The 283,091-nt window shown below is 41.8% G+C and overlaps 2 protein-coding genes, 1 long non-coding RNA gene and 2 pseudogenes across 12 annotated transcripts; 3 read left to right on the top strand and 2 right to left on the bottom strand.

The window, feature by feature from the left end:
* Window positions 1–55,659: 55,659 nt before the first annotated feature.
* On the bottom strand, window positions 55,660–176,315 carry KIZ (kizuna centrosomal protein). Of its 10 annotated transcripts, none has more exons than XM_016937121.4 (13): window positions 176,061–176,307; window positions 170,097–170,159; window positions 165,705–165,867; window positions 156,572–156,661; window positions 139,518–140,163; window positions 138,864–139,173; window positions 96,749–96,788; window positions 87,569–87,734; window positions 86,619–86,684; window positions 73,143–73,247; window positions 69,448–69,544; window positions 57,997–58,040; window positions 55,660–55,803 (listed from the first exon to the last, which is right to left on the bottom strand). In XM_016937121.4, the coding sequence occupies exons 1-13, from the start codon at window positions 176,147–176,149 to the stop codon at window positions 55,706–55,708; spliced, it is 1,977 nt and encodes a 658-aa protein (XP_016792610.2). In that variant the 5' UTR covers window positions 176,150–176,307; the 3' UTR covers window positions 55,660–55,705.
* Window positions 135,359–135,815, top strand: LOC101059647 (small ribosomal subunit protein uS8-like). Its single transcript, XM_054674576.2, has one exon. The coding sequence runs from the start codon at window positions 135,408–135,410 to the stop codon at window positions 135,798–135,800; it is 393 nt and encodes a 130-aa protein (XP_054530551.1). The 5' UTR covers window positions 135,359–135,407; the 3' UTR covers window positions 135,801–135,815.
* LOC112206546 (5S ribosomal RNA) lies at window positions 163,174–163,295 on the top strand (annotated as a pseudogene).
* An 11,959-nt stretch (window positions 176,316–188,274) lies between the features above and the next one.
* On the bottom strand, window positions 188,275–188,767 carry LOC739577 (large ribosomal subunit protein eL24-like; annotated as a pseudogene).
* An 8,377-nt stretch (window positions 188,768–197,144) lies between these two features.
* On the top strand, window positions 197,145–210,676 carry LOC134102855 (uncharacterized). Its single transcript, NR_190196.1, has 2 exons — window positions 197,145–197,232; window positions 209,640–210,676. It is a non-coding gene; the product is annotated as an uncharacterized LOC134102855 (long non-coding RNA).
* Window positions 210,677–283,091: the final 72,415 nt, after the last annotated feature.

The raw sequence follows: 283,091 nt of genomic DNA, 5'->3' as shown, positions 1-283,091 counted from the left end.
CTGACAGGCAGTATTTATTGCCCCCTCCTCTGTGGTCTGATGACTACTTTGTTTAAACTACTAGTGTGGAAATTAGAGAAATAGTCATCCCGTGTTTTACTTAAGGATAGCCAAAACTATTCCAAAGTATTATGTCTATGGTGAAATTCCTCCTTTTACCTGGAAGCAGCCCCTCTGGTTTCCCTGGGAGGTGCTGTTATAGGAACATGTACACCATAGGCAGTTCAGGGATAGACAGCTGGCCAAGTTGAGCCATTTAGAATCCTTAACCAGCATTTTGGCGGGTTGGGAGGGTTTATTGTTTTGTTTTTGTTTTTTCAGACGGAGTCTCAGTCACCCAGGCTGGAGTGCAGTGGCAAGATCTAGGCTCACTGCAACCTCCACCTCCCGGGTTCAAGCGATTCTCCTGCCTCAGCCTCCCGAGTAGCTGGGATTAGAGGCGCCTGCCATGACACCCCGCTGATTTTTGTGTTTTTAGTTGAGACAGGGTTTCACCATGTTGGCCAGGCTGGTCTCGAACTCCTAACCTCAGGTGATCTGCCCACCTCGGCCTTCCAGAGTGCTGGGATTACAGGTGTGAGCCACTGCACCCAGCCTTACCAGCATTTTTGAGCTTTGAACCATAAGAAATTTAAGACTGCATCTTTCCAGTGCGTGAATGCTAAAAGATAAGAATTGGGACTTGTTGCCAGTAGGCAATGAGAGAAGCAGGGTTAATTCCCTGGTTCCAGTTAAATTCCTGTCTTCCTACAATTTGATTAAGTCTGTCCTTTGATTCTGTAAGCCAAAAACATTTTTTTTTTTTTTTTTTAAGACAGAGTCTCACTCTGTTGCCAGGCTGGAGTGCAGTGGCACCATCTCGGTTCACTGCAACCTCCACCTCCCAGGTTCAAGCGATTCTCCTGCCTCAGCCTCCCAAGTAGCCGGGACTACCAATGTGCGCCACCACGCCCGGCTAATTTTTGTATTTTTAGTAGAGATGGGGTTTTACCATGTTGGCCAGGATGGTCTCAATCTCTTGACCTTGTGATCCGCCCACCTTGGCCTCCCAAAGTGCTGGGATTCCAGGTGTGAGCCACCACTCCCAGTCAAAAGTTTCCTTTTGCCCTAAGCTGGCTTGGGCTAAATTCTTATCCCTTACAAAGGAAAGAGTCCAGTAACAAAATTTGGGGAGTGCAAGCTAATTCACCTGGGTGGTGAAATTGGTTTGCATAGAAGTACTAAAATTGGAGTTTTGGCACTCAGAGAAGGAGTGGGTAAAAGAGAGAAGAAACTTGAAAGGCGGCAGGAGGATATGGACTAAGTATTGTGACAATTTCCCTGGCCCAATGTGTCCAGTAAAGCCTGTCAGACTCAGGCTTGGTATGGGTTTTTCTTGTAGAAATCAAATAAAAAGTCTCCAGTTGGGGTCACTGTGGTCTGGAACCACCACGGGGTGGGCAACATAGCAGACCTCTAGAAGCAGAAGAGGTGAGAATTTATTAGTGTTAGAAATTAGCAGGGAGGCCAGGTGTGGTGGTTCACATCTGTAATCCTAGCAAATTGGGAGACTAAGGAGGATCACTTGAGCCCAAGAGTTTAAGGCTGCAGTGAGCTATGATTGCACCACTGTGCTACAGCTTGGGTGACAGAGCGAGAAGCTATCTAAAAAAAAAAAAAGAAAAGAAAATAAATTAGCAGAAATACTGAACCAGACTTTGGACTTATACAGGCAGAGAACCCAGAGGTTTTGAAACATTTTTGCCCAGATCTCAAAGGGAGAGAGGAAGGCCACAGCTAGTATCTGGATTACATTAATGTGAAAAACAATATGAAAAATATATAATATGTGGAAACTAGGATGTTTTTAAGTATTCATCAATTCATTTTTAAGCCCCATTGACATTGTAATTATCATAGAAAAAAATTCTCAGTTTTTTTTTTTTGCCTACTATTGGTCCTTCTACCAAGTGCTTCCTTTCCTTCTTTATCCTTAAAAAATTCATTGTGAATAACCTGATGTATTTAAAACAGTAATTGTGGCCGTTTTGGGTTGAGATAAACATTTTTAATCAGTAGAGTAAAGCAGATTGCCCTCCATAATGTGAGTGGACCTCATTTCATCAGTTGAAGGCCTGAATAGAACAAAGAGTCTGGCCCCCAAGCAAGAGGGAATTCTCTAGCCAACTGCCTTGAGATGTAATCTGCCTCCTGAGTCCTGAATCTGCTGGCCTACACTGCAGATTTGGATTAGCCAGTCTGTATAGTTACGTGAGCCAAATCCTTATAATAAATGTCTTTGTATATGCCCACATGTTGATTCCATGTCTCTAGAGAACGCTGACAGCTACAGATTCTGGTACTAGAAGTGGTTCAAGTGGAACGGAATCTTAGGGATGCATTTTTGTAATTGGTTCTGAGGTTTCTGGAAGTGGTTCTCTAGTCTGATTAGATTAAAAACAGGAATGACTTTCCAGTAGTAAATAAAACACTTGATAGTCTATGGCATGATGAAGTAGTAGAATTACACAAAATATTACCAAAACTAAAAAGAAGCAGGATCTGGGTGACCATGCGTATGATACTTTATAACATATTTGCCAAAATAACAAGTATAATGAGATTGGTTGCCCCTAATGTTGCTGGACAAAGTGGGAAAAGAAAAGGATGAGCTCAGGGATTCAAATTCCCAGCTCAAGTATAACATAAGTGACCTGAAACTTTCTATTTCTGCCCTGAAAGAGACCCTTATCTCCTATAGCTGCAGAGCCAAGATTGTTAAAAATCAACTCCGAATCACATCCTGTAAGTGGCTGAATTAAAGTGCAGATTGAATTTTTGACTTTGCAGGTTGTCTACTTCTAAAGTGAGGGCATTGATTGGGAACGAATTGGATCCTGAAAGTTGGAATGGGGGCATATGGAAAGACCTTGATGGCACTGGGGACATTGAATTCCTAAGTTCCAATGAGTCATCTTTGCCCGTAGAAGCATTTTCTCCACCCCAGTAGATATATCCTCTCCACCCCCACCTGAGGGAACTAACCTTTCATTGCTTAAGGAATCTATCATGACCTCCCCTGATACAGTTGTCTCGCAAGACAATGCTGATTCTCCTCAGGACACACCCCCATTACCCCTCTTGGCTTCTAGAACTTTAACTAGACTCAAGTCCTAGCGGTCCCAAAAGGTGAGGCATGAAATGTGATCCATGAGGCATACTACACTCCAAAAGAACTACTTGAGTTTTCTTATTTAGTCAGAAATTCAGGGAATATGTGTGAGAATGGAAATTAAAGGTGTGGGATAAAGATGGAAGAAACATAAAATTGAATCAGGCTGAATATATTGATAGGGGCCGATTGAGCAAGATTTCTGCATTTAATGTTGCAACTCAGGGAGTTAGTGCTATAACTGATGGGTTGGTTGACTGAAACATGGACCAAAAAGTAGACCACAGTGAGTGAGTGAGAAATGCCAGGTCTACTTGGGTTTAACATAGAGAAGAGAAAGCTCAGGGCTGGTTTACAGGTGGTTCTGCATGATGTGCAGGCACCACCTGAAAGTGGACACTGCAGCACTACAGCCCCTGAGACTGACCTTCCCTGAGCAAGAATGGATTCTGCCAGATGCACCTCTTCCCTGGGTCTCCAGCCTGCTGGCCTACCCCATCAGATTTTGGACTCATCAAGCCCCCACAATCGTGTGAGCCAATTTCTTCAAATAAAACCTTCTCACATCCTATTGGTCCTGTTTTTCAGGAGAATTCTGACTAATGCATTTTCAAGATGCTTCACCTCTCTAAGCTTCAGTTTCTTCATCTGTAAAATGAGGATCATAGACTTCATAGGTTTTCTGTGAAAATTCAGTGATACCATGCCCAGTGCACAGGCCAAAACTTGCTAAGAACCAGGAAGTGATCACCATTGTATGGCTATCTGTTGTGCTCCACACTGTTTGCTTTGAAGAAGCCTCACAATTTTATTAGCATGTTCCACTTATTTTGGACAATTTAATAATCTAACAGGCCTCATTTTGCCACTCCCCAGCTAGTATTAACTTTCTTTTCTTCCTTCTTTCCTTCCTTCCTTCCTCTCTCTCTCTTTCTCTTTCTCTCTCTGTTTCTTTCTTTATTTCCTTCTTTCTTTCTTTTTCTTTCTCTCGTGCGTTCATTCTTTTTTCTTTTTCAGACAGGATCTTTCTCTGTAACCCAGGTGGAAGTGTAGTGGCGCAATGCAACCTCCATCTCCCAGACTCAAGCAATCCTCCCACCTCAGCCTCTCAAGTAGCTTGGACTACAGGCATGCCACCACACTGTTACGGTGTTAACTTTCTCATATTGACTCTGTCTTCATTTTCCCTCACTTATATTTCCTGCTCATTCCCACTTTGCTGAGACCCATAGTCTTCCCACCACCTTTTTTACAACTCAAATTCTACTCATTCAAATTATCTCTTCCCCTCTTCTCCATAAAGTCTGTCCCAGCACATGAGCCCAAACTGACTCTTGCCCACTCCCATCTTCCACATCACTCCTGACTCTTTTCGTACATAGTATTGTGTCTTACATTATTTCCTATTTCATTTATGGACATTCTTTTTCCACTAATATTCCAGGATAAAGTAGGCTTTGCTGTAGTAACAAGTAATGCCTGAAACCTCATTAGCTTAGTTTATGTGGTATCAGGCTACTCTCCAGAGCGGTCTTCCATGTGATGACTCGGGCATCCTGCTGTTTTCATCCTGGGATTCTGCCAGCTCAACATGGCCACCACAGTCACTACCAAAAGGGAAGACAGGGCAGGAGGGCCGCACTGGGTGTTTTTAAGGGTCAGGCTTCATGGTGACTTATATTCTGCTGGCCCAAACCCAGTCACATGGCCCTAACCCAATTGCAGGAGAGACTGGGAAGGAGTCTGAGTGCTCAAGAACAGGAAAAGGAAATAGGATTGGTGAGCACATAGCTTTGTCTCTGCCACACTCAATAGTTGCAAATCAAACTACTAAATACCGGTGTAAGATCCACAGTCTTCACTACTTACCTTGAGCACCATAAGTAAAATAAGTTATTGCTCTGAAAGAGCCTACCATCAGTAGCAAGGACAAAATACAACCACAAAATATGAACTATTAATAAGTCACAGTTTGATCAATAATAAGTCTCCCTCTGTGGTGTATGATTAAAATCCCAAATGAATTGCACAGATAATAATTGCTACAGACACTTAGGAAAAAAGTAGAGCTCTTGTCATCTAATGGGATAAAAAAATGACAATGAGGAAGTATTATGGAATGACACTGAGTCTTGGAATATTAAGATTTGGTTGGAAATGAGGTGTGGAAGGGGACACTGCAGGTTCCTTGGAGGCGAGGACATGTCTTTGTATTTATCTTGTGGTGGGCATCCAGTAGGTTCTCAATAAATATAATACTTTTATTGAATTGAATTCTTAGAGCAGTAGTTCTCAAAGTGTGATTCAGAGACCCCAAGGGCCTCAGAGACTCTCTGAGAGGGTCTGTGAGGTCAAAACTATTTTCATAATAGTAGGATGTTATTTACCCTTTTTGTTCTCATTCTTAAGTGTAACAGTGAAATTTTTCAGAGACTCTGTGACATGCAGTATCAGCAAATTGAATCAGAAGCAGATGTGACAATCCAGTTGTCTTCTACCAAACCAGACATTGAAAAGATTTCCAAAAATGTAGAACGATGCCAATATTCTCACTGATCTTTTTGCAAAAATATAGCTATTTTCACAAAAATGTTGCTTATGGTAAGATCTTATGGGTTTCTTATTTTTAAGATAATAAATTTGTATTTTTAAATTTTCCCAGGTTTGATTTCTAACATAGTAAAAGTTAATAGATATAATCCACTTAAACAAAAGCTCCTTGGGATTTTAAGAGTATAAATGAGTCCTGAGACCGAAAATTTGAGAACCTCTGTCTTAGAATGTAAAACTGGAAGTGGAATCTACGAGTTTCTCCTCCTAGAACCCACCCAAAGCTAATTTTTCACATTTCCAGGATTGTGTTATATTCAGATCTTGTCTCAAATGTTCCCTGTTACCTAAAACAGTCTGCAATCATTATCACCAAGTATAATTCACTGGTACAAATGAACATGACATTGGTGAGCAAATGTACAAAACACTTTTGTGTATATCCAGTTCTATCCTCATTGAACTTTAGAATATAGCTCAGAAGTGTACAGAAATGTAATACAGATATATAGACACAAAAATGTGCCTTTTTAGGGCCTCAATAAGTGTACTTTGATAAATGTAGAAAGATTATTTAATTCTGGCTTGGTGCCGTGGCTCATGCCTATAATCCCAGCACTTCAGGAGGCTGAGGTGGGTGGATCACTTGAGCTCAGGAGTTTGAGACCAGGCGAAACCCTGTCTCCACAAAAAATGCAAAAATTGCTGGACACGGTGGCACATGCCTGTAGTCCCAGCTACTTGGAAGGCTGAGGCAGGAGGATAGCTTGAGCCCAGGAGGTCAAGGTTGCAGTGAGCCGAGATTGTGCCACTGCACTCCAGCCTGGGCAACAGAGCAAGACCCTGCATCAAATTAAAAAAAAAAAAAGAAAGAAAAGATTATTTAATTCAATTCTAAACTTTCTCAATCTGTGTTAATGCCTTAAGTCACTCAAAAACATTTTTGTGAGTAGTGTATCCAAAAATATGTGAAAAGGAGGTTCTGTGGTCAAATAACTTTGAGAATTCTGGATTAAATCGAGCTAAACAGACTACATTTCTGCAACCATCTTAGAGCCTTTTTGATTGTGCATTTCTAAATTTCTCTAACCATGAAAATCCTTTTTTGCAAACCATACTTGTTATTACATGGATTTAGATGACCAATCCCATGCTCTAAACCATAACCCCAAGCAACCAAAGCCTGCTAGAACATGATTTGCTTGTAAAGCAGGTACAAGATCCTAGATCCATTACTATGAAAGGTCTTCCTACATTTCATTCTCTAATATGACATTTGAGAAAATTCTGGCAGATTTCTGTTTAAGGCCACAGGTTGTATTGTTCCTTAAAGGAAAAGACAGGGAGTTGACAAGAGCCATATGTTTCAAAGAGCTGAACAGTAATAATTCCCTGGAAGAAGCTGGATGGAAAAGACCTCGTTTAAAGGATAATAAAGTGTAAAGCACTCTGAGAAGTGTTGAAGGTAAGACCTCAACCCTACAAGCTGATAAGCAGGCCCAGACTTTTATTTATAGTGACATGAGTGACATTTATCTGCCTTTCACCAGAACATGTAATTCACTTGTCAAGTTGTGTCTTAAACAGAGACCTGATTTCTGGTCAGAGTTGGCAGGCTTCGAATACAAATGTGACTGCCCTGGCTGAAATTCCTGATTAGAAAAACAAAACAAACAAAAAATTGACGTATAAAATCATGGGATGGGGTAACTATATCAACTCAATTTCAGTTTGCCTCACAGAAGCCTTTGCCTGAAGAGGGTCTTGGCTTTGTGATAGAAAGTATGGTCTGTCAATTAAAGGAGGAGTGGAATGAATTACCAACGGGTTCACAAACCACAATACCTCCCTACTTAGTCTCTAGGTACAATCATAATAGAATTGTAGGTTTATCTTCCTCACCCCAAAATGTTAACCCAGTCCAGTTTTAGTAACTGAAAATTGATGAATCAAGAACATCTACAAAAGCTGCCCAGCTGCTGTAGTTAAGGAACTATGGGGAGATCCAAGGTACAGGACTCTCTTAAGGAACTTGTGTTCTAGATATTAGATAAGGCATAAGCACATTTGAAATTAGCACTAAGCAATTTGAATAGCAGTTCAAGAGAAAAGAGGCCATTTACACATAAATTAAACAGCTATTAAAGAGCTATTTACACATAAATTAAACAGAACTTACTATAAGAGTACAAAAGAGGGAAAGATGAAAAGGTTGCTGTGGGTAGGGACTCAAGCAAGAATTTGCGAAGAAAGTGGGATTTGAACAGGCCTTGATGGAAGAGTGAAATAAATAAGACCTTCTCTAAAATGATGTATCATTCTTTAACTCCAGGCCATGGTGGACCTACTCCCTCATCTCTCTCTCTCTCTGTCTCTTTCTCTCTGCCTCCTTCTCTATTTCTTGTCCATAGGCTTCTTTGGCCACTTAATCCATTCTGCCACCCATTGTTCCTAAGCGCAGGGCCTTGTGCCACGGATCTGCACCTCAGCTTCGTACTAAACCATAAACACCCTAGGAAAGTCTCTTCTGTTTCCTCCCCTTGGCCTTGTGTAAAGCTATGCCCAAATATAGTTCTCTTTTTTTATAACCAGTCAACTTTATTGTGGTGTAATTTGCACATATTGAAATGCATCCATTTTAAGTGTACAGTTCAATGAGGTTTGACAAATGTATACATACTGGGCAACCACCACTACAATCACAATATACAACAATTTTTTCACCCCAAAAGGTTTCTTTTGCTTCTTTGTGGTAGAAACTACCTCCCTAGCCCTAGCCTCAGGTGACCGTTGATCTGCTTTTTGTCTCTATACATTAGTTTCATTAGAGTTTCATGTAAATGAAGTCATACTACTTATAGTCTTATATCTGGCTATATTAAGTATAATGTTTTTGAGATTCACCTGTGTTGTGTGAATCAGTAGTTTTTTGGTTTTGTTTTGTTTTTGTTGTGTGGTATCTCATTGTATAGATGTAACACAATTTGTTTACCCAGTTACTCACTGATGGTTATGTGGGCTGTTGGATTTTTTGGAATAAAGCTAGTATGAATATTCATGCACAAGTCTTTTTGTGGAAATACATTTTCGTTTCTTTGGAACAAATAGGAATAAAGGATGCATAATAGTGTATATTTGACTTTGTAAAAAACTACCAAACTGTTTTCCAAAGTACTCCTGCCATTTTTCCTAAATATCTGCTTGGTGATTATAGGAGTGGCCTCCGTGAGCATTATTGCCATTGTCAAAAACTGTGGAAGCCGCTGGGCACGGTGGCTCACACCTGTAATCCTAGCCCTTTGGGAGGTCGAGGCAGGCGTATCACGAGGTCAGGAGATCAAGACCATCCTGGCTAACACAGTGAAACCCCGTCTCTACTAAAAATACAAAAAATTAGCCGGGCATGGTGGCAGGCGCCTGTAGTCCCAGCTACTCGGAAGGCTGAGAGGCAGGAGAATGGCGTGAACCCAGTTTGTCCGGAATGGGTGGGTTCTTGGTCTCACTGACTTCAAGAATGAAGCCGCGGACCCTCACGGTGAGTGTTACAGCTCTTAAGGTGGCGCATCTGGAGTTTGTTCCTTCTGATGTTCGGATGTGTTCGGAGTTTCTTCCTTCTGGTGGGCTCGTGGTCTCGCTGGCTTCAGGAGTGAAGCTGCAGACCTTCGCGGTGAGTGTTACAGCTCATAAAAGCACGGTGGACCCAAAGAGTGAGCAGTAGCAAGATTTATTGCAAAGAGCAAAAGAACAACGCTTCCACACTGTGGAAGGGAACCCGAGCGGGTTGCCACTGCTGGCTCGCAGCCTGCTTTTATTCTCTTATCTGGCCCCACCCACGTCCTGCTGATTGGTAGAGCCCAGTGGTCTGTTTTGACGGGCCGCTGATTGGTGCGTTTACAATCCCTGAGCTAGACATAAAGGTTGTCCACATCCCCATCAGATCAGTTAGATACAGAGTATAGACACAAAGGTTCTCCAAGGCCCCACCAGAGCAGCTAGATACAGAGTGTCGATTGGTGCATTCACAAACCCTGAGCTAGACCCAGGATGCTGATTGGTGTGTTTACAAACCTTGGGCAAGATACAGAGTGCCGATTGGTGTATTTACAATCCCTGAGCTAGACATAAAGGTTCTCCACCTCCCACCAGACTCAGGAGCCCAGCTGGCTTCACCCAGTGGATCCCGCACCGGGGCTGCAGGCGGAGCTGCCTGCTAGTCCCCCAGTCCCCTGCCGTGTGCTCGCACTCCTCAGCCCTTGGGTGGTAGATGGGACTGGGCGCCCTGGAGCAGGGGGTGGCACTCGTCGGGGAGGCTCAGGCCGCACAGGAGCCCATGGAGCGGGTGGGAGGCTCAGGCATAGCGGGCTGCAGGTCCCGAGCCCTGCCCCGCGGGAAGGCAGCTAAGGCCCCATGAGAAATAGAGCGCAGCGCCGGTGGGCTGGCACTGCTGGGGGACCCAGTACACCCTCCGCAGCTGCTGGCCCGGGTGCTAAGTCCCTCATTGCCCGGGGCCGGCAGGGCCGGCCGGCTGCTCCGAGTGCGGGGCCCGCCAAGCCCACGCTCACCGGGAACTCCAGCTGGCCCGCCAGCGCGCGCAGCCCCGGTTCCCGCTCGCGCCTCTCCCTCCACACCTCCCTGCAAGCTGAGGGAGTGGGCTCCGGCCTTGGCCAGCCCAGAAAGGGGCTCCCACAGTGCAGCGGTGGGCTGAAGGGCTCCTCAAGTGCCGCCAAAGTGGGAGCCCAGGCAGAGGAGGCGCCGAGAGCGAGCCAGGGCTGTGAGGACTGCCAGCACGCTGTCACCCCTCACCAGGAGGCGGAGCTTGCAGTGAGCCGAGATTGCGCCACTGCACTCCAGCCTGGGCGACAGAGCAAGACTCTGTCTCACAAAAAAAAAAAAAAAAAAAAAAAAGGGAGGGATAGCATTAGGAGATATACCTAATGCTAAATGACTAGGTAATGAGTGCAGCACACCAACATGGCACATGTATACATATGTAACAAACCTGCACGTTGTGCACATGTACCCTAAAACTTAAAGTATAATAATAATAAAATTTAAAAAAAATGTGGAAGCCTCTCTGGTTATCTGTAGGGTGGAATTCACACTCCCGAGTCTAGCATCCTTGGCTCTCCACTGTCTGCCCTTATTTCACTTTCCAGACTTGGCCTTCCACTGACCTGGTAAATGCTTGCTTCACTTGCTCACTCACCATTGAACCACTTGCTTATCCACAACTGAGCCATACATGACAGTGCTTCCAGGGCTGCAAATGGACTTAGGCTGGCCCGGTGCTGCTTTTTGCCTGGCTTTCCATGTGGCCAATGACACACAATGACCAACCAAAAGGTCAGGGTTAGGATCAACAGGATCTAGGTTAGGCATCAGCATGGATGTGTGACTCACTACCTTCTTAAGGCAAATTTCACAGACATTATCCATCTTGAAATTTTATTTGTCTCTAAGGAGAGCCATACCAAACATGTTTCTAGGATTTTAGAAATCCCCCTTTTCTTTTTATTTATTTTTATTTTTACTTTTTTTTTTTCTTTTTGAGACGGAGTCTCGCTCTGTCGCCCAGGCTGGCGTACAGTGTTGTGATCTCAGCTCACTGCAACCTCCCAGGTTCAGGTGATTCTTCTGCCTCAGCCTCCCAAGTAGCTGGGATTACAGGTGTGCGCTACTACGCCCAGCTAATTTTTGTGTTTTTAGTAGAGATAGGGTTTCACCATGTTGGCCAGGCTGGTCTTGAACTCCTGACCTCAGGTGATCCACCCGCCTTGGCCTCCCAAAGTGCTAGGATTATAGATGTGAGCCACCTCGCCCAGCCAGAAATCTTGTTTTTTGAAAGGAGGGGAGTACAGAGGGCATTCTCTCTTCAAAGATTCATTCAACAAACATTTGGTGAGCATCTACTATAAGCAAAGCTTTGTAGGAGATACAAACGTACTGTCTCTGCAGGATGGCTGAGAGTCACTGCCTTCGAAAAGGGAGGAAACCAGCAGAGGCTCTTAGAGAGCCTGAAGAAACTCAGTGGACTGATGTGATTTTAACTGAAGCACAAACTGGAAAATTGGAATGTATGGTTCATGACAATTACAAAGAGAAAGAAAAAGAAAAATGCAACCCATCCCGTCTCATTATTCATTCATTGCTTAAGCAAACAACTTAAATCATCTATTTGGGTGATGCTGAATTTGAATGAAGTCTGTGCCTGTTAGTAGTATCATCATGGGCAAGATTTGGTTCCATAATGTCTCCTGGGCTCAGCTGTGGTTTCTTCAAGGTAATGCTAGTCATGAAGATTAAAACCAGATAGGAGGGGGGTGAGGGGAGAAGAATTATGCATTTTTAAAATCACCAACGGCCAATTTTGCTTAGTAAGACAATGATATCAATTTGAAGGAGAAAATACATTAGGAATGTAGTATACAACGTGTTTAAGCTCCATTTCTCATTTCTTCTATTTTTTAAAAACCTGATTTGCACTGTTCTGTGAATCCCCATACTCTTTTCTGAAATGAGTCTTCCACCTGGACTAGTGTGTTTCTTTGTCCTAACACATGTTACTTAAATAGAATCAGTCAATAAACTTGAATAATAACTAAAACAGGGAATGGGACACTTGTGTTATGCAAAAATGAGTCATTATCTGGCTATGGTTGACAATGTGGGAGCTGCTTATAGTGTAGAATTTAGTCCAGCACAATAGAAGAATGCCTTAAATTAATGAGTGCTCTCAGAAATGTAACAAAGGTAAGGATCAAAAAGCTTTTCTTCCAGTGAATGGCAGGAACACGTTTCTATCTGTTTATCATGGAATCACTTGCTTAAAGAGAACCAGCTTAGAAATCACTACCTTTTACAGAGAGCACGTTAGCCTATGGTTAGAAAAAAAAAAGGGGATATTATGACACCCAAAGATGAGGAATATTTTTGTGTGGCTGATCCTACCATAAAAGGTAAAACAAATGACCTAAAACTCCAAAGAAAATGCATTTTCCTTCTGTCTAGTACAAAGACAACCCTCAAAGTGTGAGCCTGACTTTTAACATCCAATTCAGAGTCAATATTGTTTCTGACATCTCATTCATTTCTACCTAACTGCACTGCCAGGCTAGGAACACTCCTTTCCTAAAAGATGCTGCACTTGGCGGAGGAGGCAGCCCTGCTGCAGAAGACCGAGAGCCTGGAGCTCTTGCTAGTGACCCATGTCACATGGCCTGCCTTCTAAGCCTGCTGCTGTATGTCCTTGAACGAGCCTCTCATCTCCTTTAGATCCCACTACCCTCACCCAGAAAATGAGGAGCTAAACCGAGTCACCTCTAAGGAGCCTTCCAGCTCTCATGAGTCAGGATGAGATGCTCTCTCCCTTGTCTCAATGCCTGTGACATTGGTGATCTGCATTTAACGCACTGATAACTGTTATTTATCAATGGTCTGATTGCCACTGGTTTTCAGCTATGTAGGCTCCGCCTCCCTTCCTGGAGTTACTCCATTCATTTAATTACCTTCAACAACTCCTGACTAAGCAGCTGATGTGCATCAGATGTGTTTGTAGGTGCTGGGTGGACAGCACAAAGTGCCTGCTCATATAGATTTTACAGTCTTCTTGGGGTGGCAGGTTGGGGGAGAGAGAGACAGCAAACAGGTGGAAAAGACAATATATCATGCTGTGACGGGTTGTGATAGGTGCTACGAACTAAAATAAAACAGGGCAAAGGGATGGGGAGTGACCATAACTGGGGAGTTGAGTGCAGTTGTGCAATCACGGCTCACAGTAGCCTCAACCTCCTGGGCTCAGGCCATCCTGTAGTCCCAGCTACTCGGTAGATGGGACTACAGGCTTGTACCACCACGCTCGACTACATTAAAAAAAATTTTTTTTGTAGAGATGAGGTCTTGTTTTGTTGCCCAGGCCGGTCTCAAACTCCTGGGCTCAAGCAATCTTCCTGCCTTAGCCTCCCAAAGTGCTGGGATTTCAGGTATAAGTCACTGTACCTGGCCCATTTTTCTATTTTTATTTATTTATTTATTTATTTAGAGATGGAGTCTCATGCTGTCACCCAGGCTAAAGTGCAGTGGCATAATCTCAGCTCACTGCAACCTCCACATCCCAGGGTCAAGTGATTCTCCTGCCTCAGCCTCCTGAGTAGCTGGGACTACAGGTTCCCACTACCCTGCCTGGCGAATTTTTGTATTTTTAGTAGAGATGGGGTTTCAACATGTTGGCCAAGCTGGTCTCAAACTCCTGACCTCAAGTGATTCACCTGCTTCAGCCTCCCAAACTGCTGGGATTACAGGCATGACCCACCACACCCAGCCCCATTTTTCTATTTTTTAAATTGGAGTGTAACTGACCTACCATATGATGCACAGTTAAGTGTTCAGTTGACAAGCTGTGACAATTTTACAGACCGGTGGTGGTTTTAAAACATGTCTGAAAATTCTATGACACTGTTCCCATCTTTCCCACTATTCCGATCCTGTTCCTTGATTTTATTTTATTTTTATTTTTTTGAGATGGGGTCTTGCTCTGTCACCCAGGCTGGAGTGCAGTGGCACAATCTTGGCTCACTGCAACCTCTGTCTCCCGGGTTCAAGCAATTCCCCTGCCTCAGTCTCCCGAGTAGCTGGGATTACAGGCGCACACCACCACGCCTGGCTAATTTTTTTGTATTTTTAGTAGAGATGGTGTTTCACCATATTGGTCGGGCTGGTCTTTAACTCCTGACCTCAGGTGATCTCCCCGCCTTGGCCTCCCATAGTGCTGGGATTACGGCATCAGCCACCATACCTGGCCCCATCCCTTGATTTTAGACTGGTCTTGGCGACTTTTGACAATGCATACAATGTACGTGATATGATTTCTGAGACTAGGTTAGACAAGCAAGACAGCTTCCACCTGGCACATGCTTGCCTGTGCTTCCTCTCTCTCTCTCTCTCTCTCTCTCTCTCTCTCCATCCACCCCCCCCCCGCCCCCCGCCCACACCACCACCAACCTCATGCTTATCCTCAGAACCCACCCAACTGCACTGTGAGGAAGCCAAGTGGCCCTGGACAGGCCATGTGGCCCTGGACAGGCCATGTGTAAGTAGGTGTTCTGGCCACAGCTGAGATCAGCCGACAGCCAACACCAACTACCAAATATGGGAATAAATGAGCCTTTGGATAATCGCAGCTCGTAACCTTCAAGTTTTCTAGCTGAGGCCCCAGACATCACAGAACACTCTGTCCCCACTGTGCCCTGTCCAAGTTCCTATACTGCAGAAATCCCGAGAGGTAGAAAATAATGGTTTTCTTCAACTAAATTTGGGAGCAATTTGTTACGCAGCAATAGACAACAGAAAAAAATCCGTGTAATTGCCACCCAAAATAAAATGTAGAACATTTTCATTACCCCAGAAAGTTCCCTCAGGTCCCTTCCAGGCAATTTCTCCTCCACCCAGAGACACCGCATTCTTCTCCTACTGGCATTAATTAGTTTTGCTTATTCTAGAGAGGAAAGGCCCTTTGGATGAAATGCTCTTTGATTAGACGCCTGTGGGAAGTAAGGAAGTGATTATGCGTGCCAAGGTCCATGGGATTCAGGCAGAGGAAACAGCCACTGCCAGGGCCTCCAGACAGGAATGTGAATGGTGAAGTTGGGAAACAGTGGAGACTAACGTGGACTGCATGGAGGAAGCAGGAGAGAGGGGCCAGGAGAAGGGGCAAGGGTCAGATTAAGTTGTCTAATTAGCCAGGAGAGGAGAAGCTGTTGATGAGCTCTAAGATTTATGTTTTATTTTTGTAGGTTTTTTTTCTTTTCTTGAGACCAGGGTCTTGCTCTGTCGCCCAGGGTGCAGTGGAGTAGTGTGATCAGAGTTCACTGCAGTCTCAAACTCCTGGGCTCAAGTGATCCTCCTGCCTCAGTCTCCAGAGTAGCTGGCATAATAGGTGTACACCACAATGCCTGGCTAATTAAAAAAAAAACTGTAGAAATGTGGTCTCACTATGTTGCCTAGGCTTGTCTCAAACTTCCAAGCTCGAACGGTCATCCCGCCTTGGCTTCCCCAAGTGCTGGGATTAGATTACAGGCATGAGCCACCACACCTGGCCAGGGATTTATGATTTTAAAAGGAAGTGTCTAGAAGTTATGTGGGGTAATGGTAGAAGCAGAGAGACCTGTGTGGTGGACTAATGATGACCACAAATTCTTTGCCTCTTTCCATTGAAAGCTGGATACTATTTCTCACTACTTAACTTTGGACAGATTCTGTGACTGCTTTGACTAAAGGAATGTGCAGAAGTGGTTCCCTAGTCTGTGATTTAAGAAATATGCAGTTTCTCTTTCAGTGCCTGGAATGTTCCCACTTAGAACCTAGCCACCATGCTATGAGGAAGCCCAAGCAGTTATGTGGAAAGGTGACACCCAGGTGGAGAAGAATCAAGGTCCCTGGCCAACAGCTATAGCTGAGCTTCCACTGGATAGTCATCCTCAAATCCCAGCCATGAGAGTGAGGCCATACTCATCCTTCCAGCCATCCTAGTACACCAAATGACATCACATCAAGCTGTGTAACTACGTGATCAACCCACAGAATCATGGGAAATAATAAATGAAGTGTTGTTGCTTTGAGCCACTAAATTTCAAGTTGTTACACAGAAATAGCGAACTGAAACAACCTGTGAGGAGATTGTTAGTCTGGGTGGGAGATAATGGTGACTTGGACTAGGTTAGTAGGGGTGGAGGCAGTGAGGAAAAAGATGACAGGATTTGTAACTGTGGAATATGAAAAAAAGAAAAAGGGATGAAACCAACAATTTAGGCCTTGATACTTGGAGGAATGAAGTTGTCATTTACTAAGACATGAAGAATGACAGAGGGACAGGCTTGGGGGAGAAATCAGGGATTCAAAATGGGACTTGTTAAATCTGATATTTCAATTAAACTTCCAAGTGGAGATGCTGAGTAGGCAGGTGGATCTGTGAATCTGAAATCCATGGGAGGAATCTGGGCTGGACACTTAAATTTGGAAGTCAGTAGCATATAGGTGGATTTAAAGCTACAAATATGGATGCAATTACTTTGGTTTCACGTTAAAAAGGAAGAGAAGAGTTCTGGAGACTGAGCCCCAAGGTACTCCAGTATTGTGAACTCTAAAGGATAAGGAGAGGCGGGGAGCGGTGGCTCACGCCTGTCATCCCAGCACTTTGGGAGGCTGAGGTGGGTGGATCACGAGGTCAAGAGATCCAGACCATCCTGGCTAACATGGTGAAACCCCATCTCTACTAAAAATACAAAAATTAGCTGCACGTGGTGGCGTGCCTGTAGTCCCAGCTACTTGGGAGGCTGAGGCAGGAGAATCACTTGAACCCGGGAGGCAGAGGTTGCAGTGAGCCGAGATCGCACCACTGCACTCCAGCCTAGAGACTCCGTCTCAGAAAAATAATGATTATTGTTATGTTTATTATTATTATTATAGATGAGAAAATGGAAACACAGCAGGGTCGAGTATCATACCCAAGGTCACTCAGCTGATAACTGTCAGAGCTAGTGTGGAAACCAGAGGGACTTAATTTTTATGCTCATATGCTTTCATTCTTTTGTGATCAGTTTTCCTTCCTAGATTTTAAAAAGATCTTTTTCTTGATAGTGTAAACTTTCATTGTTAGGTACCTAGGTATAGATGTTATTTTAAATTCAGATTCATTTTGATCAGTACGTGGCTCACTCTTTGAGTCTAGAGTCTTAGGTCGGGAGTTCGAGACTAGCCTGACCAACATGGAGAAACCCCGTCTCTACTAAAAATACAAAATGAGCCGGTCATGGTGGCCCATGCCTATAATCCCAGCTGCTTGGGAGGCTGAGGCAGGAGAATTGCTTGAACCTGGGAGGCAGAGGTTACAGTGAGCCGAGATCGTGCCATTGCACTCTAGCCTGGGCAAGAAGACAGAAACTCTATCTCAAAAAAAAAAAAAAAAAAAAAAGGATAAGGAGAAATCTCAGAGGAGACGAAGAAGGATAGCCTGTGAGATGGGAGGGAAATCAAGAGCGTGTGCTGGAGGCCAAGAGAAGAACATGTTTCAAGAAGAGGGTAGGCTGGGTGTGGTAGCTCATGTCTGTAATCCCAGGACTTTTGGAGGTCGAGGCAGGAGGATCACCTGAGGTCACGAATTCAAGATCAGCCTGGGCAATATAGGGAGACCCAGTTTCTATTAAAAAAAATTAAAAATAGGCTGGGCATGGTGGCTCACACCTGTAATCCCAGCACTTTGGGAGGCCAAGGCAGGCAGATCACCTGAGGTCAGGAGTTCAAGACCAGCCTGGCCAACATGGTGAAACCCTATCTCTACTGAAAATACAAAAAAAAAAAAAAAAAAAAAAAATTAGCTGGGCGCTGTGGCACGTGCCTGTAATCCCAGCTACTTAGGAGGCTGAGGCAGGAGAATCGCTTGAAATCAGGAAACAGGTTGTGGTGAGCTGAGATTGTTCCACTGCTCTCCAGCTCAGGGACAACAGAACAAGACTCTATCTCAAAAAATAAATAAATAAATAAATAAATAAAAATTAAAAAATAAAAATTAGCCAGGCTTCACAAAACAGGGATGCCCTCTCTCACCACTCCTATTCAACATAATGTTGGAAGTTCTGGCCAGGGCAATCAGGCAGGGGAAATAAATAAAGGGTATTCAATTCGGAAAAAAGGAAGTCAAATTGTCCCTGTTTGCAGATGACATGATTGTATATTTAGAAAACCCCATCGTCTTAGCCCCAAATCTCCTTAAGCTGATAAGCAACTTCAGCACAGTCTCAGGATACAAAATCAATATGCAAAAATCACAAGCATTCCTATACACCAATAACAGACAAACAGAGGGCCAAATCGTGAGTGAATGCCCACTAACAATTGCTTCAAAGAGAAATACCTAGGAATCCAAATTACAAGGGATGTGAAGGACCTCTTCAAGGAGAACTACAAACCACTGCTCGACGAAATAAAACAGGTCACAAACAAATGGAAGAACATTCCATGCTCATGGATAGGAAGAATCAATATCATGAAAATGGCTATACTGCCCAAGGTAATTTATAGATTCAATGCCATCCCCATCAAGCTACCAATGACTTTCTTCACAGAATTGGAAAAAACTACTTTAAAGTTCATATGGAACCAAAAAAGGGCTCGCATTGCCAAGACAATCCTAAGCCAAAAGAACAAAGCTGGAGGCATCACGCTGCCTGACTTCGAACTATACTACAAGGCTACAGTAACCAAAACAGCATGGTACTGGTACCAAAACAGAGATATAGACCAATGGAACAGAACTGAGCCCTCAGAAATAATACCACACATCTACAACCATCTGATCTTTGACAAACCTGAGAAAAACAACAAATGGAGAAAGGATTCCCTATTTAATGGTGATGGGAAAACTGGCTAGCCATATGTAGAAAGCTGAAACTGGATCCCTTCCTTACACCTTATACAAAAATTAATTCAAGATGGATTAAAGACTTAAATATTAGACCAAAAACCATAAAAACCCTAGAAGAAAACCTAGGCAATACCATTCAGGACATTGGCATGGGCAAGTACTTCATGTCTAAAACACCAAAAGTAATGGCAACAAAAGCCAAAATTGACAAACGGGATCTAATTAAACTAAAGAGCTTCTGCACAGCAAAAGAAACTACCATCAGAGTGAACAGGAAACCTACAGAATGGGAGAAAATTTTTGCAATCTACCCATCTGACGAAGGGCTAATATGCAGAATCTCCAAAGAACTTAAACAAATTTACAGGAAAAAATCAAACAACCCTATCAAAAAGTGAGTGAAGGATATGAACAGACACTTCTCAAAAGAAGACATTTATGCAGCCAACAGACACATGAAAAAATGCTCATCATCACTGGCCATCAGAGAAACGCAAATCAAAACCACAATGAGATACCATCTCACACCAGTTAGAATGGCGATCATTAAAAAGTCAGGAAACAACAGGTTCTGGAGAGGATGTGGAGAAATAGGAACACTTTTACACTGCTGTTGGGACTGTAAACCAGTTCAACCATTGTGGAAGAGAGTGTGGCGATTCCTCAGGGATCTAGAACTAGAAATACCATTTGACCCAGCCATCCCATTACTGGGTATATACCCAAAGGATTATAAATCATGCTGCTATAAAGACACATGCACACGTATGTTTATTGTGGCACTATTCACAATAGCAAAGACTTGGAACCAACCCAAATGTCCATCAGTGATAGACTGGATTAAGAAAATGTGGCACATATACACCATGGAATAGTATGCAGCCATAAAAAAGGATGAGTTCATGTCCTTTGTAGGGACATGGATGAAGCTGGAAACCATCATTCTCAGCAAACTATCGCGAGGACAGAAAACCAAACACCACATGTTCTCACTCATAGGTGGGAATTGAACAACGAGAACACTTGGACACAGGAAGGGGAACATCACACACCGGGGCCTGTTGTGGGGTGGGGGGAGGGGGGAGGGATAGCATTAGGATATATATATAATGTAAATGATGAGTTAATGGGTGCAGCACACCAACATGGCACATGTATACATATGTAACAAACTTGCACATTGTGCACATGTACCCTAGAACTTAAAGTATAATTTAAAAAAAAATTAGCCAGGCTTGGTGGTGTGTACCTGTAATCCCAGCTACTCAGGGAGGCTGAGGTGGGAGGATCGCTTGAGCCCAGGAGTTCAAGGCTGCAGTGAGCTTTGATTGCACCACTGCACTCCAGCCTGGGCAACAGAATAAAACTCCATCTCAAAAAAAAAAAAAAAAAAAAAAAAAAGGAGGAATGGTCAGGTCAACATGATATGTTAATATGGAAATACTCTAGCAATTTTTGAAAACCAAGGTAGATCTATAGATAGTAATTTTGTAATTTGTAGCACCTTTGTAACAAACCATGAAACTTTAAATTCCTAAATGTAAGCATATGTTTGTAAATGCACACCAAAACCTCTCTAAGGATACTTAGCTATTTATCATTTCAATATTGTAGAACAAGAATCTACTCATCTAATATGTGAGCATTTAAAACAAAATTTTGGTAGAGAAACTAGAAGAAAATGAAGCCAAATATTTATAGCGCCTGCTTGGAAAGGTAAGACTTTTGTGTTCATTTTCCCCTGTGTTTTTATTTTTCCACTGAGTACATTTTCAGAATGATTATCTATATGGGAGAAAAGACAGTGGTGAAATAACAATGGGTCAAGAAACAAGACCACCAAAAAAGAAAAAAAAAAAAAGATGTGCCCATTAAAGGAGATGAAATTGGGCAGTGAGAGTTCCTGAGCACGTTTTAGACTCTTCTCCTCATTAAGTATAAATCTTTCCCAGAGAGTTTGTATATGGCAGCAGGAGTGCAAAAGGGTCTAGGGGGCCTCTGAAATCATTGTTCTTTGTGGACCCAGAATTGGAACAGTAGCCTAACATGGCCAGGTGGTAGGAACATCTCTGTGGGACCAGTTGTCTTGATCCAGAGAGAAAACAGGTTCCACAGACAACAAACTGTGTAGTTAGGACCAGCCTTGCTTCAGTGCAAAGCTGTTGGCCACAGGGAGGACTGATCGACACCATCTCATTGTGGGTGGATGGAGTTGCACCTCCGCCCACGGCCAAGCTGCTAAGGTTTCCCTTTCTTCTCCCTCTGCTTCTACTCCTGCCTGTCTGCTCAGCAGGCTGGGTTGCTATGCAAGCCAGCGAACTGCCTGCCCCTGCACAGGGATGACATGCTCTGTCCCTCTCTGTTCCCTTCTTGTAATGCTGATCTTCTGAGATCAGGAGAAGTAAAGCCATGTCCTCCCCTGAGTGAGGGCTGCCCACTTTTTCACTAGCACTAGTTTGAGGTCCAGGCCTCCACATTCCCATCTCTAGTTTCCTCATCCTCTGGATTCTAATGGTCCTGGTTACACATTAGTTGACCAATGGCCTTGGACTCTGGTAGCGCTCAAAGGTGAGAGTGCAAGACTATGGGGTGTGTCTGGACAGTGTAAACAGAAAGTGAGATCTGAGCATTAACACCCATTTGTTAAGACCTGGTTTCCAATCCAAGCCAAAGATCCTGGATGGGACCAAAAGAAAGAAATCCTGAATTAAAACAGAGCTTGCACTCAAGGCTAGAAAGATTCAAGGCGGAAGGAGCACAAACAGTGCCCTGGGGGAAGGCAAAGAAATTGCTTTGCCGTCTGAATAAAATAGTTTGCACATTGATTTTATCTGGGAGTGAGGAGATACTGACAGTGACCTCTGAGCACAACAGGGTTAGTGGTGTCCCACATCAGGAAAAAAGAAAACCTGTGCTTTGAAAAACTTGTTTATTTTGAAATAATTTCAGTCTCTCAGAAAAATTGCAAGAATGGTGCACAGAATGCCCATACACTCTTTATTCAGTTTGATGACGTGTTAACACTTTGCCACATTTGTTTTGTCATTCTCTCTCACACACACACACACACACACACACATATTTTCTGAACCATTTGAGTAAAGTTAGTGCTATAGTTTGGATGTTTTTCCTCCAAACTTCATGTTAAAATTTGATCCCCAGGGTTGGAGGTGGGACTAAACAGGAGGGGTTTGGGTCATGCACGAGGGAGAATCCCTTATGAATAGATTAACGTCCTGGGAGCGGGGTGAGTGAGTCCTCACTGTTAGTTTCCACAAGCACTGGTTGCTAAAAAGAGCTGGTCTCTGCCCTTCTCACTCTCTCTTGCTTCCTCTCCCGCCAGGTGATCTCTACACAGCCAGCTCCCCTTTGCCTTCTGCCATGAGTGGAAGCAGCTTGAGATCCTCCCAGAAGCTCAGCAGATGCTGATGCCATGCTTCTTCTACAGCCAGCAGAACAGAGTCAAATAAACCTTTTTTCTTTATAAATGACCCAGCCTTGGTCAGGTGCAGTAGCTCACACCTGTAACCCTAGCACTTTGGTAGGCTGACGTGGGTGATTGCTTGCGCTCAGGAGTTTGAGACCAGCCTGGGCAACATGGTAAGACTCTGTCGCTACTATAAATACAGGAAAAAAAAAAAATCAGCCCGGTGTGGTGGCACACACCTGTAGTCCCAGCTACTCAGGAGACTGAGGTGGGAGGATCACTTGAGCCCAGGAGGCAGAGGTTGCAGTGAGCCAAAATTGCACCATCCTGGGTGACAGAGTGAGACCCCATCTCAAAAAAAAATTACCTGGCCTCAAATATTCCTTTATAGCAGCTCTAAACAGACTAAGACAGAGAGATCATGTTCCCCATTATCCCTGAATATCTGACAGCATTTTCTAAGAACAAACAAATTCACTTACAAAACCTCTGCTCAGTTATCAAAATCAGGAAAACTACTGATACATTGTTATTACTAAACAGTCCATGTTCAATTTTTGTCCTTTGTCCCCTAATAATGTCCTCTACAGCAATGTTTCCAGTCTGGGACCTCAGGGTCACACATTTACACTGAGCTGTTGGGACTCTTTACCCTCCCTCCATCGGGGACTGTTCCTTCTTCCTTCTTTGCATTTCTTGACCTTAATGTTTTTTAAAAGTGCAGAACAGTTCTTTTGTAGGCTGTTCCTCAATGTCAGCTTGTCTGATATTTCCTCATGATTCGTTTTAGATCATGCATTTTGGGGAGGAACAGCACAGCAGTACACTGCTCTCTATACAGTGCGTTGAAGATCGATATGTCCCATTGCTGGTGGCACCAACATTGATCTCTTGGGTAAGGTGGTGACCACCAGGTTTCTCCACTGGAAGGTATTATTTTTCTGTTCATAATTAATAAGTAATCTGAGAGTGAATATTTTGAGAATATGTAAATGCCCTTTCTTAATCATATGTTCATGCACTACTTTTAACATCCATTGATGATTCCTGTGTGACTCAATATCATGATGGCTGCAAAATGGTGATGTTTCTTTTCTCATTCTTTCTTCTTTCTTTCTCTCTCTTTCTTCCTTCCTTCCTCCCTCCCTCCCTCTCTCTCTCTCTTTCTTTCTTTCTTTCTTTCTCTCTCTTTCTTTCTTTCCTTTTCTTTCTCTTCCTTTCTTTCCTTTTCTTTCTCTTTCTTTTTTTTCTTTTTTCTTTTTCTTTCTTTCTTTTTTTTTTTTTTGAGACAGAGTCTCGCTCTGTCACCCAGGCTGGAGTGCAGTGGCAAGATCTCAGCTCACTGCAACCTCCGCCTCCCAGGTTCAAGCGAGTCTCCTGCCTCAGTCTCCCAAGTAGCTGGGATTACAGGTGTGCGCCACCACACCTGGCTAATTTTTGTATTTTTCAATAGAGACGGGATTTTGCTATGTTGGCCAAACTGATCTCGAACTCCTGGCCTGAAGTGATCTGCCTGACTTGGCCTTCTAAAGTGCTGGGATTATAGGCATGAGCCACTAAACCCAGCCCCAAATGGTGATGTTTCGAACTTCATCATTCCTTCTACATGTATTACTTAAATAGGAGAGAAAGGAAAGCTTTGTTTTGTTTTGTTTTTCTGAGATGGAGTCTTGCTCTGTCGCCCAGGCTGGACTGCAGTGGTCCTATCTTGGCTCACCACAACCTCTGCCTCCCGAGTTCAAGTGATTCTCTTGCCTTAGCCTCCCATGTAGCTGGGATTACAGGTGTGTGCCACCACGCCTGGCTAATTTTTGTATTTTTAGTAGAGACGGGGCTTCACCATATTGGCCAGGCTGGTCTCGAACTCCTGACCTCAAGTGATCCACCTGCCTTGGCTTTCCAAAGTGCTGGAATTACAGGCTTGAGGCACTGCACCTGGCCAGAAGGGAAAGCTCTTCATAGGAGAATGCCAACTAATAATGTATAACTGCTATATACAAATACACACAAATATACACATATTCATAATATACTAAAGTAACACACATGTATACCTATTCATAATATACAGATTTATAATATATTAAAATATGAATTTAGTATATCATAATATACTAAAATACATTATATTATGTAGTATAATACTATACACACATATATAAAATACTAAAAATGTATATTTATATTTACCATTTATATATAGATTACATTATACTATGTAGTATAATACAGTATGTTAATGTATACTACTATGCACACATAAATAATATACACAATATACTAATAATGTATATGTATGTATACTTTATATATATTTGTTATTAGTTGCCATATACACACACACACACACACACACACAAAGAGTGTATGTGTGTATAATCAGGGACAGATGGATTCTTCTTTTATTTATGGGTTGTAATCCTTTGCTGTCATTGTTTATTTTGATTTTTTTTAATTTTTTTTTTTAATAGAGACAGGATCTTGCTCTGCCATCCAGGCTGGAGTGCAGTGGCGCAGTCATAGCTCACTGCAGCCTCCAACTCCTGGGCTCAAGAGATCTTCCCACCTCAGCCTCCTGAGTAGCTGGGACTATAGGCATTCACCACCATGCTAATTAAAAAAAATTTTTCTTTTGTAGAGACGGGGTCTATGTAGCCCAGGCTACCTCAAACTCCTGGCCTTAAGGGATCCTCCCACCTCAGCCTCTCAAAGTACTGGGATTATAGGCATGACCCACTGAGCCTGGCCTTATTTTGGCTTATGTTAATGTTCATATTGTCTCAAATGTGGTAAGTGGAAGCCCCTTCAGATTAGCTCCTGCATCCTTTCAATGTTTCCAACCTTTTTAGAATTTGCCCTTTTCTTATTGCACAGTAAGATGTTCCAGGCTCATCTTGAACTTTCCCTGTGCCAGCTCTGGAATCAGCCATTCCTCCAAGTTGCCCTAGAAGTCTACATGTTCAGAAATGAACTTAGTCCCTGTCTAAAGCTCTCAAAAGTGTGCTGGCTGTGCTGGTGGGATGTCCACTAAGCTCCCCACTAACATGCCATATCAAATTACATTTTATCTCATTTCATTTTATTTTATCTTAATTATTTGTAATATGACACATTGTAAAATGATTGTTTTTTAAATGAGAAACTTTTTTCTTTTTCTTTTTTTTTGAGGTAGAGTCTCGCTCTGTCACCCAGGCTGGAGTGCAATAGCTCAATCTTGGCTCACTGCAACCTGAGTCTCCCGTGTTCAAGCGATTCTCCTGCCTCAGCCTCAAGAGTAGCTGGGATTACAGGCATCTACCACCATGTCCAGCTAATTTTTTGTTTTTTGTACTTTTGGTAGAGAAGGTATTTCACCATATTGGTCAGGCTGGTCACGAACTCCCGACCTCAGGTGGTCCACCTTCCTCGGCCTCCCAAAGTGCTAGGATTACAGGTGTGAGCCACCATGCCCGGCCTAGAAGGTAAACTTTTGATTTACTCTATATGTTTAAACATCTTATGAAAGTTAGAATAAAATTTAGTTTCCTACTTTTTGTTTTTGTGTAAAATTAGGAATTGCAGCCATGTTATGGGGTGACTAAGCTCTTGTGAACTGATCTAAACATTCCATTAGCCATCATGTAGAACCCTGATTGCGTGAGATGAGTTCTGAGCATGAAACAACCAATTTATAAATGGACTTTGGGAGATGGGATATTTATAAGATGGGTTCACAGGTAGTTAAACTAGACAGTGAAGTTTAAATTCTCCTTCATTCCTAAAATTCTTTTTTTTTTTTTGGAAACATAGTCTTGCTCTGTTTTGCAGTGGTGTGATATTGGCTCACTGCAACCTCTGCCTCCCAGGTTCAAGTGATTCTCCTGCCTCACCTTCCCAAGCAGCTGGGATTACAGGCATGCGCCACCACTCTCGGCTAGTTTTTGTATTTTTAGTAGAGATGGGTTTTCACCATGTTGGCCAGGCTGGTCCTGACCTCAAGTGATCTGCCTGCTTTGGCTTCTCAGACTGCTGGGATTATAGGTGTGAGCCACCACGCCCGGCCATAAAATTCTTTTTTTTTTTTTTTTTTTTTTTTTTTTCCGAGACGGAGTCTCGCTCTGTCATCCAGGCTGGAGTGCAGTGGCGCCATCTCGGCTCACGGCAAGCTCCGCCTCCCAGGTTTACTTACGCCATTCTCCTGCCTCAGCCTCCGGAGTAGTGGGGACTACAGGCGCCTGCCACCACACCCAGGTAATTTTTTGTATTTTTAGTAGAGACAGGGTTTCACCGTGTTAGCCAGGATGGTCTCAATCTCCTGACCTCATGATCTGCCCGCCTCGGCCTCCCAAAGTGCTGGGATTACAGGCGTGAGCCACCGCGCCCAGCCTATAAAATTATTTTGCTTCCATTCATCTATGATTACCTTTGACCAGAAACCAATTCAAAGCTCAACTCCTGCGGTTGGTGGCAAGCGTTATTTTAGCATACAACTCAGCACTTGTATTCCTTTCCACGTTCCACCAGGAGTCAATTCAGAAAACACCTATGAAATGAACTCTGGAGAGAAAAGAGTCCCATGGTTTGGGATCATAGTTTGCTCACAGGGTGAGGATGTCCTCAGAAAACAAGGAGACAGAGGGTAATTACTCGGTTCCGCAGAGATCTAAGGCAGTGGTTGTCAAAGTGTGGTCCCTGGTCCAGCATTAGTATTTCCTGGGAACTTGTAGGAAATATTCATATTCCCAGGCCCCAAAGCTGACTTCTGGATTGGAATCTCTGGGGCGGGTCCCAGGGATCCAGGTTTTAATATGCTCTCCAGGAGATCCCAATGTCACTCAAGTTTGGGAATTGCTGCTCAAAAAAGTGTGGCAGAGTCAGGGCTGCACCCTCTAACAAGCCGGCCGGCATCCCAGCATGCAGCCAGCCAGGGATCTGGAAAGGGAAGCATCTTCTACCATGGGGACGGGGACTGTTCCTGCTTCAGGTCTTGGCCACTCCCAGGTTTGCCCAGAGCCAAGTGTTCAGGTGACCCAGAACCTGCAGGAGAAATCACCAAGAAGAGGTTATGTGCATAGAAAATTCACACTGGATGGGGCAAGCCGAGATGTGTGACTATCTGCTGTCTCCAGTGGTTCCCCATGCTACACCTGATTCTGTTTTCAGAGCCATCTTCTTGGGATATTGGTTCTTCGCCTGATTATGTCTCATCTGACAGGTGAGGAGGCAGGGAATTCAAAGCAAACAACTATGCAAAGCCCTGCAGAACATCCTTTTGGGGAGAGGGTCAGGGGCTCAGGGATGGTGGGTGGGGGCAAAGAGGGAGGAGCTTCTCCTGGACCCCCACCCCACAGTGGGAATGTGGCCACCTCAGAACTTATGTTTATAACCACTAAGATGGCCATGATCCTAAACTGCAGCTATAATAATATTTGACATCTATTTTGAAATCTCAGAACAAAGCTTTGGCTGCCCTAGAAAAGGGACTGGCTGTGTTCAGCAGATGGAGGCTGAGTTAGCATGGAGGGGTCAGGAGTGGTCACAGACAAGCCTTGTGATCAAGCTATGCAAATAGGCACCCATGTGCTATTCTGGACTCAGGGCCAACATCATTTCCCATTTTCTGAAAAGAGAGCCTTGGAATGACTTTCACCTTAGCCTGTTTAGGAAATTAAAGCCTGGAGCTGTGACGAATGCCTTTCTGACCAGGGCAGCACAGGCAGCGTAAAGATCTATGCGCTTCTTATTTAATGATGAGCTCAGGCCAAGATCAGCCTTCAAGGGGAAACCACTGCGTCTCCTTTCTGCTCACTCCAGAGCAGGGCTTGAGAGTCCTACTGGGCTGAGAGGCTCTTCAAGGATCTCAAGTTTACCCAGCAGAGATGATATTGACCTTCCGTTTTTAATCAATGGTTCGTCCCCTGAGGCCACACAGAAGATGGAGACTGCAATCTGTCCTTTCGCCTTCTTTTTTCTAAGTCCTTTCCCAGTTCTGACAATGCTGTTTCCTTGGGAAAAAATAGGTAAACATTTACATCAGACTCCCAAGGTCCTAGTTATAGCCAGTAGGGTCCCACAGCCTTCTGTGTTCTTATGGTCTCCTGGGGGAGAGCATGGAGGAGGGGAGCCATCCAAACCAAGGGTCATAGTTCCTTTCCCTCCTTAGAGGACTGGCAGAATGGGGACTCACAACATAAAAGGATTGAGATCACCAGTCAACCTTTGCATATCTTTGTGAACAGTTTAACGTTTATTACAGTAAAATAATGACTTCCACACCATGTAAAGGCAGTATAAACTCACCAGTAACCTTCAGCATCCTCCCCTGCGATGTCAATAAGAAGCTTGTGAATTTACTCAGCTTGGGAGCAGATAATGCACAAGCCAAGGAGAATTAGTGTGTGTATGCCCGGTTCTTCATGCAAACAAAAAATGTATTTCAATGCCATGACTAGCGTTTCTAGACTCACGTATCCTGGACTCCTCTGGGTTTCTGGAAATGTCCTACTGCCTCTTCCACCAACAGGGGCAGGAAAGCCCTGTGTTGAGTTACTATCCCTCTCTCCTGATACTGCGCTGCAAAAACTGTTTTACTTTCCTCTTCCCTTCTCCCACTCCAGGTCTCACTCCTTCTAAGCAACACCCTGCAGAGTGATGCATCTCTACCCAGAAAAGGTCCACTGAAGGAACCAGACGTTTCCATAGGAGAAAGGCACAGCACGGAATTACTATACAGAGAAATACATGAGCCATCAAGAAATAAAGTGAGAACGTGGATGAGGCCCATGAAGAAGCCAATATGCCAAACAGTGAGCACACCAGGTGTGTATGTGTGACCAGAAATGAAAACAGTTTCTGTGAAAGCACATTTTAAAATAGACAAGAACAGTTAGAATAGTGTTTGCCACAAGTAAATGACTTTTACTGAAACTTATAACCTGAGAAATAGGTAGAACAGGTGTTGTTCCCAGTTCAGAAAGGAGCAAAGAGTTGCCCAGGTAATAATCACACCGTGAGACAAGGTCTTGCTCTGTCACCCCGGCTGGAGTACAGTGGCACTATCACAGCCACTGCAGCCTCAACCTCCTGCGCCCAAGCAATCCTCCCACTTCAGCCTCCTGAGTAGCTGGGATTACAGGCACATGACACCATGCCTGGCTAATTTTTGTATTTTTAGTAGAGATGGGGTTTCACCATGTTGGCCACGCTGGTCTGAAACTCCTGCGTTCAAGCAGTCCTCCCACTTCTGCCTCCTAAAGTGCTGAAATTACAGGTATGAGTCACTACTCCCAGCTGACTTCTAGTGAGGATCTTTTTTTCTTCAGTGAAATAAATGCCTTTCAGGAATTCTTCACATTCATGAAAGCCAAATGCAATGAGGAAGCCTTAAGTAGCTCCTTGAGTTAAAAAAAATATGCTAGAATAGAAGATGTTTGTACAAACTGGGAAATGTGAATGGACTATATATTGGATGGCATTCTTGAATTAGTGTCAATGGTCTTCATGCGATGATAGTGTTGTGACTAGGGAGGGGCCATCCTTGTTCTTCGGAGATGCTGGCTGGGGGACTTAGGCCATAAGGAAAGAAGTGACCATAGAGGAAAGGAGAGTGAAGGCATCAGGGGACCTAGCTGGTCTGCTCAGGACTCCACTCAGCCAGATGGAAAACACAGTTCTGAATATCTATTGCTGTGTAATAGAGCAGCCCAGAACATGGGGCATAAAAAACAATAATTGCTTCTTTGCTCCAAGTCTGCACTTCGGGCAGGTGCTCCTCTCTGGTCCTGTGGCATCACCTCTGGAGCTCCAGTGCTGGGGGCTGAAAGGAGTCACTTGCTGTTGCTTGGGTTCCTGGGTTCTCTCCACATGTTCTCTCCATGTGGTGAGCTTGGGCTTCCTCACAGCATGGTGGTCTCAGAGTAGTTGGCCTTCTTACGTGACAGCTGGCTTCCCCTAAAGTGCAAAAATAGAAGCTGCCAGAACTTCACAGGGCTTAGGCCTAGAACCAGTGCTATGTCACTTCTGCCACAGTCACAGAGCCAAGCCAGCTTCAAAGGAATTAGATACAAGGAGAGGCTTATGGGGGTTGGGGGTCACTAAACAGACAGCTTACCACACACAGGGAAAAGGAGCTATGGTTAGTGGAAATTTACCGTAGGCCAACATCCACAGGAACAGGGTACTTGATAAGACTGTGTCTCAAAATTATTTGCTCATTGGCCATATCAAGGCACCTCAGTTGAATGCAGTGATCAAACCATTCAATGAAAAATGGGGAAAACAAGAGTTTCCTTATTACAGGACTACTCCAAGAATTTAAGAAGCTTGCACACATTGGGGGTATAATAAAGAAAGGACTCCCTATTCAATAAATAATGCTGGGATAACTGGCTGGCCACGTGCAGAAGATTGAAACTGGATTCCTTCCTTACACCATAAACAAAAATCAACTCAAGATGGATTAAAGAGTTAAATGTAAAACCTAAATCTATAAACACTCTGGAAGATATCCTAGAAAATATCATTGTGAACATAGGCCCCGGCAAAAATTTCCTGATGAAAATGCCAAAAGCAATTGCAACAAAAACAAAAATTGACAACTGGGACTTAATTAAACTAAAGAGCATCTGCGCAGCCAAAAGAACTATCAACAGAGTAAACAGACAACCTACAGAATGGGAGACAGTATTTGCAAACTATGCATCCAACAAAAGCCTATTATCCAGCATCTATAGGGAACTTATTAACAATCAGAAAACAAAGAACCCCATCAAAAACTGGGCAAAGGACATGAACGCTTTTCAAAAGAAGACGTACATGCAGACAACGAGCATACGAAAAAATGCTCTACACCACTAATCATTAGAGAAATTCAAATCAAAACCACAATGTGATACCATCTCACACCAGTCAAAATGACGATTATTAGAAAGTCAAAAAATGGAGAGGTTGTGGAGAAAAGGGAACACTTAGACACTGCTGGTGGAAATGTAAATTAGTTCAGCCATGTGGAAAGCAGTGTGGCAATTTCTCAAAGAACTTAGAACTGCCATTTGACCCAGCAATCCCATTATTGGACATATACCCAAAGGAATATAAATCATTCTACCATAAAGACACATGAACACGTATGTTCATCGCAGCACTATTCACAACAGCAAAGAACGAGATCATGTCCTTTGAAGCAACATGGATGGAGCTGGAAGCCATTATCCCAAAAAAACAAATGCAGGAACAGAAAACCAAATACTGCACGTTCTCACTTGTAAGTGGGAGCTAAATGTTGAGTACACATGGTAACAAAGAAGGGAACAACAGATACTAGGGCCTACTTGATGGTGGAGGGTGGGAGGAGGGAGAGGATTGAAAAACTACCTATTGAGTACTACGCTTATTACCTCGGTGACAAAATAATCCGTACACCAAACCCCCAGGACATGCAATTTACCCATGTATTTTAATTCTAAAATAAAATATTTTAATTCTAAATTCTAAAATAAAATATCTTAATTCTAAAACAAAAGTTAAAAAAATAAAGCATTTGCCAAACCTATTTGACTGCAGTGCACACTTTTTAAAAAAGACTATCATTTGAGACTTTAGGATTATAAAGATTCCAGTTTGGATTCTTATCCTCCAAGACATGGAGGATGAGTTTCTCATTAGATCATAGTCCTGGGTTTTCTACTGTCTGTCCTCAGTTTCAGCACGTTCCTGTTCACTGATTCTTATAATGTATGTTGATGGTCTCTCTTCTCTCTCATCCTCCCAAGGGGATTTGCTGAGGTTCAATGTTATTACAAGGTGAGAATGTGAACCTCAGGAGCCTAATATGAGCTCCCTTGGTATGAGAAAATTCTCACTGCTCACAGGTAAAAATAATATCCTGGTCACACACTTCCCTTGGCACACCCATGCCCAGAATGACTGAACCCCCAATTGTGCACGAGCTGAACTCTTGCTGGACCTTCGAGACTCAGCCCAAAGCTTACTTCCTTACCTAAGCCTAACAGGAACCACTCATAGGCAGTCTATCCGATCCAAGTGCGTTTCCATGGAATAGTAAATAACAATGCTGTCAGCTAATAATTGTTGGGTACTTACTATGTATATGACACTGTGTTGAGTACTGGGATTTGAATGTAGATTTGTCCAACTCCTGAACCAGACTGTTTAACCATTGCATGGTCTGGCCTCTCCTGAGCTGTTCCCGTCAGTATTTAGCACATAGCAATGTGTGACAAAGACTGCCAGTTTTCCACCAAAATTCACATTGCTCTTCTTCCTGAGAATATGGCTGCCCAGGTGGTGAATGTTTCCTGACCTACCCCATGGCTAGGTGTGGCCAAGTAGCCAAGCATTCACCAATGGAACTGGAGAAATTCCCATGGCCCTCCTTAAAAGGACATCTCTTTCCTAGGACTTCCACACTCTCTCCCTTCTCCAGTGCCTGGAACTCGCTTGGCCATGCAGACCAGGATGGTCCCCTGGGGTTGGTGGAGGGATGAAATGGAATGAAATGGAAGGGCTTCAGAACATGTGGAGCAGAGCCACCTGCCAAACTGGAGGCTGTTAACAAATGAGAGCAAAATGAACTTCCCTGTTCTCTAAGCCACTGTATTTCGGGGCCTGTTTGTCACAGCAGCTGAGACATTGCCCTAAACAATTCACCTTGAGATGATCTGGTTTTTCCCTACAAGACAATGAAGTCCTTGAAGTCAGGGATCATGCCAAACTCATTTCTCCATGTATCCAGCCTGGCATGGTGGCTGGATCACAGCAAGTATTCCCCAGTGATGCTCCTGTTGAATGTGTGAATAAATAAAGTGCTACTTCTTATATTGCTGCAAAAATCCCAATGAGAAATGTGTGTGCATTGAGACTAGATGCAGGTATATCTGAACAGAGAGAAAGACTGGTCCTCGGTGAGAATTGGGACCAGGAGGCAAGACTGACAGCATTCCCAGGGGACTGGAGGGAGAGATGCATCCAATTTCGGTTGATTTCATACAGTCGCAATGAGTGTGCTCGCAAATGCCAGGAAGGCTTGGCCAGTGGCATCCTGTGTACACCATTTCATGAACTACTGTGGTGATTAAACCGCAGGGTGCTCCAGAGAGGCTTTCTAGCTTTTTTCCCTGGCACATCCCCTCGCTTGAGTAATGCCCGGCTTTAAATTTAGGAAGGCAGAAGATGGCAGTCGGGCTGTCTGTCAGTGTCATCATCTGTCATCATCTTTGGGCTGCCAGTGGGACAGCTGGGGAAGAGCAGGATCAAGTTGACTGGCAGAGGGTTTTACATCTAATGAGTTTGTGTGTAGTAATAGTGTAATAAATAAGGCTCTGGAGGAACTCAGCTATCACTCGCATTCCAAAAGTGAGATATGGCCTTCCCAGAAGCTCACGGAACCATCTGTCAACAAATATTAGTCTGTGTCAGTGGCTGGACTGGCCTGAGGACATGGAAGATGTCAGTGGAAGGAGGCAATTGACAACACCATGTCATTCAAAAAGATTTAAAGGGAGCCGCCTTAAGGAGCTGGAGATTTCCAGGTGATTTTTGAAATACACATATGAAACCACCACCAAAAGCAGTTAGACTTGAAATCTCGGCTGCTGAATGCTAAAGAGTCTTTCCTTAGGAGGAGTTCAGTTTCTGTCACTTAGGGTGAGTTCTTGAGTCATATCATCCTTATCTGCCTGGATTTGGGGCTGGAATTAATGCGATCTTCTTTAATGTGTTTTTGCCAGTGTGATCCATCAAGATCTGATTGTCGCTGAAGAAGTCCGCTGATGACACAGCCGTTAGTGACAGGAATATCGAGAGTGGACGAATGCTTGAGTATTGGATAAAAGCTGTCAGGATTGGTAGCTGCTTGGTTTCCTTGTTTTTTTTGCTGAGGAAAAGGAGGAGGAGGCTTAAAAGCTGTTACAAATAAAGAACTGGGGCCTGAATAAATCTTGTGTTGGTAACACAAGTACATGCTGAGCTATTAAACCACATGGTAATGGGGAAAGTCAGGAGGACAGAGGGGCATGGTGACCCTTTAAAAAGGAGGCAAAATTAGGAAAAAAATTCCCTGTGCTCACTTGAGCAGCACATAAAGCACATTTAGAAAAGCAATTCATTGAAATGAAAAGTTCAAGGATAGCCAAGTCCCAGTGGTAGCAAATGCAGGAGATTTTATGGGCCTTCTCTGTGTAAAGTAAGGTAAACCCACCGAGATTTGCCTTGGTGTGTTTATGCCTGCAGAAAGTGTGCTTTCCCATGTTAATGGAAGACCCTGGATTGGCCTCTGCTGGGGAGTTGAAGGGATGGGTCCCTAAGGACAGAATTCAGTGAGGTAGATTTTAGTGCTTCAAAGTCACAGAATTTACCCCTCATTCTCTGTCGAGAACAATCCTTCTCAAGTGTATTCCAGGACTAGTACTGTAGATTTCTGTGGTGGATATGGTAGAATGGTACTCCACATCCATTCCAGCCCCTTCTGGTATGTCTAGCTATACTGCAGAGCATGGAAAGCAAATCACTACGTTTCCTAGACTCCCTTGCAGCTAGGGTTCTGGTGTGCTCTAGGTAGGTCCTACTAATCAGATGTGCTTGTAAGAGATTTGGAGAGTGGGAAGCAGGCAGAGCCGTGCCACTGCTCCTGGGGCTGCAAGCTTGCTTGTGGCAGTGTCAGTGGAGGACCCAGGGCATTGAATCAGAGCACACAACATCTGTTTTGCCCTGGACAGCTGTGACAGTGATGCTCAATGGCTCACCTCGGGTCACCCTGGCACAGGAAACCCAGTAGTGTGGGCGGGACTGTGGATTTGGTTGTAGCTCTCACACACCAGGGCTTCGGACCTGAACCCTCCACTTCCCCATGCGCATCTCAAGCCTGACTTGAGACTCCGTATTCAGTCTCTCCTTTCACTGGGGCCCACGTGGAGTCATCCTTGTGCTTAGCTTGGTCCCCTCCCCAGGTTGCCTCCCATCAACCTGGTGCCAAGCCATTCTCCCAGAACCAGCCCAGTGAGGCCTCGCCTCAGCACCCCCTCCAGGCCAATCTTGCCATCTCTCACATGCTTCAGCACTTTATCCTGTCTTGTCACCTGGTGCATTTGGTCACTTGTGTATGTTTACATGTGCGTGTATCTTGTCTCTCCAAAGACCCTGGGGGAGGCTGCCCCAGCCTTGTTCCACAGCTCCTGGCACGGAGCTAGGTTGCTGACAAAGGCTCAGCTTGCTCTTACTTGGATTCAGTGTTGGACCTGAAGCCCTGGGGCATCAACACTAGGATCTGCTCAGGAAAACCAGCTGGTGTTTCCTCCGGGCATGAGTGGTCTGGTGAAAGATGAGGTGGGAGCTCTGGCCAAAGGCCTTCCCACACTGTGCACTGGGTGCAGCGATGGGGTTTCTCCCCACCGTGCGTCCCCTGGGGCACCAGGAGGTCAGAGCTGCAGGTGAAAGCCTTGCCGCATTCAGAGCACTCACAGGGCCTCTTGCCTGTGTGGCTCCTCTGGTGAATCAGGAGGCAAGAGCTGTCTGTGGCTGAGGTCTTGCTGCACTCAGGGCACATGGATGGCTTCACGCTGTGTGCACACCTGGTGCACAGTGAGGCTGGAGTGCTGACTGAAGGCCTTGCTGCATGTGCTGCAGATGAAGGGCTCCTCCCCCGTGTGCACCCCCTGGTGCCACCTTCGGCACGTGCATAGAGATTCCTGCTGCGGCGGCCAGGCTGGGGCTGTGGCGGACAACTTCCCCGAGCTCCAGACGGTTCTGGCCTCTCTCCTGGGAGACATTTCTTTTCTTTTGCTGGGGCCTGCCTGGTGTCTTTTCATTTCTCCCCATTTGCTCGCCTGCAGGCTGTTCCAACAGCTCTGCTCCTCTGTTCTCTGCTTCTCGGGCTTCCCCAAATACACAGGCCTCTGGAATCTCACCCTGGAGTATTCCAGAGAATTCTTCTTTCCAATTTGTTTATTCCAGAATCGAATCCTCCTTTTCAACTTTAGTCTCAATATCCAGCCTGGCTGAGGCCTCTCTACTCAGCCTTAGCAGAACGTCTCCAACAGTAGCCCTCAGGGCAGGGAACAGATGGGTCCCAGGCAGCAGGTGGCCTCAGAGGGCTGAAGTCAGAGGAAGCCCAGGCCCGGCTCTCATGGTGTCTTTCTCATCCAGAGCTCATGCTGCTGTCGCCAGACCAGTTCTGAGACTTTCTGCTATGGCACACCAAGTTCCTGTGGGAAATGCCCACACTGATTTGGTGGGGGAGCTGACCCCTTTAAGTCAACTTCATAGAGGCACAATTTACATGTCATAAAATGCTCTATGTTAAGTGTACAGTTTTGATAAATGCATACACCCATGTGATCACCACCACAATTAAGAACAGTGGTGAGGCCCGGGGCTCCTCCTTCAGGCTCACAGGGCTCTCCCCATTTGTATGCACCTCATTCACATTTGACCCCAAGCGACTGGAGAGAGGAAACCCCGATGTGTTCTATGGGATCAGCGAGTGTCACCTGAGCAAGCCTGGCAGAGCCTGAACCCCATATCCTTAGCGTCTGTTCACTGCTCTGTCCAAAAAGTCTTTAAGCCATTTTATGGCCTATTGTTGTAGAGAATCTCCAAATACAGCTCCATGATAGTTTCTGTTGTATACACATGCAACTCTACCCATTAAGAGGGGAGGTCTCATACCCCTCCCCTTGCTGGTCCCAGTGACTTGCTTGACCTGCAGAATGCAGCGGAAGTGACTTTCAAGGCTCAGTCATAAGAAGCATTGCAGCTCTGGTTGGGCCTCTTGGAATTCTCGCTCTTGGAAGACTGAGCTACCACACAGAAAGTCTTGCTGCCTTGAAGCCACCATGCTTTGAGGAAGTCCAAGATGGCCATAAGGGAAGCCAACTGCAGTCAGGAGATAACTTGCCAAGCAAGAACGGAGCAACGGGAATGAGTGGGTGGCATTTCTGTGATGGCAGTGTGCATTCCTCCCCACTAAACCTAATATCCATGCCAAATGAATCTATTTTATACACTGGCTGGGAATATGGAGAAGACACATTACAAATACTTGCTTGTTAGGCTCATCTTTTTTTTTCAGCTCTTAAAGGCAGCGCGGATCCAACGAGTGAGCAGCAGCAAGATTTATTGCGAAGGGCGAAAGAACAAAGCTTCCACAGCATGGAAGGGGATCCAAGCAGGTTGCCCTAGGCTCCTCTTTTTAAAAGCCTATGCTGACTGTTCTTAAGTGTGGTGGTGATCACATGGGTGTATGCATGTATCAAAACTGTACACTTAACATGGAGCATTTTATTACATGTAAATTGTGCCTCTTTGAAGTTGCCTTAAAGTTGTCAGCTATCTCTCTGGAGGCCAAGTCATGCCACAGGTCTTGAAGGTGGTGGGGTGTGTGGTGACGTCTACAAATGTCTTTGATACTTGGCTTCATGGAGCCCAAATATTGTAAATTATCAGAGATCGTTAGGGAAAAAACATCTCTTGAGCTACAAGTGTCTAATGTATTAGGTTGGAGCAAAAGTAATTGTGGTTTTTGCCATTTTTATTGCCAAAAACCACAATTACTTTTACACTAACCTAATAACAAGTTTATATACTGTAGTCCTTGTGTGATTCATTCAATGAATCCTTTGGGAATGAAGTCAATGTATAAGTAAACTTTCTCCCTTAAAAACTGGGGGAAAACTTCATAATGCAGACCCGGCAGAGCTTGGATTTAGAATGGATAACAACTCCTATTTGTCCTATCTTGCTAAAGGTAACAGGCTCTCCTATAACAAATGATGAATGGGGAGGTTTTGTCTATTCCAGCCTTAGTCCCCTGCTTTGTCTGGTTCCTTTTCTTCCTCTAAGGTTGATGCTTCCTTCACTTCAGATATCCAAGAAACCCTAGTCTCTTCTTGGGACCCTGTCTTATTGAAGTTGAGAAAGATATAAAGTTCACTATTATATTTATGCCTTCTTCTTCTCGTTCTTCTTCTCCTTCTCCTCCTCCTCCTTCTCTTCTCCTCCTTCTCCTCCTTTCTCCTCCTCCTCTTCCTCCCCTTCCCCCCTCCAACCTCTCCTCCTCCTCCTCCTTCTTGTTCCTCTTCCTTTTCTTCTTCCTCTTCTTTTTTATTTTTATTTGAGACGGAGTCTTGCTCTATTGTGAAGACTGGAGTGCCATGATTGCAGCCTTAACCGCCCGGGTCCAAGTGATCCTCCTACCGCAGCCTCCCTAGTAGCTGGGACCACCACACCCATCTAATTTATTTTTGTAGAGACAGGGTCTCACTATTTTGCCCAGGCTGGTCTCAAACTCCGGGGCTCAAGTGAACCTCCCACCTCAGCCTCCCAAAGTGTTGGGATTACAGGCGTGAGCCATCGTGCCCAGCCTATTTATACTTCTTGATTCATTGTTTATATTTTAGCTTGTGTTTCAGTCCAGGAGTTTGGCAGCTATTGTTAAGTTTGCCAACTCAACTCACATTCCTATTTCAATCCCTATAGGATTTGCCTGCCTATGTCATAGAGGTGAGAGTATGTAATATGATTTTTCTAGACTCTTATGCAGCTATGATGCACACATGTGACCTCGAACCTCCCAATCATATGCACCCCTGTAAGACCTGGATGTAGAAGCAAACTACAGGACGATCCCTCTGTAGAAGAACTGGGCCTTCCAGCAAGCACAGCGGCAGAGGAGTCAGGTCTTCCCAAGCAGTCAAGGCCAAGTTTGTGACATCACAGTTGGTAGGCAGTGGAGGCAGCAGCATTTTCACTAGAACAGGAACTAGGCATTTTTTTTCTGGTTTCATTGTAGTGACTATATGAACACACAGCCTAGTTGGCTAGTTCTCCTGGAGATTCTGGTGTTGTCAAATATTTTTCAATAAATCCCTTTCTGCCTAATCTAAGCTAGAGTGGACACTTTTGTCTGCAACTAAGGACTCTGACCATTATAAGTGATGACAGTGACCAGGCAATTGTATTTTAAGTGTTATCTCTTATCATGAACCAAGAACCTTTTTATTCAGTGAAAGAAATTTCAGGCATCTGTGACAAAGGAGTAGAAAAATACAGGGGGTCAGTCTAACAGTTTTCTGAAATAACAATAGACTAGGGCTGGGCAAGGTGGCTCATGCCTGTAATCCCAGCACTTTGGGAGGTTGAGGCAGGTGGATCACTTGAGGTCAGAGGACCAGCCTGGCCAACATGGTGAAAACTCGTCTCTACTAAAAATACAAAAATTAGCTGGGTGTGGTGGCACACACCTGTAATCCCAGCTACTTGGGAGGCTGAGCCAGGAGAATCACTTGAACTCGGGAGGCAGAGGTTGTAGTGAGCTGAGATGGTGCCACTGCACTCCAGCCTGGGTAACAGAGTAAGACTCTGTCTCAAAAAAACAAAAAAAAAAAAAAAAAAAAGAAAGAAAGAAAGAAAGAAAAACAAAAAACGACAACAAAAAAATAGGCTAGGTCTACTAGATATAATTTGACTATTTGGGGTGAAAAGTGAAGAATCAATTGGGACTGTATGTGGTCTTCTTTCACTAAAGAGGTAGTGAACCCCCTCCTTCTTTTCCTATGAAGGATGATAGAATTTTAAAAAATCTTTAGAGCAAATGCATACTGATGCACTGTCTCCTTTTTGCTTCAGTTTTTGACATTATCCCAAACTTCTACTTGCTGAAGTGAAATTATAACTGTTTATTCCTACCTAAATTTCAACTATTCCAATTCATTTGATACCATATTTGGATTCAAAATAATTTATTATTTAAATATATTTTAAGTCTTACATTCTTATGTGTTCAACATTCTTTCATTTATATAAATATTTAAAAATTATTTCAGTCCATTTGACAATAGTTCATTAAATCATCCTCTCATTATAACCATTATTTAATTGAATCTAAAATGCTATTAATGGCCAGGCATGGTGGCTCACGCCTGTAATCCCAGAACTTTGGGAGGCTGAGGTAGACAGATCACTTGAGGTCAGGAGTTCAAGACTGGCCTGGCCAACATGGTGAAACCTCATCTCTACTAAAAATACAAAAATTAGCCAGGCGTGGTAGCATGTGCCTGTAGTCCCAGCTACTAGGGAGGCTGAGGCAGAAGACTTGCTTGAATCTGGGAGGTGGAGGTTGCAGCGAGCTGAGATCACGCCACTGCACTCCAGCCTGGGTGACAGAGTGAGACTCCATCTCAAAAAATAAAAAAAATAAAAAATAAATAAAATAAAATAAAATAAAATAAAATGCTATTAATTGTAAGGTTTAATGTTATTTTATGTACCACTAAGAAGGAAAAAAAAAACCTTCCACTTAACCTGTGATATAATGCTTCCTTTTCCCTTAGAATATTTGTTTTATATTTGTTGAAAACACTCTTTTAGGCTTAAACATAGATTTAAAAAATCATTCCACAAAAAACCAAACATCTTGATTTTAAAAATGGGCAAAATACTTGAATAAACATTTCTCCAAAGAGGATATACAAATGACCAATAAGCACATGAAAAAATATTCAGTATCATTAACCATTAAGGAAATGTAAATCAAAACCACAATGAAATATCACCTCATGCCCATTAAGATAATAATATGGTTTGGCTGTGTCCCCACCCAAATCTCACCTGGAATTGTAATAATCCCCAGGTGTCAAGGGTGGGGCCAGGTGGAGATAATAGAATCATGGGGGCGGTTTCTTCCATACTGTTCTGATGGTAGTGAATAAGTCTCACGAGATTCGATGGTTTTATAAATGGGAGTTTCCCTGCACAAGCTCTCTTGCCTGCTGCCATGTAAGACGTGACTTTATTCCCCATTCTCCTTCTGCCATGATTGTGAGGCCTCCTCAGCCATGTGGAACTGTGAGTCCATTAAACCTCTTTCCTTTATCAATTACCCACTCTCTGGTATGTCTTTATTAGCAATGCGAGAACAGACGAATACAGATGGATACTATTTTTTTAAAAAAAAGAAAAAAGTGTTGGTGAGGATATGGAGAAATTGGGATCTGTGCACTGTTGGGGGGAATGTAAAATGGCAGAGCCATGATGAAAAACAGTCTGACAGTTTCTCAAAAATTAAAAATAGATATGATTCATATGATCCTGCAATTCCACTTCTGGGTATATACCCAAAAGAATTGAAACCAGGGTCTCAAAGAGATATTTGTACACCCATATTCATAGCAGCATTATTCACAAGAGCCAAAAGGCAGAAGCAAACCCAGGTGTTTATTCATGGATAAATGGATAAGCAAAATGTGGTACATACATTCAAGTATTTTTCAGCCTTACAAAGGAAAGAAATTCTGACACATGCTACAGTGTAGATGAACCTTGAGAACATGATGCTAAGTGAAATAAGACAGGCACAGAGAAACAGGTATTGTATGATTCCACCTAACTGAGGTACCTAGAGTAGGCAAATTCATAGAGATAGAAAGTTAGGGGGCCAGGTGCAGTGGCTCATGCCTGTAATACCAGCACTTTGGGAGGCTGAGGTGGGCAGATCACACTGAGGTCAGGAGTTCGAGACCAGCCTGGCCAACATGGTGAAACCGCGTCTCTACTAAAAATATTTTTTAAAAATTAGCCAGGTATGGTGGTGGGTACCTGTAATCCCAGCTACTAGGGAGGCTGAGGCAGGAGAATTGCTTGAACTCAGGAGATGAAGGTTGCAGTGAGCTGACACAGTGTCATTGCACTCCAGCCTGGGCGATAGAGTGAGTCTCTATCTCAGAGAGAAAAAAAAAAGGAAAGTTAGAATGTGGTTGCCAGGGACTGGAGGAAGAGGGGAATGGGCAGTTATTGCTTAATGGATGCAGAGGTTTAGTTTTACAAGATGAGAAAGATCTGGAGCTGGATGGTGGTGATGGTTACACAACAGTGTGACTATACTTAATGCCACTGAACTGTACGCTTGGTAATGGTTAAGATGGTACATTTTATGTGTATTTTACCATAATTTTAAAAAATTAAGAAAAAATTTTTCACTCTTATGCATGTATATAAAAGAAAACACAGGCCAACGAAATGAGTTAATGCTTTTCCAAAACTCCTTCACGTATCAAACTTGCCTCTTCCAAATCACTTTTTGATTCTGAGTGGCAGATGTCACTTTCCCCACGTGATGTCGTCCACGGTGCCATGAAGCACACTGGTGATGCAGCATGTCAGAGTTCCCCACTATTGTCCCCAGGACTTCTATCGAAGCAGCTGACACCCATTCTGCAATGACAACAATGCCACGACTGTTGTGTGGCCAACGAGATGCATTCCAATCCCGGAATTGTTAAAATGTGAAACAAAGTGGCCAGAAGCAATGAAATATGGTGATTTCTGTTCTTGACTTTTACTAGCTGGGGGACTTGATGGGCCTAAAATGAGACTGTCAGAATACAAATGCTCTCTCAACATGGAAATCTCATCCCCTGTTTAAAATTCTTCAATGGCTTCCAAATATTGGCCAATAGAATAAAGTTCAAATTCCTTCACATCAGTATAGCACTCTTCATGATCTGTTTCTTTTTTAAAATTATGAACTATTTTAAACACACAAAAATTCAGAGAAAAACATAACAAATAACATGTAGCCACCACCCATATTTGACAAATATTTGATAAATGTTGATGCTTTGCCATATTTGCCTAGACCATATAGATTTTTTTTTTTTTTTGCTATGTAAACATAAGTAACATTTACAACACTAGGTTTCAAAAAGTCAGGGTAAATGATAAGTACACATATTAAAACTGTTCCAAAAAATATACATTGGAAAAAAGTCTAAAAGAAAATAAACCAAAATTACAGGGTGAATAATATATATACCATTTTACATTTTTATAGCAAGCAATCATTGGAAATTTGTTTAAAAATTAGTGGTTATCAATGATATAACTGAAGAATATCTATGTCTTATGTCTTTCTACACTCACAAGTACATGAAGTTGAGAGAGTATTTGGGTTTTTGTTGTTGTTGTTGTTGTTGTTGTTTTTGAGACAGGGTCTCATTCTATTGCCCAGGCCGGAATGTAGTGGCGCGATGTTGCCTCACTGCAACCTCTGCTTCCCAGACTCAAGCGATCCTCGCACCTCATTCTCTGGAGTAGCTGGGACTACAGGCCTGTGTCACCACGCCTGGCTAGTTTCTGTATTTTTTTTTTTTTTTTTTTTTTTTTTGGTAGAGACTGGGTTTTGGCATGTTTGTCAGGCTGCTCTTGACCTCCTGGGCTTGAGGGATCTGCCTGCGTCAGCTTCCCAAAGTGCCGAGATTACAGGTATGAGCCACTGTGCCCAACCAAGTTGCTTAAAAAAAAAGCCACTACTGATGCATTGAAGTTCTCTGTGTACCACCCACCCTAATCTTTTTTCTTCCCCAGAGCTAATCACTTTCTTGAAGCGCTCACAAATCGCTTCCATCCATGTTTTTATACTTTTATTCTATATGAGTCCTTTCCTCTCTATCTTTAAATGACTCATTGAATTACTTTGTTTTTAATTGTACACGTTATTTTTGTTTTTCTCTTTTCACTTTTACATATGTTTCATTAGCTGTATAAATCCTCTAGCGATGTGTTTCTTATCACTTTCCTGTCCGTGGGCCCAAATGCTTCCAAATTTTTCCTATTTCAAACAATCCACAATTAAATTTTGGACACGTCTTTGTGTACAATGGCCAGAATTCTCTATAGCAGCTTCGGCCAATAGAAATATAAGAAAACCACAAATGCAAATCACATATGTAATTTTTAATTTTCTAGTAGCTACATTAGAAAATGCAAAAAGAGGCCAGGTGTGGTGGCTCATGTCTGTAATCCCAGTACTTTGGGAGGCCGAGACGGGCGGATCACCTGAAGTCAGGAGTTCAAGACCAGCCTGACCAACATGGAGAAACCCCGTCTCTACTAAAAATACAAAATTAGCTGGTGTGGTGGCGCATGCCTGTAATCCCAGCTACTTGGGAGGCTGAGGCAGGAGAATCGCTTGAACCCAGGAGGCGTAGGTTGCAGTGAGCTGAGATGGCACCATTGCACTCCAGCCTGGGCAACAAGAGTGAAACTCTGTCTCAAAAAAAAAAAAAAAAAAAAAAGCAAAAAGAAACTGGCAAAAAAAGAAACTGTTGAAATTAATTTTGATGCTATATTTAACCCAATATATCTAATATATCTATTTCAAGATATGAACAATATAAAAATTAATAAAATAGTTTACATTATTTCTTGCAGACCAAGTCTTCAAATCCAGTGTGTGTCTCATAATTTGGACTGGCCATGTTTCAAGTGCTCAAGTTCTATGTGGCTGGTGTTGACTGTGCTGGGAAGTGTGGCTCTAGAGTATACATTTAGAAATGGAGTTGCTGAGTCAGGACATGCCGGTCTATAACTTCACTTGATGTTGCAAACGGGCTCTTCACACTGGGTCAAAGTCCCTCTTCCCTGAAGTCCTTCCCAATTATCAGTGTGATCTGCCTCTCACTCTCTGCCAGTCTGTTGGGTATGGAATGGCACCTTATCCTATGTCACTTTCACAGTTTATGCTAGTGAGTTCAAGAACCTTTTACATTTACTGATCATCCGGATTTCATTTTCTATTAACTTCTCATTCCGATCCTTTGTGTTTTTCTACTGAGTTGTATTTTTCTCAATATGTATTTCTTTTTTTTTTTTTTTTTTTTTTTTTAAGACAGAGTCTTGCTCTGTTGCCCAGGCTGAATTGCAGTGGTGCAATCTCGGCTCACTGCAAGCTCCGCCTCCCGGGTTCACGCCATTCTCCTGCCTAAGCCTCCCCAGTAGCTGGGACTACAGGTGCCCGCCACCACACCCAGCTAATTTTTTGTATTTTTAGTACAAACAGGGTTTCACCATGTTAGCCAGGGTGGTCTCAATCTCCTGACCTCGTGATCCGCCAGCCTCAGTGTCCCAAAGTGCTGGGATTACAGGCGTGAGCCACGGCCTGGCCCTCAATATATGTTTCTTTATGTATTCCAGATACAGGTCTTTGATGGATATATATCCTAGAAATGTCACCTTCCAGCCAATGATTTGTCTTTTTTTGTTGGTATTTTTGTCATTTAAAAACTTACTTACTTTATTTTTTCTTTTTCTTTCTTTCTCTCTTTCTTTCTCTTTCTTCTTTCCTTCCTTCCTTTCTCTCTTTCTTTCTTTTTTCTTTTCTTTTTTCCCCTCCCTTCCTTCCTTCCTTCCTTCCCTCCTTCCTTCTTTCCTTCATTCTCTCTCTCTCTCTTTTTTTTTTTGTCACCCGGGATGGCAGACAGTGATCTCACTTCACTGCAGCCTTGACCTCCCAGGCTCAATCGATCCTCCCACCTCAGACTCCCTAGTAGCTGGGACTGCAGGAGCACACCACCATGCCCGACTAATTTTTCTATTTTTGGTAGAGACGGGTTTTCGCCATGTTGCCTAGGCTAGTGTCAAACTCCTGGGCTCAAGCCATCTACCTGCCTCAGCCTCCCAAAGTGCTGGATTATAGGCATAAGCCACTGTGCTCAGCCACAGAAGTTTTAAATTTTAATGTTGTGATATTCATCAATATTTTTATTTGTTTTTGCTTCTGTCTTGGCTGAGAAATTCTTCCTTGCTTCAAAGTCATAAAGATACTTATTTTTTCTTTAAAAGTTTTAAAGTTTTCTTTTTCATATTTAGTTCTTTATTCCAGCACGAATTTCTTTCGTGTTAGGGATGAAGTCGAAATTTAATTTTCTGTTTTGCCATGTGGCTTGCCAGTTGGTCCAGCCCTGATTGGGAAGGTGGTGATCACCTCACTGATTTCTAATACTACGTCAGTCCCACACTCAGTTCTCATACCTGGGAATATTTCTAGAGCCTGTATTCTGTTCCATGTTTCTATCCCTGAGCCAACACCACATGGCCTAATTACTGCTCTTTATAATAAATCTTGATTTCTGCTATAGCAAGACCCCTTCTCTTTATTCTTCAAAATTGTCTTCAACATTTTGGCCTTTTAAATTCCTTCTGAGTTTTATGACCAGCTTGTTAAGTACCTGGAAGACCTGTTGGGATTTTGACTGAAATCGCATTGGCTTTTGGATCAATTAGGAGGTAACTATGATTCTTTTTTTTTTTTTTTTTTTTTTTTTTGAGATGGAGTCTTGCTCTGTCGCCCAGGTTGGAGTGCAGTGGCGCAATCTCGGCTCACTGCAAGCTCCGCCTCCCAGGTTCAAGTGATTCTCCTGCCTCAGCCTCCCGAGTAGCTGGGATTACTTACAGGCAACTACCATTACAAAACCACCCTGTTATTGGTGTATAAGAATGCTTGTGATTTTTGTACATTGATTTTGTATCCTGAGACTTTGCTGAAGTTGCTTATCAGCTTAAGGAGATTTTGGGAGGAGACAATGGGGTTTTCTAGATATACAATCATGTCATCTGCAAACAGGGACAATTTGACTTCCTCTTTTCCTAATTGAATACCCTTTATTTCCTTCTCCTGCCTAATTGCCCTGGCCAGAACTTCCAACACTACGTTGAATAGGAGTGGTGAGAGAGGGCATCCCTGTCTTGTGCTAGTTTTCAAAGGGAATGCTTCCAGTTTCTGCCCATTCAGTATGATATTGGCTGTGGGTTTGTCATAGATAGCTCTTATTATTTTGAGATACGTCCCATCAATACCTAATTTATTGAGAGTTTTTAGCATGAAGGGTTGTTGAATTTTGTCAAAGGCCTTTTCTGCATCTATTGAGATAATCAAACAATAGAGCCAAATCATGAGTGAACTCCCATTCACAATTGCTTCAAAGAGAATAAAATACCTAGGAATTCAACTTACAAGGGATGTGAAGGACCTCTTCAAGGAGAACTACAAACCACTGCTCAGTGAAATAAAAGAGGATACAAACAAATGGAAGAACATTCCATGCTCATGGGTAGGAAGAATCAATATCGTGAAAATGGCCATACTGCCCAAGGTAATTTATAGAGTCAATGCCATCCCCATCAAGCTACCAATGACTTTCTTCACAGAATTGGAAAAAACTACTTTAAAGTTCATATGGAACCAAAAAAGAGCCCGCATTGCCAAGTCAATCCTAAGAACAAAGCTGGAGGCATCACGCTACCTGACTTCAAACTATACTACAAGGCTACAGTAACCAAAACAGCATGGTACTGGTACCAAAACAGAGATATAGATCAATGGAACAGAACAGAGCCCTCAGAAATAACACTGCATATCTACAACTATCTGATCTTTGACAAACCTGAGAAAAATAAGCAATGGAGAAAGGATTCCCTATTTAATAAATGGTACTGGGAAAACTGGCTAGCCATATGTAGAAAGCTGAAACTGGATCCCTTCCTTACACCTTATACAAAAATTAATTCAAGATGGATTAAAGACTTAAACGTTAGAACTAAAACGATAAAAACCCTAGAAGAAAACCTAGGCATTACCATTCAGGACATAGGCATGGGCAAGGACTTCATGTCTAAAACACCAAAAGCAATGGCAACAAAAGCCAGAATTGACAAGTGGGATCTAATTAAACTAAAGAGCTTCTGCACAGCAAAAGAAACTACCATCAGAGTGAACAGGCAACCTACAGAATAGGAGAAAAATTTCGCAACCTACTCATCTGACAAAGGGCTAATACCCAGAATCTACAATGAAATCCAATAAATTTACAAGAAAAAAACAAACAACCCCATCAAAAAGTGGGCGAAGGACATGAGCAGACACTTCTCAAAAGAAGACATTTATGCAGCCAAAAAACACATGAAAAAATGCTCACCATCACTGGCCATCAGAGAAATGCAAATCCAGACCACAATGAGATACCATCTCACACCAGTTAGAATGGTGATCATTAAAAAGTCAGGAAACAACAGGTGCTGGAGAGGATGTGGAGAAATAGGAACACTTTTACACTGTTGGTGGGACTGTAAACTAGTTCAACCATTGTGGAAGTCAGTGTGGCGATTCCTCAGGGATCTAGAACTAGAAATACCATTTGACCCAGCCATCCCATTACTGGGTATATACCCAAAGGACTATAAATCATGCTGCTATAAAGACACATGCACATGTATGTTTATTGTGGCATTATTCACAATAGCAAAGACTTGGAACCAACCCAAATGTCCATCAATGATAGACTGGATTAACAAAATGTGGCACATATACACCATGGAATACTATGCAGCCATAAAAAAATGAGTCATGTCCTTTGCAGGAACATGGATGAGGCTGGAAACCATCATTCTCAGCAAACTAACACAGGAACAGAAAACCAAACACCACATGTTTTCATTCAAAAGTGGCAGTTGAACTATGGGAACACATGCACACAGGGAGGGGAACATCACACAGTGGGACCTGTTGGGGGGTGGGGGACTAGGGGAGGGAGAGCATTAGGAGAAATACCTAATGTAGATGACAGGTTGATGGGTGCAGCAAACCATCATGGCACGTGTATATCTATGTAACAAAACTGCACGTTCTGCACATGTACCCCAGAACCTAAAGTATAATTAAAAAACAAAACAAAATAAAACAAAAATCTCCTTTAATTGGCGGTGGTTGCAGGGGAGGACTGCAGAATGACCAAATAATAAAGCTGTATCTGAACTTCAGTCGGGAGTTGGTGGGGAGTGGCTACCCCAGATCTAGAGCTGAGTCCTGAACTCTGTGAGTTCTGGTGCTTGATTTCACCAGTTCACAGGATCCACATGTTAATCAAACTCACAAAAGTTTGATTTATAAATGGGAAGATCGGGTTATTAACTTATGCTGTGATAGTGATAGTGCTTTCACCTGGGAAACAGGACTAGCCATGGGCCCCATGTGTGACCTCCCCGTGAAGCCTGATCCTCTGGAAACCCCAAAATACATCAGAGAGGTATTTGGTGAGGGTAACAGAGCAACTTTCCCCTCCTTCCACTTGGCCATGCCCTCCTAGCACTTGTTCTGTTTTTTTTAAGCTTATTTTTGAAGGTCAACTTTCTTTTTCCCTAAAATGTATTTTAAAAGGGAACTTTATATCACTGCTATCCATTTTATTTTATTTATTTTTATTTTGTCAGGGCCTCATTCTCTTGCTTAGGCTGGAGTGCAGTGTCACGATCATGGCTCACTGCAGCCTCGACCTCCCTGGACTCAGTGATCCTTCCACCTCAGCATCCTACGTAGCTGGAATTACACGCATGAGCCACTGTGCCTGGCCACTTCTATACATTTTAAACCAGAGCCATTTGAGATAAATAGAAAGTAACTAAAAAGAAAAAAGAAAGGTTAAATTGTAGCTGGAAAATTTTGCTTGCTACTAGTGTGGGGTCCTAGGCCTACTCTATTGCTACAAACTAAGAAAATGGTTAGCAAAGTTTTAAAGACTAGCAGCAAACCTAGGCTTTCTTCTGGACTATCATCAGTGCAGCATGTGATCTGTAGGTAAAAGATGTTAAGATGTAGGACTCTGTATACCCCATCAGCATTGCTGACAAATAGCAAGTTAGTGCCCTGGTTGAAGGCCTGTTTTGTTTTCTTAGTGGGTATCAATCTTTTAAGCCTGGTAAGATTGAGATTAAAAATAGAAACGTTTAAGAGAATGAAAAAGCATATGTGCACAGAAAAAGTGTGAAAGGGTATCACCCAAGTGTCAATAACATTTATTGATGGAGGTTAGTTTATGTGGAATAATTTTAGATTTGTTGCAAAGATAATGCAGAGTTCTTATATACCCCTAGCCCAGTTTCAGTTGCCCTTAATATTATCATCTTACATTGCTGTGGCACATTTGTCAAAACTAAGAAACCAACATGGTACATTAATATTAAACTCCAGACTTTACTCACATTTCACCAGATTTTCCGTGAATGTCCTTTTTTTGGTTCGAGGATCCCACCAGGGCCCCACAATGCATTTTAGTTGTCATGTCTCTTTCTCCTCTGGTCTGTGAAAGTTTCTTAGTCTTTCCTTGGTTTTCATGACACTGTCTGTTTTGAGGAGTAATGGCTGAGTGTTTTGTCAAATGTCCCAAGGTTATCTGATATTTTTCATGATTAAGCTGTGGTTAAGATTTTTCAGAAAGAACACTATAGAGGAGAAGTGCCCGTCTCCTGGCAGCATGTCAGGGTTCCAGATATCCACACGAGTCATGACTCATGGGTGTTAACCTTCATCACGTAAGGTGGTGTCAGGCAGGTTTCTCCACTGTACCATTACTATTTCCCCCTTTCCATCTCTATTCTGTGGAAGTGAGTCACTAAGTCCAGCCCACATTAGAAATGGGGGGAGGAGGGAGAATTCAGTTCTACCTCTTGGGTCAGATGGTTGGAGGAACCCAGTTCATTTGCTATTTTCCAGTGGAGATACATACAAATACCCAGGGAAATGCTCCAGATACTGTGCCTGCTTTCCAGAAACCACAGAGGGCTTCCCCGCAGGCTGTGGTTTCTGGAGGTTTTCCTGTCAACAGACTCCCATTTATTGACTACCACAGCTCAGTTCTAAAAATGTCCCCCAATCCCTGCCCCAAGGTGTGCAACTTGTTCCTCACCTTCTGCAACTGTAATTGTTACCACTTCATTTAGAAATAGTCTAACCACAGATACTTGAGGTTCTCAACTGGAAAAAGGAAAAAAGATGTTCTTTATTCAGAATCAAATTTTCTTTAAAAAAATCTCAAAGGTGTAATGTTTATTCAGTGAGCATTTAGGAAACCTTGCAAGTCTCACCACTCCAAAATTAAATTACACGTGGCCTAATCAGAATATACATAAATGGCTGGGCGTGGTGGCTCATGCCTGTAATTCCAGCATTTTGGGACGCAGAGGCGGGCAGATCACTTGAGGTCAGGAGTTTGAGAATAGCTTGGCCAACATGGTGAAACCCTCTCTACTAAAAATATATAAATTAGTCAGGCATGGTGGCGCATGCCTGTGATCCCAGCTACTCGGGAAGCTGAGGCGGGAGAATCACTTGGGAGGTGGAGGTTGCAGAGAGCTGAGACCCTGCCACTGCACTCCAGCCTGGGCCACTGAGTGAGACTCTGTCTCACAAAAAAAAAAAAAAAAAAAAAAAAAAAGAGTATACATAAATGGTACGTAAATGGAAGAATAGTATATTGGTCAGGATAAACCAGAATTTTCCTGTGGTAACAACCTGCCAATTCCAGTGGTGCAAACATGATTAGCAGGGGAGGTCTGCTCTTCCTAGTCACTGAGGCAGCCAGGCTGATGGAGGCTCCACTTGTCCCATGCTGCCATGGCTGCTGACGCACGAAAGAGGACACACAGAATCACACATAGCAGTAAAGCTTCCAACCAAAAGTGGCATTGGTTACTTGTGTTCACATTGCATTGGCCAAAGCAAGCCACATTTTTCCATTTAACTTCAATCCTTGCCAGGCACGCTTCTCTTTGTCCTCTTAGTGTCTACTGACAAGTTAGTATCTATATTGCTCTTCACTTCGCTGCCATATTTATGTATCACTTTTGACCAAGTTTTCTAAAATCAGAAGTTTTGATGAATAATGTCCTTTTCGACTCTAAAATTCAAAGACCATGTGATCTCTAAAAGCTTTTCCAGTCCTAAAATAGCGTGATTCTAAATATTTCCATCGTGTGCTTTGAGCCATAAAGTACCCCCTTTATTTATGTGGAGAATTACCATTAGAGTCAACTCCCATTATTTAATAATTGTGGATAGGGAAGAGAGAATATAGAAAAATAACGCTGTAGTATAAAGCTTAAAAGTTTTAAAAACCAAAGAATGAAATATTTTCTTATTAGAACAACTAAGCCAGAACAGCATAATGAAGAAAAACAAAAAACAAAACAAAACAAACAACAACAAAAAACCAAACAGCCAACATTCCTTGCCTCCCATCGAATGGATAAAAACATGGATTTCAGAGTTGGATTTATTTCCTCATAGTAGATAGTTGTCTTTCTACAACAGTGATTCCCACAGGAATCACTAAAAATGCAGATTCCTAGTCTCTACATCAGCTTTGAGTTGGTTTCTATGCTGAGCAAGCAAAGTGTCTGGGTTATAATAGGGTGCTCAATAAATAGCAGCTATTTTATTATTAGCAAATTAATAATACCCAAGTTATACCTTTTTAAGAAAAAAGAAAAAGGAAACCCATGGCAGGATTTTTCTCAGTTGCCAAGGGCAATATCAAGACACCTGCTGCAGAAACTCAGGTGTGAAGGCTCAGATGGGGATGGTGATGATGGCAGGGAAGAGATAGGAAAGGCCTTGGTAATTTGAGTGGAAAGAAGGGAGAATAAAGGAGTGAATCAAAGACATCTCCCAAGTTCTTGAGTAGGTAAGTGACAAGCAGGAGGTGATTTAAAAACAAAATACACACAATGCTTTAAAAATCATTTCAATTTCAGAGACTCTGAGGGCTCAAAGGAAGCCATAGTAGTCACATGACCCACCATGAGTCCCAGGCCCCTGAGTTGCACAATTAACTTCTGACATTGACTAAAGTGACCATATAAAAGTGAGAAAGTGTTGCATCAAGAGTTGCCTGTAGTCACTCGAGTCACTAGACCCCAAGATGTATGAATTACCAATTTCCTTTTTCTAAACAGTACTGACATGTAATTTACAGAGCATATAATTCACCTATTTAAAGTGTACAATTCAATGGTTTTCAGTGTATCCACAGAATTATACAATCATCAGCACAATGAATTTTAGGACATTTTCATTATCCCTGCCAAAATCCCTCATATCAGCAGTCACTCCTCTCCCGACCCCAGGCCTAGAAAACTACTCATCTGTCTATGGATTTTCCTATCCTAGACACTGCACAGAAATGAATCTGACATTATGTGGTCTTTTGTGAGTGACTTCTTTCACTTAGAATAATGTTTCAAGGTTCACCCATGTTGTAGCATGGATTAGTACTCCATGCCTTTTTATTGAGGAATGATATTCTATTGTATGGATATTCTGTTTATCCATTTATAAGTGATGGACATTTGGGTTGTTTCTATTCTTTGGCTCTTATGAATAATTCTTCTATAAACATTCCTGTACAAGTTTTTGTGTGGATATGTTTTCGTTTCTCTTGGAGTAGAATCATTAGGTCATAATCCCTCTATGTTTAACCTTTTCAGGAACTACTAGAGTGTTTATCAAAGTTGCTGCATCATTTCACATCCCTGCCAGCGATTTCTCCACCTCCTCACTACTTCTGTTACCTGACTTTTTGATTCCAGTCATGCTAGAGGGCATGAAGGGGTACCTCACTGTGGTTTTGATTTGCATTTCCTTGAAGACCAATGATGCCATGCATCTTATTGGCCATTTGTATATCTTCTTTGGAGAAATATCTATTCAGATCCTTTGCCCATTTTCAAAATTGGGGTTTTTTAAATTATTGAGTCATAAGAGTTATTTATGTATTTCTGGATACAAGTCCATTTTTAGATGTATAATTTGCAAATACTTTCCTCATTCTATAGATTGTCTTTTCACTCTTTTTTTTTTTTTTTTGAAATGGGAGTCTCACTCTGTCACCCAGGCTGGAGTGCAGTGGTGCTCTCTTGGCTCACTGCAACCTCCGCCTCCTGGGTTCAAGTGATTCTCCTGCCTCAGACTCCTGAGTTGCTGGGACTACAGGTGCGTGCCACCACGCCTGGCTTTATATATTTTTAGTACAGATGGGGTTTCACCATGTTGGCCAAGCTGGTCTCGAACTCCTGACCTCAAATGATCCACCCACCTTGACCACCCAAAGTGCTGGGATTACAGGCATGAGCCACCGCACCTGGCCTTAACTTTCCTGGTGGTATCTTTTGCAACCACATCTAAGGCTTTGCGGTCATATCTAAGAAACTGTTGCCTAATCCAAGGTGAGAGAAACTTACACCTATGTTTACTTTTTTTTGAGACCAAGTCTCGTTCTTGTCGCCCAGGTTGGAGTGCAATGGTGCAATCTTGACTCACCACAACCTCCGTCTCCCGGGTTCGCCCAGGTTGGAGTGCAATGGTGCAATCTTGGCTCACTACAACCTCCGTCTCCCGGGTTCAACTGATTCTCCTGCCTCAGCCTCTCAAGTAGCTGGAATTACAGGTGCCTGCCACCATGCCTGGCTAATTTTTGTATTTTTAGTAGAGACGGCATTTCACCACGTTGGCCAGGCTGGTCTCAAACTCCTGACCTCAGGCAATCTGCCTGCCTCAGCCTCCCAAAGTGCTGGGATTACAGGCATGAGCCACCATGCCTGGCCACCTATGTTTACTTCTAACACAGTTTTGTAGTTTTAGCTCTTACATTTAGGTTCTTGATCCATTTTGGTTAATTTCTGTATACAGTGTGAGGTAGGGATCCAAGATCATTCTTTGGCCATGTGGCTATCCATTTGTCCCAGCATCATTTGTTGAAAAGGCTATTCTTTATCCCATTGAGTAGCAGAAATTGTTACCCTTGTCAAAAATTAATTGACCTAAATGTGACAGTGTTTTTGTATTCTCAATTCTAGATACATATGAATCAACAGAGTCAATATTCCATTGATTTCTGTTTATCTAGTACCACAGTATCTCAATTACTGTAGCTTTTCAGTAAGTTTTGAAATAAGGAAATGTGAGAAATCCAACTCTGTATTTTTTTTTTTTTTTTTTTTTGAGAAGGAGTCTTGCTCTGTCACCCAGGATGGAGTGCTGTGGCGTGATCTCGGCTCATTGCAACCTCTGCCTCCCAGGTTCAGGCAATTCTCCTGCCTCAGCCTCCAGAGCAGCTGTGATTATAGGTGCATGCTACCACGCCCAGCTAATTTTTGTATTTTTAGTAAAGATGGGGTTTCACCATGTTGGCCAGGCTGGTCTTGAACTCCTGACCTCAAGTGATCCACCCGCCTCGGCCTCCCAACTGTATTTCAAGATTGTTTTGGCTATTCTGGGCCTCTTGAATTTCCATATGAATTTAAGATCAGCTGGCTAATTTCTAACATAGAAACCACCTTGAATTTTGATGGGCATTGCATTCATCACTTTGCTTCATGATGACACTTAAAAATGAATATGCAAGTTCATATTTATGTCATAAAATTTCACTTGAATAGCAATGTAGTCCTAAGTTTTCCCATAAAACAATGAGAAAACTTAAAAGAACATATTTATTTTGGACATCATATATTAACACAGGGTTTCAGTTTGTTTAAAGACTTTATTTGAAACCGATGTCACAGCACGTTAGTCATAAAAATCATCAGAATCATCGGTGTTATGGTTTCTAGGGCGTAAAGCAGCCTCAATTTCTGAGTTACTGTCGTCAGACTCATCCCAGAGGGCTGGAAAATAAAACCAGACAGTCATTTAACATTTTTGCACTCTGGTTAAGAGCTTACAAAACAGCACAGCATGGAAGGACTGGTTAAGCGGAGTGTCAGTCTGCAAAATGCCTAACAGGGACACCACATGATGTACCTGACCAGACACACCCAAATGCATGTCATACTGCACAAATTACACATTTCAAAGTGTGTCCTCTGCACTGTTATGGAAAACAATTTGCAGAATACTTCCTTTTCCCTTCTGTTGTGCCCAAATCTTTATTATAGGATAGGGATTTAAGGTCAGGGTTACATGGAAGCAGGGCTCCCTGGGGTGTTGTATCAGCCTGATGCCGCCCCACCTCAGCTGCCCCTCCACTTTCATCTCCCACTCTTCTTTATGAGAGCAGAGAGGAGAAGGGAAAGACGTGGCAGAGGAGTAAGCAGAGATGTTTACCCTGAGACAGGACTTTGGTCCACATCATTTACTTGAGAGGTGATCCCAGGAACCATGGGGACAGTGACACAAGGAAGACAGGAAGCCAGTGAAGGGTATGACGACGAGTGGGTGCCTGGCAGTGAGTGGACAGGCAAGGCTCAGCCTGCTGGGGCCCCCTGAGAGACTGCAGAACTCTCCCCAGATTGTCCCAGTGAAGAGCAAGGGAGTGGGGTTACTGATCCACCAACTTGCCTCTGTTGGTTGAGGGTTGCTCTCAACCCAGGGCATAAACTCCCTGGTACTTTGGGCTGCCTTGTGAAGGCTGAGCACGCTCCTGCAGCCAGAGAAAGCCCTCAGGCAGAGAGACACAGCTGCTTGGTGCAGGAAGCTGTAGGCGCGTCTGTGAATTGGAGCTGAGGTGCCCTGCGGGTGGTCTGGCAAGATGTGGTGGAGCGGACCACGCCTCCTACTACATCAACAATCCCTTAACTCTGCTGACACCTGCATGGCACCACCTGCCAGCTCTGTGCTGACTTCTCATACACGACCCCATCTCATCCTCGCACCAGCCTGGCAAGGTAAGTATTAATGTTTCCATTTCACTGGGCAAACAAACGGACGCTGAAGGGGGTTAAGAAATTGGCCACAATCACAATGCCAGTGAGTGGCCAAGCTGGGAGTCCCATCCAAGTCATCTGACTCAAGCCCATACTCTCCATCACAACCCACTGGGTACTTGTCTCCCCCACAGTAGGTAGCTGTCCTTCTAGAAGAGTGATTCACAGTGGGGTGCTTGCTAAAAAGGCAGATTCCTAGGCCTAGGTTCTACAGCAGCTCTGAATTAGTTTCCATACTGGGTTAGCAAAGTGGGACATACTGGGGCTAAATAAATAGCAAATATTTTTGTTACTGTCAGTAAAACTATTAATCAAATTATACCTTTAATTTAAGGTATAAGGGGTTTAAGGAGACAGGAGCTGAGAGAGCCCAAGCTGGGCAGGGGATATGCCACAGTGTTATGGTAGGAGGGCTAGATTTTTCCTGTGAGCTGGGTGTTGAAGGATGAATAGGAGCTCACTGGGCTGAGGAGAAGGAAAAGGAACTCCCTACAGAAGGAACAACATGGGCAAAGGTACAGAGGCATAGGTGTGCTACAGCTGAAAAAAGCTGACTGTGGCTTGACCCAAAGAGGCGACCTTGGGAGGAGTAAGCTGGAGAGCAGGGCTGGGGCCTCCCAGGAATGGAGAAAGCTCAGACTCTACCCTGCAGGTACGGGGAGGCATTGGCCGTCCTTACACAGGAAGGTCAGGGGAAGGCAGGGTTTGGAGGCTGGTGGCCAGGTGGAGGAGCTGGGATTTCCCAGGAGCTGGGAGGAACTGGGTATGAGGAAACCAGTTACAGTTACTCCAAGAGCCTGTCCCGTCATGAGCAATGGGTGCTTCTGAGGATGAGGAGAGAGGCAAGAAACATTTCATTGGTAAAATACATGGTGCTGATAATTAATTAGACATGGAGGCCAGGATCCCCTGCAAATTCATACTTGCAAATTACAATGCTCTGCCCCTGTGGTCCATGGCACCCGTGTGGTCCTGTCTGTGAAGAACTGAGCCTCCAGAAGCCCTCAGGTTCCACCCCAGGGACAGCTGCAATGGCAGTCCCTGTGAGCATGCCCGCTTCAGGACTCACATGAGGGTGCAAACAACAAATGCATGTCACAGAGTTTTTTGGTTAAAACAGAAAAAGAAAATCTAGTGTCCGATTATCTCTCTTACCATTAGATTTTAAATTGATCACGGGTTTCTTTTTGTTTTCATGCCTGCAAAATAAAGAAACAGTCTAAGTTCTGAAAAAGAAAAGACAATGAGACTAATATTTTCATAATGAACGCATTAGAGAAGAAGCACTTTGATTCACTGGAGGCCAGAACTTTACACTTACTTCCCAGAGTTTAAAAGTAAAGGGAAAATATCGGGATGCAGCGTGGCCTTGTCGGGAGGGTCGCTACTCAACAGCATTGCTCCCGTCCTGCGTGTGTCCTCGGCAGGTCTGCATGGCCCACCCCACCCTGCTGAGCTGTGCCTGTGTGGGGCCCTGTGTTCTTGGGGGAGGATGATCGCATGTTCCCCTGAGGCAGGGGACCGGTTTCCCTCAACAGTCTTCTGGAAGACAGTGATGCATCAAACTTCAGTGCTTTCAGGCAAGCTAAAAATGAAACACTTGCAGTAGGGAATTCAAGATGTTGGTAAGGAAGTTAAAATACTTAGTCAAACCAGTAGCAGCAATACTAACAGTTAAGAAAGGAGTTCAAAACAAACACCTGGTAGAGGGCCCTGCAAGTGTCACATAAATGCTAGTGTTCGTGGCATCCAGGACCGTCTCGACTGAGGCCAATATGACAAGAAAACTGGCTCCACGGGATATGATTTCTCTGTGTGCCTTTTCAGGAGCTTTTGCAATTTTAATGAATTTAAAAGTCTCCTCAGGGAGTGCCACTCGAATGTTTTATGATGCTGAGATTCTTTCAGAATTGCCTGAATGGTCACAGGAGATGGTGGGAGAGAAACCATTCTTGGTGCATGGCTCGACACTTTGCCCTACCCCACGCACCACCACCGCCCTTCTCACGGCCAGGGCCTTGTTCTTCTAGACACAGGAAACCCTGCAAATATATCTTTTCCTTCCCTTTGGGCCAAGTGTGGTTGACTTTTGGCTTAAAAATCTATGTTTTGCTATAATTTACTTTTTTTTTCAGAAAAACATGCTCCACTAAGGTATCATTTTCCAGGCTACCTTTCAGTGTTCCCTTTAAATTTAGTGCCTGTTCCTTTAATTGCCATGACTGAGTAGTGCTCACAGCCATTTCTCCATGAAGCATGGAATACCCCTACGAGCATCTGGAAAGGCCAGCAGCTGACTAACAGTCCTGGAGCTGCCAGGATTGTGGGGACCTGTCAGTGAGGTGAGCCTGCAAGAACCCATTTTACAGAAAGTGACACACACCACACACACACACTAAATGCAACTGCAGGGATGTCTATTATTTCCCCACCTCCCCCTACCTGAGGACACTGGGCTAGGTGCTGCAGGGGAGGGTGGATTATAAAAATGCTAGGAGGGGTGGAAAGAGGCTAATTTGCCAGCCACGGTCCATACAATAAGAGCCACAGGGGGAGCAGGAGAGATCTCTGCCAGCTGGGAGGATGGAGAGCACTGTGGCAGGTGATTGGGGGAGCTGCAGGACCACAGAGGAAGCCCGGCACCTCCAAAGGCAGAGGCCTTCACAGGCCAGGACTGGGGAACAAGGTGTGGCGGGGTGGGGCAGCAGGGAGCCCCTGACACAGGAGAAAGGACACAGTGGCAGGTGAGCTCAGCTCCTTCCGTCTCAGCAAATGGCACCCCTGACCCACTAGTCTCCCCAAGCCCCTCTCCAGTCTCCACTCCTCTTTCCTTCACACCCAGTCTGGCCCTCGGTCCTGCCAATTCCACCCCCACCCCCCTCGCCCCCCCTGCAATACTTCCTGCAGTCCTCACCAGTTCCCTGGGCACTGCCAGCACACTGGTCAACAAAACTATCAGCTCTTGCTTCTATCTCTGCAACAACCTCCTAACTGGTGACACACACTCATCTTGTCCCCTACTATCCATTTTCCACTAGGCAATGAGAGTGAGCTTTCTGAAATGCAAATCTGAATTTGTGAGGTGAATGCTCCACTTCCTCGCTTAAAATTCTTCAATGCCTTTCCATTGATTTCTGCACAAAGACCTAAATCCCAAGCAGTGCCTCCAAGGTGGATCCCCCAGGAGTGTCGTGCTGTCCTGCTGGAGCCTTCCCACTTCTGACTCCCTATCTTTACCACTGAGTCCTCGTCAAGTTGCTGTTTCACATCCACTTGTACAGCCAACTGACGTGCCACTCCTCCCCCTCTGAACGGCAAGATCCATGGGGGTAGTGACCACACCTGTTTCAGCTCACCTGGGTAACGCGGTGCACAGCACTTAACAGGTGCTTAATGAGTATGTTCACTTGGAATGAACAAGCGAACTTCACTAAGCATAGGGCCCTGCTTAAAGGCATTTGATCAATATTCAATTATACAATACTTGATTTACATATTTCTATTTAATATTGCACTTCAGAATCAAGTTTCTTTGGCTTCCCTGCTGGCAAAGAAAAAAAAATAAAAACCCAGAAAAGCTGAAGCGGAAAAAAAAAGGAAAAAGTCATGCACAAGGCTGTAAACACAGACACATGAGAACATCTACGCGAGTGTGTGTTAGTCGTCACTTAACTCATCAAAAGCAATCAGCCAGCAATGCTGAGTCCCAGCACGGAGGTGACCCACTGAGCATTTCAGGGACCTCACTTCCGCATGTGGCACTCTAGGAAAAAATGATTTCCTGAAGCCATGTCTCTATGAGGCCACTTGAACTTGCTTTTTCTGTGTGTCCCGTGGTTACACAGTGTAGCTCTGAGAACATTTAAGCCACAGGGAGCCAGTAAACATCCCAGTGAAATGTGAATTAATTGTGTAATGCAGGGAGCCAGTAAACATCCTAGTGAAATGTGAATTAATTGTGTAATGGTTCTTAATTGTCTGTGTGATTGGTTTTCCACAGGAAACATGTTTCAGAGCTAAATGTGCGCGGTGCGTGGCCTACCCACGGAGAAGGGCAGAGCGTGCTTTCCAGTGTTTTGTTCTCCACTCTCGTATCTAAGGAGCAATTATTTTTCCTTTTGGGAAAATCTCTGAAAGTAAATGTGACCCTGCAATTCATAGTTGATTTTTTATTATACAGAATTCTTGGGGCCAACATTTTTTTCTCTAGGTCATACCTAATATGTAAAGCTAAGGCAAGGCTGATGGAGAAGCCTGAGAACTTTCTATTGTGTGCTGGATAGAGCCAACTACTTTGGCTACTAGAGTAGATGAAAGAAAAACAAAACTGCATTTCAGAAAGTAAAAGAAATCAAAGAGTTAAGGTTGTAGGCCATGGGATATGGTCACCATGTGGTCTTATGTGCTCAGAATCTAACTGTGTAATGTTTGCTGAGAGTGTAGAAGTAATGTTTCCATCTTGTAAGGCAGACGTTGGCAAAGGTTTTCTGTAAAGAACCAGAGAGTAAATAGTTCAGGCTTTGTGGGCCATATGGTCTGCCGCAACTACTCAACTGTGTTTGTAGCACAAAAACAGCCATGGGCAATTTGTAAACTAAAAGATGTGGCTGTATTCCAATTAAACTTCACGTATAGACACGGAAATTTGAATTTCATATAACTTTCAGGTGTCACGAAACATTATTCTTTTAATTTTCTTCCAACCATTTGAAAATGTGAAAACCACTCTTAGCTTGCGGGCCGTATGGACCCAGGCAGTGGCCTGGGCATGGCCCAAGGGCCACCACTGTTGTAAAGAACTGCCTCACATGAGGCCCATGCTGCAAGCCAGAGAGCCTGCCTTTCCCCTGCACCATGGCTCAGGAGCGACTCTTGGAACCCCAGAGGGCAGACTTGGTATTTTTTCCCTAGAAGTTTACAACTGGACTGGAGGTCCTACTTCAAAATAAGCCATTTTCAGGCAAGACACTGCAGATGATTAACTGAGTAAATTAAAATATAACCATGTTCCGCTGGTCTCATTTGAATGGGACAATCGGCTGGGTGTGGTGGCATAAGCCCAGCACTTTGGGAGGCTGAGGCGGGTGATCACCTGAGGTCAGGAGTTCGAGATCAGCCTGGCCAACATGGTGAAACCCTGTCTCTACTAATAATACAAAAATTAGCCAGGCATGGTGGTCTGCGCCTGTAATCCCAGCTACTTGGGAGGCTGAGGCAGAAGAATCGCTTGAACCTTGGAGGCAGAGGTTACAGTGAGCTGACATTGCACCATTGCACTCCAGCCTGGGTGACAGAGCGAGACACCGTCTCAAAAAAAAAAGTTAATTAATTAGTTTTAATTAATTAAAAAATAATGGGACAATTATCTCTGCAGAATTTCCCAGTAGCTTTGGTCATTTTTTCTCCCAGCTGTACCAGGAATGTCCCATTCCCATTAGGGAGATGCTCACTTGTTACCATTCTGCTGTACTGACTTCATCACATCTCTCCCCTCTGCCTAGCCATTAAGCCATCTTATTTTGGATGCATTTTGGTAACTGCTTATAAATTCCCCTGCTACTGATAAACCAGATTAGGACAATGCTAATCAAAGTCACTTGTGTTCTCAACCTTGTTAAACTTAAAAAGTTAGGGCCAGCCAGGACTTCAACAGAATAGGTTTTATCCGAGAGCAGCCCTGGCACACAGTGAACACTGTATACGTGGAGTCAGGATGACACAGTGCACTATGGAAAACAGTAACAATTACGTGTCAGTTGTTCATTTTATATGAACAAAAGGCTAATGTAGCTAGAATTGGTCTACACAGTCAACATCAATATAAAGTTAGTAAGAATTACTGACAATAGGTTTTGCTTTGTGGAGCCAACAAGTAAAGACAAAAATGAGACACAGAATACCCAAGGCCAAGAAACCCACTATTTAATTAGAACACAGCATTCACAGATTATCAATCCAGAGCCTTCACTGTGCAGTGGTTGAGCCCAAAGAGGTTAAGAGATGTGTCCTAAGACACACAGAGCGAGCCAGCAGTAGAGCAAAAGTGGAACAAAATGCTCCTCCTGGGACACTCCTACAAATGTACACGTTGTAGACACCCGCCCCACAGGGCCTCCTGAGAAGCAGTAAAACAGTAGGGCAGGGAGAACCCTGCCACAGCATGTGCCTGGCTATGTGAGCTGCTTTCAGAAGCTGAGACAGAATCAGCTCTGGGGCCAGACAGACTCTGCTCACTGCATGATCCTGGGCAAGTTGCCTACCTCTCCAAGCACCAGTTTTCTTGTCTGTAGAATGGGGACAGTAATGCCTTCCTGGAAGTGTTCTGATAAATTTACAGACAATCCTGTGTGACAGCCTGCAGACAGCAGACTTCAGTAAGCAGTGCCACTGCACTGTCAGCACATTTGGATCAACAAAAGCATGTGCTCAGTTTGCTGATGTGCAGCCGTGGGTTCTAAGTGGAAGTGATGAGTACTTAGACAGGGGCCAAGGAATGGGAGGTTTGGGGACAGACGGAGGGAAGGCAGGCCTGAGATGCGTGAAGTTTCTTCCTCGAGGAACCTGATGGGTGGGTGCCCTTGAAATGGGAAGAGACAGGGAAACTGCCTCAGCCAGGCCTTCCAAGAGCAGCGGCAGAGCAAGGCATCGGACTCTGTGCTGGGGCTGCAGCAGCAAACAAGACAGACTCGCTCGATGCCCTTGAGGTGCCCACGCTCCGGTGAGGAGACTGACACCAGAATAAACACCATGAAATTGGCTGAAAAGGCAACAGTGGGGTTGTCTGAGAACTGATGACAGTGGAACTGTGGGATGACATTCCAGGCCTCCAGCATGTGCCAAGAGCTCTCATCAAGGTCAGGGCCCGAAGCCAGACACCTTTCCATCAGCAGACAAGACAGCAGCCAGGAAAGAACCCCAGTGAGGCTCTCTGCAAGTGTGTTCACCCAGGTCCTGCTTCCTGAAACTGGGGATGCATGAGCAGAGGGCATATTCACAGTCATCACCAGTCTCCCTTTGAAAATGTATGTGTCCACACACACATTCACACACACACACTCTCTCTCACACACTCACACCCTCTCACACACACACACTCTCTCTCTCACACACCCTTATGCAGATAACTGTATGAAATGCATGATTCCCTACAGCTCAAGTACATGATGCCATACAGAAGTGAGGGAACTTGTACAAACGGACTTTTATTAAAAAAAAAAAACAAACTAGAGTGAATGGTGGAGCTATATATCCATGCTTACTCACTCAGGAAGCGCAATGACTATCCAGCACTGGTGATTAAGAAACCTGCCGCTGGGCACGGTGGCTCGCCTATAATCCCAGCACTTTGGGAGGCCGAGGAGAGTGGATCACCCGAGCTCAGGAGTTCAAGACCAGCCTGGGCAACATGGCGAAACATCATCTCTACCAAAACCACAAAAAATTAGCCAGGCATGGTGGCATGTGCCTGTGGTCTCAGCTACTTGGGAGGCTGAGGTGGGAGGGTTGCTTGAGCCTGGGAGGCAAAGGTTGCAGTGAGCGGAGATCGTGTCACTGTACTCCAGCCTGGGTGACAGAGCAAGACCCTGTCTCTAAATAAATAAATAAATGAAACGAAGCCTGCCCCACTGCGGGAGGGAGGGTATGGGAAATGGCTTCTAGCCCTGACTACAGATGATAACAGAAATAGCTAGGGGGACCACAGGAAGGGCATGCTGTGCAGCCAGGTCTCTGCTTAGGAAACGTTCAGAAGGTTAAGCCTTGAAAAATCTAGAAGGCCTTAACCAGGTAAAAGAGTGGGGCAAGAGCATTCCAATAAAATCCAGGGACATGAAATAGTGGGTCATACGCGGGCATGACATGCGGTCTGGTTGTTAACTGTTCTTGAGCAGGGGGACAAGGGGAGCTGGCTGGGAAGGGTGTGCAGTGTGCAGACTACCCGTGCTTGACAGGGGTGCAGGCAACAAGGGTCTCCTGAGAGATGTGTGGCAACAGAGGTGGGTGTCAGATACTCATTCCTGGCCCAGGGTGGGAGCAGGGGGTGGAATGTGGAGAAAAGAACAGAGGGAAAACCTAATGTTAGTAACACATTGACTCAATTTCATGGTCAATATCTATTTTTTTTTTTTTTTGAGACGGAGTTTTGCTCTGTCACCCAGGCTGGAGTGTAGTGGCACGATCTTGATGCACTGCAACCTCTGCCTCCTGGGTTCAAACGATTCTCCTGCCTCAGCCTCCCGAGTGGCTGGGATTATAGGCGCCTGCCACCATGTCTAGCTAATTTTTGTACTTTTAATAGAGATAGGGTTTTGCCATGTTGGCCATGCTGGTCTCGAACTCCTGACTGCAGGCGGTCCACCCACCTTGGCCTCCCAAAGTACTGGGATTACAGGTGTGAGCCACTGCACCCAGCCATCATTTTTTTTTTTTTTTTTTAAACAGAGTCTTGCTCCATTGCCCGGATGAGTGCATTGGTGCAATTTCAGCTCACTGCAAGTTCTGCCTCCCAGGTTCATGCGATTCTCCTGCCTCATCCTCCCAAGTAGCTGGGATTACAGGTGCACACCACCACACCTGGCTAATTTTTTTTGTATTTTTAGTAAAGATAGGGATATTCACCATGTTGGCCAGGCTGGTCTTGAACTCCTGACCTCAAGTGATCTGCCTGCCTCGGCCTCCCAAAGTGCTGGGATTATAGGCATGAGCCACTGCGCCTGGCCTGTCATATCATTTTTTTTAAAAAAGAAAAAAATAGCCATGGCCCATTAACAAATATACCCAAGTTATTGTGACTTTGAGGCCTCACCAATTGAGTGTGGCAATGAGACTCAGAGGGTCCTGCCAGGAGCACTGTCTATGATGTCCAGGATAAGGAGGAATGGCTCCCGGCAGCAGGAAGTGTCCTTCCAGTTCTGGAGTCTTATTAGAAGGCTGAAAATAGCTAATTTATTATAAGACATGGTCTTTAGACTCCAAATTCTAAAATTTGTAATAATTTTTGACTGCTAGTGGAAATCAGTATTACAATTTCTAAAAGAGCAATTTCAGATTGAACGTTCCTCAAAACAGACATATGTTTCTGAAAAACAGAAGGCAAAAAATAATCCAGAAAGAAAAAAATCCCAATGACTATGCCAACAAATCTCTGTAAACACTAATTTTAGGTTTTAAAGGCCTACCAGTAATTTAACAAAGTCTGAGCGCCCCCTGATGGTTAATCGGGGTTCCTACAGAAGATGCCACTTTCAGCTGCCTGAGGTCAACTTGTTAACTTTTTCTCTTCAAATAATCAAGCGATTGTTCTTATTTGCTTTGTGCAGAAAAAACAACGTATGTAGGCTTGTGATAAGAAACGTGACATATTTAGGAAGCTGCTAATTCAGTGGAATTTAAGAATGGAGATGTGCCAAACCCAAGACAGAGAAGAGTGCTTTTATATAAGAACCTAAAGGACTTTCAGGAAAAACTCATTTTTATTTCACTGGACTATTGGTTCCTTATAATCTTTATGTTATCCTGGGGAAAATGGCACAGTGACCAGGCAAAGACAGAAAATGCCACCGCCATCAGAGCATCAGCTGCAGGCTGGCGCCCTCCACTGGCCGCTCTGGTGGCTGCAAGGCTGGCACAGAATGCCACCCATGGTGGCCCTGCCAGGGTACAGTGGCTGGGTGACTTCTGCTACCTTTCCCCCAGGCAATTATGTTGCAAGCACACACCCTTTCCTTTTGGTAAAACATTATCTGGTCCAACCAGTAAGCTGAAGTTACAAGGCAGGAACCAGTAAGCTAAGGGCAGGCTTTTAAAATATACTCTCCATTGAACAAATGGATCCGGGAGAGTGAAAACCGCTTGCTGGGGAAGGTAAAGCGAGACAATGTTTGCAGAGGAGAGGAAGCTCTGGCATGCACCCCTGAACAAAAGGGAACAAGTGGTCTTTACTTGGAGAACGGCTTCCTATTAGGACTCACTCCTTCGTACATTATGCTTTTCATCCCCACTCAACCACAAAATGATTTTGCTGAAGCAAATACAATGGTAGAAAAAGATTTACACTGAAAGAATCTTTAATAATAAACTGTTGCCAATCTGCCTACTTGCCCGTGATTTATAATACAATAAACATCGGATTCTATTACGGCTCATGCACTGAAGCTGCTGCTCTGAAAAACGGAATATGAAAGCACCCGAACCCCACCACCATCACAATGAAATGAGCATGTATAAATGTGCTAAGAGTATCTCTTTGCATCTTTTATAGCTTGTGTGTATTAATCTGTAACGCTTATTAAGAAAGTCATTGCTATGCAAAGCAGCACCCAATCCCTTTCTCTGGCTTTTCAACAGGAGTGCACTGTTTAGCCAATAGGACGGACCCTCTGGCCCTCATTCTGCATTCATCACAGGCAACATTTGCACAATGTATCTCTCAAAGGCGGCTGAAAAGAAGGCCTTAATACTCATGTAAACAACTGCAAACCAATTACTTAATGAATCAGGCCCACACATAATGAGGTGCAGACAAAGAGCTATAAATGCATTTTTGCGCCCAAGCCGCTGCTTTAAAGTAAAATCCCTCAGCTGTAGTTTGGGCTTAACTAGCACATCATAATTATTGTCTCTAGGACATCAGAGGAAGCCATTTTTTTTTTTTTTTTTTTAGGTCCAGCGGGTTTTTTTTTTTTTTTTTTTTTGAGGTTGCTCATCAGCTCACTGACAAAATAGAGCAAAGAAGAATTTTAAAAGTGCTACAGCAGCACTGCACTGTTATGTTTATTCTCAAGTACCGGGTTTCGAGACCACTTGTAAAAGCAATAAAGCACAAGGAGTGACTGCAGTAAGTGGGATCCTTAAATGTAAGCCTCTAAGAAATTTCAGTGAATCCAGCACAAACAGCAAAACTGGAGCTCTCCAAAGCCCAGGGTGGCATATGAACCACACCAAGCCCAGCACAAGAACCAAACCGTGACAAACAGCACGCCAAACCCACGCACTCTGGACCCAGACCTTTTCATCACTGGATTATTATCAAGTGCCTAGAACCAAGAGTTCCTTCAAGGCCTTTTTGTGTGGGTTTTTTTTTTTGTTTGTTTTCTTAAAGGGGATGATGAGATTACTTGTAATTTATTAGGAAATTAATTTCATACGGAAACGATACTAATAACAAAATACCTCTGCCTCAATTTGAAGGAGGAAAATGCTTGATTTTAGTTTAGTAAAATATAGACAAGATGTGAAATTATTGGACTGAGAAATGTTTTACAAAATCCAATTGCTTTCTCAATGTCTTTAAAAATTTCCCAAAGAACCTACGTAAAGACTGTTTAGGAAGAAGTGAGTTTTTTAGTGCCTCTATATATTATTAAGCCAAATGGTAACATTCGGCCCTAAAAATTATCTGTAGAATTTACTGTCTTTTAAACTTTCTTTTAGGAGACCTAGAACTTGAATTTATAATATAATCATAATAACATAATACTTTAACACTCTTCCTGTCCCATTTACCTCCCACTTCCTTCAAAATTATGGACGAAAACTCAGGCATTAAAAATAATAACTTCTGAAAATTAAATGAGTTATTTCCCTAAAACTGAACTTGTCAAGTTTCTAAAACTTATAATTTTAGAAATTCAATCTCATTTTAATATACTCCAGGTTCTAAAAACATTGTATTGTTTATAAAATATGAATAAAAATAGGATTTTTTTCATTTAAAAAATTCAGCATTTCTGGTTCAAATCATTTTCTCTTATGGAACATTATACGTTATACTAGAAATGTAAAGTTCCTGTTCTAAAATTTCATCAGAGACAAGCAGTTAATTCAAATGTAATATAATCAACTGAAGGACACCTTTTTACTGAGCAATGCTGTTCCAAAAGGAAAGTTGCTATGCCATTTTAAACAATATTTAGCTCAAAGCAAAAGAGTAGGGTATTTCATCAGGTGATGGCTTATATTCCCATCTATAAATTCTAAGTGACCCGAAGCTACTGTGATTAGTATTTTATGTTAATGACAAATTCAGCACACAACTCTCTTATCACAGCTCAAAAAACTTACAAGAAGCGAGTGCTACAGTTTGACAAATGTGAAAAGATAAATTTTGTTCTTTATGGAAAATAAGCAAGAAAGTATTAGAAAAGGAAAGAATAATCTAGCCTAAACACTTGGTTAAAAAAAAAAAAGAGGAAAATAAGAATATCCAGCAATTACTAGTTTATATATTAGCCATCACAAAAAGAAGAAACATGCCACTTTATTTCTTTTAAGGCCTGATGTTTTCTCTCTGCCCTTTTTCTGACAACCTCCATTGTGTGGTCTCTAAGCAGTCCTACTGCGAGCAGCTGTAGACGCTAATTTGTGGTTCACTGAGGTGTCAATTGAGTCTTAAACCAAGGAAACAACAGCTGCAAAACAATACTTGGCTCTGGTGCAAATATTTTCAAAGGTAGACTAAAGTTTCAACTGTTATTTTAGATAAACAAAAACCCAAACCATAACCCTCCAAGTCATACAACAAAATAATACGCAGCCAGAGTTTAATTCATTGCGCTGTGACATTTCTCATCTTGTTGCTGCTATTCAGAAAGGCTTTCACAACTTTACCTTGACAAAGGACTTCCTTCACTAGATGAAAAACTAGCTTCCGAAGCAATTTTGTTAGCTGTCTTTGTCTCGAATGCACCGCTGCCAATATTCAAACCTGTGATAAGCGTAAACATGGAGAGTGAGGGTTAGCTGTCATGCAGCCATGGGACAAAATGAATAAAGTGGCCTCACAGTAAGTTTGGTGAAACAAACGCCAACAGAGGAAGATGCTGTTCAAGCCACAGAAGGCAAGGGAGCTTCTGAGGCAGAGAATGAAATGCTGGTAGAATACCGAAAGGGAGTGAGGCACTTTCCTGTGATACCGAAACAGAAGCCACAAAAAGTGAAAACTGAAATCATCCAAAGAGTTCAATTTTAAATGACTAAGATGCACATGTAGGCATATGGATCTCTACTGTGTCACAAAGCACTGGATAATTCCCATTGTTATAACACACGGGCAGCAAACCAGGGCTCAGAAATAATTGAGACCCGTGGATAACAGTTACCCACCTTATCCACTCTTAAGCCCCTCTGTAAAATCCTCTATTTTCCATCCCACAGAGGAGAAAGAATCTCCACTGAAAATCATCAAGGCCACTCTTTACCAGCCTCTAAAGGCTGAGGAGGAGGATGCACACTCCACCTCTTTCTTTGGAGCCAGAGACTTGGATATTCCCACAATGCCCCCCAGTTTGCAGGGCAATCCCTGATCTTTGCCTCTTGGGAGTTCTCAGCCTTGGATGTTTCTGCTTCTTAACTGGCAGTCAAAATCACAGATACAGCATGCATGGGCATCTTTGCAAAAAGCATTTGCTGAGTTTCTAACCTGTAACCTGCCTGCTTGCATGTACACTCTGCAGCAAAGTGATTATTTTAAAAATGTGTCCACATTCAGCCCAAAGAGGGTGTCCACATGCTTACCAGGAGGAGGTCTTTTCAGACATGAAAACTAAGCCTCAAGGTTTATTTAAGTGGCTTTCCTTCAGGTCCAAAGACTCAGAAGTAAGTGAAACATGCACTGCTTCTTCATTAGTTAGATGTGGGGTGGGCTTCTTGAGTGCAGAGTACACCACCACCTCCCATCCCTGCTACTTCTAACAACACTGTGAAGCTGCCCTACACCCTCCCAGCCCACTTTCTGCTTTTCTTTGGGGCTCAGATAAGTCCTTAGGATCAGAATGAGAGTAAGGGTAAAAGACAAAACACAGCCAAAGGATCTGACTACAATGACAGTGACAGCAAACATAGGCAGGAGCACTTCCATAATTCCACTGCCAGAAAATGTGGAATCCTGCAAAACATGTAGTGTAATTTTGAGTATGGGGCAAGGGAAATGAATTTAGGGGTGCTTGACTATACAACCTAGAGTGTCATTTCACTTATGAATAAATTAATAAAAATGCATTAAGTACAAGGTTATTAATAGTACCATAATCCATAATTTCTGATACACATCAAAGGGACTACAACTTATATGTCAAATTTACTCATCTTTTTGTTTGTTTGTTTTTTGAGACAGGGTCTGGCCCTGTCACCCAGGCTGGAGTGCAGTGGTGTGATCTCAGCTCACTGCAACCTCTGCCTCCCGGGTTCAAGCCATTCTCCTGCCTCAGCCTCCTGAGTAGCTGAGGCGCCTGTCACCATGTCTGGCTAATTTTTGTATTTTTAGTAGAGACAGGATTTCACCATGTTGGCCAGGCTGGTCTTAAACTCCTGACCTCAGGTGATCCACCTCCCTTGGCCTCCCAAAGTGCTGGGATTACAGGTGTGAGCCACAGTGCCCGGCCAAATTTACTCATCTTTTGCACTTGTCCAATTAACTACTGAAAATTACACTTAGCAGAAACAGACGTGTGGAGTCACTTGCCAAACTGTGTGTGTCAGCTATCCAGCTGAAAGGCTCTGAGCACGGTGTTACTCTCCTGGGGCCTCATTTGTAAAATGGGAGTGTTGAATACATTCTTTCTAATATCCCTCTGGATTCAAATTCCATGACTCAAATGTGAAGAAGGTCATGGAAAGCAAACAGTTAAGAGTTTGCAAGTGACGACAACCTCCATCAGGACAGAGGCCCTGTTTTATAACTCAATAAACTACAATGTCTTATGTTTGCTGAGTTCAAATCACCACTAACACCACAATGGCCGGCTCTCCCAGGGGGCTTTTCACTATCAGGCACTGTGCTGGGCACTTAATGTGCACTGGTCACCAAATCCTCAATACCACCAAAATAACTGAATTTTGCCGCAACTGACTTTAACCACTAATATTATCTAGGAATCAGCTCTCCAAACACAGCAAGTCTGATGTACTGTAAGTATGTCCCTTGAAAATATCTGTCTGAAAAAGGCATTTTTTGTTTTCCTTTTTAGATAGGGTCTTGCTCTGTTGCCCAGTGCAGTGGTGTGATCATAGCTTGCTGCAGCCTCAAACTTCTGGGCTCAAGTGATCCTCCCACCTTAGCCTCTTAAATAGCTGGTAGTATAGGAAGATGCTAACACTTGTGGCTAATTTTTAAATTTTTTGTAAAAACAGTGTCTTGCTATATTGCCCAGGCTGGTCTCGCACTCCTGGCCTCAAGCAGCTCTCTCACCTTGGCCTCCCAAAATGCTGGGATTACAGGCATGAGCCACTGTGCCTGGTTGAAGAAGACATCCTTGAGACAACTGGGAAATCTGAATGTGGACTGGGAATTACATGCTATTTAGAAATCACTATTCATTCTGCTAGATGAAATTATGGCATGGTGGCTAAGAAAGTCATTAATGTGGATTTCCTTCTGTATTAATCCATTTACTCTCACAAAGGAAACTGAGGTAACTTATACTCTAAAAACTGGTGTAATGAAAGGAAAACCACTGAAAATAATAGATGTATAATAACAAAGTATAAAAAAACAAAATTACAATTAAAACAAAATCTTAAATTGAAGGAACTATAATTAAGCTTAAAATTTAGCTTTCCTCACTGGGCATGGTGGCTCACACCTGTAATCCCAACACTTTGGGAGACCAAGGCAGGTGGATCACTTGAGTCCAGGAGTTTGAGACCAGCCTGAGCAACATGGCAAAACCCTACCTCTACAAAAAAATACAAAAATTAGCTGAGTGTGGTGGTGCGCACCTGTAGTCCCAGCTACTTGGGAGGCTGAGGAGGGAAGATTGCTTGAGATTGGTAGGTTGAGGCTTCAGTAAGCCATCATGCCATTGCACTCCAGCCTGGGAGACAGAGCAAGACCCTGTCTCACAATAAAATAAAATAAAATAAAAAAATAAAATTTAGCATTCCTGGGATTTATAATCCTTTCAGTAAAAGAACTCAAAATCCCCCAACATTCTGGTGAGGGAAAGCAGCCCAGTACAACACTGCCAACTGAATGACTAAGACACTAGTAGCCGTGGGGAAGAGAAGGAATTTGGGTGTGTCTTCTCAGGGTCACTGGTGACAAGTCACTATCATGACATGCTTGGCAGAATCCAGGGCCTGGAAGGGCCATTGCCATGCTGGCCAGCACATGTCTAGGACATAACAAAAGGGCTTTTCCACATGTCCATTTGCTAAGGATAAAAAAGTACTAGCTCATTCTGTCCTGGTGACAGCTCGTTACAGAGCAAACTCCAGAAACCTTCATAAAGAATAACCACCCTTCTCCGAACACAGCCCTGCCTGCCACTTTGGGCCCCTGGACACTGCCATCTGCTCTTACTTACCTGACAAGTGTGACACAGAAGCATCTGTCTTTTGAAACCTGTTTTCAGTTTGATTTGTATTATCCTGAAGGGTGGCCTTCTTCAGCAACTGATAGGCTTCTGTTTCTATTGATTAAAGAAAAGCACAGAAATATTACATTTTTTACTGCCCAGAAAGAAGCTTTTTAAATTCTTCCTATGAGATTAACACTTCTTAAATGCATGCAAATTATTATTTTTTTAACTGTCACTTTTTAGACATTCTGAAAACAAACAAAAAACAATTTAGTTGAACCCGGGTTTCAAGACTCAAAGACAAGCTGTATGAGTTTATTTGAGGCAGCCAAATCACAGTCATTATTTTGAGTGGGTCTGTGGATAGGTTCCCCATCACAGCAAAACAGTTTCACTTCCCTCGGGGCCTTGTAGAGGCAGCTATGGGAATGAACCAGAAGAGAAAGCAAGTCTTCCTAGGTGGTCAGGTCACTTAGAAACTCTCTTTGCTCTGGCTCTTGGGCTCTCACACTCAAGTGCAGGGGCTCTGGGACAGGGCTGGGGGAATGGGGAGAGGGTCAGGAAGGGTGGTGACAGCTGGATGAGCTCAGAGTCCCACAGCTGAGGAAATCTAACCAAGTCTTGCCATGGGGAAGGAGCGAGAACGGGTTTGTAGAGAGCAAAGCCAGGTGTCCACAGGGATCAGTGGCAGCCTGCACCTGCTCATGTTCATAGGATGCTCTTGGCCATGCAGGGCTTCTAATGGCATCTGCTATAAGTGAAATTGGGGAAGACTGTTGGGAAAAACAGTAAACAAAAATACGTAAAGAACCTGAGTGACACAACCTTCCCCATTACTCTAAGTTTCAAGGGCACCCAGATGAAATGCAGGATGAAGAATCAGAGTTTCAGCACAGACATAACAAAACAGCATCCATGTCTACATCTTCAATGTAACACAAAAGGAGTCCCACTGTCAATGCTAGGGGCTGGCAACAGGTTGGATTCCTGCTTTTGCTGGCTTCATTTAAGAACTTAACCATGAGACCCTATTACTGGATTAAAACTACCATCACACTGAAGAATAAAAATACAACTTACCTTGCCCTACTGAAAATCAGTCAAGATAAAAATGAGTATTTAAAATGAACATTATACTTTGGAATATTAAATAGTATATAATTAAAATATATACAGATCAGGGATTCTTTGCTCTGAATATAATAAATTCTAAGGCAACACTTTTTTAACATTGCTGGATTGTGAAATCAGTTTAGGTCGCTGAAACTAGTATTTTGAAAAATCTGATAAAGAAAACATCAGACACAGTGCATACAGAGGGGAAAGTACTGTTTTGTGTAATGTGTGTATGTGTGGGGGTCGCTGGGACAAAAGTGTTTCCTGATGAGGCTGGTCGCATTGTCCTAGGATGGCTCCAATGGGATGGTGTTGTGATGCCCTCTGGCTAATCCTAACATCCATGTTACTTCAAATATACTGTAAGGTAACTGTGAAAGAGGGATAATATTAATAAAATCAAAGACAGAGTGTCTGAATTCTAAAGGTAAGGAGTCAGTGTAAAAGAGGTAAAAATGCCCTGTTTTGTTTTTATTTTATAAAAATCAACCAAAAAGTTTTTCAGCTCTCAAGATACAAGTCCAGATCTTAATGACCACGTTATTTCTACATTCAATTAAACTTATTTTGTCAAGGAAAAGATAGCAAAGATGGAAATTTGAAAAAAAAGGAGCAGCTTCTTGATAAACAAAGCCTCCTGGCCACTTTCAAAGCTGGAGCTGCATGCTGCAAATTCATTTCTCCATTGTCTGAAGGTAAATCACTTGACTCCAGTGAGACGGCTCTCCTGCTTCTCAGAAACCAGGAAAACGTGTCACTGGCAATCAGAAGGGGATTTCTGTGAGAAATATCAAGCTAGTAGTCCTGAGGTAATTTCAGATTTGGGGGGGATTAAGCATTCTGCCCAAACAGAAGAAGGGCTGATAGTATTACTGGTTTGAAGTTAGCAAGGGAGGAAATTACCAATGTGAAGTGAGATCACTTCTAGCAACAAGGGACCATTTTGATACTCTGGAAAAGATGAGCCCTTTCTATGCTCCACACTTTCCATTCTGGTCCCCCTCCCTTCCTTCCTGAAGAGTGTGGGCTCAGGAGCTTTTGGCTAACCACCCATCCTGAGATGGCTCACTCTCCTGCCTCATGCAACCAGAGCCCACCACTTCCCAATCACCTCACTGGTGTTTCATCCTTAAGCCTCTGTGGCCCTTCTCCAAGGAGAGTCACCGAGGCCCACCTGGGCAGTTTTTATTTGGGATGCAGCTGCCCTGACCTGAGTCCTAAAGGGCTGGCGAGATCAGGCTGAGGACTGCTGGGCACATCTCTCACCCCCAATCCCAGTGTGATTCCCTCCAATGGTCTAAAGGCAAAGTGAAGTTTAAAAGGTACAAAGATGAAGTGCATTCACCCAGAGGAATGACACTCACTGAGGCAGGACCACAGACGTCAAAGGAGCGGGAGAGGGCAGAGCGCCTAGCACTGCTGCCGCCCAACTGTGGATCAGATGCATGGGAGATGGAGTCGCTCTCCCTATGCATCACCCCCCTATTTAGTCAGAATTGTTGCACAAACTATTTATGAAAGACTGAGAGATGATCTACACAGGAAAAACAAAATTAATAAGGGTTGGCTAAAACAAATTAGAAGTGATTAAAGAATACATAGTCTGCATAGAACAAGGTTGGAGAAGGGAAGGAAAGTTCAGATATTGCAAACAGACTGGACAGGGTGGGCATTGTGGATCCAGATGCCTCTAGGGCCAACCAAGCAAGTTCCTCCAATAAGTGACTACGGCCAGGCAGGAGCAGCAGGAAGGGCCTGCCCTGTAGCAGGCAAGGAGGCACATGACTTGTCTATAGAGCACAGCTGCTCCTTGGCTCCAGCCAATTGCTGCCTGGTGGGAAAGTGGTCCTGGTCTTGCCAGACTTCTGCCTTTTCTTTCTTCTTTTTAAAAATAAAACACTGCACAGACAAAACAGAACATATTTGTAGCCTCCAAACTAGACGGTAGTGAGCAACTTTTTGTGTTCACTGAAAGTGGTACAAGAACACTTAGGGAAAAACTGCAGCCAAAGAATACAAGCTAGATGTTAGGAAAAGCTTTCTTGTTGAAAGGGTTGTTGGAACATGTTACCCAGGGAGGATGCATCAGCTGTATGAAGATTTTTAAGGGGCTGTCTGTATCAAACAGACCAGGTTTCAGACTGGAGGCAAGAGTGTACTTTTTCTAGGAGTTCTCAAACAAATCAGACATCCTCCTGAAACAGCCCAGAAGACTTGGCCAGGATGCTAGTTTCATGAAGCAAGAGTGTAAAGTTATGGACATGAGGTGTGTGGCAATTCAGGCCCAGGATTTTTTTAGAAGGAAGAAAGACAGTGATGAACCAATCAGTTAAAAGCTCCACTTTGTTGCTGCTCTGCAAATTCATAGTTATTAAATGAATGAACAAATAAAGGAGCAAAAGTAAAGACTCTAGAAGTTCAAGTTAGTCTGTTACAAACAAGGTAGGGACAAAGTCGATATATTTCCAAGGTGAAAAGAATTTAGTTTTCTCAGCTGCAAGTAAACCGTAAGTCTGAAAATTTAGGATTGGGTGGTTGCTTTAAAGGTTTCACTTTCTAGCCTGACTTAGAAATCCAGGGAAACACTTCCCCCCATTAGTAAAGTTAAACTCTCAGAAAATACTGAGTAGTGAAAATGTTTAGATAAAACAAGCATTTCTAAAGAATACAATCATTTTCGGTTGGAATGTTCTGATACACACAGAAACAAACACACACGCATGCTCAAGGTTTCGGTTCTGAATCTTTTGTTCAAGCATTGATTATATACTCAAATCTGCGTCAAGATTTAGTTTAAAAAGTAGAAAATATTGTAGTTTAAAATGTAAGGCAAGGCAAGGGGGGCCATCTCATGCAGTCTACAGCTCCAGAAGGTGAACATCTATCCTTGTCTATTCACTCCTGACTGATGACATGAGATAAATGTATTTTCCCTTACTTTGTTACATAAGCTGCCTGAACCCAATCATCTATCTTTCTGCAAAGTGCTGAAGGATTGCTGAGACTGTTTTTTTTTTCTTTTTGATATGCGTTTTGTGTATAGAAAATAGAAACAGCTACAGAAAGAAAGTGAAAACATGCTGAATAAAGAGGTGGGAGAGAGATGATGTTAAGGAGAGGAGAAAGAAAAAGCCTCAACTTCTTATCTTTTTTCTCTTTTATATGCAAATGTACACCTGCTAAAATACTTCTAAATCTACAAATAAAAAGAAAATATCTGATGAACAAGTGCTTTTAACACCCCATTACAAGAGCCAGACAAACACGTGGTTCACCAGTCTCTAAGGGGTGTCTTGGAGGCAGGGAATCTGCCCATTGCTTTTGCAGAAATCCTTAATGAAAAAAAGAAGAGTTGGGCTCAGAAAAAAACAACAAAGGGAGATGCAAACAATACTATCACTACGGCTAAAAAACCGACCTTGAACCAACAGAGAACTGGGTATGTTTGAGTAAGGAAGGATAACTGCTATTTCTATATGAAGTTAAAATGAAATCTGAAAAATATTCTCTGTCCACTGAGTTTCTCAGCATTGTTACTTTTCACATATTTCTACACCTAAGTGCTTTTTCAAATTGTACTAGGTGTGTTGCTGACACTGCAAACTTGGTCATTTTTGCAAAATAAAATAAAAATTGTGAGATATATTTCTTAAGTTACTTCAAAAGATAAATATTATCACTGAGAATCCAGAAATCATTTGCCTAGTAATCTGCTTAAATAAAAATAAGGGCCGGGCGGGGTGGCTCAAGCCTGTAATCCCAGCACTTAGGGAGGCTGAGGCGGGCAGATCACCTGAGGTCGGGAGTTCAAGACCAGCCTGACCAAAATGGAGAAACGCTGTTATCTACACCACTGCATGGTGGTGCATGCCTGTAGTCCCAGCTACTTGGGAGGCTGAGGCAGGAGAATTGCTTGAACCTGGGAGGCGGAGGTTGCGGTGACCCGAGATCATGCCATTGCACTCCAGCCTGGGCAACAAGAATAAAACTCCATCTCAAAAAAATAAATAAATAAAAAATAACGAAATAAGGCCGGGTGCAGCGGCTCACGCCTGTAATCCCAGCACCCTGGGAGGCTAAGGTGGGTGGATCACTTGAGGTCAGGAGTTCAAGACCAGCCTGACCAACATGGTGAAACCCCGTCTCTACTATAAATACAAAAATACAAAAATTAGCTGGGCATGGTGGCGGGTGCCTGTAATCCTAGCTACTCAGGAGGCTAAGGCATGAGAATCACTTGAACCTGGGAAGTGGAGACTACAGTTAGCCGAGATCACATCACTGCATTCCAGCCTGGGTGAGAGAGCAAGACTCCATCTCTGAAAAAAAAAAAAAAAAAAAAAAAAAAAAGAGAAAATAGGATATGGCTGCTTTTGCAATTCTGAAAATACAGAAAAGTCATCAAATATATTTAGGAATTTTTTTTTTAAAAGGCAGGAAGATACACAAGTTTGGGTCCATAACCAGAATGACTTTTCACATCCAGACTTTCTGCAATAAACTCTACTCCACCTGTAGACCTGGGCCTGCAAATTCCATTGTCAAGGTTGCTCTCTGCACTCTCAGGAAGACGGCTGATGCACGAGAAGAGACCTGCCTAATTCACATGAGTTGTCTGGGGCTGCTTCAGAAAATAGAAATTTATATCATAGTCTTAATTTCTATGGGGCAACTCAACAATTAAACCTGAAAACAAATTCCAGGCTTGAAACTGACCTTTAACCAACATTCCCAAAACGAGCTGAAACACTTTTGCTTGCCATTTAACACTGTTCAGTCGTGAGAGGTGAATTTTCAACTCTCAACCTCATGAAACCTTTAACTTTTCAAAACTTGAGTAATCTTCATCAGAAAGCTGTATTTTATTGATTTAAATGGCTTTTTAAAAAACAGTATATTTTAGCCATTTGTACTCAATGATTTATTTAATGAGAGAAATTAGAAATGGCAATCTTATCTTTACCATTATTTATAGTAGGTTCAGGAATAATTACTGTAGAAGATGAACTGGATGCTAAAAATGTAAAATATGAAGAAGTCCTTCCTCATTCCCTGTAGTTGGTTGAATAATGTTGTTCCCCTCAACCTGACAAACTCATGTCCTCCCAGAACCTCAGAACGTGACCTTATTTGGAAATAGGTTCTTTACAGATATATTAGTTAAGGTTCCCTAGATGAAATCATTCTGCATTTACAGTGGCCCCTAAATCCAATTTCTGATGTTCTTCTAAGAAGAAGAGCAGACACACAGACACAGAAGAGAAGGCCAAGTGAAGACAGAGGCAGAGACAGGGCTTATACTCCCACAAGCCAGGAGCCACTGGCTAGCACCTTCAGAGGCAAGGGCCCTGCTGACGCCTGGATTTCAGACTTCTAGCTCTCAGAACTGTGAGAGAATGCGTTTCTGTTCTTTTAAGTTTGTGATACGTTGTTACAACAGCCCTAGGAAAATAATACACTCCAACCCCTCATTTTATTAAAATATTTAAAGCCCAATTTTGTCTCTCTCTCAGAGTCTCCTGTGTAAAATGAGGGTGCTTCAAAACAGGACCTACAAGGGCTCTTTTGAACTGAGACCCCTGCTCCACAGTTCTCAAACCTAAGAAGTTACCTGGATGTGTTATAAAGTACTTATGCCTGGGTGCCACTCCCAGAGGTTCAGAAATAATTGCACAAGGGTGTGGCTGGGGCATGGGTATGTTCTAAAACTCTACATGGGATTCTACCATGAACCGCTGGGGAGAATTTCTCTTGGCATTTATGAGTTCATCTCCCTGAATATAGAAGCATCCAGTCCAGAAGACCCTTCAGAAAAGTACCTTTTATCCTTTAACGACCATGTTAAATAAACAGCACTGCCCTGCAATATAATGAGGACTGTTTTGCTACCGCAAGTAGCAGGCAGCAGGCTCCATGGGTGAAGCCCCAGCAGGCTGACCCCTGGCACAGAGACAGGGTCACGTGGACTTTCAATGGACAATCCAGCGACACACAGTGGTTCCCCTGGTTTTGCACAAGCTGGGGGTTTCCCGTTCCAGGCACAACAGGTAATATGTCTTGACTGAGTCTTGTCAGGAAAATGCTTCTGGGATAGGACAGGTGAAGCACATTCTCGGTAAAACCTCAGTACTAGTGGTGTTATGCCAGTGTGCTTTGGGAGCCCAAAGTCATCACTACCGTCTTTCCTCCCAGGATAAATCCAGTCACCAGTGACAACCTAGCCACTATATCTTTCCAGCCCTTTTCCGAATTGATGTAAAACTCAAGCAATCATGTTTTGGGAAGCACTACCTAGAACTCCAAGTGGCACCCTCCAAATCTATACTGACCTCCTAGAAAGACTCTAAATGGATGTCTTAGTATTACCCTGCATATTTCAGCTTGCCAAAGAATATCCACGAGGAATGGCACAGTCAGGCAACCACTTTCAACACAGCTTGACCAAGAGAATTGGTGTCAAAAGAATGAGAGTCTGAATGGACATTCTTAGAGGCTTAATCCTCTTGAGATAAAAGCTGAGAGCCCTTTTCACATGGAGCTTAAGGAGACTAGTTTTGCCAGGATGGGCACGTGGGGTGGGAAAAGTATTGGTGGAGTGCATGACTGAAAGAGATAGTATTCTGTCCTGAATCATCAAGCATTTAAGAAAATTCCTTAATATCCCCATTTTTATTCATTTGACAAATTAAGTGCCCACCCTGTGCCAGACACTGTGCTAGGTGCTGTATTTTTATGACATTTAGCATAGCTGCATCATCTGCTAAAGCTAAAACTCACTTAATGCTGAAAGGTAAATTTAGTGTGAATACAAATAAAATTGTCAATGTGGGAAATTTTCACTTTGCGGATGTAAGTAGTTCAAAAGGCAAACTTTCTCTCCCAATCTAGATAAGCATCACTTTCCTCATGGCCTGAGTGTTTCAGGCAAACTGACCTACATATTAGGTCAGGAAGTGTTTCAGGGAAACTGACCTCCCAGCAGCCCAGCTGGGCTCAGGTTTGCCCCACTTTATAAAAGGCCTACCTCTCGGGATGAGCTGCATTTGAAAATCCTTGCATGCTGCCCACCTCTCCAGGCCTAACCCAAGAGAAAGGAAAGGCAAGCTTTGTTTATCATTGCTCTCAGAAGCAGCCTTGCAAAGCCCATCTTCTGTTATGATGTACACTGATGTTTAATTGATCCGGACATCCTGATGCAGTTGTCTTTTTGGTAAAATAAAAAAGGCAGGGTAGGCCGGGCGTGGCGGCTCACGCCTGTAATCCCAGCACTTTGGGAGGCCAAGGTGGGTGGGTATCTTTAGGCCAGGATGCGAGTACAGCCTGGCAAACGGGGCAAAACCGTCTCTATTAAGAATACAAAATTAGCCAGGCTTGGTGGAACATGCCTGTAATCCCAGCTACTCAGGAGGCTGTGGCACGAGAATCGCTTGAACCCGGGAGGCAGAGGTTGCACTGAGCCAGGATCGTGCCACCGCACTCCAGCCTGGGTGATGGAGTGAGACTCTGTCTCAAAAATAAATAAATAAATAATAAAAAAACAAAATAAATAAAAGAGGCAGGGCAGTGAAATGGAAGGAGTTCAAGGGCCCAAATCCTAAAGTCTGAGTTCAATTCAAGATCAAACACACCAGCTACATGGCCTTGAGCAGGATACCTTTCTAAGTTTCTGTTTGACCACTTGTAGGGTGAGTACTAATGTTTACCCTATAGGACTGTTGTAAAGGTTAGAGATGAGGGAGGCTTAGTGAGGGCAGGGATACCATCTTTTGTGGTTTCTGGTATCCCAGGATTCAGCCCACGTAAAAATATTAATTTTATTAACTAATATAATTAAGGATTTTATATATAATCATCTATAATGATATATGATATATAATATATAACTAATATATATTGTATCAATACATCTAATTATATACTACTTATTATATACAGAAAACCATACATTTATAGATATAAAAATTCATCTTTGATTTCCATCTGGATTCTTTAGTGAACAACAACTAGACTAATAAAAGGGGTAGATTATATTCACAACAACAGATCATACAGGCTATGGAATACTGACTCTGTGTTTGTGGGTGGGGCATCAGTGTGTGCCCAGGAGGGTTTCTATGTAAATCTAAACACAGAAAACTCGCATGCTCCATAATAACGATTAGCAAAGCAGATGCCTTCAAAGTGATAGCAGACTCTTTAAGGAGGAGTCCCAGCCAAGAAGACCTCCGTTTTGGGGTGATAAGCAAATGAGAAAGGGAAATGAAGAGATGAGAATGCTGGCACACTGGATTCCATTAGCATAGAGGAAGAAGCACAGTCCCTTGGCATTAGAAGGAATGTCAGGGGTCACAGAAGCAATAATTCCTTCCACAATGCTCTTTTAAAGAGCCACAGGGCCAGGCAAGGTGGCTCATGCCTATAATCCCAGAACTCTGGGAGGCCAAAGTGGGCAGACTGCTTGAGGTCGGGAGTTGGAGACCAGCCTGGGCAACATGGTGAAACCCCATCTCTATAACAAATACAAAAATTCGCCACGCATGGTGGTGCATGCCTGTAGTCCCAGCTACTTGGGAGGCTGAGGAAGGAAGATCACTTGAGCCCAGGAGATAGAGGCTGCAATAAGCTGTGATCACAACAATGCGCTCCAGCCTGGGTGACAGAGCAAGACCCTGACCCTGTTTCAAAAGAAAAAAAAAAGTCATGGTTCCTGCCATGGTTCAAGCACTCACCCCTGGAAGATACTGAACTTGGTTTTGCTGAAATGAAGAGCTAGAAAGTTGTTTTGTTACTGAGCTACGCTCTATAATTAAGCTCGATAAATATTCTACCTGGTATATGGCAGCTCCTCAAATATTTAAAGAGCTACTGTGCCCTTCTCAGGTTAAACATCCCCAGGACCCCCTCATTCTGATAAAGGTATGACTTCACAGCTTCCCACCCCCAACCTCTTGTGACTTCCCAGATTTCACCTCAGCCACGTCTTCTCTTATACTTCTTCTGAAATGGCTGAAAAGCAAATAAAGACACACAGAAGGATCCCACACTGAAGAATAGCACTTCTGGGTGCCTAAAGTTACTATTGTAACCTTCCTGTCAATTCAAGGAACAGCTGTAACAAGCAGCTGTCAGTCATAACATCTGGGTGTAGTTACACTAAGGTAGCCCAAAATCTCATTATAAAGCAATCTCACGCACAAGGGAGCTCCCCACAAAATGAAATCACAGAAAAATGCTGAAGATAATTTTAGCGTATTGAGGAAACTGGTGCCCACATTGGACTCACTGCTTTAAAAGTGTTCCACATACATGTGTGTATGTTTCAGAAAGTATGTTCCACAGAACATTAATTCTGTTGGCTATTAACAGAAAGAATTCCATTTTCAAATAAATGATAAGTTATCTGAAACTCTAGGCTCACACTTTTAAACAATTCCTTTGCTGAAAGTCTTTTCCAAGTCTTCACTATGCTTCTATGCATTATGCATACTGCAGAGAGAGAGAAGGATCACACAGGGCTGGGCAACAAAATATGTATTAATTGATGTATTTTCTGGGTGGAGCATTGCAAATAACACATTTTGGAAAATGCTGCATTAGCTCATCAATACTTGTGGGGCAGCACACACATCAGGGGAGGTCTGCTGCCTGGTGATCAGGTACCCTGCAACATCATCCATTGTGAGCAAGTAAGGGTTACTAAGGGCACATAGGCACCCCGAGACAGAGATGTCTGGGCCTTGACCAATGAGATCTTCAGGAGTACTTCAGCAGCTGTTTCGGAGTTTTCTCTGTGGATGTCCTCATGGGACTAAGTGGAAATTGGAAAAGTATCATCAAACTCTTCTTGAGATTCCTTTTTGATAAGGTAACTATCCTTCTGGATTTGAATCTCAATTGTGTTCTCAAGTGGCAATTTCTTGCAGAAACTAACGTAGCAGTACTATCGGGAAGCACTGTCTTGCAGGTATTGCAGCAGTACTGTGCTTGTGTGGGTCTTGGTCCCAAGTGGCCACCACAACTCAAGGAAGGTATACAGGTCCACAAGAACAGACTGAAAGTGTCCACTCTTCCAGGGGCTCATCTCACAATGGCACTTTCTGTGATGCTGCATCCTCATTCTCTCTACTTATGTTCTTCTTTGAGTTTGCTTTGTGAGGCTCCTCATAGCTGGTTTGGAAATGCTGGGGATTGTGGGGGCCAGCACAGAAGACCAGGAGCACTAATAATGTTCACATGAATATTATTATACATCACAGATAAAATTGAGTGTCGAGTATCTGCTTGGCACTTTCACAAATGATTTCATTTAAACTTTAAGACAATCCTATTGGGCAGTATGTCTGCTTTCCCAATACAGAGGCTCAGAGAGGGTAGAGAAACAGAGCAAGGAGTAAAAGAGCTGACACTGATGGCTGGTTGCAAAGCCCCAGCCCAATTGCTACATTTCCTCAACCTTCAGGGGACAGCCTCTGGAATATTTTCTTTGGAATATTCTAGAAGGAATGCAGCCCACACAAACACAACCAGCATGCACCCACACAAACAGGACACCCCAACAGAACTATTATAAAGAGGCAGGCAGACTCTGTCTTAAATTAAACTACATACTTGCTTTACTCTACCAAAAGTGAAATCTCCAAATAGTTATGCCAAAGTCACAAACATTTAATAAAGGGATGATGGTCAAGAACTTAGAGATCAAAGTAGCTGCAATGATGGACAAAGCAACAGTATTAGTAGTGCCAAGGTGCGTGAGGCCCTCAAACATGAATTTCATGGGAGGTCCCTGGGTGGGGATAGTACACTGGCAAGGACAGAACAGTAACACCTTAACAATGTATATGGCTTTGCTAAGTTTTTAAAAAATTTCCAAAGTACTTTTTTTAATGTCTAATATTTTGGCACAAGGCATTTTTTTTAACTGCCAACTATTGATGGATCAATGGCAGGTTGTTGGAATTACAATTTCTTTTAAAATCTTAATGGCAAATAGCCCAGGTTGCTTCTAGCCATATTGCACTTCTGCATGAGAAGGGATTTGAAACCCTGGTACTTAATTATCCATTTTCTTATAAAGAAAGTATATGAGAAAATACATTTGCATTAACTTTGGGGAGAGTCAACTACTCCCAGCAAGGGATGATTGTAAAGAATACTGAAAAGAGAAGAAAAAATGAACAAGGTCATTTCCTGGTTTCTCCTTAATAATCCTTTATAATTTTAATTGAAATAAATTCAGAGGCCATTAGATACTTCTGCATCCAAAAGTAAATGCAAGAGAAAAGTATCCAAATGACTTCATGGTTATCTGTAGTTTGGGATCATCTACATTTCTATTAATAAAAATAACAGGGAGCCATACCAGAGTTTGCAGAAAATGCAGACTAAAAACACAATAAACATATCATTGGTGAAAATGTTTAAAATGAAAAAACTCTGCATTTTAGAGTGAAATATTATCTGAATGCATAATATATACAATAACTGCTCTACCATAAACTGCTTTTTCAAAACCAGAGTTCATCACAGAAACATGAGTTTAAAAAATTAATCATGCCAGGAACTGCACTGCCATAAAAGCAAGCCATTCTTTTCTGCTTATAAACAACAAAACTACCACATATGCAGATGCATGCCTCAGTACGTTGGTGCAATGGTGTATTTACTTGTGTAAATATTTAAAGTCAGACCTTTGAATTTATAATGAAGTAGTACACCACTTTACAAAATGAGGTACTAGTAAATTCAGATGTATGACAAATAGAACTCTGTACAGAATACTAATTGCTGCTGTTCTTATTCTAAAAAGAAAAAAATAATGATATCGTTCAGATTCCACCTAAACAAGCCTAATACATGTGCAGAAATCTTAAAAGGTCTTGATGAAGCCTGATTGGTACAATTTTTAAATTATCAGACAGGCTTTGTAACTGAGGCAAACGCAAGCTTCCTATCTGACATTTTTTTATTATCTGCTTATTTTAATATACATATGCAATTACTACAGGAAAGAAAACAGTAAAATCAGAAACATCTATAGTTTGCTGTGTAATGACCGGGTGTTCCCCAGGGAGATGGACCTTTTTACAGAGACGCAGGTGCTGAAAGGGTACATGATGGAGGATGTTACAGGTGTAAATATATAACATGGTGATGAAGAATTCAATAGACACGGTGATTTTCCACCTTAGTTTATGTTAACATAAGTATATACGTTCTGCTCTTAGGATTAATCTCCTGCTCCAGCATGCAGTAGCTGAATACATGTGCTCTTAGTGGGGTCCACAAACCACTGACCCAAAATGTTCTGATTATATAATAATGCTAAATCTTGTGTCTGAAACTCTTAGGCAACCATAGCTTTACCTGTGATTGGGATAGCTGCAGCCACGTTTTCTTTCTTGCTCTTGTCTCCACAGCCACTTGAAACTTCTAAAAATTGAATGCATAATAAAAAAAATGTATTTCAAAGTTAAGGAATAGATCCTTTGGGTGTTTGTCATTCCCTTTATGTTCACTTTTTTTTTTTTTTTGGTTAATGTATTTCTTGTCTGAAACAATACTGTTCCTAAAAGGAAACCTATTCTAAAATTAAGGTATCTCATAAATAAAAATTTAAAAATAAAATTGAATTAAGGTACCACTATGCTGCTTTCATGCAAAATAATTGGGCCTGACATCTATCAAATTTGGGTGGGACATAAAATAAGTGAGTCTCACATCCTGCACATGTACATCAACTCGAGCAATTCCTGAGGAATTCATAGCTGTCTTGGAAAACCATTAAAGCAGTTAAATGGCATGTCTTAGCAGTAATGCTTAAATAATCACAGTTTCTGGGTGCTCAAAATTGGTTATTAAATTTGGGGGGCATGAATTCATTGATTATTAATCAACTGTTTAGACACTGATAAGGTTCTATTATAATTAAAAGTAATGTTTACAATTATGAGTAAATTCTATTAGGTGATATCAAACACTTCACAGTACTTTATGGAATCATCTTCATCTTTGTGGGATCAAAATTATCTACTGCCAAGCGATTAGTTTTGTTAAGATTTTGTAACTTCTTCATACTTATTTTATTAGAAATAAATTCACTAGAACTACAGACTTACAGTTAGATTTCCCATTCCTGTTAGACTAAAGGAGAACATATATATTTATTGGAAGGTGGTATAAAACAAATACTATATTATGCATATTAAAATCAGAGGTATTCACTAGTCAGTGATATTCTATAGGTATACCTTGAGAAAGATGATGATGACCCTGAATGCCTTTTTGCTGTGGACACACACTTTAACAATAGTTACCTTGTTCCCTTGTAGGAACACTGTTGAGCCATACAGCAGGTTTGGCTTCCTTTATTCCACTATTGTCATTCAGAATAGATGGCAAGCTGCAAGATGATTCACTACTGTGAATAGCTGACCTATGGCCACACTCTTCTGTAAGGGCTTTTCTCAATAATGCTGTTGCCTACAGTGTTTCAAAACAAAGCACAAAGAAATAAAAACAAACTGTAGCCACATTCCTCTTGGTCTCAAAGATAGCCTTCAAATATAATTTTAAGTTAAGCTTTACTTAGGATTTAATTTGTTTCCCACATTTAAATGAAATTAAAATGTCAAGAAAAAAAAAAAACACCTGGTTATTTTCTACTATAATCTAATTCTTTACAAGTTACCCTCACAATAATACACTTTTTGAGGGCTGAATCTTATGTAATGCAGAAATGTTCTTCTGCTTGTTAAGTATGTATATGAAACGTGACCACCTCTGTTAATCTGGGCAGGTTTATCCTCCCTTCGATATATACAAAAGGTAGAGCCTCAGACCTCCTTTCTGAAGGAAAAATTTATTCTTTGATTACATGAATCCTATTTTCTAGGCATGTCAGACAGAATTACTTTCAACTGAGAAAAAGATCCGGAAAGATGTGATCTTGCCATATCCCTACCCTCCTAAAAATGACGCATGAATTTCCCCTAAACAGGAAGATTGCAGAAAAATTTGTGGCTGAAGAGGATGCACTGAGAAGAAAGATAACTGCCCTTATTCTAAATCCCAATCTTCAATCAAGTACTAAGATGGTCTGCACTTTGCCTATAAATCGTCTGGGGATCTGGGGAAACTCACCCACCACACTGCCTATCTTTTTTTAAAGGCCCTGTCTTACCTAAATGCCTCATGTGTCCTGAACAAGGAGGAGGACACAGGTTTTTATCAGAGCCAACCTTAGAGGTGGAGAAAAAGGGGCAATTCACAGGACCGGGGTTAATAGCCAAGTCTTTTGATTTTCAGGTCAGTACTTTCCCCTAAGAAATATAAATATGCTGGTAATAAGAGTTAAACTTTTAGTAGATAACCACTGGTCACATTATCCCGTTGCCAGAGTGTATGTTTCTCTCATTTCCTATTGACAGGTGGTGATTTCCTTAGGTAGCTGGAGAGGAAACCTCGGTGGTGGTGGTGACCCACAGCTGACAATGACAGTAAATACTGGGTAGTGTTTAACCCAATTGTGGGAAAATGCACATGACAGTTTAAAATTAAAATAAAGAGCAGAAGTGGACAAATGTTCGTAGGTCATCATCAGCCAAGAGTGAAGTGTTAACAATGTAACTATCCAGTGAACAAGGTGGAAAAAACAACCTTCCTTGTGATTAACATGAAACAAGGTGAAGACACTCCGACAGGGAGAGTCAGAGCATGGAAGGTCCGGTCGGAAGGCCCGGTCGGAAGGCCCGGACGGAAGGTCTGGATGGAAGGTCTGGTCTTGCATGTTTGGCATTTCGGACACTTCAAGGCAACTGCCTTTAGTCCTGACTTCCCTGCAGAGTTCTTGCCTTCTTCCCTCCCTAGTACTGGCTGACCTCCTGGACCCATGGCCTACCCGAGGAGCTGGAGTAGCTGATTGGGGGATTTAAGGAGTTCTAGTCCCCTTGGCCAAAGAACTTGGTGTCAAGTTAGCCTTGCAGCCAGGACCTTTCTGTGGTGCAGTTCTAGTGACCAGGGGCTTTTCCTCTATTTCTAGAAACTAGTCCCTAGATTTCACTCCACTGTGATAACTCTGTTGGGATGACTTGCTCAGTATTCCCATTTCTGCAGTCTAGGGGTAGGGTCCTGCCCTTGAAGGCCAGGCCAAGGCTGGTTCCCATCACTGCCCCCATCCCAACTGCCTACACAGACCACTGCACTGCACCTGCTTCTGGAATCTACTACAAACACCTTTCTAATGAGTCCTTGTAGGCTTGACAAGAATACTGCCATTGCCAACAGTTCTGCACTGAGCCCTCTTTTCCACGGTGAGGTAAATAATGTGGTGGGCATACTGCACTGCTAGTTTAATTTACTTTGTACACAGACGCTCCTTGAGTTTATGAAGGGAGTTACATCCAATAAACCCACAAGTTGAAAAAACTGTAAGTCAGAAATGTATTTTAACACACCTAACCTACTGAACATCATAGTTAAGCTTTGCCTACCTTAAACTGCTCAGAACACTTACATTAGCCTACAAATGGGTAAAATCATTTAACACTAAGCCTATTTTATAATAAAATGTTGATTTTCACATGTAATTTATTGGATACTGTACTACTTGTAGTATGGTTTCCACTGAATGCCTAACACTTTCACACCACTGTAAAATCAAAAAATTGTAAGTTGAACCATTGTAAGTTGGAAGTCAGGGACTATCTGTATTTTATCCCATTTATCTTCACTACTCAATACTTATCTCCAGGATTTCTGTTACTTTTTTGATAGAAATGTTTATAAAAGAACATATCTTTTAAGATAATTCCACAGATAATTTCTCAAAGATGATAAGCAGGGACGAAGACAAAAGTTAGTCTCAGACAAGGACAGACAAGAATAGGTCACAGATTTCTAGTCAAAAACAACTTCTTTTTGAGACAGAGTCTCTCTCTCTTGCCCAAGCTGGAGTGCAGTGGCGGGATCTTGGCTCACTGTAACCTCCACCTCCCAGGTTCAAGTGATTCTCATGCCTCAGCCTCCCAAGTAGCTGGGATTACAGACGTGTGTCACCACACCAGGCTAATTTTTGTATTTTTAGTAGAGACGGGGTTTCACCATGTTGGCCAGGCTGGTCTCGAACTCCTGTCCTCACGTGATCTGCGTTCCTTGGCCTCCCAAAGTGTCGGGATTATAGGCGTGAGCCACCGTGCCTTGCAAAAACAACTTCTGCAGTCAGGAAAACGTCTGTAACACGTTCTCAAGATGTACTGTTTGCAGATGTTCCAGAAAAGTGTATTTCTAAGGAAACCTCCAATCTGAAGGAGTTTGCAGTCTGAGACTGATGACACGAACACAGAGAGAAGCTCAGAGAACAGTTAACAGGTTGCTTTATTACATCTCATGCTGGGACTAAATGGGTTCTGCAAATTGGAGCTAATTCTCTGAAAAAAATGCCATTAGACAACAATTTTACCATAGGCTTTCTGATAGTGCTTATGATTGAACTATGCTTGGGTTTCAACGTACCTGTTATTAATAAAGGCTCTCTTTTCGGAGCCCAGAAGAGAAAACTAGAGATTGTTCCATTGGTCTCAGCAGTCTGAAGGCTAAGTCAGTACGAACAAACCACCCCCTCACTTTTCAGCCTTCCCAGGAGCCAGGAGAAAGGACTTGGAAATTAAATGCCAGGGCACAAACTATTTGTGGAATGACTGATGTTGACACCTCCATATTTCAGACATTATGGCAGATAAATCGTTCTATGAGTTACACCTACAGTACTATTCCTTTAATTATTAGCCCAGTTCTACTAGAATTTTCCTCCATGTTCAGTTTAAATATTAATCTTGCTCTATCTAGAACCCCAAGAATCATCTAAGCTGACTCTTAAATTATATCCAAAAACTTACGGTTGTGATATTCAAATGTATAAACAGACAGATGTAAGACATTAATAGAAAAGACATTGTATCCAAAACACCATTAAGAAAATTAAAAGACAAAAATTAAACTGCTAAAAAGATTGCAACAAAATGTCCAAATTTATATTTAAAAAGTTTTTGCAAGTCAATAAGAAATAATATTACTAACCTAATACAAAAATGAGCAAAGAACATGAGCTGGCAAATTATGAAAAAAGAAATACAAATAGCTAATAAATAGGTAGAGAAAAGTTTGACCTCAATTGTAATAGAAAGGTCAAATGAACAAAAAAAATTGGATGTCATTTTCATCTCTCAAATTGCTGCCCCTAAAAAAAAAAGTTGATAGTATCTAGTTTCATAAAGAACTCAGAGAAATGTTATTTTCATCCATTACTGGTAACTCTGATGACCCTTCCAGAGTGAGATCTGGCCATGCATAGCAAAAGCCTGAAAGATATACCCACCTTTTGACCTACTAATTCTACATCTAGGAATTCGTTCTAAGAAAATATTACAGATATTTGTAAAATCTGAATTGCACAGATATTCTTTGAAACTTTTTTACTAGAGGAAAAATTAGAAACAAATGTTGAACAACAGGTAAATGACTGAAGTGACAGTGGACAGGGGACCTCTGTAAAGCCATTTGAAATGATGTAAATAGAACATGTAATGGTATGAAAGAGTTCACTTTGCAGCAAATGGGGGTAAAAAAAAAAAACAAGGTTATGTATTTATGTATACAAATAATGCAACCTATGTTTTTCAATATATTAATCATTATTATTATTATTAAAGACGGAGTCTCGCTCTGTCACCCAGGCTGGAGTGCAGTGGCGCGATCGAAGCTCACTGCAACCTCTGCCTCCCAGGTTCAAGCAATTCTTGTGCCTCAGCCTCCCAAGTAGCTGGGATTACAGGTGCGTGCCATTACACCTGGCTAATTTTTCTATTTTTAGTAAAGACAGGGTTTTACCACATTGGCCAGACTGGTCTTGAACTACTGACCTCAGGTGATCCACCAACCTCGGCCTCTCATATCAATATATTAAATATTTAAAAAACATACACCATAATGTTAACAGGGTTATATATAAATAGTAGAATAGTAGGAAAATGGCCAGTTTTCTTTTTATCTTACTATTTCAAGATTTTTAATGCTTGTTTTTAAAAGAAAATATATGCTCGCTCTAAAGAAATCCAATTTCTGCTATCAGTGGTACCAATACAAAGAGAAAATGAATGTAAATGCATCTGATAAAATTAAATTCCCTTCTATATGCAAACCAGTGCTACTAACACAGACACAGAAAAGCAAGAGAATTAAAAATAATGGATGTGGACAGCAGATGATATTTTCCCCTAATATGCAGATTTAACTGACTCTTCCTCAAGGTTCAAGAATATTCCTCTTGGACACTGGAAGTAATTTCTTGGTGTTTAAAGAGAAATGCAAGCATCAACACTTAAGTTCTACGTTAAAGGGAACGAAGGGATTTTACCTGTGTAGCAATTTTTTTTTAAATGAGAAGATATTCATATGACCCAGCAAATGAGTATTCAGGAGATAAGAACAAGAAAACAGTCCAGCATTTGGGGAAAGCATCTTCCTGGTGAATAAAACTGGTCTGTGTGTATGGTGGGGGCAGGACCCCGATCTACTCTATGAGTGTCACCAGCATATTGCTCTGCTGTGATAAAGTTCTCCAGGGCAGAAACAGATATCACTTGGGAGAAAAGTAATATTAAGGCATCTTGTATTTTAATGAAGCACCCAACTCATTTTTTTTCCACAAAAAGTAATTACAAATTTTTCCAGTTTAAAAGCAGGCAGCTCAATTATGTAATTGCCTAATAGGTTATGTGGGCACTGCAGACCTTATCTGGTCTCCAGGGAACATAATCTGAGTTTCTGCGGCTTTGAAGATGTATTTACTCAAGAGAAGGGATTGACTTGGGCTGACAGCACAGGGACCCACAGGTAAACATCATTTACATGCGGCTTTTTAATTAGCCATTTACCCAAGAGATCAAAGTAAATATTTCTGAGCTTCATTAGACTCTTAACCAAGTAGTTTCTAGTAGAGCTTTTTTAAATTTTGAAAATCACTTACTTTGAAGATTTTATCTAAAGAGAAAGATTTAACCCGTAGTATTTACTAAATGTGTAGATGGTTTCAATACACAGAAACAACTCAAAGACACTTGATTTCACTAATCGGAAAAGGATGACATGCAAACCAAAACAGTTCTAGGACTCACAAAAGCATTTTGTCCTTCAGTTCACAAGGCTTGCCCCGCCTGCATCATTTTGGTAATATTCTTTGGGGCTGTGCATTTCTTCAGTCACAACTTAACTGGATGAGAAATTACCTGTTTACCTCCATTTTTTTTTTTTTTTTTTTTTTTTTTTTTGAGATGGAGTCTCACTCTGTCCCCCAGGCTGGAGTGCAGTGGCGCAATCTCGGTCACTGCAAGCTCTGCCTCCTGGGTTCAGGTCATTCTCCTGCCTCAGCCTCCTGAGTAGCTGGGACTACAGGCGCCCGCCACCACACCTGGCTAATTTTTTCTATTTTTAGTAGAGACGGGGTTTCACCGTGTTAGCCAAGATGGTCTCGATCTCCTGACCTTGTGATCTTCCCGCCTTGGCCTCCCAAAGTGCTGGGATTACAGGCGTAAGCCACCGCGTCCAGCCTACTTCCATTTTTAAGGATAGATTTTGTCATTAATCTATTGGTAATTTTTATGATTGTCACTAAAATGAGATCAGAATGATTTAAAAAGGAACAAAGATCTATTAGGGGAAGCAGAATATAATTTGATTCATTAGATATTAGCTGGACAGCACCCCCTCCCATTATTGGAAAAATTGAGTAGATTGGTTGTTTGGGACTTGGACCATGTTTTCTAATATAAACAATATCATTTAAAAAAAATTAGATAGCAAAGGACAGTTGATCAACACTTATTTCACCCTTAAAATGCCTGAATGTGATGTACTTGCAGTGAACAAGCATGGGAAATAATGTTGTTACAAGACAGTGCTAACTCAAAGGGATAATAAAACCCAAACAGTATCTTTCTTAAGATCTACACGTTCATCGGCTGGGCGTGGTGGCTCATATCTGCAATCCCAGCACTTTGGGAGGCTGATGGGGGTGCGGATCACCCGAGGTCAGGAGTTTGAGACCAGCCTGGCCAACACGGTGAAACCCTGTCTCTACTAAAAATACAAAAAAATCAGCCGGGCATGGTGGCACATGCCTGTAGTCCCAGCTACTTGGGAGGTTGAGGCAGGAGAATCGCTTGAACCCAGGAGGCAGTGAGCCTTGGTGGCAGCGAGCCGAGATTGCACTACTGCACTCCAGCCTGAGCAACAGAACGAGACTCCGTCTCGAAAAAACAAACAAAAAAGATCTACGTTCATCAGCAAAGAAGGAATAGATCTAGGTTATCCTTGAAAAAGGGCATGAAATCTGTGAAAGGCATACAGGGGGCCGTATCTATGTTTGTAATAATTTATTTCTTCCCTCTAAGGGAAAGGGGGGAGGGAAGGAAGTTTGAGGAGAAGAGGGAGAAGAGAGAAAGAGCAGAAGAGAGAGAAGGTGGGTGAAGTCGGGGGAGGAAAGAAGGAGAGGGAAGGGAGGGGGGTACGAAGATGGGAGAAAGGAGGAAGATGAGGAGGAGGGGGTCTGAAACAAATATGGTGCAATGGTAACAACATATGTGAATTTGGGTTGTGGGCATGGGATTAGTGGGTCCGTCCTATTACTGAATATATGTATGTTTGAAATGCTATAAAAAAAAAAGTCCTGCTGCTCTCTTAATTAGAGCAGCAAGGAAAGAGGGGTCTGAGGAGGACTAAAGGTGCTCTGGAAGGCTGGAGGGGCAAAGCCAGAGGCTCTAGATGGCACAGCCACTTGGGCATGTGACTTCAAGACACAGGCAAGGCTTGATTCCAGAAGGTGCAGATATACAATCCTTGAACTATGAGCATGATAACAATAATTTTAGAAACACCTTAAAAAGAATCAAAGCCAGAAAATCCTATATTATATATAAAGATGAAAAAACATGCTTTGAAACAAGACACATTCCCAAGATGTTCAACCTAGGAGAAGAAAGGCTGTTTCCCTGAATGTGGCTTTTCTAGGGAATGAGGAAGGAATATGCCAATGGACATGCTCTAAAGTTGGGCTTCCGGTTCCTCCCCTCATGATTTCCTTGGGAACTTGCTCCATCCATTTCCATTTTCTGTTTAGCATCTTTGAATTCTCTCTTGGCACCAGCTCCCAAATCAGGCCCCTCCTTCCTCTTGCCTGAACCAGGGCAGGGCTCCCTCCTTCAATGTCTCAGTCCCAAACCAAACATGAAATTCCCTAAGGCACTGCAGAAATCTATCACAGCTCTGTTCAAAAAGCTCCAGTGGCTTTTCAAAAGCTACAAAACTAAACACATTCTCCCTGGCCTGGCATCGGATGCTGCACACTATGGCCAGCAACTACTTCTTGTGCTCCTTCTCACCATCCCCAGACTTGAGCCCATGCTTCAGCCTCAGGATGGCTCTGTTGCCTGAATATGTGTTGGGTTTCCCAGTGTGCTCTTTGGCTCATAGCAGCCATTTCTTGTCACCTCTGCCCCCACCCCCAACTCGTACCATCAAAAGCCTATCTTTTAAAGATCACCTCTCATGCCACTGTACTCCCTCCATCATGACCTCCGCCTTCCTTGCTTCTCCAGGAGTCTTGGCTTGGCTCTCTTTCCTGAAAGCCCACATTTTTAACATTTTCTTATTACATGCATCCCATGATGTCACACCCCAGAAGGAGGGGGTCACATTTTATTTGTCTCTTTCCCTCCAACGGATCTGGGCTGATATCTGTGTACAGTAATGGACCGATAGGCATTTGCTGAATTGACATGAATGACTATAAAGTATTTCTAAAGTACGGAGTGGAGACGGAAAACCAGAGTGTTCTAAGATGCTTTGAAATTTCTTGGAAAACGAATTCCTACATAAAACATTATGCAAAAGGCCCGAGGTCAGAAAGTTAAAAACCAACCAACCACAAAACCTCACTTACTACTTTTCTTATCGTTATTTTTTTCAAATACATAACATTGCCTCAAATGAATAATTTGCACATCTTGAGACTTTTTTTTTTTTGAGATGGTGTCGCCAGGCTGGAGTGCAGTGGAGTGATCTTGGCTCACTGCAACCTCTGCATCCTGGGTTCAAGCAATTCTCCTGCCTCGGCCTCCCAAGTAGCTGGGACTACAGGTGCGCACCACCACATCCAGCTAATTTTTGTACTTTTAATAGAGATGGGGTTTCATCATGTTGGCCAGAATGGTCTCGATCTCTTGACCGCGTGATCCACCCACCTAAGCATCCCAAAGTGCTGGGATTACAGGCGTGAGTCACGGCGCCTGGCCAAAACTTTTTTTTTTTTTTTTTAAATAAAAATTACTAACCTTACCCTGTGGTCCACATTTGTGATTGGGAAAACTTCAGACAGTTTAGCTACCTACCTCTTCTTTGACAGAATTATCATGTTCTTTCAAGGTGGCAACATGCTGACCCACCTGTGCCCTCGGTACGTCTGAGTCTGGTGCTTGTCCAGGTCTATAAAACAGAAACAGGACACTCACTATAGATTTGTAATATTATAAGATTCTCACATTTTTAAAGGCCTCAATTACGTTAGTAGAAGATGGTTTATCCAAAAGTCTGGAACTCAACATATTCTGGTCTAAGGGAGTTTTGAGTCCAAGTATCCTTTTTTTTAAACTTTTAAAAACTTTGGTTATTTCATTGCTAAATGAGTATTCTCAACTTTTGCTGCACACAGAACAACCTGGGGAGCTCTGCACAATCTGGGTGCCTGGGGCCACCTCTACAGAGTCCAGGAAAAATGGTCTGGGGTGTGGCTTGGCCAGTGGGCTTTTTTAAAATTTTACTTTAAAATTTTAATCTATTTATTTATTTAGAGACTGGGTCATGAGACTGGCTTTCATCATGTTGCCCAGGCTGGTCGTAAACTCTGGGGCTCAGATAATCCACCTGCCTCGGCCTCCTGAAGTGCTGAGATTACAGGGGTGAGCCACCACGCCTGGTCTGGTCAGTGGGATTTTTAAGGCTCACAGAGTGATTCTAAAGCACAACAATGGTTTTGAACCACTGCATAGATGGTCAGTCTCCCACATGTAGTGAAGAGAAAAAGATCACATTTTCATCTCAACAGCAGATGTTTTGTTATTGTTTTGTTACACTCTTACCATGGTCTACTTACAGTTTTTTAAAAATTAAGATATTAGGAAAGAGTTAAAAAATAAGCCTATATTGCTGCTCAGGCTGTGGTATTTATGTATTAAAAGGAACCAAAGTTCATTAAAGAAATGCCCTATTCAGGTCTGGGGCAGGAAACGCACAAGATGAACCTGAAACATCTTGTTGTACCAGAAAGTAAGGAAGCTCTCAAAGTTGTATCAAAAGAACTGAAGGTGGGGAGGCGATATCTTAGGAAGCTCCCACTGTCAAAGATGGGACAATTTAAGCACCTAAAGGATACTGACTGCAATGGACTGAAACACAGGGAATACATGAAAATCCTTGAGTTCATCTAAAAATAAATAAATAAATAAAATTTAAAAAATAAAAATAAAAACCTTTGGATTCAGCCTTAAAAGGAAGGAAATCCTGTCACATACTACAACATAGATGAATCTTAAGGGGATTGTGCTAAGTGAAATAAGCCAGTCAGAAAAGGACAAATACTGTATGATCCCACTTAAATGAGGTACCTAGAACAGTCAAATTCATAACGACAGAAGTTGAATGGTGGGTGCTGGGGCCTGGGGGGAAGGGAAAATGGGGAGTTGTTTAATGGGTATAGATTTTCCATTTTGTAAGATGAAAATGTTCCAGAGATCCGTTGTACAACAAAGTAAAGATATTTAACACTACTGAACTGCGCAGTTCAAAATGGTTAAGATGGCTAATTTTATGTTTTTTTTTAAACCATAGTAAAGACAAAATAAAAATAAATTTTAAAACCTTTGGAGGCTGGTAGGGCAACAATTCATTATTCTGCAAATTGGTAAATAAAGAAATAGAATAAAGCATTTATCCTGCTTTTGTGGTCAAAAAATACATTTCAGAGTCACCAAGTAGCTGACAAGGAAAAGTTCTTCCAATAAATGCAGAAGAAATGATCAAATTAGAAAAGTCACCATTTTGTAAGTCCAAATTAATGATGTATCTAGGAAATGGTCATAATTTTGTGAAAATTACATAATAGTAAACTTCTGTCCTGAAGTCATCAACCTTTCGACATCTGAACCCACAGATCGGTCTTAGTATCACTAACCATGGGGTAACAAAACATTATGTGCTGCCCGGTTTTAAATATCAGCACCACCCATGACATTTTCTTGCTAAAATAACTGGCCTGGAACTTAATCACATATTTGGATCTAACCACCAGTTTACAGGTAATAAAGAGTAAAGAGGAACTGGTTAAACATACCAACCAAATAGAGCATGTAAATTCTCCAGGGTAAGTGACCCAATTCCTCCAGCAAATCAATAGCATAAAAAAAGGAGGGAGGGAATGTCACAAAATTAAAAGAGGTTTCAGAGACATAGCCAATTGTAATATGTGGACCTTATTTGAACGCTGATTCAAACAAAACAAATGTAGAAAAACAATTTTTCAGATAAGCAAGGCAAACTGACAACGACTAGGTATTAGATAAACTGAAGAATTTTGTGGATTATGTTAAATGATAGTATTTTCAATCCTTATATGTTAGAGGTATAAGTACTTGTGAGTGAAATGATATGTTGTCTGTTTTAAACTACTCAAGAAAAAAAGCGTTAGGGAGAGAGATAAAACAAGACTGATGAAATGTGAGCAGTTGGTGGATCTGAGTAGTGGGTATATGAGACTTCGAATGTTTAAAAATGTCAAGGTAAAAAGTTAAATGTATATTAGTGTCTGCAACTTACTTAGGAACGTATAAAAATAAAGGATTGATGGAAGGATGGATAAACAAATATGAGAGGGCAAAAAAATGTCAGGAGTACAATCTGGGTGGTGTGTATATGGACGTCCACCCTATGATTCCTTTTACTTTTCTGTATGTTTGAAAAATTTCATAATAAAATCTCTGGAAAAGAAAGTAAGTCTAGGTACAGTTCAGAACCTTCCTCAATAAATCTTAATTGTTATTACTTGTGCCTGACCTAACCCTATTTTTTTCCAGGACTTGAATAAAGTGAGATGAGTCATTGGAATCCTTTGATTCTAAGGCTTCTGACTAGTTTGATAGAAAGACCTTTCAGCAACTTGCCTTTCTTGGTTACCACCGTACCGCAATGATGTCATTAAACTACCCAATTCCTTTGTTTTGACCTTTGCATCTGTATTTGGTTTCTTAACAGACTGCCCTGCTGGGAAAATGCACTGACCAGTCATCAGCAAATTCTAGCCCATTCAGCAGGTACATTTCTTATAATAAGTAAGTCAACTATGCTTTTGGCTTGAAAGCAAGTTTAATTTGGATGAATTAAATTAGTTAAATAGCTAAGTGAGTCAAATTATCAAAGAACAGTCCCTCTGGTGGCTAATACACATGATTTTCTGCAGAAGCAAAATGAAGGCAAGACTCTTGTTACTAATACACCACCCAATTGCATCTATCCTTTGGGTCCTAGCATGAAAAACTAGCTAAGGTTTCCTATAATTATTATATTTATTTCCCACAAAAGGATAAAATTGATTAATTGACTTGCACAAGTCAAATGGAAAATGAGCTGTTGAAGGAGGTACAGCACCTAGGGTTTGTGACTTCTGAACAACTAAGGCAACCCTTAAAGCACAAAAGGAAGCTGACTGGCAGATTTCTTTTGGGATAGATCAGGCAAGAAGTGCAAGAGCCATGGCTTCCCTAAATGGAGCTTCGCCCATGGCTCTACAAAAACATACCACATCAGAAAATGTGCAAAGTGGTACAAAGGATTTAAAGGAGATTTTTCTATTTTGTCTACTTTACGTTGGAAAATTTATAACATTGATGACACATAAAAAAACAAAGTTTAATGTCAGGTAATTCTTTAATTAAAAATGTAATAAAGGAATATAGTTTAAATTGTCTATAATTAATTTCATGTACTTGAAAGGGCTTTCAATCAGAAAGGTGAAATTTAAACAAATGTATCCGTATTTCCTAACTTTAAATGCAGAGTAATAAATACCCTGAATTTAATTCTGAACACAGGCAGACTAAAATAGAGATTTTCATATACTATAATCCAAACAATACAAAGCTGACTCAATTTTTCAGTATGAGCATAAGAACACAATTGGGAAACATATCTGAAAGTAGCCACTAATATAGAGAATTAGTTGCACCTGGAAAAAAATAAATGAATAGTCTCATTATGTTTCTCATAAAATACTTATTAATCATTTTTATATTAAAATGTTTTCCAGAAGACAATAATGAGCAATTTTTAAATCAATTTCTCTAAATCACATGAATCATATTTTTATAATTCATAATTGTCAAAAACAATAGCTTGGTCTTCCACATGATAATAGTAAACTTTGCATATGACTTTTTGTTATTTTTTTTTTGAGACAACATCTTGCTGTGTCACCCAGGCTGGAGTGCAGTGGCACAATCACAGCTCACTGCAGCCTTGACATCCTGAACTCAAGCAGTCCTCCTGCCTCAGCCTCCTGAGTAACTGAGACTATAGGTGTGCACCACCACACTTTGCTAATTTTTTTGTATTTTTTTTGTAGAGATGGGGTTTCGCCATGTTGCCCAGGCTGGTCTCGAACTCCTGAGCTCAAGCAATCCACCTGCCTCAGCCTCCCAAAGTGCTGGTATTACAGGCGTTAGCCACCTGGCCCATATGAAGGTCTTAATCCTGGATATAACATAAATCAATAATGATGACAAGCGTGGTTTGTTCTTTTTTTCTCTTAAGATGCTTCATCTTGTGAGCAGGAATTCAGAAATCTTCACATTATCTTCTAGAGCAGGGGTCCCAATGCCTGGGCCACGGACTGGTACTGATACGTGGTCTGCTAGGAACTGGGCCACAAAGCAGGAGGTGAGTGGCAGGAGGGCGGAGCATTAGCTCCACCTGAGCTCCGCCTCCTGTCAGATCAGGGGGAGCATTAGATTCTTATAGGAGCATGAACCCTATTGTGAACTGTGCATGCAAGGGAGCTAGGTTGCATGTTCCTTATGAGAATCTAACGCCTGATGATCTGTCACTGTCTCCCATCACTCCCAAACGGGACCATCTAGTTGCAGGAAAACAAGCTCAAGGCTCCCACTAATTTTCCATTATGGTGAATTGTATAATTATTTTATTATACATTAAAATGTAATAATAATAGAAATAAAGTGCACAATAAATGTAATGTACTTGAATCATCCTGAAACCATGCCTCTGCCCACACCTCCCTAACCCCGCTCCGTGGAAAAACTGTCTTAAACGAAACTGGTCCCTGGTGCCAAAAAGGTTGGGGACTGCTGCTCTAGAGTATACTATGGGGGCAGGTGTCTCATTTTACAGATCAAGATTAAAGAGACAGATGTGAGCTGCTGCTACACCAAACACTCCTTTAAGGATTTTGTAACCAGTCAAAGCCTTTCCTGCCTGGATTAGAATTCTATGACACTAGGCCGGTGTGATGGCTCATGCCTGTAATCCCAGCACTTTGGGAGGCAGAGGTGGGCGGATCACTTGAGGCCAGGAGTTCAAGACTAGCCTGGCCAACATGGTAAAACCCCATCTTCTGCCAAAAATACAAAAAATTAGCAGGGTGTGGCAGTGCACACCTGTAGTCCCAGCTACTCAGGAGGCTGAAGCACAAGAATCTCTGGAGCTCAGGAGGCAGAGGTTGCAGTGAGCCAAGATCACTCCACAGCACTCCAGCCTGGGCGACAGAGCAAGATTCTGTCTTAAAAAAAGAAAAAAGAATTCTATGACACCAGAGTTATTAACCATTAAAGAACAAGAATAAATCATTCTCTCCAAACCAGTGTTTCTGCAATGGTTGATCAAACTGGCCAGGTGATGATCACAAAGCAGATAGGTCTATTTCACTTAGACTTGGAGTTCCCAGCAGGGACTTCTGGGTGCTAAGGGGCACAAGAGGAAGCTAGAGCAAGGAGGGCAGCGGGGCAGCCTGGTGACTAAAATCCATTAGGAAGAATCTGTGTTTAAAGACCTGACTGCTGTCTCTCAAAGGTCACAAACACTTGGCACTTTTTTCAAGGCTAGAGAGTGAACCAGTGATAATCAGTGTGTGTTAAACAGCATCCCCAGTCACAATGTATACAGCAATTCTAGCTGTAGCAGAACATAATGCTGACAGCAGAGAACATTCTTGACTTCTTTATCTGGCTCTAAAAAATGACTGTGGTAAAGAAACAGTTTTGAAGACTCCAGATATTAATTTTAAAATTTGTGGTGGTCATAAAGAAGGATCATTTCTTATGGAAGACTGATTTACACATAACTGTAGATCAATAGTCATGTAAAACACAACCTTTCATAATGGAAATCAATGCTCTATTATGAATGCTGAGAAACTCTAACAATCGTTAGTCTAGTAGGTGCAGACATCATGGCTTATCACCCATAATCACAGTTTGGCAGCCTAGGTTAAGAGAGTCATGAATCATTTAGTTTAACAACTCAGTTTGCGCAGAGAATTATAAATGCATATATCCTTCCCATGCTATACACCACAACTGTGGTTTATGCCAAATAGTATACAAACAGATATAAAAGGCAGTGAGAAAGAAACGGGAGATTAAAGAGCCTTCTAACACGCAATCACCAAATGACCTAGAGAGCGCAGAAGGACTCCTCCCAAACCAGCTTCTTCCACTACGCTGTAAAGGATTATTTTAAGACCGTGGTTTTTATTCTGCAGGATAAAAACTGAAAGAGGGTTTTCTGGCATTGCCCTTTACTGCCTTAGGTTGAAAAGCTACTGACCAGGAAGGTCATTTCCAGCATTTCCCATAGCTTCAAGATTACTAGTACAGACGCAGAAGGTAATGTAAAACAAAGCCACTTAATCCGGTGAAGTTTTCTTGTGACAAGGTCCCTTTAAAGACTATTATCCTGATTTCCATCCACCCTTTGATAGAATCAATGTGTACTAGATTTAAGCTGAATCCTCTAAATATCCTCCCTATTTATATCTTTAACATAAAACAGCCTAAGTGGCACATGACAGGTGAGGAGGACGGCACTATGTTGTAGGCTAAGCAGACCCAAAGCCACTCACTCACTCACTCAGCCAGCCAAACAAGGTCCCTTCAGAGGGGCTTTCACAGACATGCATCTACTGACCACTCCTGAGTAATAATCTATTCTCTGCTAGTAAACAGTGCAGATGTATTTTAATAAGAGGATTGCGGCCAGGCGCGGTGGCTCACGCCTGTAATTCCAGCACTTTGGGAGGCCGAGGCAGGCGGATCACGAGGTCAGGAGATCGAGACCATCCTGGCTAACACAGTGAAACCCCGTCTCTACTAAAAATACAAAAAATTAGCTGGGCGTGGTGGCGGGCGCCTGTAGCCCCAGCTACTCGAGAGGCTGAGGCAGAAGAATGGCCTGAACCCAGGAGGCGGAGCTTGCAGTGAGCTGAGATCACGCCACTGCACTCCAGCCTGGGCAATAGAGCAAGACTCTGTCTCAAAAAAAAAAATAAAAAAAATAAAAAATAAATAAGAGGATTGCAACTTTGTGATCTTTTTGATTTTGGAGCATTCGGAAACAAGAATGGCCATCCCACCATGACAGCAATGTCAAGCCAGTAAGCCCTGACTTGCTTTTCATAGCTGCCACCCCCAGGTAGGAGTCCTGGGAGCTGGTGAAGGACAGCTGCTCTGTGAGCTTCAAGGTCTTCTTTCAGAATGCCATTGTGATTACAGAGTCTATAAAATAAAAAAGATGCTGCAGGAGATGCTTATTTAAGCACAGATCACCAGCTTCTAGAATCTATGATGGTTCTTCATGGTTTACTGAAATATATCTGTAATATAATCTGGACATTAAAATGCAGCAACTATACTGTCTCTCAACAAAGACATAAAATGGGGCAGTTTGAAAAACTTGTTTGCGTGTATGCGGCAATTTTAAATCCATCAGAGGAAGTAACTTTTAACCCTTTGTTGACTTTAATGATGTTCAAATCCATAGCTGGGCAATCTCGTTCCACATTCCACCTGAATGATAGGTATGCTAGATAATCTTAACAGCAGAAAAGGCTAATTTTATATTGTCAATCATAACAAAGTTAGATCCCCACAACTCGTATGAAATTTACTTAAATTGTCACTGCTAAGAAATTGAAAACTTCTGGCTGAAGTATAGGTTACATCCTCTATTTCTGAATGTAGAAAAATGACTATTAGTTTTCCATTCAGATCCTATTGCAGTCAAATTTTCTTTATTCTTAATCAGAATAGGAAGGCATGGAAAGAGGGATTTATCTTTTATTATCTATATCCAGTCTATTGAGTAAGTGATAAGAGTCTAAAAATTTGGTCACTGTTTTAGGTTAGGTCTGTCGTTGTATCACAGTAGCCTTCAAACAGATTAGTTACCATCTTTAAAAAAATGACTATTTTGAGGGATGCATGATTCTAAAAAGCTATAGGAGAAGACAAAACAGTGTTTCTACTTTAAAGGAGCTGTTCACATTTGTAGTTGGGAATATTCAACACATACCCCAAAAAGAAAATGAAGATTAGTTACAAAGCAACTTATAAAGCAATATGTTAATTTGCAAAGTACTAATTTGTAAATAGCACTACAGTTGGTGAAGTTACTGGACCTAGTTGATGGCTATGTGCCTGATGTGATAAGGATGAAGGAGACGTGGTCCGTCTATTGGAGGGTGAGTGACAACTGCAGACTCAGGCTTACCCCTACTCTGAAGTGTACCTTTATGCTGGGAAGGAATAATAACAGGCACACAAGATTCAAGTGCTATTCCTGACTCTTATCCACACTGTTGGTGCTCCAGCTCCTTGTCAATTCCCAGGCTTCTGTCTAAACTCTAAGCCTGGATTCTTAGTTCTTATAGGTCAGACCCCGAGTTGAGTCCTTCACTCCTGGGTTCTGCTGCCCCAAAGCTTCCAGACTTCAGGCCTATCTGACTTATAGTACCTATGAATACCTCTTATTGCCTAGGCAAAATCTGGATCCTAATTCTTCCTGGAAGCCTTTATCTTGTCATCACTCAATTTCCAGAATAACAGCTGCCCTTAAGAGGTCCCACCAATGGTGAGCCAATTTCAGGGTAGTAAAAGAGAGCCTGTAATCAACGGTGAGAGGTATAGGGCAGGCCATCAGACAATCAGGAATTCTGAAGCGGTAAAGACACAGAGAGATCACTGGAGTCTCAGGGGCTTCACTAAGGAGGAGGAACTTGAGCCAGGCAGGTTTTAGAGAGAAGGGGAGATGACATTTGAAACTAAGGAGAGACACAGGCAAAGGTGATGGGAAATGACAGGGTAAGAGTGGTGTGGGGACCAGCAAGGGAGACAAGTTTGGCTGGGTAGGGGTTGCTGTTGGTCATAGTAGGATAGCAATGGAAAATTAAATTCAACATGAAACTCTGGAAAGAATACAGCAATAAGCTTGTGGATTTCTGAGCCATTGCTGGTTTCTCAAAAGCAGTGTTTTTCAGAGGGTTAGCCTGGCAGCCTTGCAAGGATGGAGTTGGTGAGGAGAGAGACCTGAGGCCCAGAGACCAGTCAGGAGACTGACTTTGTGCTGTAGGTGGCAGAGGAAGAGCAGGTAAGTAGGTGAGGCAAGGGAGGAAGAAACAGTCCTTCATCGCTGACCTGGGGAGCACTCAGCTGACTACAGGGAAGGTAACGGAGACCATGCTGGCTGCTGGTGGGGTGGGGCTGTGGAGAGCTGGGGCCAGTGCCTCCATCAAAAGCTCCCCCTGAGGAGTGTGTGTCCCAGTGAACCTAGATCTTCTCAGTTTTTAAGAGAAGCTGGAAGTTTATAATTGCAAGTTTTGTTTTTATTTAACAGCTCCCAATTTTTAAAATGTGGTGACTAATTCAAAAGGTTGCCTACCCACTGACAGGACAAAGAGAACCTATCTGCAGCCCAAGGTAGGCCTGCAGGCCACCAGCTTATGATCTCCAAGCTTAGATTCCCTTTAGTCCCACTTCCCAAACCAGGATGCAAACCTGGAGCAAGGACCATGGCTTAATGTTTTTGGATATCTTCTAAAAGGTTAGTACTGTGCAGTACTGGAAACTGGCTGACACTCCATGGTGCTGGTGGATGCTGCAGTGGGAGCAGGTTCCCTCCATGGTAAGGTGTATTTTATCTTTGCCATCCTTAGGAATGGTGACAACAGAAGGCAGACTGACTTTTAGTGGTCTCATTATTGTTTTTAAATTCTTCCATAGAATGCACCTACTTATTACCTGCATCTGCACTCCTCCAACATCCCCTCACTACCACCATGGCATGCATGCCAGTGCTCAGTAATGCTTGATTGTCCTGCCAGGACAAATCCCAGATAACCTTTCTTCTTTGCCGATCTTATCAATGTAAGTGTCAGGCTTACTTAGACTAGCTCATCTCATCACCCTCTAGAAGCTTCCCTGACTACCTTACTCATAGGGATCTTTCTTACCCCTGAATTCTTTAGCACAAAAGAGACACCATCTTACCTCTTACCTTGTGCTATTCCATAGTTAAGTCACCTCTGCCGAGTCTTCTCAACAAGAGCAAAAGCCTGGTGAGAATAGCAACTGCACTTCTAAATTTTTTACTTTTATTTCTCATAGCATTCGGCATAATGCTGAGCATACAACTTAATGATACTACATGTCGAATGACAAGCTGAAACTTAAACCCAGATGAAAGAAATTCATATGACACACTTATCTTTACAGTATTTTTTTTTTTTTTATAAAAATGAGATGGGGTCTTGCTTTGTTGCCCAGGCTGGTCTCAAACTCTTGAGCTCAAGCAATCCTCCCACCTTGGCCTCCCAAAGTTCTGCGATTACAGACATGAGCCACCGCACCTGGCTGACAGTATTTTTATAATGGTTGTTGTTACACCAGTCCAGGGTTTCCCCCTTGGTACTGGGTGATCAATCAGCTGGCCACAAGCACTATGCACAGAGCTTATGATCTACTCTAACTCAGAACTTTCTCTGACTAAAAGATGAGCTGGTTTATGCTGAGGATTTCTAACAGTGCTCTTCCCAGATAGCAGACTTTAGTTTATAAAATATTCATCAGTTCTTTTGCTCAAAAGAACTCAACTAAAGAATTCAAACGCTGTATGGAATTAAATATTAAAGACTATGTGTTACAGAAACACTGTAACTATTTTAGAACTCAAGACCTCAATTCCTTTTTCTATGTGCATTCCTGCCAAAATCATTCCAGCTAGAAGGGCACTGGCCTGAGGAACCTGTGTCCAGTCTCTGGCACCAACATGCTAGCCCTACCATCACCTTGTTCTCTGTGAGGTCTGGCAGGTGGAGGAACCTGCTGAATGACAAGTAACTTGTGGACACAAATGGCACTTTAAAGATGCATAGCTTATCTTATCCAACGACAGTTAAAGCATATAATAAATGTAAAAAATTTGGCCAAATTAAAAATAATTGCTTTCTAGCTTCATTTTCAGTCACACAGGATTTAGGAGACAACTCCACTCCAGGCTATTGGGAACACTGAAATTAAGGTACAGGGATTTTTTTTGTTTGTCTAATTTTATTATTACTATACTTTAAGTTTTAGGGTACATGTGCACAACGTGCAGGTTTGTTACATATGTGTACACGTGCCATGCTGGTGTGCTGCACCCATTAACTCGTCATTTAGCATTAGGTATATCTCCTAATGCTATCCCTCCTTCCTCCCCCCACCCCACAACAGTCCCCAGTGTGTGATGTTCCCCTTCCTGGGTCCATGTGTTCTCATTGTTCAATTCCCACCTATGAGTGAGAACATGCGGTGTTTGGTTTTTTGTCCTTGCGATAGTTTGCTGAGAATGATGGTTTCCAGTTTCATCCATGTCCCTACAAAGGACATGAACTCATCATTTTTTATGTCTGCATAGTATTCCATGGTGTATATGTGCCACATTTTCATAATCCAGTCTATCATTGTTGGACATTTAGGTTGGTTCTAAGTCTTTGCTATTGTGAATAGTGCCGCTATAAACATACGTGTGCATGTGTCTTTATAGCAGCATGACTTACAATCCTTTGGGTATATACCCAGTAATGGGATGGCTGGGTCAAATGGTATTTCTAGATCAAGATCCCAAGGTACAGGGATTTTTAAAGTGAGTAAGAGAGAAAAAGTGCTGTGCTCAGAATTGCAAACTGAGAATTACTTCTTGGCAAAAATGACCCTGTATGAGGGCTACAGAAAATAAACTTTTCCTTAACCCTATCAGATAACTTTTACATATTCCTGCCAGTGTTATCTTTTTGGTGAGTTAAATTTTTGTGTTTCAGTTGCGGCACAATAGGCTTGATTTGCAGATTTTATTTTCTCCAGGAATAGCAATCTCAAAACGGTGTGATCTCTGATCATAAATAGTAACAAATTTGCCAACATTGGGGCTCAGAAGCTGATATCCCAAAATACAGCATTTTGAAATGCTGGGCTGAAGCAGAGATGCAAGGTCTCTCTGACCTTCCCTCCCCCACCCCCCTCCTGTCTCTCAAAGCACAGGATGCAATTGTTCTCTGAAGTTCCTTTATCTGCCTAAAGTCTGGACCTGCTGGAAGAAGAAAACAATCACCTATGGTCCCTTCTCTGAATTTTTATTAACTCAACTTACACTGCAGAAAGAAGGACTAAGGCTGTCAACACATCTGGACAGATTTCCTCACAAACCACTGTCTACTCTGCAGGCCACACAGACTTTGTCCCAGGCCACTGTATGTTCTTCAAGTCCATTCATTTTCCCCTAAAAATCATTTACTATGCCCCAAATTGCCAGCTTTCCCCATCTCCCCTCCCCTATGAAGAAGGGTAAAAAAGTATCCATACCCCAATGGGTTATTGGGTAATCATTCTCCTGCAATTTCCCTGTGCTGTGCGTATCAAAACAAATTTTGCAAGTCTTTTCTCCTGTTAATCTGCCTTTTGTCAGTTCATTTTTCAGGGAAACTTACACTTACATAATTTACATATTACTTTTTAGAAGTTTTATAAAATGTTGTCACTATATTTTTAGTGAGACTGAAGGTCACAGAGCACTGTAGTTGATCACATCCAGAATAAAATTTTAGGGAAGGAAATTGTATTTCAAAAGAAGCAAGCCAGGCACGGTGGCTCCAGCCTGCAGTCCCAGCTACTCAGAAGGGTGAGGCAGGAGGATCGCTAGAGCCCAGGAGTTGGAGTCTAGCCTGGGCAACATAGTATAACCCAGTCGCTAATAATCAAACAAAATAACACCCTCCCCCGCAAAAAAAAAAAAAAAAAAAAAAAAAAAAAAAAAAATCCAGAAATGAACAACAAAATGGTATCATTTGGAGAGGTGGTCCCTAAGTGATGAACATGTAATTCAGGAATACCTTGCATTCAGAAAGGTGGGAAGAGGCAAGGCAGCCAACCTTTGTTTCAAATTCCAATTGTTTTCCAGTGACACGGAAAAACTGGCTAGGAAACTCAACTTCTGTCTTTTCATGGGGTTGGCCCTACCTTCCGTCCTGATCCTGCTCCTTGGAGCCCTGGTTTCCCTTCTTCCAATCCCAGTGTACCCCTCCCCGCCGGCAGAAGCTGGGGTTGGACAGTTCCCAACAAAGAGGGTTTGTGAGTAGAATAAACTAAAACATTCTCGATAAGGGAGCTCCAGGCTGCTTTACTGCCTTCTCTCACTAAACTCCTTTTACTGTTATACTGGTAGAGTCTGGGGCTGCTTTTTTTTCTTTCTTTCTTTTAAACAAGCCCTACCTCCTCTCCAAAAAACAAAACAAACTTGTTGGTTAACCTCATATACTAAAAATTCTTCTCAGGTACAAATCAACTAAGGTGTAAGTTCCTTTCTGGATGCTTCCCCCCTCTGTTCTCTTTTAGCATGTGTACAAAGATACATTAAAGCAAAATGAACAGGCTTCCTTATTTCAGTTATTTTAATTTTTAAACCATGATGATTTCTTTAGCCTCTGTGAGGATCAATGAGCATCCAGTCACTGCCTCAAAATTTTCCAAAGTTAAAAAACAAAAAATAATTTAGTTGTGGTTGCTTTCTTGGAATACCAAAGCCTTTGCTGTGGCTCACCTCCCCAGGAATGGCTGGCCTGGCTTTCGCCATAGACTCAAAACAATCTTTCCTGGGGAGTTCCCCAAAAGCCCTTCCACCCAGTGCATTCAATTTCTTTAATGTTTCTTAAAAGGGCAATATTTATTTATAAGCAGTTGTGTCTACTTTCCTTCTGCCTGGCATGTCTATTACATGGAAAACTTGCAGGCTGCAAAGTCTGTTTAAATTATATTTACCATCCTGACTACTCTCAGCAACCAAGACAATTCTTTTTACTCCACGTGCAATAATCACTAAATTCAGTGGCTAACACTATGCATGAGATGGATACCTAGTAACTATTTGTTGAATAAATGAACAAATGCTTTATGAGGGAAAAATGGTGGAACTGGTGATAAGGTGGTCATTAAAATGTCCCAAGCTTTGTTTTCATTCCAACCGAGCATTCCAAACTCCCTCAATTTTCATCCATTTAATGTAGTTTAATACCCTCTCTTCCTGCCATGCTCCTGACCTGCTAGTTTCCCTCCCTGTCCACCTCCCTCCTCCTCCATCTTACAATTAGAATTCACTCAGGCCTAGGCTGAGCATCTGAAACTGATGTGTAGTTCCAGCTTTACATTATGAAAAGACAATTTCATCTATTGTCTATTGACAGGGCAATTCTAAACATAAAAAGGCTTTGATCTTTAAAAACATATGGTCTGGATAGAAAAAGATTACTTTTAAAACTATCACGTTCTGTTTTTTGTTTTGCATATAATTCCCAAGGAAATTTGCTACTTACAAATAACAACATTTAAAATCCTCCTAAGACCCATGAAAATTTTTACTTGAAACAGATGTAGAAGAATGCATCCAAGTACCAAATACTCAAGGACCACAACTGCTATAAAATATAACTAATGAACCAAAGCAGACTATTGTCTGTCAGTTGGAACCTGAGAGGCTAATTCAATATTTGTGGCATACCGGTTATCCCGAAGCAATTTAGCACCCTCATCAATAAGATAAATCTCTAGTGACTCTCCCATCCACAGGTACACAAATTCAACTGGGAACCAGAGAGGTCTGTAGAAGCTCTACCCCCATAGCGATGCAAATTAAGATTTAAACAGTGTAACAATTGGCTAGCACTAATCCTTTTACAGAGGTGTAAATGGCTATTGAGAACTGAATTCTGGGCTGCTAGCTTTTGTTAAGCAGCATTACAGGCAAATTTCACCCAGGAGCAATGCCCAGCCGTCAACTCTGAGGACTACTGATAAAATAGTTTAATAAAGCCAGTGCAATTTGCTTGTTTTGATATCACATTTCTTGGCCATAAATCTAAGCATGTAACTAGAAACCACATCAAGAATTAGTGTCCTGGGAAAATAAACTGGAAGCGACTATCTCAAGCCTGACACCCGATGGCTGGAACAGCTGTATGTGAGGCCACAGTGAAGTTTGTATACAGGGTTTTGTTTGCCACACAAAACAGTTGTAGAAAGGACAAACACATACATAGTTAAACAGTATTTTTCTTTTAAAGGGCTGTCTTACAAAACCTGTGTTTTTGTGGCTACCTCAATCTCCATTGTGCAGCCCCCTGGGTGGTCCCTTCCAGGGGGCCACTTGAAGGGAGCACAATGCCAAAAAGGAGGGAAGGAGGGGACAGCAACACAAAGGCCAGCACAGCGAGGCGACCACGGCAGGCTGTGGACCAGGGGTCAGCAAACAACGCTCCTTCTCTTTACCCAGGAAACAAGGGCTCCTTCTCTTTACCTGGAAACAGTGTGATGAAGCTGACAGCTTGAATTATGGGCCACATTTGGTAGGGCACCATCCGTCTGTACTAAGGTCCTCTTCATTGTAGCACAGGCTGCACAAGCAAAACCCTTGCCTTTTCCCCACTTTGGCCTCTGAATAGACCTCATCATTCTGTTCCATTTTAATTTTCAGAACGAACCCTCTCCCATATGACTTTTTTACAAAGTTTCGTAATGAAGAGCTGGAAGGCTTGGGAGAATTTTTAATAGGTATTTCCATCCACCCTTAAAGAGAGAACCCATCACGCATTTTTTCCTCCACCCTTAAACTGCCTGAACCCACCACCCATTTTTAATAGCCAAGGATCATTTGTAATGGTGGCAGACATCCTTTATGAAATGAATAGCATTCTCTCTTTGGTAATTCTATGGATCCCAAACTTAACCCCTTTAACCGAACAGGGGTTCTGTTTTTTTCAGGTTGAAAAAATCCTCCTGACTGGACAGGTAAAGATTGGGAAAATTTACTCTTGCTTCCCTGGGTTTCTTCCAAATCAGCACCCATAGAAGGGTGAAGTCATTAGGGTGCTGGCTGAGTTCTCCAACTGAGATGCATAAACAGCATGCAGGATGGTGGCTCATACCTGTAATCCCAGCACTTTGGGAAGCCAATGTGGGAGGACTGCTTGAACCTAGGAGTTTGAGACCAGCCTGGGCAACATAGCAAGACTCCGTCTCTTAAAATAAAATACAAAACAGGCTGGGCGGGGTGGCTCACACCTGTAATCCCAGCACTTTGGGATGCCGAGGCAGGTGGATCATGAAGTCAGGAGATCGAGACCATCCTGGCTGACACGGTGAAACCCCGTCTCTACCAAAAACACAAACACACACAAAAATTAGCTGGGCGTGGTGGCAGGCGCCTGTAGTCCCAGCTACTTGGGAGGCTGAGGCAGGAGAATGGCGTGAACCCAGGAGGCAGAGCTTGCAGTGAGCCCAGATCGCGCCACTGCACTCCAGCCTGGGTGACAGGGCGAGACTCCGTCTCAAAAATAAATAAATGAATAAATAAATAAAATAAAATGCAAAACAGATCTCCAGGGCTTATTATGGAGCCAGCTACCTAAAGTGACCGCTTTAAATATCTACTAAAAAAAAAAAATGTGGAGGGTGTAGGGTCAGAAGGGGTGATCCCTTTCCTCCTCATCATAAGGGTCACAGTCAACACCCTTATAACAAACAGGTTAACAAAAGAAAACAAAACAAATTTTATTTGATCACTGTTTTCTGTGACATGGCAGCCTTCAGATTGAAGACCTAAGGATATTGGGAAAACTTTCCATTTTTATGCTGAAGTTCAGTGAAGAACAGACAACCATGTAGAACTGTGCTTGGCCAAAAAGGTAAGTATGATTGAATGCTAACAGACTGAGTGGGGAAACTGCCAGGCCTGTCTGTTCATTCTTCTTGGCGTCTCTGTGCAGTGTTCCTTCCTCCCTGGTATGGGGCAGGACCCTTTCTGAAATGGGGAGTCTTAACGACTCACAATCAAACAGGGTAGGTTAGAGAATTTCTTTATGGCCAACTCTGCCACAGAAATACAGGAGGGAAATTCGAGTAATATTTTTAGGTTTTATGGCTGGCTCTGGGGAAAATGGGTTCAGGTTTTTATGATTCACTTTGAGGAAAAGGAATTCTAGTTTCTAAAGCTTACCTCTGAGAAAATGAGGCTGAGGTACAGGAGAGTGGGAGAAGATCAGAGAGAAACTTACTTCTGGGGCCTTCCCTTTGGGGTGTCATTTTCTGAGGCCCAACGAGGGTAAATGTCTTATTATCATACAACTTTATGCCTTCCCCAAATTTAATACAATTAGGCTCTGTATTTTCAAAAAGTTTTAAAATACTACAAACATATCATAAAGAATTTACTAGACATTATAATCAGTTCTATCATTAAACTCTAGAGGGTAAATGATGATGATGAAAAAGTATCTGGTATTGTCAAGGTAGAATTATCTTTGTGAGGATTAAAGACTGATGCAGGACCATAAAACAAAACATCAGACTCTGCTGTGTTGTTCCATGTCTGTCTGTCTGTTTCTATCCATACATACACGTGTGTTTAAGAGAGGAGACGAGGAGGCTCAGACTGGGCTGGTGAGGGTTACACTAGGTGAGCGGATTCAGGGAGAAGGGAAACAAGAAGGCATGATGGCACGGTGGATAGGCTTACTGAATTTCGGCTCAGGCAGTGTTGAGACCCTGAAATAAGCTGCCATGTCACTTCTCTAGGATAAGTGAGTCTCCACAGACGCCAATTTAGTCTGATGAATGGCAGTGGGTCTAGTACAGAGTTATCCTCCACTGAGGGGGCACTCAGATGAGTAGGGCAGGTCCCATCCTGGGTTCTGACTCTGCTTGGGGTCTACTTCCATGATAACAGTGAAATGCCTGGCTTATGAATATCATGCCTCCTGCTCTCTGAGCATGGTAGACACCAAATATAGGATGGCTGAAAGGATTGGGCTGGTTTGCTGTTGAACCCTTAGAGGATCAATATAGGTTGAGTATCCTTTATCTGAAATGGTTGGGAATTTGGATTTTGAATTTTTTCAGATTTTGAATTGTGTTTTCTTTTAATTTTTATTTTTTGATTTTGGAATATGAGTATCCCATATCTGAAATGCTCCAATAAACATTCATCATGTTGGCACTCAAAAAGTTTCAGATTTTGGAGCATTTCGGACTTTGGATTTGGGGATTTGGGATGCTCAACCTGCCCTGTATTAAACTGAAGATGCTGAATCAATTTATTATTCAAGTGCTTGTTTGTCTAAGAAGCTGCTAAGAGGAAGCCAAAGACAAAAAGAAGAAATAAGAAAAACGAAAGTGGACAAGAACAAGTATCATGAATGGATAAATGGATTAAGTGTGGAAGAAGGGAAGGCGGGATGTAAGCAAGAAAACAACAAAAGCTAACTGGCTCTCCTAGGACAGCCTGTTAGATTTGAGTTTGTTTTCTTTACTGTAGTGATTCTCAGATATATTTTAGTAGAATTATTCTACATTTGAGTAAAGTGGTCTTTTCTAAGTTCTTAGGAAAATTACTCTTTATAATTTTGAGAACCTTCCCAAAATTGGTTTACTAAAGCTTTGGCATCTGCTATCTAGTTTGCCTACTAGAAGATAATAAAATGAATGAGAGTACCCAATGAAAAATAATGGAAAGTATGGAAGTAGCTGGGAACCAGATGCAATGACCTCTTTTGTCAGTGTCAGACTTTAGGGGATGTCAGACAAGTCCCAATTCCGGGTAAGTGGACTTTTCGAAACGGAAGAAACGGATTCCAAGTGTACTCATGATTACAGATGCCAGTCATGCTCCTAAAACAACCATGCCCAGTCCAGTCCATCACATGGACATCAGATGTCCATGTGATGTGTGACACAGCTGATCAGTAAGGATCATCAGTCTCATGACCAGAAATTCTTTTAGGGATTTGGCTATCCTGGAAAGCAGTGCTTTTCAACGTTTAAGGTGGCAGAACACCTGAAATTCACAAAAATTTTTGCCATGAAGTATTGATATATTCCATTTATCACATAAATTAGAACATTTTTTACTAGTAAACAATAAATATATGTACACAATATAAAAATCAAACCATTAACACATACGTCCATGATTTAAGAATCTGTCGAGATCAGCAACTTCCATACTTTCCATTATTTTTCATTTGGTACTCTCATTCATTTTATTATCTTCTAGTAGGCAAACTATATAGCAGGTGCCCAAGTTTTAGTAAACCAATTTTGAGACGGTTCTCAAAATTCAAAGATTAATTTTCCCATGAACTTACAATGTAGAATAATTCCAGCAGGGCATGGTGGCACACGTCTGTAGTCCCAGTTACTCGGGAGGCTGAGGCAGGAGAATTGCTTGAACCTGGGAGGTTGAGGCTGTGGTGAGCCAGGATGGCGTCACTGCACTCCAGCCTGGGCAACAGAGCAAGACTCTGTTTAAAAAAAAAAATAAAGTAGGGTTGGGCGTGGTGGCTCACGCTTGTAATCCCAGCACTTTGGGAGGCTAAGGTGGGTGGACCACTCGAGGCCAGGAGTTCGAGACCCTGCTGGGCAACAATGGTAAAACCCTGTCTCTACTAAAAGTACAAAAATTAGCCGGGTGTGGTGGTGGCTGCCTGTAATCCCAGCTACTCGGGAGGCTGAGGCAGGAGAATCGCTTGAACCCAGGAGGCAGAAGTTACAGTGAGCCGAGATCGTGCCACTGCATTCCAGCCTGGGTGACAGAGTGAGAATCCGTCTCAAAAAAAAAAAAAAAAAAAAAAAGGTAGAATAATTTTACTAAAATATATCTGAGAATCACTACAGTAAAGAAAACAAATTTGAAACTAGTACTGTTTTCAGATTTAAAAACACATTTCCAGTCCATCAAAATGACAAGCAAATCAAAATGAATTTACACTGACAAAGGAAAACCGTCAGAAAAAAAGTGAGAAAAATAGTTGAAAGCCATAAAAGATAGGGGACTCAGAACTATTCCTCACATCTCTCTTGTAGGTTAAGGTAATATTCTAAAGCTTCCAACACAAATTCAAAATAGATTCAGTATAAAAGTACAGAAAGCACACGCACATGCATACACACACGTACACACAGACACACAGACACACACACACACACACACAATTTTTTTTTCCTTTCCTTGAGACAGGGTCTTGCTCTGTTGCCCGGGCTGGAATGCAGTGATGCAATCATAGCTCACTGTATTTCCCAACTCCTGGGCTCAACCAAGCCTCCCACCTCAGTTTCCTGAGTAGCTAGGATTACAGGTGTGTACCATCATGCCTGACTAACTTCTTTTTATTTTTATTTTTATTTTTATAGAGCCAAGGTCTTGCTATGTTGCTCAGGCTGGTCTCAATCTCCTGGCCTCAAGTAATCCTCCCACCTCGGCCTCCCAAAGTGCTGGGATAACAGGCATGCCACGACACGAGGCCCCAAGAAACATTAAAGTCTTATTTCCTGCTTAACTTTCAAGTTTTAGGGTGTCTCATTCACCTGGCCTACCTGCAGACACTTTTCCCTCACTGAAGGGAAGCTTTCCCACTCAGTTATCAAGATTGAAGGTTCTTTGTCAAATCCCACCTTAAAACAAACTTGGTTTTTCCAAAAGTCTGTCACTAGAAGCTCAACTGCTATTCTTCAAAGGTGAGAACTATAAGTTAAAGAGAATTAAAGGGAAAGTATGCCACAAAGAACTAAAGAAGGAAGAATGAAATGGGCAACAACAGGTAGAAATGAAGTCAGGGGACCGGGCGTGGTGGCTCACACCTGTAATCCCAGCACTTTGGGAGGCCGAGCAGGTGGATCGCCTGAGGTCAGGAGTTTGAGACCAGCCTGGCTAACACAGTGAAACCCCGTCTCTACTAAAAATACAAAAAATTAGCTGGGTGTGGTGGTGGGCACCTGTAATCCCAGCTCTACTTGGGAGGCTGAGGCAGGAGAATCACTTGTACCCAGGAGGCAGAGGTTGCAGTGATCTGAGATCGCACCATTGCACTCTAGCCTGGGCAACAACAGCGAGACTCTGACTCAAAAAAAAAAAAAAAAAATGAAGTCAGGGATGCAGAGAAGGAAAGTGTTGGGTCTGCCACCTGGCAACCATTAACAGAACCCAGTTTTATTCTGACGAACCACTACTCCCCTATCCTAACCCATACAGCTTGAGTGAAGCATGAGATCCAGGTAAAAGCCAATGGACTCTGCCCTTGCTTCAGTGATTGTGTAGGGGATGGGCATATGATGTGGTCAGAGCCAATGACAGCCTCTGATTCAGCATGCCAGGGAAAAATTCTCCAGCTGCAGGGCCTAAGAACTGAGCTGATCCAGAGGGAGTGGATCAGAGAGAAACAGAGAAGTCAGAGCCCACTGGTACCATCTGAGGCTTGGGCAAAGCCAGCCTGAAGACTGTCTACCACTGGGCTGCATTGACATATGCAGTGAATGAGTCCTACTGCATAAAAAGAGAAAATACACTTTAAAAAGGGTTAAAAAGGAAAAAAAAAATCCTGTAATTTACTGTTTCTGTATCAGTTTTATTTTTATTGTAAGCATGCTAATTCTTTGATTATAAAATGTAAAATATTTTGCATGGCCTGAAAAATATTTAGCACATATGTAAAAAGAAATGGTCATTAAAAGCATTCCCATTATGGGAAGATTTCCAAGGCCATCCGTGAAAGCCGTGAAGCTAGCCACACAGCCAAAGGCGCCCTTGCCTCTAAACAGCAAGCACCACAGAGCTGCGGTCCATGGTTTTCAAGCTTTGGAATTCAAGATTTTTTTTTAACTGCTCTACTGAGATATGACTCACATATCATAAAATTCACTAACTTAAAATGTACACTTCAATGGTTTTTATTAGTATACTCAGAGTTGTGCAACCATCACACAATCGAATTTTAGAACATTTCTGAAAGATGGTCTTAATTTTTTTTCTGATTATGAAAGCAATACCTATTCATCACAAACAACTTGCCTGTTGCATTCCCATTTTAACCCACCAGTCACAGGACAAACACCTTGCTGGGGTAGAGTTGTCTCCAGATTCAGTCCCTTTGGCTGTTCTCTGCAACTACTAACCTTTCTTTGGACCAAATTTAGCAATCGTGCAATTGCCTACTCAGTGTCCATCTCCCTTCTTCCTTTTCGTGGGACCCCAATTTTGTTTAGTAATCAACCTCTCCCTTGTATAACTCATGGGGCAATAACCCCTTGCCTCATTCCAGAGTAGACTGTGATTAATCTAAGCCGGGGTGACCAAATCCAGCCACAGCCTGCTGTTGTATAGCTCTTGAGCACATATTTAAAGAGAGAAAGAGCAGAGAGAGGGAGGGGAGAGGAGAAAAGAAGCCTAAAATATTTACTATTTGGTCTTTTTTTTTTGGCGGGGGGACAGTCTCATTCCGTTGCCCAGGCTGGAGTGCAGTGGCACAATCTCGGCTCACTGCAACCTCTGCCTCCCGGGTTCAAGTGATTCTCATGCCTCAGCCTCCCAAGTAGCTGAGATTACAGGTGCACACCAACACGCCCAGCTAATTACTGGTATTTTTAGTAGAGATAGGGTTTCGCCATGTTGCCTAGGTTGGTCTTGAACTCCTGAGCTCAGGCAATCTGCCCACCTCGGCTTCCCAAAGTGCTGGGATTACAGGGGTGAGCCACTGCGCCTGGTCTTACTATTTGGTCTTCCACAGAAAAGGCTTCCTTAGTCTAGGACAATTATAATAACCCTTGCCAGTAATTAGCTTAGGAATGGGTCTGTGAACAAATTTTAGTTAACAAGATGCAAGGGGAAGTCTATTGAATACTTTCCTTGCTTCTAACAGAGACCCAAGAAGAGAGTCTCTTTCTGTCTTTGGAAGCTATATAAGGCTGTGGTGTCTAGATGGGGTCCTTGGTACTTATCCACCTTCTGACTCCTCACTGTATCCTCAGATGGTGGGGGAGAGACAGAGCTCTCTTGTGTCTCTTAAGTGCATTTAATTCTATCATGACAGCCCTACCTTCCTGACCTCATCTAACCCAAAGTACCTCCCAAAGGTCCCTTCTCCAAATATCACACTGAGGGTTACAGCTTTAACATATGAATTTTAGAGGGACACAAACATTCAGTCCATAATAGCACTGCTGTTGCCACTTTGCTCCTGGCTGTAGGAAGAGGTCAACACTGAGGATGTCAGAGCAGGGAAATGGAAAGGATCTGGGTCTTTGACAACAAAAGTGACGGGCAGTACCAACCAACCCCATGGCCTGCTCTACCTCTGGACTTCCAGAAATGAGACAGAACAAATGCATTTCTTGTTTAAGCATCTGTGTTTCAGACAGTGTTCTTATTATTGGCAACCAACAGCATCCTGATATATCAAGATAATAGCTGAATGTTCAACAATGCCAGAAAACTAAGTTTTAAAAAAGAACTCAGAAGCCAGGTGCGGTGGCTCACATCTGTAATCCCAGCACTTTGGGAGGCCGAGGAGGGTAGCTCACTTGAGGTCAGAAGTTCAAGACCAGCCTGGGCAACATGGTAAAACCACGTCCCTACTAAAAATACAAAAATTAGCCAGGCATGGTGGCGCATGCCTGTGATCCCAGCTACAAGGGAAGCTGAGGCATGAGAAATGCTTGAACCTGGGAGGTGGAGGTTGCAGTGAGCCAAGATCACGCCACTGCACTCTGGTATGGGTGACAGAGTGCGACCCTGTCTGAAAAAAAAAAAAAAACTCTGATAGATGGCTTTTCAGTAATTCAAATTTGTGTTTCATTGAAAAGAATTTAAGGAGATATTTTAAAATGACAAATGTGCATCCTGTCCCTAACATGTCTCCTCTTTGTCCTTTTAAAAAATCTGAGTTAACAATAGAACCGTTGCCTTTTGTGTGGCTGGGCCAGCATGAGGCAAGACCAGGTGGCTGCTCTTGTGTGCGGACTGGAGAGATGAGGAAAAGACACTTTGCAGACCCTGACTGCATCCCCTGGGCCTACAGTGGTGCTATTTGCTGGCATGTGAGCCACTCCTTCAGTTGGAGAAACAATAGTTCCCAGATACGGGCCATGCTTGCTTATCTCCAGGCCTCTGTTCATACTGCAGCCCTCAAAATCTGGAATGACGAATCTCCTTCAACTAGCCAAACCAGTCATCATGGTTATTCTGGTTACCTACTGCTGTATAATAAAATACTACCCAAATTTAGTGGTATAAAACAACAACCAACAACTTTTTATAATCCTCATGGCTTCTGTGGTTCAGTAATCTGGACATGGGTAGGGCTTGTCTCTGCTCCATGATGTCTGGGGCCTCAGCTTGAACATCTGAGGGTGACTTGGAATAAAGGGACTGGAATTATTTGGTGATTCCTAAACTCACATCTGGAGCTTGGGCTGGAATTACTGGGGCTCAGCTGGGACTACTGACTGGAGTACCTATACCTGGCCTGTCACTGAGGCTTGAATGCTATTGGGCTCATTTTCTTAGAAACCTGCCTATGTTCTGCTTTCTCCTGCCTTATTTGGGTCTTGAACAACCAGGGCTTGACTCTCAAGAGTCTCCTCTCTAACTTCTGAAACCATGGGTAAGCCTGTTCCACCAGAATAAACTACTCTTAGATCTCAAATTCTTATTGAAAGAAGTTTAGTTTTGCTACACCCGTAGTAGGATTTGGCTTGACTGCTGGTTCCCTTCCCAACAGAGGCTGAAGTCCGCTCTATGCTCTCAGTAGCCTTCCTGACTTTTCCTCCCCTTGCACCCGTCCCTCGCCCCACCCCCTACCACTTATTTGGCTCCAGGAGAGTGGGGGTAGGGCACCTTAACACTTACTTGGGAGACTGCCCCAAAATGTTATAATTTACTTAAATATAAAATGGTGAAAAAAATTCTAGGAAAAGAGTTGTCGTCGTCATCATCTTTTTAAAAAACTGCCTGAAAGGAGCAAAGAGCAAACCAAAACCAAAAATTTTTGAGTTTGAAAATGAGGTGAAATACATAGCAATATAATACTGGTGGGCGACTTCAGTATTCCATTTTCAATAATAAATAGAACAACCAGACAAAATCAACAAAGAAACAACAAACTTGAACAACAGTACTGGTCAAATGGACCTAACAAACATATACAGAACACTCCACCCAAAATCAATAGCATTCTTCTCAAGTGCTGACAAAACATTCTCTAGAACAGATCACGTGATAGGTTACAAAACAAGTCTTACAAATTTAAAAAGACTGAATCATACCAAGTGTTTTCTCTGACGAAATGGAATGAAATCAGAAATCAATAGCAGAAGAAAAATTGTAAAATTCACAAACATGTGGAAATTAAACACACTAACAACCAAGGGATCACAAAATAAATCAAAAGGGAAATTAGAAAACATTTGAGACAAATGAAAACAAAAATACAACATACCGAAACTTAGAAGATGCAGCAAAAGCGGTACTAAGAGAGAAGTTTATAGCAGTAGAAACTTACATTTAAAAAGAAGAAAAGCTTAAATCAACAACCTAACTTCACACCTTAAGTAGAAAAACAGAACAAACCAAGCACAAAGTTAGTAGATAGAAGGAAATAATAATGATCAGATATAAATGAAAAAGAGAATACAAAAAATAGGAAAAAAAAATCAATAAAACTAAGAGGTTTTTGAAAAAATAAACAAAACTGACAAACCGTTAGCTAGACTACTTAAGAAAAAAGAGAGAAAACCCAAATACATAAAATCAGAAATGAAAGAGGAAACACTGCAATTGATATCACAGAGATTAAAAAAGATCACAAGAAACTATATAAACTATTATAAACCAACAAACTAGATAACCTGGAAGAAATAAATAAATTCCTAAAAACATACACATACCAAGACTAAATAATAAAGAAATAGTCTGAACAGACCTAAAACTAGTAAGGAGACTGAATCAGTAATCAAAAACCTCCCATCAAAAAAAAAAAAAAAAAAAAAAACCCCAGGACCAGAGAACTTCACTGGTAAATTCTACCAGACATTTAAAGAATTAATGCCAATACTTCTCAAACTCTTCCAAAAAAACTGAAAAAAAGGGAATACTTCCAAACTTATTTTATTAGGCCCGCATTACCCTGATGCCAAAGCCAGGCAAAGATACCACAAAAAAGAAAACTACAGACCAATATGCCTAATGAATATAGACACAAATATTGTCAACAAAATACTAACAAACCAAATTCAACAGTACATTAAAAGAATCATAAATCATGACCAAGTGAGATGTTTATCCCTGGGATGCAAGAATGAATCAACATATAAAAATCAATGTGATACACCATAGTAACAGAATGAAAGATAAAAATCACATGACCATCTTAATAGACACAGAATAACTGTTTGACAAAATTCAACACCCCTTCCCAATAAAAACCTCTCAATAAACTAGACAATGAAATTACCTCAGCTTAATAAAGGTCACATACATAAAGTTCACAGCTAATATCATACTCAATGGTGAAAGCTGAAAGCTTTTCCTTTGAGATCACGAACAAGACAAGGATGCCCACTCTTGCCACTTCTGTTTAATACAGTACTGAAAGCCCTAGCCAGAATAATTAGGCAAGGAAAAGAAATAAAAGCTATTCAAATCCAAGTAAAATTGTCCCTGTTGCAGATGACGTGATATATAGAAAACTCTAAAGATCACATACACACACAGATGCATACTGTTAGAATTAATAAATGAATTCAGTAAAGTTGTAGGATACAAAATCAACATACAAAAATCAGTTGTGTTTCTATACACTAACAACAAACTGTCTGACTATGAAATTAGAAAAATATTTCCATTTACAATAGCACCAATAAGAATAAAATACTTAGAAGAAATAAGCTTAATTAAGGAGGTAAAAGACTTCCATGCTAAAAACTACAAAACATTGATGACAGAAATTAAAGAAGATACAAGCAAATGGAAAGAATTCCATGTTCATGGATTAGAAGATTTAATATTGTTAAAGTGTCCATACTACCAAAGCAATCTCCAGATTCTATGAAATTGCTATCAAAATTTCAATGGCATTTTTTTTCAGAAATAAAAAAACAAGACTAAAATTCATGTGGAATCACAAAAGACCCTGAACAGCCAAGACAATCTTGAGAAAGAAGAAAAAGCTGGAGGCATCACACGTCCTGATTTCAAAATATATTACAAAGCTACCATAATCAAAACAGTATGGTATTGTCATAAAGACAGACATATAGACCAATGGAACATTCAGAATAGAGAGCCCATAAATCAATCCATGCATATGCAGTCAACTGATCTTTGACAAGGGTATCAAGAATATATGATGAGGAAAGGACAGTCTTTTAACATATGGTATTGGGAGAAACTGGAAATCCGTATGCAAAAGAATGAAACTGGACTCTTATACCACACAGAAAAATCAACTCAAAATGAATTAAGGATTTAAATATAAGACCTGAAGCTTTAAAACTCCTAGAAGAAAACATAGGGAAAAAGCTTCATAACATTGGCCTTGGCAAAGATTTCATGGATATGACACCAAAAGCACAGGCAACAAAAGCAAAAATAGACAAGTGGGACTACATCAAACTAAAAAGTTTCTGCATACCAAAGGAAACAACTAACAGAGCAAAAAGGCAATCTACTGAATGAGAGAAAATATTTGCAAAACACATATAAGGGGTTAATTTCCCAAACATGTAAGGAACTCCAACAGTTCAATAGCAAAAAAACTAATAACCTGATTAAAATATGGGCTAAAGACCTGAATAAACATTTCTTCAACGTCTCCATAAAATATATAAATGGCCAAGAGGTATATGAAAAGACGCTCATCACTAATCATCAGGGAAATGCAAATCAAAACCACAGAAAAATTTCAGTTCATATGACTATTCACAAAAAGAACAAAAGATAACAAGCATTGGCAAAGATGTAGAGAAACTGGAACTCTAGTACACTGTTGGTGGGAGTGTAAAATAGAAAACAGTACAGAGATTCCTCAAAAAATTAAAACTAGAACTACCATTTGATCCAATAATCTCACTTTTGGGTATTTATCCAAAATAATTGAAATAAGGATCTCAAAGAAGTATTAGCACTCCAGTGTTCATCACAGCACTATTCGCAATAGCGAAGATCTAGAAACCACCAAAATGTTCATCAACGGATGAATGGACAAAGAAAATACACGTACAATGAAATATTATTCTGCCTTAAAAAGGAAGGAAATTTTGACACACGTCTTGACATGGATGAATTCTGAAGACAACATGCTAAGTGAAATAAGCTAGATATCATTTCTCTACCAAGTCCAATCTACTGAGAAGCCCATCAAAGGCATTCTTTATTTCTGTTACAGAGTTTAATTCTAGCATTACTTTTTTATTCTTTATTATAATTTCCATCTTTCTGTTTACATTACCTATCCTTTCTTGCACATTGTCCTCTTTTTCCTTTAGAGCCCTACAGTCCTAGCATATTAATCAGTTATTTTAAATTCCTAGTCTGAAAAATCCAACATCTGCCATATCTGAGTCTGGCTCTGATGCTTGCTCTGTCTATTCAAACTGTATTTTTTTTTTTTTTTGCCTTTTTTGTGCCTTGTAATGTTTTTTGTTGAAAGCCAGGCATGATGTACTAGGTAAACAGGTAAATAGTCCTTTAGGGTGAACAGGTACACAGGTCTTCAAGCTGAGGTTTTATGTTCATCTGGTTAGAAGTTAGGCTGTGTTTACTGTCTGTTGCAGCTGCAAATGTAGGTATCAGAGGCTAAACTTTCCTTGGGTGTCCTTGTTTTTGTCTCCTTCCCTTGTCTTCAGCTTTCCGGATTGATTGATTGATTGATTGATTGACTGATTTGAGACAGAGTCTCACTCTGTCACTGAGGATAGGGTGCAGTGGTGCGATCTTGGCTCACTGCAACCTCTGCCTCCCTGGTTCAAGCAATTCTTGTGCCTCAGCCTCTCAAGTAGCTGGAATTACAGGTACCCACCACCACACCCAGCTAATTTTTGTATTTTTAGTAGAGACAGGGTTTTGCACTGTTGGCCAGGCTGGTCTTGAACTCCTGACCTCAGGTGATCCACTTGTCTTGGCCTCCCAAAGTGCTGAGATTATAGGCGTGAGCCACCGTGCCCAGCCTCCATTTTTTTTCAGACAGGGTCTCACTCCATTGCTCAGGCTGGAGTGCAGTGGCGCCATCTCAGCTCACAGCAACCTCCACCTCCTGCGTTTAAGTGATTCTCCCAACTCAGCCTCCTGAGTAGCTGGGAGTACAGGCGTGTGCCACCACGACTGGCTGATTTTTGTATTTTTTGGTAGAGACCAGCTTTCACCATATTGGTCAGGCTGGTCTCAAACTCCTGACCACAAGTGATACGCCTGCCTCAGCCTCCCAAAGTGTTGGGGATTATAGGCATGAGGGAGCCACCATGCCTGGCCTCCTAGAGACTTAACTAAGGTCTGAGACATGTGGTTCATTCAGTTGTATAATTGTTTCCTGCTACTATACAGGACTCCTATTGATGTGGTGGCAAGGTACGGGGGAGAGGAAGCCTTTTATGGTACTTGGATTAGGTTTCAGTCTTCTAGTGACCTGTGCGGTGACCTGGGCTGTGACCTTCACAAGTGCTTCTCAGTTCCTATCTAACCCCTGCCTTTGCTCCATGTCACTCATGTTCTTCTGACTAAGGCTAGAATCCCATATGGTGAGATGGCTGGCAAAGGATGGAGACCTGGGTTCATTCCTGTTGGCCAATGGAGACTTCTTTTAATATCTCCTATACACCAAGTGACAATGGCTGTGACTACGATTATTGCCTACTTTGCTGAGGATCAGGTCTCAGGACTATTCCCTTCTTAGTAGGTTTGGATTTTTACAAATTTAGACCAAAATAAGGATAATGAAAGTCTTAGATTTTTCAGAAACTAGGTGAGCTAACAGGAAAAGCAAAGGCAAGATAAGAATGAAGTGACAGGTAGAAAACAAAGGGAATACCCTGACGGCCACATCTACTGCCACTGGGTTATTTTTCCAGAAGTATAATGCATAGCCTTACTTTGGGAACAAAGGACAGAATCTGTGTGGTGGCAAGAAAAGGCTCAGAGGCCACCGGTGTTGAGGTGCCAAAGGTCATGTTCAAGAGAAACAGGCAACTGTGCTGATGAAAACAGACAGCTGAGAACAGACATCTGAAGACATCATCACATCTGAAGGAATGCTGAATTTCTAAATATGCTTCCAGCTCCTTATAAAGTGAATCCAGGGTAAATTCTAAATGAACATAGTTCAAACCTATTATTCCAGGCACATGACTTTCAGCAACAAATTTTTCTCAGATGCAATAACTTCTTTCCTACATTTAACTTTGAAGAGGAGCTAAATTAAAATCACTGGATGGGATTCAATCTGTGTGATCACATTTTTATGACCTTGAGAAACCAAGGCTTTCATTTGACTTAGTTTAAAAGGCAGCATTACATTCTGTTTTCAGTCACACTCCAGGAGGAGAGAGAACAAAGCAACTTTGCAAGTACTTTGTTCAAGCCTGAATAAAGGCACATAGCACTTCATTGGCCTATTTGAGGTTGGAAAGCACAAAAATCAATATGGACGGAGCAAGAGGTCAAATTGCCACTGCTTAGTTTTCTTTTCTTTTTTCTTTTTCTAATTAAAGAATCTAATTTGCTTTTTGAGCTTCCTATTTAACCTTATAAAACATTATCTTTGATGATACTCCAACTATCCAGGTAGTAAAGATTCACTGGGAGACAGCATAGGGTACCAGTTAACTCTGGTCACAGAAGGCCAGTTTGGAGCACACACAGCTGTTTTATGACTTTCAATATGTTACATAACTCCCTGTGCCTCAGTTTTCTCATCTGTAAAATGATGATGATAATAGGATTAAATGATTATAAATAAAGGTGTTAAAACAGTGCCTGGCACGGAGTCAGTACTAACAACCATTTTGGTTGTGATTTGGGTGGTAGAAAACAGAAATTAAGAGCATGCATTCTGGCATCAGACTGTTAGTTTAGACCCTAGCTGCACCTCTGTGACCTGAGCAGGTTATTTAAGCTTTCTAAACCTCATGTGAAACATTCTACTTGGCACCTGCAGCACAACACCCTCCTGGTTCTCCTCGTTCTTCCCTGCAGCGTCTTCTGAGACTCCTTTGCTGGTTCCTACTGATCTTCCCGACCCTGAATGTGGAGTCATGCCCTGGGCCACTTTCCTATTTACATTCACTCTCTAGTGTTCTTAGGCCCATGGCTTTAAAATGTATTTATATCCTGATGATTTACAAATGTATTTATCTAGCCCTGACCTCTCTCTGAATTCCAAGTTCATGAAATCCATCTGCCTACTCAGCATCTCCCTGTGAATGTCAAAAAGGCATCTCAAATCTAACATACCCAAAACTTCTGTCTTGATTTTCTTTCCCTCAAGTCTGTGCCTCCTACATGTTCCTTATCTCAATAAATAACTCACTCTGTCCCCAAACCCTTGAGTCATCCTTCTACTCCCTTTCTCTTATAACCCACACCCAATCCATAAAGAATCCAGCTAGTTTTTCTTTCTTTTTCTTTTTTTTTTTTGAGACGGCATCTCCCTCTGTTGCCCAGGCTGGAGTCCAGTGGCACAATCTCGGCTCACTGCAACCTCCACTTCCCAGGTTCAAGCAATTCTCCTGGCTCAGCCTCCCAAGTAGCTGGGATTACAGGCACCCGCCACCACACCCAGCTAATTTTTATATTTTTAGTAGAGACGGGGTTTCACCATGTTGGCCAGGCTGGTCTTGAACTCCTGACCTCAAGTGATTGGCCCATCTTGGCCTCCCAAAGTGTTGGGATTACAGGCATGAGCCACCACACCAAGCCCTCCAGCTGGTTCTTTTATATAAAAGTATATCCAGAATCTGACCACTTCTTACCACCCTACTGCTGCCACCACAGTCCAAAGCAACAGCACCTCTCTGCAGGATCTCTGCAATATTATCCAAACAGCACTCCCTGCTCCCACTCTTTCCCCAAGTTTATTTTCCATAAGTGGCCAGAGTGATTCTTCATTTCAATTGAAGTTCAACCCAAAGTCCTTCCTTCAGCTTACTGACCCTTCACAACGTGGCACACTGATACTCTCTCACTCCAGCTTCTCCCTTCTCCCCAACACCTGTTCGGATTCAGGTGCACCAGCCACTTTGCTGTTCCAGGAAACACTCAGTATGCCCCCACTGCATGGCCTCTGTACTGTGGTTCCCTTTGCCTAGTATGCTCTTTCTCAAGACATATCCCATCCCTCTCCCATCTCTCTTCCAGAGGAGAGAAGAAGTATAAACTAAGAGACAAACACATAAACCAGTGTAAAAGATGACAAAGAACAGATGAGGTTAAGTGGATAGAGAAGGCATGGGCACAACTGAATGTGGCTTACCAACTCTCTCACTTCAGGTCCTACTCAACTACCATCTTACCATAGAGACCTTTCCCCACTATCTTATATCTTGTATTAAACTGCACCCATGCCTTCTCTATCTACTTAACCTGCTTATTCTTCATCATAATACATTTTTTTTTTTTTTTTTTTTTGAGACAGGGTCTCACTTTGTCACCCAGGCTGGAGTGCAGTGGCACAATCTCAGTCCACTGCAGTCCCAACCTCCCGGGTTTAAGTGATCCTCCTGCCTCACCCTCCCCAAATAGCTCAAGCGTGCGCCACCACACCTGGCTAATTTTTTTGCATCTTTTGTAGAACGAGGTTTCACCACGTTGCCCAGGCTGGTCTCAAACTCCTAAGCGCAAGCAATCCATTCGCCTCAGCCTCTTAAAGTTCTAGGATTACACGTTAGTCACCGTGCCTGGCCCTTTGTCATAATACTTTTCACACAGATTGTCTACTGGTTTATATTTCCTTCCTCTTCTCCACATGCATGATCATAAGTACCATAAGAGCAAGAACAATACCCGGTACAGAGCAGGTGTTCCATATTTAATGTTAAATGAATGTACCCCTTTTCTCGTTATCTATAGACTAATAAAAAACTACCTCAAAACTTAGTAGCTTAAAACAACAACCAAGTCATTATATCTCATGCTTTTGTGGATTAGGAAAGCAGGCAAGGAGTGGCTGGGTGATTCTTCTGTTTCACATATTATCAAGAGAGGGCATTTAGTGATATTTAGCCTCTGGATGGATTTGTCTGGAGAGTTCAAGAAGGCTTCACCTATATGTCCAGCACCTTGGTGGGGACGACTGGAAGGATAAGGCTCAGCAAGGACTATGGACTGGGGCACCTACACATAATTTCTTCAGCACAGCAGCCTAGAATGATCAGACTTTCAATATGGTGGCTTGTGGTCCCCATAGTGAGAGTTCCAGCTAATAGGGTAGACACTGCAAGGCCTTTTATGTATAACTCAATCTCGAAAGTCACATAGCAAAAGGTCGGGCATGGTGGCTCATGCCTGTAATCCCAGCACTTTGGGAGGCCAAGGTGGGGGGATCACCTAAGGACAGGACTCTGAGACTGGCCTGGCCAACATGGTGAAACCCTACCTCTACTAAAAATACAAAATTAGCTGGGTGTGGTGGCACGCGCCTGTAATCCCAGCTACTCAAGAGGGTGAGGTGGCAGGATCACCTGAGCTTGGGGAGGTCGAGGCTGCAGTGGGCCATGATCACATCACTGCACTCCAGCCTGGGCAACAGAGTGTGACCCTGTCACAAACAAACAAACAAAATACATTTAAAAAATAAAATTTAAAACTTCTGCTCTGTAAAAGACACTGTTCAAAGGAAAAGACAAACCATAGATTGGGCGAAAATATCTGCAAGACACACTATCCCCCTGATAAAGGACTGATATCCAAAACGTAGAAAGAGCTATTAAAACTCAACAATAAGAAAACTAACAACTAAAATAAAAATGGGTGACAGATCTGAACAGACATCTCATCAAAGAAGATACACAGGTGGCAAATAAGCATATGAAAAGATGTTCAACATCATATGTCATTAGAGAACTGCAAATTAAAACAATTGCATACCACTAAACACCTTTTAGAATGGCTAAAATTTTAAAACGACAATACCAAATGCTGACAAGATGTAGAACAAGAACTCTCATTCATTGCTAGTGATAATGCAAAATGGCACAGCCACTTTGGAACAGAGGACGGTTCAGCAGTTTCTTACAAAGGTAACCATAGACTTACCTATTTAGCCATAGAAAAGAATGAGATCCTGTCATTTACAACAACATAGATGGAACTGGAGGTCATTACGTTAAGTGATATAAGCCAGGCACAGAAAGACAAACTTTGCATGTTCTCATTTATTTGGGGGAGCTAAAAATTAAAACAATTGAACTCATGGAGACAGAGAGTAGAAAGATAGTTACCAGAGGCCGGGAAGTGTAGTGGAGTTCGGGGGCGGAGAGAAGTGGGGATGGTTAATGGATACAAAAAGATAAGTTAGAAAGAACGAATAAGATCTAGTATTTGACGGCCGGGCGTGGTGGCTCACGCCTGTAATCCCAGCACTTTGGGAGGCTGAGGTGGACAGATCACGAGGTCAGGAGATCGAGATTATCCTGGCTAACATGGTGAAACCCCATCTCTACTAAAAATATAAAAAATTAGCCAGGCATGGTGGCAAGTGCCTGTAGTCCCAGCTACTTGGGAGGCTGAGGCAGGAGAATGGCATGAACCCAGGAGGGGGAGCTTGCAGTGAGCCGAGATCGCGCCACTGCACTCCAGCCTGGGGGACAGAGAGAGACTCCATCTCAAAAAAAAAAAAAAAAAAAGATCTAGTATTTGGTATTTGATAGCACAAAAGGATGACTACAGTAAATAATAATTTAATTGTACATTTAAAAATAACCAAAAGAGTATAACTGGATTGTTTATAACACAAAGGATAAATGCTTGAGGAGATGGATACCCCATTTACCATGAAGTGATTATTATACATTGCATGCTTGTATTAAAATATTTCATGTACCCTATAAATAGATACATATACCTACTATATACCTACAAAAATTTAAAATTTAAAAACGAAATAACCCCATACCAAAAACAGACTTACACATGATCCATCAATGACACTCCTTGGTATTTACCCAAATAAGTTGAAAACTTACGTCCACACAAAAACCTGCACAGAGATATTTATGGCAGCTTTATCCACAATAGGCAAAACCCAGAAGCCACCAAGATGTTCTTCAGTAGGTGAATGGATAAACTCTGGTACATCCAGACAATGGAGTATTATTCAGTGCTAAAAATAAATAAGCTATGAAGCCATAAAAAGACATGGAATAACCTTAAATATACATTACTAAGTGAAAAAAGCCAACCTGATAATACTACTTGTTACATAATTCCCACTACTTGACATTCTGGAAAAGACAAGACACTAAAAAGATCAGTACTTGCAAGGGGTTCAGGTGGGGTTAAAGGAAGAGGGGTGAGTAGATGGAGCACAGGTCATTTTCAAGTAGAGAAACTATTTCTTTGGGTTGGTTCCAAGTCTTTGCTGTTGTGAATAGTGCCGCAACAAACACACGTGTGCATGTGTCTTTATAGCAGCATGATTTATAATCCTTTGGGTATATACCCAGTAATGGGATAGCTGGGTCAAATAGTATTTCTAGTTCTAGATCCCTGAGGAATCACCACACTCACTTCCACAATGGTTGAACTAGTTTACAGTCCCATCAATAGTGTAAAAGTGTTCCTATTTCTCCACATCCTCTCCAGCATCTGTTGTTTCCTGACTTTTTAATGATCGCCATTCTAACTGGTGTGAGATGGTATCTCATTGTGGTTTTGATGTGCATTTCTCTGATGGCCAGTGATGATGAGCATTTTTTCATGTGTTTTTTGGCTGCATAAATGTCTTCTTTTGAGAAGTGTCTGTTCATATCCTTTGCCCACTTTTTGATGGGGTTGTTTGTTTTTTTCTTGTAAATTTGTTGGAGTTCATTGTAGATTCTGGATATTAGCCCTTTGTCAGATGAGTAGGTTGCAAAAATTTTCTCCCATGCTGTAGGTTGCCTGTTCACTCTGATGGTAGTTTCTTTTGCTGTGCAGAAGCTCTTTAATTAGATCCCATTTGTCAATTTTGGCTTTTGTTGCCATTGCTTTTGCTGTTTTAGACATGAAGTCCTTGCCCATGCCTATGGCCTGAATGGTATTGCCTAGGTTTTCTTCTAGGGTTTTTATGGTTTTAGGTCTAACGTTTAAGTCTTTAATCCATCTTGAATTAATTTTTGTATAAGGTGTAAGGAAGGGATCCAGTTTCAGCTTTCTACATATGGCTAGCCAGTTTTCCCAGCACCATTTATTAAATAGGGGATCCTTTCCCCATTGCTTGTTTTTGTCAGGTTTGTCAAAGATCAGATGGTTGTAGATATGCAGCATTATTTCTGAGGGCTCTTTTCTGTTCCATTGGTCTATATCTCTGTTTTGGTACCAGTACCATGCTGTTTTGGTTACTGTAGCCTTGTAGTATAGTTTGAAGTCAGGTAGCGTGATGCCTCCAGCACTGTTCTTTTGGCTTAGGATTGACTTGGCGATGCGGGCTCTTTTTTGGTTCCGTATGAACTTTAAAGTAGTTTTTTCCAATTCTGTGAAGAAAGTCATTGGTAGCTTGATGGGGATGGCATTGAATCTATAAATTACCTTGGGCAGTATGGCCATTTTCACGATATTGATTCTTCCTACCCATGAGCATGGAATGTTCTTCCATTTGTTTGTATCCTCTTTTATTTCACTGAGCAGTGGTTTGTAGTTCTCCTTGAAGAGGTCCTTCACATCCCTTGTAAGTTGGAACCAACCCAAATGTAACTTGGAACCAACCCAAATGTCCAACAATGATAGACTGGATTAAGAAAATGTGGCACATATACACCATGGAATACTATGCAGACATAAAAAATGATGAGTTCATGTCCTTTGTAGGGACATGGATGAAACTGCAAACCATCATTCTCAGCAAATTATCGCAAGGACAAAAAACCAAACACCGCATGTTCTCACTCATAGGTGGGAATTGAACAATGAGAACACATGGACACAGGAAGGGGAGCAACACACACCGGGGCCTGTTGTGGGATAGGGGAGTGGGGACGGATAGCATTTGGAGATATACCTAATGTTAAATGACGAGTTACTGGGTGAAGCACAACAACATGGCACATGTATACATATGTAACTAACCTGCATGTTGTGCACATGTACCCTAAAACTTAAAGTATAATAATAAAAAAAGAAACTATTTTTTAATGGTACTTTAAAGGTGGATACATATCATTATGCATTGATATATAAAACAAAGCAGACCAGGCGCAGTGGCTCACGTCTGTAATCCCAGCACTTTAAAGGCAGGCAAATCTCCTGAGGTTAGGAGTTCGAGAACAGCCTGGCCAACATGGTAAAACCCCATCTCTATTAAAAATACAAAATTAGTTGGATGTGCTGGCACACGCCTGTAATCCCAGCTACTTGGGAGACTGAGGCATGAGACTAGTTTGCACCTGGGAGGTGGAGGTTGCAGTGAGCCGAGATCGTGCCATTGTACTCCAGCCTGTGCGACAAGAGTGAAACTCCATCTCAAAAAAAAAAAAAAAGCGAAACAAACAAAAAACCCACTAGCATGAGAAACTGCTTGTTGGTTAATGCAGATAGCCACAACCACTTTTAGAGTTCCTAGCAGTCTATAATGTTCCACTACTGCTTACCTGAGTGTGAAAATGCACTTGCTCAGATGGTGAAGGTACAAGGGGAGGGGAAGCACAGGTTACCTTGGCTGCTGAATCACTCACTCAGCTACTTTGTTACCATGTATTCCCACAAGGAACCCTGAACATGTCCAATTCAGCCTGTTCCCAGTCATTATGGGTAGACACTTCTATCCATGCAATCCTTGCTTCCAATTCTTCAACTGAGTTGCATGAATTTTCTTATTGCTGTATCACAAATTGCCACAAATTTATGATTTCATAGTTCCCATGAGACAGGAGTCTGGATCTGGGTTAGTGGGGTCATCTGCTCAAGGTCTCACCAGGCTGAAATTAAGGTGTCTGCTGGAGATGCAGTCTCATCTAAGGCTCAGGGACTTCTTCCACACTCACTGGTTATTGGCAGAATCAATTTCCTTGTGGCTGTAGGACTGAGGCCCTTAGCCCCTAGAGGCTGCATGCCATTTCCTGTCATGTGGTCTTTCCCACAAGATGACAGTTTGCTTCTTCCGGAAAACAAGAGAGTATCTTAGCTGCTTTAAATCTCTCTGGCTTCAGGCTGGGCGTGGTGGCTCACGCCGCTAATCCCAGCACTTTGGGAGGACAAGGTGGGCAAATCACTTGAGGTCAGCAGTTGAAGACCAGCCTGGCCAACATAGTGAAACCGGGTCTCTACTAAAAATACAAAAATTGGCCAGGTGCGGTGGCTCACACTTGTAATCCCAACACTTTGGGAAGCTGAGGCAGGCAGATCACCTGAGGTAGGGAGTACAAGACCAGCCTGACCAACATGGAGAAACCAAGTCTCTCCAAAAAAAAAAAAATACAAAAGCTCTTTCCGCCATCTTTCCGCGCCGCCACAATGGTGTGCATGAATGTCCTGGCAGATGCTCTCAAGAGCATCAACAATGCCGAAAAGAGAGGCAAACGCCAGGTGCTTATTAGGCTGTGCTCCAAAGTCATCGTCCGGTTTCTCACTGTGATGATGAAGCATGGTTACACTGGCGAATTTGAAATCATTGATGATGACCGCAGAGCTGGGAAAATTGTGAACCTCACAGGCAGGCTAAACAAGTGTGGAGTGATCAGCCCCAGATTTGACGTGCAACTCAAAGACCTGGAAAAATGGCAGAATAATCTGCTTCCATCCCGCCAGTTTGGTTTCATTGTACTGACAACCTCAGCTGGCATCATGCACCACGAAGAAGCAAGACAAAAACACACAGGAAGGAAAATCCTGGGATTCTTTTTCTAGGGATGTAATATATATATTTACAAATAAAATGCCTCATGGACAAAAAAAAAAAAATACAAAATACAAAAATTAGCCATGCATGGCGGCACATGCCTGTAATCCCAGCTACTCAGGAGGCTGAGGCAGGAGAATCGCTTGAACCCAGGAGGGGGAGGTTGCAGTGAGCCGAGGTTGCGCCGTTGCACTCCAGCCTGGGCAACAAGAGCAAAACTCCATCTCAAAACAAAAACAAAAACAAAATTAGCCAGGCCTGATGGCGGGCACCTGTAGTCCCAGCTATTTGTAAGGCTGAGGCAGAATAGCTTGAACCCAGGAGGCAAAGGTTACAGCGAGCTGAGGTTATGCCACTGGCTTCAGTAAGGGCCAGTCTCTTTTAAAGTCTCATCTGATTAGGTCAGGTCCACCTTGGATAATTTTCATTTGACTAGCTGAAGGGCAACTGATTTGGGACCTTCATTATATCTGCAAAATCCTTCATCTTTGTCACATGACAGCTTCATCACATGAGTAAAATCCATCAGACTCCCAGTCCTGCCCACTCTCAAGGCAAGGGGATTACACAGGGCACGGACAACTGGGAGCGGGAATCTCAGGGCCATCTACACTTCTGCCTACCACATGGATGATTAATCCTAATGAACTAATGCTATCAGGTTAATCCTCCTAAATCAAGCCTCATCACACTGTCCTTCTCCTAAAATAACCTTCAACAGCTCTAGAAACCATAGAGTGAACTCTAAATTCATTAACCTGATATTCCAGGCCTTTCTCAACCTCACCCTAGGTGACATTTTGAACCTTAACTCCAAAAGGCCCTCCTCACCCATGGGGTCCTTTGCTCTGCCCCTCCCATGTCCTCCGTGTTCTCTGCTCCGCATTCCTTCTTGCATTTTCCTCCAGACCCTATTTGCTCTTTCCCTCCTCTTTCTCCTTCAAAGCCTATACAGACTTCAGGATGTTGCGCAGATTCTACATTCTGGATCATATGCTCCTATGTGTCCTCCTTTGTCCCATTTATGCATCTTTGCTAATTAAATTCATTCAAGTGATTTTTCTCCAGGCCCCCAACAGACCCTAAAGTCAACTGAAATATTGAACTGTTTAGGTTATAGTGCTAGCTCTATAAATATGATGCTATGCTATGGTCTCAGACCAGTAACCCTCAGAGCAAAGGAGAAGAGCTCCAGTTAAACAATAAATTAAGAAAACGTGGGGCCTCAAATGCAGTGGTGATGTCAGCAAGTTAACTAGCATCATTTAAAATCACCTTCAACCTATTCCTGGAGAATATTTTTACCCAGAAAATCAGTAGGCTCAAATCTGATAATACAGACACAGAAACAACCACTGCTGACTGACATTTTCATTCTGGGGGCATTTTATTAAGAGAAATACTCAAAATTCCCCACATGCCCATATTTTCCAATAAATACTGGAAAACTATATGCCAAAACTCCAAGGAGCTTGACTTTATGCCTCCAAGATCATTAAAAAAAAAAAAAAAAGTCATTCGAATGGAGACAGAATGAACATTCTTGACTCTCAGAGAAATGTTTAGTAGGAATTCACACACATACTCAATTTTTTTCACCTCAGAAAAAGACTGAGTCCTGGGTAAGTGTATTAGTCCCCTTGTTAGCCTACCAAAGTACTAACTTGTCCATCATGCCATAAAAATAAGCCCATAAACACAAAACTAGAGATAGATAACATTCTACCTCCAGTAATAAAGTTTCTGATCATGTAATATGTATTACCTGTGCCTCTTTGATGAGAGAAGTATTATTACTAGAAAAATCCATTTGGCTTGCCTCTCCAATAAATCAAATTTCCCAATGACAGGAACCATGTCGGTTCTTCCATTCATAGTGCAAGAACTTTGTACTTGGATATGCTCTTAATAAATATTTCCTGAACATCAGTTTGGATACAATCTATCAATTAAAGCCTATTCATAAACTTTTCACCATAAGTAGACAATGAATGGTAAGAGGCAATATATTAAAAGGTACAATGGTGTTCTAAAGAGAACATATGCCGTACAAAAAGGCCCACTTGGCTTTTCACTGCTGCCAGCTTTGTGGAAATGAAAGGGTGACCAGCATTACAGTGTAACAGAAAATTCTGGGGGTGGGGCAGTGGTGTGACATTCAGGCAGACAGGCTGTGGGGTGTTCTGCCCCAGCAGATCCAGTAGACCTACGTGACACCACTCTGCTCCAGCCTTCGTTTCCTCATTTGTAAAAGGTGGAGATCTACCTTAGGTTGTTTACTTAGGTTCCTTCCACCCCTAAAAGAGATTTGATGTTATTAATGCCATTTTTCAGCATAAAAATCACTTTTCAACAGTTAACAAGTTTTCTACATAGTAGATACACAAGAACTTTCTAAAAAGTTTTCTTCTAGCATCTCCAATCAGTAGCACAAAAACATATACAAATTTTTATCAGTCGGATAATGTAAGTTCTCAAATGTATAATGCTGATGTCCCCACTTAACATTAGAGACTTCCAATGTTTCCTATTTAGCTTCAAAAAAGGAAATCTGGCTTATATACACAATTAAAAGAACTTATTAACTCATATTTAATCAGATGACAAAAATGATAATATGGCAAGGAATATAAGGATTAAGCTAATTAATTAGACATAAAGTTCTCAGACTCTAATGCTGCATTCCTAGTAAGTTTAACTGTCACCTTCTGTGGTACCAAAACTTCAAAACAGATTTATTTTCTGAAAGGCTGGAGAGTAGGGGCTTGGGGAATGACTTATAAGTTAACCAGGGATTATGTGTATATAATTATAAGCTGCAATCACCATGATTCAATGATATTCAAACTTTTAAAGTTTTTTTGTTAAAGAAAGAAGGAAGGGAGGAAGGAAAGAAAGAAGAAAGGACAGAAAGAAAATTAGGTCTTGCCTAAAAGATTACTTATGAGACTTAAGGAATTTACACATTCAAGGCTGAGTGCTCGATAATACATTCCCAGTGGAATGAATGGTCTCTAGAAATGTCTACAATTAAAAGCAGAACAGTAGAAAAAAAAAATTGAATGGCTTACTCTCTTGTCGGTGCGTTAGTGGAGGATTCCTTTTCTGAATCAGGAGAGCTTAGGGTTTGCAAAATACAATTTTTTTCAGTGGATAGGGCAACTCTTTCTTGCTCAGCATGGATTAATTTTAAGGCCTCTATTCCATCTTCTCCCTCCATCTTGCCACCTGGATTTGGCTGTGGTTCTGGGCTCTCTAAAATCAGATCATCTTCACTTATTGAAATGGTAAGGTCACTGCTGGTGCTCCAACTTTCCTCCTCCTCTTCCTGCATTTTTCTGAAGGGCTTTTGTGACTTTGGTTCCCCGTGAGCAAGATGATCTGCAAGTGGCGACATGAACTGATTACCAATCACTGACTTCAGGAGGAAGCAAGGTAACACACAGCAGAATTACTCATCAGTTAAAAACATGGAGAAGCAACCTACACACAATTCATTACGGAACTTAAAAGCTTAAACATGTTTTCAAATGTTTAAAAAAATCACAGTGGGTTTAAAAATCAGCAAATTCACTCCCATGTACATATTTAAGAGTTCATTAGAATGGAATTTGTTGGCAAAGATACTATTTTATGACAAAGAGAGATAATTAGTGTATTTTGTCCTTACATAAGATCACTACCACCCAGAAAAATCAGCAACCAAACTCAGCCTCTCATCCCACCTGAAACACCTTCCCAAGGAGAATGCTTCTCTTGAGACCACTTATTTTCAGATTCACAGTATTCTGAAACTGATATCGGAGAGACTGGCGGGCTGGCTCTTTTTTCCTCAACTTCAATATGTTCTCGTGTCAGTATTTCTCCCTCTGATCCCTCTGATCTGCTGGAACTGTCACACTTTAAATCAGTGGTTCTGTTCTCTGGACTTAATCTTTCCCGTAACGGGGAATTGAGTTCAGCAGACTTTTTGCCTTCAGATAAATTACTCTTGCCATGACGTGTGTTACTTCCTATCTCCAAGCAATGAGTTTGTTCCTCCTCAGACAATACACTGGCTGTGACTGGCGTTTTCTCACCAATCTGAAGAGATGCCTTTCCATCTATGTTGTCAGACTTACTTAAGCACTGTGTGTCATTACTAGTTTGTACTACACAGCTGTCTGTCACATTACTGCTCTGGGCTGTCTGTCGGTGTGAATGTGGGTCAGGAATTGAAAAGTTCTTTGTGGGCTGGGGAGATTTGTGCTCTGTACTGAAATCTCCCATGCTTGAGACGGCTGACATTTGGCGGCCCATAAAGATTGTTGCTGGTTGATACAATCCTCTTGACATGGCTGTTCCTGAGTTAATCCCCTCCTGCACTGCAACCTGCAACACCAAAAGAGATGTGAGTTAAACATACTGTGTATAAACAATTAGGTGGCTTTTTTTTTTCCAGAAATGAAAGGAGGTCAAACAAAGCATGATTATTGAAATCAGCACCTACCATGTATTATTAAACTCATGGCTTCCTACACAATGAATGAGCAAAAAGCAGTAAAGTCCATAGGATTTAATTTTAATAACAATGATAGTTCACAAAACAAATATAGTAAAGAAAGTAAGCCGAGTGTGGTGGCTCACGCCTGTAATCCCAGCACTTTGGGAGGCCAAGGTGGGCAGATCATCTGAGGTCACGAGTTCGAGACCAGCCTGGCTGACATGGTGAAACCCCGTCTCTGCTAAAAATACAAAAATTAGCTGGGCACGGTGGCAGGTGCCTGTGATCCTAGCTATTCAGGAAGCTGAGGCAGGAGAATCACTTGAACCCGGGCAGAAGAGGCTGCAGTCAGCCGAGATCATGCCACTGCACTCCAGCCTGGAGACTCCATCTCAAAAAAAAGAAAGTATAGAATATGTTTTTGAAAAAAGAAATACATGCTTTGAAAAGACATCATCAGAAAAGTGAAAATATAACCCACTTAATGGGAGAAAATACCGTAAATTATGTATCTGATAAGGGTCTAGTACCCAAAATATATAAAGAAGTCATATAACTACATAATAAAAAGACAAACAGCCCTTGAAAGTGGGGAAAGGATTTGGATAGACATTTCTCCAAAGAAGATATATGAATGGCCAATAAACACACAAAATGATGCTTAATATCATTATTCATTAGAGAAACATAATTCAAAAGCACAATAAGATATCACTTTACCCACTATGATGGCTGTCTTGGTCTGTTCAGGCTGCTATAACAATACCATAAACAGCACATAAATAACAGAAATTTGTTTCTGATAGTTCTGGAGGCTGGGAAGTCCAAGATCAAGGCAGGCGCCAGCAGACTCTGGGTCTGGTAAGGAACTGCTTTCTCTCAGACAGCATCTTTCTGCTGTGTGCTCGCACGGTGGAAGGGGCAGGCAAATTTCCACGGGCCTCTTTTATAAAGAAACGAATCCCACCCATGAAGGCTCTGCCCCCTTGATTTAATCACTTCCCAAAGTCCTCACCCTCAAAAACCATCACCTTGGGGATCAGAATTTCAATATATGAACTTTGGGGGGGACACAAATATTCAGCCCATATCAATGGCTATACTAAGAATGATAGGTGTCTTAATTTAGGATTTTTAAGATGGAGAGTACCCCTCCAATAATTAGGAGAAATACGAGATGGAAATAAAGACATTATCACTTACAGGTTCTGGGGAGTACATGGCACACCTGGAGGCCACACACACAAACGTCAGGGAGTGCAGGCAGAGAGAGAGAGAAAAGGGACCCGTGTCCTTACATGGTAGAAGCAGGGGTTGAGGGGAAGGACACATGAGCCAATGTCTTTACTGAGTCCCAGGTGTTATCCAAACAGGTTTCCCACAGGCAGCCTAGGGAGTTTTAACTGGTGAGTTTAAAGCAAGCAGGCATGAGTTCTGGGAGGTTACCCAGTGACTGAGAGGTGGTCACTGTGGCATATGGTCCATGGGGGATGCGAAGGTCAGAAGGGCCTGTCAAGCAGGCTGCATCCAGCTGTCCCATAGGGAAGTGGTCACCAGAGAGCAGCTGTGTAAGGCAGGGTATCTGGACCGACCACACTGAGGAACTGCGAAGGAGGGTGGAACTGCCAACTGTGTCAGGGATGACTGAGTCCTGCTTCTGGTATGAGAAGGTTCAACTTAGATTTAAAACGGATGCTGAGGCAACATAAAATTATAAGAATTCACTACAACAGGCAATAACGAGTGTAGTCCAGGATGTGGAGAAATTAGAATCACACACTGCTGATGGGAATATAAAACGGTGCACCCACTTTAGAAGAGTTTGGCAGCTCCTGAAAAAGTTAAACAGAGTTACCATCTAACCAGCAATTCCATATCTAGGCAGAAGTATGGAGAGTGTAAACATATGACTACACAAAATCTTGTAAAAGGATGTGCATAGCAACATTATTTATGATAGCCAAAAGTGGAGATAACTCCAATGGCCAACATTAGATGACTAGATAAAATGTAATACATTCATACCAGAGAATAATTTTCAGCCATGAAAAGAAATGAATTACTGATACCTGTTACATCATGGATGAACTTCAAAAATATCATGCTAAATGAGAAGCCAGTCACAAAAGACCATATACTGTAAGATTTCATTATAGAAAATGTTCAGAATAGGCAAATTTTTAGAGACAGGAAGTAGTTAACTGTTTGCCCCAGGCTGGGGACTGAACGGCTGGGGTGGGTAGTGGGGAGTAGAAGGAATTGGGGGAGGTAAAGAGTGATTCCTAAAGGTATGGGGTTTCTTTTTCAGGAATGAAAGTATGCTCACATTGATTGTGATTATGGCTGCGCAACTCTGAATATAATAAAAACTATAAAGCTATCACAAAAAAAGAAAATGAACAAATGAATACAAAATCCTTAGAAAAGAAATTAAGTTATGCAGCTAATCTGAGATTAGGAAGAGTTCCCGGCCTTGAGGCTGAGATGGGAGGATTGCTTGAGCCCAGGAACTTGAGACCAGCCTTGGCAACATAGTGAGACTCCATCTCTATAAAATTAAAAATTAAAAAAAATTTTTTTAATTAAAAAATATTTGGGCACCTGTAATCCCAGCTACTCAGGGGGCTGAGGCAGGAGAATCGCTTGAACCCGGGAGGCAGAGGTTGCAGTGAGCCGAGATCTTGCCACTGCACTCCAGCCTGGGTGACAAGAGCAAAACTCCATAAAAAAAAAAATAATAGTAATAATAAATAAATAAATATATATATATGTGTATATATATGTATTTTATTAGCTGGGCATGGTGGCACACACCTGTGGTCCCAGCTACTTGGAGACTGAGGCAGGTTAGAACTGCTTGGGCCCAGGAAGTCAAAGCTGCAGTGAGCTATGATCACACCACTGCACTCCAGCCTGGGCTACAGAGTAAGGCCCCGTCTCAAAAAAAAATTAGGAAAAGTACATCTCTCCCATCTCTCCCCACAGAGGGAGGAGAAGCAGGAAGATCCAGCAGGATAGAAAAGTACAGAGGAAAAAGGAAGTTCTACCTCCATGATCCTTTAGTCCTCCAGCTGTTCTCCCCAGAGAAAGCAATTCTAAGTTTCTTGCAGAAAGGACCTGGATACACTAGTAGGTATGTGCGTAAAGGGTGACATACTTTGCATTATATAATTATAGTTTTTATTATATCCAATTTTAACAGCTGCATATTATCCTATTCTATAGATGTACCATAATTTATGTAAACAGTCTGCTATTGAAGGACATTGGTTTGTTTCCCACCATCTTCCACTCCAAATCATGCTGCAGTGATTATCCCTGAGTGTATGTCTCTCTGCACACAGGCAAGTTTATCAGTAGGATACTTTTCTAGAACTGAAATTGCTGGGTCAAGCCTGCCTTATAGAATACTGTCATTTCACCATCCAAAGAGGCCATTATGTCATTTTAAAGAATTTTCCATTATACCGTATGGTTTAAATAGCAAAATGATATTAATCAACATTCTGACTCACCAATATGAATAGTATTCATAATATACTGTGTCTTCTATTCCTTTTGTAATAAAAAAGCTGATATATATTACACTGATATAATAACAAAGACAAATTTTAAAACAGGAAAAATTACCTATTACCACTACTGTAATCTAACAACTATTTTCATTTTTCCTGTTATAAAAAAACTAGTTGTGTAAATAGATGGCTCTGAGGGATGGGCTACTATGGAGACTTTAGCAGGGCTAAAAGGGCTGAGGCCTCAGAGTGGCTGTGCAATAGCAGTTACTTGGTGGAGACATGAAGCAAATCAGTGATCAGACTTAGAAGTCTGAGAAGCCTTTAATTTTTCATTTTCAAGACCAGTTTATGAAGTGTTAATGCACCAACACCAGAGCAACGACTAACCCAGCACAGGGAGGACACGGCAGGCCTAAGCACCTTCCTCTTTTGATCCGCTAAAGGCCAAGCCAAAGCACAAAAGAAGGCACATCTCAGATATGAGAAAGACACCTGAGGAGGGCCAAAGGAAGTGCCCCTGAGTTACTGCTCTCAACTAGTAATTCTCAAATGTCTCCAACCCCCTAAGATAGGCAAAACTGAACAACGAATCCAGAGCCAAGAACTGGAGAGAAACAACAGATTGGTAATCTGCACAGTCAGGAAAAGTAGCAGGGAACCATGATGTACTTATAGTAAATGCTTCAGAACTACAGAAAGTGAAAATAAGGACCCAATTCAAGAGACAACACTGTTAGCAGAGGTTTATTTCCCAAAAAGAGGAGTATTTACCACTCTCTGTGACAGCAAGTAGTTATTAACTGTTTTGCAATTTTGCCAAGCATTGCCAGACTTCTTGGAATACTGAACTCTGGGTCCTCAACAAACTCTAGTAATACACTAATTAATAAGTACACGGCATGTTAGTGGTCTGTAACAAATAAGCAATTATAAAAAAGTGGCCCTTAATTATGTGTAAAAATAAAAGTCTGTGGACGATGCATCATTCATCCAAGGGCCCAAAAAAGGCAACGTGTACTTGAGGATCTGCTTCAACTCAATAGGAAGGTTGTCTTCCCGCACTATTTCTAGTTGTTGCCAGTATTATTTATAGGAAGCAGTAACTTTTTATTTTGACATAATTTAAACAATTTTTTTTTTTATTTATAGAGATGTGGTCTATGTTGCCCAGGGTGGACTCGAACTCCTGGACTCAAGTGACCCTCCTGCCTCAGCCTCCCAAGTAGCTGGGACTGCAGGTGTGCATCAGCATGCGTGGCTTTATTTTGATATAATTTTACACTTACAGAAACATTGCAAAAATAATACAAAACATTCCCCTAACAGTGTTTAGCCAGATTTACCAAATGTTTACATTTTATCCCATTTATCATTTTCTCTCCCTCTACATATATGTGTTTGTCTCTGTATGTGTGTATACCTAAATATAAGCTATGATTTTTTTCTGAACCATTTGAGGGTAAGTTGGGACACCCTGCCTATCTACCACTAAGCACTTCAGTGAGCATTTCCAAAAGCACAGAGACACGCTCTTTCTTGAGCACAGTTCATGATCAGAATCAGAAAATTTAACATTGATATAATCTTGTTTTCTATTCCACAACCCATAATCCAATTTTGTCAATTGGGCCAATAATAAGCCAGTAACAAAGTCATTTATTATTATTATCACCAAGTATTATATACTATACATAATTGTTTCTGCTATACTTTCATACAACTGGCAGCACACTAGGTTTGTTGACACCAGCATCACCACAAACATGTCAGGAATGCATTACACTACAATGTTAAGTCATTAGGCAATAGGAATTTTTTCAGCTCCATTATAACCCTATGTCTAAGACTGATAACAATGTAATACCATTCTATAAACATTATATTGAATTTTTAAAAATTAAAATTATAACAATCCTGGATTGGGTCCTGGAACAACAAAAAAAGAAGACATTAATGGAAAAACTGGCAATATCTGAATCAAGTCTAGAGTTCAGTTAACAGTAATGTATCTGTGTTGGCTTCCTAGATTTGCCAAGTGTGGCATGGTAATGTAAGATGGTAACAATGGTGGAAACTAGGTGAGGGATCCAAGGGAACACTTTGTACTATCTCTGCAACTTTTCTGCAAATCTAAAATTATTGTAAAATAAAGATGATTTTTAAAAATTATAACCCCCCAGTACTGAGGAAGGTTAGGTGAAATAGAAGCTGTCACACCGTTGGTGGCTGAATACATGGGCAGAATCCTCGTAGGAAAGAATCTGGCATCAAAAGTCCTACCCATGCTTGTTGCTTTGATTCAGTAATTCTATATGGAAATCCATCATAATAAGGAAATAAAGCTAATAGAAAAGCAGCTATGTGGACAAACAAGTTCACGTAGAGCATTATTTCAAATCATAAAAAGTTGGAAGCAACTTATATGACTATAAAATAGGGAAAGGTCATGAAGTCATAAAAATGAGGCAAATAAAGACTATGTCATAACAAAAATACTTAGATATGGTAAATTTAAAAAATTACATACTCAGTATGCTTATACCTATACTCCTGTATGCTTACACAGGAAAAAGATATTTACCAAAATGTGTTTATATAGAATTATGTCAAGAATATTAACATTGCTATTCTCTTTTCTTTTTTCTGGTTTAATAAATTCAATTTGATTTAAACTTTTGAAAACCATTTTACTGAGATATAATTCACATACCATAAAACTTATCCTTTTAAAAGCATACAATTCAGTGGGTTTTTAGTATATTCGCAGAGTTGTGCGACCATCACCACAATCAATTTTGGAACATTTTTTTCATCACTCCAACAAGAAACCCCATACCTTTTAGCGTAACTCCCCATCCTCCCCAGTCAGTCCCCAGCCCTAGGCAGCCATTAATCTACTTTCTGTTTGTAAAAATCCGCTTATTCTGCACATTTTATGAATATGTAAGTGGAATCGTATAATATGTTGTCTTTTTTATTGGTTTCTTTCACTTAGCACAATGTTTTCAAGGTTTATCCATTTTGTGGCATTTATCAGTATTTTATTCCTTTTCATGGCTGAATAATATTCTATTTTAAGGATATACTGTAGTTTGTTTATCCATTCATCAGATGAGAACATGTAAATTGTGTCCACTTTTTGGCTACTATGAATAATGCTGCTATAAACTTTTGTCCACTTTTGGTGTCCAATCTTGTACACAGCAAGCTGCTATGCTTGAATGCTATGCTATGAATGAAACTGTTGCCTCGTATGGTAACTATATGTTTAACTTTTTCAGGAACTGCCAAACTGTTTTCCAAAGTGTTTGCACCATTTTACATTCCCACCGGCAATTATATAAACTTTTATAACAAAAAATGAGAAACTTGCAAAAATTAACTTGTGCTCACTATAAGACAATGCTGCATTTGAACTAGCTCCACACTTGCAAAGTAAAATACTGGCTCCAGTGAAATGTAAGCTGAGTTTCTGTAGGCTGGCAGGTTTCCCATTTGCTGAGATCAGGCTCTAAGACAGGTGTCTCTTTTCTTTTTTAAAAGTCTGTCATTTTATTAGCTTAGCAACAGGAAACAGAGTACTCTTTAATCTTAAATTCTGAACACTATTATGTGTCTTCTCAAAGCAGTTTCTGAGCCAGGGAAGCTGAAAACAGAATGCCATGTTTCACATTATTGTTGACACAGGAATAATATTAGGAATTCAAAAGTTTTTGAGAGACAGATGTTATTGCCAAAAGCAGCAGCATGTATCAGTATTTAAGGATCTGACATAATGACCAACTTTTCCACACCTTCCTATTACTTTCTGTAGTTGAGTGCTAGAGATAAATCTATAATCCAAGATTTTAGTTCAGTTTTCTTCTCTTCTTGTCACAGTTATTCATCTGCAGTCTTGAAAAATGTTGGGAGTTGTGGGAAGCAATAGCAAAGCACATGAACATGACTGAAAATATTTATTAGTGAACAGAAGATAACTTTTAAAAATCAGGAATTCATCTTTACTGGGGGAAAGAAGAGGAGTGAACATAAGAAGAGATCAACAAGTTTAGAACTGTAATGATGTCTTAATCATTATGAACTACAGTATTTAAAGGCAGACCTTAACCACTAATATACTTTGAAAAAAAAGTTACACTTCATGTTTTGCAAAATGCTAAGGAAATCTTTATTTTTTCTTCTTCTTATTATCTTCACAGACAAGGGAATGAGAAGCAGCAAGTTAAATGCAGAATGGAAATGAAGCTGTTAGACCAAATTTTCAGCTTTTCACATGGTACAATTATTGTTTTTAATTTCTATGTAAGCAAGTTCTTAAGTCACATTGAGAAGATTTTTAAAAATCCATTAACAATAATTTACATGCAACAATCCTGAAGTTATATGTTTATTATAAAATTATTATACATATTTTACATGATACACGTATCACACACTGAATTGTGTCCAATTCACATGTTGAAGTCCCAATCCCCACTGTGGCTTAAAGGATAGGGCCTTAAAGGAGGTAATGAAGGTTAAATTATGTCATAATGGTGGGACCTTAATCCAATAGAATTGGTGTCCTTATAAGAGGAAGAGATACCAATGATCTCTCAGTTCATGCACACAGAGAAAAGGCACATGAGGACACAGTGAGAAGGCCCCTTCTATGACTCAAGGAGAAAGGCCTCACCAGAAAGCGACCCTGTTGGCACCTTGATCTTGGACTTCCAGCCTCCAGAACTTCAAAAAACACATTTCTGTTGTTTAAGCCACCCAGTTTGTGGTATTTTGTTATGGCAGCCCTAGCAAACTAATACAGTATGCCATTGTGATTTTTAAGTCTTCTTCTTACATGTTGCCACCATGATAAACGTAGTCATCACCAAAATCTCACAACTTCGCCCATCGAGAGATATCTCTGGCCATGAAATTCAACAGTTATTGGAACTATCTAAATTTAAGATGTATCTGTTAAATTAGGCTTTAATGGTGTATTCTGTAAATTATCTTGCACAAAATCAATCTTTACGAATTGTCACCATCAAGTGGTATTACCTCCTATTTCTTCAATTCATAGGTAGTCTCCCTACCCCCACAACAACCTCTTCACTATCTTAAATAAGTGGCAAGAATCCAGGATCAAAGTAAGGCTACCCTAGTGGAGAACAACAATGGTAATGATGGTGGTGACGGTGGCATCAAGAGCAGGGAACATTTATCAAGCATGTACGAGGTGACAAGGAGGAGCTAAGAGATTTATATTATGAAAACAATCATTATTATTAGCCCTACTCTTATGAGACTTAGCCAGGTTGAGCAACTTGTCCATGTTCACAGAGCCAGAATTCAAACTCAGATACCAGGACTCCAATGCAAACCTCTTATGCTACAATATTCAAAACTGAGTCAGTCAAACTCAAATTGCATTACTGAACCACAGCTTTTAAAAACAAACAAACATAAAAATCCCTAATAGTGAATCTGAAGCCTGTGCCTAATTTCTAACTTCAAATAACTCAAAATCTGATCTCACTAAGATAGACCCTGAATAGAACTTGTATATGATAAATAAAACCTAGTCTGTGGGGTAAATGGAAGAGTAAGAGAAAAGCAGGTATGAGCTTCAAGAGAAATTCGGCATTCCAAAATAGTGACAGCAGGTAACTTTCACAAAATAAACAGAACACCCCAAAACCACTGTTTCACATCCGTAGGCCTAAGCAATTGTCTTGGTCAAAGTAATACAAAGTTAAGTTATGGTTTTCAAGTAACACTTCCTAAGAGGCTTAACAAACACCTAAAACTGTCAAGGTAACAGCTCTTTCTTTTTATAATACAATTCAATATCCCCTGTATATGCTCCACCATCCCCAAATAGGGTAACTCAGGATGAAACTCTCTTAGAGATCTCCATTCACAAAAGAAATATGCAGAACTACATCAGAGGGATAGAAAGGCACCTCCAATTTCCTATAATTCTGAGGGATTTGAGTAAGGACGTAAGCAACTCACACTCCCCCACAATTAAAAGAACAGTCTCAACCACAAGCAGGCTCCTTCTTCCTAAAATGAACTAACCACCTGCTCATCCCTTCTTCATAGGTTTAATTTTTAAAATCGTATAAAAATTATTAAATTATAGAAATGAGACATAAGGCAAAGGGATGTAAAGAACAAGTTACTTATTTTCCCCAGCTCATTGCCTCCCTCTCCCCTCCATGAAGTAACTGAAGCAAACCAGTTAGGATGCCTATTCACACCTTCCTTCAAACCCAGGACAACTAATTCCTTGCTGGTAAGGTTTGGCCACTTGTACAAAGTGAGAGCATGTTGTAAGCAACTCTCCGCAACCTGCTTTGCTCTCTTAATAATATTCCTTGGACACTGCCCAGATCATGAGGAATGCACTGGATTCTGGGTGCCATATGCAGAATACTTGATCATGAGGGTGCTCTCTCTCCCTAGCTCAGCCTCTCCTCTGCAGCTGCTCATTCAGGCTGCTTCTGTGTTTTTGCTGCTACAAATAATGTTGCAACACGCAGACTATATTTTTGCCGTTTTGAACAAAAGATTTTCTTTCTAGGGCACAGATTACCAAAAGTGGGACTGCTGGCACAAAGCATATGTGTGTATTCATCGTGACTGTTACTACCAGATTCTTTTCCAAGGAAGTTCTAGGCACTAACTTTTTTTTTAAGACTGCATGAAGTATATCTTTTTCTAATAATACAGTATTTCATGGACTATATGAATTTGGAAAGTCTTCTAAAGAACAAGAACTCAATACTCGTTCTCCTATGGAGCTTCTATACATCCTTTTCTACTATCAAAAGGAGAAAAGAAACAGTGTTTCCCCACAAAAATTTATCTTTTTCTTGTTAAATTGACTTATGTTTCTTTTCCCCTTCTCATCCACTTTTTTTCTCTTCCCCCTCTTTCCACTACACGATAGGCACCTCTATCTGTGAATACGATTTTCTCACTTGTTAGAGCCTCTGTCACATAATACACTTGCCACAGAATCCTGCCACAGAGAAGAGCAAAGGAAGACAGCTGGCTAGCCAAATGTCCCCACAATGGGTAAGTTTTAAAAATACTGTCTTTCCTTCTTGACTACGAGAGAGTAGCTAATATCTTTAAAAAAGGCCCTCTCCCACCATTTTCCTAAGTAAATCCTTTCTTCCAGTAACTGAAAAGCAGACTGATGTATTTATTAAGACTCCAGACCAGTATGCCACTTGCTAGCTGTGTGACTAAGAAATTAAGTTACTTAATTTATTTGAGCTCCCATTTCTTAATCTGTAAAATGGGTATTAAAATAGTTCTTATTTTGTAAGGTTGCTGTAACCAATGTGTATTTCTATACGCCTATATTATATAAAATCCTTAGAATAGTGCCTGAAAGACCCATGGGGGAGCTGTCCATCAGAGCCACACTCCCCACCAGCTCCTTGGAAGGCACCTCCAAAAGCAGGAGTGGAGAGTCCAAATGTCATCTGCCCTCGAACACCACATGAAATGGGGAGTACCCTTCACTCAGAAAGCAGCCCACCCCTCTTCCTCCTTTCAGGTCAGCAGGTTATCATCACTCACCAGGTGCAGGGTGCTGTGGGGTGGTGTGGCGGGCAAGAAGGGGCTGGGCCCTGCCATGTGGAAGCTTACTGTCAAGTGAGCTGGGAGAGAAGAGCATGTTCTACCCTCTCTTGAAAAAAAGGTCTGCAGATCTGCAGATGTAGTTTTAGGGCCAGGACTTGAAATACAATTTGTGTAATTCGGGTTAATTTCTAATTGTTTTCTGAATACAAACACATATAAATAAGAAATCAGTTAATATAAAAAGGTCCAGCTGAACACAGAGAGGCTACTTTTTGACTTGTCATGGCTCTGTCTAAATCAAGTACAGCCATAACTTTGAGAATGGCAGAACCGAGGGCCACGTTCCCCGTGAAGGCAACTGCTCAGAGCCCCCGTCTAGGGAGATTTTTGTGTTGTTTATAGTTGAGCAGTGATTCAAGGAGGCTGCTGGTGAAGGTGGCACTGTGGGCTAATAAGGATAAGAAATCGGGCTTATACAGAGAACTCAAAGGAATAACCTCTACCTCCTCCACCCACTGTTATTTCCCTTAGCAGGTGTGAGAGGGCGGGCCCATATCCCTGGGCCCTCATCATTCCAGTACCTGCCCAGTGTCCTCCTCTAAGCACCTGTGCCTCTTGGCCCAAGCGTTTCTCTCAGCTGCTGTGCAGCACCAGAAGAGGAGCCAGGCGTGGCACTCTGGTAGTGACAGACCTGGAGGGGAAACACCTCCCTTTCCTACTCCTTGAATGGGATATCCCTGAGGCATGCCCTACACAGTCATCCAAGGTTCCCCAATGGGACTGAGCACCAGGTGCTATGAGTGATAACCCACTCAATCACACACTCTTACAGCCCGCTTTCCCTTCCCCATGCCATCTTCCTCTCTTTTCTATCTGTGCTTCCTGGGACCACCTCCCAAATAAACGACTTACACTCAAATCCTTGTGTTAGGGTCCTTCCCAGGGGATTCCAACCTAAGTCACTTGCTCTTTCGATAGAGACACTTCAGTATAGTTTTAGGATTCCTTTCTCCCTTGCTGCAATATTTATTTCAATCAAGTTTCCCCCACACAAGGTATCTGGTCCCTTTACTCCTTGGAGATGAGCCAGGTCCTACAGTGGCTGCCTTGGTCTTATGAATGGTGCTCAGATCCTGGGAACACATCTGGAATGGAAGAACCCTTTCCATCATCTCATACTGGGGTGCTGTCTTCTCTGTCGTGTGCCTCTCCTGCAGTGGCACTGCTCCTGGGGGCACCTCGGACACATGCTCAGATCCGTGGCTAAAGCCACTGCAGAGCTCATCCCTGCATACCAGGCACACAGCTGCCTCCTGTGGCCGTGCAGGCTTTCTCCCTTCAAGTTCTTCTTCAGTCGAGTTGTAAGGCATTTCTTCTGCCCAACAAAGCCAACAGAAACGGACGCTTCTTTTATTGCAAACATGGGCAGTTTAGGGGGCGGGTCCTCAGCTTGCCATGGCTCACCTGATTCAGCTCAAATACTACAGCACGAAGGAAGACCATTTCCTCCCTCAAGTCTAGGTAAAAATGCAGTATTTAAAGTTGTTTTTATTTCACCAGGAATTTCTCCAACTTTTGAAGAGCTACCCATACTATCTTTTACCCATACTACCTCAGAGGGCATTGCTGCAAGGTGGTTAACAGCATGGATGCTGAAGTCCAGTGGTCTGGGTTTGAATATTGGTTTTGCCTGGTTGTGTAGTTTTCGGCAAGTTAACTAAATTTTCTGAGCCTTACTATAAAATGGGGACAACAATATCCTCTACTTCCAGGGTTGTTGAGAAGATTAAATGAGTTGATACACATAAAGTGTTAATACAGCACCTAGCAAAGTAAAAGTGCAGTGATTATTACCCATTGTTACTACCAGTATTAAAAGTGGGAATAACACCTTTATAACCATTCTCCCACCTGATCCTTGCAGGGAGGGTTACCACAGTGGAAGTGAAGCTCCTCAACAAGCCTTCAGCTCTGTCATGAAATTCCCTGGTCCTCCACACCTATCCATTCCTGACAGAGTATAATCAGTTTGCTTCTACTTCTAGTAGAATATATTTCACAGCATAATAGTTCAAAGAAACCTTACAACCCTATTCCCAAATGTATACTGTCATTCAAAAACGCCATCTCAATCTTTCTTGAGGACATACATTTTTATGTGTTTTTATGTATATTCTCTAGTCACCGTTCTTCAACCAGAAGAACATGTCTGGAAACAGAGTTTGCCCCCAAAATAAAAAATAATAATATATATAATAGAGGTGAAGAATTACTATAGTAAAATTTGTGAGGATCTGAGTGGGGCTTGAAATGTGCCTTTTTGGTAAGACACATTTTTTGTAAGCTGACTAAGTAAATTAATAGTGGAAACAAGCATGGCAGATGAACAGACTAACTATTAATCCTTCTAAGCGAATGTATGATTCTAAAGAGCAACTACCGGATGCAAGCAAATAATAGATGTCCTACACCAAAACTGAGCCAGAGTTTTTATATTTAAAAAATGGACACACACCACTTGATGACTTTTCTTGGCATCCAAGTTACTGCCTATGGTTGAAAGCTATATAGCCACTTAAAAAATACCTTTTTATAATTCAGAATGATCACCAATTTGATAGATCCTCTCCCCTTTGTTAGTGTTTTCCACCTCAATGGCCATCCCCAATACAGGTCCTCCATTCTGTTAATTCCTCCTGTCTGAATGGAGCCTGATTTCCTCAGTTCCACGTACTCCTCCCCAGGCTCATCCTGCACAGCACTGCCAGCCTCATCTTCCCGCAGCTGCACACATGGGATGTGACTGCTCTGCTCACAAGTCCTTCCTTCATCTGCCCCAACACACACACACACACACACACACACACACACACACACACACACACACACAAATTCCAGGAGGAAATCTCAGTTCTTAGCCTGGGACCATAGTTCCAGGTACCAAATCCCACAAGGTAGCTTTCCAAGCTCATTTTCTACCACTGACTGGCATCCTGCACATCCTTCTATGCCAGCTCACACACCACCTCCTCCTCCAGGGCTGGGGTTACTCAATTCACAGGAAGCAGAACCTTCTTTCTTCTCATTGCTCATGCTTGTCCCACGTGACTGGCACTTTATCACACACTATTCTGTGCCTTAGAAAGAACATTGCTTTGTGAGAAGCACTTTGAAGGTAAGAAAATTGTGGCCTTCATAGAGGTGCCTACTCTTGCTTCTCAAACAGAACAGATGCTTAACAACTATTTATTGATTCAACCAGTGACTGTACTATGCTTCAGGAAAGGCCCTGGAGGTCAATGACCAAGACCAATTCATATGACTGCCCAAAGAAGAGAAGCTTGGATTTCCACTAAACAATAAGACATAACTAATATGATAAGGAATGGTTCAGGAATTAGTATAAGGATTAACTAAAACATGATTTTGCTGAAATGTATTTACCTTTTAATTGGTTGAACATCAATGGAAAATTAGAAAAGGCAAAATATAAATTTCTCAAAGTGTTACCTAATCGATTCTTATACAGCCAATAGTCAAAGCTTTTACGGAAATGACACCTTTCCATATAAATGAAAAGACTTCTAATTATTATATGTAACATTTTAAGGGGCTGTCAACTGTATGTCTCTTGCCCTAATTTTAAATATGTCCTAAAAGGAGACTCCACAACTACATGCAAGGTAAAGAATCAGTGGGTAAATAAAGAAAAAAAAAAGCTTCCGTTTTCCTGAAGTACCATTGACACTGCCGTGCTAAGAATATGTCTATCAAGAATGGCATAGAAAGAACTAACTGGCTTCTAGATTAAAACACATCAATTATTTCATGACTGAATGTCAAACAGAAAAACTGCCTGAATGCTCTAAAATTCTATCACATCATACCACATTTGGTCTACATCGAATGGCATATACATCATTTATCATTAAAGCCTTTTTATATAGGTCAAGGTTACTGGGGCTTGGTGTTTTGTATCTTACAGTTTAAAGAATGCTCTAAATTCTAGGGTTTTTTTTTTAATTTTTTAATCTATGAGGAAGGAAAACGAAAACTTTCTATAAACTCAGATTAATGCCTGCTAATGCACGGAAGAAAGAAAAACTAAAACCTTCCTCCTACTATAAAAACAAAATAGTGTGGCCTCTGTTTCTTTTCTGATAAGAGTCTTAAATACCAAACAGTTAACTGCATAATAACATTTACTGGCAGCCAGGCAGCCTGCTTAGCAGATATATGAAGCAGGTAAAAGGAGAAAAAGTTAATTTCTTGGCTGAATGATTCCATCGGTAGCTATAGGGCAAACCTGAAAGTCTTTTAGTAAAGTAGCAGTTGATTCTTCTATCAATCTGTAGCACACACACTCTTCCAAGGAAAGCATTAAATATGAAAATCATATCCCGTTATCATCTGTTTCCAGCTTTCAGCCCAGTAAGCTTTTCTTAATGAATGCTGCAGCCTAAGGAACAAGCACGCTGTTGGCTTTTCTGAATAATGGAGTGATGCTACCATTTTTGCTTATTACAATATCGACTGGCTGAGGGGGTTTCACACATAGTCACAAGTGACTACTCTTGCCAGCATGCTCCAAGTTATTACAAGATGTTTTTAGACATTTCATCTAAAAGAGCTTTACTGCTTTTAGTGAAGAAAACATCTACGGTCTTGAACAGAATCATTTATATGGAGATAGGCGGGAGGATTAGAAGCCTGCATTATAGCAGATACATAGCAGAATTTATTTAAGTATTCCTTGTCGATCTTTTTGTCTATTGCTTAGATATGCAATCTTTTCTTTCCACGTTTTCTGTGCAAAGGTTAAAATGTACAAAATTATATATATTCGCACAAATAAAATAATCAAAATGCTGTATTTTGTTTACTTTTCATTTAAAACACTTCTCAAACTAAGAAAAGAGCAGCTACAAGGATGATTTAGAAAAACAATTTTACCTACTGACAACACTGAGGTTTTCTTTAGAGTCTATCCTTTCTTCACAAAGTAACTCCCTTTCAGCAAACTTAATTAAATTAGACATTAAAGCAATATTCTGTAAGCAAAAATCTTTAAATAATCACGTAAGGTTTAATCAAAGGGATCTTTCTAATAAGATGATTTTATTTAAAACAATATCTCAAAATATAAACACTCCAGAATTCCTCTGTTAACAGAAAGGTTATCAATTTAGTTTATTACCTTTTCTCTGTCTTCATCTGTCAGTTCCTCTTTTAGTCCCAGGCTATCTTTTGAGCGTAGCATCTTCTTAATTTGAGTCTCATATTCAAGCTAAATATAAACAAAGTTTGATTTTGTGATAAATATTTTTACAACTAGCACCTGTCTGTATACTGTGGTCTTTACAACATACAGGGAGCATTGAAGTAGAAAGTAAAAGCTGATGTTGCCAAGAAATTCACCTTATCTTAGAAAATGAACAATTTTGCAAATGACACATATCAAAAGTTGAATTTTACAAAATGCTACAATTTTTAAATAAAATAAGATTTGATGGATTTTTACTTTCATCAACTTAGGGAATAAAATCTTTATATATATACACATGTATGTGTGTGTATATATATGTATACAGTTTGATACTTTATCACAAAAATACAATCCCTTTATTATGAAAGTAGCACATTAGACAGTGTTTCCTTTTAGAAGTTTTGCCCCAAACAAAAAAAAAAATCAATCCTACTGATTTCTTATCTATATGATATCTACAAAATATCATGATTCTGATCGTCACAGCAATTGAGTATACTTGCTAGATCATCAACTTAAATTCCATTTTCTATGAATAAAAATATACTGCAGACATCAATGATCAGAAACCAGTTTGCTCTGGCACTAATAACTACATAAAGATGTCTGCATCATCACCACACTATAATTGGTGAAAGTGATTCAATCTTAAAATGGCTTTTTCTTAAAAGCAAGGCATAAAAAAGCACTTTGATTCAGTACGCTAGTAATTAAAGCCTTAAAAAAGTCATGGATTGTGGTCCATCAAAGATAAGTATCAGAACATTTTCTAAATTAGGCAGGTATGCACTGTAATTAGAAACACACCTATAAGATGATGAAATGAGAAAGCTGTTTCCTTAGTTCTCTGAACATAAAATAGGCCTGAGCTTTGTTTTGACATACAAAAAACAAATGGGCAATAATAACCAAACTGATTTGTTTCCCTCAAAATATTTTGAAAGGTAATATTAATATATGCTGTCTCATTTTTAGTAACAGTTAGGTATGGATTTTTTTTTCTCCAGCAGAGTACTATATGATAGATGGCAGTAATTCTCTAAATAGATATCCAATTAAATGAAAATTTTATCAGGCCAGTACAAATGATAAAATAATAAACTAGGAATAAATAAAGCAATAACAAAGATACAATTTACATCTCTCTGTTCCATATCTATTCCTCTGAACTTAGAGATGTTTACATTTTAGCCCCAAGAGCTTTAAACAGGCATCCTTTACAGATTCCAAGGGATAGTATCTCAAAAAGAAATGGGGGATGAATTACAATATAAACATACAATTACAGGTTAAATAAAAATTCTTTTTTCTTGTGACTACAAATGTTTTCTTACGCTCTTTGAGATCAATGAGCATTGTACCTGATTTCCTCATTATAGGATCATTTCAGAGCCATACCTTCCAAAGACAGAGCACTTTCTCATAGAAATATAAGAGTTTTATTCAATTCATTTTGCTGAAGGAAAAAGAAGTGATAACTGCATAAAGTCTTCCTGAAGAACAGAAAGAAGTATCTTTAAAAGCCCAATTTAGATTGCTCTCAATGCAACTAAAAAAGTCACTGAACTGTAGATACTCTTTAGCTAAATTAATAATGCAAATAGAAATGACACAATGAAGTCAGAGAGATACAATGATAAATTAATGATACAGAATGTAAGTCTATATCCCCTGGGACCATGGATTTCCATCAAAAAATGCTTTGTTCTCTTTATTTTTCCTTTTTATTTTTGCATACAACACCTGGTTATTATCCATGTCCTGAACACTGGAGAGCAGGAGTTTTCCACAGCGCTCTCCAGAGCCTACTCATGCCCCAGTAACATCTCCTGGTCTGGAGCCCCTCTAGGGATAAATAATTCCCTTATCTCCCCCGCCCTAACCCAAGAAATCTGTTTTAATAAACCCAAGAGCACTGAGTTAATCCATCAGGTAACTTGTTCTGTCTGTCACTGTATTGCTTCACAGCACTGGCTTGATGCTGCCCACCTAAACTTAGCAGGACCTTCCCATTTACTTCCTCAGTATGCACAAGTAATTTATTTCAGCTGAATTAATGAAATCTGTTAACAACGATTAACAGATTGATGGAGGATTGATGGAGGTTCTGGCAGAAGTTTCAGGTCTCTGGGATTTCTCTCCATGCTGACAAACGTTTTCCATTATGATACTTTCTGCATTCTCACTTTCGTCAATTTCCCCTCCATCACTTTACTGTTTGCCTGAAAGTGCCACCACTACCTTTTTTTGCTACAGATTTCCTTTTTCATTGTTTTTCAGGGTTGCACAGCTAATTCTCAAGTTACAGAATAAGTGAATAATTGAACTGAATCGAAGTTTAAAATCTGCTGGCCCTGTCTCCTCACATTAGAGTTGAGGAAATGGGTACAGAGAGTTACCTAATGGGCTGATTTGATCCTCAAGTCAGTATGAGAGATGCAACTAAGCTTCACAGTCTTTTGTTTTCTCTTCTCCTATTTTTTTCCAATATCTGTGCTTCCTCTTAGATCGTGAACTTTTACCAAAGATACGGGGGAACGTTCATTTGTTCAACTAATGCATATTAACAGGCAAGACACTTTGGTTGATAAAAAAATGGTATTTGCTACACACTTTGCCCTCCAGGGGCATGAAGGTTGTGCCCTGCTCACAATGTCTGTCACAATCCTTAGCAGAAACCAAATCAGAGTTCAAAAGACTTGTTCTCAAATATTAGCCCCTTATAGGCATACATAACCTAATGACTGAATTTTCAAGGAGAAACACATCTATTTTACTTTATTTATTTTTATTTATTTATTTTTTTTTTTTTGAGACAAGGGCTTGCTCTGTCACCCAGGCTGGAGTGCAGTGGCATGATCACAACTCACTGCCCTTCAACCTCCCAGGCTTAATCAATCCTCCTACCTCAGCCTCGCAAATAGCTGGGACTAGAGCACATGCCACCACATCCAGCTAATTTTTTCTATTTTTTTGTAGAGACAGGTTCTCATCATGTTGTCCAGGCCTGGAGAATCATATCTTTAAATAATGACATTATATATTCAGAATACCTCTGCTATTAAACAGAAATGCTAACTGGGAAGGTATAATAAAGAGTATCATCAATACCACATTAGTTCTCACATAGTAGTTCATGGTCCATAACAGAATGAGACAAAAAATATGGAAGAATTAATTTCAGTCAAGGGGGAAGTCTCGATGCTTACTGAGTGCTTATTATGTGCCATATTCTGGGTCAGATACTGAGAGCATTGAAATAATAAGACAAGGAGCTCACAGTGAAGTGGGAAAACAGACATGTAAACAATTATAATACCATGAAGGAAGTGCTTACTGAGATAATTATGACACAGACCTAAGGCAGGGCAGGGGGAAAAAGGCCTTCTAATTGAAGGAGGTATGAGATAATGTGGTGCTTTCAAGGAAATGCAAATTGTTCAGCATGCTTAAAGTACTGCGGGTGCATGTAAGAGTGTGTATGTGTGTGTGTGTGAGAGAGAGTACATGTGTGTACGTGTGCGGGAGATAAAGATGTAGAGAGACAGTGGGAAGATATGGGGGTGGAAGAGTTAGAGGATCTGGAGAAGACAGATTTGGGGGCAAGAAGAGGCAAGGAGACAGGAATAGGAGACAGGGGAGAGATAAGAGGGAGAAATGGGGATAGTAGAAGGTGGAGGGGGGAAATTAGGGAGAGATGAGGAGAAAAAATGTGCACGTCTGTGTATTTGTGTGAGAGAGACAGACACAGAGAGAGAGAGAGAGAGTGTGTGTGTGTGTGTGTGTGTGTGTGTGTGTGTGTGTGTGTGTGTTGGGAGGAGTAATAAGGGTGAGGCTGCTCTGTGCAGGCAGAGACCAGCATCTGGGCTTTGTCCTCAAAAGCCTGGGCCAGCATTTCAGGCCAAGGAGAGACCTAACCAGATGAAGACTCTTGTGCCTGCCATGGGGATCCTCCCTGAATGCCCTGACATGTAGGCCCCATGCCTGGCAATACTGCCATGAGGGAGGCTAAGGCAAATGCTGGCAACGTTCTACACACATCCCTAGGACCTTTCTGGGCACTCCTAAGTTCTGGAATCTGGGGCTCCGTGCCTAAGGCTTCTCAGAACCTGGGAAGGCTGCTCTGGAGAGCGTTTGGTTAATTCCCTACCACCTACAACCTTGCCCATCAGTCCTCAATCAATGCTGCTTAGTAGCTGCTGGACACATATCCCGAATGTGCAAACCACTTGCCAGAAGTTCCCTGTAGGATTTGGCGCCAGGCTGACTATGATAGCTGGCTTAATAATACACCCAGTGCCCTCCTTGCCTCCCTTCCCCCATTTCCTACTGATATTCCTATTTCCCAAATCAACCACTTACTGTCAAATCCCTGTTCTCCAGGTCTGCTTCAGGGAGAACCCAACCTGAGACAAGGATAACGGGCACCTGAGTGAAATTGCTTTAAGTTAGGACCAACTGGGGCCCCCTCTACAAAAGCAGCTAATACAGGGAGCAGGGGGGCAGAATGAGGGAGAGGAGGGCAGACTCCTCACAGCATTAATACTAATATTTACATTCTTGGGTTTTTTAAAATTTACTTTATTATTATTAATTTTTTTTTGGAGAGCCAGGGTCTTGCTCTGTCGCCAGGGCTAGACTGCAGTGTCACCATCATAGCTCACTATAACCTCAACCTCCTGGGCTCAAATGATCCTCCCCCATCTCAGATTCCTGAGCAGCTGAGACTACTGGTGCACACCCCTACAGCTGGCTAATTTTAAATTTAATTTTTAAATTTTATTTTTAAATTTTTTGTACAGATGGGGTCTCATTATGTTGCCCAGGCTGGTCTCGAATTCCTGGCCTCAAGTGATCCTCCCACCTCAGCCTCCTAAAGCACTGGGATTACAGGCATGAGCCACCATGCCCAGACCTAATATTTATATTTTTGAACTGTGTTTATTCAGCCCCTTTATCCAACTGACAAGTAGCAGCATAGATATAACACTGTATTTTCAAAACTACATAACACGTCAATATCCTTTAAAAGCCCTGAAAATTATTATAGGCCTCCAAATAAAGTATTATGAGTCATAAAATCAGTTGACAGTGTTTTCAGTATTTAGCTCATTTTAGGAGATTTTAGCATTATATAGTGAACTGGGCCCAGCCCACCTCTACAAAGTGGGAGAAAGTCACTTGGTATCAGTTTGGGTAAAACCCCCACTTCTCTCACACTGCTTCACTTGGTTGCACTTTCTGGAATTCTACCAATTTGAAGTTCATTTGTATTAACTGTAGTCTGTTCAAGGTGCAATACCTGTGGCATTTTGGGGTGTGTGGGCAATGCACTGTGAACACCTTTCTCCCAAGACTTATGTGAGGTCAGTCAAGAAAGGAGGTAAACATCTGATACCTGGATGGCAGCATTAAGAGGAGACAAGTGGTTCTGGCATACCTGGGCCACCACTGGACTCTGGCCCAAAAGGAAGAAGTAGAAAAAAATGGGAAAACACCAGAGACAAACATCCCCTATGTTGAACCTCAGCTCACTGCACAGCCTGCTGAAGAAGATGGGATCACTGGAGGGGTCGCTGACATTGCTGTCTGGGTTCGTAGGCACACAACAAACATTCATTGGCTTTGGACCTAGGGTGATGGTCAAAGTCCAGTTCTCCATGGAACTCACATCCTTCCTGAGTGTAGTGCCATGATTTGGTCTTTTACGCTACTAGAAGAATTTTTTTTAAAGGCATTCCTTATCCAAAATTCAAATAAGGAACACCTACATAATTTTTGAACCATGTTTATTAATAAAGCTTTTCATATTCCTATCTAGTTTGTCATGTTAAAATGGTCCCCCATGTTGATAGTCTTAAGCAGCTCATACAAGCTTTTTTTTATAACATATCCTATTTTATATAATGAATGCTCTCAATATAAAAAATTACAAAAGATGATTCTTCCCTTCAAATTCCTTCCTCTCAAATTTGGTTATAATAAGAAATCAACAATTAAATGAAGCCTCAATATGAAGATAAGCAGAAATGTTCTATTATTTCCTTTATTTTATTGGGAAGACAAAATTCCCTCCTTTGCCCATCACTTTCATTTTCTCCATGAAATCTTTGAAAAGTGGTTTACAACATCGATAATGACAACTTTTTTTGAACTTTAAACATTTTTCATGAATACTAAAAGAAAAAATTGGGGAGCTAAAACTTGCTATTGCTTGAACACATTTAACCATATATCTTGGTTTCTAAATACCCCTCTCCATTAAAAAGAACCACAGCTCCTTGGATAGGAGGCTAATTCCATATCTGAAGGAGAAAAAATGTGAGGTAAACCTGGAATATCTTGTTATGCCCCAGATCAAAGAAGGCTCAGAATTAACGGGGTTATGTCAAAAGGACACAGGAGCCAATCTGGAGAGACTCCAATTGGCCAAATATAAGACAATAAAACAACAAAAAGAATAATTACTGTAATTGATAACATACTAGTAAATAGAAATTCACAAGTCCATCATAACATTAAAAAAAAAAAGGGTCTACGGCCATACCACCCTGAACACGCTTGCTCTCATCTGATCTTGAAGGCTAAGCAGGGTTGGGCCGGTTTCATACTTGGATGGAAGACTTCCTGGGAATACCAGGTGCTGTTGTAGGCTTTTTAAAAAAAAAAAAAAAAAAAGAGGTTGAAAGAAAGAAAAGGGGGAAAACATTCTTCATTATAGAGGAAAGTCAGCTAACAGAAGATACAATAAAACAGAAAATCACCACTTTTCATAACCTCCACTAGAAATAACTGGTTCAGGCAAGGCTCGTCTATAGGTTCTAAAACCATTAGGTAAAAGGATACTGAGGAACACAATATTCCCATGATGCCAACCCATCACTCTATAGATGAGTTACTAATATGCAAAAGGGAAAAAAATGTACCTTACAGTAGAGACATCTAGAGATCATCATCTTAACCAAGGGGTCAAAGTAAGCCTCACCCAGGGGCCACCTGACATCATGGGCCTCCTGATGGGATGCAGTTGGAAGTATAACCTCAGGTGTAACTATTTAAATTAAAATTAATTAAAATTGACAAAATTAAAAATACAGTCTTCAGTGTCACAAGCCACATTTTAAGTGCTCAACAGCCATATATGAGCAGTAGCTGTATTAGATAGCATCAGCATAGATACAGAACATTGCCATCACTGCAGAAAATTCTACTGGACAGTGCTTGTTTAGACCACATTTCCAGTTCACAGGAAATACAGGGGATGCTGTGCAAGTTAAATGATGCCTTAGATTCAGAATGCGGATCATTCTACAAGCAGATGGACTGCCTTTTTCAAAATAGCCAATGACATGGGGAAAAAAAAGGAGGAATGGTAGGAGACTAAATTAGATTAAAAGAGACAAAAAAGGCACAATAATCAATAACACAGAAAACAATACATGAGCCCTAGTTGGCTCCTGGTCTGGAAAAATGAGTTACTTTTTGGGAGAAGTGGGGAAATCTGAATACGAGCTGAAAATTAAATAATATTATGTCTGGGTGCAGTGGCTCAAACCCATAATTCCAGCACTCTGGGAGGCCAAGTTAGGATAATTTCTTGAGACTGGGAGTTCGAGACCAGCCTGGGCAACACAGTGAGACCTCATCTCTACAAAAAAATAAAAAATTAGCCAGGCATGGTGGTGCATGCCTATAGTCCCAGCTTGAGGCTGAGGAGGGAGGCTCGCTTGAGCCCAGAAGGTTGAGGCTACCATAAGCCATGATCACGCCACTGCACTTCAGCCTGGATGACATGGTAAGGCCCTGTCTCAAAAAGCAAATTGTGGAATCATTTTTAATCTTCTTAGACGTGATAATGGTATGATTACGTAGGAGACTGTCCCTATATTTAGGAGATCCACGCTCAAGTGCTTAGGAAAGAAGTGTCATGATGCCTGCAGCAGACTTTCAATGGCTCAGAGAAAAAAAAAATACACATACAAAGCAAATATAACAAGATATTTACAACTACTGCATCTAAGTGGAGAATTATGAGTGTTCATGATAAGAATTATGCTAACTCTTCTGTGTATTTGAAAATTTTACAATAAAAGGCTGAAGAAAAACTGCAGGGCAAAAAAAAAAAAAAAGAAGGTAGGGGGTGCTCAGTAGCAGGCTAGCAGGCAGAATACTGAATCCAACTCCTCCTGTGACCAGTGTTAAGATGGGTTAAATTGGACAACACCTGACCAGTGCAAATGGTGAGGATAAAGGCCTAGCTCCTGGCCCTCCACACTTGGCATAATCTGTGGAGCAGCAGGAAGCCAAGCAGCAGCAGGCAGCCAAGCACCTGCACTTCAAGGGGAAAAAGGTGCCAGAACCAGAGAAGGCTGCAAGAGCAGTCACTCTGGGTCACACAGACCAGCAGCATAAAGGCAAACTCCTCGGGGACAGTTCTACCCTTACTACTCTCCCAACGCACTGTTTGCCAGAGAAGAGGGGCCCAGACCACAGAAAAAGAACCCTTTCAAGACAGAATCAGTTTCTAGAGAGAACCCCAATGCTGCTCAAATTCAGTCATTCAGCCAACAAATACCATGTGTTACACCGTGCCAGGTACTGGCTAGTGATCTTGCCTGTGTTAGAGATATCCCATTGATTTCTCAACTAAAGAAGAATCTTGGAAAATGCAGTTTCAAGTTCCCTGATAAAACTTAGCCACATGGTAATTCACAGAAAAAGCTGATACTTAATCCTAATTATGAACAACAAAACATTAGTGACTACCACTAATCTGAAACTTAGTACTCATTATTTCTCATTTTAGCAAAAAAAAGATTAAAAACAAAACATAAACCTGGGGTGTGCATCTGTAATCCCAGCTACTCGGAGGTACACAGCTACATGGGGTGTGCACCTGTAATCCCAGCTACTCAGGAGGCTGAGACAGGAGGACTGCTTGAGCCCAGGTGTTCAAGTCTAGCCTGGGTAACACAGTGAGGTCTCATCTTGAAAATAAAAAAAAAAAAAAACAAAAAACCACAACAACAAATAAAATAAAACACAGTAAAAAACAGGAAGTCACCTTCAGTTTTTGAAGCTTCTCTGTATTTGTGGTGAAGTGTACAACATGAGCTTGGACACGCTCAAATCGCTTTAAATATTCTTGGTTTCGAGTATGAGCCTTCTTTTCAGATTCACATATTTCCTTCAGATAATTCTTTAGTTTTACATATTTCAGCTTAACTCTAGAAAATTAAAAGCAGTTTTAAAACAATGGACTAGACTTGGACGAATTTAAGAAAGAGAATTTTCTTCATCAAAATTGTTAATGAGACAATGTATTCTAAGGTATTTTACCCAAACCACTGAAACCCAAAGAACAAAATGTATATGCACATTTTTGGAGCCAGAAAGTTAATGCAGCACCACTGAGGTATAATATCGGTTTCCTCTAAGCATAACTCCCCTGAGAAATATATATAAGACCACATTCTAACATTCACACAGTAAAGATTTCTATGGATTTATTTCTCAAAATTAAATGTGATTTCAAGAGTAGTGTCTATGTGGACATGTTCGACAAATGGCTCACTAACATTCTTATATATGACAATTTCAAAAATAACTGCTCATATGGAATTAAATCAAACTATAAATCACAACCCATAAAATTAAGAAATTAAAAAGAAATTTAAAAATGTAAAATACCAAAAGCTCTCATTTAGATAATATAAACATACTTGTTAGAAATTGCTACAATATAATTCACTATTAAAATATTTCATAATATATGGACTGTAATTACTCCAACTGTGAAAAAAACTTTAAGACTCATCCAAAGTATAATAGCAAAAACATACTCTGCATTCCAATTTTTCTGTACATAAAAAAACATACTGGATAGTTCAAGTTGTGCAGTCGACTTTTCTCATGGCACCAACGCGGTTAATCCTAACTCTTCTTCCCCGTTATACAGCATTTCAATTGTTGGCTCAATAAATTATTCAACATTCTTTCATCAAACAAAAATAAATTTTAAAATGACAAAAATATTCACCCTCAAAACAAAGATTTGCAAAGATGCTGGAGATGTCCAAAGTTGTTTAACAACAGATCTTAAACTTCCAATCCTAGGCCAACAATTTTCAAGAAAGTCTTTATCGTGTTAATAATTCTGCGCTTTGACCATGGTTGGCTGTCTTCATTTTTCTTTCTGAATAAAAACTGAAGGCTGGTCTTATTGCTGCCCATGTCTCTGCATTTTTGACGCAAGTAACTGTAATAGAGGTAGAACCTAACATACTGTCGTTCACACTCAGGCACTCAGTAAAGCTGCTGCTGGTGGTGTCTACCCGGAGTGGGTACAATTGTACCATGCCTTCTCCATCCAAATTCTAGTTCCATTCCAGCTACCACATTAACCTTCAAAGCTGACCACATGAGTGAGTAACTCATCTACCCATGCAATTATCCATATATTCAGCATTCTAAAGATCAAAGTCTTTCAGCTAAGGTCAACAAAGAAAACAATGAAATAAGTAAATACGTGATGAATGCTATGAGGGAAACTAAAAAGGACTTCTACACACCGGGCAACCTGACCTAGCTGAAAGGGCCAGGGAGGCCTTCCCAGTGGAAATAATTTTCAGCTAAGACCTGAAAGATGGGTCGGGCATGGGGGTTCATGGCTGTAATCCCAGCATTTTGGGAGGCCGAGGTGGGTGGATCACCTGAGGTCCGGAGTTCGAGACCAGCCTGGCCAGAATGGTGAAACACCGCCTCTACTAAAAATACAAAAATTAGCCGGGTGTGGTGGTGTATGTCCGTAATCCCAGCTACTCAGGAGGCTGAGGCAGGAGAATTGCTTGAACCCGGGAGGCAGAGGCTGCAGCGAGCTGAGATCACACCACTGCACTCCAGCCTAGGCAACAGAGCAAGACCCTGTCTTGGGAAAAAAAAAAAAAAAAAACCTGAAAGATGAATGAGAGTTAATTAAAACTGATGAAGCCAAAAATGAAAAGATGAGGGGAAAACATTCCAGGTGGGGGAACAGCATGTCAGAAAGCTCAACGGCAAAAAATAGGAAAAAGAATGTTGATAAAATTGTAATAAATAATAATTGGCTGTAGGTCAGACACTGCTTTAAGGGTTTGTATGAATCTTAGTGAGTTCTCACAGCTGTCATTGTTCCCATTTGACAGAAGAAGAAATGGAGGCACCGAATGTTGGAGTAATTGCCCCAAGGTCACCGGCTCAGAGCTGGTGAGGCTCAGATGGAACTGAAGCACCTAACCACAGAGCCTAGAAGTTTATACCACATTACAAAACATCCCGTCATGCTTAAGAGCCTGACATTTCAGTCAGTGTCGAATCTTAGGGAGAGGCTGGAGAGAGATGGTGATAATGTAAATTAAAAAGGGTGCAGATAATGGCGTGTCTGGTGGGCTGCTGGATGAGACACCCTTTGTGCCCACCTCACGCCTCCTGGCCCGACCTTTTTTCTACCATCCACAGTCGCCACAGTCGCCACAGCCACCACAGCCTGCTGCATGTGGTATAACCTGAGAGCATCTGCCTCTGCCTCTGCCTCAGCTGCACTTGGCATTTCAGGGCTGCCGTTCTGAGTTTGCAGCATGGAAAAGCCTAGATGTGTAAAGGAGTTAACTCCACCTGGGGCTGCCCTTACCAGTGGGGGTCAGGAACCGGTAGGAATACAGCCCCATCTCCTTTCGCAGGATTAGACACTGTGCGGAGCAGAAGGGTAGTCTACACTGCTCCTCTGAAGGCTCCTCTGAAGGTCTGGAGGGACTGAGCCCCAGGTGCTCACTGCAGTGAACAGCTCTTATTTCGGTCAGCCCAGCCCTGCTCTCCAATTTTAGGTGACCACCTTGTCAAATAAATTACCACTTATACACAGACCCTCGTCTCAGACTCTGCCTTCTGGCAGGTACTAGGTGGAGGCAGCCTTGTTTGGATTTTCTTCTACAGGCAATCTAAGCAAGCCTATTTTTAGCAAATCATATCCTCTGTCTTCCAGGAAACAGTAAGAGGCTGGGAGAGAAGCAGCAGCTCAGTGAACTGACGGCTTGGTAAAAGTGCCCATCCTTTTCTCACACTTGCCCCTCCCACCACCAGAAGGCCAGGAGCCTTCCCAAGAACAGACTGCATGAAACGTCTACACACAATCTTCTGCCCTTTAGCCATGGGCTAGAAAAATGGCAGCTGCCAAGGATCCCCTCAGACTTGGGCCCACTCTTGAGGCCACAGCATCCACAATGCTGGCTATTTCTTCCACACACAAAACAACTGATTTCTTGTCTCTTTCAGAGTTACTAGAGTCATATGGCTGTCTACCTCAACTGGAAGCTTTGGAAGTACACTAAATCTTAAAACCAAAGAATAATTTTGAAGACAAGGGAAAGAACTGACCTAATAGGTAATTTGACTTTAAAGAATTCTTGGCCTCTCTCTCTTCTGGATGAGATCTTTTCATTTCTCACTCATAGTGTGACATGGATAAATTACAAACTTAATGCTATCAAAGCCAGAAGTTCTTCATATGAATAATATAAGAGGTAATGCCATACTTTTGGCTTAAGGATAAAGTTCAGTTTTTATAAAATAGAAATTAAAATATTTAAGATCTGCTCTTAATAGTGGAGGAAGAAACCTAAAAAGGATAATGCGTACAATATATTATTCACTGCTTATAATTTTAATAGTCATTCTCATATATCCATGAACAAATGAGATACCAGGTAATCCTGCCTACAGTAGTACCTTGAAAGATCAACTACAGTAATTATGTCTTAATCGTCACACAAGCTCAATGTGTTTAAATTGCAACCAAAAAGATAAGGCTATGTCTTATTTTAAGATTTTTAAGCAAAACAGATTCTTGAAATAAAACAAATATGAAATAATGAAAATAACATATTTTGATCTCATACCGATTTTAACCAAATTTATTTGATAGTAATTATATTAAACTGCACTGTTTATTTCAAATTACTACACACTAAAAATAAGAGAATGGTAAGAGTACTCCAACTAGGCTGGGCACAGTGGCTCACTGCTGTAATCCCAGCATTTTGGGAGACAGAAGCGTGGGGATCACTTGAGGTCAGGGGTTCGAGACCAGCCTGGCCAGCATGGTGAAACCCAGTCTCTACTAAAAATAGAAAAATTAGCCAGCATGGTGGCACGTACCTGTAATCTCAGGTATCCCAGCTACTTGTGAGGCTAAGGCAGGAGAATTGCTTGAACCTGGGAGGCAGAGGTTACAACGAGCCAAGGTCACACCACTGCACTCCAGCCTGAGCGAAAGAGCAAGACTCCATCTCAAAAAAACTAAACAAAACAAAACCAAAAACCCAGTACTCTAACTACAATATTTATGACATAACATTAGGGTTAAATTTTTGATTAATATATGGAACCTGGCTTGAAAACTGTTCCCACTGTCGTCTCTTACCTGCATGTATCAGACTGATTATATTCATAAAGTTTCTTTTCCAGGTCCAATCTCTTCTTTTCACTATAATAAAAAACATTTTATAAGTAATTACATGATAAGTAACAGGGAGTTGGATTTAGACCATGCTCTTCTTTGAAATAATGGCTTTGTTGCAAGGTGTTGATTAGAGGTCAAAAAAAGCCCAAATACCAAATCACACCTTTGTGAGAATGCTTCTCTGGTCTAAGAAGCAGAAAATGCCAGATGCATCTAAAACAAAAGGCACAAAAGTATGCAGCAGTCGCCAGGGAAATCTAAAAAACAAAACGAACACCAATAGGAGACAAAAGAATAAAATCCACAAAGTAAATGGGGAAATGGAATAGGAAAAATCTGGGAAGCAGGTGCCTTCATTTAGCAAGTATTTCCTGAGTGCCTATGATGACCCAGGACACTGTTCTAGGCCTGGAGACTAATATGGTGAACTAGCCAGCCAAGACTCCTGCCCTCAAAGAGTTGACATTCTAGGGAGAAGGACAGACAATAATAAACAAGATAAGTATATAAAATGTAACGTGGCCAGACTTCTCTGAGTCGCTGGCATTTCGGTGATGGGGTCCCATCAGATCTTGTGTACAGATTGAAGACTGGTGGCTTGCTCTGTTTTCAACCAGACAAGCCTGGGCACAGCCAAGTGGATGAGATAGAGAAAGACCTCTGAAAAGTAAACCTGGCCTCACTTACATCTGATGAAGACCAGGCCTTCTAAGACCATCATTTCAAATTTGGAGGGATTTCTTTTTATAACTCTGTAATGGTGCCATTATTTGTCACAAGTTGCTGTTTTCCTGGAGCTACTACCAGTAAAGACTGAACTTGTGCTGTTCAGGTGAGTGCTAGCAGTAAGCTAAGGAGAAAACCTGTCTTACCCCACAACCAGCCTGGGCAAGGACGAGGGGGAACTGGGCAGCAGAGGAAGCAGAGGCAGCCAAAACCAGGGGGCTGGGGGATAAAACTGATGAAGCCATTCAGTCCCAAGAAGAGTGCCTGGGAGGATTAGCCACAGAGGGTTCCATCTGAGCACCACTATTTGTTTCAATCCCACCTAACTGAAGCTAAATTGCTCATCTAAGTTAACATTAAGTAAAGGCCAAAAAAGAAACCACATAATATTCTATCCATGCAAAGAATCCTAAACAAAAGGCTGTGAAATAAAGATAAGGACTCCAACAGAGGTGATCTCAGGTTGGCTTCCTGAGGGAAAGGGGCTGGCCCCATGCTCCATTTGTGAGCTCTTAATTATCAGTTTCTATATATCTTCAGAATAGTTCTTTTCCTTTAAAAAAAAGATCATCCCAAAAGTCACTGTTAGCTACATTACAGGTTACATAACTTTCTTTCCTTTGCATAATGTTAAATGGAAACTACTATTTAACCAAAATTCATTTAATGGGAATATGGGGTCCAAAATCCAGACACAGAATCTTCACTTGGGGAACACAACCCATGGGTTGCAGTATGCCTATGTTAAAAAGAAAAAAAAAAAGATTAAAAGGAAAAAAATTACAAAAACACACATTTTTAACTAATAGCACCACAAATCTTTACCTTCTCACTAGTAAGAGTGAACTTAGAATAGAAGTGAAGGAAACATAGCATAATTGCTTCCACATTAGAAATTTTTATTAGTTACCATTCCCCCCCTAGAGTTTCATGATCAATTGGGTACTTGGTTCATGCAGAATGAATGACTGGATAGTGTGAGCAACTTGTCATTAAATTACAAAGAAAGGAAGACCTCTGAATACATCTATGACCCCATGCCCTGAGGTAGTGCTTCATTTCTGTTGTATTCCTAAGAAAGCATGACTGCAGTCTAGTAATGAGACACCATCAGATAGACTCAGCTTGAGGGTCACCCCCTAGAATGAAAGCTGTACTCTATGAACTTGTCAGGAACATGAAAGACAGGGAAAGACTGAGGAATCGTTCCAGATGTAGGGAGACTGAAGAGACATGCCAACCAAATGCAACCGCGGTTCGCAGGTGAGCCACTGGACCAGGGGGGAAAAAAAGGGAGCATCGTTAAGATAGCTGGTGAAATCTGATGCAGTCTGCGGACTGGTTTCACCACTAGGAGGGCTGTATGGTGTGATCATGTACAAGAACATCCTTGGCTTTTGGAAACACACATTGAAGATTTTAGGAGTGATGAGGCATCATATATGCACTTCTCAAACAGATCAGAAAAGGCTAATGGTTTTAGATAGACAGATTTAAATAGATACTCAACTGATATCTCAGTGTCAAAAATCTAATAAAATGTTAATAGTTGAGGGATCTGGGTGACAGGAACACTGGAGGTCTTTGTCCTATATTCGCAACTTTTTTGTAAGCTAGAACTTACTTTAAAAATATATATATATATATATATACACACATTTTTTTTTTTGAGATGGAGTCTCACTCTGTTGCCCAAGCTGGAGTACAATGGCACAATCTCAGCTCACTGCAACCTCTCCCTCCTGGGTTTAAGGGATTCTGTTTCAGTTTCCCAAGTAGCTGGGATTACAGGCATGCGCCACCACACCCAATTAATTTTTGTATTTTTAGTAGAGACGGGGTTTTGCCATGTTGGCCAGGCTGGTCTCAAACTCCTCACCTCAGGTGATCCACCCACCTCTGCCTCTCAAAGTGCTGGGATTACAGGTGTGAGCCACCATGCCCAGCCACTTTAAAATAATTTCTAAAATTCACCTATGACTTCTAGTGAAAAAGGACCACAGTCACTTTGGAAATCCACCACCTCCCAAGCAGCAAGTTTTTCTTAGTAATGAATGTAAAATTTATTTGTAAAACATCTTCAGCAGATGCAGACATCTGCTGCTCACACTTCTCTATCATAACACTTCATACCCTGATAATCAAACTCCTCTTGGCTTTCTCTCCCAGGCAAAACGGTGGTAATCTTGTTAACTCTTCTTCACAGGCCTATTTTCTAGCCCCTCATCCACACTGCAGCACCTCAGAATGCTGAGCCCTCCATGTCTTTTTAAAATTTAATACTAAAAACCAGATATTTGCCTCAATGAAAAGCCTTTCCATGGCTTGCAATTCTTACATATTAAATCTCTATTTCAGAATCTTTGAAATACCCATCCCTGGGATGCTTACCCATAGTTCATGTTTTCAGTCACCCCTCACTTGGACCTTTCAGTTTTACACAGCTAAGTGGTCCTTATCTTGCTGAGTTTTCTACTTTTAAGCCACTTGTTATTCTGTTTTTGTCTCGATACCACAATTCTATACCATCTTCAGCTTACTCTACTAATATCTCAGTGTCAGTTTCTAGACTATTATGATATCTTACTCTGAATCAATATAGGCACTGAAAAAACCGCGGCTGGCTAATGGGCCCTTTTAAAAGGATGTTTTTATATAACCGTAAGAGCCAATTCCACTTATAAGTTTCTACCATGCTTGTGGGTGCTATACACACTGTAACAAGTCACTCCATTAGACTCTTTTAGATTCAATTATTGACTTTCACCACAATGCAGAAAAAACACTGTACACACACAGGAAAACATTCAGATGATAAAATCACATCTACGTGTAACTACAGCTAACATGACTTGGGCTGGAAATATGCTGGTTATTTGACCAGCTAACATTGCAATGACCACCTCTAAAAGGGCTGAGAAAGAGGGAGGTTTTTTTTGTCTCCCACTTCCCAGAAGTTTCTGGATTGATAAAGCAGCTGTGACTACCCAGGGTTGCTCCCTATGAAATGACTCAGGAATTTTAGGAGACAGTGGTATCTGTGATCAGTGGGATGGTTTGTGTTTCTTTGTTTAAAAAGGTACAACCAAGGCCGGGTGCAGTGGCTCACACCTGTAATCCCAACACTTTGGAAGGCAGAGGCAGGCAGATCACCTGAGGTCAGGGGTTCGAGATCAGCCTGGCCAACATGGTGAAACCCCATCTCCACTAAAAATACAAAAATTAGCTGGGGTTGGTGGTGGGCGCCTGTAATCCCAGCTACTAGGGAGGCTGAGGCAGGACAATCGCTTGAACCTGGGAGGTGGGGGTTGCAGTGAGCTGAGATCATGCCATTGCACTCCAGCCTGGTTGACAGAGTGAGACTATGTTTCAAACAAACAAACAAACAAACAAAAAGGTACATCCAAACACTCAAATTGGATACAGACAATAATATTCTTTACACATTGCTTTGCAAAACTACAGCTTTCAGCTTTTTTTTCTTTTTTTACTTTAAGGCCCATTATTCTAGCAAAGAGAGAAAGAAAAAAATCTGTGGCCTTACTTTGCATATTAGTCAAGCCCCCTCATTCCTGGTAAAGAACCAAGGTTCAGAGAGGTGGAACAACCTGCTCAAGGTCACACAATTGTTCGTGGACTAGAATCCAGGTTTTGATATTTCTACTGCAGCCTTTTCTGTATCTAGAATTATTTGCCTCTATAACTGTGTCCAGTGTGCATTAATTTGAGTTAGTTATAAATTCTTAAAATGAAAAATGAACACACACAGCAGCAGATTTGTACTGACTTAAAAATACAACAAATCTCGAAATGCAGAACCGTGAACAGGCTATAAAATTTGATTCAAATTCCTTATATATTTTCAACAGCCTCACCTTGTTTAATAATTAAAGGAATAAGTGTTAATCATAAAGTACATAATTATTATACAGTTATTGTGCCATAAGGACTATAAACAGCCAGGTGTTCCTAGCACAGGAAACAAAAATAACTTACAATTAATAGTTCAAAAAGAATGCCATTTATGAGTGCTGTAAGAATGCCAAGAGTCACAAAAGTTAGGGAATGGGTTGAAACAGGGAAGGCTCTACAGGAAGAGATTTCTTTTTAAAGTCAGAAATTAAGAGGTCACTGATATGGGTGAGCGGTGACATGTCAGAAAGAAAATAGGACGTAGAAAAGGAGTACAAGGTAAAAAAAATGCTAACGACAATTAAGGAAGCCTGTTGTAGATGCTCTGTAAATATCTGACAAGAATTAAATCTAGCGTAAGATAAATGTAATTCCTTTTCAAAATCGCTTACTTCTGCCTTTATTTTCCATGTAATTATTGTTATCATTTTAGCACTGTCACGCACACAGCTCTCCTGTTCACTAGAATGATTTTGTAACTTTTAACACTCATTAAATGTTTTGTTTATCAAGAGATCCAAAAATGTATTTCCTTTCTTGTCAACTAATGAGAGTTACAACTCCAATTAACTTAGCAGCTAAATAAGAGGTCCAGCAATTTATCTTTTACGTGGTTATTCATAGTACATTGCGGTATAATTTTCTCTCTATATGCACTCTTAGATCTAGCTGTTTTCAGTGGTTCCCATCTTTCATATCTTAATCAAAGGCATCATGAACCCTCTGGAAGCTGGACTTCTCTAGCTGGAAATTTCATCCCTTCGCTGGAAATCTAGCCAGCCCTCGCTACCCCTAAAAGTCTCCTGAGTTTAAACGGGGGCACATGTTTGACACACACACACAACCGTCTGCGTTCCAGGACTTGTCATCATTGATGCAGTGCAGCTGTCACGGCGGGATGGCAATTTGAAGAGAGTGGGGAGGGGGCGTGTAAAAGGGGACAAGAGAAACTCACAAGGCTTGATGGAGAGTGACAGGCAGAAGAACTCCCACCTTCACTTCTGGGCAAATTCTGTGACGCGGCCGCATCCTCAAACCGTAGACCAGGCTTTAGCTGCTATTGACGGGGCGGGGGCGGTCTCTCACCTCTCCCCGCTCCCACCCCCAATACAGGGGGTGGCTCTAGTAAACACTGTCCTCCAGGCCCCACTGGGAGCCTGGGGGGCGTTGCGCGCGGGCCTGGGCCCCGGGGAACCTCGGGCGGGGGAGCGGGAAGGAAAATGGGGCAGGGCACGCGGAAGACCCTCGGCGCGGGCCGACTCCCCACCCCCGCCCCAGTGCCCTTACCTGTCCCGCAGCCCGTGCTGGAGTTGGCCCAGCCTCTCGTAGTAGTCGGGACTCGACAGGGGCACGGCCGATGCGAGGGTCCGGCTCATGCTGCTGCCGCTGCGCCAGCTCAGCACAGCCTCTGGGTGGCCGTTCGGCCGGGGTTGCCGAAGGAGACCGCCCCACCATGCACCGCGGGTAAACACCGCGCTGGGCCGCCTGCAGGAGGCGGGGCAAGACGCCGTGGGGGCGGGGCGCCGCTGAGGGACGGGGCGGAAGCCGGCTTTGTGGGGGGCGGGACGAAGACCTGCATGGGGCGGGGAAGAGGCGTGGCAGAGGCGGGGCGTCGTGAGGCCGGGGCGGACCACGTTTGAGGGGCGGGCGCTCGGTGCGCTCTCCTCTCTCCCCTGACGCGGTGTCTCCTTTCCCCTCACCTTCCAGGATTCGCACAAGCTACGTTAATGTTACAAGGCGCATTCCCTCCCTTTCTTTCGTCTCTCGCTTGCTTCTTTTCCTCGATCTCCTTTCTTGCCAGGATTTGTTGAGTGCCAGGCACTGTACTAAGCTTGTTCTATTATATCAGCACTCAAAAGCGACACAAAACACCACATAAAAAAAGACAAACCCTCAAATGCTAAACAGCTGTGCTCAGCCCCGACAGTGGACCAACCCCTTACTCGAAAATCCGTGCTGAATCTAAGGATTGTTCCAGGTGCCAGTATCGTTGGCGAGAGGGAAAAGTTGATAACTAGTTGCTTGGGAAGCAGACGTTTGTGCAGACAGCTCTAATGGACAATGCTCCTAATGTCCTGTAGGATCCTCTAGCAGGAGCCCGGGAGCCAGACTGCCTGGGTGTACATTCCCTATCCACGTCCCAGCTGCCAGGCCGTGTGCAAGTCACCCCAGGTTTCCTCATATGTAAAGTGGGAGGCTGTTAACACAGGATTAGTTTAGGATTCGATTGTTAATATGTGTTAGTGTTTGTAAGTGGGCCCAGCACATAGAAAGCATCAGGTTTTATTATCATCACCAACGTCGGGAAAAAGCTTCCTGAAGGAAGCCAACCATATTCCAAAACCCACTGGGCAGAAAAATTAAGCCTTAGCCTGCTTCTCTGCCTTCCTTTCCTTTTTTTTTTTTTGAGACAGAGTCTCACTCTGTTGCCCAGGCTGGAGTGCAGTGGCGTGATCTCGGCTCACTGCAAGCTCTGCCTCCCGGGTTCAAAAGATTCTCGTGCCTCAGCCTCCTGAATAACTGGGATTACAGGTGTGCGCTACCACACCCAGATAATTTTTTTTTTTTTGGTATTTTTTATATTTTAAGGAGAGACGGGGTTTCACCATGTTGGCCAGGCTGGTCTCGAACTCCCAACCTCAGGTGATCCACCCACCTTGGCCTCCCAAAGTGTTAAGATTACTTGCATGAGCCACCATGCCCGACCTGTAGAGTTTCTTTAGTCTCTTATTGTTCACTTCTTTTGGTTTCTTTCCTATGCCATTAATTTTACTTACACATACAAGGTGCAAGGTGTCACAAACTAAAATTGTAAGAGAGATGGAACACTCAAAGGCCAACAACACAAAACTATGATTTTACTCAGCCTTCCATTCACATTTGCCAGGTCCAGGGCAAGAGTGTGAATGGAGGCCCTCATACCATCCGCCTAAATATTGAATTATAATTCAAGATAACAAACTTAGGTAAAATACGTGTTCTCCTCTCCACTTTGACCAATATGCCTTCTTAAGAACCTGGACAACCAGGGTGGAATTTAGTTTGCCTGCTTCTCCAGCTCCCCCCAACCCCATTTCCCACCCCAGGCTCAGTCTTGCTTTGTGAGGGGTCTCATACACTGGCAGGGATGTGTGTGCCCTGCCTCTTCTCCTCCTCTTCTCCAGCCAGCAAGTCCCAACTCTGCCTACATCCCCACCTCAGCCTCCTCTTGGCCGGGCAGTGAGCATGCCAGTGATGGTCACCCTTGCAGGAAAGACCCAGCCAAGAGGCCTTTTAAAGCCTTAGAAAGCAGCTTGGGCCCCTTTGAGCAGGGAAGGTAAGGGTGTTGGGTACTTAGAACGTGTTCTAGAAGAGCATGTGTGTGTATGTGTGTGAGCACCCCAGGTGGGCCTGTCATCTGGCCCTGGGACCTCCTTGCCTTGCGTGGAGCAGCATGGGCAGAGAAGGGCTAGAACAGAACCTCTAATACACAGAAGCCAGGGCAGAGGCCTTCTTGCCGTGGTCTAAGGGTAGCACTGATGTGACTTTTATTTAGTTTTTATTCAGATTATATCCAATTGATTCAGTGGTAATGTGCAAAGGTTTATTTTAATGAGTTTAGTGTAACTAACATTTTACTACAACCCCGGCAAAAAAAGAAAAGCATTACATTTTTAGGATATTTTATTTAGGACCATGCCCCCAGGTTAGTTTTTTTTTTTAAGAAAAAGAATCCCCAAACAATCAATATAACTAATTTTAGCAAGTAGCACAGAGTAAGCAGATGAGGCAGTCATTTAGCACCCAAAATTTTTATTAGGCCATTTTAGGAGAATCTAAAATTAAATGTAATTAAACAGTAAATAGATAATTCAAAATAATTATAATTTGCATCCTATGGTTGATTCATTAATGACGTATGACAAATCTAGATGTAGGATCTCCTTTATTAACAATAACACATAGCAAACAAAAGGAATATTTCTAGAGTATTTATGCTAAAATTATGCATTTTAAATGGTGACAGGCTTTCAATAAATTCTGAGTTCTTCACTTTGAATATTTAATTTGCCGGAGCCCTCTATTTTAATATTTTTCTTCAAACTCTTTATTTAGCTGAGCTGATTCCTGTAAGCAGCCCTGCTTTTAGCTCACTGGACCAAGGGTCATCAAGTGTGCCTAGATCAAGGCTTCCTCTAAGTCCTAGAATGTCTTAGCTAGAACTTAGAGGGAGTCTAGCCCCACCCCCTTGTTTTACAGGGGAAAAAGGGTTCAGGGCAGATAAGGGGCTTGGCCAAAGTCACCTAGCTGGAAATCTATGTAATATTAACGAGTCTAGTTCAAAATATGGATCCCTAGTGGTCCCATTAAGCAAACAGCAAGGGAAGCCAGTGTCTCGGCCCAGAAGTCACATGAATCTTTGGGTGAACCAAATGAAATTGTTGTTTTTGTAGCTCAAAAACAAAATTGATTCTGGAAAATATATTGAAATTAGAATTGTACATATGTTCTAATATTGGGAAATTCTAATTTCAACATATTTCCATATATATGTATATATACATTACATTTACCAGTTTATTATAAGAATATCACAAAAGATACAGATGAAAAGATTCATAAGGTGAGGTCTGGGGGAAGGGGTGTAGAGGTTCCATGCCCTCCACGGGCACGCCACCCTCCAGGAACCTCCTCCACATGTTCAGCCAGCTCAGAAGCTTCCTGAACCCTGTCCCCTTGGGTCTTTCATGGGGACTTTATTGGATAGGCATGATCGACAGTTGTGTAGAAGCGTGATTGGACAAAGGGGACATGATCTAACACTAATTGAGTGGGAAACCCAACAAGTCCTGTTCTGATTCCTCTTGGCCTTTCAATGCAGCAGCAATTTTTTTTTTTTTTTTTTTGAGACGGAATTTCGCTCTTGTTGCCCAGGCTGGAGTGCAATAGCATGATCTCAGCTCACCGCAACCACTGCCTCCCTGGTTCAAGCGATTCTACTGCCTCAGCCTCCTGAGTAGCTGGGATTACAGGCATGTGCCACCACGCCTGGCTAATTTTGTATTTTTAGTAGAGACAGGGTTTCTCCATGTTGGTCAGGCTGGTCTCGAACTCCCAACCTCAGGTGATCCACCTGCCTTGGCCTCCCAAAGTGCTGGAATTACAGGCGTGAGCCACTGCGTCTGGCCTGCAGCAGCATTTTATATTTTAAAATGTACGCACTATGCTGCTTTTAATTAAATCATGTATATTTGAGTCAATAGGGCTGCTGTAAGAAAGCTCCACAAACTAGGTGTCTTAAACAACAGGATTTATTGTGTTTCAGGTCTGGAGGCTAGAAGTTGAAGATCAAGATATCTGCATGGCTCGTTCTTTCTGAGGGCTGTGGGGAAGAATCTGCCGCATGCCTCTCTCCTGGCTGCTGGTGGTTTGCAGGCTATCTTTGGTGTTCCTTGGCTTCTAGACACATCATCTTGACCTCTGCTTTCATGTTCACATGGTGTTCTACCTGTGTATGTGTCTCCAAATTCTGCCTTTTTATGAAGACACCAATCATATTGGATTAGACGCCCACCCTTCCCCAGTATGATCTCATCTTAACTAATTACATCTGCATTGACCCTGTTTCCAAAGAAGACTGCATTTTAAGGTACTGAGAGTTAGAACGTCAACATATGTATTGTGCAGGGGACACATTTCAATCCATGATAGATATGAAAGTAGGACAAGATTTCATTTTGCAGTCATTATGCAGACATATAAGACATTGCTTCCTACCCCATTAGAAAAGTTGATCTAGAGGTAGAAATGAGGCTGGGTAAAGTGGCTCACACCTATAATCCCACCACTTCAGGAGGCCAAGGCAGGAAGATCACTTAATCCCAGGAGTTCAAGACCAACCTGGGCAACATAGTGAGATTCCCCCCTCTACAAAAAAAATTTTTTTTTTAATTAGCCAGCCATGATGGCACCCACCTGTAGTCCCAGCTACTCAGGAGGCTGAGGTGGAATGATCTCTTGAGCCCAGGAATTCAAGACTGTAGTGAGCTATGAGCCATTGTACTCCAGCCTGGGCAACAGCCAGCCTGGGCAAGACTCTACCAAAATAAAAAAGTAGAGACAAACCAAATGTAGGAAGTGGGGGGAAAGCTGTGATGTCCCATGTATGAGTATGCCATTGAAATGTACTCCTTCTGTCACTGACATGTACACTGGTGCAAGCATTTGTAGTCTCATTTAGATCTACAACAGTCCTTTGAGGCAAGTTGAAGCAACTAGCCCAAGGTCACACTATCACTGTGTTCTTGTCAGACCAATGGTAGTGGTAGGATTAAGAGTGGTAGGATTTGGACACAGGCCTGTTCCAATTCCAGAGTCCATCCTCCCTTATATATATTCTCTCTATATGTATATGTATCCTTTGCCTTGATCCTCATCATTTGAAGCTACCTATATTTTTTATTTTCCTTGTATGAGATGTGTAAAATATATACTATGTGACCCAGAAGGGTTTTCACAGATACACGGTTCATGTATTGGGAATAGCATGCATAGAATACATTTTTCTACATGCTGTGATACAGCATGATGTGTTCACCATTCTGGTTAATTTCCTTCTTAAAACTCAGAAAGACTGCATTTATCATCCTTGCTAGCCGTTAGGTGGATCTACATGACCAAGTCTGACTAGTGAAATGTGGGCAAAAGTGATGTAGCCACTTCCAGGCCTGACCCCAAAACATCCTGCACAATCTTCCTGTTTCCATTAGTTGCCTGGCTAGGTGCAAAGAATCCACTGGAGAACTCTGAGGCCCTGGAAGAAAAGTGACTGACTGCAATAAGCAGGGGACTGTGACTTGAGCAATAAATCAATCTTAACTGAGCAATAAATCAATAAATAAATCAATTAAAAACTGATATTTTAAGGTCGTTTGTCTCAGCAGCTGGCATTGCTTATCCTGACTAATACGCAAGCATTCCATGCAGAAATTGCACAAATGCATCAAAATATCTTTCCATAAAATTCTCAGTGAGGATTTATGTGACTATCTAGATGGTAATAAAAACCTGGAACAGTAATATTAAGAGCCAACACTCAAGGACAAAGTCCCAGATAATGAAGCCAAGGCTATAATAAAGAACCAGTCAGAGAGACTCTGTCCAATAGGACTTTCTGCAATGATGGAAATAGTCCATTTTGTGCTATCCAATCTGGTAGCCATTAGCCATGGCTATTGGGCAATTGAATATGGCTAGTGCAACTGAGAAATTGAATTTTTAATTTAATTTTTTTTATTTATTTATTTTGAGATGGAGTCTCACTCTGTTGCCAAGGCTGGAGTGCAGTTGTGCAATCTCAGCTCACTGCAACCTCTGCCTCCTGGGTTCAAGCAATTCTCCTGCCTCAGCACCCTCTAACAACTGGGATTACAGGCACACACTACCACACCTGGCTAATTTTTGTATTTTTAGTAGAGACAGGGTTTTGCCATGTTGACCAGGCTGGTCTCGAACTCCTCACCTTAGGTGATCCACCCTCCTCAGCCTCCCAAAGTGCTGGGATTACAGGTGTGAGCCACTGGGCCCAGCCAAATTTAATTTTATTTTAATAATTAAAATTAAAATTTAAGAGGCTACATGTAGCTAGTAGCCACTTTGTTGAACCATGCAGATCTAGAGATGAAGTGGAAAGATGGATAAACATGGAACAGGGAGAGGGAGGACATAAATCACTGAGAAGTGGAAAGATAAGAATAGAAGGTAAGGTGCCATCCTTGCTGGGAGGTTGATATGGTTTTGTTCTGTGTCCCCACCCAAATCTTGAATTGTAATACCCCTGTGTCGAGGAAAGGACCTGGTGGGAGGTAATTGCTGTTCTTGTGGTAGTGAGGAAGTTCTTATGAGACCTGGTTGTTTGGTAAGTGTCTGGCAGTTTCCACTGAGAGCTTGCTCTCTCTCTGTCTCTCTCTCTCTCTCTCTCTCGCCTGCTGCCATGTAAGACATGCCTTGCTTCCCCTTCCGCTATGATTGCAAGTTTCCTGAGGCTTCCCCAGCCATGCGGCAATTAAATATCTTTTGTTTATAAATTACCCAGTCTCAGGTAGTATCTTTATAACAGTGTCAAATGGACTAATATAGAGGTGATGGTCATCAAGAGGAGAGGTGTGATTGTGAATTTATTTTATGTGTCAACTTGGCTAGGCCATGGTGGTCAGTTGCTTTATCAAACACCAGTCTAGACATGACTGTGAAGACTTTTTTTTTAGATGTTGTTAATATTTGAAGCAGTCGGCTTTGAGGAAAGTAGATTACTCTCCAAAATGTGGATGGGCCTCATCCAGTCAGTTGAAGGCCTTAGGAGAAAAGAATGAAGTCCCTCACAATCTCATGAACCAATTCCTAAAAATAAATCTCTCTCTCTCCATATATATATATATAGATATATATATATACACACACACATATATATACACACACGTGTGTGTGTGTGCATGTGTGTGTGTCCTACTGGTTCTGTTTCTCTGAAGAACCCTGATGAATACAGGAAGACATGAGGTTACTAACAGCACTTTGCTCAAAGGCATTTGTTTTTTAAATTAAATTAATTTGATTTTAAGACAAAGTCTCAGTCTGTCACCAGGCTGGAGTGCAGTGGCATGATCATGGCTCACTGCAGCCTTGAATTCCTGGGCTCAAGTGATCCTCCTGCCTCAGTCTCCCAAGTAGCTGGGACAACAGGCACATGCCACCATGCCTGGCTAACAAAGACATTTGTAATAGCTAATTTAAAATAATAAGAATTGGGTGCAGATTCCAATAAATAAAATAAAAACATAGATTTCCTCATTTTATTTCATATCATATAAACCAACAATTAGTATGTGGGTCCTGGCTGGGCGCGGTGGCTCACCCCTGTAATCCTAGCACTTTGGGAGGTGGAGGCTGGAGGATTACCTGAGCTCAGGATTTAAGACCAGCCTGGACAACATGGTGAAATGCTGTCTGTACGAAAAATACAAAAAATGAACTGGGCGTGGTGGCACATGCCTGTAAGCCCAGCTACTCAGGAGGCTGAGGCAAGAGAATCGCTTGAACCCAGGAGGTGAAGTTTCACGCTGAGATGACGCCACTGCACTCCAGCCTGAGTGACAGAGTAAGACCCTGTCTGAAAAAAAAAAAAAAAAAAAGTGAGTCTCTAAAATACTTGAGTTCTAGAAAAGCTAAATAACAGCCAAAAAATGGAATAATAGAGTAGTTAACTGCCTCTAGCTAGAGACTCACTACTTAAACGAGATGGGCTCACTCTGTCTCACAGCTCTTATATGCCTATGATTTCCACTGAAGTCCTTGAATTGGGCTTCCATGAGGTCTCCAGGATTATCCCTTTGTAGACAAAGAGGAATCCTCAGAGGAGATAGACTTGAAACACCAAATCTTTGCACTCTCTTCTCCCTGCAGGACTGGCCTGTGGCGTGGTGTACCAGGCAGGAGCAGCTCTGCAGCCCTGCAGCCCTGGGTGCATGAGTGACAGGCTGTGCTGATGTCACATGTGAACAATCTTTGAATGCCAAGATTCTCCTCAAAAATCATTTGGTGAATTTCTTAATTGTTTGCCACTTGGATGCACTTCTCATCAGGGTTCAACAAGTACTCCTAACTACAAGGGTTGGAAACAAAGGGACGCTCTAGGACTGTTCTTACAATTCGCAGGCAGGTTAAAACCAAAGGGTTTGCATAATAAGTACCATTTATTTGATGACTATGTATTTATGTTTACAAGGTGACAGGGCACCGCATGTAGAATGTTCCACTTCTCATCGCCTGCAATTATTCACAGTCTTTGTAAAAATGTTGGCTTCATTCATTGCTGGGGCACACCTCAATGATGACTGCTACACAAAATAACCTCCCTTCACTTAATCATCAAACATTTGCCATTGTGTCCTCAAGAAGCAGTCAAATACAAAAGTTGGGAATTTGGGCTCAGGTGCCTCCTCTGCATAGTATACTATCACTTTTCTTACAACCTGTGTGACCCTGGGCAGATTACTTACCCTTGATGTGCCTCCAATTCCTCATCTGTGAAATGGTGATCGTAAGAGTGCCTTCCTCTCAGGGTCATTGAGAGCCTTAAATGTGGTGATCTGTGTGATGCACTTGGAATCATGCCTGGTAGAATTATCCCTCAACCAACACAAGCTAGCATTGCTTCTTACGGAGACAAGAAAAATATCCCTTTGGGAGGTGAAGCAAGTCATCAGAGGTAATGGCCCAAATTCTGCATTTTATGACTTATCTCTATCTCTCAGAGGCATTTCCTGAGCTTCCTCTCTGTCCTTTTCATCAATTCTACTGGTTCTGCAGTCACCTGCCCACGCAGGGTCAGGTTCTGGTCACCTGAATTCATCACTGATGACTCAGTAGGTGACATTCAGTTGGGAACCTCAACCTGGGATTCAGTTTTACTCCTTTTGTGTCAACCCTGGCAGTTGAGGAGATCTCAGCCCATCAGCCTCAGGGGTAGAAGTCAATGACACGCAGGCAGCACCATGTTGTCTAAAGATCATGTGCTTCAGAATCAGTAGACTTGAGTTCCAGTCCCAGCTCCGCCTCTTAGTGACTGTGTGGCTCTGAGCACATCTCAACATTTTGAATGTCTCATTTTCCTCATTTCTAAAATGAGGGCAATAACATTTTTATTTATCAAGTAATTGCAAGGAGTAAATGAAATAAATATTTAAGACGTCCTTAGCACAGGCCTGGCCTGTAGAAAACACTCAATAAACAAATGGTTCCAACTCTGCCTGAGGACAAGGAAGCATTCTGAATTTCCTAGGACTTCTAAATGTAACCAAAGAGGGATGGAAATGGGTTCATTTTGTTAGAGGTTGTACGTGTGTGGTCACATGCATGTGTGTCAGTAAATAGTATCCGATAGCTAATATGATGGAGCTTCACTTTGTGCCTGGCTCTTCACATGTATTGGCCCCATTTTCCAGATGAGGAATTTGGAGCATGTTGAGGTTAAGCCACTCCACCAAAGCCACATGGCTCGTCAAAGGAGGGGTGGAGTTATAACCCATAAAATGTAGTACCAGAGCCCTAATTCTCAACCACTATGTTCTGCTACTTCTCACAATGGCAGGTGTTTGTTGGAGCAGTGAAACTGAGGCACAAGAGGCTGTGTCATATCCAAGGTGGGCCACTGCTGCAGGACTGGAAGCTGGGGTGGACCTGTGGAGGTGTTATGGGGGCATTGCTTCTTCCCGGTGGTGGACTTTTTGGGAATGAATTTAAACTGGAATCTTTTTGCAAGTATTTTAATGCCATGTTCTATGACCGCAACTTAATTATAGGCCATCTTCAGGAATAAAGGCTGCCATATATTTCTTCAGCATTCCTCAGCTGAGTTCTGGGACCAGAACCCAGGCCAGAAGACCACCCCAAATATACTGGATGATGGTCGGGTGTAGCAATAAGAAGCCAACAAGATGTTTTTAAAAATTGAGATATAGTTCACATTTGATGAAATCCATCCTTTGAAAGAGTAAAATTTAGTGATTTTTAGCATATTCACAAAGTTGTACAACCATCAACACTATTAATTCTAGAACATTTCATTGCCCCAAAAAGAAACCCTATACCTCTTAGCAGTCATTCCCCATTCCTCTGTACCCCCAGTCCCTGGCTACCACTAACCTACTTTCTATATGGGTTTATCTATCCAGGAAATTTCATATAAATAGAATTGTACAATAAGTGGCTTTGTATCTGAAGAAGCCATTATTTTTAATGCAATAAGGTGGTCAATATAGAAGCCAGCTTCCATCATGGCCCCTGTATTAGTTTGTAGGGCTACCATAATAAAGTACCACAAATTGAAAGGTGTAAACCACAGAAATAAATTTTCTCACAGTTCTGGAAGGTAGAAGTCTGCAATCAAGGTGTCAGCAGGGTTGATTTCTTCTGAGGCCTCTCTCTTTTGCTTATAGATGGTCGTCTTCTCCCTGTGTCTACATGATGTCCCTCTGTGTCTGTGTCCCAATCTCCTCTTATAAGAACACAGGTCATATTGGGTTAGGGCTCACCCCGATGACCTCATTTAGCCTTTGACATGATTTGGATCTATGCCCTCACCCCCCAAATCTCATGTTAAGATGTAATCCCCAATATTGGAGGTGGAGTCTGCTGGGAGATGATTGGATCACAGGGGCAGATCCCTTATGGCTTGGGGCTGGGTGCTGTCTTCACAACAGGAATGAGTTCTCACAAGATGTGGTTGTTTAAAAGTATATGGCACCTCCCTACCCTCTCTCTTGTTCCCGTTCTGGCCACATGACATCCTGCTCCCTCTTTGCCTCCCATGTGATTGTAAGTTTCCTGAGGCCTCCCGAGAAGTTGAGCATATGCTCATGCTTCCTGTACAGCCTACAGAACCATAAGCCAGTTAAACCTCTTTTCCTTAAAATTACCCAGCCATAGGTATTTCTTTGTAGCAATGTAAGAATGGCTAATACAATCTTAATTACCACTGTAGAGAGCCTATCTCCAAACATAGTCACATTCCGAGGTACTGGGAGTTAGGACTTCAACATGAATTTTGAGGGGATACAACTCAGCCCATAATAGTCCTCCAATATTCCTTCCCCTGGAATTCATGCCCTTGTGTAGTCCCCTCCTGCACTGTATCAGGGCCAACCTGTGTGATGTTGTACCAGCCATGTGAGTGCTGATAAGTCGGCAATTAGACTTAGCTGGAGTTAGACCCTCCAGCTCTGTCTAATTTTCAGAGGACTACAGCTCTAGGCAAAATCTGACTGCATCATCACAAGGGATCTCAAGATAGAACTGAACAGCCAAGCTGCTCTTGAATTCTGACCCTAGAAACCACGAGATAACAAATTATCATATTCTTTTAAGTCATTAAGCTTGGGTATGATTTGGTAGGCAGCATTAGGTAACTGATACAGTTGGGGTGGGATGGTGGTGGTTCAAAAAGTCGATGATTATTATATACCCACTCTCTTTCAGCCATAGAATCATGTGTGGGAGTCTACTTCTTCAAGCCTCACAAGAGCTCTGCAAAATGTGTGTTATTATCCCTGTTTCATTGAGGCTCGGGGGGTTAAGGAACTTGCTGACTATTTAAATCTAGTCCAGCCTTTCTCCAAGATCTGTGGGTTTTCTACGGTATCATTGGGTCCCTATCATAGGAGACCACCACTCAGGGATGGTGGTGTGTACACAGTTAACTACCTGCTACCACTTAGCAGCAACAAGAGTCACCCAAAATATGTCTCATACTTAACGTTAGAATTCTACTTTGGAAAAGTCACGATTTTGTATTCAATTTTTTCTTCTTATTTTCTCTCCTATTTTTCTTTCCTTTCTTTCTTCATGTGTGCATGTAGGTTTTAGTGTCTTTAAACCAAAATAACTTATTATATCACATGAATCTGTGGGCCGACTGAGCTCATTTGGATGGCCTGGTTCACATTTTTTTTAAAATCCAATCTATTTAAAAATAGAATCTGCCAGCTTAGCGTTTTCCACCAACTTGGGGAGCTGAAACTTTCACAACCTTCACAATCTTTTGCTTAGGTGCTGCCTTTGTAGGTGCCTTAGCAGCAGCCATTGCAGTCTTTTTAGATGCTTGCTTAGCCTTTTTTTGCTCCCTTAGCAGCCCTGAGAGCTTGTTCTCTTTGAGCCTTTCTAACTTCAGGTTTCTGATCCCTCTTGGCCATTATATCAGCAAGAGATGCACCAGTAATGGCCCTCTGGAATTTGACTGCTCGACGGGTTCTTTTCTTCTGAATTTCTTCTGACTGTCCCTTTTTGTGCTTCGTTCTGTAGAGGACAGTCCAGCTTATCTGCCGAAGATTACTCTTGGAAAGGAATGCCTACTCGCATTTTGAATTAAGAAACCGGAAAACCTTCCCTTCGGTCCTGGCGTAGCGCCTCCTGTGTCCGGAGTAGATCTTGTATCCGCTGAAACTGCACAGCTCGACTTTCATGGTGGCGGCTCCACGGGAGGAGAAAAAAGATGGTAAAGAGAACGGTTCACATATTAAGCACATTCGACCAGGAACTTTGCTGAGGCTGCAATGTCCAGGATGGCTTCACTCTTGTACTGCAGCCTTGGTATAGATGTTGGCTGGGCCTTTCTTTCCACATTATCCCGTGTCAGTCAGTGGTCTTGTTTCTTTCTCTGGTGGCTGGCTTCCAGGACAGCTCTCAAATATTTTTTCATTATTATAATATTTTTGAAACAATACATCATAGGAAATTCAACTGTGAAAAAGACAGCAAAAAATGTCCCTCTCCTTCCTGCCACAAGCCTTCCAGTTTCCTTTTCCGGAGGCAATGAGTTACCAGTATCTTACTTGGCCTTCCTGAGTTATTCTAAGCACATCTTTGTCTATCTGAGCACCTCTACATTTCTGAACCCAGCTCCTATAGCATTTAAAATATGTAAATAGCAGCACTCTTTACACACTGTTCTGCATCTTGTGTTTTTGCTGAACATATCTTGGCGATCCTTCTGTATCAGGATATGGAAAGCTATAGATCTGCCTCATCCTTTTAAACAGTTATGTAGAGTTTTGTTTTGTGGATCTTACATGACGCAATTTATCTAGTCCTGTTTTGATGAGACTGTTTTCATTTCATATACTATGATATTGACAGTGATGGCATTTAATATAGTAACTTGTATTTAACTTTTAAAATTGACATAAAATGTCATGGAGTAGGCATCTTTCTAGTACATCACAGCAGCGCCACACTATAGCACTACTAATAAGTCATTTGTCAAATGTGTACATGTGCCTTGCTTATGGAAACACGTGGTCTAGTAAATGCTGCTGACTAGTACCTCTGGGCTTTTAAAAACTTGCATCATTAAGTCATACTTAGAGCTGTGCACCACTACTGTAGGCTCCCTTCCCCCCATGAGATTTTAAAATATCCCATATCACTACTATTTCATTATTTTTAAAAAATTATCCCTTCTTGGCTTCAGTGACCCGCACCTCAGTCGCCACTTCATTTGCTGATTATGTTGCTACTTGAACCCACTCAGAAGAGTAATTCCTAATACCAGTCTTAGGATACAAGCATGGCATGCAGAGCCAGTGCTGGGCTATTAGTGTCCAATTACACACTGCTGGATGCTGTGTTATCATTGTTTCAAGTGCATTACTCCCACATCTGGTAAGACTAAAGAACATAGTCTAGAACCAGAAGACCTGGGTTCTAATTCTAGTTCTGCTACTAACTACCTTGATCATTTGTCAAATGACCTATCTTATTTTTGATTCCCCAAAGCAGATCCCAAGACAAGGTTGGAGGGCACAACTAGTTTATTTTGGAGGTTATCCCAGAAAGTGGTTGAGAGACAGGGACCATTAGACAGAGAAAGGAAGGAAGCAGATTTAAGAGGCCTTAATAAGCAGGTTACCACTGACGACAGCTGTGACTCAATTCAGCTGGGGACCTCTAAGGGACTATGGAAGGATAGAACAGAATCATCTTGACTGAGGGATGAGAAAGTAGGCTTTTGAATCTATCCACTCCCACCACTCGTTGATTGAGGGTTGCTCCTTAGGTTAACTCCTGCTATGGTCTGAATGTTTGCAATACTCCAAAATTCATATGTTGAAATTGAATACCCAGTGTTTTTTTTTTTTTTTTTTTTTTTTTGAGACGGAGTCTTGCTCTGTTGCCCAGGCTGGAGTGCAGTGATGTGATCTCAGCTCACTGCAACCTCTGCCTCCCGGGTTCAAGTGAATCTCCTGCCTCAGCCTCTCGAATAGCTGGGATTACAGGCATGCACCACCACACCCAGCTAATTTCTCTATTTTTAGTAGAGACGGAGTTTCACCATGTTGGCCAGGCTAGTCTTGAGCTCCTGACCTCAAGTGATCCGACCGCCTCAGCCTCCCAAAGTGCTGGGATTACAAGTGTGAGCTACCACGCCCGGTCCCCAGTGTTTTGATATTAAGAAGTGGTGCTTTTGGGAGGCAGAGCCCTCATGAATGGGATTAGTGCTCTTGTAAAAGAGGCCTGAGGGAGGCTATTTGCCCCTTTTGCCCTTCCACCATGTGAGGATGTAGCAAGAAGATGCCATCAGTGAAGTAGTGAGTCCTTGCCAGACACCCAGTCTGCTGGTACGTCAATCTTGAACTTCCCAGCCTCCAGAATTGCGAGCACTCTACTTTCCTGTTGTTTATAAGTTACCCAGTCTAACATATTTTGTTACAGCAACTTGAACTAAGACAACTCTAGTATTTTCAGTCTTGCTTGCAATCTCCCAAGGAGTCCCAGCACCAGAGAACACCCTCAAACAGAGAGGTGGAGGATGTCCTGGACTGTACAGACACTATGTAACCTGCAGGGTAAGAAAGGAGAAATGAACTCTGACAGCATCAGCTATTTAGAAACAGCATGTGCATTAACTAAAAACATAGTTTTTAGTTCCTTAATGGAGCATATCATGATAGGCCAACAAGTGAGGATGCTTTGAACACTTGGACCTAAAGGGTATTTAGCACTTGGGAGCACAAAAGAAGTTTCCATGGAGAACTTAGAATATTAATCAAAGGACACTGACATATACTGAGTGCTATGATTCAGGCCTTGGCTGGGCTTTCAACATGTAGGTTCTTATTACTTCTAACTATAGCATGGCAAGGTGAGCATTATTATCCTGAGGCTTGGAGAGGTTGCTTCTCCTGTTCGAAGCCTGGCAGAAGACAGAAAAGTAGAGGGCAACCTATGGTCATCTGCATGACAAATGTCCTCTTAGGATAATGGGGAGGAGGGAAACCAGGCTGTGTCATTCTGGTTTCTACTGCCTTGCAGAGAACTAATAAGTGAGTTTAGCAAGGTTGTAGGATAAAAGATCAATATATAAAACTCAATTGTATTTCTATATACCAGCAACAAACAATAGGAAATTGAAAAATTTAAAATACCATTTACAATAGCATCGAAAACCATGAAATATTTAGGGACAAATCTGACAAAAAATGTGACAGAACTGCACACTGAAAACTGCAAATATTGCTAAAAGAAATGAAAGAAGATCTAAATCAATGGAGAGAAATATGAGTCAGGACACTCAATATTGTTATGACGTCAATTCTCTCCAAATTGATTGATAAATTCTGCAAATTCCCTATCAAAATCCCAGCAGGTTTTTTTTTTTTTTTTAAAGAAATTGACAAGCTGTTTCTAACAGCCAAAACAACTCCAAAAAGAAGAATTGTGGAAAGAATGTTGGAGGACTAAGACTGATTTCAAGCCCTATTATAGGACTACTAGAATATACTACCTTGCTTAAAGGGGAACTGTTCAACTTCCTCTCCATGCTCCAGATTTGCACCGAAGAACTCGGTGGATACACTCAGAAGCTGTCAGATGGAGGGCTTCGGGCATGCACAGGAAGTCTCACCCTGAGCCTAAGTCTTGGGCCAGTTGGTTACCTTGTGATATTAGTACTCTGGTGCCTTCAACAACAGACATACTTACTGGCTTTCTGGCCTTTGTTGCTGTAAGATGAGAGCAATGCTCTTTCCAGCTCTCTTTTATCCCCAAGCAGAACCTGAAGTCAGTGGGATGAATTTTAAATAGAAGGTAGAGGGGCCAGGTGCAGTGGCCTGTGCCTATAGTCTCAGCTACCTGGGAGAATTGCAGAGCCCAGGAGTTCAGTGCTGCAGTGTGCTATGATAGTGCCTGTGAACAGCCCCTGCACTTCAGCCTGGCCAACATAGCGAGACCCTGTCTCTTAAAAACAGAACAAACAAAAAAAATAGAGGAAATGAAATTGTGGTCTAGAAGTGACAATATGAAATGAAGTGAGAGCCTCAGGCCAACTGGATATTGCAAGGTGTGTACAGCAACGAAGATAGCAATAAGTTGGAATTTTCTACCACTTCGCACTCTAACACTCCATGGGATTCCTTCTCCAACATTCTTTTCCCTTTCTTAAGTTTCCTTGAATATTTCAGAGCTGAATTTCTCTATAGAAATAAATTTCTAATAAACATGTTGAAATTGTGACATCATTATCTTTGGGCAATAAAAAAAAAAAAAAGAAAGAAAAGAGTTATCGGCTATGGGCAAGGAAAAGAAATACAAAGATTCCCATGACCCCTCAAGTCTCAGAAAATGCACCTGGGCATTCCAAGAGTAGGAAAATAATTGGACCTCATGTTTTTTTCTCTATTATGATATTCAACCTGATTTCTAGAATATTTTGGTGACATCATTGATGAGAAGTGTTACCTCTTGTTCTGTAGAAAGCCCATAGCCAAGGTCATTGCCATTATTTCACAAAAGCGCCAATAAAAACTCTCATCATAAAACCACAGAAATATTTCAGGGTTATTTAAGCAACTTAATAAAGAAGAGTAAAACCACTTTTTCCTTAATCTACCAACTATTTAATTAACTTTATAACCTCTTCAGTGCCACAATTTTTATAATTTAGTAATCTGTCCATCTTATCGTATTTAAATCTTTATTCATTTGATTTTCAGCTTGGTGTTAACAAAATATGCATTATCAATTTAAGGACAGCAGAATTGTCCATCTCATTGATGAGTCTTGGGAATTTGAGAGCAAGAAAGTTCGAAAGAGCTAAAATGTCAATCTAGGACAAGATATTCACTACAGAGATGATGAAACTGAGGTACAGAGAAGCAGAGTGGACAATGTCACTTCCTGTTCTGATTATTCTCATTATCTATTGCTGTGTGATAAACAATGGCTTTTTATTACTTTTATGGTTCTGTGGGTTTACTGGGCTCACCTGGGTGGTTCTTGGCTTGGATCCTTTTCAGCCAGAGTTCTCCAGAGAAAAAGAACCAATTATAGACATAGGTATATATATATGTGTGTGTGTGTGTGTGTGTGTGTGTGTGTGTGTGTATACATATACCCTGTATATAGATATACCATATATATATACTTAAAGCAATTGGATCATGTAATTGTAGGGATTGGCAAATCTGAAATCTGTAGCACAGGCTGGCAGGCAGGAGATGCAGGCAGGAGTTGATGCGGCAGTCTTGAGGCAGAATTTCTTCTCCAGGAAACTTCCGTTTTTGCTCTTAAGGCCTTCGACTGATCGGATGAGGCCCATTCACATTATTGAGGATAATCTCTAACACTTAAAGTCAACTGATTTTAGTTGTTACCTACATATATAAAATACCTTCACAGCAAGTTACTGGGTACCATAGCCTAGCCAAGTTGATACATAAACTAACCATCGCAGGATCTCTTATGTGTTTTTAAGTCAGATGTGAGAGCTGCAGTCTTCTGAAGCCTCCACTGGGCTGCACATCCAAGATGACTCATTCTCATGGTCATTGCTCACTCCACATTGGTGGCTAATGCTGGCAGTCAGCTGGGAGCTTAGCTAGGGCTGTTGAATGGCACACTTACCTGATCTGTCTCCAGCATGGTGGCTGGGTTCTAAGAGGGAGTGTCCCAAGAGCCAGCATTCCAATAAACAAGAAATGGAAGCTGCTTGGCCAGTTAACACCCACACTGGAATTAGTACAATGTCAATTTCACTGGGTTCTATTGGTCAAAACAGTCACAGGGCCCATCCAGATTCAAAGGGTGGAAAACTAAGTCCCACTTCTTGATGGGAGAGTGGCAAAGTCAATTGCAAAAGAACACGTGGGCTGGGAGATACAGACACAGCTGTTTTTGGAAAACACAATGGGACTCACCATTTCCATGCACATCGGCCCACCATCCAACTGCCAGCATCTATGACCCTTTACCTAGGGTCTTTCTTTGGCCAATGTCTTCTTCACCTCCTGTAAGGCAACTCTACAGTGTGGGCAAATAATGCCCACCTCAGAAGTCCTCAACCAATAATTGGATGCTACAATTCCCTTGTTCCTCAAGCAGGTGTCTACACTGCCTCCCAGGGTTTCTCTAGTAGCATTAAGTTCCAGTTGCAATAAAATGGTAACTTGCTTGGTAATTCACTCTGTATTGCTCCCTCCCCTTCCCTGTTTCTTTTCCCTACTTCCCCTACTGTGTTGCTTCCTGAGATCACCTCCTGAAAAATCTATTTGCACTCATCTTTGGCTCAGGGCTGACTTCTAGGGGAACCCAACTAAAATAAGAGAGTGACTTGTTCAAAGTCACAGAGCTATAACTAAGGGCTGAACTGACTGACCCCTAGTCAAGAGTGCTTTCCAAATTTGCTACGTTCTGACAAAGCTTTAGAGAATTAAAGTGTTCAATCTTATTTAGTGATAGGGAGGGCCTATGAAAAAGAACAAATTAAATGTTTGTGTTAGCTATTATTTGGAGAGAGGACTGGACTAGGAGTCAGGAAATGTGGGTTCTTGCTTTTGCTCTAGTGGTGAACAAGTTCCATAACTTGACCCTCAGTAGTGGAGATAAATTCTCATCTCGAATTCACACTTTTAGCATTCCAGTGAGCATCAAATGGGTGATCATGCAAAAACAGTACAATGAAGAAAATAGGCAAATGAATGAAAGGAATTATTTTTTCCCATTTTTGGTGACTCTACTCAATAAAACCTTATGTTTTAATTTTTTTCAAAAGCTTCTCATGTAATCTTGAAGTACACGATTGCCAAGTTCACCAAACCATGTTGTCTGGATAATTCAGGTTATGTTCAAAATCTCCAGTTTTAAAACTAAGTCTTCAGATACAATTTTTTAGCCAATGGCCTACTTTTACCAGAAAAAGCTCCTGGCATTGAAAGCCATCGCTCAGTCCCTGACAACAAATGTCCTTGTCATTGCAGAGCATACATAGGCATGAACTGCCTGGATAAAGATAGTCAATATATTTTTCACCATTGGCTTATGAAAAAATATCACATCCATATTATGGCATTTCCCCCTCTGCACTAGCTTCTTTAGGATGTATGAATTTCACCTAGCAGTATGTGTGTGTGTTGAGTTTTGATACCCATCTCTTTGTGTGTTAGTGGCCAGGGTAGAAAAATGCAGACAACAGATTAATAGAAGAGAAAACAACTCATGAGCGGTCTTGGACACATTTAATATTATCAATGATATTCTGCGATAAAACATAAGCGGGGGTAGTATTTATGTACTTATTGGCTTACTAAATTGATCACATTTTCTGGTGGAAAAGTTAAATGCAATTTAGCTGCAGAGGATTTGGAACATGCCCCAGTTTGGTATTTGTTTATACTTTATATTTTAAAAAGGGGAAACAACTTGATTTAATCTCTGATTTGTGTAGAAAACTTGGCTTGCCAACTTATTGAAATTCCCAGCTCTTGCCCAGAGGAACTGGTCTTCTGCTGAAAACTAGCCTTGGTTTATGCTAAGGTGGCAAAAGACTTAATTTGGGAATTACATTTCTTCCAAAGACTAATTTCAAACTAGGTATATATATTTTTAAGTTGGTTTGCAGATTCACATCTACACCACCTCTTCCAGAGTTGAGGGATGTTTTCCCTCTTGTTTATCGTTTTGCTGGTGTGAATGCTGAGAATTAATTACTCTCCTTTGTGCCACTAAGACAACTTTTAATGAGCATTTGTTTCTTCTATTGTATGGAATGAAATCATAAGAAGTTTCATTTAATTGGTTTATTCATTTAAAGAGATTCCTTTAATTGAAATAGAGAAAAGGAAAAATAAAACCCTAGAAAATAAAACCAGGTTCTAACCACTCCAGGGCGAAACGCGTAAATCATTTTAAAAATGAATACCCCAAATTAAGAATTTAATTTTTAAAACTCTTTATGTCTCTCTCTCCACATTTGTAGTATGTGAAAGGCAAGAGAGACCCTTTGAATCAGGGAAAAGTTATTCTTTGAAATGACTTCGGTGATCTGATTCCCTCTGTATTTCAACCGCATTAACTTCACACCGTCCACACTGGGCAATGAAGATGCTCAGAGTCAGGTCAAATTCACCCTCCTGAAAAACTGCAAATTAAGATGCTGTTGATTACACATCACCGGCTGTCTTAATCATCGTGATCAAAATCCAAATATTAAGGAAAGTGGCCTGGGAGGGTTACGTTTGGGCTTTTGACAGACCCTTAACCAAACTCTGACGCCCAGCCTGCGCGTTTCCACATCTTTTTCCAGGCAAGAGGCTCCACCAGCCCGCGTGGGGCTCGCAGTGTTTCTCTAGAGTGGCTAGACATCCCCCAGCCCCCAAACCCAGACACACCCCGACCCCCGCGAATGGTTCTGGGCTGTCAAAACACGCGGCGGCGTGTTCAGTCCCAATAACTCGCGTGATGATTAACGAGCAGCTTGATAATTTAATATCGCGTGTGATTAAATTATAAGGCGTGGGGGAGGGGAGCTCTGCGCCACCTCGGCAGCCCCGCCGACGCCGACCAGCTAACCGGACTGGGCTGCGCGCGGAGCCCCCTCTTCCCGTGCACAGTGCGGGGCGAGGCTTGGCGAGCGGTGGGTCTGCGCCTTCCCAAGGTCAGTGGGTCTGGAGAGGGGAGGACGGCGGGACTGGGGGTGGCGGAAGGGATGTCTTGCAGAGAGGAGGAGAGGTGTGGGCTCAGGGTAGCTCTGGTCTGAGCCGATGAGCAGGGCGAGTCATCGACTCTTTCCCCGGCAAAGGCGCGTGGAAGGCTGGAAAATGGCCTCATGCAAGGGAAGATTTGTTTTTAAAAATTCCTCTTTTCTCTGCCACGGGGGCTTAGAGAGTCCCTAGGATTCGGAGACCCCTGGGGGGAAGGGGCGCCCCTCTGAGTCTCTCTCTGGATCCCATCCCCCCGACCCCGCCCCGCGCCTTGACTTTGTGGGGTTTCCCCGCAGGCCGGGCCGAGGTGGCGGTCAGGTTGGGCCACCCCAAGCCCCTTCTTTTCCCCAGCCCGCAGAGCCCGGCCTTGCCTAGTGCTCGGCGGGGTTCAGGCAGGTCCGGGGGAAGAGGGAGTGGATGAAGCCTGCGAGAGCCGGAAGCTGCGGGGAGGCAGAGAGACGCCCGCAAAACTCTAGGCGCAGAGTCTCCGGGGTTTCCAGCCGGATTCCTAGGGGAGGCGCGAAAACCCGATCTAAACTGAGGTTACTGGAGGGACTCCTGGCCGGCACTCTTTTCTCCTGAAGAGGTCGTGTAGGGGGGCTCAGGCGTGGCCACTCCTTCCCCTGGAAGAAGTGTGAGCGCAGGGCCCTCGCCGGGTGAGGGGGCCGGCGGCGCTCACACTGTCCCTGCCGCCGCGGCACAGTCCTGCCCCGGCCCAGGTAGGCGGTTGCTTTTGCTGCTGTGCAGAGCCAGGTCTGCTCCGGGGGCTGCAGCCTCAGAGGGGTACCTCGAGAAACCACTTGCGGGACACAGGGAGAGTCGCCTCTTATTCCATGGCTCCGTCGAAGGGCTGAACTTTTAGCCCGAGGAGTGCAGGCCCTCGACAGGTAGGGATGTCCCCAGAAGACCCTAGGAAACAACACCCTGGGGTGGGGTGCGGAGGGCGGGGGGGTTGTTCAGACCCAGAGCGAGAGGGTGAAAATTAAAGCGTCCTGACCAGGGCTCCAGAGGGCTCGGCGTCCAGGCTGTGCTGGCTGGATTTTCAGCTGGGAAATGGCATTCGAAAGGGGACCCGGTGGGCTGAACCCAGGCTGCCCGCTTTCCTTCACCCAGAGAGGCCCTGCAGAGCGCCGGAACGGCGCGCCTGGTGTCCGGTGCTTCGGGCTCCAGGTGCAGTGGCCGAACCTTCCTCCTAGACAAAGATGGAAGCTTCCTAGGTTGGGCTCCTTGGATTTGCAGCCATGACCATTTCTCTCCCAGCTTCTCCAGATATTTGGAGGTAACACCAAGGAAGGGGAAAATCATGAACAACCAAATGGGCTTGTAAAGAGAGGTCACGGTATAGAAAAAATATATGAGTGTGTGTGTGCGCGCCTGTGTGTCTGTGTGTCTGTCTCTGTGTGTCCTCTCAAAACACCCAGAGAGAATATGTAAACAAAACCTGCCTAGCTAGAGCAGAAACAAGCCACAAATTGGTTCTAGGAGGCTCAGCCTGAAATGCCCCAAATTAGCAGAGGATGTAGGTTGTGACTGCAATTCCAGGATATTTGGAACACACAAAACCCTTCTTAGGAAAAAAAACAATAAGTCAGGGGTTGGAGGGTGGGGGGCAGAGGAGAAGTGCTCCGAAGCTGCCCCGCGTCCTGGGCCCCCAGCGGCTGCAGACCTGGTTGCATCTTTCTCCAGGGGCCGCACCTCTCTGTCCTGGCCCAAAGGCCCTGAGAGGAGGCCACTCCCCTCAAGGTGAGTTAGTGGTAACTAAAGAGGGTTTATGGACAAGGCTGTTGCTTGCGGCCGCCTCTGCAGCCGGAGTCATTTTAAGGAGAAGCAGCCTCTGATATTACTGCTGACGCTCCACCTCGGGGTACTGACCTGACCAAAGGCCAACGCTCTGGTTCCCTCATGCCGCTTTTGTCCTTGTTATGAAAATCATTCCTTAAATTTGCTCCTCATCTGTGCTTCTCTCAGACACAAACTGACCCCCTTATATCTGGTTCTACCAAAAATAGTGGCTGGGCCCAAGGAGAACAATTTAAAAGCCCAGGACTAACCTGTTTCTCCCAAAGGTACCACACCTAATTACAGCATTAATAGTGTGCACCTGGTGGACGCATTATATTTCCCAGGAATTACATTTGTTTTCCAGAAGCTGGACTGGAAAGGTCCTAGACAGAAGTGAGTCCTTGGAAGAAAGGACTGAGCGTCTCAGTAATGACATGGAGGTGGGGAGGGGGTGGGATAAGGGACTCCAAACTGGGTTGTATTTCCCAGATTATCGTCAGTCTGCTGCGTGACTGATGCCAGGAGACTAACAATTCCCAAAGTTGCGAAAGGAAAAAGAGTTAGTCTTATACCCCCGTCCACAAGATCACTCAAGTCTAATGATTTCGGACACCTGCAAGATGAGTCGATCAGTGACGCGTGGGGTGGCATTGTTCGCTCGACGTGCCAGGACGCCAGCGGTGCTACCTTTTCCTGTCTCCAGAGCGCGAGTTGGCGCACATTGATTTCACCCCTCGCTCTCCGCCCCGCTGCCGAACACCATTTAGGCCAAGATCGGGTATAATGGGAAACACCATCAGCAGACAATTACCCTTTCAGAGGATTCACTTCTCCTCACAGACACTGTTATTTGAGAAATAGGATCATTTGATTTCATATTGCACTAAATAACACCCAGCCGGTTCAAATTGCCAGCTTCTTAAAAACCGCCCATTGGAATAAATTGCAGCGGCCTCTTTTGCTTTTCAGGGCAATATGATGGGCACCGGGCAGAACTTGGAAAAATAACTACAAAGCCAGCCCCGAGCCGTGGCTATTGGTAGGGACAGCCCTGCCACCCCGCAGGCAAAGGCATCCAGCCATCTAGTTCCCTGCCACCGCCTCCTCCACCCGCCAACTTTGAGATGGTTCAACCTCTTGACTTTGGAATTAAAATGCACAGCCCCAGCCACCCCAAGGAAGCGCTTAGAGCCACAAGGCGCTTTCGTGTTGAGCAGGGAAAGATGGGCAGGTGTGCGAGACACGCATTTCGGTGTGCCCTGCCACATTGCTTGCAGCGTTGGCGCGTTTGGACAGCGCCTCCGGTTTGGGGCTCTGAGGCCGGGGAGTGCGCCCTCCAGCTTCGCGGGTCTGGGGTTCCCAGGGCCAGACCAGCCGCTACACTCTGCACACCAATGCGCCCTCCAGGCCTGCCGGTCGCGACGTCCTTCTCCGCTCTCAGCACAGGCGCCAAGCCGGGAGTCAGGGCTTCCGGGTCCAGCTGCTGACAGAAGGAGGAGCGAGCTGCACTGGGGCTTCAGCACCGAGTCCAGAGGGAGAGAGAGGCGAGCGGGGTGAGCGGCCACCGGCGAGCTGGGGTTCGCTGCACACCCATCACCACAGACATTTCAAAAAGAATCAAGCCTTTTGAAGTCTGCCAGAGCTGCGGTTTGTTAATTGACACTGTTCAACTGAGTGACAATTGTTCCGCTCAGTGGGGGCCATCCACTCCCTTCCTCTCTCCCCCTCCTTTTTTTTTTTTTTTTTTTTTTTTTTTTTTTAATAAAATAGGAATTAACTCCTTGGTTCTCCGTTCTTCTGGGCCAAGGGGCAGGATTTATTTAAGACGGCAAGGGCTTTGGCGATTCTGTGCGTTGAAGTCTTTCTTACATTTGCGTGAATGTACTTCAGGAAGGCCGTGTTAAATTCTCTCTCTCCAGATCCCGGAGGGTCGCCGCTGCACCCCTGTTCCGGGCATGAGCTGGAAAGGCCCTCTTAGTGGGTCCTGTGACCTGGAGCGAGTTAGTCTGAGACTTTGGGGACAGGGTGGGAGTCTTTCTCCTTCCTTGACACTGGGAGGAGCCAGGGAGCAGGGGGTTGTGGGTATGCGGCTAGAGGGAAGGTTCCAGACACGTCGAGAGTGGGAAACTTAAATTCCCCTCTCTGGTGTAGGCGCAGGCTTTAGCTCCAGGATCTTTTCTGGGTAAGGAGTCGGTGCCCGCTTAAGATGGCATGATAGGTAGCAGGGGGCCTCAGCGTGTCCTCACTCTCCACTTGGCCTTGAAGTGGGGACGCTGAGCCGCGCCGCTCTTCGGCGATTCGCCAGGTCTCTGTTCGCAAACAGTTGAGTTGCGAGGCCCAAGTATACTTAAAGCAAAACCTCGGCCGCGGGCCTTCAGCACTGCCCTCCAGGCCTGGGGAAGATACCGCGATGCCCAACTGGCCACGCCGCCAGGTCTGGCCTTGCGTATCCGCCTCCAAGGATCCAAGGCCGGCCTGGGGCTGTCCAATCGAGTCCGTGGAGAGCCTGGAGCTACTCCATCGCCGCCCCTGCCCCAAGGCGGTCGCGCCCTCACCCCTCGCCGCACTCCGCCCCCAACCACCCCCGCGTGCCCCCGCCAGCCTCTGGCCCCTGCACTCAGCTAGGGGGCTGTGTTCCAACTCCCACCTCCATCCCCACGGTGGCGCAGCCGAGGAAACCTTTCTTGACCAAGGCCAAGCCCAAGCCCAAGCCCAATCGTGACAGCTTTTCCAGGAGGCAGGCACTGGGCGGTTAAATTCGAAGGAGCGGGAAAACACGTCTTGCCCGGCTCCAAAGTTAGCTGCCTGAGCAAAAGGAAGGGCGGAGCTACCCGGTGGAACGGCCTAGCCGCTAGCGTGGCTACTCCAACCTGGGGCCCGAGCCCCTGGAGCTGGCGGCCGCGGACTGCGTCCCTGGGGACACTGGAGGGGACTCCAGGGACAGCGTGGGTGGGCCTTTCCCCCCGCACGCGCCTCTGTCACTCTCTTTCCGGGCCAGAGCCGGGGCAGCGCTCTAAATTAAGGTCGACCTCCAGCGCTGGGTGAAGTCTTGAGTCCGCCGGGGAGCCCTAGGTGAGGGTGGTCGCGGTTTGGCGGGGGCTAGCGGGTCAGCCCCTATTTCTGCCCCCACCCCGATTGCCTCTCGATGTCGGCCCCCGCGCTCCCTCCCTCGCCCGCGCTCCCTGTACGTCGCCGCGTTTACCAGCGCGTTTTGTTCCCCTGTCGGATTCCCGGCCGAGGGGCTGTAACCGTGTTCTCCTCCGATGGACGCTAATCAAGTAATTTCCCCATCCCAGCCCCATCAAATTGCTCTTTAGCTGTTGAACCGCGGAGTTTTGCTCGCCTTTTCACATGCTAATCACGCCCATTCAGCGGCTCTCGGTGGGGCTGTTTGTCGCGGGATAAATCTCCTTGTTTGCCCGCTGCATGATTAATTGATATTGTTGTCTGGCTTTTGTGGGGACTGCGAGGAGCTGAAAGGCGGCGCGTCGTGGCTGCGCCGGGGCCGCTGGCGACATCATCGGGCTGCCGAGGTCCCGGCGAGGTCGGGCCGGGGCTGATGACATTATGGGCCCGATTTGGTTTTCCTTATTAGAAACATGATGAAAGACTTGGAAACCTCCGGTCTTACAACCCACCAACTGGGTGCAGAAACCGCCCGGCGTTTAAGCCACAAGCTCAGACAAAGCCCTGGTGTTTGCTCAATTCAGGGGAAAAAGTGGGTGTCACTTCTCCACGCAGGAGACAATTAAATCTTATTTCGGCCCACCCGGGATTTCAACAGAGTTGAACATGAACGCACAGCATAGTGGTTTGGTTTTACAAAGAACAAAAAGAAAAAAAAAAGTTTTTGGGGTTAGCGGTTGTAAAAGCAGGAACCAAAGGTTAAAACTCCTAAAAAATAAGTAAACGGAAGCCAGAGCCTCCCTTGTAGGCAGCGGTGGAGGAAAGTTGCGCAGAGGCGCTTCCACCCCAGGCCCCTAGCGATGCAGTTTGCGGAAACGCCACTCCCTTCGAATCGCCGGCTTCGGTGAAACCCCGGGCTAACGCTGGGCTCGCGCGATTCCCAAGGCCCGCGTCCGTCTACAAGCCAATGTTTTATTTGACATTACTGGTCCCTGCTCGTGGCTGTATTTTTCCGCCGTCCGCAGGTGTACAGTCAAACCAACAAATTCCTCCGCCCCCTGTACCCCTCCCACCCTCTCCCCTGAGCACTGGGGTTTTATCCTCTACGGAGATCCCTAAAAACTTGAAGATTCAATTAAATAATTCCAGTTACGAAGTGCTACTACCGCCTGCTTATTGCAAATATTTCCTTTTTCGAGTTCTTAAAAAAGAAAAAAAAGCAAAGAGAAGAAACTGTCGCTTTCGCTTTCACTGCGCGCGGGGTAATTGATAGGCGCCATCGGAGGTCAGAATTTGCATAAGAATTAAGAGCAGTAAATTAATTTAATATTCCATGCACATCTCCAATTATTCCTGGAGACCTTTGTCTCCGCGGCTGCCAGAGAGGGGATTCAGCTGCTCTTCAGCCAAACAACATCTGTGCGGTTAATAATTTGATAAACAGCTCATACAAATAGTTTCTGAATTATCTGGCAGCCCAATGACTATTCAGTTTGGAAACGTTTTGGCAGGGTCTCCCGGAGTCCTCTGAGAGCCTCAGGCACCCGCCCTGACAAATGTCTTCTTATCTTTTAAACATCAGTAGACGACAATGTGTAAAATAAGTAATTATCATTAAGTAATAACTCTAACCCTTATATATATAAAAAAAGAAGGGCGCCTGGGTCATCAGGGTGTCAGCAGGTCGTCTGTCAGGTACCCCAAGATGAAGAAATATGTTGGGGAGTGGGGCTGGGTGAAGAATGACCTGAAGGGGAAGAGAAGACCTGGGTGCTGGGAGGGGCTGGATAGGGATAGGGAGCTGTGTTTTTAAAGATCATGGATTGAAATTGAGTGACAATTTGTGCATGGAAATATCTGCAAGGAAGGCTCACAGTTGCCACTTGAAAGGAACCAAGGTAGGTGGGCTACAGGGAGACCAACTTTGCACTGTGCTGTTTCTTGAAACTTTCACTTTTCTCCCCACGTGCAGGTGTTGTTTATTTCAAATATAAATACATAAAAATAAATTGCGTTTACCAGAAAGCAGGGTAAATTATTTTGGCTGGATATTGTCCTGCCTGGCTCGGGGCTATCCTCCTCCTGACCACTGTCCTTCCTATCTTCACCCTCAGCCAGTGCACTCGCATCCTGAAAGCAACTTCCCAGAAAGCACAGGTTTATCCAAAACCAAGGAGAGGGCACACATCCTTTCACAAAGCACTGAGTTGGCCCAAACTGGAAAGGAGGCACTTGTAGAATGAGGCTGCTGTGTTGTTAAAACAGGCCTGAATTTAAACACTTACCCCTTGCTCTTCCTGTCTCTACACTAAAGATTTCATGGCTGCGATTATGTTCTTTTATCTTTCTGTTACCCAGAGCAGAACCTGTTCCTGATAAAAAGTCTAGAAAGGAACCATTTGATCTTGAATGAGACTCGGGATGCTCTAATTCGTGCAACCTGCACATTGCAGCTCTGTTTACTCCAAGCCTGTGTTTACCCTGGAATTGTTCTGCACCCTCTGCAATATAATAGGATGTTCGAGGAGGATCTTTATCTCTCTGTCTATGCATTCCCACATGTTTGATGTATACACCTCACCCATTCAATATTCTACTTTCTATTTCCTATACTGCTGACAATCTAAGTACTTGAAGCCACTGAAAACTACCTAGAAGTTCTGAGGAGTGTCAAAGCAGTAACATGCTAGAGCTTTGTCCTGGTACTCTAATGAGCCCAGGTAGCATTGAGCTTTAAATACAGGCAAGCCCTTCAGACTACAGGTTTAAATATACAACTTTACAATGAATACAATGCTTGCCTGGGCTCAATTGAAGAATTACTTTTCCAGAAAAGAAGTCATTGTGTCACAAGAGTATGACAATAGCATTTCTACCGGGCACATTCATTTCTATTTTCAACATTTTCTTCTTGCATTTCATTAGTTTTTTTCCCCATAGAGCTATAGACACTGCTGGGCCATGCAGGCTTTTATACATATAAAAATCATCTCTGCTATTTATGATTGGGGGTCTCTGTCTGCATCCTATTATTATTAATCTGACTTTGATTCAGACTCCTCTAGTCAGCAGAGTGATTTGAAAACATTTCTTTTCTTAAATGGAACATTTTCCATCCTTTGGGGAACCATGCTAATTTTAAACACCAACATATTCAGTTTCTTAATCTGCAGCCACTGGTGTTGCTCATTTTTATGTACAGAACCTATCCCCTTTGGCGCTAGTTCATTTATGCTTGATATTTATCTTCTTTACATTTGTTTGACTATTTTTCAAGGCAGTATATGGGCAGAAAATGGCTACTAAACAAGAAGGCAGGGAGCTTGTATTATATTTTTGACTATGTCAGTAAAGCTACAGAACATGGAAATGTTGAGAATTTTTTTTTAAACTAATGAGCCCTCTCCAGAAAAGCCGTCTGGATACCATTAAAGTTGATGAGTTTGGAAGGCTTATCCTGATAAATGCCTGGCTTTTTTGGTGATTAGACACATATTTTCAACACAGTCTACTAACTGAGACTGAGGTTTGCATTTGGAGAGAGGTTTGTTGAGCATAACAGGAAATTGTTGGGGGGAAAAATCCAAAGTACCATCTTACTGTATAGGGTTCAAATCAGAGGTAACTGCTACTCTTGTTCACTTGCACAAAAATATTAGAAATATAATAATGAGTTGTGTCCAGTAACTTAAATGAAAAAAACCTTGGTAATTTTCAACCTACATGTAAAAAAATATACACCTTATATCTTGGGAAAAGTTAAAGAATGGTTAAGGCAGAATAACGATTTTAAAATTTAGTGCAATCTCTATGGAGCATATAGGATTTTTTTTTAAAATTGACATAAAAGAACAGTGCAGAGCCATTAAACAAATTTTTCCAATAAACAATTCATTTGCTTTCATTGCCCCCTTTTTTTAAATGACCAATTGTACATTGGCCAACTTAACCCCAAATCCAGTCAAAGAGTGAATTTGAAAAATTCAGGTTAGCATGTAAAAGTTGTGAATAGGATCCGCTTAGATAAACCTGTCTCCTCTCATTTTCTTCTATTTTAATGTATAAATGAGCTGTGCTGGGTGGGCTTAACCTTCTAGCATTTCCATCTGTGATACAGACAGAGTTCCAAAAGAAACAGCTTTGTCGGCCTGTGGATAATTGGAAGCTACAGAAACAAGTTCAGGTTCTTCAGAGATGACTGCAAAATATCTCTGATATCCATAGATTTTAGCTAGCCCCGTGTTTCTTTCCTCTCCCTCTTCTGGCTAGGATTCCAATCCGACAGGTTGAGTGTCACATAGGGGTGCCCTTCCCATCATTGTTGATTTGTGTGGTTTGTATGGTTTCTAAGACATTGTTTTGGTGTTTGTCAGTAAAGTAACAGGTGCATCTAAAAATCTGTACCACAGGGCTACATGGGCTAGCAGTGAGGCTGGCTGGCTCTGTTTGAAAGCATAGTGCCTTATGCTATTTGCTTTGGCCACAAAGTCCAATCTAGCAACCTCATGTAGGCTGAGCCTGAGAGGGCCTCCAACGGCTTATTCTGCTTTGCTGCTTCTGTGATGAGGGGAGATGAATCTTGCAGAATACCAGACTCTTCAGCATGACATTTGAGCCCTGTTGCAGTCTGGCTGGAATCCAAGTGAGGGGAGTAAGGAAAAAAATAGTGTGCAGAAAGGCTGGTAGTTCCACTTGTCCACTAACTAGCTATAGGCACTTTGGCAACAAACTAATCTTCCAGGGTCAGAGACTCCTGTCTGCCACTCGTCATCATTTATTCTATTCTCGCTGGGCACACGGCTGACCAGCTGAACTACATTTCCCAGCCTCCCTTGCAGCGACACGAGGACCATGTGACTAAACATTCGCCAGTGGCATGCAAGTAGAAGTGATGTGCGTAATTGTCATCTCATACTTGCACCTCCCTGTTCCTTCTTGCTGGCTGGGAATTACACTAATGAGAGTCATGTACTGAGGAAGGCAACGGTTCCCCAATGGCCTGGGTCCTGAGATGACTTCCAGGAGCAGAATCTGCCCTCCCATCCTGGACTGCTTATACGGCGATAATAAATTTCTGTTTTGTTTGAAGAACTGCAAATTTTGGTTCATTTTGTTATAGCACCCGTTCAAAGTAATCCCCGTCCTGGCTTTATTTTTCTTAACTGCAAAATGAAAGCATCTTAGTTTGGGTTTCTCCAAAAGCAAGCAATGTATTACCGAAAGGTGATCTCTGGAAACACCAGTAAGGGAATGAAGTTGAGAGACAGAGAAGGGAAGGCAACCATCAAGGTGTATTATAAAGCAGGTTACCATTGTGGGCACCTGGAATTTAATTCTACTGTGAGCTCTGGGAAACAATGTAGCACATACTTGAGCTGGAATATTTATAGACCAATTCCATCAGTCACTGGCTGAGGGCTACTCTGCTGGCATTATTTCCCCAGCACTTCTGGCCTGTTGCATAAGCAGAGTGAGCTTCAGGGGCCAAGAAAAAGTTCCCAGGCAATGAAACACAGGTGCTGGTGGTTGGTCATTGAGCTGGTACACGCTGATGTAGACAGGTAAGGAGCTATCAACACTGACAGCATCTCCTATGGAGGACATCACATGGACTGCCTTAAAGATCTCCTTCCCACAATAAAGCTATTTGGGCCAGATTTATTGATCTATATTCTTCTAGTTGCTAACCTGAAATGCTTGCTCTAGCCAGGTTGGTTTATCCAATTTAGGGCTCCCTAATACCATATGCGCTCATTCTCATTTTATTTATGCCACCTTCTCATGTGGAAAGCAGCTCATCACGTGTGTACTCCTCTTTATCCTACTGTTTCACTTATCTGTTGCTGCTTAACGAATCACCCCAAAACTTAGTGACTTACAACAACAACAGTTTATTTTTTTTCACAATTCCATTGGTCAGAATTTCTAGCAGGGCTTGTTGGGCACTTCTCTAAGAAAGGTCAGCTGGGCTTATTTATGTGGAAAGTCCCAGACACTCTCTCACCTCCCAGGGCCTGTCTCCACATGACCTCTAATCATTCTGTACCCTAGCATGGGTTTCTCTTCTACATGGCAGCTGGGCTCCAAGCGGGAGGCAGTGGAAGCTGCTAGTCCTTTTAAGGCCTATGCAACCAGAAGTCCCAGACTGTTACTCCCATCTCATTCTACTGGTCAAAGCAAGCCACAATGTGCAGCCAGATTCAAGGGGAAGGGGAAAAGGCCCCTCCTCTTTTTATTTACTTATTTATTTATTTATTTTTGAGACAGAGTCTCACTCCATCACCCAGGCTGGAGTGCAGTGGCGTGATCTCTGCTCACTGCAACCTCACCTCCTGGGTTCAAACGATGCTCCTGCCTCAGCCTCCTGAGTAACTGGAATTACAGGCATGCACCACCATGCCCAGCTAATTTTTTGTATTTTTAGTAGAGATGGGGTTTTGCCACATTGGCCAGGCTGGTCTCAAACTCCTGACATCAAGTGATCGGCCCACCTTGGCCTCCCAAAGTGCTGGGAATACAGGTGTAAGCCATTGTGCCCAGACTATTTATTTTTTTAACAGACAGGATCTGGCCATGTGGCCCAGGCTGGCATGCAGTAGTGAGATCATAGCTCACTTCAGCCTCCAATTAGGACTACGGTGTGAGCCGCCACTCTTCCTATTGATGGGAAGAGCTACATGGAATGGGAAAAACTGAGGGTGGTTATATTTGGATACTATCATGCTTACCCACCCCTCTTTCCACTTATTCAAATCTCCAAGACACACTCTTATCCTATTTCATGTAGAAAGTCTTTCCCATCATGCTAGTCCACGGGGGTCTTCCATGCTCACCCCTCAACTCCTAGGGCACTTCTTATTATACACACTTGTTATTTTGTCTTTAATCATTTACTGTCTTGTGACACTTTTTGTTGCCTCTTATTGTTGGCTCTTCAAGGGCAGAAAATGCAAGTTAGAGCTCCAAGAACACTCTGTACAGTTTGAGTACATAGTGGAGTCTCAACACGAGTGTCTGTGCAAAGCTGAAAGAAAGACCCAGAAGGGCTGGGTGGAGAGAGTGACCAGCATATATCTGCCCTTGGGTTAAGATTAGATCAGTAGAACTCATTTCTAGTAGATTTCTCTACAGTCTTCAACTGCTGATTCTGAAAATTAAATAATTCTGAAATCCTCCCAGCGTGAGGCTTAGGTGATGTAAACATCTACTTCAGGAATGGCCAAATTTGTTCTCACTGGAATGTATCACCTGGAAGGCTTCCCCTTCCCAAATACCACACCTCTCCTCCATCCCCATCATGACACACCATTCCTTTGGGTCAAGCATTGCCCTCTTTTATGATACAAGTACTGCCTGTTGGAGATGGAAAGGGAAGGATAGGGTATACATTTGAATCTCTGGTGTCTTAGTGCAAATGAACTGATAAGAGCAAGTGTTTCTCTTTCTCTTACAGAAGAGACTGGGGCAGCATGAATGTGCTGGAAGATTAGAGGCTGCTGATGCTGAAGGAAGGAGAAATGAGGAGGAAGTGTCCCTGTGGACAAGTCATCTCCCTTCATTTAAGCCAGGCCAGTAGTCCGGGAGACATTCTGAATGATGCATTATCCTAGGCACCAGAAAGTAGCTAACATTCTCATGGACAGCAGGGAAAAATGAGCACATGAGACAGGGGAAGATTCCAGCACCTGTGAACATGTTTGTGCAGGTTTCCAGTCAGTACATGGATATCCCTCAAGCCTTTGAATCCAGTCTCCTGTGTTGTGATTGGACCGTTCGTCATTAGGTTTCCAGTGGCAGAGTAATGCTGTGGGAGAACTGGCTATGATGGCCACAGGAGGTGAATTAAGTATTGTTGTGTTTTTAGTAGAACCACTGAAGGAAGATCTGCAGGCAAGTTGGATGAGTATAAGAGCCAAAGATTGACAAGACTTCCTCAGATGCTCCTACTGACCAGTGGGGGCACTTCTACAGCTCCCCGAATATGTTCTCCCTGCAACCCCCACCACTTTTTAATTAAATGGCCAGAACTGCCTTTTTGTATCAAAACTTATTTTAGTCTATCAATCAAAGGCTTCTATAGCCCACCTCATGGCAAAGGATATCAGATAGGTAAAAGATAATTGTTTTGACATATTTATTATCACAACTAGCGACTCTTTCTGCATTCACGTTGGCTGGTATGCAGAAAAGGGTGCTTTACAGGATTCTTGGAAATGTGTAGTGGATGCTGGCTCTAGGGGAAGCAGAATAGAGTGTGGGTTCTGCCATGGGTCACATCCGGGTTTTAATTCTGCCTCTGCCACATGACCTTGAGCACACTGGAAAACCCTATTAGATGTGCAAGAAGGCTTCCCCATCTGTAAAGGTGGGTGACTTAGCAACTTTAGCAATGCTTAAGTCACCCGGTTGTTGTGAGTAATACATAAGTTAATGTATGCTAACTTTCTAGAAAGTTTCCTGGCACAAAGTTGTATTTAATAAATGATTTTTAAAACAAGCTCTTTTTTGGGGGTTAGTTGCCATCTGATCATCTAATCACACCACTGTTCTTGTAGACTGTGTGTATGCATTTTCTATTCAGCAGCAGAAAATATACATAGAAGCCTGCAACTCCTAAAGATCGGGAAGAAATCCAGAGGATCTAGGATGACTGGCCATTCTGTTAATTGAAAAGAATCTTTTGGTGCCAATTTGAGGGATTCATAAAGAAGATGAGCCATTTAAGCCATAACAGAGAGGAATTATCTTTAATCATTGAAATAACAGATGATCTGGTTATAACAATTGGCAGAAGCTCCTGGATGGGGCTCTCCCTTCTACCTAGGGCATTCAACCTCAAAGTGCCTACCACCTGGGCATTCCCACTGCTGCATCATTACAATTTCTTGTAAATTTGTAAAGAAGCCCCTTTCCTTTTGGATGACTCCTAGTTATTGAAAGTTACCCTTTTTGTCCTTCTCTGAGTTCCAACGACACTGAGACTTGATCGTCAGATACGAATGTTGGTAAACACTCCTTTTTGTTCCATCTTTATCCCTTGATCAAGCTTCTCGTGCAATAGTACCCCCCGAAATAAACCAAGAGTAATCCTTCCAATCACCTCTTTCTCTTCCAAAGGGTATTTATTGGTTGATAATAGTACAGAATAGTACAGAATTAGCAGAGTCCTTGAACACTGGGTGGAGTAAACATCTCCTGATGGACTCTTTAATTGAGTTGAAGCACCCTGACGAGGGGGTCTTAATCAGCCTTTTCCAGTTATTAATAGTGATTTGTCAGAAAGCCAAAACTAAGGGATTTTGGAAAGAACCAAAAGAACTCAGTATCTTTACAAAACTCCTCTCTCAAAATTGGAAAGAGAAAAAAAATACCTGGAAAAAATTAAAGAAAGACAAATACCAAAGAAATCTGGGAAATTGCTGGAAATGAATGTGCATACAGATGTCACTTTTCTGAAGGCAGTTAGATTCTTGAGTTTCAGTTCACTCATCATATTAATATGTGCCCATTGCCAAGGATATATGCTTCCAAGAAAATAAAGGCAAGTTTCTTGGCATCTGTGTCGCTACATCCTGCTGCGGAAAACTCATTAAAGAGCCATTCTTGATGGCAACAGGAAATGTAAATGAAATGGCCCCCTTTTTAGTATTTGGTTGAGACGGTCCTAATGTTTGGTGGAGTCGTTAAACCTTCTCCAAGCAATATTCACAAAAATTAATAGAAATTGTCAATTCTCAGCATCATGAAATTTATGTCAGTAGTCACCATTGGAGGAAAATGGAAGTCACATTTGCGTTGCAGAGTGGCTTCAGTAAGAAACTAGGGCTGTAGCTCCACTTTTCGGGGGTGGGAGGGTTTGCACAATCTCTTTACTAAGTTTTTAATCAAGTTGCTAGTCCACTCTTTCTTTTATGGAGCCATAGAAGTGTCTGTAATGAAAGATTAAAATGGTCCTGTGCAGTGGTTTGCAGTAGCTATGCCCAAATAAAATATGACAGCTCTCTCGTCGGGCCTATATGTAAGCAGAGGGAGCTGATAACAAGCTGCATTATGCTCTCTGTTGTGCATACTGATTGCAAATTGTGTGGGTTACCCTGGATGCCATAAAAAAAGGTGTGTGTGTGTGAGTGTGAGTGAGAATTTCTTTCCCCCAAATGATTATGCACCTCATGAATAGCAAGCAATGGAGCATCGATGCTCAGATTTCCTGTAGCAGAGGTAATACACACACACACACACACATGCACACACACACACGCACATTTACACACTGACAGGCTAATGGCTACTTTCCCAAAGAGTGGTTAGAAAGAAGTAGTAAATGGGACTGTGTTGATGCCAGGAGAAGACCCGGGCAAAGATCAAGATACCCAGCAACATATCGGATAACACATAATTGGCGGGTCACAGCCAAATGAGTGTAGTCATGCATCTCCGGGCAGGCCTTTGCTGGCGATAAAGACACTTGTAAACAATTCAGTCCCAGAACATGGCAATAATATGTTGATCCGGCGTGTAATGAGGTGTTCCTGGAATCAATAAGCAGTCATGGAGAGCAGGGAGCAAGGGCAGCGGCTGTCTTTTTGATGACCTTTCCTCACCACCAAGGACCTCATCTCCCCTGAAGAGGACTTTTCTCATTTTGCAGCAAGCTCCGAGTGTCAGAACTTCCATCCGCAGCCGGCAAATGAACAGCCAGGCCCTGCATGCTAATGAAGTCCAAGCTATTTTGCACCTTTTCATCCGCACATTATGCTCTTGACTCTGGAGAAGGTGGGAATTAGGCCGGACCCCGGTGTCAGACTGCCTGATGGCTCGGCTCCGGAAAACTGGTAATTGAAGCTGATGACTGATGCGAGGGAGGCCTGAATTTGGAAATAAACAGTTTCAAGCACTGCATGTCATTTCTAGAGAGACTGCTGAGAGAATGGAAATGAGCTTCGTTTCTTGAATCTAATGCAGTTTCTCAGCAGGAAAAACACCGTCTTTTAGACAACAATGCCAGTCATTAAGATTTAAATGTTCTGGCGATAATAGAAGAACTGGCCTTCCTGTTCACAAACAGCACTTATGTAAATGTCTTTCAACACCCAGATCTTCATTTAATCCACGCCCAAGAAGATAACTGTGTCGGAAAGCGGAACCAAATGCAATTCGGAGTCTATAAATATCGTTCATAAGAAGAGAGAGGAAAACAGTAAAATTGTTTGCCAACATATCACATAGCATTGCCTGTCAGCGCAGGAGAAAACAGCAGCTCTCTGCTGAAACAATGGAAAGACATTCAGACGTCTACATAAAAACACACTGAAGCTGCACTTTGACTGATTATTTTTGTATTGCTGTATTTCATTACAAATAATATGCTACCCTTTTAATGTGGAAATGGCATAAATATTTCCTACCTTATATGCAGAACCCATATTTGGACAGTGAATCCTCATGTTTAATGTTGCAGGAGAAGCCCAAATCTAGACCCCTTCGCTTGTAATCTTTTCAAATAAGCTATTTTATCGAGTATTTAATTTTCTCTTAACATCACTAGGTTGTCACAAAACCACAGACTAAACATGGCAAATTGTCTTAGTCCCATCTCCCCAGTCAGCTGAGATTAATTGGACATTGTTTGCTGTATGCAAAAAGAATGACTCATAACCCAAACACAGGCTTTTGCGTTTTAAGAGGCTTTAAAAATCATTTTTACTAGACATCCCTCCAGCCCAATTCTTCCTGTGCAGGTAAAACACCTTCAGGGAGAGAATTACGAGCCCAGCGAAGAGAAGAAAGAGGCCACTGTTATTTATCATGGCAGGCCGGGGGTGATTCATGAATAACCATCGGTTTGCTTTTTTCTCGCTTCCCTTCCCTACCAGAAGTGAGGTTTTGATATTTCAAGCCTTTTTCAATTTAATGGTGACATACAGGATTCTCACAGGCAGTCTCTGGTTTGTTAGACATCAAGGATATCAGCACAACTTGAGAGAAACCGAAGATGGCTTGGGTGTTATTGTCACTTCAGTTTAAAGGTAGCAAACCTATCTTGCAAAGGATCAACACTGAATTATTTCAACGTTTCAAAAATGTAGATAAGTAATACATTTCTAATAGCATACTTGTGGATACTAGGTACATCAATGAATATTCAGCAATCCTTTGCATGAAATATATGAAACTCAATGAGAAAAAGGTTAAATCTTACACACATGCACACACATACAGGGGCACACCTACTCCTCACTGTGACAATGTTGCTCCATTCTGACATTATTCCTGTGTCTCATGGGGTCTCCTATTACTTAATGGCTAAAAAAGAGGAAGAAAATTGGGGTCGCTACAATCTGATAATAATAACCACAGGGTTCTCTGTGCATGGGTTACAGATACACTAGGAATGCAGTATTCGTATAGTGATTCCTTCCAGGTTCAGAGCACCGAACATGTTGATTTTTTTTTTGGAAAAGCTTTTATGTATATTTCATCATTGGACTCTCATCACAAGCCCATGGCTCAAAGATCTATTTTATTAACATTGTAAGAAAAGGGAAACAGACAGAAACTGTTATTTTTCTAAGGTCAATAGCAAATACAACAGTGAGGCCAGAATCAGAACTTTCTGTTTGTAGTCATTTGACATGTTGTTCTTTTCTATAAATCCACATTTCCCTGTGTAGATACTATCAATAAAGAAAGTTATGCTGTGTTAGGCTATTTCTACTTTTATCTTTCACAAGCACTACCTTTTCTATTGCTGTTAGGAGGTTGAAATTATTCCTACTTCCAAGACTTGCAACTCCAATTGTCCTGAGAAAGAATAGCTGGAGCAAGATTTCTCCAGTCTTTATTGGCCACAGATGGTGACTTCTGTAGTAATAGTATAGCGTTTGTGTGGAGAGTGTTACCTGGATGAGAAGGAATGACTCAGCATAGCTTTGGTTCAAATCCTGGCTCCATCACTGTATCAGTAATAACAGAAATGCAGAGTGGGTTTGCTCATGTAACCAGAATTCTAGACGTAGGTAGACTAGGGTGGAGGAGAACAGGCCCCATGATGCTATCAATGTCCCGGGTTCTTTTTATCTTTCTACGCCACCTTTATTCACGGTCCTATAGTGACTGCGGCAGTTTCAGTCATCTCATCTGAAGGAGGAAGGAGGAGGAAGGGAAAGGCAGAAGAACTACTCCTCCTTTCAAGGAGCCTTTCGGGAAACAGCTCCACCCTCAACTTGCAGCTGTAATGCATTGGTAACAGTGTAATCACATGACCATTTCTACCTACAGGGAAGGCTGGGAGGTATGAATTTGAAGCTGGACACGTTGCTGCTCCCCTTAAAGTTTGGATTATTTTACTAAAGAAGAGAACAGGTACTGTGTAATTAATTGGCAGGAGGAGTTTGCTGCCATAAACACTTGAGGTGTGAATCCACACTAGTTCCCTAGCTTCTAAGCCTCAGTTTACTCATCTGTCACCTGGGAAAAAATATTGGCTCATTCCTCACTATTATATCAGGGATGAATTGTGAAGATAAAATGAAATAGTTCACATAAAGTGCCCATTATAGTTCTGGGCACATAAATGTTAAGAAATGGTAATTTAAGAATTAAGGCATGAAAATATGTTCAGCTTTACTAGAGACTGGGGGAATGCAAACTAAAATGCCAACAAGATGTAATTTTTCTTTCCTTTCCAAATGACAAAAATTAAAGTGAACAACAATGTTTCATTTTGGCAAGGTCATGGGGAAATGGCACTTTCATAAGCTACCATTGAGATGTAACTGGGATGATGTTTTTGGAGGGTAAATGTGACAGCAGTCCTTCTTCTTTGTCCTTCCTCAAGCCACTCTAAGTAGATATTTGCACAAATTTATAGAGACCTGTCTGACAATGGTCTCTGAAGCGCTGTTCGCAATAAGAGAAAGAAAAAACTGAACCCATTCAAAAGGGGAATGTTTAATTAAACCATGGCACATCCATGCCATGGCTCCCTAGGCAGCAGATTAGAAGAAGGGAGATCTGCTGGCATATAGTGGCAAGGAAAGAAGGAAAAGAAAAAAGCCAAGATCCTGTTAAGTGAAAACAAGTTGCAAAATGACATGAAGAGAATGATGTCAAATTTTTAACTCATAATCCATACTGCCCCCAAATAACTTCTTTCTGTCTCTATCTCTATGTCTGTCTCTCTGTCTCTATCTCTGTTTCTGTCTCTCTCTCTACATATATAGTGTGTGGGGATGTGTGTGTGTATATATGTATACTATATATGTACTATATATACTATATATAGTATATATAGTCTATATATACTATATATGTACTCTATATAGTCTATATAGTACTATATATATACTATATATGTACCTATATAGTCTATATGTACTATATATACTATATATGTACATATATAGTATATATACACTATATATGTACATATATAGTGTATATATACTATATATGTACATATATAGTGTATATATACTATATATAGTATATATAGTATATATGTACTATAGTAGTATATATGTATATACTATGTAGTATATATAGTGTATATATACTATATATAGTATATATAGTGTATATATACTATATATAGTATATATAGTGTATATATACTATATATAGTATATATAGTGTATATATACTATATATAGTATATATAGTGTATATATACTATATATAGTATATATAGTGTATATATACTATATATAGTATATATAGTATATATGTACTATAGTAGTATATATGTACTATATATAGTATATATAGTACATATGTACTATATATAGTATATATAGTACATATGTACTATATATAGTGTATATATAGTATATATGTACTATATATATATATAGTATATATAGTACATATGTACTATATATACACTATACATAGTATATATGTACTATATATAGTATATATATAGTATATATGTACTATATATAGTGTATATATAGTATATATGTACTATATATAGTGTATATATAGTATATATGTACTATATATATAGTACATATATAGGTATCCATATATAGATACGTATCTATATAGATACGTATCTCTCTCTCTATATATAGATACATATCTATACATATGTAGATATAGATACTTGTGATTGTATAGCTAATAGTCTGGAAAGGTATGCACCAAACAAGCCATGATCACCTCTGGGACTTGGAGAAGTGGAATATCAAACGAAGTTCCTTTTGGCCTTGTCTGTAATTATTTACCTAAATGACTTTGTAAATGTACATTTTGATTGCAATATTGTTGAGAGGCAGTTCTCTATAGATCTCTCATGTTTCTGCAAGTCTTGTGAACAAAGGCACTAACAGGTTTTGTTCTAGACTATCTTTTCAAATATGTTCATATAGTGAATAGCCTTGGAAGATAGAGATGGGTCTCTGTCTGAGGAGGGGCAGATTTGTTTGCTGTGCAGTATAATAAAAATAATGTCTCCTTCTGAGACAAAGTTTAAGCAGCGTTTGCTTAGAGTCCCTTTACGAGACTGAGGTTTCCTAGGCTAAGATTGTCTGATGCAAATGCACTGTGTGTGCAGCTTCCACCACGGCTAATCTCCACGTCACCCCTGTGGGTCTTGAGGGTTAAAGGGAGCGAATACAAACAGAAGCTTACGATTCCTGTGAATAATAAAGTCCTTTGTCTCTGACCTAGGATCTTGTGTCTTCTACCAGTATCCATGAGATTGTGGCAGGCTAAAATCACAGACTCTTCAGAGTTTTCATAATGATAAAATAAATTTTGCAAAGTACACATACAATAAGTGTACAATTGATGAATCCTACAAAGTGAACTCACTCATGTAACCAGCACCAGATCAAGAAAAAAAACATCAGCAGCATCACAGAAGCCCCCCAAATGTCCCCTTCAGTCAATAGCCTCCCAAAGATAACCACACTCCTGTCTAGCAGTGTGGGTTAATTTTGCCTGTTTTTGAACTTTGCATATATTAAATCATACAACATGTACTCTTTTGCGTCTGAGTTTTTTGGTGCAACAATATAAGATTCACTTGTATTATCTCATGTAGTTATGGTTTGTCATAATCATTGCTGTATAGTATTCCATCATGTTGATAAATTTATTGATGGACATTTGCATTGTTTCTAGTTTTTTACTATGCAATTATTTATTTTTTAAAGGTGAGTGTATTTACATTTTACTTATATAATTTTTATTGTGGAATTTTCAATCAAGAACATAAATAATAAGAATGGTATAATGATTCCCTGGACAACCATGGCCCAGCTTCAAGTATTAACTTCTGACATTTTGTATGATGAAATTGTAATTACAGTTTCATAATATTTAAAAAAGAATAGGCCAACTTTACTCTCCCCTGAATTACTTTTAAGATGAAAGTTTTTCACTCTTTCCTCTATCCTGAAATCTCTATGATGAAAGAATAACACCAACTCACTCTCTTGGTGACCTTACCCTGTCTCGTAGCTTTAAATTCCATCTACATCTGGTTGACATCCAAGTGTATTTTTCTAGCTGAAACAGCTCTCATGAGCTTGACATGTCTGCGTGGACATCATTTTGGATCTGGTTCCTCAGCAGCTGACCTTAGACGAGGGTTTGTGTACATGTGATCCATTAGGAGCTACTCTTAGGAGACTAGCATGGGGGTGCGTGAAGCAGGACAGGACAGAGAAGGTGAGGAAACAAAGCAAAGTGTGATCTCAGGCAAAGTTCCATGGAGCGTGGCTTTAACCTTATCCACAGGGCTGTTCACACCACAAGGTTGGTAGTTTGCCCCAATGCAAAAAAATGGGAGCCGGGCTATTATATTCCTGCATTTATCAGTCATTCTTCAGGCACTGCTCTGGGAAAACATAAACCCCTAGGCATCTCTAGCTTGGCAGCAGAGCACCAGCAGTCTGCTACAGAGTCTATTAGATATCGCAAACTTAACATGTCCTAAACTTCTGACTCTTTCCCTCACTCCCACTGCTCTCCCAAACCCATCCACTTACACTCGCTAGATGCTACATAAATGGTTATACCTTGGAGTGATCCATGAGTCCTCTCTTTTTATCACACCCTTGTCAATACATCAGGGAATCAGGTTGCCTTCACCTTTAAAATGTATCTAGGATCTTCTCATCACCTCCACTGCCACCCCCTGACTTGAGCCACATCATCTCTTACTTGAATTATTGCCAGAGTCTCCTGGCAGGGAGAAGAGTCCTCTCAACATAGAAGTGATCATATTAGTCTGATCAAAATCTTTCAATAGCTGCCCATATTCTTCAGAGTAAAAGTCAAGATCTTTACACAATGGCCTTCAAGGCCACGTGTAGTCTGCCCCTCCTCTCTGCCCCACCACCCTTCCCTCTTGACCTTCTCTCCTTCTGTACTTCCTGTCATTCCCTCCCTCCAGCTACACTGGTCTCCTTGCTGTCCCTCAAACATGCCAGGTCTGAGCCCGTTTTACCACCCCTGCATTACCGGTTCCCTCTGCTGGTATTCTTTCCTCCCACATAATTGCATGCTTCCTCCTTCAAGTCATCTTCTCAAAGAGATCTACCTGGACAACCCATTTTAAAGTTGCAGCCATCCACCGTTCCTCAGTGCCCCTCATCTTTCTTATCTGTGCTCTTTTTCTTTTCATAGCATACCATATAATTTACTTTCTTTCTTTTCTTTTTTTTTTTGAGATGGAGTCTCACTGTCACCCAGGCTGGAGTACAAGTGGGTGTGGTCTTGGCTCACTGCAACCTCTGCCTCCTAGGTTTGAGTGACTCTCATGCCTCAGCCTCCTGAGTAGCTGGAATTACAGGTGCCCGCCCACCACGGCTGGCTAGTTTTTGTATTTTTAGTAGAGACAAGGTTTCACCATGTTGGCCAGGCTGGTCTCGAACTTCTGACCTCAAGTAATCCACCTGCCTTGGCCTCCCAAAGTGCTGGGATTACAGGCGTGAACCACTGCGCCGGCCATAATTTACTTTATTATGTATATTGTTTACTATATCTCTTCCCACTAGAATGTAAACTCCACAAGGGCAGGAATTCTTGTGGTTAGTTCACTGATATATATCAAGCTCCTGAAATAGTTTAGACCTGTAGTCTATGCTTAATATTTGCTAAATGAATGAGCTTCTGTATATCTCAGTGCTTTGATACTGTCTCAAAGGAATATGCTTAGATTTGTAGTCCAGCAGCCTTTCACGTTGTACCCTTGCAGTGAGTGATCATTGGATGTACATTGTCCTCAAAGAGGGGCTGAAGCTTGGGCCAGGCAGCTGCCATCAGCTAAGAGCTGTTTCTGGAGAGGGACCCAAAAGTAAGTCCTAAGGAGGCAAAATGCAGTCCACCCATGCAGTGCATGCACCCGTCCTGAAGCAGGAATCTGGGTAGTGTCCTAGCGTCCTCTGTAGAATGGGCTTTGTGCCTCTCAGGTCTGCTTGCTGCATGTAAATTCAGCCTTCCATGTTTCTCAATGTTTTTTCCTGGGGAAACTTACAAGAGGAAAGTTAGTGGGATGAACTATAGCTCCTAGTAATGTAGCTAACTTAGGACTGAAGCTGATACTCAGCTTTTCCTTCCCCCATTCTTCATTCTAGATTTCCCTCAGACTCAGCCAGTACCTGTCCTGGTCTAGGAAACTTCCTTGTTGGGGTGACCCAGATCTTTGTCCCTGAGGAGTCTGAGCCTTTGGTCTCCGTGCCCTTCTGTGACTGTGGCTGCTATGCTTGTCCATTTACCATTACAACTGGGCAAGGGAACGCCTAGAGGCACTCAGTGGATGTGGCACACATTCCTCCCGGCCCTCACTGCTTACCAGCAGCCCTGTCTGTTGGTGATGATCAGGGTTAATTGATGCTTTCCAAAATGGTGACTCCAGTCCTTGCTTGCTGGTCTCTTGACATGAGGAGCCCACAGTTGGCATTCACAGCTATAAAGTTTAATGATATACTTACATCCTCTGGTGGAAGTGTTCCCCTTCTGGGTAGCAGAATGTCTACACCCACGGAAACTAGGTTTGAAGACATGAGAAGCACGTATTTCTAAACAAATCACTGGAAGTGATGATATGTGAGGCTACTTCTATATTCAGCCCTTGGTCCCAAAATCTATTTATTTCATCTAGTGGGGACACAGTACCATATAAGGGTCATTGACTTAGGCTGTGTGCCATATTCTGGAAAACAGCCTCATCCTGGTAAGATGTTTATCTCTCAGCCCGCACATTGGCTTTGCCTTGAGCAGGTGATATAACTCGTTGATCAGGCTGGCAGCTTCCTCTTGGTGTTGAATGCAGCAGGACTCCTAGACCCCCTGGGCATGAAACTACTGCTGCATCATTTTTGCTGTAAAGTGGGCTGTCTTAGTCCATTTTTGTGTTGCTATAACAGAAAATCTAAGACTGGGTAATTTATAAATGAAAAATATTTATTTAGCTCATGATTCTGGGGTTGGGAAGTCCAATATTGGGTGGCCACATCTGGTCAGTGTCTGCTGAGAGCCATGTGCCGCATCATAACGTGGTGGAGAAGTGGAAACAGAAGTGTGTGCATGCAAAGAGGACAAAACATGAGAGGCAACCACACTTATTTTTATTTTCTTCTTATTGTTTTTTGAGTGGAGTTTTGTTCTGTCACCCAGGCTGTAGTTCAGTGATGTGATCATGGCTCACTGCAGCCTCAAACTCCTGGGCTCAAGTGATCCTCCTGCTTCCCCATCCTGAGTAGCTGGGACCAAAGGCATGCACCACCATGCCTGGCTAATTTTATTTTATTTTATAGGAACTACCTCTCACAATGTTGCCCAGGCTGGTCTCGAACTCCTGGGCTCAAGCGATTCTCCTGCCTTGGTCTCCCAAACTGCTGGGATTACAGGCATGAGCCACTATGCCCGACAACCTCACTTTTAACAACTTGCTCTTGCTGCCACCAATCCAGTCCCATGAGAGTGAAAACTCATTCACTCCTGAGACGCTACATTTATCCCTTCATGAAGGTGGATTCCTCATGACCCAAATACCTTAACGTTCCATCATCTCTCAATACGGTTCCAACCATCACCACCATCCCTCTCCAGCACTCATTTTATCTTGCAAAATTGAAACCCTGCATCCACAAAAAATAACTGCCCATTTCCCTCTCCCCCCGGGTCCTGGCAACCACCATTGTACTTCCTGTCTCTATGAATTTGACTACTGTGGGTACCTCATATAAGAGTAATCATACAGTATTTGTCTTTTGTGTGAATGGTTTATTTCACTTAGCATAATGTCCTCAAGATTCATTCATATTGTGGTATGTATCAGAATTTTCAGCGTCTCAAGTGATGTTATTGTGGTCTTTAGTTACATTTCCCTGATGAGTAATTGTATTGAACACCTATTCATATATTTATTATCCATTTGGATATATTATTTTGCAAGTACCTGTTCAAGTCTTTTGTCCACTTTAAGAATTGGGTTGTTTGACTTTCTCTTCTTGATTTACAGGAGTTTTTGTAAATTATGTATGTGAATCTTTTGTTAGAAACACAGGTTGAGAGTATTTTTTCCCAGTGTGTGGCTTGCCTTTTCACTATATTAATAGTGTTTTGTTTTGTTTTTTCTCTCCAGGCAGAGTCTCACTGTTTTCCAGTCTGGCCTCAAACTCCTGGGCTCTAGAGATCCTCCCACCTCAGTCTCCTGAGTAGTTGAAACTACTGGTGTGCTCCACTGCACCTGGCTAATGGTGTTTTTTTTTTTTTATGAGTAAAATTTTACATTTTCATGAAGTCTAATTTATTAGATGTTTTCTCTAATGGTCTTTAAAGTTTTGTGCCTTAAAAAATATTTCTCTACTCTAAGATCATGAAGATAGTCTCCTATATATTTTTAGGAACTTTATATGTTAACTTTCACATTTAGGTTTATGATTTATCTTAATTTTTTTTGTGTGAATGGTGTGAGGTAGGAGGTCAAGTTTCATTTTTAAGATATAAATTTCAAATTTCTCCATACTATTTATTGAAAATGTTTTTCTTTTCCCTTTGAGTTGTTGAGCATCTTCATTGAAAATCAATTGAAGGCTGGGTGTGGTGGCTCACACCTGTAATCCCAGCACTTTGGGAGACCGAGTCAGGTGGATCACCTGAGGTCAGGAGTTCGAGACCAGCCTGATCAACATGGAGAAACCAAGTCTCTCCAAAAAAAAAAAAAAAAAACGAAAATACAAAAATTAGCCGGGCATGGTGGCACATGCCTGTAATCCCAGCTACTCAGGAGGCTGAGGCATGAGAATCGCTTGAACCCAGGAGGTGGAGGTTGCAGTGAGCCGAGATTGCACCATTATACTCCAGCCTGGGCAACAAGAGCAAAACTCTGTCTCAAAAAAAAAATTAATTGACTTTATGGGTCTATTTTTTGCCTCTAGTCTATTACTTTGATCTATCTATATGTCTTTGCACAGATACACTGCTTTGTTTTGTTTTTTCTTGGCATAGATGTGCTGTTTTAATTCATGCAGCTTTGTAATAAGTCTTAAACTCTGCTAGTAGTATAAGTCCTCCTGCTTTGTTTTTTTTCTCGTGATTGTCTTTGCTAATCTAGTGCCTTTGCATTTCCACATCAACTTGTTGATTTCTAAAATAAGGCTTGCTAGGGTTTTGATTAGAATCGTGGTGATTTAATAGCTCAGTTTGGGGGTGAATTGCTATCTACAATATTGAGTTTGCCACTCCATGAAAATAGTATATCTCTCCATTTATTCAGATCTTTAGTTTTTTTAGTAGTACTTTATAGTAGTGTAAATGTCTTGCACATATTTTGTTACATTCATTCCCAGGCATTTAATGTTTTTGATACTATTGTAAATGGCATTTACAAATTATTTTCCACCTGTTTGTTGCTGATATACAGAATAAAATTAATTTTACATATTCACCTTGTATCCAACTGCTTTATTCTATTTATTCATTAGTTCTAGTAAATTTTTGTAGACTTTTTTGATTTTTAACATATACGATCATATCATTTGTGAATGAAGACAAACATTTCTTTTCTTCAGGTGTTTGTTCTTTTGCTTCTTGAATTTGCCTCTTCTGTTTTATGGTATTTATTTTTCTTAAATGCATGGTACTTCTTGAATGTCTTCTGTTTTACAGGTTTCCTATCTGTGAGTCCTATATGTTTTAATGTAGTTTGTCTCCAGTGTTTCATGAGTGAGATGCATAAATCTAGGATAACTCTCTAGTCTTTGGCTTAGATAACAGGGTAGGACCTATTTACCAAAACAGCAAATGTAGAGTGAGAGCAGATTGGAGAAGAAAAGATGGAGACTTGAGATTTGGACAGATTGAATTTGAAGGGCCAATCCTATCATCTGTAATGTTCACCAGGCTGTTGGTAGATAACTAATACTATGGAGAAGACAGACTGGTTTAGTAGCCATCAACATAGATGTGAAGTTACATACATGGGTAAGGATGATATTGCTCATGGAGAGTGAATAGAATGAAAAGAGAAAAGGAGAGAGGATAGGGCCTTGAGGAACACACTTGAATAGTGTCCCTTGGATTTGCTAATTAGGAGGTCATTCGAGACAGCAGATTGAGTGACGTTATGAAAGTCTTCTGGTGGTTTGCAAGGGAAGCATGGTGGGATGGAAAGAGGAAAAGAAAGAGGATGGGTGTTTTAGGCAAGGGTAGGGTAATGGGTTGGGGAATGTGAGGCAGATGACAGTGGGTGAGAAGTAAATGAGAGATGTAAATGCAGAGTTTAGATTGTTATTTCTCAAATGGAAAGATATTCTGAAAATAATACTCGTGTATGTATTAAAGAAAACCAAAGAGTGCCAAAGGTCATCCAATGAAAAAGCAAAATCCCTTCAACAACTTTAAACTTTCTTTGATTCTCTGTTTTCCAGTAGTTGCCTCCATAACTCTAATTAACATGGCCTCCCACTAGTTCTTGATTTTGTTTCTTTCCACATTTTCTACTGAACTTGTTATATCAGATGAGGACTTTATTCGTGTACACCCTTTCTTCATCTTCCCCTCCCAAGTTTTGGTAAGTAAATCTTTCATATCTGTCTGCTGGCTATGTTTACCAACCTTTTTTTCTCTTGTATTTTCTAATGTAAGGCACTCTGCAATGTATTACTTCTACTGCACACACTGAAAAACATTTGCTTTATCTATATGAAACCACACACTTACATGTTACTTTTCTGGCTGTAAATATTTTTTCCTTTTTTGGGTCTGAATGCAGTTTTCATGTTTGATTCAATCTGCATAACTTCAATTAAAGGACAAAAAGAAATAAAACCCACATGGGAATCTTTGTGTGTGTGAAATAGAAGCCTTATCAAATATTAAAACACACACACACACACACACACACACACACACACACACACACAAAACCAAACTCAACACCTGAGTCTTCCTTTTATCTGAGTAACAAGGGAGAGAGACTCTTTGAAATCCTCCCTGGATTCCATGTAAATGACCAAGACAGTTAGGTAGCAAATGATCTTCAAAGTAGGCATCTTCCAACAAATGTTTGCATTGATTTCGTTATTCTAAAGGCTGACTGATGCCAGAAAGAACAAAGTGATAAGGCAAAAACTGTCTCTTTGATCGTTCCCCTTGTCCTATATTTTAGAGTGATGACGTGACACTAGACTGATTCTCTGGTCATTTAGGGAATTTTAGATATTCCCTATCAGAGGCTAAGGGGGACTGACAGGAGGGTAATAATGAACTGTGTCATGGGGTCAGGTGTCCAGAAGTTCCGTCTGCTGTTTGTTAGTTGTTCTTTATGACATTTGGGGATTAAGCTGCTTAAGAAAGGGTTAGAGAAAACCAACCAATTATTCTGACCTTGAATCTTTTACCTTGTTTGAATGTTTAACTTTTAATTCTTTACTTTTTAATGCTGTAATGTTAAGTAGAGTGATTTACAAAAATCACCCTCAAAGTCTTTTACAAAACCTTAGAATTCAATTCCTACAGCCCCTCAAAACCCCCACTGTCCCACCACTGACCGTGTCAGGCCTATCTAAAAGTTGTAGCATAACTGCAGACCCCATGGGTTTTCTTTGCTCTTCTATGCTGCAGATGAAGAAATTACAGTGAGTTTTCAGCATGTATTAAATAGAAGAAAGAAAGGATATTAGATGCCTTTATTTATTTATTTGGAAACAGGGTCTGGTTCTATCGCCCAGGCTGGAGCGCAGTGGTGCAATCACAGCTTACTGCGGCCTCTAACTCATGGGCTCAAGTTATCCTCCTGCCTCAGCCTCTTGAGTAGACACCATGCTTGGCTAATTATTAATTTTTTTAAATTTTTCTTAGAAACAGGGTCTTGCTTTGTTGCCCAGGCTGGTCTTGAATTCCTGGCTTCAAGTGATCCTCCCTACTTGGCCTCCCAAAGTGCTAGGATTACAGGTGTGAGCCGCCGGGCCTCATCAGACGTCAGATGCTTTGCTTAGGAATTTCCTAGCAACTGAGGCAGGAGGACAGAAAAAAAAATGGCAAGTAGGATGGGAAGACAAATTAAGCCAGGGCATTTTGGAAAAAAAAAAAAAAAAGAAACCAGGGCACCAGCATAGAAGGATTAATTTATAAGAAAGAATCATTTCATTATGTGGAAAATTATTTCTGATTCTTATATATAGGTATGTTTAACAAGATTTTAATGTTGAAAATATTATTGAGAAAACTTACAAATATGGCAAGTAATGGGAGATTTAATAATATATTAGTATCCAAGAATAAACGGTTTCAGTTATCTTAATCTTTGTACAGAGGACACAAAAGAACCTGGAACTTTAATCTTTTTGGCAAAAGGAATGCATATTTTAGGGTATTTGCTGACCCACTTTTGGTGAGCAATGAGCTAAAGCTCTAACCCAATGTTGTTCAAGAGGAATATAGTGCAAACCAGACCTGTCATTTAAAATTATCCAGTAGCCACATTATTAAAAAAAGAAAAGAAACTGGTGAAATTGAGTTTATTAATATATTTAATTTAGCTCAACACATTAAAAATATTTTCATTTCAACATATAATCAATATAAAAATTATTAAATATTTCACTTTTTTCATTCTAAGTCTTTGAATTCCAGTGTGTATTTTACATTTTTAGCACATCTCTATCCAGACACTAAATTTGTAATGATTGAAATTAAATGTGTTTCTACCAACCCAATAAAGCTGTCTTCAGCAGAAAAATAGTTTTACCCTTCTTTAGTTTTTAAATTTAAATTAGTTAAAATTCGGTTTCTCACCACATGTCAGTGTTCAACAGTCACATTGGCTATTGAACATGGTAGCCACACGTAGCTGTTGGCTACCATTTTGGACAGTGTAGGTCCCCACCAAAGGACACCCTTAAGATGTTCATGTAGTCAAGCCCGTTGTCAGTCTTCCAGCAAGAACGTCTTGGGTTAGAATATTTGTAGTTTGTAAACATTCTGCTGTTGTAGGCTGATTTGTGTTCTCCCAAAATTCATAGGTCAAAGCCCAAGTCCCAGTAGTGGGAGTGTGACTGTGTTTGGAAATAGCTCCTTTAAAGAGGTAATTAAGGCCAGGCGCAGTGGCTCAGACCTGTAGTCCCAGCACTTTGTGAGACCAAGGCGGGCGGATCGCTTGAAGCCAGGAGTTTGAGACCTGCCAGGCCAACAAGGCAAAACCCTGTCTCTACTAAAAATATAAAAATCAGCTGGGCATGGTGGCGTGTGCCTGTAATCCCAGCTTCTCAGGAGGCTGAGGCAGGAGAACCGCTTGAACCTGGGAGGCAGAGATTGCAGTGAGCCGAGATTGCGCCATTGCACTCCAGCCTGGGTGACAGAGCAAAATCCTGTCTCAGAAATAAATAAATAAATAAATAGGTAATTAAGATAAAGTGAGTCATATGGGTGAGCCCTAATTCAATCTGACTATATCCTTATAAGAAAAGGAAACCCACACACACAGAGAGACATCAGGGATGCCCTCGCACAGAGAAAAAGCCATGTGGAGACGCAGCAAGAAGGCAGCCACCTGCAAGCCAAGGAGAGAGGAGGCCTCAGGAGAAGCCAAACTTGCCTCTGACTTTCAGCCTGTGGATTGTGAGAAATAAACTTCTATTGTTTAGGCCATCCAAACTGTGATATTTTATTACGGCAGCACTGGCAAACTAATATAGTGGCCCAACATACAGAGGGTTAAATAAAATTCAGATAATCTCTCTACCATTTCAGAGGTGTTTCTCCTATTTAGTCACCAGCTATATATTTAAATGTCCCACAATTCTTAAAGCTTGGCTCTCTGAAAACCGATTTAAGAAAAATACAAATCCACAGTTATTTTTTTTTTAAACTGGACTTGTGTGCAAGTTATTTATTGGCTGAGTGGCCAAGATGTTGCGTGCAGTTTCCATTCAGAAGGTGAGGAGTGAGTGAGTCATACCAGAAAACCACAAACACAGTGCTCATGTTCAAAATGAAGTGTCTGTGCCCATCAAGCGGAGCCTCTTGCCTTTGTCCATCACAGGCATCGAGCCTCTTCATGGTCGCCAAAGTTCGTTAATAACGTTTGTGTCTATGCTAATACAATCAGAAAATTATGCAGACCGTCTATTTCTTCCCAGAGAGAACAGGGTGATCAGCCATTAGTGATTCACACTGATGAGCCTCCACTAATTGCACAGAATGTAATTAGTGATTATATAATATTTGAGCTCTTGCAACTGTCATTAATGTCCACGATTCACCAGAGATGGGCCCTGCTGAATGGAGTATGATTGCCACATGCGAAATCTAGTTAATCCGAGGCATGTTAATCAGCACAGGATGCTCTTTAGGCAGTGGTTAAAAGCACTGGTGACCTCAGGAAAAAACCCCTTGCCATCCACCAAAGTCTGAATTGCATACAATACAGATCCCTTTCACAAGGGAAATTTAATAATTAAATGGCCTAGAAAACTTGAGGGCAGAGTTATCAGATGGTTTTAACACATTTAGATTTTTCTGTAACAGATATGGTGATCAAAATGTTGTATTGGTGCTGGCATTAATTTATGATACATTAGACTACTGGCTCAGGGTATATGATGTGTCAAAGTTATGATGGACTTGTCATGTGGATAAGGAGAACTGGATTAAAAAGTAGTTCTTTCTAAGAGGAAAGATGATTATATATAATTGTCCAGAGACCTATTAGATGGAGCATAGTTTTCAAGGTTCATTTCATGGAAAAAAGTTTTAGAAGTAATAACGTTCCAAGGTATTCTGCTTCCTGTAATAAAAGTTGGGTTCTAAAATGGATTCACATAATCATACATTTCACCATGTTCTGAGTCACAGTACATTTTAAAAACATTTGTAGCAGATGCTACAAATTATATATATTTTTTGAGACAAGGTCTCACTCTGTCACCTAGGCGGAGTACAGTGGTGCAATCATGGCTCACTGCAGCCTTGCCCTCCTGGGCTCAAGCACTTCTCCCATCTCAGCCTCCCGAGTTGCTGGGACTACAGTGACGACAGGTGCATGCCACCACCTCAGCTAATTATTTGTTTGTTCGTTTTGTAGAAATGGGGTCCCACTATGTTGCCCAGTTGGTCTTGAACTCCTGGGTTCAAGTGATCTTACTGCCTTGGCCTCTCGAAGTGCTGGGATTACAGGTGTGAGCCGCTGCACCTGGCACCTTCCCTTCTTATCCTCCATCCTGCCCAGCCCCTGTCATCCTAAGAGAAGGTAACCAGCTGCCAGGACTTCCGGCAGCCTCTTTATATGTGTGGCAAGCCCTGAGTAGTTCTCTCCTAGATATGTGGTTTTTACCCATAAATTTATGTGAATTAAAATCTTTTACAACAACCATAATTTGTGTTTTAAGTGACAGTACATATAAACGGCTGTTTCCAATGCGGAATTGTACAGGTTTACAAATTTCCGAGGCCTGAGTAATTTAATATGGTCCAGTTTTTCATAAAATAATATGGTTGTTGTAGATTCTAAGGGAAATAGCAGCTTGTGATTTATGTGATTTCCTCCTGTTTATGTATTTTATATAAATAGTAAATACATGGGCATCTTTGTTTCTTAAGGTGCTTTCTAGTGGTTGTTTAAGCAGCTCAAAGTCCTTTAGGTCTTGTTTGCCAGACACTGAGGAAAGTTCTGCTAAATAATAGGGGCCAACCGAGGTGGCTCACATTAGTAATCCCAGCACTTTGGGAGGCAGAGGCAGGAGAATTGCTTGAGGCAAACAGTGCAAGACCAGCCTGGGCAACATAGTGAGACCCGGTTTCTACAAAAAGTAAAAATAAAAATTAGCTGGGTATGGTGGTGTGCGCCTGTAGTCCTAGCTATTTTGGGAGGCTGAGGTATGAGGATGGCTTGAGCCCAGGAATCTGAGAATGCAGTGAGCTGTGATTTCTCTACTTCACTCCAGCCAGGCCACAGAGTGAGACCCTGTCTCTAAGCAACAACAACAACAACAACAACAACAACAACAACAACAACACAATAGTAATAATGACAGGAACTTGTGTGGCCACTTACTCTATGCCAGGCACTAAGCCAAGCTTTCTGCTATAAGAACTAGTGTCATCTCCAGTTATAGATGAGGAAAATGTGGCTTAAAACAACAGGCAGATCACTTGAGGTGAGGAGTTCGAGACCAGCATGGCCAACACGGTGAAATCCCGCTTCTGCTAAAAATACAAAAATTAGCCGGGTGTGGTGGCGGGCGCTTGTAATCCCAGCTACTTGGGAGGCTGAGGCAGGAGAATTGCTTGAACTCGTGAGGCAGAGGTTGCAGTGAGCCAAGATTGTGCCACTGCACTCCAGCCTGGGCGACGAAGTGAGACTCAGTCTGAAAAAACAAAACAAAACAAAACAAAACAGTTAACTGATGTCCTGCCTATGATGTCATGATCTATACATGGTAGACAAGCGTCTGCATAGAGGTGCCTTGCTTTAAAGCCCATCATTGTTCTAAGGCTGAAAGTGGAAGACATTAGAGAGCTTCCTTCAAATTCCTGATTCTCCTTCATTGGCTCAGACTGAGTTAGGAGCCAGGACACTGCAACAGACAAGGTTATGTCAGCCAGGGCATTCCCATGCATATTAGCTCCCCAAAGCCATTGCCTGCATCTCTCTGTCCACAGGCTGCCTTTAGGGTTCTTCACCTTTGATGCTCACCAGAAGTGCCTGGAATTTATGTCTCCTTAGGGGTCCCCCTTAACAATGCCAGATGGAGCAGGGCTATAAACACTGTAGTGTGCTTGCCCTGGTCTGGGCACAGTGAGGAAAGACCCGTGTTGGGTGGACTGAAGCAAAGTCACTTTCTCTGGTGATGAGCTTGAAACTGCACCTGGCTTGGCCTCCTTCCTGGTTCTGCTCCCCACTCTCCCACCAGGTTTTCCTGGGGTTGGGTCCCAGTAAGCCACATTCACGTGAACCTTATCTCAGGGCCTGCTTCTGGAGAATCCAACCTAAGACAGAGCCTGTGAGAGGGCCATCAAGGCTTGGAGTCAGAGGCATCCAGAGAGACAAACCTGCAAGATGAGCTGGGATTAGAAACTGTGAACAAGGGGCCGGGTGCGGTGGTTCACACTTGTAATCCCAGCACTTTGGGAGGCCAAGGCAGGCGGATCACAAGGTCAGGAGGTCGAGACCATCTTGGCTAACATGGTGAAACCCCGTCTCTACTAAAAATACAAAAATTAGCCAGGCGTGGTGGCAGGCACCTGTAGTCCCAGCTACTAGGGAGGCTGAGACAAGAGAATCGCTTGAACCCGGGAGGTGGAGGTTGCGGTGAGCCGAGATCGTGCCACTGCACTCCAGCCCGGGCAACAGGGTGAAACTCCATCTCAAAAGAAAAAAAAAAAAAGAAACTATGAACAAGGTTCTTCACTGTTTGAACTAGAATATGATTGTATGATTGGAATACAGTTGGAAGCAACTTGAATGTCCATCAGTAGTGGATTCATTAAATAAATTATGGAAAATTCACACAATGGAATAATATACAGTCATAAAAAGGAGTGGGGAAACTGTATTCTAAGTCAGCAGAAGTAAACTCAATCTATTTGATTGGAAGACAAAAAAAAGGAAAGATAAGAAGGTAGACTAATTTCTAATATATTAGTAATTATAGTAAATGTATTGGATTTAAAAATTCTATAATATATTGTACACAAGAGACACTCGTGAAATGGAAAGGTAAAGGAAGTTTGGAAATAAGATGAAAAAAGCTATAATAGGCAAATATCAACCCAAAGAAAGTTGGTGTAGCATTCTTAATTTTCAAAAAAAAATTAAAATAACAGGCAAAAATTCACTTACAACAAAACAAAATGCTATATAACTGCAAAAAGAACAATAGAACAAAAATATATATCTAACATAACTATATATGGCCTTTATATATCAAGCAACAACGGATAGCACTGCAAGAGAATTACATAAACCTTCAGTTGTTTTTGAGGATTTTAACACAGTCTTTTCAGAGCTATTAGATCAAGTAGATTAAAAATAAGCAGAGATACAAAAATTTGAACAGTATAATACCTGCTCGAGGTCATAGAACATATATAGAACTGAAAGAGAGAAAGAGAGAGAGAGAAACAGAGAAAGAGACAGAGACAGAGACAGCGTCTTCTTAATCACACACACAGAACATTTACGGAAATCAACAATGGGCCAGGTGTGGTGGCTCATGCCTGTAATCCCAGCATTTTGCAGGGCTGAGGCGGAAGGATTGCTTGAGGCCAGCCATTTGAGACCAGCCTGAGCAACATGGCAAAACTCTGTCAATAAAAAAAAAAAAAAAAAAAAAAGTACAAAAAATTAGCTGGGTGTGGTGGTGTGTGCCTGTAGCCCCAGCTACCTGGGAGGCTGAGGTGGGAGGATCACCTGAGCCTGGGAGATTGAGGCTGCAGTGAGCTGCGGTTGCCCCACTGCACTCCAGCCTGGGGAACACAGTGACATCTTGTCTCAAAAAAATAAAGGAAAATAAAAGAAAATTAACAATGTATTAGCCATAAAGGCAGTGTCAATACATTCCAAATAGCCAATAGCTATATTTTCTCTATATGGCTACTTTCTCTGCCATAATGCAATCAGTAGAAATTAATAACAAATGAAAGTGAGTCAATGTATTTGTAAAGTAAAAATATATTACTAATTGAACCAAGTTCAAAAAGAAATCAGTCAATAAGTGAAAGAATATTTAGGACTGAATGATAATGAAATCCTACTTTTCAAAAGTTGAAAGTAGTGATTCATTATAAACATAGCACTTACAAGGATTTTCTTTAGCTTTTAAATACAATAATAAGGAAACCAGAAAGGTTAATAATAAATATAGTGAATGTTCAACTCACAACTTTTGAAAAGGCACAATAGGGCAAGTCCAAAAAAATGAATAAAGGGCAGATGTTCATGACATAGAGAAAAAATTAAATATGAGTTTTCAAACAAAAAACTAGTTCTTTGAAAAAAATTAGTAATGTAGGCTGACATCTGATCTCTGCAAATGAAGAATGAGAAAGAGCAAATAACCACAGACACTCTAGGAATATAAATAAAGTAAAATAATAATATTATATATGTATGCCAGTAGAGGAAAACTCTCACAGAAGTAATTAAGTTCCTAGAAAAATATGTAATATCCCCAAATTAGTGCAAGGACAAAGAGATAACTTGAAAGACCAATAGATATCAAATAAATTAAAACTGGCCAAAGACTTATTTTTTCCCAAACCTCATGATGTGGTTTGGTTGTGTCCCCACCCAAATCTCATCTTGAATTGTAGTTCCCATAATCCCCACGTGTCATAGGAGGGACCCGGTGGGAGGAATTGAATCATGGGGGCAGTTTCCCCCCTGCTATTCTCGTGATAGCGGGTAAGTTCTCATGAGAGCTGGTGGCTTTATAAGGGGCTTCCCCCTGCTCTGGGTTCCAATTCTTCTCCTTGCTGCTGCCATCTGAAGAAGGATATGTTTGCTTCCCCTTCCATCATGATTGTAAGTTTTCTGAGGCCTCCCGAGCCATGCTGAACTGTGAGTCAATTAAACCATTTTTTTTTCTTTTTTTGAAACAGAGTCTCACTCTGTTGCCCAGGATGGAGTGAGTGGCGCGATCGCGGCTCACTGCAACCTCTGCCTCCCGGGTTCAAGGGATTCTCCTGCCTCAGCTCCCCTGAGTAGCTGGGATTACAGGCGCGCGCCACCACGCCAGGCTAATTTTTGTACTTTTTAGTGGAGAGGGGGTTTCACCATGTTGGCCAGGCTGGTCTCAAACTCCTGTTCTCGTGATCCACCCACCTCGGCCTCCCAAAGTGCTAGGATTACGGGCCTGAGTCACAGCACTGGCCAATTAAACCTCTTTTCCTTTGTAAATTACTCAGTTTTGTATATGTCTTTATTAGCAGTGTGAGCACGGACTAATAATCTCACATGCCTAGATGGTTAACGTGAATTCTAAAAATAAAATTCCAAGGAGCAGCTAATTCCTCTTTTATACAAGGTGTTCCAGAAAATAGTGGAAAGAAAAAAAGCTGCCCGATTCATTTTATATCATCATTTTGGCTACACAACTTGACTGAGGACAATACAAAGAAAGATCATAGGCCCATTTCACTAATGAACATAGATTCAGAAATCCAAAAACAAAAACAAAAGCAAAACCAGTCAACTGAATCCAGCAGTATATAAAATATTTCAGAATCATGTAGGGTTTATTCCAGGAAAGTAAGGATGGTAGATTTGCCATAATAATAAAATAGAGAAAATCATGTGATTTCTTGATGCAGAAAAAGCACTTGTTAAGTCTCAATACCCATTTATGATAACTTTAGGAAGTTAAGAACAGAAGAGAACATCTATTGGCTGATACAAGTTTTATACCCAAAGTTGCAGCAATCATTATACTTAGCAGAGATATTTTAAACTCATTACCTTTAATATAAAGATATTGTGGAATAAGTAAAACGGGGGTTATTAGACTGGAAGATGCCAGCTGCAATTAATACAATAATATCATAATGAACACACCAGGATTAATCTACCAAATGCTTAGATGAATGCTACATGCTGAGATTCTCGTTCTTTTGAAGCCTCTCAGAAAGCTAGAGGTCAAATCTTCACCCTCCAGGTAGAAGACTGGAAGATGCCATTCCTGGAAATCTGAGCAGCACAAAAAGAAAAACCCAAAGATGCATATATGGAAGGTTTGTCAACAGGGAACCTACCCTGATCACTTAGGAGTGAGGCTGAAAGTCAGCAAGCTCCATATCAAAACACCAAGGATATACAGGACACAGTGAACAATTCTGAGCATATGAATTTAGAGAGGAAGAGAAAAGAATGGAGCAGAGCCAATATTTGAAGAGATTGTGACTAAGAATAGTCCAAAGCTGATCAATGATATTGAGCCACAGATTTAAAAAGCACTATAAACCTCAGACAGGATGAATATAAAGAAACCATACCTAAGGATAGCATGCTGAAACCGATGAAAACTGAAGACCAAGAGAAAATCTTAAAAATAGCTGAGGAGGATGCTGGTGGTGGTGGATTAACAGTTTCATAATTTCTGTTGAAAAATTAACTATAAGTCTAAATGTTGCTTTTTTGAAGGTAAAGCACTGAAAGGAAATAACTGCAAATCAGAATTCTATACCTAATGAAAATATCCTTAAGAATGAACATGAAAAGACAATGTTTTAAGGCACATTTCACTGTTATTCGGTTCATAGTATTTTCCAATGCCTATTGTGATTTCTTCTTTAAACTATGGGTTATTTAGAAGAACAAGAAGAACACTGCTTAATTTCCAATAGAGATTTTCCTAATTATCTTCTGTTATTGATTTTTAGCTTAGTTCCACTGAAGTCAGAGAATATGCTCCCTATGTTTTTAATATTGTGAAATAAAACTTGATTTATGACCCTAACTTATCATCATTTTTGATAAATGTTTCATATAATATACCTGAAAACAATGTCTATCTCCAATTTTTGTTTGAAATATTCTACATATGTTATTAAGGCCATGCTGGTTGTCCAAATCTAGAATTTTACTGATTTTTCTTTCTCTTTGTTATATCATTACTGAGAGAGTTTTAAAAATTTTGTAACTATGATTATGATGCCTTTTTTTTGTTCTATCACTTTACATAGTTTGAAACTGGATTATTAACTACATACAAATTTAGGATTGTTATGTCTTCCTGTTGGATTAAATATTTTATCATCGTGGAAGTTTCCCCTTTATCTCGAATAATTCTTCCTCCTTGAAGTCTTGTGACTCTGTGTTTGTCTAGTATTAACACAGCTGGATCAAATGGTATTTCTGGTTCTGAATCTTTGAGGAATCACCACACTGTCTTCCACAAGGGTTGAACTAATTTACACTCCCACCAACAGTGGGTAAAAGCATTCCCTTTTCTCTGCAACCTCACCAGCATCTGTTGTTTCTTGACTTTTTAATAATCACCATTCTGATTGGCATAAGATGCCATCACATTCTGTACATGTACCCTGGAACTTAAATAAAAATTACGTTAATTTAAGTTAATTAAAAAATATAGCTATACCAGCTCTCTTTTTGTTAGTGTTTGCATGGTATATTTTTCAGACTTTTATTTTCAGACTTTCTGTGTCCTAATATTACAGCTATGTCTTATTTAAGTAGCACAGCACTGAATTTTTGGTGCACTATGACAATATTGATTTTTAATTAAAACATTTAGTCTGTTTGTATTTAATGTATACATTAATATATTTGGGTTTAAGGCCAGCATATTACTATTTGTTTTCTATCCGTCCTATCTATTGTTTATTTCTTTTGTCTTTTTTGTTGTCTTCTTTTGGATTAACCAAGTTAATGGAAAATTATTCCATTAAATGGAATTCCCAAAAATTAAAATTATTCCATTTTTACCCTCTATTAATAAGTTATACCTTCTTTCATTATTTGTTGTTTGACCTACAGATTACAACATGCCCCTTGATAGATCCTGATAAATCTACAGGATCAAAATGCTATAAACTAGTATCGTACAATTTTCAGACAATTAAAGAATTTTAGATCACTAACTCCATTTACTCTCTCTGACCTCTTGTGCTATTGTTGGCTTTTAATTAAGTATTTTAACCTCACAAGACAATATTATTTTTGGTATTTTATACATTCAATATTCACTTAGATCAAGGTTTCTCAAACCGGGCACTGTTGACATTTTAGGCCAGATACTTCTTTGTGTAGGAGCTGCCTTAGGCATTGTAAGATGTTTATCAGCATCCCCAGTCTCCACCCTCTAGATGCCAGTAGGATCCTCCCCACCCTAGGTTATGGGCCTCAAAATGCCTCCAGTCAGTGCCAGTGTCCCCCAGTAAGCAAAACTGACTTCAGATGAGAACTACTAATTTAGACTTTCCACACATATTTACCATTTCTTATCCTTTGTTTCTTCTACCTTTCATTTCTTCCTTCATTTCTGTGCTTTTCTCTGAAGTAATTTTCCTCCTGCCTTCATGGGTGTTAATTGTCTGAAAATTGTACGATACTAATTTATAGCATTTTGATCCTGTAGATTTATCAGGATCTATCAAGGGGCATGTTGTAATCTGTAGGTCAAAAAACAAATAATGAAAGAAGGTATAACTTATTAATAGAGGGTAAAAATGGAATAATTTTAATTTTTGGGAATTCCATTTAATGGAATAATTTTCCATTAACTGGGTTAATCCAAAAGAAGACAACAAAAAAGACAAAAGAAATAAACAATAGATAGGACGGATAGAAAACAAATAGTAATATGCTGGCCTTAAACCCAAATATATTAATGTATACATTAAATACAAACAGACTAAATGTTTTAATTAAAAATCAATATTGTCATAGTGCATCAAAAATTCAGTGCTGTGCTGCTTAAATAAGACACAGCTGTAATATTAGGACACAGAAAGTCTGAAAATAAAAGTCTGAAAAATATACCATGCAAACACTAACAAAAAGAGAGCTGGTATAGCTATATTTTTTAATTAACTTACATTAACGTAATTTTATTTATTTTAAGTTCCGGGGTACATGTACAGGATGTGATGGCATCTTATGCCAATCAGAATGGTGATTATTAAAAAGTCAAGAAACAACAGATGCTGGTGAGGTTGCAGAGAAAAGGGAATGCTTTTACCCACTGTTGGTGGGAGTGTAAATTAGTTCAACCCTTGTGGAAGACAGTGTGGTGATTCCTCAAAGATTCAGAACCAGAAATACCATTTGATCCAGCTGTGTTAATACTAGACAAAACACAGAGTCACAAGACTTCAAGGAGGAAGAATTATTCGAGATAAAGGGGAAACTTCCACGATGATAAAATATTTAATCCAACAGGAAGACATAACAATCCTAAATTTGTATGTAGTTAATAATCCAGTTTCAAACTATGTAAAGTGATAGAACAAAAAAAAGGCATCATAATCATAGTTACAAAATTTTTAAAACTCTCTCAGTAATGATAGAACAAAGAGAAAGAAAAATCAGTAAAATTCTAGATTTGGACAACCAACATGTACTTAATAACATATGTAGAATATTTCAAACAAAAATTGGAGATAGACATTGTTTTCAGGTATATTATATGTAACATTTAACAAAAATGATGATAAGTTAGGGTCATAAATCAAGTTTTATTTCACAATATTAAAAACATAGGGAGCATATTCTCTGACTTCAGTGGAACTAAGCTAAAAATCAATAACAGAAGATAATTAGGAACATCTCTGTTGGAAATTAAGCAGTGTTCTTCTTGTTCTTCTAAATAACCCATAGTTTAAAGGAGAAATCACAATAGGCATTGGAAAATACTATGAACCGAATAACAGTGAAATGTGGCACATGAAACTCATGAAAGGTAGCTAAAGCTGTTCTTGGAGGGAAATTTGTAGCTCCTGATGCATAATTTATAAAAGACAATTTATGACCTAATTCTGTCTCTCCTGAAGTTAAGAAAAACATTGAATTACACCTAAAGAAAATGGATGGAAAGAAAGAAGAAAGATAACATCAGAAATTAATCAAATAGAAAACAGGCATAACAGAGAAAATCAACCCAGGAAAAAGTTAGCTCAATGAAAAAACGTAAGAAAATAATTAAATTTATAATAAGACTTAATCAGAAGAGAAAAGCCACAAATTACTACTTTTCAACAATGAAAAAGAGACCATCACTACAGATCTTTTATATATTAGAAAATCATAAAAAAGCATTTTGAACAACTCATGCCAATAAGTTTGGAATTCAGATGAGTTATACAATTCATCTAATTTTTCAATTTCCTTGAAAAATACAAATTACCAAACATGAAGTAAACATGATGAAATAGAAATCTGAATACTTCTCTTAGATTTATTGAAGAAATTGAATTTGTAATTTGAAAACTTTCCAATAAAATGCCAAGACAGATGGCTTCACTGTTGAAATATTTCAAATGTGTAAGGATGATATAACACTAAACTTACATAAACTCTCTCAGAGAAGAGAAAAAGGTGAGACACTTCCTAACTTGTTTTATGATGCCAGAATAACCTTGATATAAAAATATAACAAGAGGAAGGGAAAATAGGACAATATCTATCAATCATAAATATTGGTGAAAGATCCCAAATTATTAGCCATTCAAATTCAGCTATATATATCTATATCTATATAGATATGTACATATGTACAGCTATCTATATCTATATCTATATAGATATGTACATCTAGATATATACATATGTGTATATATAGATATATATATATCTATATAGATATGTACATATGTACAGCTATATATATCTATATCTATATCTATATAGATATGTACATCTAGATATATACATATCTATATATAGATATGCATCCTATATATAGGATCCTATATATCTATATATATCTATATATATATCCTATATATAGGATCCTATGTATCTATATATCTATATATAGATATGTATACATATAGATATGTACATATGTAGATATATACATATCTATATATAGATATGTACATATGTAGATATATACATATCTATATATAGATATGTATATCTATATATAGATATGTATATATCTGTATATAGATGTGTATATATGTATATATCTATATAGATACGTACGTATCTATATAGATACGTACGTATCTATATAGATATGTATATATCTATATATAGATGTGTATATATCTGTATATAGATATGTATCTATATAGACATGTATATATCTATATATAGATGTGTATATATCTATATATAGATATGTATATATAGATGTGTATATATCTATATATAGATATGTATATATAGATATGTATATATCTATATATAGATATGTATATATCTATATATAGATATGTATATATATAGATATGTATATATCTATATATAGATATGTATATATAGATATGTATATATCTATATATAGATATGTATATATAGATATGTATATATCTATATATAGATATCTATATATAGATATGTATATATAGATATGTAGATATGTATATATAGATATGTATATATAGGTATGTATATATCTATATATAGATATGTGTATATATCTATATATAGATATGTATATATAGATATGTATATATCTATATATAGATATGTATATATCTATATATAGATATGTATATATCTATATATACATATGTATATGTATATGTATACACACACATATATATACACATATATACACACACATATGTGTATATATAGATATGTATATATCTATATATAGATATGTATATATAGATATGTATATATCTATATATAGATATGTATATATCTATATATAGATATGTATATATCTATATATAGATATGTATATATCTATATATAGATATGTATATATCTATATATAGATATGTATATATAGATATGTATATATCTATATATAGATATGTATATATCTATATGTATATATCTATATATAGATATGTATATATCTATATGTATATATGTATATATAGATATGTATATATCTAGATATGTATAGACATGTATAGATATGTATGTATATATGTATATATCTATATATACCTACTTATCTAGATATATACATATCTATATATAGATGTACATATGTATCTATATAGATATGTACATATCTATATATGTATATGTATATACATATCTATCTATAGATATGTATATATCTATAGATAGATATGTACATATCTATAGATAGATATGTACATATCTATAGATAGATATGTACATATCTATAGATAGATATGTACATATCTATATAGATAGATATATATACACATCTATCTATATAGATATATACATATATACATACATATCTATATATACATAGATATCTATATATATACATACATACATATCTACATATATACATACATATCTATATCTATACATATCTACATATAGATATATACATATCTACATATAGATATATACATATCTATATGTAGATATATACATATCTACATATAGATATATACATATCTATATATATAAGATAATCATGATTACATTGGGTTGACGTGAGAAATTCAAGCTTGGTTGAATATTTGAAAATCAACTGATGTCATTTGCTATGTTAACAGAGATAGATGAGAAAAATATCAAAAGATTATCTCAATAAAAGCAAAAAAAGCAGCATTAATTTAAATTCATCATCAAATAACTCACAGCATACTAGGAATATATGAGAATGCAGAAGGACAGGTCCCTGGACAACCTTGGCCAACTGAGTTTATCCCCCTCTTGCGTGCAATTCTTAGGCAGAATGAACTGAAAATGCAACATCTTGAGATAAGGAGGAGGTGTCCACAGCAGTCCGGGCTATGTCATGATTCCTCCTAGAATAGGGTGTCCTGCAATGCTTGTGCTCAGTGAGCCAAGTGGTGCCCAGGGTGTGGAAACTCAGGGCGGAGCGCTTGCGGTTTCCTTCAGTTGCAGTGCAATGTGGGTTATGTGTGGAGGAGACTCCATCCATCCTGGGCAGCTTTCCTGAGCCTTAGAGAACTGGCTGGCCGTGGAGCCTAGGCTTCTGTTTGCTCTTGCTGTCTATCTGAGTAATAACACTGTTCTGCCTGGCTTGTCCTGTGAGTGTTTTGTCTGTATTCATGAAATTGGTAGAGAACCTTTACAGAGAACTTTTAATCTAATATTATGTATTTGTATAAGCCCCACAGAAAACATCACAGTTAATGGTGAATTATTAAAAGCTTTCCCCTGGTGATTGACGGAAAAAGAAGGATGCTGCTACCATCCCATTTATGCAACATAATACTGGTGGTTCTGGTCAGTGAAAATTGGGAAGAAAAAGAAAGAAAACTTATGAATGCTGAGAAGGAAGAGAGGAAGAAAAAAAGGAAGAAATAAAAACAGATGACATGTACATAAAAAAGTTAAAGTAATCTACAGATAAATAAGTAGGATAAATAAATGGACTTAGCAAGGCTGCAGAATATAATAACAAAATAGCAAAATCAGTCTAATTTCTGTATGTTAGCAATAATTAGAATATCAAATTTTATAAAACAATGATTTCTGATAGCATTAAAAATGAAATATTTAGGAATATGGATGTGCAAGAGATTGACACAGAGAGCTACACAATGTTACTGAAATATATTAATGAATTGAAAGGCTTAACATTATACAGCTGTTATTTTTAAAAAATTAATCAATAGAGTCAATGCAATCATAATAAAAACCAGCAGGGTTTTTTTGCGTGTGTGCAAATCTTTAAGTTATTCTAAAATGCATATGAAAATGCAAAGGACCAGAAATAGCCAAGGCACTTGTGAAGAAGAACCAAGATGATGGATTCATTTAATTACTGGTGCTTTATAAGAAGACAGTATGAAACAGATGCAAGAGAGACAAATAAACCAGTGAAATCAAGGGTCTAGAAGCAGATTCATAAACATTCAGTCTCTTAATTGTGTTGCAAAAGTGCCACGAGAGCACAGTAGGGGAAGGGTGGTTTTTTCAATAAATGATTCTACTTACATCATATACAAAAACAAATTCCAAGGGGATTGTGCATGTAAATATTAAAGGTAAATACATTTAGAAGGTAACAGCAAAATACCTTCATGGCCTTTGGAAGGCTAACGTTTCTTTTTTTTGTGTGTGTGATGGAGTGTTGCTCAGCCACCCAGGCTGGAGTGCAGTGGCACAATCTTGGCTCACTGCAACCTCCACTTCCCAGGTTCAAGCGATTCTCCTACCTCAGCCTCCCAAGTAGCTGGGATTACAAGCATGCGCCACCACACCTGGCTAATTTTTGTATTTTTAGTGGAGACAGAGTTTCACCATGTTGCCCAGGCTGGTCTCGAACTCGAGCTCAAAGTGATCTGCCCACCTCGGCCTCCCAAAGTGCTGGGATTACAGGTGTGAAGTCACCACACCCGGCCTAATATTTCTTAAATGGATGCAATAATCACTAACCATAAAAGAATAAAGTGAAAAGTCAAGCCACAGAGTGGGAGAAGATATTTGTAGTAATATGTATTACTGGATAATGATACACTGAAAATGAAAGATATTCTACAAGTCAGTTAGAAAAGACCACACAATTCGAAAAAATGGATAAAACGCTTTTAAAGACGTGAAGAGCTTCTCGACTTCATTAAACAGCAGGGAAATGCAAATTAAAATCTCAGTGAATTACCATTACATACCTACCAGATGCCTACAAGTTAAAAAAGAAAAAGGACAATACCAAGCATGGTTGAGGATGTAGAGCAATTGGAACTCTTTCTCTTCTTTTCTTTTTTTTTTTTTGAGTGGAGTTTTACTCTTTTTGCCCAGGCTGGAGTGCAATGGCGTGATCTTGGCTCACTGCAAACTCCACCTCCCGGGTTCAAGTGATTCTCCTGCCTCAGCCTCCTGAGTAGCTGGGATTACAGGCATGCACCACCACACCCAGCTAATTTTGTATTTTTACTGGAGATGGGGTTTCACTATGTTGGCCAGGCTGGTCTCGAACTCCTGACCTCAGGTGAGCCACCTGCCTCGGCCTCCCAAAGTGCTGGGATTACAAGCATGAGCCACTGTGCTTGGCCTACAATTGGAACTCTTATATACTGATTATGGGAGTGTGAATTTTTACCACCAGTTTTGAAATCCATGTTAACATCTACTATAGAGGAATATACACATATCTTATTGAGTTAGGAGGTGGGACTTGACTCCAGAGGCAGGGCTTGGACACTGGACCAAATTGAGGACTAGCTGAAACAGGAATGTGGCTGGAGCACTATAAAACATGCCTACCAGTGTGCCATGCTGGTTTACCATTGCCATGGCAACACCAGAAAGTTACTGCCCCTTTCCATGGCAATGAACTGATGACCTGGAAGTTACCACCCTTTTCTGGAAATTTTCTACATAATCCACATGTACATAAACAAGTTAAAGCAATCTACAGATAAATAAGTAGGATAAATTTATACCCATTTTCAAAATGGGTATAAATATGACTGCAAAACTGCCTTTGAGGTGCTACTCTTAGCGCACAATGCCTATGGGGTGGCCCTGCTCCGCAGGAAGAGTCACGGAGCTGTAACATTGCTGTCAGGCCTCTGAGCCCAAGCCAAGCCATCGCATCCCCTGTGATTTGCAGATATACACCCAGATGGCCTGAAGTAACTGAAGATCCACAAAAGAAGTAAAAATAGCCTTAACTGATGACATTCCACCATTGTGATTTGTTCCTGCCCCACCCTAACTGATCAATGTACTTTGTAATCTCCCCCACCCTTAAGAAGGTTCTTTGTAATTCTCCCCACCCTTGAGAATGTACTTTGTGAGATCCACCCCTGCCCACAAAACATTGCTCTTAACTTCACTGCCTAACCCAAAACCTATAAGAACTAATGATAATCCATCTCCCTTCGCTGACTCTCTTTTCGGACTCAGCCCACCTGCACCCAGGTGAAATAAACAGCCGTGTTGCTCACACAAAGCCTGTTTGGTGGTCTCTTCACACGGACACGCATGAAAATTGCCATCTCAATACAGCTGTTTTCTTCTACCACTGGCTCGCTCTTGAATTCTTTCCTGAGCAAAGACAAGAACCTTCCTGGGCTAAGCCCCAGTTTGGGTCTTGCCTGCCCTGCCATCATGACCTAAGAGTTCCACTCCTATATAGACAACAAAAATGTGTGCCCATGTGCTCAAAAGGCTTGTACAAGATTGCTGATAGCCGCATTATTCAAATATTTCAAACTAGAAATAACTCAACAGTCTATTAACAATAGAAGGAGTAAGTAAATTTTGGCATAATAATATACTGGGATGCAGCAATAAAAATATTTATGAAATTAAAAATAAAATTCAATAAGATACAGCAATAAAATACGGAAACTATTTCTATATGCAAAAACATAGATAAATCTCACCAACTAATGTTGAACAAAAGAAGCCAGACATAAAGGGATGTATCATCTATTGTATGTTTCTATTTCTATAAAGTTTATAAACAGGCAAAACTAATCAATGGTGATAAAGGATACAATAGTGATTATCTTTGTTGAGGGTCAAATATGGGGAGGAGGAAAATTTCTTGGTTTTGTTAAGTTACTATTTCCTCACTTGTGTGGTAGTTAGGCAAGCGTATTTAATTTTTAAAAATTTATTGGCCAGGTGTGGTGGCTCATGCCTGTAATCCCAGCACTTTGGGAGGCTGAATGGGGAGACTGCTTGAGCTCATTAGTTGGAGACCAGCTTGGGCAACATGACGAAACCCCATCTCTACAAAAAATACAAAAATTAGCTCAGGCATAGTGGCACATGCCTGCAGTCCCAGCTACTTGGGAGGCTGAGGTGGGAAGATGACTTGAGCCCAGGAGGTGGAGGTTGCCGTGAGCAGAGATGGTGCCACTGTACTCCAGCCTGGGTGATAAAGCCAGACGTTGTCTCAAAAAAAAAAAAAAAAAAATTTAAACTATATATACAATTTGTGCAAATTTTTATATGATGTTCTTTTTCAATAAAAAGCTTTCTTAGAAAAGAATCTTTGGAAAATTTCAAACATTAAATATATGATAGCAGAAATAAAAATAGAAGGCTTAGAAAATAAAGTTGAGGAAATATCCTTGATCCCAGAGCAAGGAAATGGAGAACAGTAGAAAACGAAAATTAGAGGACCAGTTCAGAGATTCAACATCCAAATAATACAATTCTAGAAATCATAGGAAGGAAAAAAATTGAAACAATTTAAGAAAAAAAATAACAGAGGGAAGAAGTTACCAGATTGAATGTTCCCACCAATTATTAGTGCAGGGGAATTTCATCATTGTGAAATACCAGGGATGATGAGAAGCTACTAGAGAATAAAAACCAGGTGTTATACAAATGAATGGGAATAAAAATGACAATGGAGTAATGCTTTTGACATTAAAACAAAGAGCTTTTCAACCTAAAACTCTTTAACAGTGAAACTATCAAATAAGCATGAAGGTAGAATAAAGACATATTAAGAAAGGAAATTTACATTCCAAATAACTTTTCTCAGAAAAGCTATTAGAGGGTGTGCTCCACCAAAATTAGGGAGTAAACAAAGAAAGAAGACATGGATGCTGAAAACATGGATGCTGGCTTCTTTTGTTCAACATTAGTTGGTGAGATTTATCTATGTTTTTGCATGTAGAAATAGTTTCTTCATTTTATTGCTGTATCTTATTGAATTTTATTTTTATTTTTATTGCTGCATCCCACTATATTATAAGAGGACCATCATAAGAGGAAGTCTCCAGAAGGATGGAGAACAAGGATCCCAGGGTGATGGCTGTGTGCCAAACACAGAGAGTAACTAGTACAGATAGCTCAGAATGACTCAAGAGTCAACTTGTAACAGAACATCAAGATAGTCACTGATATTGTATAATTTGTATTTTAATGTGAAGACAGAACATCTAGGTGAGCCTAGCCCAAATTTTGATAAGGCTTTGGTTCACACTGATCATGTACTAAAGAACTTCCTGCCCTGCAGCCTTGTAGCCTGGACTGAGAGCACTCATTTCAGCTCACAGAGTCTTCTGCTTGGACCTACGCCTGAAAGACCAAGGAAGGGCATGGTGAACTTAGAAATAGAAAATATAAAGTGACCCATGCTCATTGACCATGTTCTGGGAAGGCATTCAATACTGGTCCCATTGAATTCCTTCCAGACACCCTCATTGTACAAAGCTTCAAGTTTTCTAGGTTTTTATTCAAAGTCTTGCCCTCTGATTTTTTTCAAAAGGGACTCTTATAAACTGCATGGATAGCTGATGACAGACTATATCCCAGAAGATCTCTTCAGTTTATTTCCTCTGGAAGCCTTCATTTCACAGTGATAATAGTGTCCTTCCTTCACACAGAGAAACGTGTACTTTCTACTTAGTTAAAAAATGTGGCAATATATTGTTTAGGAATACAGACTCAGGCGTTAGATGTATTTAAGTGAAAAATCAAAAAATAACTAATACAGAAGTTCTGTTGTTTGTCTCTGGGGAGAGACGAGAAAGGGAAGCTAAGAAGATATGAACTGTACACAGTTTATTCAATTTCTTAATCTGGGTAGTAGGTATGTGGATGTTTATTTTTCTTTGAACTGTATGTTTTAAACTTTCTGTTTATATCACACATTTTATAATAAAATATTATTTTAAAAAGATATCTGTCAATGCCTGTTAGGACCAAAAGGATGAGAACCAGACATTATGTGCTTCCTGGTGGAAATACCCACTCTACTATAAAGTAGTTTTACCAAGAAAAAAAAATAGAGCAACTTGTTTATGCAATTACAATTTTTTTCCCCAGGAAATACAGAGGACTGAGGAACTTTATAGACTATACGATGGAGATGAATCCAGCAAAATCCAGCTTATATGAAGTAATATGGGCCAATCAACCTACTTTCTTCAACAAATAAATGACAAAGAAAGGAGAGATGTGAGTGGAAGTCCTACAAAATAAAATAGATGTGACAGAACAATGGAATGCATCGCATGGCTTTATTTAAATAAACACACTTTAAAGAAACAAACTAAAAAATTATGACATTTATGAAACAATTGGAAACCTGGAACATCAATGGTTATTTGATATTAAGGGACAATTGATCTCTGTGAGTAAGACGGTAAATTTGAAGGTCAGATTCTAAGTTCAATTTATTTCTGTTCTTGCTTTTAATGTCTCAAAAAAATAAACCTCACAGTTTTATATATCCAAATGGAAGAAGTGCATCAATGGCTGGGCTAAGTGACAAAACACATTTGTAATCACATCTTTCAATTTTCAAAAATTTTTATTCGAATTTGGCTAAGTAAACTATAGCTTTCTTGATATCAGTCTAACAAAATGATTGAAAAGTATTGCATTTTTATATTTTCAAAAATCTGCTCAGAATGAAGAAAAATTCTTTGTTTAGAAGACCTTATAACAAGTTAAAAATTCTGTTTGTGAGGGTGCAAATATGGGAACTTAGGGTAATAAGTATATTTGTGTGACAATGGAAATGTTTCCAAACACACACTGTTCAAAATGCCTCATTATGGGATATATTTTCTTTTAAAAGCAGCTACTTTTCACTCCTTGGTAAATAAAGAGAACTTCCTTTCTCTTTTACCCTACAGTAATAGATTGTGTGCTTGCTTACTTGAAAAATATGTGTGAGGTCACATAGTAGTGACAGCTACTTGTCATCACAGAGAAGTCCAGAAATCTGGAACCCTTTTAGTTTCCCTGTTCTTTTAGGTACATTGTCCAAAGGACAGTCTGTGTGGTCCAAAGATTTCTTAGGGTCATTTCTACTCTCATTATAAAATATGTTAAAGATTCAATCATATTTGGCAAGTCTCGTTTTTATAAATTTAACCTCATAGGTGACATCTGTTGTTTTCTTCATCTTGCTTCACTATTTGCTAAGAACGACACAGTAAATGGATTTGATGGTTGTGCTTTCTTTGTTAACTTTAATGTAATTTTTTTCTTAAAAGACAAACAATAATTCAGCCATTCCACCACTAGTGATTACACTTAACAGATTTCCACCCTAAACACTTTTTCAGTCATTTACTACTGAGACTGTAATGGTTTAGTGGCTCATAAAAAAATGGCCTTTGGTGTATTTCACTATTGAAATGGAATCTAGCAAACAGCACAAAGCGAGACATGTTGGAAATATCTGTACTTTCATTCAATTCCCTGGCAAACCTTGGTAAAGCATAATTTGTTCTAATGTGTGTATCTTTAAATCTTCAGCATTGTTTGCTATGCATTTCCAACCGCGTTGCTAATAAAGGCAGGCATTTTAACTTGCCGCCTTATTGTCGTTTCTGTATTATTGCAGCCATTTTTACTGGGGCATAAAGAGAAGGGTTTACTCAATGGTAGGTAGCTTTTTTATTTTTCTTTATTTAAAAACTTCAATATTTTTCAGTAATCTGTGTGAAACTTTGATAAAATACTGAACTGAGTATCTCACAATTGTAAACATTGCTTAGAAGTCTCAGATATTTGCTTCTGCACACCAAATGCTTACTATTTGTAGGTCTTGGTTATCACTGTGACTTTCCATCACCTTCACCTCAAATCTTCAAACCACCACACACATGTGGAATTCATTCTCCATAACAATGGTTGGATATGCTCATTATCAGTAGTCTTCATTATAAGTTCAATATTTTGGGCTGAATTCTTCTCATACTAATTAGATTATTATAATTTTTACCTTGTAATGAGGCTAACGGGAGGTATTGGGAATGGAAGGGTCAGTTCTACCATTTATTTTCATCTTTCTGCTTGTGATATTAGGATTATCTTCAATCCATTGTTTCTTGTCTACAATATTTTTAAGCCACTTTCCCAGGTTGAGAAAGTTATTTAGTTAAAGCTGGATTCATATAATCTGTGCATTCATTTAATGAGGCTCACAGAAGACACCAAGTGGGCGTGCCACTCTCAGCTGGAGTAGTGGAATTCCCATATTCCCTCAGGGGGACCTCTGGTACCAATTCTGCAAGACTCTGACACACAGACCCAGGAAGGGCACTATTGTCAATCATTATAATGTATTTCAGTAAAACTTAATCACTTTGCCATTTTTACATAAAACTTACAAATAGATGTCCTAATATTTTCTTTTTTACCCAATGGATTTTCATGCACCCCCCACGTGGAGACTCTGGCTTAAGGTTGTATGTGTTTGTCTTGTGTGTGTAGCTGTCTAGTAAGAGAAGTTAATTAATATTTACAGACTATCTTCTAGTGCCAAGTACTGTATTATGTGAGTTCCTTAATAATATAACAGCAGGTCACACCTGATTATCATGGGTGCCACCAGGCTTTGCACACATACTCTGTGGCAACCCTATGAGTTAGGTATCATTACTTAGCTATTGTTCAGGTGAGAGGCCAGGTATTTCCTTGGTTCATTTGGAGACCCGCTATGGGGAAGGGATGTCTTTCAACACCTGGAAACACACAACCTTGCTCACTCCTCAGACTCCTTCAACATCTTTGCTTTTGATCCTTCTGATTTTTAACTATTAAAATCCTTTCAGTTTTTAACTAAAATTTTTTTGTCGTTGTTTGTTTTTTGTAGAGACAGGGTCTAGCTTTGTAGGTCAGTCTCAAACTCCTGGTTTCAAGTGATCCTCCTGCCTTGGCCTCCCAAAGTGTTGGGATTACAGGCATGAACGATTGTGTCAGTCAACTAATATCTTTAAAAAAATAGTAGTCATCCATGCACAATATGAAGTCTCTCACCTATCCCCTGTGGCCAAGATTGGTAACCTCAAGGGGGCAGGAGCCCAGCTGCTGTCTTTAGCACCGTTACACCATTAGTGTCTAGAAGAGTGCCTAGCAAAGTAATCATGCAAATCTTTGTTGAACAAATGTGTGACTTGAAAGTTTTACTTCCGAAAGACAGTAAACATAAAAGTCTATCTAAAATATGGGATAACTTTTGTTTTTAACTATATCTCTTTTATAAGCATCCTTTAAATGTTTTCTCAATTAAAAAATATCTTCATGTGATCTTGAAAATGATAGTATCCTTCTCTGTATTTGACTAAGTTTATTTGATGTTGTCTTGAGGGAGGCTTCTCTTCATAACTTCGCAATTTCCAAATAGGGGATTACAATACTAGCTGAAGCACCAGGCTTTGCATCCTGGAAAAATTAAATCTCAGCTTTAGGATGTGTATTAATCATATAGACGTGAGCAAACAATTGGTTAACATTGGGAAACCTGGATATTTTTCTGAGCATTCATTTAGGATTTTAAATGGACTTCTCGCTTGTGTTTATGAGAGGCTTTGCAAAAATGCCCCCAATCTTTTCTGAACTGAGGCTCAGCTTATTTTTCTTTCTTCACTATAAATGCAATGCCATTGGGTCATTTCTAGAGTTTCTCTACCTGTTAGCTGGAGAGGCTGTTAATTTCAGCAATGTTGCATGATTTTCTACCAAATTGAGTTGGCTTAACTGACTCAAATTCACTCAAGAAGTTTTATGGGTAAAGTTCTTAAGGGGTTCCTTTCAAAGTGAGCTGAGACTAGAAGTATCACTTTGCGGCATACACACACTCTTGTTCCTTAAGTTCTCCTTGTCTTCGGCAGAGATCCTGTGTGAAGCCTCCCTGTAGAATCACAGAGGGCTCCATTCCACAACCCCCACAGCTGCAGCACTTGTTTATTTATAAATCAGATGGATCCCTGGGGAGAGTGTTTTCCCCTCAGCTGGCCTAGGTTTTTACCACATACGAGCTATAGCTGAATCTAAAACTATGAATAAACTGATAACAAGCAGAAAGATATATTTTTGGCGTAGCATTTTCAAGAATGGAGGAATGCCGTGTAGTAACATGGGAATGAATGTGTTAAAATCCTTCCTACTAGAAGAGGGTCTCCTGGCCAGGGAGCTCTGCCAGCAAGAATCTTTCCTTTGTCTCAGCATGCCCCCAGCTGGCAGACGGGGCTCACAATTTGCTTTCCAATATCTCCGCCTGGCTATAGGATCTGGTGTTTAAAAGGAAAAGGGGTACATGAAGATTTCCCCAGCCTGCAACGCTCTGGGCAAATAATAGCCTTTGCGGGGTGATCTTGGGCTGTTGCAACATGCGAGGATTAACTATTCAAATAAAGTTCCTTCTCGGCTAGAGAACAAGCCATTCATTCAAGCACGGTTTATCTGCTCCAGGCCATGGGTTTTTGCATTTTTGCATCAACATTTTACCACTGTCTCTACCCCTCCCCCAACATCTGGGGTGACAGAGGAGGGAACACAAATAATGGTCAGGGTCTCACTGGCTGCTCTATTCTAATCTGTATGGTTTAGTCAGTGGGCCTACTGGGGGCAGGGGAAACTCTTAACTTCGGGCCTAGGGAATGTAGCAGGTGCTGTCGGTATCCTGCCACCACTCACTTAACCCACTGAGGAGGTGTCCTGCTGACACTCCCTCCCAGGTCAGTTTCCTGTGTCTCTCTGTCTGAGGGTGTTGTCTGTGGACTGTGCTCATCCATGGGGCAAACCAGAAGCACCCGGGAGTTAACACCCCGGGAGTGACCCTCCATCAATGAAGGGTGGGAATTAATGGAAAAACATGCAGCGTCCTCACTACTCAGAGGGACAATTCCCTACAGCCTCCCCGAGGCGTCCCTACAGCTACAGCATCCTGGGGATTTTGTCCTGGGTGCCCACTGCAGTCACCCACTCACTTACCCACACTGGGTTCCCTCCTGCCTGACTCTCCCCACTTCCTCACAGGGCTTCCTGGGGGTCAGCCCCCAAACAAACCACCGGAACGCAAATCTTCATCTCAGGCCCTGCTTTGGGGGAACCCATGCTAAGTCAGGCACCCCTGGGAGATGCAACTGGGCAGGCCAGCTAGGCCTGCCTAAAGCACCCAGCCCAGTGCTGGGGTGGGCTATAGCTTTCCTCCTAATTTTGATGTGGTTCTTGTCTCTTGTTGGCCGTCAGCACAGTCACAGCAGGACAATCTCTGGTAGGCTCCTGAGAACACGCATGCGGTGCCCACTCATGAGAGTGACCAGTGGAGGCTGATGCCTGGCCCTGCCAGGCCTGTCCACCACACCCTGAGCCAGGCATGGGGCTCAGTCAGCAGAGGAAGGGGAGCTTTTTGTGAATTGGTCCATCACAGGGGGCACCGGTCATCTCCCCAGAGTGGTGACTTTTGTGATTTGCCCACAGGTGCTTTCAATGCAGCGGCCTTGGCCAATGGAGGCTCACCAGTTGAGTTGCTGCTTGTGACCTCTTCTCTGCTTTCTGTCTTCTTGAGTAAGGTGTTAGATCCTGCTCTGGCTGACCTCCCAAGTCAACCTGAGGCCCTTTTCCCAGAGGACTCTACCTCCCAGAGATCACCACCTCCACGGAACTTGTTGATCAGAAAGTCACAGAAAAACTTTGTGAGAGCAAGGCCACCACCACTCACCATGAAAACATAAGAACAGTTGCAATTCAGGACAACTGATGACATTCAGGTGTGCAATTGGTTTTGATTAAATTGATTTATATAAACTCATATCCACATGTTACTAAAAATAAATCGTGTATAAACTATTATGCAGTTTCTACTGAAATTAAATATATGCATACCAGCAATTTCACTCCCAGGCATAGATTCAAGAGAAATGATTGAATGTGTCTACAAAAAGACATGTTAAAACATGTTAACACTCATTTCAACATTCCAAAACTTACTAGAAAGCAACAGTAATCAAAACAGTGCAGTACTGGCAAAAGGATAGACATGTAAACAATGGAATAGAATTGAGAGTCCAGATATAAAATCACGTGCCCATGGCCAACTGATTTTCAACAAGGGTGCCAAGACCATTCAGTGGAGAATAGTCTTTTCAGCAAATGGTGCAGGGACAACTGGATAACCATACCCATAAGACCGAAGTTGGACCTTACCTCATACCGTATACAAAAATTAACCCAAAATAGACCAAAAACCCAAATGTAAGAGCTAAAATGATAAAACTATTAGAAGAAAACGTAAAGGTAAATTTTTATGACCTCAGATATTGCAATATATTTTTAGATATAACACCAAAAGCACAAACACCGCAATGATTCGTCAGTGCAGGGCGTAAAGTCAGCTCCCTTGTTCCAACAGCTTGGAGGTCCTGATGGGATCACCTGATACCTTGAGACCTCATTCCAGTCCAGAGTCCAGCCTCAATCTGCTTCATTCACACCTCACAGGTGTTGATACCAAGAGCATTGCCTAAAAAAACTCAGCTTCTGCCTCCTGGGGAAATTCACCTGTAATAATGAAGTTCAAGCTCAAGCAAAACTACTTGGTGATGGCATTCAGAATAGCAATTTCCTCAGGATTGGGGGCAGGGGTGTGTGGCTATTGTCTGGATCTGGACATCCTGCCCCATCATCTTTGCTCCTCATGGGGCTGCACTACCTGGTCTGTTCATGGTCCACTCTGAGCTGCAGCTGTGTAGGCAATAGCCTTTACATTCCCAGGGCTGGCGGGGCCACAGTACTGTGCTCACACTGCAGACAGCTCCCAGCCACGAGTCCATGAGCCCTGCTCCAAATGTGAATCACTCACCTGTAAAATGAGGGAGTCAAATGGGATGTTTTCTTCTTTGATATGGCTTTTTTTTTTTTTTTGCAAAAAGTTGTATAGTTCTATGAAAAAAGTTAAACTGTTCAGGAAAGCATAATGAAGAGAAAGAATCCTCCTTCTCAGGGATGACTGTCGTCAACAGTTTGGTAAATATCCTTCCTGACACTTCTCTATGTGGATTGTATACCTCCTGTGCCCTCTTCATAGCCCCTTGACCCATCTTTTAACTCCAGTTGTTGCCATGGCCACCAGCTGTGCAGGTATAACTCCACCTCCCCTGCCTATCTCTTGCTGTATGCCTCAGGGCACCCCTGCCACTGCAGGATGGAGCACTCACCACTATTCCAGTGCAGGTGATCGCTGGAAGGGAAAAGGAATGAACACCTCATAGGGCAACTCTTGACCAATGGGGCCTATATCTAGTGGATAAAAATGCCCCTGTCCTGTTCCTCAAGCGAATGATTCTAAGGCTGTCTACATAGTGCTCCAGAGAGTCCCAAATAGGCCTAGGCCCAGATGTTCACAGTAGTGATGATCCCTCTTTCTCTGTCTCTTTCTTCTCTAGCCTCCCTCTCCCATTTCTGTGGTCTGTTTCCAAAATACACTGACCATGTACATGTAAGCCCTTGTCTCAGCCTGATCTGGGAAGAACCACAATCACTAAGACACTGTGTATGTGTGTGTGTGTATGTGTGTGTAAGTAAATCAATCAATCAATGTAAAATAAAGGGGCCATGCTATTCACATGGCTCTACAGCCTGAATTTGTACTTCCTATGCCAGGAGATATCTACATCTATATCCAGATTTCCACCATCTGTGTAGTACTTTATTGTTGTATGTGGATGCTTTACCTAACTTATTGGGTGGTTTCTAGGTTTTTAGTGCCTCACACAGGATTCCACCCTTGATGAAAATGGGTTGGCTAATTTCTAAAGTATTGTCTAGTTGGAACTAACCAGGCTATGGAGAGTAGGCCTCAAAAACCCCTCCCTGCTGGGTAACTGGAAATGTCATTTCTACTTCATCAGTTAATGCTATGCAAAGCTATGATATGTGCCTGGGATTTAGCTCCAGCCCCCTGGGGAGCTCTGGAGTGTGAATTGCACTGTGGAGTTCATGCCCCTTGAGGCATCTATGAGCCCTGTAAGGTGTGGTCACTGGGCTCTGGCCGCGCATGGGATGGGCTCATAACCTCCTGGGTGAGTAGCTTCCCTTTTGGCCTGAGGACAATTCTGCAGTGAGGGAGGCAGCTGAGATCCCTAGCAGCCAACACTCCCAGCAGCTGGTAAGGGGCTCTGGGCCAAGCTCTATAGCTCCCGTGCCGGGCAGTACCTTAGTGAGAATTACATAGCACGTTCTCTTTACACTATGTGTGGATTACCAGTTTTCAGCCCACACTTTTGCTATACACTCAGTGGGGCTGCCTTGCCCGTTCCATTTCCAAATGTTCTGATGAAGATGTATTGGGATAAATTTCAATTAAGTGACAGCAAAATCAGCCCTTAAGACGGCATGCACCATTACGCATATCAGAGTAACTAATAGTCCTTAATGAGCCACAGTCTCTCAAAGTTCCAGAAAAACCAGGTCCCAAAGACACAGGAGGTCCCTGAGGACTCTCATACCTCACCTGGACCATGGCAATTTCCCTCACTTCCCAGTCCCCTCTGGCCACTGTACCAGCATCCATTCTCCCTCCACCCTCCCAGTGCCTTTTGTGCCCGCCTCATTCCCCTCTGCTCACTTCTGCCCTCTAGTGGGCGCTCTGATGGGCTCTGATGAGCCTGCCCTCCGGGAAGCTCACAGGGTATCACTAACCTAGAACTCTTGAGCTCTTTTGGGGCCTCTGGGGACTAGTGAAGGAAACATCTTCTCTGCTTTCACCTCTGGGCATTCTAAGGACTGCTGTTGCTGTCCTCTGAGCAACCTACCTCTCCTGCCTGTTTTTCCTCCCCATCGTGATCCGAGCTGGTTTGCACCTTTATGAGTTGAGGAGAGACCCAATGAGAGCAGTCTATTAAGAGAAACAGCTGCAGACCCTCCCAGTTCCATTCCTCTTTGCCTCTCTGAGATAACTGCACGGCCGGAGGAACAGCAGGGCTGACCTCGTTAGGCTGTGATATGGCTTCACGGAGCTAACATCCAGAAGGTTCCCAGGGCAGTGCCTGGTCTGTAGTAGGGACTTAATAAATGTGTGCTATTATTGGTGTAAGGTCACCAACCACTATGTCTTCCTGCTTCTTATCAAGTTTCATGGTAAAAACGGATTTTCCCTGCATTTTTCTATTTTATATTGAATTAAAAGTATCTGAGTTGACAAGGTCAGCTTTGATGTGTGCTGGAATAAGTCTATCTTTGTCCTGATACAGCCAAGAAATAAGATGCTGGCAGGATGCAGCCGAACTGAATGCAGGCATGTGGGTTTTACAGCTGGATAGAACCAGGTTGGAATTCTGGCTAAACCACTCCAGTCTCAGTTATTTCATGCAATATGTCCATCTAGGGCCATTGTAAGGTTTGAATGAGGAAGTAGAGCCTGGTGGTGGAGAGCGTAATAGGTTCTAGAGCCGGACTGCCTGGCCTGGAGTCCCAGTTTTCCACCACCTATCAATTGTGTAACTGTAGGCAAGTTACTTAACCTCACTGTGCCTCAGTTTTCCCCAATTACAAAATGAAATAATGGCAACATTTACTTTGTAGCAGATTGAGTTAACATCTCTGCTTGGCTCATGGTATTTAAAAACATGATGCTCTTTATGAATTATTATGTGATGAGTGAATGGCAACGTTAACTAATACATATTAGCTTTTAATTATTAGGAGAATCATGAAGATGACAATTATGTCATAACGATATATTTTATGAGAATTTAGTATTATATACAATATTAGTTATTTTATATTTTTGCTGCAAATTTGAAACAATGCAAGTCTCCATGAAATAAAAATTAATCTAGAATTGGGTCATTTCAAAGCTGATAGGTCGAGTGAACTGTATACTGGTTTATGATGTTGCCACATGGCTGGTGATCAGAAGTACCTCCTTCCTTGGGATTTATGTTGAATCATGCAGCTTTGTATTATGTGATTTCTTCAGGAACAGTACCCTTTGCATAAAGTGCCACCACCTTGCATATAAAAGCCCTTGAACACTGCCTGCCACAGAGGAGGCACTCCACGAATGGCAATTACCATGCCGGTGTCCTCTGCAGTCAGGTACCAAGCAAATAGCTTGGGTTCCCACAAGCTTGGCTGGTTAAGTTCTCTTCCACCAAGCACAGCGGCTCCCTAGGAATGGGAAGATAAGTGATATCACTACCCTGATATTACCACTCAGCGTGGAGATTGCTTCTCTGCAACCCTCTCACCCGAGTCGCTGTGAGCCATTTCTGTGGCTTTGCTGTGAATACAACTCGCTGCTTCCCTGACTGCATTCTTAGTGCTGTGACATTGGGGTGTGCCTTTTCTCTCACGATTGTTACTCTTGTCTCACAGAGCTCTAGGCATACAGTCAGTATGTAATACATCCTTACCAACTCCAACATTTTTCAAAATTTGGAGCAAGAAAGGGGAATGGCTGTATGTGGCAAAATTACCCACTCGACATGTGCATGATTTGTCAATTGTGTTGATGTTCGCTTGTACATCTTCCTGGTGCTAATACATCTGAATGAGTGAGGATGTTTATTCCCCTTCCGAATCTAGTTTCAGGTGGGGCACAGTTCAGGCTCCACTCTGAGTGTCCCTTCCACTCTTCATGGGATTTGAAGCAGCAGTTGAGGAGCTGGTTGATCCAACTGCCCTTCAGCCTGGTTCCCCATTGTCTTAGTCTTCATTCCCTCTGGAGCTGCCCCTGAGGTGAGAATTTGCAGACAAATGTTGCCAGGAAGCACCAGTAGGGAGGAGAGCAGGCAGAGCAGCCCATGATAGGTTTTAGCAAATCAGGCTGCTGTGAGCAGCTGGGGAGAAGGTGCAGCACCTCTGTAGACGGTGTGAACATGCATCGGAGTTTTCCATCTGAGAGGTAAGAGTTGGGCTACTTATCTAGAAATTTCCATTTCCATTAATTAAGGGCTTCTCTGGAGTCAATAACTCCCTGGTACTTCATTCCTGCCCCTCACTGGCCACATGGGCTGAGCCAGGAAAGCCCCCAGGCAAAGAGTGACAGTAGCTTTCCGAACGAAGTTGACAGCTGGTATGGAAATGATGAATGTCAGGGGGCTGTAGACAGCACTGATAACATCTGCTGCATAGGTTAAGAGAAGGAATGTGTATAGAGAAATAGTCTAATCATACTCAGGCTCTAGGATGTAGTGTTCTGGTTATGTATTGCTGTGCAACAGCATGCCAAAACTTACTGGCTTAATCTCCAGCTACCATTTTATTCCTATTTATGGTTTCTGTGGGTCAGGAATTCGGGAAGTCTCTGCTGGGGTCTTCTTTCATGTGGTTGCCATCAGTAGGTGGCTGGAGCTGGCACAGCAGATGGAGACGGCCAGGAATTTCTTTCTCTCTCCATGTGGTCATCTGCATGGGCTTGTTTGGGCTTCCTCACAACATGGGGGCCTCTGGGCCCTTGGGCTGCAGTGGCAGCTGAACTTTGTAAGAGCAGGTATTCCAGCTCCTAAGATGGAAACTGCATTACTTTTTATGACCTGGCCTTGGAAGTCACTTCTGCTGGACTCTGTTGTTTATGAGTGAGTCACAAGACAGTCCAGATTCAAGGGCAAGGGAATTACACTCCACTTGTTGACAGGGAAGTTCTAGAAGATACTAGTGAAGTCACCTTTGGAAAATACAATCAGCTATGTGTGTGTACACTTGTGCATGTGTGTGTGTTAGTAAATGCTGCCATCTTTCAATACCTATGAAATAAATAACATCCACAGAATAGCAAATGAACGTGGATCAGCATAAAAGCCTTGACAAATAAGATGTGCAGAAATTTACAAATTTTGTAACTGTCTGAGGCTGTCTCCCCCACAGGCATTCTCAGCAGGCTGAATGTGTGTGTGTGTGCATATGCACACAGACACACATATGCACGCTGTGCATTCTTAGATGGAGACAGTATTGGCTAATGATTATCAGCAACTGCGGAAATGAAGGAAATCAGTGACACAATAAAAACTCTAATTGCTTGGCAACAGTGTTTAGGCCTCATTAGGTAGATTTGTAACAGCTTCAAGAGAAATAAACTCCTGTGTCATTAGATAACAAGGCAAGAAATAGGTTATTTCCTTTTTGAAAGGTATGAAAGCTTCCAATTGCCTGATATATTCACTTAGTAGATTATTTTCTGTCATCTCAATTAATTGAATTTTATCCCTTGCTCTTAAAATGCTTTCCTTCAAAATAAGGGTATAAAGTTCAGAGAAGTCATATTTGAAATCATAGTCACAGAAGGCAGGAATCAACCTTATCTAGACAAAGTGCTCCAGGAGAAAATAAAAAACCCAAACCTTTAGAAGATCACCTTTCCCATATTCTTGGATGATTTGGCATTGAAATTGTATTTTGTGGAATATATCTTTGTAATATAGCACCCAATTTAAATTTTAAAATGAAAATGAAGATTATTTTTAGTTTCATCTAAATTCCTTCTATGGGAATTCCATCAAATCTTTCAATGTTGAAAAGTTTTTTATTTTGGTTAAAAGGAACAAAAATCAGAATTCAGGTTTGGTTCCAATATAAATTTGGCTTGCAATATATTTGGTAGTAGCACACTTTCAATCTCTCTATGACATATTTCATGCCTGCCCTCTTGGTCTTTATAAACTCTTGAGTCTTTCTTGATTATGCATAAGACACACACACACACACACACACACACACACACACCCCTCGACACTACACAGTCAGTTATAATGTGGTATAAAGCTCATTTTCCCTTTTAAGTGCTAAAAAGTGGAGCAAATCAATGTAGCAAACATACTCATAATATCTTACATCTGGATTTCCAAGGCTAAAATATCCCTGACCATACTGTTTATCACTTCATTCTTTCACTATGGGCTTTTAACTCCTCTCTCAGGAAAAAGAAATATGAGTATCCAATCCACTCCCTGCCTGCCTTGAATATGTCCGCTGGTTTGTTTCACCTGCCCGTTTGTCCCAGCCCCTCAGAAGTTTAGAGATGCTGATGAGGGAGGCAAGCAGAAGTTAGCGCCTTGGGAAGTCTACAGCATGGACTTTGACTCTTTGGTGCCAAACAACGTCTCATGCAGAGGGTGTCTAACCCTCTCCTTTCTCACAGGTGAACACCTGGAGGGGTCTAGGAGAAGAGAGATATTCTACCTCCAGTTCTCATAATTCCAAGCCCTTGGCTGGAGCAATTTTCTTAGAATGATGGCTTTGTGAGAAGATGAAATGATCGTCAAATTTGAAGCCAAAACCACCTTCTGGAGACATATATGGTGAAGCAAACGCTGTCAGGGCCCACCCATGTCCCCTTGCCCTCACCACCCTTGTACACGCCAGTGCCTGTGTCAGGTAGGGAACCTGCACAGCATAAGCAAACAACAGGCCCGAAATGAATGAACAGTGCTCAGAAATGAATGCTACAGGGAGGGGCCCTGGACCATAGGCAGACAGGAGTGGGTGGATAAATAATGTAGCTTCCTCGGCCTTTGGGTGGGACAACTCTGAGGTGTGTTCGACATAGTCACCCAGATGTCCCCACTGGGCGCAAGCCCATTGCCCACAGTAGTGAAGTGCTCGTTCGTCTGCCTCATAGGGGTTTCCTTCTCTTCCCTGTCTCACTTCCCCAGCTTGCCTCCCCATCCTCCCACCAGCCTTCCTGGAATCACCTCCCAAATAACCTACTTGCACTTAAATTTCTGTCTTAGCATCTGTTTTGGGGGAGCCCTGGTTATTTTCATCTCTGAGGGCAATGAAGTCTAATATTGGATGATTTCACTTAACAAAGATGGGGGCCGATCTATGTGGAACAGATTTGAATTGGCTATGAATTCCTGGTCTCTCATTCCCCTGCATAACCGGTTCTGTCTGGTTTTCCTGTATGCTAAGACTTAGGCTCTGAGCTCAGACCATCCTGTGCTTGTTTCCAGGCTCAGTCACCAAGAACTGGACAACCCTGAGCAAGTTCCTTAACCTCTGTAATTTGTTTCCTAACCTGGACCTGGAGAGAAAAATAATTCCTAGATCATGGGGTTGGTGTAAAGAATGAATGAGATAATGTTTGCGAGAGGCTTAGTATAGTGCTAATACACAGAAAGTGCTTAATACATGCTTAAATACTATTATTATTACTACTACTGTTGTTATTATTACACCTAACTTCCTAAAATACATTTCTGCACATAACTGAGAAGTTTGCTATTTGTTTCTTTGGCACAGAACCACATTGGCAATGTGGGTTCAAATGGACACTGTGGTTCACACTGCTACGGAGATACTATCCAAGACTGAACAATTTATAAAGGAAAGAGGGCCGGGCATATTGGCTCATGCCCATAATCCCAGCACTCTGGGAAGCCGATGTAGGTGGATCACTTGAGGCCAGAAGTTCGAGACCAGCCTGGCCAACATGGTGAAACCTTGTCTCTACCAAAAAATACAAAAATTAGCTGGGCATGGTGGCAGATGCCTGTAATCTCAGCTACTCGGGAGGCTGAGGCAGGAGAATTGCTTGAACCCTGGAGGTGGAGGCTGCAGTGAGCTGAGATCGTGCCATTGGACTCCAGCCTGGGTGACAGAGTGAGACTCCATCCAAAAAAAAGAAAAAAGAGGTTTAATTGACTCAGAGTTCCCCATGGCTGGGGAGGCCTCTGGAAACTTACAATCATGGTGGAAGGTGAAGGGGAAGCAGGGCACGTCTTCACAAGGCAGCAGGTGCAGGGGAGAGAGAGAGAGAAAGAAGAAGCACCAGACACTTATCAAATGACCAGATCTTGTGAGAACTCTCTATCACAATAGCAAGGGGGAAATTTGCCCCCATGATCCAATCACCTCCCACTAGGCCCCTCCCTCAACACATAGGGATTACAATTTGAGATGAGATTTGGGTGGGGACAGAGTCAAACCATATCACAATGAATGAAATTTTGGTTCAGAATATTCCTATGGCATAAAATGTCTAAATTCTAAAGCTTGGCGTTGCAGATCTTAAACTGTATAGTAACAAGTCACTTAGTTCCTTGAAGAAAGTTTTATCTGACAAACTCTCTGGACCTTTTCTCCATATTTGCAACTCCATCTTCTGGATATTTCTAATTGTGTTCACAGTTCAGCAGAAGCAGTCTGCCTGACTGCTTGAGCTGAAATATCAATCTTCTCTTGCCCTCAGTGCTCCTGGTTCTCAGGCCTTCAGACTCAGACTGGAATCTATACCATTGGCTCTCTGGCTCTCAGGCCTTAGACCTGCACCACTGGCTTTCTGGGTCTCCAGCTTGCAAGTGGCAGACTATAGGACTTCTCAGCCTCCATAATTGCATGAACCAATACCTTATAATAAATTTCACATCTCTGTCTCTATCATCTGTTTCCGCCTGCCTGCCTATCTGTCTGTCTCTGCCTGTCTATCTATCTATCTATCTATCTATCTATCTATCTATCTATCCATCTATCTATCCATCCATCTATCTATCTAATCTGTCTGTCGTCTCCTATAGGTACTGTTTCTCTGGAGAACCAGGAATAATACAATGGGTGCCCTCTTTTCCTGGGGGTGCAGTGTGGAAGGGAGGAAGGTGTAGAGTGCGGAGATAGTGTGATGAGAGACCACATCTCTAGAGGTGTAAACTGTGAATTTAAATCCCGTATTTCTCTCTCCTAGCATCATTTGCATTTTAAGCTTCTTTCAAAGGAATTTCAGGCATCCCTGAGGTAGGGAGGAAGAAGCGGGGCCCAATGATATAAGCTTCCTCTGTCCTGGAGGTGTCAATAAAGGCCCAATAGTCAATAAAGGCCCATTTAGTGACTTACAAAGCCATGGCTAAGGCTGTGAGCCTGGAAGTGCCTGGGAGGGTGAACAGATGAGCTCCCCTTATCTCAGCATCAGCTCATGTGGGAGCTGAATTGAAGGTCAATACCTTGGATTCTCCTGCAGTAAGCACATGTCTAGAGAGTATAGATTTTCTGCTATGTAAGCTCAACTCTCCTCTTATTGTTGGCCTGCATCAGGCCAATTTCAAACCCGTCAAAACATATTATGGAGAAGCCAGGCTTGAACAAAACCCTCCACGTGGCACTTCCGGAATTTAGGGCTGATATTGTGCAGGGCTGATATTGTTCTTTCTCCTCCCCCCCACCTCCATCCCCTCTCCCTTCATTTCCTGAGGACAACACATACTGACCATCGGTAGCATAGCAAAGATGTCACACTCCAGAAAGAGTCACACCCTTTTTAATTCATCCATTGCTACAGCTGTTCTAGAAAATGACAGGTGGTGGGTGAGCCACCTCTGCTCTGGGGACTCACCACATAGAGTGCATTAAGCATGTTGGCTGCATCAACATGACTGGGCTACTGGGTGCCCAGATATGTGGTCAAATATTATTCTGAGTGTTTCTATGAGGGTGTTTTTGAATGTAATTATTATTATTATTATTTTTTGAGAGAGAGTCTCACTCCGTTGCCCAGGCTGGAGTGCAGTGGTGCGATGTCAGCTCACTACAACCTCCGCCTCCCAGGTTCAAGTGATTCTCCAGCCTCAGCCTCACAGGTAATTGGGATTGCAGGTGCCCACTACCATGTCTGGCGAATTTTTATATTTTTAGTAGAGACGGCCAGGCTGGTCTTGAACTCCTGACCTCAAATGATCTGCCTGGGATGCAATTAATATTTAAGATGAGAGACAGAGTTTAACAGATTCCCTTCCCTAATGTGGGTGAGCCTCATCCAATCAGTTGAAGGCCTGAATAGAACAAAAAGATGTCCTTCTGTCAGTAAGAGAGAATGTTTCCTGTATGATGGCCTTCAAACAGGAATACTGGCTTTTTTTCCAGACTTTGGACTCAAACTGAAATATCAGTTCTTCCTGGGTCTTGAGCCTGCCAGCCTTAGGATTGGAACTGTACCATCAGCTATCAGTCCCAGGCCTGTGGACTTGGATAGTAAGTAAACATTGGGCTCTCCTAGGTCTCCAGCTTGGAGACCAAATCTCCATCCAAATCTCCACTCTACAGATCTTGGGACTTGCCAATATCCATAATCATCTGTGTTTGTAAATCAGGTAATAAATCGTGTGTGTGTGTGTGTGTACACATATATATTCATTATACACATGCACAAATATAAATCCTATTGGTTCTGTTTCTGTGGAGGACCCTGACTAATAAAACCAGCACACGAAATAGGCATTGAGCTCTTCCAGTGTTTTCCTTTGGTTGTCATGCATTCATTTATTTGTTCATTTATCAATTCACTCAACAATTATTCTTTAGTAGTATTATTTGGCAGACACTGTGCTTGGTGCTGAATATATAACAGTTAACAAGACAGAGTCTTTGCCTTCACAGAATTTGGAGTTTATGTATACCAATTAAAAATTGCCATGTATGCTACATAGCTCCCAACTACAAAACTTCTGGGGTGCACAACAATAAGTATTCATTCAGCTCATCTGTTTGTGGGTTGGCTGGGGGTAGGCTGATCTTGGCTGAGTGGCTCTGCTGGTCTTGGCTGGGTTGGATCACATACATCTGGGAGTTGGTTTAAACTGTCTTGGCTGGCAACTTGTATTAGTTAGCTTGAGCAACCATAACAAAATACCATAGACTGGGTGGCTTAAACAACAGGAATTTATTTCTCACAGTTCTGGAGGCTGGGAAGTTCAAGATCAAGGTGTCAGCTGATTTAATTCCTCATGAAGGCTTTCTATTCCTGGCTTGGAGATGGCCCCCTTCTTGCTGTGTCCTCACACAGAGGAGAGAAAGAGAAAGCTCTGCTCTCATTCTCTTTTTATAAGGACATGAATATCATCGTGGGGTCCCTGCCATCATGACATCATTTAAACCTAATTACCTCCAAAGGCTCCATCTCCAAATACCATCACACTGGCGGTTAGGACTTCGATGTATAAATTTTGGCAGTGCACAACTCAGTCAATAGCATAGCTCTACTTCCTGATCTGGATCTAGTTGGGCTTGGCTCCTCTTCATCTTGGATCTGCTTTCCCTGTGTCCATCTGGAACTCAGACTGAAGGGGAAGCAGCCACCTGGGGGAGTGCTCCTATAATGGCCAAGTTTCATGCCCAATCATCAAGAATTTCCAGGCTGTCAGTCATGTTGCCCCTGCTCTCAGTCCATTTGCCAAACCAGTCACACGACCAAACCTGATGTGAAGAGGGTGGGAAATGTCCTGTGCTGCTCTAGTGGGAGGAGCTGCAAAGTCACATGGCAAAGGGAAAGGTGAAGAGTCAGGGCTATCTGTGGAGCCTATCACACCTGTGCTACTGGTGTTATTTCTCAGAGGGCCTTCAAGGCTCAGGCTGAAACTTCTACCAGAAGAGGTGGAGCATCAGCAAGTGGCTGGTTTGGGAGGTGGAGATAGTTGGTGTCAAAGCCATGGGCCTGCTGGTGATAATGGCCTCGGGGGGTCAGAAGGGAGCCTGGCAGGAATGGTGGTGGTGGATGGAAGAATGGATGAGCCTCAAGTCAGGGGAAAGGCTGAACTCACCTAACAGTATGGGAAATTTGAGATGTCATTGTATATGCATGTGTGCACACATGCCTGTGCTTGGGGTGTGTGCCTGAGTGAGGGGGGCAGATTGAGAGGGACACTCCATAATACCTAGCTTGGAAAATAGTTTATGGAGGAGGAAAATGATAACAATAAGTCAGTTTCTTTCCACCATGGCTGTGTATCAGAATGTTAAAATATATGTATACCTGGCTGTGTCCTGCCTATAAGGCTTCTGATTCAGCAGTGCAGGGAGAGTTCTTTAATTTTATATAGTCAGATTAAAATTATTTACATGTAGTCATGCACTTCATAGCAATGTTTAGGTGAATGACAGATTGAATATACAACAGCGGTCCCATAAAATTATAATGGAGCTGCCCTATACAGGTGTACCATTTTTTCATCTTTTATACCATACTTTTTTACTGTACCTTTTCTATGTTTAGATATATATTAGATACATAAATACTTACCATTGTGTTATAGTTGCCTACAGTATTCAGTACAATAACATGTTGTATAGGTATGTACCCTCAGAGCAATAGGTTATACCATATAGCCCAGGTGAGTAGTAGGCTATGCCATCCAGGTTTGTGTAAGTACACTGTACGATGTTTGCACAATGGCGAAATTGCCCAGTGACACGTTTCTCAGAGTATATCCTCATCATTAAGCAAGCTACGACTGTACTATGTTCTAAAACCTTTTTTTTATTATACTTTAAGTTCTAGTGTACATGTGCACAATGTGCAGGTTTGTTACATATGTATACATGTGCCATATTGGTTGGATGCACCCATCAACTCATCATTTACATTAGGTATTTCTCCTAACGCTATCCCTTCCCCAGCCCCCAATCCCTCAACAGGCCCCACTGTGTGATGTTCCCCTCCCTGTGTCCATGTGTTCTCATTGTTCAGCTCCCACTTATGAGTGAGAACATGCGGTGTTTGGTTTTCTGTCCTTGTGATAGTTTGCTGAGAATGATGGTTTCCAGCTTCATCCATGTCCCTGCAAAGGACATGAACTCATCATTTTTTATGGCTGCATAGTATTCCATGGTGTCTACATGCCACATTTTCTTTATCCAGTCTATTATTGATGGACATTTGGGTTGGTTCCAAGTCTCTAAAACCATTTTTTTTTTTTTTGAGAGGAGTCTTGCTCTGTCACCCAGGCTGGAGTGCAGTGGCACGATCTTGGCTCACTGCAAGCTCCACCTCCTGGGTTCACACCATTCTCCTGCCTCAGCCTCCCGAGTAGCTGGGACTACAGGCGCCCGCCACCATGCCCGGCTAATTTTTTGTATTTTTAGTAGAGACGGGGTTTCACCGTGTTAGCCAGGATGGTCTCGATCTCCTGACCTCATGATCTGCCCGCCTCAGCCTCCCAAAGTCCTGGGATTACAGGCATGAACCACCGTGCCCGGCCTGAAACTATTTTTATGCATCTATCTGGGAAGACTGAAAGTTAGAAACCAACAACTGACATTTATACTATTGTGATTATGTGAGTATTCAGCATTTACCAAAGTGTTAAATATAGGATAGTCTATTTCTTTTTCTACATTGCCAGTGCTTCTCAAAGTAGACTCTTCTTTGCTTCAAGGTAAAGCTGTAAGCTGGTGGGGGTGGGGGAAACACTGGTTTCCATACAGACCTTAAGCCAGTGGTTCTCACCCTGGCTGCACATTGGAATCACCTGGGGAGCTTTTAAAACTCCCAACACCCAGATTGCACCTGAGACCAATTAAATCAGAATCCGTAAGGTAGCATCCAGGCACTGTTGCCATGCAAAGCTCTCCACACATTCGCCTGTGCAATCAGGGTTGAGAACTACAGATTTATTCCTCCAGTGCTCAGCTTACTTTTTGTCCCTGCCCCTCCTGGCCCTGCAGGGTTCTGCCAGGCAAGTGGGCCTCCTCCACCTCAGCGCCACCTGCAAGGTTCTTGCCTGCAGTTCCCCTAACCCCCCTTCTACCTTTTACTGTCTTCCCAAAATGTGTTGAACTCTCACTAACTGCTAAGGCTTCCTCTACTCCATTTGCTTTGCTGTTACTGGGTTTTATTTTTAAAAACCCATTATCACAATTTTAACTGGACCTCAGAATTTTAACTGGACCGCACAAAGTGTGCGCTCAATTTACCATCTTGAGCTGTAAAAGTTTAGGTTATTTAAAAATGTTTTTAATAGGCTTTTAAAAAAAGTTATCTGCCTGATAGTGACTCACAGCCATGAGCTCACTTGTGTGCATTAGCAAACGGTGGATACACCAGATTTCCTGAGATAGTTGTTGATGGTGCGTGATGATATACTCTGGCTGGATAATGTGGCTGTTTAACCACGGGGCGCTGTAGTAGGAGAAATACTGGTCTTGGACTCACAGAGTTGTGGGTTCTAATTCAGTTCTGGGTAAACTATCATATAAGTTTTCCAAGGCTCAGTTTCATTATGTAGAAGATGGGGAGAATTACAGTTGCCTTACAGAGTCGTTGTGAGAATGCAATTATAGCTCCCAGAGGAAGCTCCTGGTGCAGTGCCTGGCACAGGCCATTTTCCTTCCTGCTTCAAAACTGCCTTGGGATGGTGCAAATAAACTTGAGCTTTCTGCCTAAATCAAATGTCTCCCTATTTTATTTTGTGGTCGTGCCGGTGTGCCAATGCAGGAAACTGTCTGCATTTTCAAAGGAAAAAATGCAAATATAGGAGGAAATGGTTCTGTCTTTATGGGCAGGGCCCAAAGGTTCCTCTCCTGTTTTGAGTTACGCAGGGCCATGCGCTAGTTGTGATAGCAATGTGATTTCTGTCCTTTTCAGGCAAACCTTGGTCATCTCCGGCATATGCTGCTCCTTCTATTGTTTGGTTTTCCAGTGATTCCTAAAATATTCTCTCTCCCATTCCACGTCATTATAAAGAACATTTCTGAAGGAAACTTGAGAGTATTTCTAACCAATATCCATAATTTTTTTATTTTTATTTTTATTTTTTTTGAGATGGAGATTTGCTCTTTCGCCCAGGTTGGAGTGAAGTGGCGCGATCTCGGCTCACTGCAACCTCCGCTCCCCAGGTTCAAGCAATTCTCCTGCCTCAGCCTCCCGAGTAGGTGGGATTATAGGTGCCTGCCACCATGCCCAGCTAATTTTTGTATTTTTAGTAGAGATGGGGTTTCACCATGTTGGCCAGGCTGGTCTTGAACTCCTGACCTCAGGTGATCCACCTGTCTTGGCCTCTCAAAGTGCTGGGATTACAGGCGTGAGCCACCGTGCCTGGCCCTTTATCCATAATTTCATGAGGACCCAGCTGTTGCTGTTGGTAATATATTGATAAGAGCACAGCTTCACCAGAGAAATAATGCACAGAGACTGCAACCTTAGCAAGCTGACATTTTGTATATTCTTCCAGCCAGGGCTGTGTAGACAGGAACAGAGATACAGTGAGGCAGGAATTGGGGCATTACCCAGACAGCCCAAATTCCAGTTTTTTGGTCTCAGTCATGGTCCTTCCTCTTTTTGCTCCTCAATAGCACTGAGTAGTGTTTAAGCCCAAAGCCTTTGGAGAAACAGAGGTTGGTTTGAATCCTTGTATGAGCTGTGGGCATCTGAGCTTTGTCTGCAGCCTGGACGTGGCAATCCTTATCCCACGAGGGTGAATGAAGATCACAGCACAGGGCTTGGCACATAGTGCTAGATAGTGCCCAGCATCACTGTGCTACTGAATGGGGCCAGAGAAGAAAAGCAGCGGGAAGCTGGGTGCGGTGGCTCAGGCCTGTAATCCCAGCACTTTGGGAGGTCGAGGCAGGAGGATTCCTTGAGCTCAGGAGTTTGAGACCAGCCTGGGCAACATGGCGAAACCCCGTTTCTACAAAAAAAAAAAAAAAAAAGTAAAAATTTAGCCAGAGGTAGTGGCGTGTGCCTATAGTCTCAGCTACTCAGGAGGCTGAAGTGGGAGGATCGCTTGGGCCTGGGAGATTGGGGCTGCAGTGAGCCGTGATCATGCCGCTGCACACCAGCCTGGGTGACAGAGCAAGACCCTGTCTCAAAAAAAAAAAAAAAAGAAAAAGCAGAGGGAAACATGAATCAGATAATTTTCCTATGTAAGAACTGCTGAAGAAATGGTTAAGGAAGGAGACTTCACAGCTAACATAAGGTGTAGGGATTACCTCTTGGTCTTAGAAGCTGGTGTAAATTCTGTTTAGGAAAATGGGAGCTCAAGTCTTGTGTCTAATTAACGACACTGTGGACTTTCTTATGCATAGCTCCATTTTGTTCTCAAACATCCTCATGGAGCCAGGAAGGCAGGAATCACCTGCATTGGCCCCAGATTTTAGCAGCATCAATGGCAGCTGATCTTGCCCCGGAAAAATGAAGAGCAGCACGAAGACTGGAATGCTCATGTCTTGATCAAGTGTAATGCGCAGGAAAGTTAACCTGACACATTTGATGAAATGGATCATCATCTTGGGGCTGGGGGTAAATTAAGCCCCTGGATAAGTCAGGGAAGTGACATTCTGTTTTCTTTCTGAGTGACTTTAGAGGTGGCTATGTATGGATCAAAAAAAGGAGTAGAGAGAAGTGAGTGATGCATCAGCCTCTTGTGTCTCAGGGTGCTTGGATCATAATCTGAGGGGGCCTCAGCTTCATTCGTTCTTCCAGGAGCACCAGTGACCAGGTGTTTCTGGAGCTCAGGCTCAAAAGTTAACCACCTCTAGGTATGCAGAATGCTGAATCCACAGAGTGGATATTGAGCTTCAGACTGCATGGTCAGTGACAACCATTTGTGCTGAAAGATGACCCTGCTAGCCAAGGGATGAGGAGCAGACAGGGCAGTTGAGGATGAAAGCTAATGAGGGACCAACTTATCCACTTGGTGGGAAAAAGAGTTTGTCAAGGAGGTTGTGGGGGTGTGTGTGTGATGCTCCCTTCCTATTCACACCAATTTTAAATTTCAAAGAAAGCCTGGTATTGTGACTTATGGAGAGACTTTCACCACTGTTCACACATTCCTTCTTTGCATGGCTTAAAATACAACTAATTAAAAATTGATTTTAGTGAACAGATATCCATCTGAGAACAGAAAAAGGCTTCAGCAAGGCCGTTCCCTATCAAGTATGAGTGAGTGTAGCTGGCTTGTTTTTCTAGAGCCTCTGAGGAACCTAGCAAGGGGATTGGGGTTTTGTTAGACCCTGAAGTGGCTGCAGGGCCTGGAGGTTGTGTATTGAGGCTGCAGGACACAGCGGGACTGGGCTGGGTGGGTGGAGGGCTGTCTACACCCCAAGCGAAGATCAGGAGGTTAAGTGGCTGTCAACACGTGTGTGTGCGTGTGTGTGTGTTGTGCGTGTGTGTGTGCGTGTGTGTGTGTTGTGCGTGTGTGTGTGCGTGCGTGTGTGTGTGTTGTGCGTGTGTGTGTGTTGTGCATGTGTGTGTGGCGGTGCTGACAGTGGTGGAGGTATGGAATATGGGATGAATAGGCAAAAGTGAGACCAGGAAGCAGAAGTAAGGGAAGAAAAAAAAGAGAGGTGGCAAGAAGCCCCATTTATTCAACATATTAATCACCCACTGTGTACAAAAGAGCATTCCAGGTCCTGTAGGGCTGTAGTTCTCAAATCTTTTTAAGTAAAAAGATCTTGTTGGGTATGAAAATCCTATTATATAGAGGGCCAATACATATATAATAATTCATGTTTTACTGCTTCTTGACTAAAAAGCAACATAATGTCCAAAAGTTAAAGCACCCCTGGTTTAGGCCCACATGTTAGAAACACTTCATGGGTGGGGAGAAATTAATTAAATGCAAATGTTGTAATAATTGTAATAGGCAACGTTTCTTAAATGTTTACTATGTTCCAGCCTCCTGCTAATTGCTTCATATGGACTGTCTCATTTAACCATCACAATAGCCCCCTGAATAATACCTGAAGCAGGTATCATTTCTATGCCTGTTTACAGACAAGGAAATTGAGGCTCAAAGATAAGTAACTTCCCCAGGTTTTCACAGTGAGGCAGAGACAGCTATGTGATGGCTAAGGCCCATTTTTTTCTTCCTCTTGAGCATCTAGCTAGAATATATTTCCTCATTGTCTTTGCAGTTAGATGTGGCCATGTGACAGTTCTGACCAATGGACTATGTGCAGAAGTGGCTGTGAAAGCCTCCTCCACGATCCTCCGCATGCTCTGCCCTGATCTGGCAGCTGAGTGCAGAGGGCCCAACGAGGAGTCTGAGGCCCAGGGAATGGTGCAGCCATAAGATGCAAGGAAACTAGAATCCTGAATGATCACATGGAAAGCACCTCCCAACCAGAAACATCCACTTTGGATTTTGTGTGAGCAAGAAATAAACGGTTTTAAAAATTTAATTAATTAATTAATTTTTATTTCATTAGCTTTTGGGTTACAAATGGCTTTTGGATACATGAATAATTCTATAGTGGTGATTTCTGAGATTTTTGTGCACCTGAGCAGTGTACACTGTTCCTAATATGTAGCCTTTTATTCCTCCCCTACTCCAGCCTCCCCACCTCTGAGTCTCCAAAGTCCACTATGTCACTCTGTGTGTCTTTGTGTCCTCATAGCTTAGCTCCCACTTACAAGTGAGAACATACGTATTTGGTTTTCCATTCCTGGGTTACTTCACTTAGAATAACGGCTTCCAGCTCCATCCAAGTTGCTGCAAAAGACACTATTTTGTTCCTTTTTATGGCTGAGTAGTATTTCATCGTATATATACACACCACATTTTCTTTATGCACTTGTTGGTCGATGGGGACTTAGGTTGGTTCCACATCTTTCCAAATGTGACTTGTGCTGCTTTAAACATGCATGTGCGTGTGTCTTTTTCATATGACTTCTTTTCCTCTGGGTAGACACCCAGTAGTGGGATTGCTGGATCATATGGTAGATCTACTTTTAGCTATTTAAGAAATCTCCATACTGTTTTCCACAGAGGTTGTACCAATTTACATTCCCACCAGCAGCGTAAAAGTGTTCCCTTTTCACCACATCCACATCTACATCTATTGGTTTTTGACTTTTTAATTATGGACATTCTTGTATGAGTAAGGTGGTATCTCACTGTGGTTTTAATCTGCATTTCCCTGATGATTAGTGACGTTCAGCATTTTTTCATATGTTTGTTGGCTGTTTGGACATCTTCTTCTGAGAATTGTCTATTCATGACCTTTGCCCACTTTTTGATGGAATTATTATTATTATTATTATTATTTTGCTGATTTGTTTGAGTTCCTTGTAGATTCCGAATACTAGCCCTCTGTCAGATGCATAGTTTGTAAATATTTTCTCCCTGTCTGTTGGTTGTCTGTTTACTCTGCTGATTATTTCTTTTACTGAGCGGAAGCTATTAAGTTTAATTAGGTCCCATTTATTTCTTTTTGTTTTTGTTGCATTTGCTTCTGGGGGCTTAGTCACGAATTCTTTGCCTAGGACAATGTCCAGAAGGGTTAAGAAATAAACTTCTATTGTGCTAGGTCGCTGAGATGTGAGGCTTTGTTTGTAATAGCAGCTGGTATTATACACCCTACCTATTTGTGTAGTTTGCAAACAGTGGAGCCAGGATTCACACAGGCAGTCTGTGAGCTGAACTACCATGGCATACTACACATAGACAGTGACAATAAGAAAAGGAAGTAGATGTCTTTCTTAAATCTTCTTATTCCCATTCTTGGCACTTGTAAGAAAGGGCCTCATCCCATTATTTTGGCCTTTAAAAAGATGATCAATTGTACACATGAGCAGATGCAGGAAAGGGAGGGGATGGCACTGGGAATTTGGAAAGGGAAGTGGGGTGCACAATGGGGACTGAGGTGAATTGTGGTCAAGAAAGCTGAAAAGAAGGTACATGCTGGGGTGAGTTGCAGTTCAGTGTGACACCTGGTGGACCATGGGGCTGGGATAACTCTTTTTTTTTTTTGCTAAATGATTTCCCTTCTTTATTGAGATTCCCTGTTTGTTTTTGATTATGGTATTAAAAAATCCTTTGAACATATTTGTAATAGCTGCTTTAAGCCCTCACCTGCTAATTCTAAAAATACTGTCATCTCTGGGTCGTTTCTATTGACTCATTTTTCTTCTGGTTGTGGGTCACATTTCCCTACTTTGCTTGTCTACAATTTTTGGATTGTATGCCCTTGAGTTCTGGATTTTGTTGAGCATTGAGTGTAGTTCTGGCAGGCAGTTAATTTCCTTGCCAATGAGTTTGATCCCTTGGAAGCTTGTTTTTTGAACTTTGTTAGGGTGGGTCTAGAGTAGTCTTCACTTTAGACCTCTAGTTGAGTCCTACTCCCAAGGTGTGGCTTTTTGAGAGTATTGACTCAATGCCTGGGACATTCATTGATGTCTCTCCACTCTGGCTGTTAGAACTCCAGCGTCTCTCCATCCTCTGTAAACTCCAGAATCCCCATCCAGCACATAGCTCCCCAGGGATTGTTCTCATGAATTTTTTCTTTGCACAGGTGCAATTTAGTCTTGAGCCAAAGGTTTAAGAGGATCTTTATGCAGATTCTGGAGCTCTTTTTGTGCACAACTCCATCCTTTTCAGTCTCCTGATCTCATACTTCAGCCATGTCAGCAGATCCAAACTCTGATGTTTGACTCCTCCTCTCAATGCAGCCACCATGGTCTGTTTGGTCTCCATCTCTCTGTACTGTGGTCTGGACAGTGTCTCCAGGTAGACAGCTGGGCCATCATTGGTCTCACCTTGTGTGTTTCTCTTCCCTCAGGGCCACAGTCTTGTGTTGCCTTCTAATGTCTAAAAATAGTTTTGCTAGTGGCCTACAGTGGAAGAGCTAGTCTGGAATTTGGCATGCTGTCATGGCAGGAAGCAGAAATTATCTTCCCGTTGATCTGATGTTCTTAGATTTGGAAAGAGTCAGTTGCCTCTTCTACCCTCTTCATACCTACTCAATATCCGTTTGCAAGCAGGCTGGAGGGTACTTCAATGGGGGTCTTGAGGGAGATGCCCTCTATGCTGTGGATGGGATCAGGACCTCAGAGGGGCAATGAGTGTATATATCAAGGGGTTATGCCCTGTTGGCCGGAGTTTCTTGCTCAAGCCCCTTCACTTGGCAGGATGCAGGCAGCCTTTTTATTTTCCTTTTTTAAAATAGGGGAGTAGGAAAGAGCTAGGAGGAGTAGAAGGTTCAGACCAGGAGATCTGAGGACCATACCCAGTCACATCAGTTATACACTGTGGGATACTGGACCAGCCATGTAGACTGTCTTGACTTTCATTTTCTCATCTGTGAAGTAGGAGAAACGGTCATAGTGCCATACAACATCAGTGAGCTCATGGGTGTGAATGCAGCTTGTAAACCAGGAAGCCTCATAAACATGAAGAGTTTTTTCTCTCAAGGAATCTAGGTGCAGTATGTAGTGTGTGATTTGCCCAGGGCCCCAGGATCCCTTTGGAGAAATCCCAGATTGTGGAAAGAAGCAACCGGGAGAAAGAATAAGGGAGACATTTCCTTTCCCATCAGCCCCCCTCAGGCCTCATTGGTCTGTTTGTCCCTCAGGCCATAGTGAAATCACATGTGTCCCCTTGGGTGTGTGTGTAGTGGTGGTTATTGGCCCAGGAAATAAGCAGGCAGCCCTGAGGCCTGCGATTGCCTTGAGAGGCTTTCTGAGGTCTGCCTGGCCTGTGTCTGGATGCCAGGGCTGCTGGTCCCCAGGGTTCAGGCTGGGTGGCTTTGGGGACCTGCAGGAGAGGAAAGCCCTTCTTTCTGTGAGGTTCTGGCTTCTCTCCCATCCACCCACCCTACCCCTTAGGCTGCTGCAGAAGGTCAGGTATACAACTGTCTGAGAGGCTGGGTTTGGTAATCTCCTGTGCTCTGAGGCTGAACAATGGGGACCACCAGGGAGGGGCGCCAGTGTGGCCTCCAAGGCTGACCCCAAGGCTTTATCAGCAGGATAAGGCCATATGTCCTCGTTAATCCAACATTTGGGTCACAGGGTGAAGAAGCGTATAGAGCCTGGCTAATGACATAGCTTAACTCCCCTCCCAAATTATAATTATCAGTGGCAGGGGAAATTTAGTTATTAAGAGATGGTAGCGGGGAATGCAGAAAACAAAGTAGATTTTGGAAAACAAACACATTTAATTTGCATGTAGTGTTCTTGAAAGCATAATGGGTTAATTTTAACATCACCCTCCCTTACCCCAAGATTAAACAAGAAAGAGGGGGTGGAGTGAGAGAGGACAGTTTCTTTATGGAACTTTAGACTGTGATGTGGGATTTTGTGGTTTTCTCATTAACCTTTCTGAACCCAGGTTAGACCCACACCCCACTCCCAGTTGCATTTTTTTGGTTGTTGTTTCAAAAGTGAAATTTGAATCCAACTTAACATAATTGGACACCATTCCTAGTGTTCACAACGTAACCCCGGAGCGGCTAGCTGGCATTCTTGGCTGGCCAAAAAATAAATAAACAAATAAAATCTGCCTTTGCAAATTAAAAAGATAATCAGGACATGAAGAGAATAAATAATTGAGTGGCGGGTTTTCAGGTCTTGTTATTTTAATTATGAAATCACTCTCCTAAAGTTCACTGATACATTTTCAAGTTCATTCTCCACAGAGTGGAAGTTCTACATTCCAGAACAACAAAAAAAAGCACTTTCCTCCCGGCTTGATTTAACAGACAAAGGTGAACTGGCCAAAAACCAGTTGTTGTCCCCCCTACTGCCACCCCACAAAGCCTGAGCGCTGTGAAATGTTCTGACTGGTGCCGTGCATGTGCTAGCAAATGGCAGCGGTGGGAGGGTGGGGACTTCGGGATGTGTGGGTGGCCCAGGGCCCCAGCCAGAGGCATCTGAGTGTAAACAGACGCACGGTTTGCTGTGCCTTTCCTGAAGACACAAGAAGACAAGCTTTGAGCTACTTGTTAAGCAGGTAGAAAACCTAGGATTTCTACTTAATTATAACCAACATCCTTCCATTTTGGGAAAGATTCACCTTTGCTAAATTAGAGACTTGATTTGTAGAGTAGCCAGCAAGGGAATGAACAGAGACTGATGACTCTGCCACCCAAGGCTCCACCATCATGAGAGATGGCTCTGGAGTGGCAGCATCTCAGTCACTTTTTTTGTTTGTTTGTTTTTGAGACAGAATCTTGTTCTGTTGCCGATGCTGGAGTGCAGTGGCAAGATCTCGGCTCACTGCAACCTCTGCCTCTCATGTTCAAGGGATTCTCCTGCCTCAGCCTCCCAAGTAGCTGGGATTACAGGCACCCACCACCACGCCTGGCTTATTTCGTATATTTTTTTAGTAGAGACGGGGTTTCGTCATGTTAGCCATGCTGGTCTCAAACTCCTGACCTCAAGTGATCCACCTGCCTCGGCCTCCCAAAGAGTTGGGATTACGGGCATGAGCCACCACTCCCAGCCAGGATCTCAGTCACTTTTGAAAAGGCTGTTCCATTTTCTGCTTGACTGTCCACCAAGCGCATTAGAACAAATTGCACAGTATGCACTGCATTGCTATAAATTTCCCAACTGTTTCAAAATGGTTTCTTCCTGAGCCCTTTTCTCCTGGGCCAGTTGGGTAGAGCAACTCCAGGAAGCAAATGCTGTGGCAGAAGCGAGTGTAGCCTTCAGGCTCCCAGGTCCCCGCTGGCACATGTTGGTACAGCACTTTCCCGAGCTCTGCCTGTAACTGGTAAAGGGAAAAGTATTCAAAGGCTGAGAGCGACACTGCAACACTGAATTCCAGAGAAGCGAGTGGACATCGAGAAAAGACGTCTTGGCCAAAACTAAAACTTGCCCAATGAAAGGGGGAAGAGGGATAGTTGTGGCTCTTTGAAAACATCACCTGAGTACGTGATGAATGTGAGTTCTTCTGTGTCCAGAATGTCAGATTAGTGGCTTGGGATCCTTATTAAATAGTTCTGAGCCATAAGAAAGCTCATATACTAGTGTGAAGATACTGACTAAAAGAATCGTGATGAAGCAGCCGTAGAGCTAAGCAAATGTGCCAATCACTTCATGAACTAGAATGAGGTGACCAGGGAGGGAGATTTAATTGGGAGAAGACTAGGTTGGGGTACAGCTCGGGGTCTGTCTCTGAGGAAGAACGCACCCACCCTATGACACGTCACCATGATTGGAAAGGCGACAGCAATAAATACAGGTTACCTTTAATTTGTCATTGACTTGTTTGCTTTCCTGAGGGTGTACTATGTGGCCTTAGGTACCGTGAAATTCCAAGATCAAAAACATGGCCTCTCGCCAGGTGCAGTGGCTCATGCTTGTAATTCCAGTGCTTTGGGAGGCTGAAGAGGGAAGATTGCTTGAGCCCAGGAGTTTGAGGCTACTGTGAATCATGATCAGGGCCACTATGCTCCAGCCTGGGTGACAGCAAGACCCTGTCATTTTTTTTTTCAATTTAAACAATTTTTTTTTTTTTGAGACGGAGTCTCGCTCTGTTGCCCAGGTTGGAGTGCAGTGGCGCGATCTCCGCTCACTGCAAGCTCCGCCTCCCGGGTTCACGCCATTCTCCTGCCTCAGCCTCCCGAGTAGCCAGGACTACAGGCGCCCGCCACTATGCCTGGCTAATTTTTTGTATTTTTTAGTAGAGACGGGGTTTCGCCATGTTAGCCAGGATGGTCTCGATCTCCTGACCTCGTGATCCGCCCGCCTCGGCCTCCCAGAGTGCTGGGATTACAGGCGTGAGCCACTGCGCCCGGCCCAATTTAAACAAATTTTAAAAAGACCCACATGGCCCCTGATTGTTGGGACTCATAGTAAGGACAGAAAAATTCATCCTCATCATCCTCCTCCATAAAAATTACCGAGCATTCACGTATGAGGCTTTATATATTTGAGCTCAATTGATTGCCACAGAAAGCCCCTGAAGTAGGCAGTCTTTATATTCCCATTTTATTTTAGAAATGTGGAAAATGAGGCTGAGAGAAGTACAGCGTTAGCAACTGCAGAGCCTGGATCTGCAGATACAAGTCCACAGATCACTAGGCAAGATGTGGTAGGGGCTGCTGGAGAGGTAGAAATCAGCTGCAAGGGTGGTTGAGAAGTGGGAGGTCAGTCACATTTGGGTAAGGAAAGGGCAGGCTTCAAGGAGGAGGTGGCAGTTCAGTGGGGGCTGGGAAAGGTAAGACGGATTTCATCAGGTGGGGACCAGGGTCTGGCAAAGGAGGACAACTGATGGTAGACACTTACGTGGGTGAATGCTCAGCTAGGCCCTGGCGCTCTGTTTCTGAGGACACTGTCCTAGCGCTAGGGAGGGAGGCCAGGCAGCCTTGCTGTCCGACATGTCCTGTCCACATTCAGACTGACATTACCAGTGATCACATCATATCAAAAGGTGAGTTTCTGTAACTAAAACAAGTATTATTCAAGATAATATCCACATGGAAGAAAAGGTAAGTGGAATGTTCCCCAGATGGCAGTGTTGACAGTATGTTTGGGGAAAGGGTGAATAAGGCTTCCTATGGGTGAATATTTGACAATAAAGATAGAAAAGGAAGAGATAATTAACTACAGTGAGAATTAACAGCTGGGGGCCTGTGGGGCAGAACTACGATGCAGCCAGTATCTTTACATACCTTATGTCATTTTATCCTAAATAATATCTACAAGGTAGGGTAGAAGGGTAAAAAGTATCAGGTAGATATTATTGCTGCCATTTTATTGATGCACAAATTAAATACCAAAAGATGAAGTAACTCACTCAACACCACGTGGCAGGTTCAGTGCAGGTACCGGAGCATTGAGCCCAGGCCTCCCTCATTTCAAAGCCTGAACTCTTTCCATTACACCGCTAAAGCCAACTCATAGCACATAGCGAATGCCAGGCAACTCATTTTTTTTCATTTTTATTTTATTGTGGTAAAATACACATGATATAAAATTTACCATCTTTTCCGTTTTTAAGTGTGCAGTTCAGTGGTATTAAGTGCTTTCCTATTGTTGTGCAAACATCAGCACTATCCATCTCCAGAACACTTTTCCTCTTGTAATACTGAACCCCTATACCCATTAAACAATGACTCCTATTCCCTCCACCCCCAGCCCCTGGCAACCACCATTCTACCTTCTGTCTCTATGATTTTGACTATAAGTATCTCATATAAGTGGAATTGTACAATACAGATACCAAAATCCATGGATACTCTAAAGTCTCTTATATAAAATGGTGTTGCATTTGCACATACCCTACATACATCCTCCTTAATACTTGAAATCATCTCTAGATAACTTATAATACCGAATACAATGTAAATGCTATGTAAATAGTTGTTAAACTGTTTTTTATTGGTATTATTGAAAATATTCAGAAAAAACAATTAAAAATAATACAAATAGAAATAGTGAAATAAGCCAATTGCAAAAGGACAAATACAGTTGGCCCTCCATTTCTGCAGGTTCCATATCTGTGGATTCAACCAGAGGTCGTATTTCATTGTGTTTTGATTTGCATTTCCCTAATGATTAATGATGATGAGCATCTTCCATGTGCTTTTTGGCCGTTTGTTCATCGTCTTTGGAGAAATGACTATTCAAGTCCTTTGCCCATTTTTTATCTGGTGATTTTTATCCTTTGCTCTCATTTTTAACCCACTTTCAAAGCCTGTATCCAAGAGGTCTGGGGAGGGACTCTGGTATCTGTAGATAGAAAAAGCATCACAGATGTTTCTGAAACAAGTAAAGTTTGAGAGCCACTGTGTCACATGGCAAGAGTGTTGTCTCTGCCAACTTAATTAAACATGCACATATTCATATGAATGATCCAATGTTGTCCAATTCCTCTCTATGTCAAACAGAGTCGCTATGATTTTGTTTTGGTCATGAATTATCTAGGCCTCTTCTTTCATCTTTAGACAACCTCAAGGTTAATGCTGGTCACTAGTGGCTGAGGAGGGTGAGCAAAGAAGAGGGAACTAATGTCTAACAAAGTAAAGAGCTTTAGTTAGGAAAAGGCTGATGCTGTTCTCCGCAGTGCAGTGAACTTCATGTTTTTATTCTTCTTGGGACCACACTGCGTGAGTGGACAAAGAACAGACTTCAGGAACCCTGAGGGGAAACACCATATCCAAGATATGACCAAGAAGGAGCAGTCAGTCTAGGTCTAATAGGTGGCTTCAGCAAGTGGATTTCAAATAAGACCAAGAGTGCTAGGAAACCAGGAATCCAGAGGTGTCAGTCAACCAGAGATCTGTTGGTTGCAAGTGACAGAAACATACCTCGAACTGACTTGGGACAAAAAGGCACATTGGTGTCTCATCTCATGGGGAAGGCCCATGACATATACTCTATTGGTCTCTTTTTTTCTCTGTCTCTCTGAATATCAGACTGGAAGGGAACACAGCTGCTGAGAGGTCCTTGTTGATAAGTCTAACCATCTGTCTCTCCTAGGCTTTAGTTTGAAAATTCCAGGCCAGGATTCTGGTTGGTGTGATTTGGGTCACTTGCCTGTTGATGGATCAGTCACCTGTGGCTGGGTTAGGGGTGGACTAAGACTGTCAGTCCATGAGAGCCTTGTGGTTTTGTTGGGTGAGGAATAGTTTCTCCCAAAGAAAGGAGGTCCTGGCTGCTGGAGTGAATGCACACACATAAACATGACAAGGACGTGTAGGGAATGGGGACAGAGCACAGACAGCATTTACTATACACACACACACACACACACACACTCATTTAGTCCTCAAAATATTCAAAAGTGTCATTTCGAATACAGTTACCTGTATGGTTAAGAGCAGGCTTTGTCAGATGGTCTGGTGTAATTGGTAGGTAATGAGGCACACCAGAAGAGTCCTAAATACACCATCCAGTCTCCACTGCACCTGAACATGCTTACCACAATTTTGATTGTTTAAGAATATTAAAAAATTATTATGGTGGTTCAATAATAAAAGGGAATTTTTAGGAAAATGGGCCTAAGTCTTAGACTCTGTGCATATTTGCCTACACCTTGAGTGTTATATTTAGCTCATGATTCTGTAGGTTGTCTGGGCAGCTCTTCTGGGCTGGGTTGGCCCGGCTGACTCCTGTTGGACTCTTGCCAATGTACATCTGTGGGGTGTCTTGTGACTGGATGACCAAAGACGGCCTCATTCGCAAGTCTGATGGTTGGGCAGGTTGTTAGTTCTTATCCATGTGTCTCTCATCTTCCAGCAGGATAGCTCGGGCTTGTTCACATGGTGATCTCCAAGTGCAGCAAGAGGGCAATGCTAAATGCTTTTCAAGTCTCTGCTTGTGTCATATGTGTTGATATCCACTGGCCAATCAACAGAGTCCTGTGGACAATCTCAGAGTCAGGTCTGGAGGGCGCTACCGGGGGTGGACTTGGGTTACTTCCTTATCATAGGTGGCCACGGCACATATTCAACAGCTCCTTTAATGGTCAGCTTTCCCTATATTTTCATTTGACTTTTAATTCAGTTATGAGATTAACCAATTTTGAGATTATAATATTTTATTTCATTAATTTTTTTGAGATAAAAATCTTGTTCTGGTACCCAGGCTGGAGTGTAGTGGTGCAATCACAGCTCACTGTAGCTTCAACCTCCTGGACTCAAGTTATCTTCCCCCTCAAGCCCTACAAGTAGCTGGGACTACAGGTGTGCACCACCAATGCCCGACTAATTTTTTAAATTTTTTGTAGAGAGAGGGTCTCGCTATATTGCCCAGGCTGGTCTTAAACT

Source organism: Pan troglodytes, chromosome 21 (assembly GCF_028858775.2).
Source record: "Pan troglodytes isolate AG18354 chromosome 21, NHGRI_mPanTro3-v2.0_pri, whole genome shotgun sequence".
Taxonomy (NCBI): Eukaryota; Metazoa; Chordata; class Mammalia; order Primates; family Hominidae; genus Pan; species Pan troglodytes.
The sequence above is the reverse complement of the archived record's forward strand: the minus strand, read 5'-3'. Positions and strand labels throughout refer to the sequence as shown.

Bases quoted from the DNA above. Each gene is read 5' to 3' on its own strand.
- LOC101059647 (XM_054674576.2), top strand. From the start codon at position 135,408: ATGGTGTGCATGAATGTCCTGGCAGATGCTCTCAAGAGCATCAACAAT.
- KIZ (XM_016937121.4), bottom strand. From the start codon at position 176,149: ATGAGCCGGACCCTCGCATCGGCCGTGCCCCTGTCGAGTCCCGACTAC. The intron at 87,735-96,748 runs GTGGGTCAGCAT...GAAACACTGTAG, and splicing joins CAGACGTACCGAGGGCACAG to GCAACAGCATTATTGAGAAA. The intron at 58,041-69,447 runs GTAAAGTTGTGA...TTTATTTTGCAG, and splicing joins GAAGGAAGTCCTTTGTCAAG to GCATGAAAACAAAAAGAAAC.